The 256213-nt window shown below is 42.4% G+C and overlaps 9 protein-coding genes and 1 non-coding gene across 14 annotated transcripts; 5 read left to right on the forward strand and 5 right to left on the reverse strand.

The window, feature by feature from the left end:
• Window positions 1-1065: 1065 nt before the first annotated feature.
• On the forward strand, window positions 1066-2898 carry her6 (hairy-related 6). The gene is made up of 4 exons (XM_070960913.1): window positions 1066-1377; window positions 1550-1645; window positions 1757-1844; window positions 2030-2898. Exons 1-4 carry the CDS (start codon window positions 1270-1272, stop codon window positions 2569-2571), a joined length of 834 nt encoding a protein of 277 aa, XP_070817014.1. The 5' UTR covers window positions 1066-1269; the 3' UTR covers window positions 2572-2898.
• A 53551-nt stretch (window positions 2899-56449) lies between these two features.
• Window positions 56450-59260, forward strand: LOC139330352 (uncharacterized protein C2orf72). The gene is made up of 3 exons (XM_070961205.1): window positions 56450-57281; window positions 57876-57989; window positions 58725-59260. Exons 1-3 carry the CDS (start codon window positions 56540-56542, stop codon window positions 58820-58822), a joined length of 954 nt encoding a protein of 317 aa, XP_070817306.1. The 5' UTR covers window positions 56450-56539; the 3' UTR covers window positions 58823-59260.
• Window positions 59261-59637: 377 nt separating this feature from the next.
• psmd1 (proteasome 26S subunit, non-ATPase 1) lies at window positions 59638-97553 on the forward strand. Its single transcript, XM_070960047.1, has 25 exons — window positions 59638-59814; window positions 60675-60718; window positions 61593-61666; window positions 61910-62079; window positions 62340-62548; window positions 62842-62985; window positions 63472-63698; window positions 64214-64274; window positions 64812-64940; window positions 65140-65228; window positions 65330-65408; window positions 65498-65671; window positions 65927-66038; window positions 66182-66378; window positions 66847-66942; window positions 67586-67650; window positions 80769-80883; window positions 85064-85180; window positions 86318-86420; window positions 89857-90026; window positions 92129-92221; window positions 92590-92676; window positions 94441-94602; window positions 95655-95818; window positions 97348-97553. Exons 1-24 carry the CDS (start codon window positions 59799-59801, stop codon window positions 95799-95801), a joined length of 2880 nt encoding a protein of 959 aa, XP_070816148.1. The 5' UTR covers window positions 59638-59798; the 3' UTR covers window positions 95802-95818; window positions 97348-97553.
• Window positions 68990-76101, reverse strand: htr2b (5-hydroxytryptamine (serotonin) receptor 2B, G protein-coupled). Its single transcript, XM_070960048.1, has 3 exons — window positions 75489-76101; window positions 72024-72224; window positions 68990-70809 (listed from the first exon to the last, which is right to left on the reverse strand). Exons 1-3 carry the CDS (start codon window positions 75748-75750, stop codon window positions 69851-69853), a joined length of 1422 nt encoding a protein of 473 aa, XP_070816149.1. The 5' UTR covers window positions 75751-76101; the 3' UTR covers window positions 68990-69850.
• A 10553-nt stretch (window positions 97554-108106) lies between the features above and the next one.
• On the forward strand, window positions 108107-108225 carry LOC139330783 (5S ribosomal RNA). The gene has a single exon (XR_011602148.1). It is a non-coding gene; the product is annotated as a 5S ribosomal RNA (ribosomal RNA).
• An 8665-nt stretch (window positions 108226-116890) lies between these two features.
• Window positions 116891-165050, reverse strand: acap2b (ArfGAP with coiled-coil, ankyrin repeat and PH domains 2b). Of its 4 annotated transcripts, none has more exons than XM_070960389.1 (24): window positions 164624-165050; window positions 151684-151741; window positions 148974-149093; window positions 148155-148208; window positions 144761-144819; window positions 143292-143475; window positions 140125-140169; window positions 139949-140044; window positions 135261-135335; window positions 128585-128697; window positions 127981-128032; window positions 127392-127492; window positions 127040-127145; window positions 126532-126740; window positions 125527-125596; window positions 125241-125335; window positions 124942-125144; window positions 123956-124057; window positions 123309-123401; window positions 122843-123075; window positions 122467-122576; window positions 122270-122380; window positions 121819-121880; window positions 116891-118008 (listed from the first exon to the last, which is right to left on the reverse strand). In XM_070960389.1, exons 1-24 carry the CDS (start codon window positions 164674-164676, stop codon window positions 117905-117907), a joined length of 2508 nt encoding a protein of 835 aa, XP_070816490.1. In that variant the 5' UTR covers window positions 164677-165050; the 3' UTR covers window positions 116891-117904. The 4 variants fall into 4 exon arrangements, 3 of the variants coding, with proteins under 3 accessions (XP_070816490.1, XP_070816488.1, XP_070816491.1); XM_070960387.1 differs by having other exon boundaries at window positions 127040-127148; XR_011602107.1 differs by lacking the exon at window positions 116891-118008 and adding an exon at window positions 118829-119807 and having other exon boundaries at window positions 119852-121880; window positions 127040-127148.
• Window positions 165051-168018: 2968 nt separating this feature from the next.
• ppp1r2 (protein phosphatase 1, regulatory (inhibitor) subunit 2) lies at window positions 168019-182370 on the reverse strand. Its single transcript, XM_070961368.1, has 6 exons — window positions 181999-182370; window positions 175206-175313; window positions 174625-174708; window positions 172108-172211; window positions 170379-170564; window positions 168019-169816 (listed from the first exon to the last, which is right to left on the reverse strand). Exons 1-6 carry the CDS (start codon window positions 182127-182129, stop codon window positions 169797-169799), a joined length of 633 nt encoding a protein of 210 aa, XP_070817469.1. The 5' UTR covers window positions 182130-182370; the 3' UTR covers window positions 168019-169796.
• Window positions 182371-183492: 1122 nt separating this feature from the next.
• On the reverse strand, window positions 183493-187695 carry LOC139330088 (protein ANKUB1-like). Its single transcript, XM_070960819.1, has 6 exons — window positions 187606-187695; window positions 187222-187365; window positions 185691-185907; window positions 185184-185298; window positions 184199-185104; window positions 183493-183682 (listed from the first exon to the last, which is right to left on the reverse strand). Exons 1-6 carry the CDS (start codon window positions 187693-187695, stop codon window positions 183607-183609), a joined length of 1548 nt encoding a protein of 515 aa, XP_070816920.1. The 3' UTR covers window positions 183493-183606.
• A 2325-nt stretch (window positions 187696-190020) lies between these two features.
• On the forward strand, window positions 190021-229448 carry rnf13 (ring finger protein 13). Its single transcript, XM_070960696.1, has 10 exons — window positions 190021-190222; window positions 193466-193732; window positions 193868-193948; window positions 201497-201619; window positions 218222-218309; window positions 219169-219259; window positions 219991-220096; window positions 220544-220637; window positions 227780-227860; window positions 228010-229448. The coding sequence occupies exons 2-10, from the start codon at window positions 193619-193621 to the stop codon at window positions 228378-228380; spliced, it is 1149 nt and encodes a 382-aa protein (XP_070816797.1). The 5' UTR covers window positions 190021-190222; window positions 193466-193618; the 3' UTR covers window positions 228381-229448.
• Window positions 229449-230498: 1050 nt separating this feature from the next.
• Window positions 230499-239354, reverse strand: LOC139329848 (profilin-2-like). Of its 2 annotated transcripts, none has more exons than XM_070960425.1 (3): window positions 239043-239354; window positions 235612-235804; window positions 230499-232926 (listed from the first exon to the last, which is right to left on the reverse strand). In XM_070960425.1, the coding sequence occupies exons 1-3, from the start codon at window positions 239169-239171 to the stop codon at window positions 232829-232831; spliced, it is 420 nt and encodes a 139-aa protein (XP_070816526.1). In that variant the 5' UTR covers window positions 239172-239354; the 3' UTR covers window positions 230499-232828. The 2 variants fall into 2 exon arrangements, with proteins under 2 accessions (XP_070816526.1, XP_070816525.1); XM_070960424.1 differs by having other exon boundaries at window positions 230499-232510; window positions 239043-239352.
• Window positions 239355-256213: the final 16859 nt, after the last annotated feature.

The raw sequence follows: 256213 nt of genomic DNA on the forward strand, positions 1-256213 counted from the left end.
CGGCGGCCCCCCGGCAGCCCGGCGGCCAAACCTCCAACCACCGCACTCATAAAACATCCTGGCACGTGCTCCACATTCACAACACCGGCAGATGATTAAATGCCAAAATTTGTACCACAGAGTTGGGAACTACGGTGGTAAATAACATGGAAATGGAGTGTGCGCGTTTAATTTTATTTCCTCCTCTGAGGGAAGGCTAAATTGACGTTACTCTGGGACTATAATGGTTTTGTTTAAAGCTGTGTCTATCCGAGGGTTTTTATTTTTTGTGAGTCATCTAGTGTTTCTTTCGCTAATGTCATCACTGAAGTTATCTGTGCTGTGAAGTTTGGTAGAAAACAAAACAAAACTTGTGCCTTGATGGCACATGACTGAAACTCTGGGTGCCCGATAGCCTGCCACTTCCCACTGGGGTTTTTTAAAACGGTTCAAAAGTTTTGCTTTCATTTTTTCCCTGTGTGGACGCTTACCAGTTCATTTAAAACACGTAAATTATGCACGACCTGTAGCTTATAAGAGTTAGAAGGTGACTTTGCTTGTGGAGACAGGCAAAGGGTAATCGGCTCATGAATAAATAAAAGTTGATTTGATTGTGGGTGTTAACGTTTGTGCTGAAGCATTATTAGTATTAGTCGTAGTAGTATTAAATTCATGCTATATGCAGAAGTGCAGTATTTATTTCACCACATATTATAATATGATTATTTTTAAATAATTATTAGATTATTTTTTCTGCTGTTATCTCTTGTCTGTCCTCCGCCCGCTCCTGGTGGCGGTGCCCAGTCAGCGGCTCCACTGTTAATATGTAAACGGTACGATGATTGAAGACTGAAGGCAGTTTCCCCGGCTGTGCCCTGAACCCGGGCCTCGCGCCATTGGCCGCCAGCTCAAGCGGCCAAACAACCAATGGGAGGGCGCCGACCACGAGCCGTCCTCCCTCGGGCCGCGTGTCCCTCGCCCTGATTGGTGGAAAGTTACTGTGGGAAAGAAAGTTTGGGAAGTTTCACACGAGCCGTTCGCGTGCAGTGCGAGATATAAATACAAGCCACACGCGGAGAGCCCAACAGAGAGACTCCGCATCCGCTCCTGGTAGCCGCTGCCGCTGCGCACCGCTCTGACGGATTCTAACTTGATACACATCTCAGGATTTTTTTTTCTGAGGGAGAGAGGACTTTTGAATATCGCACGCTGAAAACATTCATCGTCCTGTTTCCTTCACCAGTGGATCGTAATTTGCTGTGGTTTTGTGGGATATTTCCAATAAAGAAGATGCCTGCCGATATGATGGAAAAAACCTCTTCCTCCCCGGTCGCTGCAACCCCGGCGAGCATGAACACAACTCCCGATAAACCCAAGACAGCGTCTGAGCACAGAAAGGTCGGTATCAAGCTCACATTGAAAAACATTTCCCCGCCAGTGTCATCTAAAGCTTGAAATGTTTCATTTTGGACGAAATTTTGCATGAGCTGCGCATCCAAGGCGATGCCGCTCACTTTTGCGCACGCAACAAGAAATTTAACAGTTGATGTCATTTTGTTTTCATCTTTAGTCATCCAAGCCAATAATGGAAAAGAGAAGAAGAGCCAGAATCAACGAGAGTTTGGGACAGCTGAAAACGCTCATCCTGGATGCGCTCAAAAAAGATGTAAGTGCTCACTTAGCGTCCTGGTTATTAAAAGATTTCCAAAGCTGCCCCTGTCAAACAGCGAGAAAGTGAGCGCGTAATCCTAACCATGTGTGTTTTCCGTCCCCTCAGAGCTCCAGACACTCTAAACTGGAGAAGGCGGACATCCTGGAGATGACGGTGAAGCATCTCCGGAACCTCCAGAGGGCTCAGATGACCGGTAAGTCGCATTTCCCGGACTAATCTGTCTCATAACTGTGCGTTTTACAGCATATCTGCGCTACTCTAACAATCCCGATTCAACACCCCCGTCTATATTTTAGACATTTTTACCAATTGTGCATGTTAAATAATGTGTGCATATGAATATTCTGACTTAAATATCCCTTCCTGTTTTCTCTGCAGCTGCCCTGAACACCGACCCCACTGTCTTGGGAAAATATCGTGCCGGATTCAGCGAGTGCATGAATGAAGTCACCCGGTTCCTGTCCACCTGCGAAGGTGTCAACACCGAGGTCAGGACGCGGCTCCTGGGCCACTTGGCCAACTGCATGACCCAGATCAACGCCATGAACTACCCCAGCCAGCATCAGCACCAACATCAGCTCCCATCCACCGCCGGACCCACACACCCCTCCTTCGGCCAGTCCATGGTGCAGATCCCCAGCTCATCCCCGCAGGTCCTGCCCATGAACGCGGTGTCCTGTAAAGGAGGCTCGTCGCCGGCTAATTTACCCTCAGACGCCACCAAAGTGTACGGTGGTTTCCAGATCGTGCCTGCCACAGACGGACAGTTTGCATTCCTCATACCCAACGCGGCGTTTGCCCCAAACGGCCCCGTTATCCCCGTGTACGCCAACAACGTCGGCACGCCGGTCCCTGTGCCGGCAGCGGTTTCCCCCGGAGCCCCTTCAGGCAACACGGACTCAGTGTGGCGACCCTGGTGAACAGCGGGAAAAGGACCATAAAGACTTTAAAATGACACTTAACAGTTCTCTCTTTGTTCAATGTTAGAAAGTTGTTTTGAATCTGTTTTTTTCTTGTAAAATGGAAAGAGTATGCACTATATTTGTACAGCTAACAAGGGAGTAAAGTTCATATTGAAATGAGATCTGTATTGTGGAAGTCCGTTCACTGCATTTTTTATATATATATTTGAGTTGTCGTTTTTCTTTTTTTCTTTCTTTCTTTTTTTACTGTGTGATGCCAAAGATATGTTCAATGCTCTTATGATGTTCTTCGTTTTGGAAGACAAATAAATTTGTAAAGATATGAAAAAACATGCGCTTGTTCCTGCGTTGTTTCTCGGGAAAACTAAACCTGATCTTCATATTCATGCGTAAAACTGCAAATATTACGAATTAGCCCGTTAATGTAGTTTGGTTGGCACTTAAACTATATTATGTAGACTTGTCTGTGCGTGTTAAAGGAAAACTGAGTGGTAGCACACACTTAGTGAGCTTACCAGAGGCTTTTCGATGCAATTATCCTATTTGTTATGTGAAAAGTATTTTCCATTGAGAGGGCTTCTCACACGTGTAAAGTGTTTTTTTGTTTTTTTTAACTGCCTATTGGACGCAAAAAGGGTCGAAAATAATTCGAACCTCACACTTTTCTGAGCTAACAACATCAGTGATAACACATTGTATTACTACGAAATACGTATTGATAGGTGGGAGGAACTGTCTTCTAACCAGGAACGTTTATGGTCAATATCTCTGCAAAAGAAAAAAGTGTGCTATTCATTAAGAGGCGTGTATGCTGCTGTAATGTCATTGAGCAAAATCACTGCATACTCACTCACTGTACGACACACTGGGCCAGACTGTCAGTAAATTGTTGTCTAATTGTAACTCTGTTATCTAAATAAGTGAGTCAGGCAGGAGATTTTGCCTCTGTAAGTAATCAGACACAGGCGCGAGACTATCCACACTGATAGTCCAGCCGTCTCACCTCTCCCGGTGGAAACTTTGGAGCCTTACGGAGGTCACTTACGCCATCTAGCAGCGCAGAAGTGCATTGCAATCTGATTGGTATTTGTGTGATCAATGATTGGAGCATGGATGCTCTGCTGGGGATGCGCATCTTAGAAAATGAACACAACCTCTGTTCTAATCTAAGAGAAGGTTATGGAAATAGGTATATATTCTGATTATTATTCTGTAAGACACAGGAGCATTCTGTGTGAGGGGCTTGAGGATGTATTTATCTATCTTGAATTAGCTTTACCAGCCATTGCAGGGTTTGATCAAAACAACATGCCAGTTGAAGCTTTTGTTTGCATGCTCTGCACCTATTTTACTACGGCATAAAGCTATACGGCCTCTCATCAGTGCACATGCTGCAGTGGCCCTTTCCACTCCAAAGTTTCTAATTAGGAGACTTAATAAACTAACAACTAACCAACAATCTGAAGTGATCAAGTTGAAAAACAAAGCTAAGAAATCATCATTACGAGGATTCCACTGTTCAGTCAGCTTTGACATCACCGACAGCATTTATCTCCTGACAGTATGGAGCAGAGACGAGCTGCAGGCTGTGTCTTCAATCAGAGCTGAGGGAGTTCCTTCATGCCGGGGGGGTTGACAGCAGAAGGACACGTTAAACACTTCGCCACTGAGCCATGTGGTAGCGCTCTGCTCTGCCCAGGTGTGCGTGCCCCCTCCAGCTATCCGAGTGTGGCCCTTCTTTGAAGGGGGTGTGTGTGGGGAGGGGGTGCAGGTGTTTGCAATTATCAGTGCGCTAAGAGGCACAAAGTGTGGATAAGTGCCATCATTTTGAATTTCCATCACACCTTTTTACGGGGGGCCACGCATCCCTGTTTGATTGAAGCCATGTGTTTGCTCGTGCCTGTGCGTGCATACGTCTTGTGTGTGTGTGTGTTTGTGGCGGGTGCTGGGTGAGGACATGCCTGGCGAAAGGGCACAATGGGTGAGGTAGTGGGGAGTTAAGTGGGGAGTGGGGGGGTTCAAGGAAAGGCTTACCACTCTGGATAACAGTCGGCCTCCTGTGAGCCAGAGCTTCTCCACGCAAATGCACATAGTCACACACACACACACACACACACACACACACACACACACACACACACACACACACATACACACACGTTCCCACAGCGTTCCAGCTGTGCTCAGACCAGTGTCGAGCTTCCTGCCCTGAGCCCCGGGGCCACAGCTGGACGTGGGACGTCTGGGAGGCACGTGGTGTGACCCGGACAACACCCAGCTGCTGAGCCCTCCCACCCCACTTCACCACCATTCCCCCTTTTCCTCCTTTCCTCCTTTCCTCCCCTCCACCCACCAACATCTTCAGTGGTCTCTTCCCCTCTGGAGAACAGCTTTACGAGCCTCTCCAATTACCCAGTGCAGTGGCCGAGCTGCCGGAGTGACCGCACACATGTCACAACACGACCGGGGGGTTAGCTGCCATGCGTGTCCATTAACTTTTCCCACACTCCGCGTGCATGCAGAGAGCGAAAGGAGGGGAAAAAAAGCCCCTCTGCTTCCTCCTTGGCTCCCTAAGTGCTACCATATGGTCCACTCTCTCCCTCTCTGTCTCATGGTTCCTCTTTCTCTCTCTCCCTCTCTCTCTCGGCCCGTCACTGGGTCTGTCTTTGATTGCAGCCCAGACAAGCGAGAGCTTTATGATTTAAGCCCAGGGCTTGCTGTACCAAGCCCTGGACTCATTTTGAAGCCAAACTCCTCTCCCTCCCCTCCTCTCCACCCCATCCCCTTGCACCCCCCCCCCCCTCCTGCAGTTGCAGGGGAAGGCTGTTTTCTGGCAGGAAATGAATAGCTCCCAGATGAGCGCAGGAACCTGAGAGGTCGTGAGAAAGAGGCGAACCCCCCTCCGCAGGCCCGGCCTGCTGCCAGCCGCCGGGGGAATGTGGGAGAGCGCCTCTCTGACACACGCATCAACCCCTCTGCCCTCCACCACACCGCCTGACTGACTGACTGCCTGCCTTGGCGCTGGGCCCTGAGCCTGGAAATAGACTGATAGACAGGGCAACCGCCACCGAGCCAGGCAGCACGGCTCGTCAGCCAGGCAGCAGAGCAGCCAGGCAGGGAAAGGGAAAGCTGTGGGAGGGGAGAGAGAAGTGTTGGATCTGTGTGGGCGGAAGTGGATCCGTGTGTGCATGCAGTCTGAATCCTGACCCTAGCACACAATACAATGGAAAGTTAGATCCGTAATTTAAGTTTACATCAGGCTCATGTATGACCCTGACTGGGTATTTGCACAGATTCTGTACACAGACACATGCACACACTCAATCACATGTTTCCCTCCTCTGTCCCAGAGGCTTACGCTCATTCCAGAGTATACACTCACTCAGACAGGTGTTCCTTGTCAGGAGCAAAGGGTTTTTCCCTTTGGTTGCCTGTGTGCTGAACTAACATTTATTCCTCGTGAGGTTGACACTGTTGTGGTTGGATGTGGTCAAAAGTTTAGCTACAGTTGTCCAGACATATTTAAGGATCTTTTTTAATCCTTGCTCTGTATCAGCATGACATGTTGAGATCAACTAATTACAGAGTGAAGGGCAGCTATTTAATTTGCCAAGTGCAACAAATGTACAGGATTTTGTCTATTGGCCAGGACCCAACAGCTTATGCAGAGCAGTGGTTCCCAACCTTATGGTTTTACTTTAGAGATGAGTTGTGAGCAGATCAGCCTAAAATTGATTTTTCCTCGTCCATTTGATTTGCTCTATGGACACGAAGAGGTTAAAGAATCCAGTATTTCACAGGAAATAAGCAAAAATTATCTTGTGAACCAGTGATATGGAGATATGTTACCACGGTTGTTTATACGTAACATGGTGGCACACAGGGTACAGTGAAACAGAATCTCAGTTTCACATCAAAGAGGTGGTGATAAACACAGCAGACAGCAGACATTTCACCCTACATATGATGTAGCATTTTATCACTGTGCATTTCTAAGTTTGCAGCAGACAGAACTGAGTAAAGCAGAAGTTCATAGCTCCATTTGTCTTTGGTATAGAGGATGGATGTGATTCCTGATGCTAAAATACAGACTTGTCCATTCACATGAAGCTAATAAACAGCGAAGCACCACTTGTGTAGCATTTGTCACTTATCCATAAAAGCTGCTGTGGTCACAAACAGAGTCAGGGAGTTTGAAATTATGTGTTCTTGTGCACAAAAGGGCATCCAGGTCTCATGGACCTGGTTCCACTTTACTCCCTATTATTAGTGCAATACTTATCAGAGTTGTTCTGTCCTCTGCTAGCAACGTACCCAGTGACTCACTACCCATCTAACTCTACATGGCGTACCCCTCTTATGCTTCCATCTCCTAGTCTCCCTATCTTTCTCTCTCACACTCATTCTTTGTCTCACGCCCACTCAGTTCATGTGGGGCTCCTATGGTAACCTGTGGGCCCAGTAAACAGGACAAGCTGTCTACACACAAATCCCAGCAGTGTGCGTGCCCACTTTCCTTGGCTCACCCTGCATGGCAACAAAAACCCCACCAGAGGCTCCCACCACCAGCCCATTCAAATGTCAGCCACCTCGTTTGAAGTCGCAGACTGCTATGTAAATCCACAGTGTTTCTCACCAGTCCAGCCTCTCACACGCTCAAAAACAAGAACGCTAGCAAAGGTGGTCCTGTGATGCTGGATGATTGTTTCTTTTATAGTCTCCAGCCTTTAGAAGTAGTCTTTTTCATCCCTATAGCCCATCCTTCCAATTTTGGTTCGTAAACATGTTGTTGAGGCGTTTTGGTGGATGGTTTCAGGGCATGGTGGCTTAAGGAGAGCAGGACATGGCAACCATAAGAAGCTGTCAGTTACAAAGTTGGCACATCCCCCCATCTCTGGGCGGTGACAGTGATGACCCCATCACACTGCGCCTTTGTATGACCTGTCCTCCAGCTACTCTGGATCCCAAGGCCAATTGAGTGGGAGGGTTTGCCCCCTCACAGACCATCACAACAAACAAATAGACCAGACAAACAAGTTCCCACCGCACCAACGTCCAAACAACTGCCAACGGTGACAGTTTGGTTGGTTTTGATATCGCACAAAGAGTTTCTTCATGAATCACTTCTGAGCCCCTTGCTTTGATCCTTCACAGCCAAGTTTTCCAACCTCACGGTCAGGGCCCCTGATATTTGTCCCCAGAAAAATAACAGGAAACCTTAAAAAGGAAAGAAAGTGAAAGATGATAATAAGCAGCAGCAATAATTTGAAATGTGTAAAATATGTGTACACATATTACATTATTACTATGATATTATGCTTTTCTCAGGAGTCGTTCAGTGTGTGCACAGAGGGTTCAACATGGTTGGTGTCAGCTGAGTTTTGCTAATTCAGCGAGGTCAGCTGTGCTATTTCATATTGATTAGTTCTTCAGCGTTCTACAAATATATTTTTCTATTTACTATTGCAACATGTATCTTTTAAGACAACTGAGAGGGTCCTAAAGAGCGAAGGGTTAGTGGAGAAAAAATGAATGAATAAACTAATAAATGATACATATAATCCAACGCCGTGTAAAACATAAATAAAAACACAATGCAATTGTTTGCAAACAAACTGTTTTACGAACAACAGTTTTGACATGCAAGCAGATCTCACTGCATATGCACACATACAAATAATAATAATAATAATAGCGCACAAAAATATATAAAATAATAATAACAATAATAATAAATTTAGCTTAGGATATTCCCATACACAATGAATCAGGGTACCCTTCTCAGTCAAACACACTTTATTAAGTTTCTCGGGGTTATGTATGTCCTCAATAGCCACTTCTGCTGTAGCAGTTTCATTCAAGTATTAATGGTTTGTAATTGAGCTTTTAAACAAGCTGCCGCCCGCTCAGCTTCTTTGATATCTTCCTTAATATAACAGGTGTTTCTGGAGCATTCCGCAACTTTCCCAGTCTTTAGTTGCTCCTGTCCCAACTTGTTTGAAACGTGTTGCTGCATCAAATTCAGAATAAGCAGATATTTACAAAATCAATGAAGCTGGTGAGGTTATACATTAAATATATTGTCTTTGTAATGCTTTTAATTTGGGGATACATGTTTGTCACAACAGCAGTGACAACTGATCCAGTGATGCTGCAGTGACCGAAAAGGATGCCTGCCTGTCTCCACAAGAAGGTCAGAGGTCAGGGTCAGCTGCAGTTTACAGTGTTGCCATGGGAATCTTTTATTTTGCATAGAGTATAGAACACTATGTAGTCTGAAACTGGTTAAGATGATTTACTGAGGCTGTATTTGCTGGTGTGTGTGTGTGTGTGTGTGTGTGTGTGTGTGTGTGCGTGTGCGTGTGCGTGTGTGTGTGTGTATGAGAAAGAGAGGTTATGGTCAGTGCCAGCTCAGAATTCATCTAAAATATGCATGTTTTCAGGTACACTGTGTGTGAGCATGCCTGCAGCTTACCAACTTTTCACACTACACCATCGTTTTTGTGTGGGGCTTTGTGTCTCTTTGCACATACAAGTGAGACTGAGATCAATTAACATGGCCCAGGGAGACTTGTGAAGTGCAGCAGGAGAGCAAAACACACCCCTAACACACTCAACTTACACGCTGTTTGGCTGTATGATCTACGAGCTCTGCCCTCGCGTGGCTGGTTTTATTTTCCTGCTTTTAACAGCCCCTCCGCTCCAGAGGGTCGGGCCCCTCAGAGATGAAGGGAAAGAGAAACCAGATTTTTTTTGACCCTTGAATACATCAAACAGGTCCGGATGTCCAGCTCCTTTTCACTCTGATGGAGCTTGGATGGAGTCAGCGAGTTTGAAGTCAGTAAATCAACACGCTGGCTGTTGTTGTTGCAAAGTCATGATGATGGTGTTAATGATGTAATGTTAACTTCAAGGCCACACACACAGGAGCATGGGATAGAGAGGAGGGAGGTGTGCACAGAAACTGATGGATCAAGTCTTGACTGTGCAAACAGTTTTGTTTGTGTTCTTTGATTTAATGGCTCACACTTCAGCATGGGAAATGATGGTAATGTGCTCTGAAAGGAGAAACTCCTCCACAAATGAGGAATCCTGCAGAGGAACTTGCTGCGATGTTGGGTGTGTGCAGCCTTTAGCCTCTTTGTTGTACGGTCTACTTTTTTTTGTACTTTTTTTTTTTTTTGCAGACATCATTTTCATGTACTTTTGCTTATTGCATTGCACCAACATCAGATTTTCTTCTCATTCAGTATAAATGTTGTGCATCACATTGACGTTCCCAGAGTCAAAGGTGACATATTCAGATTGCGTGTTTTATCCAACGAACTCTGCAAACATAACGCAAACACTTATTCCCACATAAAAAGCACCTGAGGAGTGTCTTTAGAGGCATTTATTACATATTCAAACAGTGATCAACAGAAATGTTTGGGTCTGTAGCGATACAGAAGTTCACCTTTTGGATATCTAGTAAACACAAATCAAGTTTTTCTGATGCATCTGCTGCGTACATGTGCACATTTATCCAGAGCTGCTGCAGTGACTTTGAGATTCTCCTCTCCTCAGTTTGCACCAGAGATCCTTCTGGTCGTTTTCCCTGCTTTGTTTCTGTTGGTTAGTTGGTTTTACTTGAGCTTCACCTCTTTAGTTTGGCTGTTTGTTCCCCATGAACTGAAGTGTTTCACTGCTCGCATACATTGCATCATGTCGGTGCTCAGAGACATGAAATGGCATTATCCCACATCCCTCTGCTCTGTCCACGCAAAAGCAGCCTAAACTGTGACGTGGACCAGCAGTTAATCCTCTTTGCCTTTCCGGAGCCAGTGGCGGGAGCCGCAGAGGAGCTGGCCGCAGAGATACGACCACGAGACGCTGCAGACACAAAGCGAGCCGTGTGTGAGCGAGTGTGTAATTGTTTGAGGGTGTGCACAATAAAGAGTTTGTCCATGTCAGTTAGGATGTGTGAGTGTGTGATGGTGAGTGTGTTTGTGTGTCTTTGCTTTGCCCGAGTGTGGGTTTATGCCAGGCTGAGTGTGTTTTTCCAAGCGTGTGTGTGTGTGCGTTCCATGCCTCCCACCTCATCTGTCTGTGTAACTTCACCTTTGTGGAGTGTATTCTCAAACACTCCCACCAGACCCTGTTATCTCAGCTCCGTTTTGCATCATGAATGAGACGAATGCCCGTGTGTGTGTGTGTGTGTGTGTGTGTGTGTGTGTGTGTGTGTGTGTGTGTGTGTGTGTGTGTGTGTGTGTGTGTGTGTGTGTGTGTGTTGGGTCGGGGTACTAGCAAGCTTGTCATGGACATGTAAACCCTGGTTTCTCTGGGAATTGGGTCCAATGTGATTATCCCAGAAGCTGTAAAGTAGCCACCTAGAGTGGGCAGAGGAGCTGAGACGTCCGAGGAATAAGTGGCATCTTTGTGATGGTATTATGTTGTGTGGTCAAATGCATAAAACCTTCGGTTCTCTTTCTCTTTTTCCTCAGTTGCAGCAGCTGTAAGGGAAGCAGCAGTGTGTCATCCCTGAAAGAAAAGATAAGTCTTTGAATGAAAAAGATGACTGACGTAAGATGGCAGGGCAGCTGTACGTTATGGGGCGTCTGTCTGATAAACTGTAGGTCTACTGCCAAAGTTCAGTGCCAATGCAGGATGTAGTTGTGTCCCATCACAATCTAACAGGTAATGCTGGCTATTTTAACTGAAACCACAATGTTTCCAAACGGTCTCACACCTTGCTGAAGTTAATGAGGCTTTAACCACGTTTATTTGCTATAACCTCCATCCCTCCCTCACATTAACCAGGCACAGATATGAGAGAAAAGAAAACAATAACACCCTATTATTATAAATAAGGGAGCAAATCATATGCTTTAGTAATGCTTAACTAATCATGACTCATGATGATTTAATGCATGAATTAATGCAGGATGTGTCTTGAATTCCTGTTGATCACCATTAACAAATGATCGTGTCACCATGACTTAATGTGATCACGTCACACTTCGGAGATCTTCAGTTAAAGAATCACTGAACACATTAATTGATATGAGATGAAGTTAGCTGGGCTCCAGTTACATAAAAATGTATTTATGTGACTGTGTTTATTTTTATTATGTAAATGTTTGCATCTGACAGTTTGATTTAAAAAAAAAGCTTCATATTTCTATCAACTCAGGTACTGTTCTGCTTTCAGAGAGCCAAAGCTTCTAATAAGCTAAGCTAATTTGGTTGCATGTCAATTAATGTATGAAGTAGCAGTGAATTACCATTCCTTAACTGATGATCTATTAAATTGCACAGGCCTTTTCTGCATCCCCCAGCCTCAGGACACAAACCTAAACCTGAAGTGTAGAGGTCAGAATTATCAGAGGTTGCTCTTCACCTCGTGGTCCTTTGGTGAAATTTACAGGATGCAGCAGGAAAATGCAGAACTGACTCCAGCCTTCCTCTAAATGAACTGACACATGTTATCTGCCTCATTTTAACGTAAACCTCAAAGTTTGTCAGTCACTCTGCAATTTACCACTTTTGTCCATTTTGGAAAGAAAAAAGTCAAGCTGCACATCCAGTCATGATTAACTGGTAGATGGCTCTTCTACCATTTTCTACAGTGCTATATTTAGGCTGTGTCGTCAGCTGATGGGGTTCTGCTCATTTGAAAGCCTCAGAACTGCTTCATTACTACCAGGAAAATATGTTTAACTGCACATCACATCTCTTTTCTTTTTTTCACTTTAATTTGTCCCGTGCTTAATTGGTCCCTTATGGTCTGCTGCTTTCTTTCTTAGAAAAGACATGTTGTCCATGGACCACAGTCGGAACCTTCCGAACCATCTGAATTACTCGAGTAATTCACGAGCACAGAGCGGTAGAGCTGTCATAGGTTCATGGAATCAGATAATTTACATGATCCAGTAATCTAAAGCTGGCATGCTCATGTCTTCCTTTTAGCTCGGCCCATAGGCATTAGTGTGATTAGCGTGTGGCATCCTGGGCTGACAGGGGCTGACAGATTTTGTTCTGAACATCACAAATTCTCTCTCTCTCTCTCTCTCTCTCTCTCTCACACACACACACACACACACACACACACACACACACACACACACACACACACACATGCGTACACCTACTCTGATTTTCCCACGTGCTCCACAGATCCAGCCACCAGTTGCTGAGCGCCTGAAGCGCTGGCTGCATGCGACCCTCCACAGACGATATCAGGGTAATTGACACTGACTGGAAATATGCAGCATCATTGAGCCCCGACTCGTGTGACTAACAGGGTTAGGGCCTCCCCCCTTCAAGACCGACCCTTCCTTCAAAGCCATCAGTGATATTCAATTTGTGTTAAAGCTCCCTTTGAGGGGCCCCCAGGGGCCCGATTTGATTAACATATTTTATGGCGAGCCCTTGGATGTAGTCAGGAGTGCTGCAGGCCCTGTATTAATAATAGTCAGAGCCCATTATGGCGGACTATGTGACGACAGTGACAGTGAGGCCCGACAGTGGTTTGTGAAAGTGACTGGTCTTTAACGGGACAGAGGTTCCTGATTTTTGCGAGGCCTCTGTGTGATTGTGTGCTCTCACTGACAGCTCGGCCATGCCAGCTTGAGGCTAATCAGAAGTGATTCATGTAAGCGAACCACAATGCTGCATTGGATTGAATTTGTTTCATCTACGGTTTTCTCCATCACTTATCAGCGGAATGAACCGCCATGAAATAAATGGAGGGGGGACAATAGCCGCCGTTTGTAAGGGCACTTTTCCCACAGTCCTATCTGTCATGAAAATGGACACACACTGACACAAGGACAAAGCGACAGACAGACGCACACTCGAACCCGACTTCCGAGAGTGTCTACAGTAAGGACATTCCTGCGTCTCCACACGCCTCGATCATTGTCTGCTGCAGCCGTGCAGCAAACAAAAGAGGCGTCCTCTCTGCCTCCTCTGCCTCAATGCCGCAGAGCAGTAAAATGTAACCATGTTACCCCATAAATGAGACTCCTCTCCCCTCAGTTTTTATAGCTGGTTGATGGAATCTGTATGTATGAGGAGCTCTTTTCACTGTCTCCTGTTAAAATCCCCAAAGTCCTTCAATAAATGCTTCCATGACACAGTTTATTTCAATGGGCCGGCACAAAGAAGAGCCCCCCGTAAATCACCGCTTTTGTTTAAAAAAAAAACAAAAAACTCCCCAGTATCATTCAGCGAGTCTTGTGATACTCGTGCTGAAACTGTAAGACCTATAGAAACCTACAAGATAACCCTTTTCTCTGTGTTTTAATTTCCCTCACACGAAGACAGACACATAAGCAGCCTTTGAAAGGAGACTGCATAGGTTCTCATATATGGGGCAGCAAGGGAGAAATTGGCCAAAGCTTAAGTTTCTCCCTGGGCCTGTAATGGTTTGAAAGAATGTAAAGCCCATGACAAAAGCGACTACGAGGAAATACAGAGAACAGGTGGTCATCGCTGCGTCCCCCAGCCTCAGCACAGGGACATGAAATCAGCCAAGGGGTTTAGATTTCAGTGATAAAGACCCCAAGGTTTGTTTGCTCTTTATGTCTGCAAAGATGTGTGAAAAGATGCCAGACCTCTAACCCCCTCCCCAAGTCTCCCACCAGCCTAGGGACTGGGAATAAGAGGTCAAGGATTCTAACGCACGGGAAATCGTCTGTCGCCACTTGATTGGGAAGGACAGATTGGATATGTGGGTGAAGGACGAGGCCTTGACTTCTGGTCCTCTTAGTATCTGTGGTGTTGCCGGAGATATTAAGGCTGCACTTGGGAAGAAATGAAAAGCAAATCAAACCTGGTGGTATGTAGGTAGCTGAAAAGCAGGCATGCAATGTAAAAAAAAAAGATAAGATTAACTGAAACCTTATCTTAATCATCAGCATGCAAGATTGATTCTGGGTTCAGGCAGTAAGATATCTACTGTGCATGTGCACATGACACGCAGACCGTTTAGTATGTTGAGTAAAATTATGTTTAAATTGTCATAGTTTGCTGGAGAGTTAGGGATGGTCTTTATATTGTATTACACAATAGGCAAAGAGGGAAATCAAAGCACAGAGTAAGGTCTTATCTTAAGGGTTTCCATAGGTCTTACTGCACTTTCAGCACAAGTATCACAAGAGTATTGAGTGGGGAGTATATTTTTCTAAATTTGCGAACTCCCCAAAAAATGTATTAATGCAACATTTCAACCTGCAGCCCTGATTCGAAAAGCTGTGACACTGTGTAAAACATACCTGAAACATGATGTGAGAACTTGTTAATCCTTTTTGATGTATTCTCAACTGAAAACAGTACAAAGACAATATATTTAAAGTTTTACCTCATCAGCTTCATTGATTTTTGTAAATATATGCTTATTCTGAATTTGCAACACGTTACAAACAAGTTGGGACAGGAGAAACAAAAGTCTGGGAAAGTTGTGGAATGCTCCAAAAACACCTGTTTGGAACATTCCACAGGTAAACAGGTTCATTGGTAACAGGTGAGAGTAAATTTACACACTGTACATTTAATATGTAGAAGCACAGATTTTACAGTCCATACTTGGTGGCACACTTAATAGATACTGTGCATCAAATATATAAGAAATCCTAATGACAAGAAGAAATAAGATGAAGTGATTTTAGTCTACAGGACAGGTGGAGGCTGTATGGTGGTGCTTCACAGTGGGCTGCTGTAAAATCAACAGAGAGAAAATCAACAATGGTGAAGTGAATAAAGACGCTGAATGGAGAAGTGATTACGCACTCATACCTGCACATACAGGCTGAGACGGGCCAATCTGCCAACCGGGGGGCCATGCAGTGTTTAACTGTGCATGTGTCTTTCAGAGTGTGTTGGTGTGTGGAAGCATGTGTGTCTTCCCCTTATCTGTTTCCATCTGTGTGTGCGTGTGTGTGTGTGTGTGCATGCGTGTGTGTGGTTTAGGGTTGTTGTAACCACAGGAGCATGATGACAGATGAGCGAAGGGGAGGGCAGGCTGGGTAATCGGGCAGCAGGCAGCCCTTCAGGTGTGTGATAAAGTTGAGGTGGTGTATAGAGGATGTGGAGGGGTGTAAGTGAATTTTATGGTAGTGGGTGTGTGTGTGTGTGTGTGTGTGTGTGTGTGTGTGTGTGTGTGTGTGTGTGTGTGTGTGTGTGTGTGTGTGTGTGTGTGTGTGTGTGTGTGTGAGTGAGTTCTGCTTGGGTGAGCTTGAAGAATGCCCGTGTGGATCCTGGCAGAGAAAGAAGGAGCTCCTTTCATCATGTGCAGCTCAGTGCCCCAAACCCCACCCCAATTTTTCCTTCTCCATCTTCCAAGGACCCCAGACCCCCGCCCTCCCCTTCCCCATTTATTCCTCCTGCGCACTTCCTCCATTATTAGCAGGAAACATTTTTAAAATGAAAATGAATGCATGCTTTCCAGCCCATTCACAATCTGCCTCATCCTTGTTTTTGCCCCCTCCTCTCTCCCTCTCCTCTGTAACCCCCCGCCCTCCCTCTTTCCATCTCCTCCGTAACGTGGGAGCTGCCAGTGGCGTTTGCTCTGACACACACTCAGAGCCCCGGCAGCAGGCAGGTCCCTGTGCGTTAAAGGGCAGCAGCTAATTAGCCATAATGGCTTCCATTTTGTCCTGGCCTTGCGTCATGCCTTTGATGCTGTGATTGGGAGCGCCTGGGGGGGGGGGGGGGGATGCCAGACAATTTTCCCCATCTGATTTGTTTAAAGGGGAGGTGGGTGTGATAACAGTGATGTCAGGGCAAAAGACAGACCATGTTAGAGTTTTCCCACTGAGTGATATGGACTTTGTCCTGTTCTTCCTGCCAAATTAACACACTGCATTTTGAGTTTTCTAACAACACCTGTCCCCCTGTTCCGAGTGGTCCACATAAAATTAAAAAAAAGATTACTCCTCAAACATGAGATCCTTGGAATGAATATGAATATGCATCTTTCAAGGATGTGTCAGATTACTTTGGACATAGACAGACATGTTGTTTTTGAGGTTTGAGCATGAGGTTTATATGTTCATACCTCTAAGATTTCTTAATTTTTCTCACTGGAAAGCATCACACACACATGAACAACACAAATCACCTGTTCGGGACCGTCCTGCAGGTTCAGGGATAACATCTGCGCTAACCTGAGAAACTTATCCTGACACTGTCCCTCGCTGTCAACTCCCTGCCTCTGCCGTCCCCCATGGATCAGGTTGACTGGTGAACTATAGAGGCAGAACCCTTTGAACCTCAACACACACACACATAGAAAAAAAAGACAAACACACATAAACCCAAGTATACGCACACCACTGAGGCGCTAATGGTGCTTGAAGCCCAGCGCAGAACAGCTCTCCCTGGGAGAGAGAGCAAGAGAGGGAGATGAAGGGAAGGAGAGGCTGGGAGCGTCAGGTTCCCCCTCGGCATCTCTAAAATAGGTTTATCTCTGCCAGGGAGGTGTCTCTTTGTATCGCCACGCCGGGGACTGAAGAGGGAGAGGATGAAGGCAGCCAGGGTACAGAGACAAGAACAGGCAGAGGGGGAGATAGAGGATGGAGGGGGAGGCGAGCCCTCACTGGGATGGGACCACCTGCGTCGCCTCCTTTGCTGGGAGATTATGCGGGCACACAAAGCGGTGCTGGGAGGAGGGCAGGGGCACCGGGGGAGCCCAGCGTCAGGAGAGTGAACAGCGTGGAAAGTGGAGCTGGCGTGTGTGCCAGGGGTCTGCCACATACTGTACCACCACCCCGCTACCCTCCACACCTCCCCACAACTGCCTCCCAGAGGCTCATGTCTCTCACGATGCCTCTGTTCCCCCTCCTCGTCCTCCCTCAGTCTCTCCGACATGGTTGAAACAGTGTCAGATGTGGCTGCAGTTCGCTCACATTAGCTGATATCTTACCACTGCTCATTCAAATACCCTAACTGCTGCTAATGTGTCAATATGTGATGTACAGATGAGAAAGTGGATGCAGGTAAGTTAAAGTTAAAACTACATTTGCAGTAAAATTAGTGGATGTTTCGCCGGTCTGTAGAAAGTGCTGCAGTGGTTACAGTTTTTGAACAAAGTGAATCATCAGCTATGTTCTCTTAAAGAAATGTAAGCATACTGAAAAAGAAAACAGTCCGGATCCCAAACATTCATGTGGTTTGGATCTGGACGTGTGAACGTGTGAGTTCTCCATCCATGCTGAAGTTAACACGTTATCTGTGCTGGCTTCATGTTTCTCCTGGCTTGCTGCAGGCTGTTTGCATGGATATTAGAGAGCGGCAAATTCCAACATGTATGTTTTCATACTTGTGTGTGAGTGAGTGAAGTTGCTACATGTGCAGATTTCCTGCAGGTTTCATGCCTCACTCCTGGATGCTAACACCCTTGTTCTGCTGTTGCTGCTCTTTTCCCCAATCCTCTCTATTTTCTTTATGGACCTCCTTCTCCAGAGCAGCTCACAGAACCCAAACTTATTTTTCTACAGTGTCCATTTTAGCATGACCTTACAGTCTACTGCTTTTGTGTATTTATTTATCTAAAGACATTTGGGGGGTGGGGTGGGGATGGAGGTGGTGGTGGTGGTGGGGGGGGGGTTCTGAGAGCAGAATCCCACCCAGAATGGATGCTCACCTCAAGTGTAAGCACTGTTACAGTCATGTCAATTTGGTCCGTTACCTTGTGGCATTCTCCAAAACCCTGAATCTGATGTTACTAGACTTTGTACTGCTGTGCTACACTTGCTTTCTATTTTTCAATTGAAGAGCGTAATCTGGATTATTGAGGAAAAAAAGAATAATTTCTCTCCTGCAACTGATCACAGGAATATTATCCAGTTTCTGCACCTTTCTTGTATTTTCTGTGACTCACTAGATATTGTCATTGTCATGCTCTGCATAAGGAAACCGCATTGTCAGCGGAAAGTAGTGGAATACGATCTTTCCCACTGGCTTTGTGTGTGATTTGTTTTTCAGTCACTTTCCTCATAGAACGCCAATTCATCCATCACGGTACTCAGTGAAGTTGATATATTGTGGTTAAACTACCACAGCCCCTCCTCCCTAGTGTCAGGGATGATCCTGCAGCTGTGAGTCGAGGTCTCCAGCGTGGATGTTACCATCAATGATTGGTCAGTCCCCATTGTTTCAGACACTGTCATTGGTCAAGATTAATAGCTGTTTCTGGTTAATTATTCCATGCCTGGGCATTGGCGTGGGGCTGAACCTCAGCTAACCCCCAACTCCTTCATCAGTGTACAATGACTTCATTTGGACTTCCCCATTCACTGCCGCCAGCCCTTAAATCTAATAATTGCAGAGTTCCTTTTGTCTTTTTGCTGATGCGGGCTATTAGCAGAGCAGCGAGAGCATCTTGGGCCAGGTCTGTGCACGCCACTTTTGACAAAGCTATTCTGTAAAAGTCTTGCCCCCCGTCATGTTGTCCTTTCTAAGAGGTCTCCGAGGAACCCACAGACCTCAGCAAATTCTCAGCCCAAGGTGAAGAAGGGAACAGAAGAAGAGGGAGAACAGAGGAGGACCGACCACAGAGGCAACCTGTGCTTCTCAAGGTCTGCCTGAATGGGGGTTTTTAGGTATTCATTGTGGCCATCTCTTTCACCCGCCCTCTATTCTTCAAAGTGCTGGCGGAGCCCTGGCTTGGCGTGGGTCTAAGCTTGCATCCTTCCCAGCAAGAGCTCTGCATGCCACACTGATGTTCTAATCATAACCCGGTGGCAGCAGCTTTGTGTGGAGCGTAGCAAGGACTGAGGACTGGCTTCCTGCCGCTCACAATCCCTTTGTCCCACTGGAAGGTGCCGCAGCCAGGATTAAAGCCGGCCACAATGGAGGTCACCCCAAAAACCTATCCCACTCTCGCTCTGGTGGTGTGTCTGTAGGGGGAGCTGGGCGGTAACAGGGTGAAGAGGTTGTGTTTCTGTGTGTTTCGATAGATTTAATGTAAACATTTAACTGGTTTTGTTATCCAAAACAACTTACAGAGGGTGAGTGGTTAAGCGATCGCTCCCTTGCTCAGAAACAGTACGCCATATGGCCTGTGTGAAAGCAGTCAAGACAAAGTGTGCGTGTGTTTGTTTATCAGCAGATTGGTTTGGTGTTCCGGAAAGGGTTTTGATATGTTAATATGTCTGCAGGAGTGTGCTCATGTCTGCCGCTGAGTATGAATACTTACTGTAAAGTTTATATTGTGCTCGTGGAAGGGTGTGAATGCCTACGTTTTTCTGTTTGCAGCATGAGTGTTAAATGGAAATCCAGCCACAAATGACCACAGGTAGCACTTACAGTAGTAAACGTACATGCTTGTTAAACCATTTCACAAGCTGATTCTAATTTAGCATTAAAGTAATAATCCTGTCAGTTTCATAAAAATAAATGGCCATTTTGTTGGCCTTTAGCAATTCTTTAGTCATGAAAACTTTTCTCATCTGAATCTTGCAGGCAGCCTCTTTAACGTGGCATTACATTGCAGTGACACACACTAATTTCTACTTCTGTACAGAAGCTCCAGACAACCCAGCGACTACAGAACCTCCGGAGAATACTACGGTTCTCCACCCACACTGCCTCTAGTTTCCCTACAGAGACTCACAGAGATGTCATAAAAAACATCAGGTGAAACAACCCATGATGACATTATTACATTTGCAGTAGTTTAACTACTCACTAGAGAGACAACAAGAAGGAAGTTCATTGTAGAATATATGATTATTAAAAAACAGATGGACGTGTTTTTAAGTTTGTCTCAGATGTGTGTGTGTGTGTGTGTGTGTGTGTGTGTGTGTGTGTGTGTGTGTGTGTGTGTGTGTGTGTGTGTGTGTGTGTGTGTGTGTGTGTGTGTCTGTGTCTGTGTTTATGTGTGTATGTGTGTGTATGTACCTATGTCTATCTATCCATATATCTATCTATCAACACCACAAAGACCCACCCAAAAACTAATCACAGAGTGTATCAAAGCCTTTTTGAGGCAGTTTTAATAAAAAAGGAACATTATATTTTTCCTATTTATTGCAGGGATGTTGTATTAGATTGCATTATGTTGCACGGTTGGTGCAGTTATTGTGCTGAACTCCTACATTTGCAATCAGTTTTATCAACAATGATAATTGTTGAAGGATTACACAACGTGCATCACAAACACTGTGCGAAGATAAAACCTTGACTGTTTCTAAATGTCAGTGTTTCAGGAACTAAAAATGAAAGGATTTGTCATTCACTTGACCACCTTGTATGTTTGATTCTAATAGCTCTTTAAATGGTGTCACACCATATATTTAAGTGTTTTCTCAGCTCACAGAGAGCTTTGTAATCTGTCAGTTGAAGTTAAAAAATGAAAAGTGCTAAAATTGGAGGTGTTCAAAATTAAATCTGTGACCTTAATGAGACATAAGTCAGTTATCTTCATAGTTTGTCCTAGTTTTCCAGTTCCTCTGTGAAACACGTGTGTAGTAGTCGTCCCCTGTGACAGTGACAAAGCGTGTGATCATAATGATGACCCTGAGGATGAGCCCACATTTCTCTCCCCAGCACGCTCCCTCGCTCTCACATCTCGACCAGGCAGACCCCCAGCCATCATGTAATAAATGTTCAACGCCATAATCAATTTGCAATGCTAGGGGAGCATCTCTCTTGATTTAGCCTGTAAAAAAGGAAAAGAGGGAAAGAAAAGGATGAGGCAGAATACAGAAGACAAGAAGGGTCCCTGTGAATGTGGCGAGAGTGCGAGGCGAAGAAGAGGGACCAGGGGGGTCTATTAGAGAAAAGACTTCCCGTGGCGTAAATAGTATTCATGGATGACAGAGTGGTCATGGGGGATAGACGAGGGTCTTCTTCTCTGTGGAGCTCGACCTGACTCATTCTCCGCCTGGCTTTTCTTCCTGACGCGGTTCGCCAAGGGGCTCCTTTGTGCCTTAGCAGCAGGTAGCGATGGAGTGGCAGGTCAACTCTCAGGCCAACACAGCTACCCCCTTCTCCCGCTGACCCCTGCTGAGCATTTCTCTTTGCAAGAGGGAAAGTGTAATGTTGTGCATGTGTGTGTGTGCGATGTAGGACAGGGGAATTCACGGCAAACCACAAATTTAAATCTTATTCAAAACAGACTTTTCCCACTACAAGTTTGCCATATATTCTTACTTTGGTCCTGTTTTTAAAACCTTTTAATTAGTTTTTTTTTTTTTTCTTATCTGATGCGCTCACTTCATTTTGTGTGTGAGATACCTGACAGCCATTGCAGGGAAAATAAATAAAACCTCAGACTTAGCGAAGATTTCATTTAGATTTTTCAGAGAACAAGGATTTATTGAGAAGAGGAAAGACATTTCGCTTGCTTAAATCACATGTCTTTGACCCACAGCCGCTGTAGTTTTCTAACCGATTGGATGCTTTTTATCCCAGACTGTTTTCTTTCTCTCCCCATGGTAACTCGAACAGTTTTCCCAGTGGGTGGTTCACTCAGCCACGGGGCTGCAGAATGGAGTTGCCCACATAGCACGCAGCCTAATCGAATAACTGCCCCAGCGTGGCGCCCAGCGTGAGCGTCGTCCCCAGAGGGGAGCTTGACCGGAGGCTGCAGGTACCTTTCATTGCTGCCTGGCAGGCCGGCTCCTTTCCCCCAGCGTCCCGCTGCTAGAAATTTGTCGGCCCCCTCTGGGTTTCTTTCTGGGAGTGTCAACTGAGGGGCCCCTGATGGGAGATTTGTTGATATGATAACTCGATTAGACTACAGGATGGATGACATGGTGGCAGCGAGCCAGTCAGCAGCACACAGGGAGGTACTGACTCCTCTCCTTAACCTCTCCTCAGGAGCCCGACGCTCAGCACCTGCCCTCAGCTAATCAGCCTCACAGCACAGGATGGTGGCCGGAGGAAAGGTTGAGGTCAGGGCCTGTTTAGATGTGAAGAATGGCACAACCTGACATTGGTCTGCAGCCCCGTAGCCTCAGGACATCCACAGGCTTCAGTGGCTGGAATGTCCCACAGCGAAGACATCTGAAACATCTGAGGTGTCTTTCACTGGGTCATCTTTTAAGAAATCCTGAGCAGAAGCGGAATAAACTTTCCATTTTGGTTGCAGTTGTGATTGTCTGGCACATGAGGAAGGCCTCTGTGATTTCATTACCACTGGTCTGTAAAAGGATGCACAGTGTATAGTTGAGCTCAGTGTAGAAGGAATTTGCAGTAATTAGGTGTGAAAATAATTGTAACACTATACAAGAGTCTTGTGATCTTGTTCAACATGTCACCTCTCTACAATGCTGTTATCAACCACAGTTTAGTCGCATTTCACAGTTGAAATCAGATGGTATAAAATTCTCCAGGGCTTCATTAGCTGGGATCGCAGGGGCCGTAAAACCTTCCTCACAGGTTTTCACCACTATTAGGACAGCCAAAAACACTTTCAGATGCACAATACCTTCTCTGTACGTCCTCCAGGTTATTTGCCACACGGTGCTCTGGGGCCACTCAAGTCAATTAAGTTCACATCTCCACTTTGGCCAAACAAGGGATTGTGGCGATATGAGGAGCGCTAAAGACCAACAGGAGCCTCCCCTTCCCAGCCCAGGCATTGAGGAGCAGCAAAAAGGACACCAAACAAAGGGCGGCCCCTCTGTGTCTCAATGACTCCTCTCTTTGTTGCCTTCTTGGGCCCCATAAAGGAAGAGGGACGCTCTTGTTTGCCCAGGAGGTGGTTTAATGGCCCCGGGTAGAACAATGGCACCACATTCAAGCCATCCAGAGGGTCTCATTATATGGGGCAGTCCCAAAGCGCGGGGTCTCTGGACGTTCCCACTGGAGCGCTGGCTGAATGGTGGCGATGGGCGGGGCGGGCCAGGGAGGGCATACAGGGTGGAGAATAGAGACCATTGAGGTGACGAGCAGGTTCCATCTGCCCCCAGTGCCTCCTCACCTTGCATCACGACAGCTAGGGGCCTCTTCGTGCACAAAGGACAAATTTAGTGTGTCGGGGTGGCTTAAAACGTTCACTTTAGAAGAGACCATTGAGGGAAATATCAACACTGTAGACCACGCAATGGTGCATTCAGTCTTTCCTGCCCCCTTTCCATTGACTGAGTTCCTTTTCCTTTCACTTCTTTTCTCCTTTTGGCTCCATTCAAGTCCCACTTCTCTCATCTCCAAAACTCTTCAGTCCAGGCCATTTTTCCCATACCTTGCAAAGGGGCGGATGACAAGAATTAAGTTAGTTCTGGCCCGGCCCAAAGGTTTTGTCCTCCTCAAGCTGTGGCAGGTAACTGTGGCCATGATGAGATGGATCATCAATCACCAGCCAATCCTCTCTGGTGATGTGACACAGGCACTAAGGACCCCAGAGGTCATCAGACATCAGTAGTCGATATTATGTGGTCTAATGCTAACTCAGCTTTGGACTGCTCCGGTCTGTTAGAGTGATGCCATGTAAATATCATATGTTGATGAAAGAACACAAACGTAGTACTCTTTTAGTGCACTAAAAACTTCTCTGGTTCTTCCTCACTTTGTTCCTTTCTTCAGATGTTACCTAACACTGTCACCATCAATGATGGAGATGTAGAAGGCTTACATCAAGTGGCTGCATCATCTGACATAAATAGACTTTGATTTCCATCAGGCCAAACCTGCCTTCTGATTAAAATGTGATGTTTTTCAAACACAGGCTTCCAGTTAATGTGATTATACTGCTCATTACCGTCATCTCAGACAGAACAGAATGTAAAAACTACCATTTGTTTGTTGGATTCAGAGCTACCATTAAATTCAAAATTCATCAAATTGCAATTCCATCTTATTTGTTCAGTTTCCACAAGCCTCACAAATAAACATCTTCATATTCAGGCACACAAAATAAATGGAGCTGCCAAATACACTTGCAGTGAGTAAAATAAAAACTCCTAAAAGCTAGTGTTAGACTTCACATGTTACAGGGAGTTTGCCCAGAAAAACTGTCCTCTATTTTTAGTACCTCAGCAGCAACTGGGGGCAAAGATCCTGAGGCACTTTGCCAAAGACACCCTGGTGGTAGTTAATGAGGAAAAGCAGAGTTGTTTTTTTGTTTTTTTTTTAATCATTCTTTTAATAAACAGTTCAGGGATGCAATCTACCAACCTTCTGGTCACACCTCTGCATCTTAAACAGCTGCCACAGGCGACTGCTGTCCAGTTTGTTTCAGAGGGGGGATCTGAAGTTGACTGGAACCACTAAAAACTACTAAAGCACTGACTGAATGATCATCTATAAATATTCAGATCAAAGAGTCAAAACATCTCTTTTCAAACTCAGTATGAGGCTGAGTTTGCTTATAATGACTAAACTACAACAAATTTTGCTGAAGTAATTGATATTAATTGAAGGTAGCGAAGAGATTCTATAGTTTTCTCTGGTCTTATGTGTCCTGGAACTCCTCCTACATTTGCTGCTGATATGCAGTCTCTTCAAAGAACATTTACAATTTAGAATTGGCTGCTTTCATTCTTCGTTATGGTTCTAACATTGTTAGGTTCCAAAAATGTTGAAATGTAAAACAGTTCAGATTAGGTAGACCCTTGCACCTCATTGTGTTTTCATGCTTCTGTCGCTGTGAACTGAAGTGTATTCTCGAAACTCTCATCAGAGACGACACATCTGTCCAGCTTGCAGACACATATGAAGTCTATTCAGTGTTGATTTTTTCCACTGGCTTTTAACGATGAAAAAGATGATTAAGCGCTCTGAAATTATTTCTCAGGACCCTTCAGGGTAAGGCCATGGGAACAGCGAAATCCACACAATCGTCCATGTCTAAGAGCATATGCCTGGTCCTGAGAAACGTTCTGTCTTTGCGGCCTGTCTAAGGGACAAGGCCTCCATGGTCGCCACACCACTCCTAGCCTTATAGTCTCCACGAACGCATCTCCCAGACACCCCGCTGTGCAGCTAGCAGCTAGCGCTGGAGCTCCCACTGGGCAAACTCAGCAGGGGCTGTGGGCGGCGGGCAGGCTCCCTGGGGGCCAAATCGCACCCATTTTGCGCCAGGCTTTTGTGTATGTGTCTGCATATGTGTGTGTGTGTGCTCTAGAATGTACATCTCTGCACACACAATTAAGAGTATGTGTGTGCGCTTTGGTATATGCGTGTTCCTCTTTGGTCCCATGAATCTGAATCGGAGGAAGCAGTTTTGCACCAGATGCCTTTGCTCCCAGAAGTCTTAGCGGGGTGCCAGTGAAGCCCTGCTGGGCCGCCACAGTAGGAACATATATCTCGCTGCAGGGGAAGGCCATCAGCACTAATGATGAGATACATCAGTCTTCCTCTCAGCCCGGCCTGACATGCCCAAGTGTCTTGTTCATGGTGGCATATCCATGGCGAAAGAATGCATATGGTAGGGGTGCTTTATCAAGCCCTGTGGGAACCTGTGTTCACTCTCAGCGGTGGAGAGCATTTAGAGACTGTTCAGTGCTGTTGGTGCAGTTTACTCGCCTGGCGGGAGGTTGTGCTCCTATTTCCCTGTGCATGCTTTCCCTCCTGTGTGTCTATTTGTATAATTAAGTAATTGTTTTATTTACTTCTCAATCATTGGACTAAAATGCATTGATTTTGAATCTTAATAATAGGATTTGCAGTTTAAATGAGTTCTCATACCTCTGGAGGATTGAGCAAAACTGATTTTTAGGGTTTTGTAACTAAATACAGAAAGGTAAGGAGAGATAAAACAGCCCGAAGTGTTGGTGTTGAGTTTTAGTTTCAGAGAGCCTCATGACGAAAACGGGCAAAACAGGGTAGCAGGTGTACTTTGAAATCGCCTACGAAGGCGACGCAGTCTTCAAGCCCAGAACACACGGCTGTTTTTGGTATTTCAGCAATGATACCAGCAAGTCTCTGCTCCCTTCCAAAAAGGAGAGTAGTACATCAGAGGTCACTCTGTTCTGCCTCGCTAGCACACATCTCCCCCTCTTGGCTTTCAACATCTCCATCACTGGGAGCTATCCGCTGCTGCAGATTATATAATGACAAGCATTTTACTTCTGGAGCTAAACCACATCAGAAAATGAAGCAAACAGAGGAGAGAGACGGAGGAGCAGAGGGAAGAGCACAGAATAAAAAGGCAGGGGCCCATGCGTGGCCATGAATGACTCCAGAGGTTGTTTTTGCATGAAAGACTGCTTTTCACTCCCTCTCTCTCTTTCTTTGTCTCCATCTCCCTCTCTCTGTCTTTCTTGCTTGCTGTGTAGAGAGCGAGTGGTGCTTCGCTTGCCTCCAGCCAGGAGGTAAAACTGAACTGCAGAGCCAGGCTGCCAAATGATGAAAGACTCTGGCATCCAGGGATGCTCTGAGCCTGGACCAAGAGCTCAGAGCGAGAGAAAATGCTCGCTTTTCAACTTAACACTTTTTTCCTACTGCATTTCTTCTCTCTTGCTTTTTTTGGTGTCGGTTTTTCCATCATCAGGGCGAGCAATTTTTTTTTTCTTTTTTTATGAGCGCTTGCACCGCAGCCTTGGAGCAAGAGCTCCTCGTGGGAGACGGGTGGATGGATGGAAGTAGTGAGGAGGAGGAGGGCAAAGGATGGGCAGAGCATTGAGTATTTATGTGGGTGTGTGTGTATGTGTGTGAATTGTTGGGATGCAGGGATGCAGTCTAAACGTGGGTGTGCAGTTTTTCTTATTGCCATCAATGCTACCATGTCCCCCACACCTAATCCCATGTTTGACTTAAACCTGTTTTCAGCACGGAAATGAAAAACTCTTAAGTTTTCCCCCATATTGTAATGCCACATCATCGCATTCATAATGATAGCTCAAGAATATAATCCTCCAAAAATACACATGACGGTTAAATAACACTTCTCTCATCCTCCTCAACTCTCCAAGAAGATTATTTACAGGATGCTGACAAAATTATGTCACTCAGAATTACAAACACTGCTCCAGAGTTTGTATTCATTTGAAAGCCAGTGAGCAGCATTTGCAGTCCCAGCGCTAAGTATATCTGTCATGTCTCTGTTGTGATTTTAATGTGTTTCATGTGTTTTGAGACTGCTCCTTTGAAGCTATTGTTGTTTCTCAACTGCACCAACCTGCAGTTCAGAACAGATGATGATTTAACTCAGTGGAGCTCTGCTAGTTTCCTCGTGTTGCTTTTAAACTTCATATATTTGGCTTCAAGACAGACGCTGCAAGCTGGCATTCAACCTAATGTGACCCACAACACAGTTTGAATGCTTCAGAGTTAAAGTTTTTAGCTTGCAGTGGCATTTTTACACATGATTCAATGCTGTTTTTTTCTTGCTTTCTTCTGATGTTTTGATTTCATTTTTTACTGTATGGGATGAAGAGAATTTTTCCAAAATCTTAAAAGCATTCACCGCACCGCACAGCAGCATCGTGAACTGCCTATGTACAGTTTTGAACTTTTAGAAGTCCTGCTGCAGCCAATATAGCATTAGCATAAAAATGACATCCAGAGGAGTACTGACTATAAGAAAACTTAAGCTAAACCAAAAACTGATAACTGACAAAAAATAATAAACGCTTCAGTTTTGAAGCATTCCTCTGTTCTCTTCCATTTGGTGTGAGACACTGAGGGCCCAGCAGATAGACCAGTGTGTGTTTGTTTGAGAGACTGTGTGTGTACACCGCAGCTGAATACAACCACAAACACAGTGCAATCCTCTGATTCTCAGGTCAGGCTGCGAGCGCCCTGCCAAGTCTCTGGTTCCCTACTATAATCCTCTCTCAAATGGAGGGGAAATGTGATGCAAGGTGTCGGCAACACCATCAAGATTGTATTTTTCTGTCTTTACAGTAAAGCTACTCCCTTCAAAATTCCAGCCAGGGGTGTAATCCTCAATCTTACACCATTCCTCTCTATTCATCACACTTCATTTTTCATCCCTGTGTGAAGAAGGGAAGGTGAGGAAACTGGAGGAAAGACTTGACTGTGTTTGTGTGTGCAACAAAGAGAATGTCGCCAGCAACACAGTCAGAGAGAGGACTGAGAGAGGGAGTTAGAGCAGTTAACAGACTGCATGTGTGTGTGTGCGTGTGTGTGTCTACATCTTCCAATGCAGATGTAGACACACACAGTCTGTGCAGTGTACGAGTAAGCCCGTCTACAGCTCCATCACTGAACTGTACCTTTCCACAATCTGATTTAGTCTACCGCCCTCGTTCATGCATGCACTACAGTAAGTGTGTGTGCATGTGTTGCATGTGTGTGTAACTCTGGTGCACCCATAAAGAGGAAAAAAGCTCCAAGCAGTGGCCAGAGTCCAGATCCAAAACAAAATCAGTCTCATATGTGGAGGCTGTGTGTGTGCGTGCGTGTGTGTGTGTGTGTGTGTGTGTGTGTGTGTGGGTAGAGGGAGAGAGAAAGGGTAGTGAGGAAGATGGTGTGTGTGTGTGTGTGTGTGTGTGTGTGTGTCGGGGTGGGGGCTGTAACCCAGGCCTGTTTATGTACCACACTATGTCGGTGGGGAGGCCTTAAATTGGAGCCATGCTGTAGGGGATTAGGCCCGCACTGCAAAAAATATCCACCTTAACAAGACTCCTCGTCTTGTAGCCAGTCTGGAGAACTAATTTCATTTTAAACAAGTCTGTCAGTGGCAGTGAGAGCGATGTAGCTTCCAATATAGATGAAGCAGTTTATAACAGCAGCAATAACTGGAAGAACACCCACAACCACAAATTTTCAGTTTAAAAGAAGAAATGAATTAAAAGAATAATTGAGTACTCAGTACTTTGCATGGACTGCAAGACAAAATCAATTTATATGTCAGAAATCAGACATACTGAACATTGTAGATGTGGCCTTGTCACCAGTAAGAGTTTCAGTGTGAATTCACCCAGAGAGAAAAATAAAGTCAAGGTTCTCTTGAGGGGTAGAGTGTGAAGCAACTATTTCTGGGCAAGTATGAACCAACCATCTTTCACTGTATGAATAAAGGTTAATTCAAGGATATTGGGTCATGCTGGTGGTCTTGGTGACGTGAGGTGAAACACATGTAACCGCAACGGCAAATCTAGGCTGACGTCTTTCTCAACTAAACTAAAAACTTAACAAATGCCCCCAGAATTATCCATATTGTGGTGGGTGAGGTCTTGGAGTTGAATGAGGCGTAGGGACGTAAGTAGTGGTCGGTCAAATAATGTGTTCATGGGATTTGGAAACAAGCAACCAGTCACTCAGCCAGCCAGCCAGCGCAGGCCAAGAAGGATCAGTGCAGTCCTCCATGTGTGGCGGATGTTTTCCACAAGCCGAGCAGCCAGCTTGGCCGCAGCTGTCCAAACCGCAGGCCCTGGGAGAAGATGAGGAGGAGGAGGGAGGGCTGGGGAAGGAGGAAGGAGGCTCAGGGGGGTAGTGGGGAGGGTGGCGGGCTTGGCAAAGGTCAGACAGGCTGAGGCGGCCGGGAGTGTGGGAACTGTCCGGGAAGGCATGTGCGAAATGCTCCGAGACGAGGTATCATCTTACAGCCAGACCGCCTGAGGGAAAGGAGTGCTGTGTGCCTGCATGTGTAAGTGTGTGTGCATGTGTGTGTGTGTTTTTATGCCTTCTGCATGCTGCTGTGTACGCGAGTGTGTGTGTACATTGGGGAGGCTACCGTGCCTCTTGGGAAAAGAGGGTGAGCAGTTTGATAGTGAGATAGGAAGGAAGGAAAAAGGGAGAGAGGAGAAAATAACCCCATCACACACGCATGCACGCGCACACACACGCACACAGCTGTGAACATTCCTGCTGTTGAATAAGGTTGTCTTTGAGTGCAGGTCATGTCAGCACATAAGACTGTGTACAGAGGTATGTAGCACATGTGTGTAACATGATTTCATGTCAGGGAAGCACTGACAATCTTAACTGCTCCTTCACTGAGAAATTAGCTTGCTGCACCATTAATATCTTTGTGGTTTGGAGTAGTAATGCATGGCGTGTGCTGCTAAACCGTGTGTTCGTTACAAATTGCCGTGGAGAGTCTCAGTGAGCTCCTCAAAGCTGCGGCAGTCAGATTCCCTCACGTTTCGAGGGGAACTCGCTACGTAACGAGCCGTGTTTGTCTGCAGCTGAGACACACTGATGGTTTTAATGAAACGCAGACATCCTCACTTGAACTTTGGTTGCACTCGGAGATGGGATGAGAAGTTTCCACACATGAATGCACTTGTACACACACCCTGGCGGTGGTAGTCTGGCAAGCCTGGCTTGGCTTGGCTCTGCTGAGCATCAGACTCACACACCAAGCAGGTGAGGAGAAGTCTGATCCTGCTGTGTAGATGCCTCAACATGCAATCCTCATGCTACCCCCATCTCGCACCCCCTCCCAAACCCTCACACACACCCAACCATCTTCTTCCTTATGTGGCTGATCCTCTGTCTTAGAAACACTCAAAAACAGCCAAACAAACCCACACCTCAGCTGGATAGAGTTTCATACGCTATCTCAACTTTCTCTGTGTGTGTCTTACTGTCAAAACAGTGAGTCTGTGTGTGTGTGTGTGTGTGTGTGTGTGTGTATGTACCGCTAACTCCCACCTTTGTCTGCTCCTCCTGCTCCCATCTTTCACAGGGCCAGGCCTTTGAAGAAGCCTAATCCGGGTTATTTGCTTTCCCATGCTTGTGTCAGGTCCCGCTCTGAATTGACTGTGGAAAATAAACTCTAGTCTGCCGGCCGCTCCCTCTGTCCCTGATTTATCCGAATAGGATGTGGCCGATGGGCGTATATAAAGCAGGCTGAATGGTGGGTAAATATGATCTCACCGCCACTCTTTTTATCCACAAGGCAACACTCTCACTGTTGCTCAAAAACCTTTATGTAGCCTGACATCTATTCAGGGCTTGTAGCATTCAGCCTGGCTCAATGAGAGGTCCCCAAAGAGTGCCATGCTCACAATGGGGCCCAGTTCATTACAGTAAATAACAGTGGCAGCCGTCGCATTGTTTCGGCAATGCAAGTTGATTTAGCACACTTAAATGGGTAATTGTTTTAGGCCCAGTGAAGCTTCCTCTCTGGGTAGGAAACTAAAAATGGACCCTGGTGCGTGGTGGAGCTCTTTCACCCCCCCGCACACACGCGTGCACACACTCAGGAGGAGGGAACAAGGGAGGGAGCAAGGCAGCAGCTTGAGAGGAGGTTTAAAGCTGTACAGGGAGGAAGGTGAAGGCTGAGGTGGACTGCGGGGAGAGAAAAAGAGTGAGTTGTGTTGGTCAACAAGAGTGTATGTGGCCTGTTTGAGATGAGAGGAAAGTGTGTCTGTGGGAATGTTTTGTATGTACTATATCCAGTATGCAGGTACAACATGTGGTGTTTAGAGTATTTATGTCCACATGTCTGGGTGACATACATACACATTTATATGTACACCGATCTCCTGTATTACTGTACAAGTCATCCCTTTCATGCGTTAGTGTGTTTCTCTGGATGGTTCAGCCAGTCTCTCCCAGTGTAGTTCCCCGGCGTTATACACGAGTCATCCGTCTCCCACAGTCACGCGATGGCCGTCTGTGGGCGCCTGCCAAGGCTTCTGCGGCCTCCACAAAGCTGTGCAGCGTTTTCCGTTCCCAGGGGCCCTTGGAGCTCCAGCCTGGCCTCAGCGCACCGTGTTTATGTCCTGTGTAATTGCAGACCTCAGTCTGAGCAGGAGGCCAGCGTCTGTCAAAATAGGCATGTGTTCTCTTCAAGTAAGGCCTAAATCACATCAGCTCTCGCAGTCAGACCGCGTTTCCCACAACCCCCTGCCTGACCAGGCTGGATGCCCCCAGGCCTGCTGATTGGATGAAGGGGAAATGAAATGGAAATTCCACTATGAGCCGTACAACTACCTCTGATGCACACAAAAAACTATGGCTACAGCTATGGCTACTAATAAGTCTAACACTTTTGCACACATACATGCACACATTACATGCACAAAAATCCAAACACATTATTTCTCTTTCACAGCCCCCGTCCAGCCATGGGGCCCACATTTGGTCCCACACCTTGAGCAGGCAGCCGTGAAATGGGGCCCCGTCTGGGAACTGTTGGCAGGCCTGGTGGAAACAGCAAAAGCGTGGTCCTCGTTAGCTATGATGACGCTAGCTCGTCATCTCTGGGGAGCAAGCTTGGCTGCTGCTGCTGCTACTGCCAGAAGGCTGGGGAAGGAAAGGTGAAACATAACCAGCTCAGGGGCCATCGACGGAAGCTGTAAGCCGATTGCATCTTCATAAAGCAATTATTTAATATTTAGTTAATACAGTAACTTGATCTGACCCCAGACAGCACCTCATTCTCCTGTTACAGTATCAGCAGCTATGACAACATCCACTGACCTCGAGGTCACCCAGCCCACTGACCTATTCTGACCACAGAGCCCTGACCACATACTTCTCTTGACCTCCAGCGCGTCTCTCCCCACCCACCCTCTTTCTCTTCCCCTGTTGGGAACCACGGGCAGATCAAGGGGTGGGTGGGGTGATGGGTGGGATGGTGACAGGAGAGAATGAGGAGAGGGGAAAATTCCTGAGTGCTTAAATCCTTTTACATCCGTGCTGGAATCAGAGAATCCAACTCCCAGTCTGCCCACACAAACCCAGCCCCTGTGACACTCCTGGAATGCTGAAGCTTTTTTTTCTTCTTTGCCAATTTAGGTAATTACCACAGCGGTCACGGTGCTCAGAACAGAGACCGTGACCCTGGGTGCTGCACAGTGACAGCCCGTGTAGCTGAGGCAGTGCTCTGCTTTGTGTTGCCGAAACGAAACCTGCCGACAAATTCATCACTGACTTTTCTGCAACAGCCCATATTTGGTGGCTAGAATGCCTGCCTACTCGTGTACTGTATCCCATCAGGGATACCCAACATTCCCATAGACTGTGTTGGAATGTTGGTGTGTGAGCATTGTAAGCTGATGGACCACCGCTGTTTGTCTTCATGTTAACTGTTTACTGTTTAACTTTATTTGTAGCTGCTTGCTTTATGCCTCAGTTAAAGGCAGGCACATATAACAGGGAGTCTGAATCAGTTCATCCCTGATTTGCCTCTCTGGAAGGATTCTTATATGGGCTGCTAGTTGTTACAGATGTTTTGCACCTAATATAATGGAAGCGGTTCATAGAGAAAATAGAGACCTTCCCGAGGTGTTTGCAGACCCTATGAGGGCTGCTTGTAATGATTTCAAACCTGTCTGATATTTGCATGAATCTGGACAGGTAACAGACCCATAATGAGTTAAATATGTGACACTTGAAGTGGCACTGAAGCTGGTGTAGCAGGTTTGATGAAAATGTGTCCGGAGCTGCTGAAGCTAAGTTGTCTTCAACTGTAAAAATGAAGCTGAGTCAGCTAAAAATCACTATTTCATTGTGACTGAAGATAATTATCTGCACAGTTTCTTTTCAAGTGTGTGATGTAACATGATTTCAAATTATCATATGAACTTGGCCCAATGAATGTGTTAATTTTCCAAAGTCGTGCAAAAGCAGACCTTGTATAATCCACCTACCATATAGTGGTAAACTCTCTATGGCTGGAAATATTCTGTTGTTGTTTTTGCCTCCGGGTGTGAACCGCCATAGCAGTTACAGCTATCTCTCACATCTTTGCCGTGTCATCAAGAACTAAATAAGTAAGGCTGTTATTTGTTTGTGTTTTTGCAGACAGCTGATGTCTTGTTTTTCTATCCAGTGAGACCAGTTCATATTTGTTTCAGATGAATCAAACTTCAGACAGTCAGGGAATTTAGTGCACACATGGGGACATGGACATTATTCCATAAAGCCAAAATGGATTAAGATTTTACCATTTCCACAGCAGAAAGTCACAGAGCCACAGAGAAAAGCAAGTTAGATGTAAACCTGAGACTATATTCACAGGCCAAGGACCATAACAGGGCTTTATGCTGTGTCAGACGTTTCCATGCACTCTGATATCACCCTTGCACCCAGTGGCACTGATGTAAACCTTATATTAGCCTTGACAACAGCCACCCGTAATAATCTTCAAAGGCGCCGGTGGTGGTATGTCTGGAGTCCAACTCGTGCTCATGCCCCTGACCCCGTGGCGGGTCCCACAACCCTCCATCTGTGTGGGGTTCAGGTTGCACCGTGTCCAGTAAAGATCTCGTTTCGCTGCAGGTGTTCCATCAAAGTGCTGGCTGGTGCACTGGTGGACCCAGATCCAGGCTCCGTTAAATGCCTGACTGGTTGCAAAGAGCCAGCCAGTTATTAGACTGCACGCGTGTGCCGGGGCACGATGATGGGGCCTCCGCTGTAAGCACATCTGAGCCTCGTGGCCAGAGGTGTTATCCAGGGGATTCACTCAGACTCCTTGAGGGTCCTCCTCCTTCCTCCGTCCTCTCCTCCTCCTCTTCCTTTTTGTTCCCCAGTGGTTTTAATTGAAAATGTATTTATTGCAGGGCCAGAGGCTGGACTGGGGAGAGGGAGGGGCTGCAGCTTACAAAGATGTGGCTGAGGTGAGGGCCGCAGGGTTTGGCTCCTCTTCAGCACCACCAACTCACCCACGCAGTCAATTTTTTCTCTCTCTGTTTTTTGGCTGCTCTCTTTGTTTACTGCTCCCTCACATACTTCTCCCTTCTAACTCCTCTGTTTGCTCATCTTTTTTCTCAGAATCTTGCCTTTCATTTTTGGCCTTCTGTCTCTTTTATCCTTTGTCTCGCTTTATCGTTCTTGATTGGGCGTGTATAAGGTCCATTTCAAATGCAAATGGTGCCGCTTGGATTGATAGAAGTTGTGTGCTGCCAATAGCAATTTGTTCAAAGGAAAGTTTCAATCCGATTTCTTGTTTCAGTCGTCTGAAGCGTTTCTGAAGTTTTTCCATAAAGATAGACGTTAACTCCACCAAAGCACAGACAGAGTAACATAAAAAATATATCTGTCTTTCTGATTTGCAAGAAGTTGAAATGACATTTACGTATTTTATGTTTATATTCTTTTTTTAAATGAAGGAATGTAAAAATTTGCTGTGAAAGAAAGATTTGCTTAATTTCCTTTGGAATATTTTAAAAGACTTGAGATTTGTTCCATAAAAAATTGTGCTGTGTGTTGTACATTGAACAGCAAGCATCAGCTAAATCAGTGGCATCAAATTTTAATGATACCTAGGTTATTTTGTATATTGTTATACAAGAATCCCCTCTTTACACATGGCTATGTTCATCCCAAGAAATCTTCATTCAATGAACACTGTTCATAGAAGCTCAACAACCCAATCCAGAATCCTCGATATAAAAGATTATGTTAATTTTTATTAATGAGAGTAAGAAAAACAGCCTTGAAACTTCACTTCATTTGCAATTTTTCCTCTGAACAAAAACAGTGGTACAGAAATGGTTTTAGAAATGCATTGGTCAGGTGACTTTGAGGGACATATTTTTGTCATATTCCTAAAACCTTCATTAATTTCTATTAATATTTTCTGCAAAAAAAAATCTGCACAGAGGAAAAGTTAAATTCCTCTCCTTATAGTTCGGGACTAACTTACTCTTTTTTGCAAAAGTGGTTTTGGATGAAGCAAGTTTTCAAATGTACATAGAGATTGACAGCATGACTGAAAAAAATGGGAAAATTTAGTTTGTTGATGGGGAACACCTCGTCCCTGATGTCCTCTGTTTAACCAGACTATGATCTCTGGTAGCCTGAGCACTCCGCTCACCCACTCCCCATTAAACTGGAGCAAAACTGCAAGACAAAAATGGCCTTTCCCTCAGCAGACCTCTTGAGGGGCCCTCATAAAGCGTGATTATCTTTTATGAGTTCCTCTCTCATTCCCAGGTCTGGCTTGTTGAGGAGCGCAGCACTGCCACTGGGCCTCCCTGCTTTATCAAACCTGTGGACAGGGAGGAAGGAGGGGAGTGAGAGGTGAGGAGAGGTGAATGAGGTGCTGGGAACTTTCTTTCCCAAATCCTCTTTGTGTTTGTGCAGGCACTAGTTAGAAAGACATAATCTAAAGCATGTGTCTTAGGGGTTTTTGTTCAGCGTGCATCTTGTGGATTTGATCCACAGCACTGTTTTCTTCTAAAATTCGATTTTTGCCAGCATGGTAAAGTCTCTCAAACAGCAGTTGACATTAGGAGCCGCTGAGAGCAGAGTGGCCACCTCCTCCATTGGTGGGGTAAACTCTTGATTCATAACGTTCATGGCTTTTGATTTCAAGAAGAAATTGCAAAAAGAAAGTCTTTGTTTCATTGTTATTGAGTGTATATGGTTATATTTGTTCTGGGATGGTTGAGGAGTCCTGTTGAGCCTTCTGGAGTTTGGCTGCGTCAATTGAAATAAAGCAGCTGCAGCAAAAGATGTCCTCTAAACTCAATAATGCACCTTATTCTTCAATTTAAGTGTCTTCTCATGGTGCAGGGGAGTTACGGACACTTTTTTACCAAGAACATTTGAAAGATATTCTCCAGGATTTGTACTTGTGTGGTCGACTCCAGGAAAGACCACAGGGCATCTTTAGTATGCCCTATTACCTCTCCTCCCTACATCTGTCTCTGTTTTGACCCAATCTGTTTGTAAACCAGTGAAAATTATCCACAGGTTTTACTGAGGGCGACATCAAAATGTGATTTTTTTTCCCTTTCTTTCAACAAAAGTGTAGAAACATCTGAAGGGAAGGTTGCAAAATGTGTCCCTTTGTGGAGGGGCTCTGGGAGGGTGGATGTGCGGGATGGTGTGAGCCTGCCTTGAAATCACCCACAAAGGGATCCAAGGCACAGCAGTAGCCTTTGGCTGGGGATGGTTATCACTTGCATCCGCTGCCACTGCCTCCAAGACACTCTGGCTAAAACACCAGCACTCCTGGAATCTGTCAGACTGTCAGCTGCAACAGGAAAATAAATAGGAGGGAGAGATGGAGTAATAGTAAAGAACCTTGAAAGCACAGTGCCTGACTGAAAGAAAACACCCCTGCAAATGTCTGATTGGTAGCTGGCCTAGGGTACGCATTTTGGCAGGCAGCAGCATGACAATGGCGTTTCTGAAATAAGATAGAGAGCCTGAGCTACGATGAAATGGTGGCTGCTAGCATTGTCTTCGCTAGCGATTCTTTGACTTCCCTATGACAAATCCCAGTAACACAGACACTTGGCAGACCAAAGTGGGACGCTTCGTGCTATAGAGGGCCCCTGCATATGAGAAGCCAAAGAGAACCTTTAAAAACCAAGCAAGATGTAATGCAGCTTTTTTATGCTCATTCTGGGCCTGTGATAGCTGCAGTGGCATGGATTTGTATCCCAGCTACACTGAAAGGGCTGCTGAATTGGATGGAGCTTTAAAGTGAAGCAAGAAAGCTCTGGAAAATCGGCCCTCAAAGGCACATTTCAACTGGAAAGCGTTTCTTTTAAGCTGTCACTCCTTGGTAGTTGACAATCCTATTATGGCACCAACTTATTGTAATTAAGAGGGAGAAGAGATATATGGGCAAAAACACATTCATCAGACCACCTAAGATACAAAGATCCTTGTTGTTGTTTTGAGCTGTGGGGCACACGAAGTGCTGAGCAGCCAGATCACCTTATTTGCATTGACAGTTGAGTGATGTAAACTGTATCCAGAAGCCAATTTTTCTTTCTCTCTCTGTCCCTCCATCCCTTCACTTGTGGGCACCACTTTAAAGAGACGTAATGGAAAATAGGTTTTATGGCTTTTCTTCTCTCCCATTTTGAGAGGTCAGAGAAATGGAGCCTTCAAAAGAAAATCTTGAGGAGGTAACGATCCCTCACCTCATCAACTCCTCTGCTAAAGCCTAAATACGTTTTGCACTGAAGTTGTGCCCAAAGCCCAATATAAACCAGCTAGGAAAGGATTGTGAGCGGCAAGTCCATATGCTGCTATTTATTTGCCTGAAAATAAGAGGATTGTGTCTCTTTCTTCTTCACTGTCTCCACAATGGGAGGCTTTTGAAGGAGGAACAGATGATAGAGTGGCATCAGCAACCATTGTCGGAACTCAGAGACGTCCTAAAATTTAGCACCGATGACAGTAATACAAAGCCCCTTGCGCATTGTGGGTAAGAAGTGTGCACATGTGGCTACTCGGCAAGTGGCTGTCCTCCCTGGGGGCAATGAAGCCTGACCTTTGAACTCCCTTTTCCTGACATGCTCCCACACAGCAATGATTGTGACCACAAGACCAAAACAAACTTCTTATTAAACAAACCTTTAAACTGAAAAATTGTGCACAATAATCCTTCTGTGTGTTTTTCTCTTTATCTCACACATAATGTTTATGGCTTGTAAGATAAGGGCTCGTAGTCTTGCAGGCTTCGGAGATTTTTCGTGTATGTAAGTTTGCATCTGATACCCCCGTTTACCTCTTTGATCTCCATTCCCTGCCCCTTCTCTATGGACCCATCTTGTGTTACAAATGAAGGTGCTGAGAGGGTCAAAATATCAAGGGCCATACTGCTGACATACAAATACATAGAGATACTCCTCCAGTGCTTCTCCACACCTCCAGCAGCTGTGTTTTAGGGCCATCATTCAACCTCGAAGAGCTTGTCCACGGAGACTCTTGCAGCTGTGTCACAAATCTCTTCAGCATCATGATTGTTCAGTAGAGAATTGACTGTGTTATCTTCATTTCATGGTTTTCACATATATTTAAATCACTTGTTTTGGTTCTTGGCAATGGCAAACATGGGCTGGATAGATCTGGTGATTATCCTGCCTGAGTGTCTGAAATTTCAATATGAGACTGAGTTTATATGCTACATCTGTGTCTCCCTATCTCTGAGAAATTAAGTTCATATACAGCTCATTTGTTTTGCCAATTGTGTTTTGACAGGAAAAATGATTGCTTCTATTGATTACGCTCAGTACCAATGCAGCCATTATGGGAGACAACATATGACAAAAGACTTTGATTGAGGGCAACTAATGCCTCGTATTCACAGTGTAATCAAGCAAAATAAACTGGAGGCGGTTGGTCTTGTCACTGCGAAGACATTTGTAGTGAAGATTACTAGCAACCAGCCCCTTTTATAGTGTTGAGAGAAAAGTGCTAAAATAGAGCAGGGGGCTGCATGTTGTTTAAGGTACTGGTGAGACAATTAAATATGATCTGAGAAGGACAACTGCCTAATATTCCGAAATCCAATTGTCCAAAAAATGTCCCATTTGACAATAGGCCCATTTGTCCGACAGCCTGTTATCCAAAGGCCCAGTGCTCCGAAAACACACTGTACCTGGATTTTTCATCCCACTTGCATTCCCCCACCCTGCTCTGCCCCTGACTGGCTGATTGACTAGTGTTTGTTGGGGTTTGGGTTAGGCTTAAAAAAGGTCAGCATCAGAGCCAATAAAATAGCACAGAGAATGTGTGTTTTCATCACAATGGGCCTCTGAAGCAGTGGGCATTTATTCATTCAACAGGTTTTTGGTTCAACGAGTCATTTTTCAGAACATTGGGTTTTGGAGTAACAGGCCATCGCGACAATGGCCGATTGATACATATAGAGGCTTATCAGATGCCAAAACACTGCGTTATGTGGCACCAAATGTTGAACCTTACCATCACCACAGCTCTTCAGCCTATCACCCTTAAGCCTGCGCTGTCCACAGGCCCACAATGTCTAGCAGCGCCCTTGCACGCGCACATACACTCACACTTAGAAAACACAAACACACAGGTAGTATTCTCACCGGGAGGCTCGCTGGCTCGGCTCCCCCTCTGTGCCTGTGAGTTTGGCCTGAGTGATTTACATTGTGTGTGAAAGAGGGCGGCTGGCTGTGTCTTAATGCAGAGCACCGTGAGGGAGGGAGAAGTGGCCCGTAATGAATTGGTGTTAATGAGCTGTTAACTCTGCTCCAGCCCAAAGCCCACAGTAACCCCCGCTGCCTGGCTTCCAAGACAAGACAAATATATACAATCTCACAGCCACACACCCCTATACACACAGTGGAATGCATACGTTTGCTGAGAATGACAGTTTTCTGCACAAACACCAGTCATCAACTGCACATACAGACGTCACGTCACCCACAGTCAGATCGAGTCTCTCACTCACTCATACACATGTTTGCTGTCACGGGGGTACATGTACGTGCGCACATATACATATGCACACACACACACACACACACACACACACACACTCACACACTCCATCCCAACACGTACTCAGTCAATCTGCCTCTCACTCCCAGGCTAAATGGGCCCCTGGCTCGGAGGCAGTAAATCTTCCTCATGTTGACGTGTACTTGTGGATGGCGTGCACCCAGAAGAGCTGCTGAGCAGATCAGAGTCAAATAACATTTGCAAATAATTCTCATTGTTTGTTTTTCCTTAATGGAGAGCCAGGTGGACGGGGTTTACCACATTTCACTTGAGGTCAGCTGTCAGACACCAGCAAAAAAGTATCTTGACTGTATTTGCAAGTCACTTCCTGTGTTCTCCCAAGACTTCTGGCACCAATGTGGTCCTGTGATGTAAACTCTAAATGTCTCCCACCTAAATATACAAAAATATACCACGTATTTGAAAATGGCACAGAATTGTTATTCCTGTGACGTCTTTCAGGAGGAACTGGATTATACAACTTAATTTTGCACTCCCTCAACTTCTTTATGAGCTGATCATTTAAAAAAACATTGTTTCCAAAATGTCAAACTGAAATTTCGCAGCTCAGTGTGAGTCTTCTCATCTATGACCAGTGCCACGTTTTTTATCGATTCTATACCTTAAGGTCCAGTTACATTGTCAGCTGCCTGCACAGCATGAAACACCACCTTTCTTTACAGCTTACAGAAAGTGTTCCACCTTTCGTGCTATTCCACAAAAAAACTGCTCTCCCTTTTTTTGACAGCGGGCTGCTCTGCCTCCCAAAAAAAAAAAAAAATCCAAATCCATGCTCGGTGGTTGTTCTCAGTGTAGTTTCCACTGTTCGTCTGCCTTTCATCAACTTTCATGTAAAAATGTTGTGGTGGTGGCATTCTGAAAAGGGCATAGTGTTGTGAATGAACGCTATTTCTTCGTCAATCTTCGCTGCCTTTGACAAGTGCTTATGAAATGTTTGCAAAGACACCTTCTGACGATATGTTGCCAACATGCCATCAAAAACTGAGGCACTTTGATGGCACAGTTAGAAACATTTTCCACACTTTCCGTCAAGAGGAAACCAATAAAACATGAATCAGCCAGTGTTTCCTATTCGTCTTTGTTGAGCCAGTCCTCCACAGTGGTGCATCCACTGTATGCTGACAGGACTACAGGAGTGATAACCCTAAAAAGAGGACTATTGCAGTACACCATTTCTTGTCTGTATGCCTCTGCACAAACATAATCAGGATAAATTCCTCTACGTTTTAACCTGCTTGGTAAATAAATGACTGTGAGCTGGTGGCTGTTGAGGCAGGATCTCAGGCTGCCCTCTGCCAGGAGGACAAAAGCTCTCTCTGCACCCGCACAACGCTGACTATGAGCAAATCATCCTACTTCTGATCTGAGCCAGATAAGCCTGCTCTACACTGTCTCTCTCTCTCTATCACACACACACACACACACACACACACACACACACACACACACGCACACTTCTGATGTGAAAAACCAAATGTGGAAAAAAAAGGAGATCTGTGTTTGCAGTGTCTGACTCACCTGAGGGTGCGTGTGTGTATGTGGTTTAATGTGTGTGTGTGAGAGCATTCTCCTGGTCTGAATGCGCACGTCTGTGAACAAATGTGCACCCCCTCTTGAAGCCTGTCGAAGGTAAGAGGCCAATTAATGGAGGATGCTGTTAAGTGATTTTAGAGGCATCGCTGGAGATTTAGGGGAAGGAAGAAAGATGGCTGCCCGCAAGGTGCTTTAATAATCCCTGACAACGGTAGTGCTTTATAGCTAGCAGCTGGTCCAGGTGTTAGCCACACATGCACATACACTACCTCTGCCTCATTAAGGTCGGCCCTTACAGGAGGGCTCATTGCGGTTTAGAACTGAGTCTGACACAGTGTGTGTTTTCAGCCTGTGTGAACACACGTTAAACTGCTCGCTGCTTGCCTGGAAGGCGAGAAAGAGAGGAAAGAAAGGAGAGATCGGGCTGGTTGTCATGCTTAGGCATTCAAATCACCATTTGTTGTGGCATATAAAATACCCCCAGAAACAACTGGCGCATTTATAGTTTCTCTTCCCAACAGTAGACAGAGTTTTACAGTCCGATGTTTACAGTCATCACGACCACCAAATTTGTGTTGTTGTGTAAGTGACCTTTTACTGTTTTTTGTTTTTTTTTCCTCCTTTCTTCCCAAACCCTGCTTTGCATTAGCATGAGCATGGGCCATGTTTTTACTATGTGGTATTTAATACATGCTGTGCTATGAGGAAGTCCACACCCTGAAGTCCCCAGATAATTAAAGAGGGAGGGTACTGCTGCTGTGTCATGCAAAAAAAAGGATGAATACATTTTCCTTTTTGTAATCTTTTAATTCTCTGAACTAGACAAGAATGAAAAAATCCCAATGAGTCACATACATGAAACGCAGCTGATGCAGTCCAACGAAATGTTGATTACATGTGTATTAGGGTGTGTGTGTGTGTGTGTGTGTGTGTGTGTGTGTGTGTGTGTGTGTGTGTGTGTGTGTGTGTGTGTGTGTGCACTCAGGGGGGAGGCCTCCACATGCAATAATTGTAATTTGGCAATAAGTAGCTTAACAAACGATGGGAAGGAAAGGGGGCGGGGGGCTGGAAGTAAGAGGCACCATGGGGTAAGGAATACAAGAGATTATCAGTTTGGAGGGTGCTGCGCTGCCTCTCCTCCACTCCTCACCCCCCGCTATGATGCTCTCTTTCGCTCACCGAGGCCAACATTCACTTCAGGTCAGCCATATCTAATGTTACTGGACCTCTCCTGGCACAGGGTTATGGAACAAAGGTGTACCCTCCATTCACGTTCTCCGCTCTCTCCCCAGGTCTGCTAATGAACATTACAGACTGGTTCACTGAGAAGCTAAAGATGCTCGCCGCTGGCTTTCACCATCCCGCCCCCCTCCGTGGTTTCCCAAGAGGACGATGATCCTCAAAGAAAGTGTTTTCTTTTACTGGCCTTTCACTTTTTGGAGTGTCCATCCTCTTATCACTCATGTAACAGGAAATGGGATGTCCTGCCTTAACCGTGTTGCTCATTGTCTGTGTGTGTGTGTGTGTGTGTGTGTGTGCGTGTGTGTGTGTGTGTGTGTGTGTGTGTGTGTGTGTGTGTGTGTGTGTGTGAGAGAGAGAGAGAGAGAGAGAGAGAGAGAGAGAGAGAGAGAGAAATACACTAAAATGCAGTATAAACAGACAAAACTGAATGAAGCCACATTTTTTTTCCAATCTTCAATTCTACTTGTTGCATGCAGCTCCATTCATTCTCCCAGGACTAATGTTACAGTTTGCTGTCCGCTGCAGCATGTTGTCCTCAAACCACACGTTCTTCTGTATGACGGAGACAGTAAGTAGATGGACAAGGAAAGAGCATACAGCCAGCAAGAGCTCATATTGGATTCCAATTAACGTTCATGCAGCTCACACCAGGTGCAATATGTGGACTGTCATCCCAAATAGCCAGCCCAGTAAAATCTGTTGCACACAATGCACAACCAGTGCCAACGTTCATGTAGTAAAGCAAAATGCACAGTATGCAATAGAACTGCATTCATTTAACATTATCTCAAGTGCTTCAGCTTAAATTGTTTGTCAGTTAATTAAGCATAATGAAAGAAGGTATGATCGATTCATTTTCTGTGCAGAGCACGCACTTATTAGTGTGCAGGTATCAAGAGCTGAGTTCACATGAAGGGGAGACCTGCAGAGTCCAGCTACCTTCCTCTGTTCCAGCTTTTACACACTATTCCCAGCTTTTTATCTAGTCTACAAGGACAAGACAAACATTTCTGAAAACTGCCATATATGTGATGTTTTTTTTTTTTTCCTTTTTTGAAATCATTTAGGCTTTGAAAAGTCATCCAGCACGTCTGACAGTAAAGATGCTGAGTGTACAAACCAAACATAGGCACTCTGTCTGCTCAGACACCCACAGAACTTGCGCTTTGATCTCAGCATGAATGTATCTATTTGTGTCACTTCTGAAACTTCTGAGAGGAAGTCCAACCAGGGTTATACATTCGTTGAGGCAGTGAGTTTTCGGGATGTGGTTTTTCTGGAGGATTTAGATCTCAGATGATACAGTTCGCCACAGACCGTCTTTGTTTGTCATTAGGTCCTTTTCTTTGATGGTTTTCGAATGCTATGTGTTTTTGAATTCAGACGTGAAACTATATACTTATCCTGGCCAAGTTGAAAGCAGTTAATGATATCACAACATTATGATAATCTGACCAAAAACACATGTCACTGGTGAGGAAGCAGAAGTACGAGCCTGGTGGATCAGCAAACAGTGACATTCTAACTTTCAGGGTCCCGATGTATTTCAGTTTATATGCTACTGTACATCTTGGCATGACAAAAGACAGTCAGCAGAGGCTTCACCACAGGCATGTCTGTCTATATGTAGCTGCATGTGTGGGCGTGTGTCTCTGAATTCAGTATGTAGAGGGGAAGTATGGTTTGGCGAAGCCCTGCCAGACATGCAGGAACATGACACATAGTTCCTCCCGCGTATCCTCACAAACCACAATGAAGCAGCATTAATGATAAGCACCTGGATTCCCACAAGCTCTCAGTTAGGCCCAATTGGCGGTAACTGATAAATTGAGATGAGTGGGAGTTAGACTGCAGAGCCCAGTGAATGAACTCTTTTCACATCAGGATGCAAAAGAGAGCCCAAAGACAGAGATGAAGAGATCCTTTATTCTGGTAGTGTGCTCACATGAGAGGAGACCACACGCTTGAGAGAGAACGAGATAGAAAGAGAAAGAGAGGGACAGTGTCTTTCCCAGACAGCCCATGAGAATCCAATACACTCCCACGCGTCTGGGCTTGTGTGTGGCCGCCGTACACACACACACACATGCTACACGCCACATGTGTCCGTGTTCATCCCCTCCTCGTAACATCAACCCTTCGCTCTCTCAATCCGGGCCACACTCCCCGCCGACTTTGATGCGTTTTTTACTTGATGTGTACGACAATAATCTTTTTCACCCCTCCAAAAGAGCGGGCCATGGGAAGAAAGGCCCTGCTCTCGAGGCTTTGCTTCATCTTTTGCCCCGGCTCTCCAGCGAGACAAAATCGCTTCGCCGGCACCACAGTGCAGTTCAACTGCAGCTGAAAGGAGACGGGGACCAAATCCCTCTCCTACACAACAAAACAACACTGTAGCCTTTTCAGTGTGACTGGCCACAAGGAAAGGGCCCTTTCTGTCCGTGGCCGACACAGTGTCTATCTATCTATCCACTCCCCACAGATGTTGACACTGTTTGTTGCGGGTTAAGATGCCCTCTAAAGACCATTGTTCCCCTTGTATCTTCTCCGTTATTGAGTTTTTCCTCTCTTTCTGGGTGACGGCCGGAGGTAGAGAGGGGAGAAAGCGGTGAAAGACCTCTGGATGGCAGTCAGCGCACCAGGGGGCCTTTCTGCCCAGAGAGACCCCAGCAAAGGGCTTCATTGTGGGTAGCAGCAGGCAGCCGCAGAGGGCTGTATGCTGGAAGTATTGTGTAGCTGGATAGACCCGAGTCCCTCTCCAGAACAGGGTCAAAGGTTAGCCCCCCCCGTGGGCTGCTCCATACCTGCCCTGCCCTGTCTCCCCCTTCCACTCTCACAGGCCAGCGGAGACCCAGCTACATACAATGGAAACCAGTCAACACGCTACTAAGGAGACTCTAAAGATTGAGAGGTAGGAGAGCAGATAGACTAATTCAGTGCACTCTCCACTTTTCGATGAATAGCTAATTCGATTAACGGACCCATGAGAGGGGAGAACGAGCGAAGCAGGTCAGAGGCTCCTCTCTGCATTCTACAAGGCCACCTCTCAGCACTTCATCAGGATAAAAATCTTATCGCACACTCAAAACAAAAACCTTTTGATGGCATCTCAGCTATCAGCATTGTTGATGCGGGAGTGAGTCATAAGGTGGTGTCTGTACGTGCGTGTGTGTACAGGTGACTGCTGCTGTGCATGTGTGGATATGTAAGTAAGTGCACTTTTGGAGACAACGGGACGGTGGAAGAGCATGTCAAACATTTGCATCTATGCTGAGCCAGATCCCGCCCCTATCGCCTTTATCTTGACACCCCTTTGCATCCTGGGAATGCTCGCTCTCATGCCTCCATGCACTGTCAGCACTTCAAAAACAAACATACAGCTCTGCTTATTGGACAGCCATGCTGACTGACTGTGGTGTATGAAATTAGAGCTCCTTGAAATGTAATTTGCCTCTTGTTTTCGACATTCATGCTCATTTGCTGTCATTTGTGATCACATAGTATTAATTAGCTCTGTGAAACTGGTTTTCATGACACCACAACAAAATCCTGTTTCCCCTTAAATCGGGATCAGATTAAATCTTTATGACTTCATGATTACATTCCTGTGAGTCATTTAGCTATAGCATCAATGAGCAGTTTATGATGGAGGATTCCTACCCATAGTCATCACTGATTGGTGCTGTCAGTGGTGATGTATGAGTGTGAGGAGGCATCTCTGACCTCAGATTAACAGTATATTAACCCTCTCCCTTGGCGAGGCCAGCGTGCCTCTTAAACCCTGACCCCCTGTCCCCTCAAACCACTGCAGGGGGTCCGCAGTCTCCCCTCCAAACTCTGCGAGATGCCACATTGTGTTCCCTCTGGACTATTGTGTGCAGTGTTAAATAATGTGCCGTCTACGTCCCCCACTTCTCATGCTCACTTCCAGGGAATGTCCAGGGCTGCAGGTCTGGAGTTGTAGGGTCCACTTTGAGTGTCATCCCAGAGGGGAGCTTGACCACGAGCTGCAGGTAGCTTTCATGGCTGCCTGGCAGGCTGACTCCTGACTCTAGTGTCCCGCTGCTAGAAATTTGTTGTCCCCCTCTGGGTGTCTTTTTTGGATTGTCAACCGTGGGGCCCCTGATGGGAGATTTGTTGATATGATAACTCGATTAGGCCGTAGGATGGATGACATTTTGGCAGAGAGCCAGTCAGTAGCACCCAGGGAGGCACTGACTCGTCTCCTTAACCTCTCCTCAGGAGGCAGCAATTACTGGTAGTAATTGGTGAATTAGCAGTGTTGCTACATGTATTCTCTACTTCCTTCTCACTCTCTTTGGGGTGTGGGGGGACTAGAAGTCAGGCAGCTGAAAACTTGTGCAATCAGCGCCATTTTCATCAATAGTGGCATCGTCAGTACATTAATTTCTTTGCATTTCATAACATCATTTCTCCCACTGAGCACCTCTGAAAACACAGTGTGACTATCCACATATTTCGTTGCTGAAAGGCAGGTTGGCCATGGTCACTGCCTTTTCTTATTTCTCACTGACGCCATTCTTTCTGTGGCTCCATGCCTGGATTTCAGAAGAGATAATTCAATTAATGTGGCCAAGGCCTGCATTTCAAAGCCTGGTCTTTTTGTCCGAGAGATTTGCATTATAAAACACAGCTGAAGGTCCTCTCACGTTTTCTGCTTCTTTGAGATGGCAAAATAAAATATACATTCATTTTCAAACGAGGCCATTTCATCAAAAGCAAGTTGTCCTCATTGTCTTCACGTAGAAATATTCTATAACGGCACAGTGTTGCTTCACTGCAAAATTAAAAGGCAGAGTCTGTTGGGGTTTTGTATATCAGTTTTGTTTTGTTCCCTGAAATCACAGTGAGTGATGCCTGTAGAGGACTTTTACTTCAAGGGTCTGGAGGAAACACGAAGAATGTTTCTCAGTAATACAGCTGATACAATTTCACTTTTAGCAAATGAAAAGTTGCCAAATTGTAACAAGAAAATTACTCTGGCCATGTTTTTGAAGTTCCAGTCGCTTAAATTTAAATGTTTGTCCAGCTAAACCTCAGGATTCTTATCTTAATGATTTTTCAAAATAAGCTGGTATAGATATGAAACTACGTAGTTTGGAAGGATTCTGATAGATTATTTCATTTCTCACTGTTTTATTTTGTCAAATGATGCTTTTGAAACAATTTTAGCAAACAGATATCACTGATATGTATACTTGCTTAAGAAGAATTTGCAAAGGAGGAGGATGGAGAGAAGTCACAAGTCTGCTCGATTAATCATAACTCAGAGCTACAACCCCGACTTTAAAAAGTGGGGGCGCTGTGTAAAACATAAACAAAACAGAATGTGATCATTTGCTAATCCTTTGTGACATATACTCAATAGAAAACAGTACAAAAACGATATATTTGATTTTTTTTTTTACCTCATCAGCTTCATTGATTTTTGTAAATATCTGCTTATTCTGAATTTGATGCAGCAACACATTTCAGACAAGTTGGGACAGGAGCAACTAAAGACTGGGAAAGATGTGGAATGCTCCAATAACAGCTGTTTGGAACATTCCACAGGTAAACAGGTTCATTGGTAACAGGTGATAGTGTCATGATTGGGTATGAAAGGGGCATCCTGGAAAGGCTCAGTTGTTCACAAGCAAGGAACTACATGGGCTCAGGAACTCTTAAAACTGTAAAACCACTCTTTCTTTATTTCTATTTTCCACAGAGTCTCAGCTTCTTTGGATTCAAGGTTGTAGTAAATCTGTTAAGTGCAGTTATCGTCTAACACTTTTTTCCTCCTCTGAAGAAGAATTTATCAAGAGCTTTTTGTGTCTGCAGTTCTGAAGCAGCCACTCAGGTCTGCGGAGCTTGTCGACTCCGGTGACCTCTGACCTGTCCTGCGCTGTGGGTTTAGCCTGACGTATTCAAGGTGTTGCCATCTGTGCTGTACCCCCACCCCTTGTGTCTCTCTGTGGACAAGTCCTCTGTGTTCAAACCCACTGAGCTGGAAAAGTTGCTTACAGTGGAGTTTGTTTGGTTTTGTAAATGTCTCGGCTCTGAAGAAAGGGTGGACAGAGGAGTAGCAGGGCTCCTGGAGGATACTTGCGCTGTGTTTTCTCTTTTTTTTTTCGTTTGGTTAACAGTGCTCTAGAGGGCTGTGATTCTCTGCACCTATGAGTTAACTTGTAACCCAGTGACCTCTGACTCTGTGTGTGTCTAAACAGAACAACAGCAGTTTCCAAATGTAATGATTGCACGTGTGTATCTGTATGCTGCTCTGTTAAGTGCCTCAAGCAACCAATGTTTTCATTACCACAAATACAGAACGAATGAATTCATAAGAGACCAAAAACACACATTTTCATGCTTTAGTCTTTTTGGACCGCATTAAAAACATAAGCAATGCTTACTGTTTCATCATGTTAAATATACAGTAATCTTTATTTATAAAACAAGTATATAGCATGACACTTTGTGAACAGTTAATATGCAATTAAAGGAGCATGGGATCTCTTTTAGCTGACAGGAGATGGGTTGGATGCAGATGACAGAAAATCAAACTTGCTCAGAGAAACTTGAAGACAGATGAATGGTGATGCCAATATTGCAGTAAAGAGTTGTGTCTAAACCAAAAACTAAGAAACTTTTCAACTTCACATCTATGAATTTGTGAGGTAATCTAATGAGTTTTAAATATGTTTCAGAAGCCCAAGTGCAGAAGAGTTTTGTGAACCCACAGAGGAGCCTGTGATCCTTTGACTGATATTTACATTTGTTTCTAAGATAAAATATGGAAATCATCAGAGTTCAATGGCAGCTCTTGCAGCCAAGGCACTGCAACACTGGCAACACATATTCACAGTGATGAGGAAAATTCTGTCTGCACAATGAATGTTTAGCTTGGGTTAGAAACTAAAGAGCATTTTAATGTGTGAAGTGGACTGAAGGGTTTGTATTCACTGAGGATAAACAGCCTATACATCGATTCATGCGGGCAGTTCTACAACCCCGATTCCAAAAAAGTTGGGACACTTTGCAAAACATAAATAAAAACAGAATGCAGGCATCATGTCCTAACGTCCTTTATACAATCATGAGTTCACAAAGTGGTGAACCTCGCTCCATCCTTACTTATGAACAACTGAGCCTTTCCAGGATGCCCCTTTCATGCCCAATCATGATACTCTCACCTGTTACCAATGAGCCTGTTTACCTGTGGGATGTTCCAAACAGGTGTTTTTTAAGCATTCCACAACTTTCCCAGTCTTTAGTTGCTCCTGTCCCAACTTGTTTGAAATGTGAGGTCAAACATTAAATATATTGTCTTTACACTGTTTTCAACTGAGTATGTGATTAATAAATGATCACATTCTGTTTTATTCCATTCTTTTTAATTAATTAATTTATTGTTCATTTTATTTGTGTTTGACAGCGCCCCAGTGGAAGTGATGGAAGTACTTCGTGCACTTTCCATCACTAGGGTGTGTCCACAGTGTGTTTGTGTGTGTTGAACATACTTAAATCATCCTCCACATTAGCCCCGAGCAGCAAAGGGCCCTTCTGAACCCTGAGGTGACCACAACACAAACACTCTGGGCTCAGTGTGCCTAATGTAAGATGATCTTGTCAAAAGTCCGAGAATTTAGAGGAGCACTGCCAGCAAATGTACAAGTGCAAGTCTACCGCTGTCATTCATTTTCCAGCCATTTGCGTGCCTGAAGTTTCCCCAAGCAGCCGCAGCATTCACTGTGTCAGCCTGCTGACGTGGGTCTGACACTCGAGGTAGACCGTTAAACTGCGAAACATCCTTTGAAGGGAATTTCAGTGACCTCTGTGTGGTTTGAACCATTTTTGACAATCAGTGTGCAAATCAACAGCTTAACCAGCTCAACCATGTTCCAAAGCCTTAGCAGATGGCGCTGGGGTGTCCGCACACACGCTCCATGTGCGTGATGTGTCATCCTGTAGTAATGACACCGCAAACAAGATGATTTGGCCCAGACACTCATATTCATCATTTTCCTCATTCCCGCTCCCAAAGGAACTTGTTTTGTTTTGACATGCTGATAGTGAGTGAATATTTGTCTTCCTGTCTGGCATTCATTGAGTCACACAGCCCACTGTGGTATCGCTGATGTATTTAATAACACGCAGTACATGATGCTTCTTGGGTGGCAGCACCAGGGACTTGGCAAGGTTTGACTCTGAAGGGACGAGCACAAAATCTCTCTCAGTAGGAAGACGCTGCCACCTAGTGGGCAAAAGTCTGCACAAGCTTTCACTGCTGAAAAATGAATTGTCTAGAACTTTATAAATTACACACTTATCTACTTTTTGCAGCTATTTACTGTGAAACTTTTTTGGGTAATGCAAATGTTTTATTTTATTTAGATATTTTACATTTCATAAATTGAAATCTTACTGTGTCTCATACACACTATCATTGCTGGGTGTAACTGCAGTGCTTTATTTAATGTCAATAATAACAAAAGGCTGTAGCCTGCTGAGGTATAACAAGTATTGTATGTGAGGAATAAAGTATCATATCTGTGTGGTGCCACTTTATTGTGCTATTGTGCAGTGATTGGTAGGACTATTTATGGTTTAAATAAAGATTTAAACCAACTGAATGTAAGAAACTGTAACATAGTGTGATGTTAGTAATTAGAGTTATAAGAAAAGGTAAATGAATGCTATAAAGATTGTTGTTTGTTGTATGTTGTTGACAGCAATTCATAGAAATCAATGAAGCTGTCACTTGAAAAAAAAAGAGGAACAAACACATAAAAAACACGTAGTGTTATTAAGCTTTGCATATAGTCACATTACTCAGTACAGACTGTGTGTTGTTGCAAAGCTTGCCTCAGCTGGACACAGCGACAAATTCTTGAACCGTATCAGTGAACACAACACAAGTATCACCAGACACCTGATTATTACACTTAAAATATCTGATTAAATGCTTTACATTTGGGACTCATGGTAATAAACTAATACATACACAAGTCTGTATATATTTGATAGATGTACTGCATAAGGTCGCTGTTTTAACCTGCATGTGTGATTCATGAAGCTTTGCCTCCTTAACCAGGACTTGTGTAATCTGTATGTGAGTAGATATCAGTGACATGAGTCTGAGCTGGTGTTGTTGCTTTACTGAATGTGCATATTTTCATTTTTCCTCTTTGTTTTTCCTCAGTTTTTCAGTATTGTCATTGTGTGTTGCTTGTTTTCACCCTGTACTTACTCTGTAAGTATTTCAGATAAATTGTATAACATTTTAGTATTTTCCACTCATGGGACCAACACTCCTAGATGTCACAGCCTTTGTGAAGAGACAAAACCTGACTGAAATGTAATACCTACTATCCCTCCTCTGGTCTATGGTGTATTGTTGAAAACTGGGGCATTATAACGTTTCTTCCCAGAAACACCTTCTCCAGAGCTGCATTTGCTCTTTTACTCACTATGACAAAGAGGGCAGCTTGTTTTGTTTTGTTAAAACGATGGACCATCGCAGGTTGTGGTCACTTGCTTTTTTTACGGCTTCTTGGAACCATATTTGTTGGTAAGAAATTTTTCCACTTTTAAATTTCAGAAATGATCTGTAACAAGTAGAAACCTTTGTTGTTTGATGGTGCTGTATGATTATAATTCCAAATCTAATTTGAATTATTGTTCACAGTGTTTAAGTGTCTCAATGACCATGAAGTGAAAATCCACTGAAAAATACTGAACAGGGGAGTCAAACAATTAAAATAATGCTTTGCAAAGGAACATAGTGCAGTTATCGACACCACCCATCTATATATCCATGGCCAAACGCAGCTTTGGAACAAGTTAACATCTCTCTTTTGCAAGAAAGCTCTTGTTGGAAATGGAAATATGAAAAAAGTGGAAAAACAGGGGTTAAGATCTGGAAAACTGCAAAAATAAAAAAGTGAATACTGAACTTGTCAAACCAAATTTCTCAAATTGCTGGACAGAGTCTGGGCAGTGGAGAGGATCCACCCCCAGGTCACTGGAGGATCTACAACCCCCGCAGCATTCCTTCACTACAGGTTATCAGTGCTTCTGTGTCTGAAGGGGAAACAAGGCCAAGTTAATATTGGCATATTCCATCAGGACAAACATTAAACATTTTAAGTTTTACCTATTAAAACCAAGAGATCATAACTGAATGTCCTATCTTTTTTGGTAATGTATCCACAGTCTTGCCAACGCCGCTGCAGATTCAACATGACACCAACATGACAGAAAACAGTGTCAGAAGAAGAAGAAGCTCTTCCTCTGCTGATGCTAAAAACTCTGTTTTGCGTCCAAAGATCCTGACTGCCTTGCATCTTTCTTCTCTCAGAGAGCTGGTATCCGACAAGAAAACCACAGGTGGTGCTATTTTACCACACCTCCTTTCTCAGCCCGAAACAGCAGGATGAAATCAAAAAATGTTATCTGTCAACTGCTGCAGAGAAAAATCCTCACCTGTAGCATTAGCATTTGAAAAGCTAACTCTGCTTAAATAGCTCCACAACCAAACTTGACGGCTGTACTTATTTCTACTTGTTGCTTATAAACTGGATGCTTATGAAAACCAAAATCCCAGTCAAATAAAAACAAAGATATGTGTTTCTGGCAGCTGATAGCTACACTGGTATATACAGACACCGATTTATGATTTTGAGTTGAATCAAAAGCATTCACTCTACAGGTTAAACACTGCTGTATAGCACACTGCTGAGAAACCATTGATGGTAGGGGCGACAGCACATCCTGACATATTTTTTTTTAACCACAGGATGGCAGCAAAAGACAGAATTTCAGCTCTTTTTCAATCAGGTCATATTGCCTGTGTGAGTGTGACAGCCTGAACAGTGTTTAGAACGTCTCATATTAACAGACCCATCTCGACACTGCATTTGCAAGAAAGTTTGAAAAAAGTTGCAGGTTGAGTCATGTTTTTTAAAAAAAATCAGAGAAATGTTGAACAGGTACAGAAACTTAAATAGCAACAGTGGCCACGAGGGAGGGAGAAGACAGACAGAGTGCACAGTGAGCCATTGGGAGGTTTTCCACAATCGCCCACATCTTTGAGTCAGGCCATCACAGGACACTAAAACTCTCCACTATAAAACCATTCAACTCTTGTGTGTTTCTTTTATTCGATTTTAATGATTTACTCTTAAAAAAAGCCGCCAAAACCAGTTAGTGGAATTTTTTTTGCAACAATAAAGGCACATACACAGTGTTTCCGTTGATGCTTCTGGTCAAAGATGGAAATGCCTCAGAGGCTTGCCTTTAGTTAATCACTGTAATGCCATTTTAATGAGAACTTTATTTTTTTGGCAGTTCGTTTAGGTCTCCGCGTCTCTGTCGCTGGCCCAAGTGAGCTTCTTGACCCTCAGCTCCTTCTTTCCCAGCACAAAGAGGTCAGTAGGTCAACCAACACACCTTAATAACTTTAAAGTCATGTGTATCATGTGCTTCAAAGTGTTAAAAATAGAGATCACATATTAACTTTATTGTCATGATTTCAGTGAGGGCTGCTACCCTTGTTCAGTTGGGAGGGATGATAGATAAGATCAATGACAGAATTAAAATCATTAATGGTGAAAGGTTATCTCTGTCAGTCAATAACAACGCAAGTGCACGAAGATTCTGTTTAAAGAAATGGCAAACAACAAACATGTCGGCCGACTAATCAATGTTCAGGCAGTCTAAAGGTCAAAGGCCGGAACTTCTGCGTTAGCTTTGGTCAGATTTTATGGTTTATCATTTATTCATTGGCAAACAATGAGGCAAGCCCACACAGACTCAGTAGCTGAAGTTCTTTCATTTGTATTTCATTTCATGAACTTAGTGGCATTTCAGACTGACAGCACCTTTTAATTAAAGAACAGGCATGGGTGGATTAAAGGATTAGAGTCTCAAGAACTCAACAGACTGCTGATGTAGTGGTTGGGGGTTTAAAGGTGAAAGGCATTTTTGATCTTACAAAGAAGTCAAGTGTCACTGAGGCTTTTTTGGCAATTATGTAGAAAAGGCAGGTTGGACGAGTGCAGCCTTTGTGTTGAGGTCCTTATGACTGTCCTCTCTTTGCTTCTCTGTTTTCTCTGAGAAGGCAGGAATCTACAACACCGGAGAGAAAGCAGGACTCTTTTCAATGAGAATAGTGGGAATAAAGAAAGAGACCTCTGCACCCTGATTTCATCACCCACAGTCCAGCCCAAAGGTGGAAGAGGTGTTCAGATCCTTCATTTAAGTACTAATACCACACTGTGGAAATACTCCACTGCAAGTCAAAGTTCAGAGTCTTAGGAAAGTGTGTAAGAACTATCAACAAAATGTATCAAAGTAAAAGCACTCATTGTGCAGTAAAATGGTTTCTGTCAGTGTTTTACTATATGTGATGTTTCTGGATTAATATTAGTGGGCTGCATTCATGTATATGTTCCATTTTACTGTTGTAAATATTCAAGGTTTTAATTACTTTATATTCTGTTGGGTAGTTTGATCTACAGCAATGCATCATATTCCATAAGCTCATATATGTTTGTAGCTTCGCTGTCCTGTGAGAACCACATATCTCTAAAAAGTCAATGAAAACTTCATTCTTCAGTTTATCAGAGAAACTCACATTCAAAATCAGATACATGTTTTTCAGTTGACAGGAAGGGTATAAAAACTGTAATCTAAGTAATGTATGTAACTAATAACCAAAGCTGTCAAACAAATGTAGTTGAGTAAAAAGTGCAATATTTGCCTCTGAGTTGTAGTGGAGTGGAAATATAAAGTTGCATAAAATGGAAATGCTTAAATAAAATACAAGTACCTCAAGTGTATACCTAATTATAGTATTTGCAGGAAGTCCGTGTTACTGTTGCTTTATGATGTTGTTTATCATCATTGTTTCGTGTCTTGTTATCCATTAAACTTCATTATCTTTTGACCTGTCCGTGACGTATGCCGGTTGCCCCGCCCAGTAAACAGACCAGCCAATAGAAATCGACTGCGAGTCTTTATGCCCACCCTGTCTGGTGCTATGCCTGATGACCAAGAGGAAGTTTCTGTGCACTTCGCCGGTCAGGAAGGGTAGTAGCGAATGACCTGACGGTTTCTTGTAAATAAAACGGCAACGCGCAGCCGCAATTGCGCCAGGATGGCAGACTCGGGCCCCACGGAGGACAGATTGCCCGAGGAGGAGAGGGAATTTCAGAAGATTATAGCTCTGATCGGAGGTAAAGAGAGGATTTATTTGGTGAGTGATCCATGTAAAAGTAAAGAGGTGGACGGGAATGACGCCGGAATATTGCAAGAGTTCGTCCGTGAAATGTTTCCTGGCAGCCTGGCGGACAACATCGGCCAAACTACAAGTGTAAACGACGTGTGCATCAAGACAGAGACTGTGAACAACAGTGAAATACCTCTGACAGCTAGGCCCAAGGGTTTGGATTTGAGAGCGTGTCAGGAGGGAGAGAACGGGGAGAAGGAGAAGCGGCCAGCGCGCAGTGGCGCCGGTCAGCGAACAGCGACGAGGAGGGCAAACATTTACAGCCTAAAGCGAACCATAGACTCTCCTCTCATCATATTCATCTTCAGGCAGACATTTCTCAGAGAAAATTCCAACCAACTGTGCTTAAAAGAGATCTTGAAGGACGTAAAGGCACGCACAAGACACGCTAGAATCGCCCGACCAGCTTTGATTGGATTAATACGCACCGGACAGGAGAGCGCCGAGACGCATCAGTGTGCGCAGCTCCTTGAGCGTCTGATGCACTCAGTGTTCAACAATCATTCACCAGGGACCATGTGGGTCGGCTGTTTCATCCCGAAGACAGAGGCCAAAATGCTCAGCATCAAGAAAAACGCCTGCAAAGTTTTACACTCATCTCAAACAGCAGGTGTAATAACATCCACTCTCTGTCACCTTTAGGTGCTTTAGCACGTTTTCACCCACAGCAAAGCTTATTTGCTTCGTGCACTTTCTTTGGTGCGATGGAAGTTTGCTCACACGTCAGCAAGGCAGATGCCTGTCAACATGAAGTTTGAACTCCGGTGTGTGTAATCAGGGCTCCATGCAGATTTGATGATGCATACAATATTAGAACCACAGAGCTTCAGAAACACTTAAAACGATAAACCATGCAGATCCCACACAAACTCATCAACATAATTATACTGGTAGGAAAATAATGATGCCAGGAAATGAAATAAGTTCACTGTAAATTTAAAGAAACATAACATCCATGCAGTCAACTAAAGGAATATAGTAGGTATTTAAATGATATCATGGTAGATGGAGATTTGGCAAACACTGTAATGATTTGTGTTGGTGTGTGTGCTCCACTATATAGGTCAATCCATTACATTCACAAGACCACATATTTTTCTCTCCAAGCATGGCTGCAAAGGCTGTGAACAAAAGGAGCATTCATGAAACAAGAGGGCCCTTAGATAAGCTGCCAAATTGTTAAACGCTTATTACTGCCTTTCAGATAATACCGGGGATAGACGGAACCCGCTTTTCTGGCCATTTCAATGTTTGTTCTGGCCTCAAGGAAGAGGAGAGAGAGGCCAGTCCAACAACACTTCAACCAGCAGGAAAAGAGGTACCAACATTGTCCCTAAGTTCAGTTTGATTGAGCGACACAAGCATTTCCATTCCCACAGGATATTTTCTTTCAACTCCGCTTGTCTTTTCTTTTGTTTTTCTCATTCATTCCATACATCATCTTAGTCCTGTTCAGGGTTCCCGGCGGGCTTGAGCCTAACACTACATGGTCAAAAGGAGTGGATGCAGGTTGCAGTCTATCACAGAGAAAGACAAAGATCAGATCAAATGCAGTGATGATCAGCAGTCACACAGAAAAAAAATCTTTAATAGAAGACACCAGTTTAGCCTCAATGTACCAGAGTGCTGTGTGGCCACAAAATATTTAGCATTTTGGTAAAACAATGACTTACTTTTTTCAGGAATGCAGGAAATGATTTACTCTTAATACCACTGCCTTCAAGTGGCAATGTACGATTAGCTAACATTCAGAAATTTAACTCAGGATTCAAGAATTCAAGGATTAACTGACTGAAGTTGAGGAAGGGTGAAAGAAAATGGATGAGATAAAAAGTAAATTGAAACACCTTGAATGACCTTCAGAATAATTCTACACGCACCAGGTTTACAGTAAGAAAATGTGCCTTTTTTCAACACTTTGCACATGCAGTATAAAAGAAGCAGAGAAATACTTAAATCCCACCGCTGCCAAGATGTGTCATCATTATTTTCAGTAAACTCAATTGCACAGTAGGTAACAATGTTTTCATTGTTTGTTTTTTTTTTTCTTAAGGTGACAGTGGAAGTATAGAGGAAAGCATCCCTCTGAAAACCAATTCCTCGTCTGCTGGACCTCCTGCGGATGGAGGGTCATCTGGAAGAGACAGCTAATGGCACATGACCTGTGGCTGAAGGCATATCAGTGACAATCCTGTTTTTACTGTGAAGTCTGCCCCATGGTGCTACAGAACCTTATTACATGTTACAGCGTTTCTTCATGCTACTCAATATTCCCACTGCTGAGCCACCATGATTCTGAAGCAGTATGTCGCTAAATTGTCACTTCTTTTAGACAGAGATTTTTCAGTTATTTTAATACTAGAAAGCTTACAGCAAACTCCAGTGGCCTCAAAACCTACATCACAGTAGGGGCCTCGCAGCTATTTCTATTTCTCCCCCTGCAGGTTCATCTCACCATGATCTATCATTAGTATTGTGTGCCTTGCCTTAGATGATTGCTGTTGATGAAACTGCTTTTCACTTATGTATTTATGTAGAATACTGGTCTGTACATTCATATAAATATGTAAATAAACACATTTAAGCTTGTATGAGTGTGCAACTTCGTTGAAGAGGACGTTCACTGCCTATTCTTTCGACATGCGTTTGACAAACTGTACTGTCATACAATTAGTTATATTACTGGCATGCCAGCCTTATTGCACCTTTCCGCACGTCGACACACAAGCAGAAGAACTGATTCACGATAGGTCCCCTTTAGAAAAGCCAGTCCATAAATCGGTTACGTTCAATTATTATATTTCCACAATACGTTTTAAATACGATAACAACCCGTATTTGAAGTACTTTAAATCATTAAGATATTCCAAATTGAACCTGCCCCGATACAATGAATCATATTATATTCTTGTGTATTTTTAATCAGGCTTATTGTAGGCCAGCCAGCCTAGAGGTCCTTCAGAAGGGGACTTGCGGTACTGGACAAAAAGAAGTTAGCAGCGGCTGCTTTTGGTTCTATTGCTGTATAGTGTCAGATACCACAAACCTTTTTTCTTGCCTAAAAATCACACGGCGTTCCACCGTCGAACCAGGATCGTGGGGCTGAGGAGGGAATAAAGAGCCAATCATGATAACATCTGCCGGTAAGTCACAGAAAGTGTTTTTTATCTTGCTAGCCGTAACTTTAGCTATCTGCCATTGATTTAGCTGAGTCACATAGCTAATGTAGCAGTTGTCAGTCGGCCGTTAACCGGTTACAGCCAGTAAATCCATCAAAATATTTTTATAGGAAGAAAAAAACCCTTTGCAGTGTGTCTTTCATATAACTACGCGACATCTTTACGCCTGTTAAAATATGGGAATAGACAAAAAGTTAATGTAATGTTAATGCTAACCGTCTTTACTAACCTTAATGTTACAGTGTAATCGTACATAATCCTAACTATTCTGTAAAGTGTTCAAGTCCATGTCTATATAAACCAAGAGTGTTTTTTCACCTTCGAAAGAAAGAAGCAAGATAAAATTATTACGCCCCTGATCTTGTTTTGTCCCTTACTCTCAGCGTAGATGTGCAAATCGGTTCAGATTTGGCCACTGAAGCTGTTCTTTCTAATTAGTTACGTTATAAAGCAGTATATTTTTGACATCTGAATTTCTTATGAGTTCTATACTTCGTTAGCTATAAGCTGCAGGTGCATCATTAAATATAGTTGCTGTCGTTGTATTTGGATAATTCCACTGTTTTTTTTTTGTTGTTTTTTTTTGATCAAATACTGTATTTGAACATTGAAGACAAGTAGTAAACACAGAAATTGCTGCCACGTATAACATGTTCATATTTTCCCCAACTCTAACAGCTGTATAGTTTGAAATGTAATATATGGCTAGTTATGTTTTCTATAAACCTTTGGTATTAATAATCTGTACTTGGTCGCAAAAGAGGCTATATGAATTTCATGAATCAACCAATCACTTAATCAATTTTTCCTTTTTTTTCCCCCAGCTGGAATTATTTCACTCCTTGATGAAGAGGAGCCACAGCTCAAGGTAAGAACCAGACCAACTGCTTGAAGATGGCAAACTCCCTGTAAAGAAATTATTTAATGTTATGTTAAATGCCACTCAGATGTGTAGCGATTACATGCAAGTACGCTTTTCTTACTTGTTAAACTGTCACACAAGTTTTAGGACACTTGCTCGTCTTAAAATGTTCAATAAGGAGCCAGAGGTAAAGCCTTTTGTCATGCATGCAATACAGTCCACCTAGTAGCTGCTTAAAATACAATGTTGATTGCTAGAAGGCTCCAACCGTTACCTTCAAACACCATTATTAGTGTACTGTATTAACAAATGACTCCCGGAGGTTTCCTTCAAGGTTTGAAACGTGGCGTGATTAAGATTTTATAGATCGTGGTTGCTAATAAAAGGCAACGATGAAATAAAAATCACGCTCTAAGACTTGAAGCTGCTAGACAATCCTGTTAATACAGATGCATGCCTCCCTTTGTGTGCGACAGGCGGGAGAGCAAACCGTTTTTTGACCACAGTGAAAATGTTTTTGAAAAGGCTAAACGCCAACAAATGTGGATTGAATAAGATTGTTTCGTTAGATTAAAAACCTGTTGTGAATTTTGGAAATGATTACGTCTATCTTTTTTCAATACCTTATGATTTTTGGACTTAACATCGCTCTTGAGCTATTACAAATTGGACACAATCCTACACAGCCGCCACTGAGTCTAATTCTACAAATAATATAATACTAATAACAGTACAGCCTCATCTTTATCTGCAACTGTGCAGAAATACTGGGTTCATGAGATTAAGTAAACTAAGTTGGATCTAATGTAATGACAAAATTGCAGCGTGACAAAGATGTTAGTTAAATTATGTGTCCGCAATGTTTCTGTTTCACTTGCAGGAGTTTGCTCTTCACAAGCTAAACTCCATTGTGAATGACTTCTGGGCTGAGATTTCAGGATCTGTAGATAAAATGTAAGTACTACTGATGAGCTTGGAAACTATAACTGACTTAAGAATGTCACATTGGGCAGCAATAACTTGAGCACCTAGTTTTATTCTTTCTGTATCTGCAGTAGCAAGAAAGATTGACTCCAGATATACTAGGTGCCCAACAAAATCACCCACCTTACAAGTGATGACACATTCAAGATCACATTGACACATTAGATGCAAACGAAATTGTAATTGTAATGTACAATTCTTAACCACTCACAGCGAGGTCCTGTATGAGGATGAGACATTTCGGAGCAGAGCATTTGCTGCCCTGGTGGCCTCTAAGGTTTTCTACCACCTTGGAGCCTTCGAGGAGTCTCTGAACTATGCTCTTGGTGCTGGAGAGCTCTTCAATGTCACAGATGACTCAGAATATGTGGAAACCATCATTGGTGAGTCATTAAACAAAAGCACTTGACTTACCTGCTTCATGATAATGTGAAATATCTCTTGTTTGGATACTGCGGAACGGAAAAAACGGAAAAACGGAAAAAAACAACTTCTTTCCTCCCGTTTACAAAGCTGCCATGGCTTTCTGATGGAGACAGCCAGTCAATGACATATGAAATAAGATGTTGACTTGATTTATGACACTGAATTCAGAAGTAAAATGGAGCTTTTTTTTAAAATCCCAATTTGTGTCTGCTGCTAGCCAAATGCATCGACCACTACACCAAGCTGCGGGTGGAGAATGCCGAGCTGCCAGAGGACGAGGAGAAGAAAAGCATCGACCCTCGCCTTGAGGGAATTGTCAACAAGATGTTCCTGCGTTGCCTAGACGATCACAAGTACAAGCAGGCCATTGGCATCGCCCTTGAGACCAGGCGACTTGACATGTTTGAGAAGACCATCTTGGAGTCGGTCAGTACCTATTGTCATTCACAGCTCACTTGAGATGAGATTGGAATATCTACTTCTAACACTCACCAGTCTGATAGAAGAGAGTAGCTTGTTTTGATCATAACGCTAATTTCATGATAATGCCCCAAAACTTTGACAGAGCTAGCGAAAATCAATTTATTCAAATACAATAAATAAACAATTTTCATACAGGAGTCCAGACTTCGATTACTGCTGTTGATTGCATCAAATTTTCTCTTCCTTGTCATAAAATGTCTTGATCATTTTTTTTTTTTTTTTCTCTTCTCACACAGAATGATGTGAGCGGCCTACTTGCCTACAGCCTGAAGGTGTGCATGTCCCTGATGCAGAACAAGAAGTTTCGCAATGAGGTGCTGCGGGTGCTGGTCAAGCTCTACATGAACTTGGAGAAGCCTGATTTTATTAATGTTTGCCAGGTAACAATCATATCCTCAAAACACTTTGATGGCTGAGTTTAAATGTTCTCCAACACAGTTCTTGATCCATAAGGAGACTTTTAGGATGCATTTCCTTGTGTTTTAGAAGTTGTAATTATCAATATTTTGAAGTTTGGGGCTTTTTTCATTCAGTCTTAATTTGTCTTCTGGCCATTTCAGCATGTTCTTTTAGACTTTGTACTGTTTTAACTTAATGCTTAATAGGTTTGCAGAGTCATTCTAATGATGGCACTATATTATAGACTCTATAGACTATAGTTTCCACTTTATGAAGTACACCTAGCTAAAACTAATACAACAGTCCTGCAATAATTCCTGCCAATAATTCCTTCCCAATATCAGTGCTGTTTCATGCCAACAGCTATTGATGCTCTCCATGTACTATGGAACAGTACCCAGAGTTCCCAAAAAACTGTCCGAACTTATAATCTCTCACCAATCTTTTTTTTCTTCTTACCTCTCCAGTGCCTGATATTCCTGGATGACCCGCAGGCTGTGAGTGACATTCTGGAAAAGCTAGTGAAGGAGGACAACCTGCTGATGGCCTATCAGATCTGCTTTGACCTGTATGAGAGTGCCAGCCAGCAGTTCCTCTCCTCTGTCATCCAGAACTTGCGCACTGTTGGAACACCAATCCCTGCAGTCCCTGGCTCTACAAATACAGGCACTGTGCCCACATCGGACAAAGACAGGTGGGCAGGGGAAGAGAAAAAGGACACACTAATAAATTCCTAGACAGACTTATTTGTGTTTCGAAATGCTTACAGACTTTTCACTGCTAATGGTTTAAGCTCTAGAAAAAGGGTTACAAGGAAAGTAACCAGAAACTCTATCAAAGGCTAAGTCCTCAAACACAGTGCAGAACGTTGAACATACCAGTAGGGGGGTTCAGAACACAAGTTCAGATAATTCAGAGACAGAATATTTAGGATTGAGCCCTACAGACTTTGTTCTTTGATGTGTGTGTCTGTTTTATGTCATTGCTTTACCTTCTAAGAATAACCCAACTGAAGCAGTTAACATGAAAGCTTGAATAAACGCTAGTATGTTTGCACATCCGACGGGCCATTAGGCTAAGTATAGTGAATATGTGGGAGAACTGGGGCCACTAACTGGAAACTTTGCTTTGGCTTATTCAGGTTATCGAGTTGCTTACATGTGATCAAATGATTCAGCGTTGACCAAAGTTGTTTTTCGTGTGTTACAGTGATGCAATGGAGACAGATGACAAGGCTGGCAGCTCCCCTGCTGGAAAGCCGGCAGAAATTGTAAGCTCTTTGGATTTGGATTTACAACCTCAACTCCAAAAAATTTAGGATGCTGTGTAAAATGTAAATTAAAAACAGAATGCAGTCATTTGCAAACAAATTGCTTACTGACAGTGATTGTATGAAATGTTCCTGAGCTCATGTAGTAATATCCTTTATACAATCATGTGTTCACAAAGTGGTGAACCTTGCTCCGTCCTTGCTTGTGAACGACTGAGCCTTTCCAGGATGCCCCTTTCATACCCAATCATGATACTCTCACCTGATACCAGTGAACCTGTTTACCTGTAGAATGTTTTAAACAGGTGTTTCTGGAGCATTCTACAACTTTCTCAGTCTTTAGTTGCTTCTGTCCAAACTTGTTTGAAATGTATCGCTGCATCAAATTCAGAATAAGCAGATATTTACAAAAATCATTCCTTCATTACATTTTTTTGTTTTACACAGCGTTCCAATTTCTTTTGGAGGTGCCCATCATTTGTCTGTGTCTAAATAGAGCAGCTTTGACTGTCTTATTGCTTCTGTGTGTTTTTGTAGAAAGATGAGCCTAAAGACCAGAACGCCAAGATGATCAAAATCCTTAGCGGGGAGATGGCCATCGAGCTACACTTGCAGTTCCTAATCCGAAATAACAACACAGATCTAATGATCCTCAAAAACACAAAGGTATTGTAGGATAGCAACAAGATGAAAGGCTTTACACAGTCAGATGAATTACAGATTGTGCAATATCTATCTATCTATCTATCTATCTATCTATCTATCTATCTATCTATCTATCTATCTATCTATCTATCTATCTATCTATATTTGTTTATTTATTTTTATTATTTTTGTATTTTTTTTGCCCCCTCTGTTACTCTAGGATGCAGTACGAAATTCGGTGTGCCACACAGCCACAGTAATAGCCAACTCTTTCATGCATACAGGAACCACAAGTGACCAGTTCCTCAGGTAATTGTGCTGTCAGAATGGAAACATATATGTCTTAGCATAGAGAGATTGGTTAAAATGTTGGAGCGGATGGGTTTTCAAAGTTTGTGTTGACTTTGTAGAGAAAATTTGGAATGGCTTGCAAGAGCCACCAACTGGGCGAAGTTCACAGCCACAGCAAGTCTTGGTGTCATCCACAAGGTAAATTTACATCTAATATGCAAATTGAAAATAGTATGATGCATTTTATTACAGATTAGATTTTGGACATGACATGGTTTGTTTTTCAGGGTCACGAGAAAGAGGCTCTCCAGTTAATGGCCACCTACTTGCCCAAAGACACCTCCCCTGGCTCAGCCTATCAGGAGGGTGGAGGCTTGTATGCTCTGGGACTCATTCATGCCAACCATGGTGGGGACATCATTGACTATCTGCTCAGTCAGCTCAAGAACGCCAGCAATGATGTGAGTGTTTTTACAATTTCTTTGATTCCTGGGTCATTGTCACATATATACAGGACACTTAAATGTGACTCATGAAATTGCTAAAAGAAAGGAGTCATCTGTACACAATTTACGTGTACATGAATTCAGAATGAAAAGCTGCCACTGACAGTTTGTATCTGAAACCAGCAGCTACTTTAAGTTCCTATGCCCATTAGTAAATTTGTGTTTCAGTGTTGCACCTCTCACAGTCGATTTTCTTCTTCTGTTTTACAGATTGTCCGTCACGGTGGTGCCCTTGGCCTTGGTTTGGCTGCGCTGGGCACAGCCAGACAGGATGTTTATGACCTCCTCAAGTCCAACTTGTACCAGGATGATGCTGTTACTGGTGTGTAGGCCTTTAACAAAATCTCAAAACAAATGTTCTCTAAACTGCAGTGTGGCTAACCTAATATGGATGAACATATTAAAAGGACAAAAAAATGCAATAACCGAAATAAGCCTTGCTGACATTATCATATGAACTCTCAGGTGAAGCTGCGGGTCTGGCCCTGGGTCTGGTCATGCTGGGCTCCAAGTCTGCCCAGGCCATTGAGGACATGGTAGGCTATGCTCAGGAGACACAGCACGAGAAGATCTTGCGTGGTCTGGCGGTGGGAATTGCCCTGGTCATGTATGGACGAATGGAGGAGGCTGATGCCCTCATTGAAAGCCTTTGCAGAGACAAGGTAAGGCTGGAAGGCCATTGGAAAGCATGTTATGTACACCGTGAGACCAGAGGTGATTTCTTTTTCAACAACAATGAAGGTTGAAGTACTTAACTTCCATGGCTTTGGTGCAGCTTATACAGATAGTAACAACACATATGGAATGACATAAGTATGATTAATCCCTAGAGATAAAGAAGCGAGGAGGATATTTTTAAAAGAAAAATCTCTGTGTATCTTAACAGGTCATTGCTCTGCATAAACCTTGCTGGTGTAATGTGCAGATCCAGTGTTTGATGTACTGAGTCCTGTATGTACTCATACAGCCCAGAGTTGTCTCTGTATTTCATGTCACACGAGTCTCTTCTCTGTACTTTGTGCCAGGAATCTTTGAGCTAGATGTGGGAAATGACTCAAACTATGTTGAGCGTAGTTGTGCAGGCAGACGCAGAGTCTCAAAGTTCTGCTTTCCCTCATTGTCTATGTTAGGACCCCATCCTGCGACGCTCTGGTATGTACACAGTGGGCATGGCCTACTGCGGCTCTGGGAACAACAAGGCCATCCGACGCCTGCTGCATGTTGCTGTGAGTGTTTCCTGTTTTTTCCTCTTCACAACACATCACTTCACTTAGCAGAGGACAGGTTTATCCTGGCAGTGAAACGATGCCAATGGCCAGGGCTGCATCTTGCTTGCATCTTAATTCAAAGTAGTTTAGGTTTGTGATTAGAATTATTTAAAAAAAACTCTGTTCTAATTTCTATCTGGAGTGAAATATTTGTCCATGCTCAAATCATATCACATTCTGCTTCAACATAGTACATCAGTGTTTTCCTACGCCTCAAAAAAGCCCGAAGCTCAACTTAAGGTTCTGAGTCCATTTAGCTTCATATTAAAGCCAGAACACATTATTGGAACCACCTGAATCCACTGTGGGGCTGACATTGCAACACTTTTAACAAGGAAAAATACTAAGATTATGACATTACAGTGGAAAGTATTATGTATATGCCAGACATTGTGCTTACTTTCAGTGGCTACAGATGCAAATGACTTCAGAGTTGTGAACAACTTGTCCTGTAGATGGCACTTTATACAAGCTATAGTTTTAAGATGGTCGAAGATATTCCTCATACTGCGAACCATAAGGGAGCTACATCATTGAGGTTAATTGCAGGATTTTCAGTGTCCGCTTCGGTGATTTGACTGCTTTGCTTATCTTAATTAAGGTGAGTGACGTGAATGATGACGTGAGAAGGGCTGCTGTCGAGTCCATTGGCTTTATCTTGTTCAGGTAAGGACCAGACTGAATTACTTGAGCTCTGTTTAGTTTCTTTACGTGCGTCAGAGGCCTTTCTTTTTGGAGCCTCACACGGAGTGCCTTGTGTTAAAACACATTTGTTTATCGCAAATATGACACCAAAATGATTTCACTGATTCCTCCTTTCCTTCCAAAATATACATCTTAAACTTATTTTTACTTATTTGATGAGGACCAGTAAAAAAACTGGCAACATTTACATTTAAAACAAATCGTTATAATGCATGCACCTAAGCACGGTGCACTGTAGACACGGCACTGCCTCATCACAAACCATTGCAACCCCCATCAAGCATTTGTTTTTTCTTTGTTTTTGCTTCTGTTACCCTGGATATCCTTAGTTTGTAGCTTTCTACTGCTGATGAGATGTAGTTGGATGTTTACACTTTCTCTGGTGTTATATGAGAATTTAGATGCACTGTTGTCTAGAATTTAACATGACCTGGCCTTCATGGAAGGCATTCCTCAGTCAAAGGAAGCCAAACAGTCTTGTAATTGTCACTCACATTTTCATCTATTTATAGGGATTCATCACTCATACCATTATGGATTTACCAATCAGAGAGTAGAGCAGTGTTAAACAGACCGCCAAGCCAGTGCACAAATATCAGGGTGTACATTTTTTAGTCCAAAAAAGGCTATGTGATATTCTGTGTGATCAATTAGCTGCTAGATAACTTTGTGTAAATCTTGACTGTTTAGAAAGACTTCTGAACCAGAACGATTCTGTTGGCCTCCCAACTTCCCACCCTAACGGCTCAAGGATAACTCCCTCCTCTCCTTCAACGTGCACATTTGCACACAAGGAGGACAGAATTGGGGTCCAATGTCATAAGTTTGTTACAAAAGCAAGTTTCTGATGGTTAACAATAAAACAGGGCCGATGTGGGCAATAAGAAATGTGTGACACACTCCAAACTGGTATACAAGGCTCGTACAGCCTTATCCAAATGTCATTATCTTCTCCGTATTTTGTTTACTATTAAGTCTGATTTTATTTGGAGGTGTGCACTGCTGTTGCTTACAACAAAAGTTACAAACTGCAATTTGTAAGCATAAAGGGACTGAAAAAAAATAATACTGCTTGCACGACACCACGGTGTCCTTACTTGCCGTTATTGCACTATTTGCTATTTGCTGATCTTTTGAGTCTGTCTAATTTAAACTGTTTATTTGGCTCTCCTTTTGTGTTTTGGTCAACGCTGGTTCATGAAAAAAACAGTTCCACTTGCTGACAAAAGAGAGAAGCATAGCAGAGTGTAGACATCAACAGTAAAAGAACACAGATCCTCAGAATTGGTCCAGTTTTCTTGCAGTTCAGCATCACAGAAAATATTTTATTGAACACATTTAGGTTTCCATGTAATATGAATTATGTTCTTTCATATATGCATCTTTTAATCGGAAACCTTTTGACATTTCAAAACAGCAGGCAGCAATACACATACAAGAGTGCTTTCCAAAGGTCCAGCAAATACAATACGTGTCATTTCAAGAGTGCAATGCATAATATGTGTCTGCTGCAGAAGAGATTTGAAAGATAAGGTTGTGGTTGTCTTAACAAAATAGAAGCACATGGTCTGAGATGGTTTACAGCATATTCATATTCAAATAGCCCAAGTTGAAAGAATCAGCATAGGAATATATTTGATACTGCATTCATAGAGTTTCCTGAACTTTGTCGACCTCCTCTTGTGTTCTTTTTTTTTTCCCTCTTTAGTTGACCTGTTACAGGTCGTCTCAACAGTTTTAGAACGTTTGAAAACTCAAACTCTCTTCTGGTACGCTATGAACTGTCTTGCTGTCTTTGTGAATTCACATTGTTTGTCTAAGCTGTCTGCAAAGCCCATTGAGTAATATTTAAACCATATAAATTCACATATATAACAGAGCAGTTTGACTTAAGGGTGAAAAGTAGCAGTTTGTTTCTGAAATGACCATAATTGGAAAATATTGCCTTGGTTTGCGTTTGCTAAAAAAAAAAAACATTACTGATGTAAACAAACGTCAGACAACAACAGGTTAGATTTTGTTCCTGTGTACACTGACGTTAAATGATGTGTCAATCAAACTGAGTGACAACAGATTGAAATCATACATTTTGAATATTTGTTGGACCATGAATCTGATCCACTTCAAGTCAAATTTAATTGGTTTCATTTGTCTGGTATCTCTATACAACGCTAACGTGTTCCTCCTGCTTACCACCTTCATTTTCCGTCAGAAGCATTGTGTCTAACACAACACCGCTGGGTGAATGTACAGCCGTTTGCCGGCACCTCGTTGGACTTTGGTAGCTAACTGCTCCAATGCCATTTTTCATTCCCCGCTTCATGAACAATTTAGAGTTTTCTGCCATTGAAGATCTAAATGAAATCCGTGTTAGGCTCCGATCTGCATTTGACGACCTTGGGTACCTTCCTGCCTCGTGACTTGCGTAGTTCTTGTAATTACATGTGATGTAACGTGTGAACGCTTGCCTGAAAGTTTTGTTGAATAGGGTGTAGACCAGTGGGTTGATACCCGATGACACATAACCCACCCAAACAAAGATCCCCATGAGGTGGTCAATGACACCATCGTCACAGCTGGTGCATAGCACAGAGGTGATGTTAGTAATGAAGAAAGGGCACCACATGACTACGAACAGGAGGAAGACGATGCCTAGCACCTTTGAGGCACGCTGCTCATTGCTCAGAGTCTGCATTGACTTCTTGCCCATTGTTGACATTCTGCGAAAGGACATTTCATCTCCTGTTGGAGACTTCGTTGTGCTGGGGTTTGTTTTTTCTTGCATCTTGGCAAGTCTGTTGTCCAGCATCTTCAGTTGCTCCGTGTGAGGTGGAGTCACAGCCTGTTCCCTTTGAAAAACTGTGGAGACTGTTGGGTAGCTAAAGCGCTGAGTGTCCTTTGACCTGAGCAAATAAACTTTTTTGCGCAGCACCTGGACAGTAAGTAGGTAGATGACCATCATGATGGTCAGAGGGATAAAGAATGCTACCAAGGAGCCAAACGCCATAAAGTCCCCGAAGCTGTCCGGTTTCAGCAGGCATGTGTGGTTACTGGTAAAGGTGATGTTGTTGGGAAGATGGTAGTTTTTAAGCCCCCTAATTGGAATTGGGATTGCAATACCTGAAAGTGACAAAAATAGTTAGTGTTAGCGATTAAGGTTTTTTTGTATTATTGATCAACTCCTGACAGTTGAATTATTTTGCTGTTGTTGATGAACACCAGTGACAGTAGTGTTTTTTTATGTCAGGGAAAGACATTCCTGTGTTTAGTTTTTCATTTACTGGGTGTGGTAGTAGTAGAAATAGAAAAAGGTTTCATGATTAATGAAATGATAGTGTTAGAAATAATAAGGCAAGTTCTGATTGGAGACTTTCCTAAAATCAAGAAAACTGATCACCCATGGCCTGCCATGATCCCTCTTAAAGTGAGCACCAGTATACAGCTATGGTAAACACTCTCGTGCTGCTGGCAGTGTTGTGTGCTGCTCCTGTCATTCCATCTGATCTTCTGGCTTTGGTCATGAAATGAAGCTCAAATGAAGCCTCACCCATCACCCAAACGACTCTGTCCTGGCCCATTGAGTACTGGGCATATTGTCTCAGTGAATTTGGCCATATGTTTAAACTGTAGAGTTAAACATAATGGCCAGAAGCTATTTTTTGTTTGTATTGCTTTAAAATCAAAAAGGATGAGCAATGCACCACAACACCCATACAAGGCTTCTGGAGGACAAATGCACAAAGGTGATTCTTAAAGCAGCATGGTATGATTGTTCTGTGAACAGTAAAGCAGCTTTTCAACAAGGGACCCATTTCATTGTATGTGCAAGCTTCTGACATTCTCTAGTCTTTACCATCCTTTTTTGCAGCTTATATTTGATGTCGTGGTGCTGTATTTTTTGCAAATCATTAGCTGCAACAATAGTGCAGCTTGTTGGATGCACAAGCCACATCAGCCTTTGGTCAAACTCACTTTTTTCAAAAAATTTGGGTTAGTACAATTAGTACTTCCACAGTGAGATGTTAGCAGGGGTCCTCACTTTCCCATGTCTCTAAGATTCACTGTGAGTGTGATACTACTGTCCCTGCCCTTCAACCACCCCGTCTCCCTCCCAAATACACTGTAGCTGACAGGCTGCTGTTTATGTAGTATCTGCTTTATTTGCATCCGGGAAATACATCTGTGTTTATAAACCAGGCCTGTGATGGATCTAATGTCAAGAAATCAGACTATTTGTGAGAAATAACTTTATCACAGTAAAGACTACTGCAGATTTGTGAAAGTTGTGCTCAGAAAAGGCAAGGAGCTAAGGAAAGTTGAATTGATATGCTTACAAATGGATATGAGCCACACCAGTGCAATCTTCACCATCGCTTTGGTTCTGGATTTATACTGGCTGTGTTGAATTGGCTTCTTGATGGCAATGTAGCGATCCAGTGAAATGGCGCATAGGTGCATGATGGATGCGGTAGAAAACAGCACATCAAGGAACAGCCAAATGGGGCAGAGAGGATCTGGAAGAGGCCAGTCAGAGTCTAAAGAGGATATGAGAAAGAAATTGGTCCAGTAAGACATTAAATTGTTGTACAATTAGTAACTCCCTGTAATGTACTCATATGGCATAACCCATTTTCATTCCAAAAAGAATTTGGTCTTGCACACTACCAGTCATGGGAGATGTGCCACAATGGCAAAGGATTAGAACTAGCACTCATGCAAAAGATTGGTGTTTGTTTTTCTCTGCGAGGAATGACTTTACTGGAAAAAGGAGGGTTCACTGACTGTTTATGGAGCTAAAAGCTCTTTATGTAGATGTGCTGGAGATCATGCTCAACAGTAGTGTTTATTTTCAGTTCCAGGCATAAAATTGGCAAGTAATTGTTCTGGCTTTTGGCCCGTCGCACATTAACATTGCAAAAGACCGTTGTTGGAAATATTCCTTTACATAATTTTCTTTTGTACCACTTTCTTGTCATGCTTTGGGGGATTTTTGAGTCATAGTTTTGATGAGGTTACATGTGGAAGGCTTACTCATTGACAAATCATTCACTTGTTCTTAAAGCAGACCCTCTGTACCTGTTTGGTGAAGTGTTTAGTCCCATGACAAATTCAATAAACAACGTAGCAAGGTCCAAGTGGCTGTAGAAGGGAACAGACTTTTATTTAGTTTAATTGAGCTAAGCATTTAATTAAATGTTGAATGAGTGAACTTTGGTGAGCCCTCTACAATTGCCCTTATGTCTGTAATGCGTACAAATTTTTCTTCTACACTGGAGCAGCCGAGTTTGTATTACTTTCATATTCTTGCGTTAAAAGGGTAATGTTACCAAAACCCTCTATCATATCCATAGCTCTTTAAATAACTTTGGTCTTACATTTAGAAGGAAAAACAGCAATGTAGCTTTTTTTGTTTTGTTTTGAATGTCCTTGTTCTGCCAAATGCTAGCATATATAACATGTATAATGGTTTCATGGAGGGCAATTGATGTCCAGCAGTTTCTGGTTGCACAAGTCTCTAGTCAGTGCCTGGCATTGGAATTAATTATTAAAACATTTGGCATTTGAAGAATTGTAAATATGATCGGTAACATTATTTAAATTTTCATTGTTTTTGTTTTTACCTACACATTTTAGGTAGGTAAAGTCAAAATGATTATATTATAGCGAATGCAGGGTTTTTGAATGGAATGGGCAGAAAGGAGAAAAAAAACAAGTATATTAGCTGTTTGTTATCCTCCCCAGAGGTGTAGTTTTTTAATATATTTTCTTTTTTGTGACTTGTGTTTATTCAACCAAAACTCATAGCTATGTTAAATATCTTCTGACACACAGCTCTTTAAAGAAAATAAAGAAGAGAAAAAAAAAAGAAAAATTATGAAAATGAATATTAAATATGGCTGGCAGAGAGATAAAAACCTTGACTCAGTCTGCATGTGTTACGAAAAGATGCCTTGCAGGTGCGACACTTTACGAAGCAACCCCAAATCATCTTGTCTTGATAGTTTTGTCATGCAATGTTATATTTTATGTTTACAGCAGTGTGTGCTCGCACTTTAAACAAGAAGATCCTTTACATTTTTCGTGGTGTTCCCTGTGTGCTTTGAATTCATCTGCACAGCAGATGTGGAACATGACTGGCAGTCCTTACAGGTGTAACTGTAGTCCAGTCGAATTCTTTTCTCGCTCTTTCAGGTTTAAATTGAAGCTTCTTGAACTGTCTTTACCCTCTCGTGAATATTGAATGCCCCGTGGCCTCGCAATCAGCTTGATCTTTTGTCTAAATGCATATCTCTGCCAGCTTCGTGGTAGTTTTTGCTGCATCCGAAATCAGCGATTGTTTGCTGCATCACTGTAGAGCAGTGATGTTCTGCTGGTAACAGTGTTACTGATGACATAATTGGTCTTTGGTATATTAATTTGTGGTAAGCATTATTACTGACCTCTTTTCTTCAATACGTCTTACCTACAAATATGAGAAATGTTATTCACTCCCCTGACCAGATTAAGTCAGTTCAGGGCACCTACAGAGCAGTCACCCCACACCAAACTCCTACATTCAAGACTCACATTTCATTATCTGTGAACTTAAAACACCAGATTTCCACAAAGTCAAAGAAAGTAAAGTGTGCGTCCTGGTCATTGTCCAGTTATAAAAGCCCAGAGCACCACGGGACATCTGTCCTGCCGGGCTGCTGTTAGCCAAACACACACAGAACAGTGTGTGAAACACTCACACTGGACGGCAGCAGAGGAGGTTGTACCAGCGTCTTTTTCAAAAGTCGATTAGCTGTCTTAATTAACATTCAGCGCTGGAGCTGAGAGTTCCAGAGCAGCAAACAGACACGAGTAGCGTTGCGCTGGTCTCCATTTCATTCCCCTTTTCTGCATCCATCACAGTTTTGTGTCGACTTCATTTTGAGATGAGACTTGGTTTGTAAAGGTTTCAGCCTGCCTTGCTGTTGCTTTTGCATTGCTCTATTTACAAAGAAGACCGACAAAATACAAGTCGACTCGCAGACTTCATCAGCTTTTAGGGGGCAACCACAGTGACTTTCTGGACTTTCAGTTGTGGATTAACAAATTACAACATCTCACAATACCAACCCCAGAAATGAAGTTGGTGTATTTTAGTCACAGAGGTTAGGACTTCTTATCAGTGTGTCAGACAAACCCTTGAATCCGAATGTGAACAGCATATAGGTAGACATAAATAGATTTATTAAAAATAGGGAAGGAACAGTAGATTCATTGCGTAGCCTTACTAATGTAGCCTCTGTATTAAGGTGAGATAGACAGCACCTGTGACCAGCTTGGTGTGCGCAGACCTGTCAGTATAACACATCCAGCTCTCACGATATAATAGTCACGATTGTATCTAGTCTTGCCCACAAACTATTTCTATCCTCCTTTGCTGCCCAAAAGAATGCTGGTCTGTTTTTCTTTTTGCATTAGTGACGCTGCGAATATGCAAATGCATTTTTCCATTGAAATGGAAATCCTTTTTTCCATTGACACACACTTCCTAGGAACAGTGTTGTTTTGAACATTGTTAGAAGTGGCTAACTGGGTTTTAAAGCTGTTTAACACTGGTCAACACATAGGGGCTAAAACACTTGAATCAAAGCTGTGTGTAAGGGTAATAATCATTTAGGTCAAAGAATCGTGTCAAAGAATTGATCTGGGTATTAACGAAGGACATGTTTTTGCCAGGAGAGCCAAGTATTGCATTTGCATGTCACAGCTTGGTGTCAAAGACAGACTATCAGCTTTTCAAACACAAGGCCCCGTGCTAAACTTACTGTAGAGAATAGTGACGAGAGCAATGGGCATCACAAGGAGTCCCACCAACAGATCGGCCACAGCGAGCGACATCAGAAAATAGTTGGTGGCATTCTGCAGCTTTCTTTCCAGTGACACGGCAAGAATGACCAGGATGTTTCCTCCAATAGTTGGGATGATGACCATGACAAAAAGCAGGGCAGCCCATTTCAGCTGATCCCCATGCGCTTCTCCTGACTGTGAGCTGTTGGCCTCAAGTGGAGCCGCGACTGCTTGAGACATAGTGCTGCAGAGGTTACAGCAGGCCTGAGAGAGGGTCGGCGCTCTGATCCTTCTGATGTTGGACACTCGGTCAGCATGGTCACTGGGTCCCACAGGCAAGGACACAGGTTAGGGAGGATCAGGGCACAGGACGCTTCATCTTTTGTGCAGTAAATAAAGCAAACAAAATATTTGCAAGATCCACTTCTTGGAAGGGACAAAAAAAAAAGGTCCAACACTACAGATTCCAGTGCTGGCGATAATCCCAACACGATTAGTACTTCCAGAGTAAGATGTTAGCAGGGGTCCTCACTTTCCCAGGCAGCTGATACTCTTGTCATCCACTGCGTCCACTTCTAAAAACAAACAGGTCTGTTGAAGGAACAGCAATACCTTGTTACCCATTTGCTTTCATTTGTCTGAATGATGGCATAATAGTGAGAGATTTAGATTAGTGTTTATTGTAACAAATAAAGAGGGTCTTTCCTATGTGGTAACCATTATTGTTTCCACATTAAGGCAAAGAAATTTACCAAGCTGGAAAATATTTGGCAAAATGGCTTACATTTCCTTGTGCATACACGGTCAAGACAAAACTAGTACATTAATGCGTGATGAGTTTTGATTCAGACATGAAAAATTTCAAATTGTGTTTTTTGTTTTTTAAATATAAAAGCAAAGGTTAGGTATTCAGATAGGATTTAAAACCTCTGTGAGATTTTAGATGAATGATACACAACTTCTCTCACTCTTTACAGACAAAACCTACTTATTTGTAGACTTAATTCTAGTTCACTAATTTGATCAATATGAAAATAAAAATTCAACACAGTGTCAATATGCATTATTGTAAGTTTCTTACCTGCTCCTGCTTCCTCGTTGACATTTCCACTGTTGAAGTATTTTTCCAGGTCGCTTAACTTTCATAAACACTAGAGCAGTATTTCATGCTGGGAGAACCGTGTGGCTTGACATCCATTGCTTTCAGGCTTTGCACACCTCTTATTTTGATATCTTTTTAAAACTCCCCTATCTCGTCTTTATATTTCCACCCTCCACAAATAAGAACGTGACAGAGAATGCACTCCCTCGGCAGCAACACCTAAATCTGTCTCTATCTGAAACAGTCCATGAAGTGGAATTTGTTTTGCTTCCACATGTTGGAGGAACCCCCAGTCTTGCTTCGCATCACCTACCGCGATCACAGGTTTAAAACTTTCAGATGTTGTGGCTCCTCTGCCTCTCTCCCATTCCCACTCGCTGCCTCTTGTTCACAGCCTGTGATCAGCTCGCGCTCTCTCCTGTCTCGTTCGCTCGCTCTCTCTCTCTCTTCCCCTCCCTCCCCTCTGCCTTGCCCGTGAGTCAGACGCTGTACAAAACAGATGAATGTCTTTGTGCTGGCAACGTGCCAGTGGGTCTGGGAGGTAATTTCCCTCAACACAGCCGTCCCACTGTTTATATTTGTCACTTTTTGTTCTCTCCTCCATTCGAAGCAAGCAGTGGTGGGGCATGTAACAGTGGTGTATGGGGTGAAGGCTTCTGTTGTGGTAAGGTGCTCAAAAACTTCACATGTACCCTGTAGCCTTTTCATTTTGTCTGCCGTGGCTTCATATGTTCAGACAGAGAAATTTATTTAATTGCAATCCTATTTTCTTCGAGATAATTAAGTTTGAAATTTAGAGGATATTTGTTTTTATATTTGATCTCCCTGCCCAAAGTCAAAATGTGTTTTCTCTCAGTGTGCACTCATTGTTTTGCTTTTAAAAGCAGATGCAAGGCATTAAAAGATGTAGAAATAAGTGACCCCTGGAGTTTACAGTAACCAGATGATGATGATGATGATGATGATGATGATGAGTGATTCTTCCCTTTACAAGAAAATGTGAGAAGTACAAGCAGTAACCCCCCACTTGGATCTGTGTACCCTTAGGCCTTCCATTAAAGAACAGTCCTTACACAAAATGTTCTAGCTGAAACATGCTCCCTAATTCACTCATGGTGCCGATACCCACTCTGTGCTGAATGAGCTCCTCTTGGCCACCCTTATGGGTTTAGTATCTTAAGTCTCAGTAGTGGTCTTGTGCTGTAACGTTGTCTGTTGGAAGATAGCAAGTGTGTTTTTAATTTGTGAGCTGACCCACTGATTGCTGGGAAAATCTGAGGTCATCCTGCCAACCTCCTCAGTCTCTTTCTCATTTTCTTACAAAAGACTTTCTTCCTTTTTTTGATGCAGGGAGCAGCTGAAAGTGTGCTGCTAGCAGTATGCTGACCTCTGTTCACGTCACATCAAATGCATGCCAGACAGGCACATTTTTTGAGTGATATGCAATGTTGCTCGCTCAGATCGCAACCTTAGTTGTCAGATCTACATGTTTTGCACACTTTCAAGCTGCTGTAGCAATCAGAAGTTGTTGTACTTGCAAAACTTTCATTAGTATCAGGTTGTATGATGTGCTTTTCTTTTCCCCTTGTCCAGACATTGACGTTGATTTTTAATTGAGTTGAATAAGTGTTTACTGTTAAAGACATGCAGCCTCTTGGCTTGTTTAACACAACACTGTCCAGGTACTTTCATGATGTATTTGAGGGATTGGTTGCAACAGACAGGAAGCAAGCTAATGAGATCTACTCTCTTACAATGTGTGTGTGTGTGTTAGTAACTGCCACAATCACATTTGATGTGACAAAATCCATCTATAATGTTTGCCAAAGCTGTTTTACTTCTTCTTGCCCTGACCTTTCAATGTGTGTGTCGACTGGGATGTGTAGACAGAGGGAGTTAAGTTGCAGCTGTATCAACCTCTTGTCACTCACACCATAATAAATTGTGAGGCATGTACATACTTTATGGCTATACAGTATATTAAGCATATATTTTGTCAAAGGGTCTGAGTATAGGAGCGGCACTGTGCTCTGCTGTCTTCGTTGTATTCAGGTAATGGTGGATTAGATGTCCACAGAAGGCTGAATGTGTTTGCAAGCCTTTGCAAGGGTTGCATGTAATCAGTATTTTATTATCTTTTCTCATTTTCAAAAGTATTTCAATGCGTTCATCTTGAGGCTCCTAAGTCCATCCACATTAAGGGAATTTTTAAGTGGGGCTTTAAATACAGATGTCATCGCTTCACTGCCTATTCGGAATAAACAAATCCTAGATATTGAGTTCTTTTTTCCATCTGAGTTCTTCCACTTTGGCAGTTGTTGAAGGTAATTAGCCCTTTTCTTTTACTTTGAAAAGGATGAAAAAAAGCCACAGGGACGTTTTCTGAAGTTATGCCTCAAGCTAGTATAGTCCCGTAGTGATTTCAAAACTTATCATCGAACTCTGTGTCTTTCTATTACAAACCACCCTGCAACTTTTGATGGCCAGGTTCATGCGTTTCCAGCATGCTGTGCTTTAGCTGCAAAAGAAAGGTATTGGACAGTTGACAACATCAATCAGGTCAAGCCAGTTTTAGTTATGTGGCCCAAAATCACGAATTTGTCTCTGAGGGTTCTATAATGTGATCTGCATGCACGTATGGATTAAAGGGCACCATCAGAGTACCAGAATAGAGTAAACTCTATCCCGGTAGGTGAAATTGAAAAGTGATATGGATCTCACAATGATTGCCGTTCGTGATCTCGATAATCCTCGTGTAGTGTTTGAACTGAGCTTCTAATTCCAGACAGACCAGTGGCGATAATACTTTGAGTCTTGCCACTATATGGATGCACAGGACTATTCACACAATGCAGGGCAGCTTATACTTATTAAGACTTTACTGAGGCTATTTATTGGTTCAAATCAGATGGAGGCTTAACCACAATCCTTGTATATTCTGCTCTCCTCCTTATTGTACATCGAGATTTGAGCAGTATTATTAATAGTGTATTGAATGAAAGTGACTCACGCATCTTGGCCACCTCCTATATTTCAATGCACGATAGAGAGGTGAATGTAATGTCGCTGTAGCTCTCACAGTAATGCATTTTTACTCTTTCTTACTTTGTTGTGGTTGGACTTTTAGTCTTTCTCTGTTACCTGATTAAGTCCAATAAAATCTGAGCTAGTATTAGTAGCTTAATGGTGTATGACAAATAGACAAACCAAAAGCAGCTGTTACAAATGCTGATTACGACTTCTTGAGTGGACCTGTGGGACTCTAAGTGGGTAGACTTTTTTTTCTTTCTTTTTTTTTAAATTCACTCACAGTTGCAGTTTTTGGCAGCCTAATCCTTTCTCTGAAATTCAAAGGGACTGAGTAATCTCAACAATCAGCTCATCTGTCAGGCCCAGACAGCGCTGGTGTTATCAACACCACCACACACGAGCGAAGTGTCAGATAACATTTTAGTTATAAAACTGACTTCAACACCGTATGTTTTGGGGGTTTTTTTCTCCTTTTTCTGCCAAATGAAATGTCTCTGTTGGACCAATTCAAACCCGCCACAACGCTAAACTGAATCTATTTGTTGAGATACCACCACGTAGCTGCTTGGTGACCTAAAGCTAATGCGATGAGACTCTATATCTGGCATGTACTGATTGAAGAGTATCTCATTTTGACTAGGGAACAAACAATTTAAATGTCAAGTGTTTTTGTCCTACTTAAAGCCTGTTGCTTAGACTCCATCAAGCTCCTAATAATTACATGTGCTCCTTCTCTTGGAGCCCCTTCAACCCATAATACTTTTGTTATAGTGCATGAAGTAGAGTGGTCTCTGACTCGTATCTGTATGCTGTTTAAGTCCTTTTTTCTTACCTCTACAATCCCACTTGCTTGATTATTTCAATTGAATCGACAAGTTGTTTTTGTAATTAATAATCTGAAAAATAAATGTAGCCTCCTTTTGTGCACATTTTAATTCACATCAGCTAAAACAAGCAAACAGCAAATATATCATAACCCATTGTGTCAGTGCTGGATGCAGCTTTCTTTTTTAGCTGTGCACAGTTATCACAGTGGATAAGATGAGGTCCACTCTGTTGTTTTAATGGTCACCTTTCAGTGCCTATTCTTGGCTCACTCTTAATTTCTGTCTCTGTCTCTCTTCAGGACCCCTGAGCAGTGTCCCAGTGTGGTGTCTCTTTTGTCAGAAAGCTACAACCCTCATGTGCGTTGTGGGGCTGCCATGGCTCTGGGCATCTGCTGTGCTGGGACTGGCAACAAGGTGAGTGCGTCCCCCTTACTCCCCATCCTCTTTAACTTAAACTGGCAGCAGACTCTTTTTTTTTTTTTTTGCTTTAACACATCATTATGAGGCCATAAATATGCTCATTAGGTTAATTGGTGACTCTAAATTGCCCTTAGGTGTGAGTGTGAGCGTGAATGATTGTCTGTCTTGTGTGTTGCCCTGCGATCGACTGGTGACCGGTTCAGGGTGTACCCCGCCTCTCGCCCGTTGACAGCTAGGATAGGCTCCACCCCCACCGCAACCCCGAAAGGGATAGGCAGTATAGAAAATGGATGGATGGATATCATGAAGTAAATGTTGTTTGCACAGTCTAATGCTTATGGAATAATGACACCATCTGAGTTTAGATTGGTTCCCTAGAAGCCTCAATTTCATTATGCAATTTTTTTCTGCCACCACGTATGATCTCACAGGAAAATGAAGCCTCTCTGGCGATTCACTCAGGCTGGCACCATTTCTATCTACTTCCAAGTCTCTGTTGTAGACTAAATGAATTAATGAACTCGCACTTTTTGTCCTTGTGTTTTCTTCTACTCATCCTCCTATCCCAACACCAACCACAGCGAGAGTTTAGTATAATTATGTTATTACTCCAAATGAAATGATGGCAATTTCACTTTACCTCGTCAGTGAATATGCTTATTTCTTTTCTCTGGTTTCCAAAGTGGTGTTGATTTTTTTCTACACGGAAATTTGGAAACAAATGCAGTGTGTCCTGAGTTATTGGTAGTCTGGTCTGATGGTGTTGAGCTGCTGTTAATGAAAGTCATCAGTGTTTGAAAATAAAAGCCTACCAGCGTAGGATTTCTGAACAGGCCTTTTGTACAGCAATGACATTGATCAGCAGCAGCTTAACTGATATATCAAAAGGGGAGGAAGCTATAACAATAATCAAAATAAAGCTGTGGTTCTTTCTTCAGTTGAGGTGAATAAAGACCTGGCATTTATATTTGAGAATTTGCTATGTGTGCTCCCATTAAACATACCATAAACAAGGGGGAACCATATGGACCAAACCTTACATTAAATTACCACAGAAATAGGTTTGTACCTTTTTTTGCCAGTTTGCATAGTTCCAAGATTATTTAATGAGATGTCGCACTCCAGCTTGGCTTGCTTACTGGAATTAATATTCGTTGTGAAGTGTGTTCAAGAAGAGCTTAGATAGCATGTTTTTAAACCACAGAGGCAGAATTGGTCCTGTTGTCCTCATTTATCCTCTGTGCTGTCCTTTTCTTGGGGTCACACATGTGTCACTGGTGCAACGACTTTATGTGTTACACAAAGGTTTTTCCTAAAAGTCAATTGATGGCTCATTTGTGAGGCTCATCTTAGATGAGGGAGTACAGACTCATGTTCTGTAGCCCCTGCAGAAGAAGCTGAGAAAAGATTTTCATTTTTTTCCTCATCAGATGTAACAATGCCACTAGAACAAATGTTACGGCAGAATTAAGTTATGAAATGGGTGTAATACTGTTGCATAAAAGACAAGCTCTTTTTATCCCGAGATGAAAGATTGACAAGACTTCTTCTGAACCTCAACTGCCTCAAGGCAATTTTTGAATCACGACACAGTGTGCCTCAACCATCAATCTTATTTATATAGTGATTGAAATATAGAGTTAAGTAAATAGACATTTTACTTAATCTTTTACGTAATCTATTGACATTTTCTTTAATCTTTGCGCAGGGTCAGCACTGAGGAGCTCATAATTCGTGGAACGTTCTTGGGATATTTGCTGATAAAATTGTCCAATTTAGCACACAGTCACCAGGCTCTACCCTGTCAGTGTGTTTGCCTTCATTGAAGTCTGAAAAGGAGAGTGAAGAAGACAGAAATCAGGGGTTCTGCCAGATCCTGTGTAGTCAAACTATGTGGGCTGATAAGTCTCAGGTGGCACAGCCCGAGCAGAGTCATGGCTCATTGCATCCTGAACCTGGAAGCACCAAAATGAATGTTTTGGACCAGATCAGCTCGAGGCACGATACAGAGCTGATAAGCTCCAAAGCTCCACTGCTGAGTTTTTCCAGAATAAAACCTCAAGGACAGTAGGTCCTTAGTGAGAGTAATGATGTTGTGGCAAGAGAAGTGGGTCACCTATATAGAGGGAGCTCATTCCTTCGCCATCAGTTATACACCTTCAGCTTTGGATATTTTTACTGGACCAGTGTTCCTGATTTCTTTTATACCTTAAAGAAAAAACTGCGCAGAAAAGCTGTTTTGACCTTTTTGTCATAGTTCATTTTGTGTCACAGTTCAGTGTTTAGAGCCAGTTTGTACTGGAAAAGAAATATGTGTACAAACATAATGTTAAGCTCCAAATAGACTCACAAGAACCATTTCAGCTTTTCAGAACACTGTCTTATAATACCGTTTTATAAATATGTATGAAAATGGAAATGATGTCGTGCTAAAGTGTGTTCTGCACGGTTCAATTTATTTGCACAAGCTCCTAGCCAGTTTTTAGCGGTGCTGAATTAAATCTAATTTAAAGTTTGACTCACGCTGTGGCACAAGCCTGAAGGAAACAGTCCACCACTGTACATGGATTAAGAGGATCCTCAGCAACCACATTATGTGTCGACCTGCTCTGCTGATTGGGCCTGACACTAAATACCCTCAATTAAATTGCCCGACAACCTATCAGGAACAGGATGTGGTCGACCGGTGTTGGCTTTACGCTCTTGACTTATCATCCTGGTGCACTGCTGTCTCAGCCAGCTGAGCGGAGAGCACTGATGAAACATGGTTTATTTTACCTCCACTGTCATCATCCCAGTTTGTTTCTCTTTGCTCGGCGGAGCTGACGCCTCCCTCCAATTCTGGTGGTGTGAGTTACAGCCATTACTGCTCAGCTGAGAACAGAGGAAAGTGCAGGAAAAAAGGAAAGAGGTGGTCCTCCCTCATTTTTTCACTCTCATGGATGGAGACTGAAGGAGGCAGGGCTTGTTGTCACTGTTACTCAGTTGTCCCGGGCAACCAGATACGGATGACACTAATGTTGTTAATTTGTGTGGTCTGTTTGCCTCTCTTGATAATCCCCTTTCCTCTATTTAAGCCAGCAAAAGTGCCTCTGTTGCACTGATCTTCTCCGTTGGGAGTGGCAAAATATTAAATGTGTGTGGAGAGTAAAGCTATTCTAAACAAATAATCTTGCAAATGTGTGCTAAAAATGTAGTGCAGCCAGTCCATCAGTTACTTTTATTTAACACTTTAGCCTGGCCGCCTGCTTCACACCAAAATCCTTTTTATGTCCTCCTCAGTGTGTTTGTGAGGGACAGAAACAAATAGTCATGAAATCTCCTTTTCACCTTTTGTAATGTGGGGATTACACAGGACATTCATCACTCTGAATTTAAATTGTGGTAACCACTCTGCCAGGTTGAGCACACAAATGATGATTTTTAGCCTGACAACTAGTTCAGTAGCTTACTGCGAAGGACTTTGCCCAGAGAGACTCTAGGCTTCAGACAAAACTAGAGAAGACAGCTCTAGGTGCCATTTCCTACACTGTCTTTTTTGGGCAATACTCCAAACAACTGATGCTCCATTTACTGTTTTATATTTGCCTTATCTTTACCTTCAAGAGTTCCTTTTTTGAAACAGCATGGTTTCCCGTGCAGCACCTTCAAAGATCTAGAATAATTGCAGGCTTAACCTTTTTAGTAAATTAGAAAGTAAATTCGTGTACACCCGCTCAGAGACATTTTGACAAATGTAGAATTGCCTCATTTGTCTTGGAACCTGAAAACATGTGCCAAGTGCATAGCTCTCCTTCTAGCAATGTTTTTGGTCCTAATTTTCATCAAAGATGCAAACTAAACTCTGCAGAGAGCACTCTGACAGTCCTGAAAGATCAATATTTATTCTTTATCCACTTCAAGGAAGCTGGTCCTGGTCCTTGAAATACTTGCATGGAAAAGTAATTTGATTGAATTGTTTTTTTGTACATCAGAGAGCAACTTTTTCCATCCCGCAAGTTCATTTTAATATGATCTGCCATTTATTGCTACCTAATTTGGAGGTGTATAGAGCAGAAGATGATTATTTACAAGCTCTGTAAGGGTTGCACAGTTTGTAAATAACTGTTTACTGAAAGTGCACTTAATTGTAAGCAGTGTGGCCAAGTTTTCTGTTCTGCCTTTCCCTCTGCAGGAGGCTATCAATCTGCTGGAGCCCATGACCAACGATCCTGTAAATTATGTGAGGCAGGGCGCCCTCATTGCCTCTGCCCTTATTATGATCCAGCAGACCGAGGTCACCTGTCCCAAGGTAAGTGCCAAATGTTTTGGGCCATCTTTTAAGACTTGTTTGATCGCTTCTCACCTATCATTAATGAAATTGTTTTATAGCCAGCCATAACAGCCTCGATCAAAGTTTTTGTCGATATTTCTTTTATAGGTCGAGCAGACCTTTGGAATGTGAAAAAAATGAAAGGAGCACAAAGAAACACGGCTCTGTTTTTCATCTGGGTGGTCTGTTGGTTATCTGTGAAATAACAACACGCCTCAGTGACTCTTAAAATTGTTCTTAATCCCACTGAGACCAGAGGTTTTTGCCGAGTAAAGGTCGAGGGGAAAGAAAAGGGAAGCACTTGACCAAAAGCAGAAAGCATCAGAACTGTTATGACACAGGGAAAGAAATCTGTGTCATGGAAGACTGGAGCGTCCCCAGTCCAGGCAGCGCCTCACAGCAGATATTAAGATTTACCAGATACATTTTCAAAGACTCCTCATATGCACAGCAACGGTCCTTAAAGCTCAAGCTGGTATGCAGGATTGTGCAAGAGGCAATGTCAGGAGGTGTTACATCCTTGACTGATTATTTCAAAGTCTTTCTAATTTCTAGCTCTGCTTCACAGTTGTAGATAGAGGTCTCAGGCCTCTCAGGTTGTAGGGAGGTAATTTGGACCAAATTGGCAGATAACTACCCAGCACAGTGTTTACTCAAAGTTTCACTCTGCCAAGACATATGCTATGAGTGCTGGGGCTCCCACAGGCACTACACCATCACCGTGGATGTGGCAGTGCTGATGTGGCTTTGTTATGAATATTGTGCTGACAGAGTGCAAGTATGAAAAATTGCATTGCAGCCTGCGACAGCCACATTTGAATGCATACCTCCCCCATAATTTGGAAAGCAAGGAGGCACAGACTTGACGAAATAAAATGCAACCCTGCAGCCTCTGCAGTGTTTCAAAGTCTGAGAGGATTCTTAGTCTTTAATTGCATTTCAAAAAAACCTATTGCAGAGAGAAAATAAATTCCAGTTCCTCTTATTCTCAAATGTAAAGACAGGAACCCATCATTGATCTAAAGTATCATAATGGAAATAAGAGGCTGACCTTTGGTGTCACATAAGCAATTATGTGTTCTGCACTAACATATTTTCTCCCCCTCACTATTTTAGGTGAACCAGTTCAGGCAGCTTTATGCGAAGGTGATCAACGACAAACACGATGATGTCATGGCCAAGTTCGGTGCCATCCTGGCCCAGGGAATCCTCGATGCAGGTTAGTGTCCAAACAAAAATGCACAAGACAAAACATTGCCTTATTATAGTGGCTGTTAGTTGGCAATATAGTCTTAACTGGAAAGGCACCAGCTTGATGTAGTCACTAGGCAATGGGTTTATCCGTCACGAAGTTAGAGATCAAGCCAGAATGTGGTCCCGCCTACCTGTGTCCCTTCACCTCCCAAGGATGCGAAAAGACCCACATTCTTAATTATGCTGTAAAACAAGTGAACTGCTCAAACTGTAATGTGGGTTTGTGGTTTTGTGTGTGTGTGTGTGCCTTAATTACGCTCAAGCAAACACAGAGTAACCCTCGTAGGCTGACCACCCGTGCACTGTGTCTCTGGAACAGATCATGCTAAGGTGCATTAGCGCTTGGCGTTCCCGCCTCAGCGCTGCCCTGCTCTCAGCCATATGGCCTCTTGGTCTCCCCCTGGTGATTGCTGTTTGTCCGATAGTCTCTGTGTTTGTGTGTCTGCGCGGGTGTTTGTGGACACAAGTATGTAGCAGGTGTTGGTGTGTGTGAGGTCCAGGAGTGCTGCACATCATCACTTGGAGAGCTACACACTCGCACACGGAGGGACACACCCATATTCATATGTATACACAAACCCTCAATGCAGGCAGGAGCAGAACCCCCCTTTCTTGCACTAACATAAAAGCCTGTGTGCTAAGCCAGAAAGAAACCAGCTCTGTTTACACACTGCTGTCTAAATACACGATCAGGTGTTGCAACTTAGACAAAGTGAAGCCTATCTCGAGTATTTGCATCGTTACCTCAAAGGATACGTGCTACATGTGTTGTTGAGATGCTGTGACTCATACCTGTCTTTCATCCATCATGAACTTGCCTTTTGACTCACTGCCCCCTCCTGCAGCACTATTTGATGGTTGTTTTGTTCTGAGCAGATTAGCCATCTTGATGACGGACAGGACCTCAATCATATATCAAATCAGGCACATTAACCGTAATAAACTTAGTAAACATGCCAAGATGACCCTGCATGAGACCATCCAGACAAACCCTGACCACCGGTGTCATTTTTCATACAGCAGACACTCACCCCACTCTCCCACTTCGCGCTTCACGCCAAACTCCAGCTCTCAGAACTTAACCCATGTTTTCACTACAGTTCAGTGTGTAGCTCGCCATTTACACACATTCGAGCAGGAAAAACAGCACTCCAGTTTAAATGTCAGACATGTTTAAGCTCACGCAGTGTGAATGTTTTAGTATCCCGGTTCTCCTAGAGGGTCAGGTGTTTTTTGAGGTGCAAAGGTAATTGTGTTTAATTTGATGGGCGGAAGCTATTAGAGCTCAGTTTCATGATCACTGGTGTTCATTACGCAGGAAATGTCAGTCAGGAAATCTCTCTCTCTCTCTCTCTCTCTCTCTCTCTCTCTCTCTCTCTCTCTCTCACTCTTTACCTCACTAATTGATACAGTCCTTTAATTAGCTTTAACTAGTGGTTTCCTTCTCATGCATGTAAGGAAAAATGCATCGCCTGGATTCTGTTGTTTCATCTTTTCAAAGCGACGCAGCAGCCAGGTTGCTTGTTGATATTGTCATGTAATACCTTTGAGGGATCGCTCCTCTCCCTGTGCCTCCCTCACCAACTCCTTGGAATGAAAATTGGCCCACCAAACTAAGAGTTGGCAAAAACAGCAGCGCTAGTCAAGTGCTCTCAACCTCTTCTCAAGTTTTTAAGAGACTCTTAAGAAGCCAGTTGTGGTGCAGTGATGAGGCCTTGTGACTCATTCTGGCCAACTTTCAATCTGTGGGACTGGAATGGTGTCAACACTGTTTGAGATGTCAAGATAAGGCGCCGTTACTAAATCACGTCCATGACCTCAGAAAAAAGCGAGCGCAAAGAAAAACAAAAGCGGATGATTTCTGCTGGTATTGTGTGAGGAATTTTAGTTGCGAGGGCTACTCCTTAGTAACCTACCTTTTGTAAAGAGAAGTTTTTCTCTTCATCCCAATAGAAATGACAGATGGATCCTGGTTGCCTCCTATCGTCTCTTCCTCCCCTCCCTACTGTTTTCCCTGAAAGGCCAAGAAAGGTCTGTCACTCTTTGGTACTGCTCCCAGGAGCACCGTTGACCGCTCTTCATCACCTTCTTTGTCGCTGTCTCCACACACAAACTAAAGATTTTATTTGGTAGAGTGCACATTTTCACCATGAGTGGCCACTGTGTCAACCCTCAACCTCAGTGGTACCTGTGGAGTACAGAAATCCTCATACCATGGAACATAAAGTCCAGATAGAAATAGATTAAACCCCTTCAAAAACTACTTCAAAGCAGCTGAGAAAGGCTTTTTTTAGATGAATTATTAATCTCCTGTGTAGCTGACATCTAATGATAATGAATGAAGTTTTTAGATTTCAATACAGGATGCAGCAGACAATGCATTCCTGGGTTTCACTTGCTCACCATTTTGTCCCTGTGATATAAATCCTTGTCTGGGATCAACAGATCAGACAAGTTGAAGCCAAAAAGACAACCCTCTCAGGGTGGTGACCATCCTGGTCTGTACCCTCATTAACCTCCCACTCCTTCATCTCACAGTTCTCGTGCCAAGTTGAAATGTGTTTGTTTCACAGTCAGTGATCAGTATGACTTTAAAAAGTTTCCTTTTTATTGTTCAAAGAATAGCTGGCGTCTGAGTTTGCACTTTTGTTGTTTGTGGTTGCTCAGGACTGTCTATAAACCACAAAGATTATGGTGCATGTCGAGTGCAGCAACAAGCTTGTCACGCCAAAGAGTTAAGAGCAGTGCAGTATATTAAAATTGTATTTGAGCTTCTGTAAACTGACTGCCAACAAATTGTGTAATTGATTTTGAGATTGGTTTGGTCTAGCTTACCAATATGCTAAATCCAGACTGGAACTGTTAGTAAGGCTTCAGCACTGTGGAAAAAGCACCAGGGTCATTGGGTGTATGGTGAGTTTGTTCCACTGTACTCGACTCGTAAACGTTGCAAGGATCTCTTTCATTGGTCTCTCTGGAAAGCTGAAACATGATATAAGGATATTTTGTCTATAATTTAAGCTAACAGATAACTGCCTCTGTAGCTACTTGTAAACAAAACACCTTGTCTCATAAAGTTAAATGCAATTGATTAGTTTGTTTTTCTTGAAACAACTGCTCCGTGCTTTAGGCTCTGAACATGCCTTCATGTGTAGACAGTGTTAGGACCTGGTGGTGACAATTGCATATCACGTCAAAACTTTTCGGGAGTAAGAGCTGTATGCCTCCACTTGTAGTATCGAAAGTAATGTAAGGTAGCTATTTGCTTTATGTTCACTTTGAATGTACCATGACCAATCTTCCTGTTGTCATATTAAGAGTGATTTTTCATGATATTTGATTTTAACTGATGTGTCATAATACTGAAACCCTCTCCACGTCCTCTGCCCTCCGTTGTCCAGGTGGACGTAATGTGACCATCTCTCTGCAGTCCAGGACGGGTCACACTCACATGCCATCGATGGTTGGCCTGCTGGTCTTCACCCAGTTCTGGTTCTGGTTCCCCCTCTCCCACTTCCTATCATTGGCCTTCACACCAACTGCTATAATCGGCCTCAACAAGGACCTCAAGGTACTGAAGTGGCTAGATTTGCTGTGATTGGTGTGTCAGAAGGAATGTGTGTGTTTGCATATTCAACCATTTGACATGTAAGAGGAAAGCAGACCATTACATGATGCATTACTTTTTATTAACACCAAAGTGGATTGTCCGGCATATAGAGCACCTATATGCCGGACAATCCACATGGCAGTGATTATAATATAATGCAGATTTGGATTTTTTAAACTTTGCTGTGTTGATGTTAAAATACAAGTGACTGAGGGAAAAAGTCTGACTGCTCAATTTGTATTTGGCACCACATTTGGTATAAAAAATGTTTAACTTCTTCCTTTGCTAACAACCGATTCTGGCCTGCTGCCACTCGCACACCGATGCCAAGAGATCAGTGTGACATATCAGGGTCTTAAATAGACATTAGATCGGCATTATCTTCACATTCCTACCCGAGTCAGCAACACCTGACGCCAGGGACACCCGCATCCCAAGCAGTACAAGGCACCTGAGAATATACTTAGTGCAAAGCCCCCAAGTAATACACCAGGGATAGAGAGCCAAAGGAAGGGGGGGGGGGTGGACAGCAGGGCTTAACAGTCTTTGTGCTGCGCCCTGCCATCAGCACCTGTTTAACTACAGAGCACAAGTCTTCACAGATTTCATCTCTCATCATTGGACAGCAAACATGCTCATCATCGCCCAGTTGTTCTTTTTTAGTAATAAACTTATACGTTATCTTTGAATATACCACAAAAGAAGTCCCTTCACTGCGTCGCTGCTTCTCTCTCTGCCCCGGTCACTTCTTGTGTTGCTCTGTTGAACCATAGAGTTGCTTTAGTCATTTAGATTCAGAACATTTTGAAATCTCACACTAAACAGAAGGCACTTATTGCTGCTCTGGTTGGACATCTTTTCTGTTCTTCTAGGTACAGTTGACCGAGCACTTTTTCCATTTCTACATAAGGTTAAGCCTGCAGCGAGTAGGTGAAGGAGGGTGGTGTAATAAGTGCTCCTTCGTTTGTTTAACCAGTTAAATGTACCTTTAACTTTAAAACCTAACTGACCTGGCTAAACAGTGTCTCCAGGAAGTGTCCTTTACAGTAGCAGCATATTAAAGGTTCCCTGTGGAGCTTTTGTCCTCCAGTAGCTTTGGAGCTGTTTTTCTGTGAGTGCCTCCCCGTTTTGTTTGTCTGGTGCACGAGAGTGTACGTGCATGTGTTCATGCAGTGGACACAATGCACAGCCCTGTAATTTTTTTCAAACTATTCCAGCGATCTACAGATGCTGGTCTTGCCGCAAAAAGTGCACAGGCAAAGATGGGGAAGAAGAAGTGTACGAGTAAATTAACAAAGCAGGGTTTAAAGTACTTTTAAAACCTTTGTTAATGTTTTATAAGGAAAGAAATACACCAAGCACATTTTAGGGCACAGGGATACAAACACTGCTTTAGTGAGAAATAATGAATGGTAACTGAAACTTGAAACTGGTTAGTTGAAATCAGCAAATGGATGTCAAAGTATGACATTTGAGAAGACAGGAAGCTGCCAGATTTTAGAGAAGGTGTTGATGTGACATTTTCTCTCACAAAGCACAGACCAGCTGTCTGACAGTGTTTACCTTGTGCTTATCCTCAATTCCCATTTCACCATTTCACCTAAGTTCACTGTTCAGTCTGAATCTGGCCTCCTGGAATGGAGAGTTGAAGCCCTGCCCCAGTAGTGGAAGCAGTTTACAAGACAGTCTCACCTCATGCTCCATTTAGTCACCATTAAACAGCCCTAGAGGTCAATTCTCATGATTGTTCCCTAAACAGCACTGATCATCAGGTCTGTCATGGTTAAGGATACCCTTCAAAAATGAGGTCAGCGAGAAAACCTGAAACACGTGAATAACAGATAGCAGATTGATTTTAATTCACATAAGACCAAGAGGCTGTATGTGGGCACAGCGAATGTGTGCTGTGAGCTAAATGCTAACGTTAGCATGGCAACATAAAAAAATCAGTGACCAACAAAGTGATATCAGCTGATTTTGTTTGACTTGATGTTGGAGGTCCACTGCCTCTAAAGTGGATCTGACTGATCATGGCTGTCTTCTTCTTCTGTCTTTGTCTTCAGATGCCTAAGGTGCAGTACCGTTCCAACTGCAAGCCCTCCACCTTCGCCTACCCGCCAGCTCTGGAGGTTCCCAAAGAGAAAGAGAAAGAGAAGGTGAGAACCGAGGAACTGAGGCGCCACAACAGATCGGCTTGTTTTGCTTTCTTTATTCTGAAATTATTAGTTGAGGGAAGCTGACCTCGCCTCATATTGATTTGTGAATAATACTGAACCCTCCGTGTCAGTCTTATCATTCTCTTGCCCATCATATTTATTATTTCAGCATCTCTGGCCTATTTTTCTCAGTCGCTTCCTTTCACAATCCTAGATGCTCTTGAAGAATGTAATGAGAAGACCGAGCAGCATTTATCTTGTGGTTGACTAGTTTTGTAGATTTTAGGCCGTGTTTGTAGAAGGTCTGAGTGTCTACGGTTTTGTCTTACATTGTGGAAACATCTCTGCTCTGTGTCTCTGCATGGCAGGTATCCACTGCCGTTCTCTCCATCACAGCCAAAGCCAAGAAGAAGGAGAAGGAAAAGAAAGAAAAGGAGGAGGAGAAGATGGAAGTGGTGAGTAGAAATGCACAGGCCTCGTAAATTACTAATAAATGTTTTATTACCTCGTTTGTTCTCACTGCTTCCATTTATATTCTGGACTCACGAGAACATAAATACACTGACGATTTTATTTAGTGTATTTATTGAGAACTTGAGAATTTATTGAGAATTTGTGATCCTTGCTATTTGAAAGTTAAGTATTCAAGAATTTATTACTTAGTTGGACTCTCAGACTGCTTTGAAAGTAGAGAGATGCCATAAAATATCCAGGTGTATACTCTTCAGTGCATTATACCTTATCTACCTAACAGAACATTTGTAGACTGCAGCTGCAGCTTGTGTGTGGCAGATCCATGGACCCAGTTATACAGGGTACACACACCACCTACCTTTATTTCTTTTCTCAAAGTCTGTCTTAACATGTTCATTCACCCTCACCCAGTGTCCACAGACAGACCGTCGGTCCAGAGCCAGTATAGCTTTCACTGGGATTTTCTCTGGGCATTAACGCTGCCATGCTACATCTCAGCTCTGGTGCTGAGAGACGAGCTTGGAAATGTCCAGCCCGCTCACATCTCAGGCTTTTGATTTTATTTGGCTTCACTTACGAAGGAGGCAGTTGAAGGGGGTTGTCATTTTCTGGACAGGTTTATAGAGGTGGCTCTGGTTTTGACCACTTCGTTTGCATTTAGCTCGTCTGTTTTGCCTTAAAAGCTTCTCTGTGGTCTTCATCTTTTTATTTCTACACTGAATACATCAACGCAGATGGAAATAGAAATGGCAGTGAAGTAAACGGCATATTGATTATTACAATGTACGTTATGTACAGTTTGATAAAACCATAGAGCTGTTATGTAAAGTCACATTTCAAATAAAGATCACACACATTCCCTGTTTCCTGCAACTGAACTGTGAAGATTTGCTGCGTTACTTCATGTACTTTAAAATTAATTGAGTATCTTTGGGGTTTGAGCTGTTGAATAAAACAAAGAAGAAGAAATTTTTATGGGTAATTTTTTTGTATGATCTGACATATTATAGAGAAAACAAATGACATATAAATCGATAATGAAAATCATTGTTTGTTGCAGCCTTAAAATGCTGTTTTCATTTGATTTTAGGGCATACTTAACATTTAATGCGCACATGGCTGAGCGTAAGAATATTCAAATAAAACTAGTGACTGACAAACAGACTGCTGCTGATGATGATGATGCTGCTGCTGAAGATGATAAAAGGCTCCTATATCCCACCTCCTATTATCCTATTAGTCAGAGGAGAAAAGGCCGGCTCAGATCATCTGCAGGAGATGACGTACTTCAGTCTTGAAATACAAACCCTTTTTTTTTTTTTCCCATTGCCAGTTTCCTTGGCACCTTCTGTCCTTCATTGTCTTTTATGGGTTTCCAGGGTCCACCTGATAGCCCAACAATTCACTGGCCATCAAGGCCACCTGAGCAGGAAAGGACTGAATCACAACAGAAAGAAGGAAAAGCTGGATTTACTTCTCATAACTCCTCCAGGCTGTCAGATAATGTTATGCTAGAAAAATAGATTCTGATTGTGGTGGGTTTAAACTTATCAGAACTGTGGATGATCAGTAGTTTCTTCTTTTAAGAAGAAAAAAAAGCATACATCCAAATTGAATTTATATATACTATATATACTGATACTTCAACGGGGACAGTAACAATACAGATAAAACAAATACACAGAGTACATGAAGACAAGTAATCACAGTAGTCTTAATGTGGAAAATGCTGTTCTCTTTCACAGGAGGTCCAGGAGGGTGAGAAGGAGAAGAAGGATGAGGAGAAGGAGAAGAAGAAGGAGGCAGAGCCGAACTTCCAGCTCCTGGAGAACCCGGCCAGAGTGATGCCGGCCCAGCTCAAAGTCCTCACCATGCCCGAGACCTGCCGCTACCAGCCCTTCAAACCGGTACGTCAGAATTCAATCACAGACATGTTTGACCGAGGTTGCCAGAAGAGACAGAACATGATGCAACAGAACGAAGTCAGTGCTCGAGAATGTGAGCGTACCCGATAACGACACTTCTAAATAAGGCGTTAAAAGACACGCAACAATGAAAAGTGGCTCAGAGAGGAGTTTTGCCATCGTTATAAATCGTTCAAATGGGCATCCAGTCTGTTAGTTGATTTTGGCCTCTGTTGAATATCTCCCAGTCCAGAGAGTGTCCTCTCCTCCGGCCCATAAACCAGACGACTGCGGCCCTGCTGTAAACGTTGACAGGTTTCCGCAGTAAATGGCAGGACGGCGTGCAGTGGCCCAATGAGCGCTCACCCCGGTCCTGTAAAGAGGAGGAACTGTTTGATTTTGTGTCTAGCAAGCTAAGCCTCCAGTATTACATCCTATGACTTCTTGTTTCGAGTGCCAAAATGGTGTCTTTGCTCGTCTCAAGATTTGCAATGCTGCTTTCCTTTTAAGGGTTTGTTTTTACCTTCAAAGACGGTTTAGGAAGTGAGGAGCTTTTACAGACTTCTGGTCAGTGTCGGGAGCTTTATTGAACGTTATATTATGTGGATCAACTCATGTTAATATGAAGAGTCCTGTGATTATTTAAACAGCACTTTTTAGGTTTGTTTAAGACCTTTACTTTTGAATAAATTAACTCTCACAAGTCCTATTCTTTTGTCCACTTGTGATTTATGGTTGTACCGTTATATCGCATTGAACTATTGTGGATCATTACTTTTCTTGTTTGTCTTAGCTTAGCTTAAGTTCCTCTCTTAACATTTTAGTGTGCTGCATTGCCTGCTTTCTGCTTGGTCATTACAGTTCCCTGCTGAGTTCAGTTTATTACATGAGCATCAAGCTCCTTGACAGCAGTGAAGAGTGAAAAGTGCTGCTGCTCTAAACAAATCCAGTGCAGCTCGTTCTGACGACTTTGAGCAAGGATACTTAAAACATAAACGTCTGTAGTATATCAGCAAGTGTTCGCACTCAGCCGGAGTTTTCCTGTCTGTCACCAGCTCCACACCGGCGGGATCATCATCATGAAGGACACCAGCGAGGAGGAGGAGGAGCTGGTGGAGCCCGTCTCCGCTCACGGCCCCAAGATCGAGGAGGAAGAGCAGGAGCCCGAGCCCCCCGAGCCCTTCGAGTACATCGACGAGTAGAAAAGCTCACAGCAAAGGTACGCTGATAGAAATCGTTCCTGAGCTTTGTTTTTCATTCAGAACGGAAGCAAACCTGAAGCGTCGGCTGATGCTCACCATGCTGGTCGTGCTTCTGCGGTTTTTGGCACAGGAAACATGTCTGCTCTGAAACTGTCTAGAACTGTCTTCTAGTAGGTCTTTGAGAGAAGTTGAAACTACACAGAGGCCGCAGCACCATTCATTTCACAGCTAGCAGATCAAACCATTGGACCGGTAGCATTACCTGCCTGCTCATGGTAGCTGGGATTCCTTCCAAATGTTTCTCAAATTTTAACTGAATTTTGACACAATCTGCAAAAGAAAATGCAAAAATAATGCTTGTTTCTGTCCACTACCGTTACACAATAGTCAGGTGTTGGTTGATCAAGAAAAGCAATCGATGGCACCAGTTGGAAAATCGTTAAACCATTTTAGGAAACAAGGGCGCAGCAAGATGACAGTTGTGTTTCCTTCTGTTAGTATTATGTTACTGGTATTGATGTAATACTTCCAGTGAATATGTCAAAGGAGACACACCTTGTGTGAAAGTACAGATCAGGCTCCTCTGCTGTGTCCCTGATCCCCCACCCCCCACCCCCCCTGCATAGCTGCCAGACCGTTTTCACTGGAAGCAACACAATGCGATAACACACAATGCAGCTCTGTGCTGTTGTTTCCAAGCCGAACGCAGTTTCACCCGTCGGCAGTACTGAGGAATGTAAACACTGCTGCCATCTCCAAAACGCCAGAGGGCAAACCATCACACTGACTTGTCAGTGAAACTGGATGCTTAATGATTCCTGGCTGCCTGTTGTGTTTGTGTTGGATTGGCTGCAGCTCCTCTCCCATGTTGGAGCTCGCTGTTGCGTGTGATGAGACCGATGAGGTGTCAATGACCAAATTAGGGCCTCTGTGCACACTATGTCATCCCTTTATGAGGTTCGAGTGCTGTGTGACAGATTAAACACTGCAGAGATCATTGTCAGGCTGACTTCAGGACTGAGCCAGCCAGCGGTCAGCACGGCGGCCAAGTCTTTGTGGAAGGTCACAGGTTTGATGCCCAGAAAAGAATCGTGTTCATGTTTTCTGGTGCTTAAGCCTCTAAATAGCCATGCTCCACCGACACACATCTACCTGATAGGAGCTCTTGTCAGGACTGTTTTGGTGTGTTTTTTGACTCTTCTCACAGCAGACATCTCAACATGTCACAGCAAGAAATGCACAAGTGTAATTAATAACATTGATAACGGCTAACAGCTAGATGCCATTTAGTTTTTGGTCCTGGTTTTGCGAGCCAGCGTTGATGTACTTAGTTTCACCTGAGCTTTCCCACCTGAGAGAAGTTAAGACGTCTTTTGTCAACCAGTTGTTCTTGTTTTGCGGCAACACATGGCTTGAATGAATTCATTCATCCTCAGTTATCAGATTTTTGCTTGATATTTCCTAAAGTTTGTGTACTTCCTTCTGGGCGGGTTTGGATTATTCACATTAAGTAAATCACCTGTTTTTTTTTTCTCTCTCTCTTCAGGCATCGGGAGAAGTGCGATCGCAGCATGTCGCTCCAGCGTCTCCTCCCTCTGTGCATCCATCTATCCATCCACCTCCCCGCTTCACTTCCTCTTTTACACGTTTCTTTCCTGCTCTGGCTCCTCATTTGCCAGACAGGGAATGTTTTACATTCTCAAATTGTATAATTTTCTGTCCGTACAATAAAAATTATGTATATTGGAGGCCAGAGAGTGTGTGTGTGTTTATTTGAGTGGATATCTTACCAGGCGTGCATCGAGGGAATTTCTCTAATCCCATACATTCAGACTGGTTTACATTTTCTGCTCTCAGCAGCAGCAGCAGTCTGTCTCAGTACAGCGAGCTGACTCTACTGTATAAATACTGAACAACTTTGCGTGGCAGCAGGAAGGAGTGGAAATAACTTTCAGGGTGTCTTGAAGGTCATGTGTCAAGAAAACCATAAAAATCTCCTCATAAGTGATGCTCAAATATGTGTAATCCAACTGAGCAGGACAGAGGGGAAAACTTTAACTCTGATACATTTCAAGCTTTCTTGTTAACTTCTGCTTCAGATTAACTCAGCGACAGTTATCCGAGCCTTCCTATTCTTAGAAGCAGAACTGCACAAACATTTATTTCAGCGGACTCAAAGCATGTTTGTGGCCTTTTTATAATCACAAATCATTAACACTTCAGAATAACTTTAGATAAGTTTTAATTGAGCTGAACTGGCTGTGGACTATTTTCTTCAGCGCTTGCTTTGGCTCCGTTTGAGTTTAAAACTTGCCGGGTGCAAAAAGCCAGTGAAGCCATCAACTTTTTAAACACTGAGCAATTAGTGAGCAGTAAAAGCCTTCCATCATTAAATAAATAAATAAATAAATAAATAAACCTCACCATGCAGGCGTAGGAGGATGTTTGGCACATCTGGAAAAGTGCCAAACAGTAGCTGTAGTCATCAGCTGCATCATAGTTCACATGTCAAGCGTGTAAGAGTTGGTGTTTTGACTGAGTCCAGTTTGGTGGTTCAAGAACAGGTTCACGGCTTAAAACTAGATGCCCACATGTGCATTAAAGCCGTCTTTGTTCGTTGTCATCATTGTTCCTCCTGTCAGCTAATACGAGGCTTCAGCAGTCTGCATTAGTCAAATCAAGTGGACGTCTTCCAGTTTGAGTCACTTCAGAATGAAATGTCCTCTTTGCACTTGGACTCTCTCCCGCTTTGTGTTTAGTTGCTGAGCTGCAGCAGAGGCTTCAATGGAAGATATCCACCGACTCCATCTGCTGAAGCCTCATGCAGTGAAATGCAGACCAGAACATGGACTGTGGTTTTTTTGTGCCTCATCCTGTGATCCTGCTTTAAAGGGACACTCCAGCCATTTTACTCATCAAGGTCAGTTTACTTGTTATGAGGAGCGCTGCACAGTGTGTGAAACAGCTGTTTAATGCCTTCATTTCAGATGCAGAGAGGCCAAATGAAAAGATGCTTACAAGTTGCATTACGGGAACTGTAGGAGTTTTTGAAGCTTGATTGATACTCGGGACTAAAAGTCAGGAGTCAGTATTATTACCACATAGTAACAATAAATATCAGGAAGGTCTGAACAAAATGATGTTAGTTTGTTTGGCATGAAGTGAAAGCTAAATATCTTGTATTAAACCTAAATATATAGTTTTTATGTCAGAGCATTTCATTTTAGTTCAAGCTTTTTGGGCTTAATAAAATGTGATTTATTACTGAGATTTTATTATTGGTTCTGAGAATTTAATGTTTAAAACTAGAATTACCAGAAGTATACTGTAAGGCTGTTTGATGCAGAAGTACAAAACTGCTTTGTCCAAGTCAGAATTTCACATTTAAAACATTTTAACTTCTTCACTTAACGAGAATACACTCATTATATGTGAGTTCTTAAAGACTAGATATTTTAGCTTTAAAAATCTGTTGGCAGATAATTTTTCGAATTTTAAGTAATATTTTTACCCATTTTATTGCGTTTTTCTTGTTTTTGAGAGCTGATGTTTAACTGTGTAGCCTATACCCTGAAGAAATGATCAAAAAAATGCACCAAACAAAATGTTCACTTTTACCATGTACCTAGCTGAATTAGCAGAAAGCAGATGTTTACTGGCCTGGAACATGTGAATCCAGCACAGTGCAAACTAATTTTAGCCCAGAAACCATGAACCATTAGATGTCTTTTAAAGCTCTAATCATAAAACTGCTCTGTGCGACTGATTGCCTGTGAAATTTCAGCGAATGTCTTCATTAGACTGGGCTCCCCAGCTGGACTCATCAGGATATCTTTTTCTCTCTTTTTCCTGTCATTCAGTTATTTCCTCACACTCTGAAACTTCTCTCAAAGTTCTTATTTCGCTCCTGTTGTGTGACCTCGTCATTCCAACATCCTTTTTTATTTTGTTTAATAGAAACCAGATAAACCAGTGTGAATCCAACGATCCACCTTTTAAATTTGAATCAAAAGACAGAAGATTTTTGTTTTTTCTTGTGGCTTTTGGTCTTCAGCCCAAGATCAAGAAGTTTATTGTCTTCAAGTGGCTAGTTTCCCAGCCGAAGCGTGATTATATTTGGTAAATGAAGCTTCTTGTGGAAAAGCGGTTTTGGGAAGTGTTCAACAAATTATAACACAGGCAGTTGTTTTCTGCTTGAAATATGTTGGAATGCCGCTCATTTGATTCTCTAATGCGTAAGACTGGTGGAAAAACGCCTTAGCCGTGAAGTAAGTGGTCGTCAGAGATGATTTGCTACACGTCCGCTCCCATCAGTGAACCAGCGTATGTACATTTTGGCTAGACATTTAGTCTAATCAAGTCCTCCCTTCACATTCCCAGATGCTTGGTCATGGAGGACTGTTGAACATCTTTATCGACTCCGCAGCCTTTCCGAATCTTTCCTCATGTCCGGGAACAAAGCAGTGATGCAGAGGAACGCACTCCTCTGTGGTCTGTGTGACTTTGACCTGAACAACCAAATCCATCATCGTTATCGCACAGCGTGTGATCCAGTGAGGTGAAGGAAGCACCGCCTGCTGTTTGACTGATGCGCACCTCCGTCTGATCCTAAATATAGAGGCTGTTGAGTCCACAGCTGAGGGATGAACTTTCTCTGACAGGATCACATTCCTGGAGACCCGGTAACATCATGTAGTCCTGACAGGAGGGAATGTTTAGTCGCACTGCAACCTCCACCCCCACCCCCACCCCCACCCCCCTCTCTCTGCTCCACATCTCCTTGTTTCCATGGTCGTTTCCAGCCAGGAGGAGATGAGGTCTGCTTCAGCCTTCTCTTCCCGTACATCCCGGTGAAGCACGGGTGGGATGTTGTGTCTGTTTGTGGAAAATCTGCCTCTGTACATATCCATGTCTCATACTTGAGACTGTTCAAACATTCAGACTCTCACATTTTTCTGTGATGGAGTTGACACTGTCCTCATATCTCTTGTATCAGATAGCGCGGGGATGAAAGCACTCATTGCTTTGGACAGAAGCATCAGCTAAATGAATGCAATGCAATTCTTTTCCTCTGGCGCCACCAGCAGATTGACCCTTTTGTTTCCAGTGCAACAAACAACTATTGGATTGTCATGAAATGTGGTTCAAACAGGATGAATTGTAGTCACTTAGACTCATGAGCAAATAGCTGCAAAAACAATTGACATGCCCATCAGCCTCAGCTCTGCTTTGAATTTACACACATACTCACACACACATTTTGTACCTTGTGATAACCCGAAACCTAATTCTAATTTAAACCTGAAAACCAAGTCTTACACTTCAAGCAGCCTTTTGAAGTTGAGTGGACAAATGTCCTGCCCAAAATATCCTAATTTTCCAAAAATGTCCCTGCTCTGTTGGTTAAAAACTGGTCCCCCACTATGTACCAAATACAAGTACACACACAAACATCAGTCACTGTGAGAATATTACAAAGCACCACAGCCTCACAGAGCCACTAACATGGCTGCAGACTCTTATTATCTTGTGTTTTGGTCTATTTTCGCTATGAGAAGTCATCCTGCATGACATGCTAACAGTTCCTGTTCACACTGCGACTATATACAGATGATTTTGAGACATAAGAAAATATAAGGTTATAATGAGTTTCTCAGTTTTTTTAGTGATTTCTAAGGGGGCCTAGAAATGAACTCTGAGCAGATGCTCCCTACATATAGTACTGTATAAACCACATCAGTTTGTTGAAAGAATGAAAGTTGGCCAGCACATATTCATGCTGTAAGCATTTAGCTGGTGTTCTTATTCAGAGTCATTACAAACAGTAATGACTCTGAAGGTCATTGTTTTGTTTTGAGTTGGTCTTTGCAGGGATTGAACCTGTGACCTTTTGCTTTCACAGCCATACCCTCTGAGGTTGGACTTGTGCTTTTTAGGAAGTGTGAGGAAAGGTTGCAGCTCCAAATTCCCTAATGAATACAACTGCGAAGCACCGTACAAGGCAATCCAGCCAAGCTGCAGAGAGGCGACGGAGAAAAGCTGCCAACCAGCAGCAACTAATGTCTGTCAATAAACTAACAAAGCAAACATCAAGAGAGGAGGAGGAAGAGAAGAATAGTGATGGTTTGTGTGAGCAGATGGAGGATGTAGTCACCGTCTGTGGATGCAGCAATGGTTGTGACTGTTGATGAAAGGATGGAGGGTCAGCAGTGCTGTTAAAGCAAACAAGCAGACCCACCGGAGAGCTCACTGGTCAGGTCATCCAGTGTGTGGCCTGCAGACGGGGTTGAGGTCTCAGAGAGGTTTTGGCTGGACTCAAGGACCAGTGAGTGATGCGCCTGTGGTCCATGATCGAGCTCTGGACCGGACAGGCTGTTCTGTCTCCTCTGGATGGAGGTTCAAACTTAGGATGTTGTGGATTTTGGCCTCAGATTATCCTTCTCTCTGTGATGGTGACAAGATAAAGACCTCCAAGGAAGCAGCAGACTTTCAAGCAGCGTGGAGGAGAGCTGATATGAACAGTTTGTGATAATAATCCCAGCTGACTTTTGTGCACACATTCAGTGTTTTTTGTTACTTATTCCATTTTAGACTGTGTTCATATGCCATAGGTTTGCTTTTTGTGAACTCTCACTCCCTCATATGCATCCAAAAAGGTGTAAATCGTCATTGAGCTGTTGGATTATCCTCCATCCAGCCAAGTAACTGCTCCTGCACAGGATGCTAACCTTGTGCTGAAATGATTAGTCTATTACTCAGTGAGTCTAGTACATATATTTACTGCATGTATGTCCATCATTAATTTTTTCCCAGTGAAAGGTTTTGCCTTATCCTGAGGTATAAGAGGGTGTCATATGCATATAATACTACATTTTATTTATAGAGCACTTTCAGGGTACTCAAAGACAATCTGTGCTGTTGAGGATATTCATGCCAAACATTCGCTGCTTCCAGCTTCTCAAAATTAGATTTTTGAGGCTCATACCATTGTTGATATTTGTTTGAACTGAGTCTGATAACAACATATCACCAGATATTTTCAACACAAAAACACAAAAAAAAAGGAAAAAAAAAAAAAAAAGGAGTCCTAAAGGTTTAACAAAATTCATGACAAAAACTGATTGTGTCTTTTTGAATTGTTTAGATTCAGCAGTTTTACTAACAAAGATGAGGTGGTTATGCCATGTCACTGTTACTGAGCCATCTGAGGCGCAGCTTCAGGAAGCACAGCATGTTCCACATCTCTGCGCTCTGTTTACCCAAATGCTGCCCTGACCCAGTGACTTAAGTTTACTGTGTTGATGTTCACTTGGCCCCTCTAAACCCAGATAGGGTGGCTGATGTCAAAACAATCTGAAGAGTTATATAATGCTCTTTGCCGTCGCTGGCAACGGTCAGCAGCAGCTGAGCAGGAGAAGTGGCAAGTCTAAGCACTGCTTTTAATCCCTGACCAACACTTCATTGAGGAATTACCTTCTTTAAGCCTTGAAGCTCTGTGCTCGAATTCCACGGCTGATGAGAGTTGTATGAAACCTCATTAGAAAACCACATGTTTTTGAGCTTTGGAGTCTTGATCAGACAAAACAAGCAATTTGAATACATCAAGTCAGGTTGTGTCAGCGGTCCCCAACCACCGGGCCATGGACCGGTACCAGGCTGCACAGAGAGACTGAACAAAAAATATTTCATTGATCATCAGAGTCTGAAAGAAGTTTTATTTTGAAAATCAGGTGCATCCGTCTGTGCCTCTGAGTCTGCACACATGTCAAACACACACTAATAATAATAACAGTTACAAGAAGTCAGTACAGAGCATCTGAAACTAGACTAATGTGGATCTGACCTTTGATCCGACTTACCCGGGTCCAACCCAGGACCAGACCTGAGATCTGACCCTGGATGCGACCCGGGACACACACACACACTAATAATAATTCTAATTCTGTATAACATTCTGTATATCTGTAAAGGTTTTAGTGAGCATGTTGGGAGCCCTGCCAGTCAGGAATTGCAATAGTCGAGGCGTGAGAGTACCAGCGCTTGTACTAGGAGTTGTGTTGCATGCTCAGACAGATAGGGTCTGATCTTCCTGATATTGTACAGGGTGAATCGGCATCACCGAGCAATAGAGGCCACATGCTCTTTGAAAGTTAACTGGTCATCAATAAAGGCACCCAAGTTTCTGGCAGATTTTGCGGGAATGAGCAGGCCCAAGTCAAGCTGGATACTGATCTGTTGTTGTATAGAGGGACCGGATGGGATGACAAGAAGCTCAGTCTTTGACAGGTTAAGCTGAAGGGGTCGTTCCTTCATCCATGGCGAGATATTGGTGAGGCATGCCGATATCTGAGCCGAGACCGTCGGGTCATTTGGCAGGAATGAAAGGAGGACCTGGGTATCATCGGCAATCCAATGGTATAAGAGGCCATGTGAGTGGATGACTGCACCAAGTGCAGTGGTGTATATTGAGAAGAGAAGGGGTCCAAACACTGACACTTGTGGGACCCCTGTGGACAAGTAGTGGGATTTGGACACTTCTCCCCTCCAAGATACTGCAAAGGATCTTTCTGAGAGGTAGGACTCAAACCAGCGGAGAGCAGATCCTGAGAAACTAAGCTCAGTGAGTGTGGAGAGGAGGATTTGGTGGTTAACCATGTCAAAGGCAGCCGATAGGTCGAGCAAAAGTAGAACAGAGGACTGCCCAGTAGCCCGAGCTGATCATAGTTTTTTCACTACAGATAAGAGCGCAGTCTCCGTAGAGTGTCTGCATTTGAAACCGGATTGGCTGGGGTCGTGCAGGTTGTTCTCAGAAAGGAATTCAGAGACCTGATTAAAGACTGTGCGCTCAAGAGTCTTGGAAAGGAAAGAGAGGAGTGAAACTGGCTTGTAATTTTCAACCTGAGCTGGGTCAAGAGTAGGTTTCTTTAGCAGTGGGGTTACTCAGGCTTGTTTAAAAGCAGTGGGGAACACACCCATTGTAAGTGAGGAGTTGATCATGAGGGTTACAGCAGGGATAAGTGTGGGCGAGATGGTCTGCAGGAGGTTGGAGGGTATGGGGTCCAGTGGACAGGTGGTGGGGGAGAGTCAAGCAGAAGGTTGGAGACTTGCTCCTCTGTGACATGGGAAAATGAGGAGAGTGAGGCTTTGTTAGCTGGTGGTATCCTACTGAGTTGGTCAGGCTCAGAGAACTGGTTGCTGATGGTCGAAACCTTATCAGTGAAGAAGGAAGCAAAGTGATCTGCTGTATAATAATAATAATAATAATAATAATAGCCACCCAGGCCTGGATCTGACCTGGGAAACACACACTGATAAATGATAACAGTTACAGGAAGTCAGTGCAGTAAATAGTGTGTTAGAGCAGCGCAGCAGAGAGAGACTGAACAAAAAATATTTTAATTTTTTTTTTTTGCTCAAGAGTGTCACAGCAGTAAGAGTTTAGGGAGCATCTTTAAAAACAGGGAACCAATATCTATTTCAACTTTCACAGAAATCTGCTACTTTTGAAGGAGAATTCATTAAAATTTCTTTATCCATTGTTTTTTACTAGTTATCTTCACTAAATGCACTTGTTTCCACGCTCAAAAATTGTTTTTCTTATCATTCCTTCACCTGGATGTTTGAGCTGGATGTATGCACAGAGATTGTTTTCACATTCATCTGCTGAAGTGAAAATTTTCCCTGTGCTCACCTTAAATCACTGCAATTTACATGTGTGATGTGGAAACTCTTCAGTGAGGTAGGAGTCATCTTGTGCCCAACATATTTAGGATATTCATAGATGTTGGAGATTTGAATGAGGGGGAACAATGTGGAAAACCTATAACAGACAGCTTTTTTTCTTAATGTCTTATTACCCTCCTATTATCTTCAGTGTCAATATGAATGTTTAACAATTTTTCTGTTTGTTTCATATTGAATGACTTTTTCTAATTTAATGGGGAAAAACAGGTAAACATAAAAGTAACATGGTGATATATTTTCAATGTCCTGTGCACATTTTCTACTTCTCCCTGTTCATTAGTGTCAGTTTGACCTCAGACTGTTTCAGCTGTATGAACCATTTAAGAAAACTTTGTTTAGGTTGTTTTGGCTAATATTGAGATCACTATCATGTGCAATCTTACACTCTTGACCCAATGCTCAAATTTACGTTAATAACCACACATATTCACCATCAACTTGCTGCTTATTAGCATGAATATTAATTGGAAATTGGCTTTTTATTAGTCATTCTAAAACACATATTTATTCTTTATTCCGCATTACCATTCTACCATTCTACAACTACTAGACCAATAAATGAGAGATTTCCATCAATAACCCCCTGATTACGGCTTATTGGTAGTAAGTTGTTGAGCATGAATCACAATCCTAATAACCCAACCTTAACCCTTAATAACCCTAACCCCTCAAATAAGGAATTAATAAGTGCTTTATGATGAGTAATAAAGAGCCGATATGCTGCTAATAAACAAACATATAACTGTGAATATGTGTACCTTCATGTAGCATGACCTTTATTTTCATTAGTGTTTTTTTGTAAGTAAAGAGCAGTCATGTGTTCCCTACTTTTATCCTGAGGATGATGATGTTCTGTTTTAGAAATCATTTCCTACTAATGTTTCCAATTCTGTTTGTTCTTCCTGGCCTCAAATTGAGCCTGAACATTATGACTGTTACTATCATTAATAACAGAAATTGTTCTGTTTTACTTGGATGCATTATGAAGCCACTGGTGCCCAAAACATATTTCTTTCCAATTTGAGGTCAATTACTGAGATTTTATGATGGGGGGGAGGGTCTTTTATTTGAAAAGATATTTAGGTTGTCAGCAAGTAGACATAAAGCACCAGGCGCATAAACTTGGTTTACAATTTTAATTACAGTCATTTTCTGGAGGTTTAAATTGCTCAAGTCAGATTGACCCACAGATAAAAGAGGGGATTAGCCTCAGACTGGGTCTCTTTGCTTGCTGTTGTGTTTTAGTGGTTTTTCAGTGGAGGTCTACGGCACAAAGAAGCTACATCAGGCTGGACACACAGAGAACACTTATATGATCAATGAATTGTTAGTTTTGGTCTTTTAATGGAATTTGTTAAAATAAATGCACAGACTCATCGTTTAAATGACTTGTTCAAAGTCCCATCAGTTGGTAATTCACTCGTTCGCATGTTCCCAGCTGTTCTGGAAAATGTAACCAGCACTCGTCTGGTTAAAAAGGTCGTTTCTCTGACCTTTACGCTCCCACTGTCCAAATAGTCTGTGGACAAAGTTCCCTGCAGCTGGATGAGAGGAAGGTTTCCGTCCTCCGGGTGTCAGAACAGCTGGACACCAGACCTTCACAGCTGGGGAGACCTGTTGGAAAGGCTGACGGCTGACAGCTCACTGCAGCGTGGAGTGCTGCTCTCCGGGGAGGCCTCGCTCAGAAGAAAAAAAAAAAAAAAACCTCCAAAATGGAAGAAAAAAAACTGGAGGCAGCCGCGTCTGCTCTTTCTGGGAACACAGGCTGAAGACAAACTAAACAAGCTGTGGAGATCTAGCGTAGATCTGCAGCCAGGTGAAGGTGGTGCATGGTACAGCACGTTACTGCACGTTGCCTAACACCTCAGCCGCCACCACCTTTTTCCCCTCCCTCCCCTCCAGTGCGAGTGTGGTGGAGGATCCTGTGGTATGAAAGTGCGCTTACAACACTGTGCCTATTCATACTGTCTGTCCATTCATCATCAGCATTTAGAGCATACAGGCACAACTGTTTGGATTCCCAGCAAAAGGCCGCTCCAAAACATGAAACCTGAACCTTTCCGTTCAGCGTGAACATGGACGGAGTAAATATTAACACTCAGGGCTGAGGAGGTGGAGGCCAAGACTGTGTAGCATAAATACTTAAACGGAGCAGTATTCCTGCCAGGATGAAGGCTTTTCTTTTTTTATAGACTGGAGTTTGAGACACATAAACTTTCCTCATAAAACTGATGAAATTCATGTCGTTTAAATGTTATTTAACTGTTTCAGGATTGTTTCTTGCATACATTAGCCAACTGTGTACAGTAACTAAGTAGATTTTCTTAAATATTGTACTAAAGTAGGTGGATATTGAACTTTGTGACTTTTTAAATGAAGATTTTTAGTAGAAAACAGAGGATAAGTTTACAGATTAGTTCAAATGAGCAACTAACAGCAACAGTAAAATGCTTCCTACACATTTATATTTTCGAGACAAGTGAAAGGAGAAAGCCCTCACACCCCAGAGTATACATCCAGAGAGCACATGTATAAAACACTTGCGTGCATCAGTGCTTGTGGCTTACGGCCATACCAGCCTGAGAACGCCCGATCTCGTCTGATCTCGGAAGCTAAGCAGGGTCGGGCCTGGTTAGTACTTGGATGGGAGACCGCCTGGGAATACCAGGTGCTGTAAGCCTTTTCTTCTTGTCTTTAGTGGAATGGCCATAAATACATAGACTCAAGCAGCTCCATGGAAGAGAGACTTTCAACATTCAACATTCCCATGAAACCATGAGAGGTCAACTCCGATGGCCTTGCTGCTCATCTACAAAAGAGGAGAAAAGCAGCAAGGTATGTAGTAGGTAGGAACAGCTCTCTGTATCTTCCTCGGGAATGGCAGAGGTGAATCAATGCTTCCAAATAAATAGACAATAAAAAAGCATACAAAATAAATCAACTCTATATATATACACACACACACACACACACACACACACACACACACACACACACACAGGAGCATGCTCTCTCATACTCATGCACTGCCTGGATTGACTATAAGAAGGCCTATGACTCGATGCCACACACATAGATACTGGAATGCCTAGACCCGTATAAGATCGACAGGACACTTAGAGCCTTCATCAACAACTCGATGGGGTTGTGGAAGACAACTCTGGAAGCCAACTCGCAGCCGATTGCAGAAGTGAGCATCAAATGTGGTATATACCAAGGAGATGCACTGTCCCCCCTGCTGCTCTGCACAGGCCTAAACCCCCTCAGCCAGGTCATCACCAGGAGTGGCTTAGGGTACCGATTCTGAAGTGGGACAACAATCAGCCACCTCCTCTACATGGATGACATCAAGCTGACTCCCTCACTCACCTCACCAGGATATACAGCAATGACATCGAGATGTCATTCAACTGGATAAGTGTGGAGTGATGGTGTGCAGAAGAGGGAAGATGATCGCCACTGAAGGGGTTGAACTACCTGAAGGCAACATAGCAGATGTTCAAGACAGCTATAAATACCTAGGGATCCCCCAGGCAAACGGCAATCATGTGGAGGCAACACGGAGATCAGCCACAGTCAAATACCTTCAGAGGGTGAAGCAGCTCCTGAAGAGTCAGCTGAATGGCAAGAACAAGATCCAGGCAATAAACATCAGTGCCCTGCCAGTAATCAGATACCCTGCTGCTATAATATCCTGGCCACTGGAAGAAATGGAAGCCACTGGTATCAAGACAAGGAAGCGCCTTATGATGCATGGAGGGTTTCACCCTAAGTCCAGTGTCCTGAGGCTATACACTAAGTGGAAGACAGGAGGTCGTGAACTAGTGAGCGTCAGAGCCACTATCCAGGAGGAAACAGCAAGCCTCTGGGAGTACATCAGGAAGATGGCCCCAATGATGACCTGCTGAGTGAATGCCTTAGGCAGCAGAAGCCCAGTAAGGAAGAGCCAGAAGGGTTGGTATGGACAGACAAGCCCCTGCATGGCATGTACCAGCTTGAGGAGGCGCTGATAATCATACTGCATCATGGATACTGTGGTCTGTAAGCTCAGACTTGTTATCCATTGCTCTAAATACTACTGCACACCTCCAAAAATTCAACAATGGAAACAATTAGGATTTTCTTTTCTAAACTTAGAAATGAATTTCAGACAAATTAACAACTCACATAAGTGTTCAATAAAAATACATGATGAAAATAGGAGTATAAATACTACAAATAAATGACTACAATGCTACAATCTGAAACAAATGAGACCTGTGGAGTCCAGCAGGAGGATCAGCTGTTCGTGGTCCATGTGGTCGACATGATGGTCCTCCCTTCGTCAAACATGGATGTAATTATTTCACTGCTCGCCTGAGAATATTTCATATCAGCCTGCAAGTTACAGTAGTTAGCTATGAACATTTTCTTTAAATGGTAGTGTCAGTATGTTGAATTGAAATCAAACAAATCAAAAGTTAAATGAACACCTGGATTTTGCATTGGAAGTCAGTGAAATGAGCTCATCCGACTGGCACTGTTTTATGTGTTTGAAGGAAATAAGACTTCAGTCACCGCTGGACTCAGTGACTCGTTAACGCCAACATGTTCTGTTGTTTGCTCCCTGGCAGCCTGAGCGGCATTAATGGGGCTTGGCCCTCTCATGCATTTGTTCACATGGTGTTTTTATGGAGGGAAACGTCTCCAGCGGCGGCCCTTCATTTCTCCACAGGCGAGCAGACCGCAGACTTCCTGGAAGCGGCCTGGTGGCCGACTCACAGAGCAAAGCCCATGAGCCAGGCACAAATCAGATGACCTGTAAACTCACATTTAAACTGGCATGTATGGACGGTAGAAGCAGCTTGTGAAGACTGCAATAAAAATTCAATATTCTAAAATCTTTATTCTGGAGGCATGAGAAGCATTGCATTTAGTTTGATTTTTTTCTGCTAAAGGGAATTTTGCATTTTATGTTTTTGTATTTATTTTATTTATTTATTTATTTTTTATTTCTTCCACCTGTCCATCATATATATAACATCAGGCTAGAAGTGTGTGAAATGTTTTTTGTTGTGCTGACACTTCTTCTTCTTTTTGAGCACTAAATGCAAATTTCAAAATGGCCATTGCGGGAATAAAGTGTTGGCATTCACGCCACTGCACATCTCCAGATGCTCCTGTGTTCATTTTGTGTCACCCTGCTTTTCCCTCGCCCCACCACCTCGTCCCTGTTTCAGAAGGTCTGCTGTATGTGTAACATGTCCAGTAGTATTGCGGTGAATTATGACTGTTGTTGACGACAAGATGTGTTTTGAGGAACATTAGTTAGAGGCAGACTAAACACACACACAGAAGGACTATAAGTCATCTGAAGTGGTGGGCACTGCCGGCCTGCATGCCTCTCATTTAAACAGCAGCAGAAATAAACACTCCGTAATTATTAAATGTGGAACAGGGCTGGATAATATGTCCATGGACGCATATCAAGATGGGCACAGGGAGAAATTCAATCATGAAGTCTCAGTGGATGTTTAATATTAGAGCTTTGTTTGTTTAGCTTATTTGAAACAGGTAGAGTGATTAAAAATGATAAACTGCTATAAACTATAAACAGTCTTAAAGATATCCCTCTGTGTGGGTTAAAAGAAACTTCTTGGTGAGAATAAAGTGAGGAAATCAGAGAGGCTGAGAAAACTCAGACTTCCATAAAGTTGCCTCTCAGGGTCCCAGCTGCATTATCAGGTTGGAAAGGTCGAGACTTATGGCTGCAAATATGACAGCCTGAGAGCTGAGCGCCCCCTGCTGGACAGACAGGTTACACTGCTGCTCTCTGCTAATAACGAAGGAGGAAAAACAAGACTGCAAACATTAAGTGAAAAGCTTCAGCAGTGTAAACAATTTCTATTCTAAACCAAAAACAAGCATGTGTGTGCAAATACAAAATATAAAATCATGACATATCAACTGCACTGAAGGACAACTGCACTGTAAATAACTGAAATCCACTGTTTCTAAAAAAAATAAAAAAATTAAAAAAAAATCAAGATCCCGATCATCAGTGTTGTGTCCAGACAGGGCGGACTGGGACAAAAAATCGGCCCTGGCATTTTGGACCATACCAGCCCACCGCATTCGATAACACACACCTTTTCAGTCTTTTCGGTCTCTTGAATGTGTATACCAACTGTGCAACTCTTTAAAGCCACGTACCTTAAGCCATGCAATGAGTTAACAGGAATCAGTGAGAGTGGACACATTAAACACTTCCAAAAAGTGTAATTTATTAACACTACAAAAAAAAGCACACTCCACCGCTCCATCACAGTAATGGATCTTCAAGCAGAATTCATCGTATTAGGTGTACCTATGTGTTTCAGGGAGGAAGAAAAGAAAAAGAGAAAGAATAGAGATGAGAAATGATGGATCAGATGCTAACTCTTCCAAGAGTAGTACTAACCCAGTCCAAAAGGTTGAATGTAGCTGAACTCCTGAATGAACTTTGAACTCTGTATATGTATGTTTGAGAGAGAAAGCAAGAGAGATTTAATTATTGGTCAGTCTTCAGGATAAAAAGAGCAGTGTAGAAACTGAAAACTTAAGAGGGATGACACATGAATGAGGGAGAGGGAAAGAGAAATAATAGACATGGTTGATTGATCTGATTATCACTGTTTTCCAGACAAAGCAGTGCTGAATAAAGAAGGCCTGTGAACTTGGGCAAATCCTTAAAAAAAAAAAAAGACATCATCCTATATGTGTGTGACAGATAGAAAGAGAATGAGAGGATCATCTGTGTCTTTTCCATTACATTAACTGTGAACTTATCGAGGAAAAGGGATGCAAGTGAAGTCACCCCCTAAAGGACTCCTATAACAAACAAGTGAAGGCATCCTGTGTGTGTGTGTGTGTGTGTGAGAGAGAGAGAGAGAGAGAGAAAGAGAGAGAGAGAGAGAGAGAGAGAGAGAGAGAGAGAGAGAGAGAGAGAGAGAGAGAGAGAGAGAGAGGTGTTTTCGTTTTCCTCCATTCCTCCACACTGTCACTGATGATAATAATGATGGTAACAGCTGGGTCGAGTCAGCTTGAATTAAAGGTATGAATCAGTTTTTCAGCATCTGATCCGGGATCCGACCGTACCTACCCGGGTCATTAAAATTATTGGTGTGTGTGTGTGTGTGTGTGTGTGTGTGTGTGTGTGTGTGTGTGTGTGTGTGTGTGTGTGTGTGTGTGTGTGTGTGTGTGTGTCCCGGGTCGGATATTTTTTTTTTTTTTTTTTAGTGTGTGCTTGTCTCGGTTGGATCTGGGTCTGGTCCCGGGTAAGTTCCGGGTCGGTTCCGGTAAAGTCCCGGGAAATTTCCGGGTCAGTCCAGGGTAAATTCCGGGTCGGTCCCGGGTAGGTAAGGTAAGGTACCCGGGTCCGAGTCGGAGTGTTGGGATGCTATCAGAAAGGAGGACAGCAGTCCACTTTACCGCAGGTTTTACTGCATGTCCCTGTTCTATGTCGCCACCACCGCTGTCATCGGCCACGGGAGCTGATGAAGACCCTGACGTGGCAAACGTATCAGAAATTTTGCGCATTTGGCAGCGTTGGCTCGAAGAGCCAGCTTCTTCTTGTCTCGCAGTTTCTCTGCACCTCCTTTTCGTTTTCCCTCCATTTTCGAAGATCCTAACAGATTACGTTACCGACGCAAATGAGGGGAAGTGTTTCATGATATGATTGGGCGAGATGAGTTCCGTCAAGTGTCAGTGAATTTAATAACCTATGGGCCGCAGACCAGCGTGTGTCGAGGGCCGGTCGGTGGTTATGAACAAACTCTTGCGCTGTTTTCTTTCTTTTTGCCGAATGCATTATGCCGGCCAGACCAAAGCGAAAGAGGTTGGTGTTTAACGATGTGATGGGGCCGCTGATCGACTGTCTGGTATTATGGGCTGGTCAGACGAATATTTAAAATAAATAAAAAAGTGGCCGACTATCGGCCAAATAGCACGTCGGCCCACCGGGAAAATGCCCGCTATGCCAGATGGTCAGTCCGTCCCTGGCCTCCACTGAGAGACCCGAGCCGGTAACATCTGAAAGGCCCAATCCCGGAATTCCCACAGACCCCCTAAGCGCTTCAGCAGACCACCACACAGACACGGTAAAGTTACCAGCAGGAGCAGGCGACAGAGGAAGCAGACTAATATGTCGGATATTATCTTAACATGGTTGAATTTTGCGCACGAGGCTACGCGCTGTTGCTTTGTTTGACCTTTGTTTTTATGTCAGCCGCACAATATGAAAACTACAATTTCAGGAATTTCCCCAAGGAGGAGCTCATGCCCCTCACGGCTGCGTATGGATTAGCTTTGGACTATTACGCAGCAGAGAGGTGGACGTAATCGACCCATTATTTGGAATTGAGTTTGCGCTTGCACCGGCTTCTTATGGACAGTGTGAGATACTGCATGCTGCACTGTAGCAGCAGCTGCACACATGAAGAGCCGTCCTTTGCAGGAAACCGGGATCTCCGCGTCTACTGGCACGTTATGATGAGAGCGTCCTGTCAGAAGAAGTGCAGGACGCACTTCCCCGCGCTGCAGTTTCCTGTCCCCGGCAGACAGATCCTGGAGGACTTCAGAAGAAGGTCCCCCTGCAGGTATCTGCACTTTGCGCACTTCAGGGTGAGACACTCTGTTTAAGGACACCTTATATCAATACATCATACCCGTATCTTCATCATCACCCCCGACAAATGTTTTTAAAACTAAAATTATTTAAATTGTACACAGAACATACTGTACGGCGCTGGTACCGGACCGCACAGAGAGACACACACTAATGATGATAATAGTAATAATGATAACAACAACAACCCGGGCGGGGATCCGACCCGGGATCTGACCCGGGACACAGACACAGACACAGACACAGACACAGACACAGACACTCTATTAATAGTATCAACAACCCGGCTGGGATCCGACCCGGGACACACACTGTCACTGATGATAATAATGATGGTAACAGCTGGGTCGAGTCAGCTTGAATTAAAGGTATGAATCAGTTTTTCAGCATCTGACCCGGGATCCGACCCGGTACCTACCGGGTCATTAATATTATTGGTGCGTGTGTGTGTGTGTGTGTGTGTGTGTGTGTGTGTGTGTGTGTGTCCCGGGTCGGATATTTTTTTTTTTTTTTTTTTAGTGTGTGCTTGTCTCGGTTGGATCTGGGTCTGGTCCCGGATCGGTCCCGGGTAAGTTCCGGGTCGGTTCCGGTAAAGTCCCGGGAAATACCCGGGTCGGTCCCGGTAAAGTCCCGGGAAATTTCCGGGTCGGTCCCGGGTAACTTACCCGGGACCGACCCGGGACCAGACCCAGATCCAACCGAGACAAGCACACACTAAAAAAAAAAAAAAAAAAAAAAAAAAAAAATCCGACCGGACACACACACACACACACACACACACACACACACACACACACACACACACACACACACACACACATCAATAATATTAATGATAATAGAGAGAGAGAGAGAGAGAGTCGGAGTGTTGGGATGCTATCAGAAAGGAGGACAGCAGTCCACTTTACCGCAGCTTTTACTGCATGTCCCTGTTCTATGTCGCCACCACCGCTGTCATCGGTCACGGGAGCTGATGAAGACCCTGACGTGGCAAACGTATCAGAAATTTTGCGCATTTGGCAGCGTTGGCTCGAAGAGCCAGCTTCTTCTTGTCTCGCAGTTTCTCTGCACCTCCTTTTCGTTTTCCCTCCATTTTCGAAGATCCTAACAGATTACGTTACCGACGCAAATGAGGGGAAGTGTTTCATGATATGATTGGGCGAGATGAGTTCCGTCAAGTGTCAGTGAATTTAATAACCTATGGGCCGCAGACCAGCGTGTCTGATCGACTGCCTGGCATTATGGGCCGGTCAGACCAATATTTAAAATTAAAAAGAAGAGTCCGACTATCGACCCAAATAGCACGTCGGCCCACCGGGAAAATGCCCGCTATGCCAGATGCTGGTCAGTCCATTAAATGGTTGTGTCTGACATTAATGTTTAATTTTTCCTCGTCCTCATTCAGGAGAATAAACAAAGGTAAAGGGGGAAATGAGCTGAGTGGAAGTGGAAGAGCCTCAGCCATAAAAGTACTTTTAGATTCTTTTCATTATACTGTAACCTTGGTACCATAAATAGAATGATCTTGTTTATAAAGAGCAAAACGTAGACATGGGCCAGTTCTTTAATTCTGTTAACAGACCAGGAGTACAATGGGTGGCTCATGAGTTACTGCTTTGCCCAGAAAAACTCATTTGTGATAAGGAGGAAATGCTCTGCCTCTCAGGGGACGTGGGGCCTTTATGGCCTTTTTTGAAAGAGGAAGCTTTTTTAAATCACTTACAGTATTTTGTGAGATTGTGTGTATTAATACATTCATTTTCAACGGCCTTACAGAAGTTGAAGTGTAAGTAGGAGTAGATGTGATGTTCACCTCGGTGTGAATGCATGTGAGGATTTTAAACCTCCAGACAAATCAAAAAAAGAACCAACATTCAGTGATGAACCCTCAGTCCATATGTATTGAAGTTCTTACATATTACAGGTAGAATATACAGTACATGTATACTGGTATACAGACAGGCGATATAAAATGGGCTAAAATTACCGAAGGATACAAAGAACAGCATATACAAAAGCTTATTTAATGATTCAAGTACCACTAACTTTATACTTCACTTCTCTGGAAAATTCAAAAGCATCTGTACAAAATGTACAAGAATTGTATCCCATGTTTCATTGGCTAAAGGTTTCCTCTGTGCTTCATATCACATCTTACTGCATACTGTTAATGTCAAAGAGAAGTGAAGAGTTTAAGGCAAAAATCATAGATCCTACAGTACAGTACGTAACCTCTGTCGGGACGTTTGCAGAATTCATTTCAGTGAGGTTGCCTGATGGTTAAAAGACATCAAACAGAAAGACTCTGTAAATGTTTCTTTAAGCACATGAAAGGACAACTGGAATTATAAACCTTTACAGATTTTCCACTGTGTGTAATATTTCCACATACATACTGTGTCTACGGCATTGTGTGACACTTTATTTTACAGGTATCATCTAATCATTTCCTGGGAAGTTTCCATGAAAGCTCGATGCAATTTGCTTCTAATTACAGGGAAAAAGAGGCACTTCAGTCAATTCATTTCAATTATCCACCTGCAAACCATGGAGAGTCTTTAAGAGCACAGCAGGTCAAAGAAGCAACGATACAAGTTTGTATTTCTAACAAAGTTTCTGGGTGTTGTCAAATCAATCAGGACTGAAATGTTAGGGATTTTAACTTTAAGTTTCTAAATTAAACATTTACTTGGATTTAATGGAGGGAACATCCAATATTCCCTATGATTAAAAGCAAGTTACACAGTTGTTTCTGGTAAACTCCCCATGAAATTGTTACTAACCTGTAAAATAAATAAAAAAAACACATGGAGTAATTTTAAGTCCACAGAGTCACGATGCTGACTCACTGTGACACGTCCTGCAGGTACTGATGTGGTGACAACACGGAAAGTTTCAATCATTCAAAAGAACGAGTTTAAAAATAACTATCATTTAAAAAAAAAAAACAATCACAAATTCTGCTACCTATTTAACATTACAGATGCGTCAATAACATGTCGGCTTCTATGTTCACTGTACACTGTTTAACATGTCAAAGTCTTGCCATCAAAATGGGTAAACATCAGCGTTGATTTAAGTCAAAGGGATCTGTGCAAATAAGTAAAAGCATATTGCCGTGTATACGCTGCTGAGAGTTCACAAAGCGAAACGTTGATACAAAAAAGATCCTGTAGCATGTTCAAAAAGAGAGCCCTATGGGAAAAAAGGAAGCACGTAAAAATTTAAATGGAGCATTTAAGAGCCTGTCAAGCACTTACCTCTCTACAGCTCGGATGCACTTTGTCAAAAAAAGTGACAGCCTTGACGGCAGCTCTACATTCAGACCAAGTTCAGCTATCATTGATTTTCTTTTATGACTGCGAATCCTTTCAAAGGCTTTAACACTGTACCATTCACTTCCTGTAATGTATCCCACTGGAAAGCACAGTTTTTTTTGTTGTTTTTTTAAGTGAGGTTTGCTGTTCACATAAGTTCCTTCACTTGAGTGAAACGCCTGTAATTTTCACAGCTGCAGCTCAAATGAACAGAATCTGATGAAAGGGAGCTTCGGCCATGTTAGATGTGGTGACACGAGTCCAGCTGTGGCGGCACTAACCGGCTTTAATGCTCGATGGTCGTGGAGGGAGAGTGGACGGCTTTCCAGACATTGTTTTGTCTCTCATGGGTTGAGTAGACAGTTTCACTGAGTGTTAGTGGACGACTTTCTGTTGTGTCAGGGTCTTTGCGGATCGTACGGCTGGTAGCGGTTCAGCTTGTCTGGGTCGTTGGAGGCCATGTGGGTGAAATCCTGGAAAATGTCCTGGTAGGTTTCATCTCCTGCAAGAGGAACAAGGACACGAGACATCAGCAACAACAAAGGCAGAGAATACAAGAGGAGTCAGACTGAGCAGCGGGTCCAAACATTTGCTACACTTTTCATTTTTGCTTTATTCTTGTGGACACTTTTACCTCTTCAGGCCTGTAAAAATCCATCTAGTGTATCAATCTGAGAGGGAAAAAGGCTCATGACCTATGTCCTGACAAGTAGATATTATATTTACAACCCATCTTTACAACAGTTATTATGTCTCAGCAATAATTACTTCAAAGTTTATCTCCTGCTGTGGCACAGGAGCATTACACGAGCCAGCAAATTTGAATTTACTAATAACATAAAGATAAGACGCTGGTATGATAACAGTCCTAAAACTCATTACACACACCCCTTAAACAACTCAATAGGATTGAGAGCTTTGCTTGAGTTTTACTCGAGTGTGAGCCCATATCAACCTGCTGCAAAGAGGCTCAGTAAAATACTGTGAAATAAAATGTTACTCCAGTCTTTAAGGCTAAACTGTTACAAAGAAAATAATCATTATTGCCTCATCATGCAGGTGAGCAGGTGGATAAATATCTGCAGAGTGGAGGGCTCATGCACAGCGACAGTATCATCAGAACAAGAATGAGAAAGAAAAGGTCAGCCATACCTGTCAGAGTTTCAGCGTGCCTCGAAATATCAAACAGAACAATGCAGAGGCAGAAAAGGCGGGAAAGAACAGAAAAAGCAAAAAAGGCAAATGTTTGAGAATAAACGGCAGGAGAGTGTTTCATTAGCAACTGGAGATCGACTCGGAAAGAAAAGACAAGCCCACAGAGATCAGTTTTTGTTACCAACTGTATTGTGTTTAAAGTGCAGGAGTTTATGTACAAAAATACAGTTGTGTTGGCCTCAGCACCCCAAAGAAAACAAAAGAACAGAAGAAAGGCACAAACTCTGGGGAGGAGAGTGAGAGAAGACAAGCAAATTACAGAACAGAGAGAGTGAATTTACAGAGGAGGATGAGAGCAATAAAGAAGAAGGTTTTAGAGGAGAGAGAGCCTCCTCTTCCACCAGAGCACAGGTTCTCAATCTGTTTGAGTGTCAAGTGTAAAATCGCCCTTTTCATGTTCTTTAGCATGTTTTGAGGACGACAGGAGACAAATACGGATTAAAAAGGTATTTAAGAAAAATATTAAAATAATTACTATGTCTTCTAAAAAATCATGCTTTCACACAGATTTTATAATTCTAAATTAAACGGCAGCAAAAACCACAGAGCAACCCACAGGTTGAGAACCTCTGCTCTGCCCTTCTTCAACACACTTAATCAGGTAGAAACACTTGAGTTGAGGGAGCTGTAATTTTAATAAAAAGGGGTTGATGAGGTTAGATCTCCCTCACATTCATTACCCCTGAACATCCCTCTTCAGTCCCACCATTCATCAGCTGACTGGGGGCACTGATGAAGAGGCCGTCGGGCATCGATGAAGACAGCGAGCTGATGCCGCAAAGCAAGCTCGTACTTCAGGCTCTACTCTGCTCCTTCTGCTAAAGACAAACCTCCTTCTATTCCTCTCATGACCACTGCAAGTGTGTCTGCTGTTGACCTTTAAGGCAACGACAACAGGTTCTGTACCATTCCCTATCCACAACCATTGCACATGCTAAAGAAAGTAAGAAAAAAGAATTATGTGTCATTCTTTGTCATTCAGGTCCAAAACATTCAAGCTAAAAATAGTCTGTCTACCTATAGCGGCACATGTAGCCCTCCATATAAGATGGTTTATTCTTCCTCGAAGACAAGTGGACATCATTTCTGAGCGGAGCCCTCCCTCCTGTGGTCAACACACATTAACGCACCAGTCCCTTTTCCATACAAACTAAGGACTCTAAAGCAACACCTCAGCATCTACTCTACAAGACACAAGAACTTCATGTAACTGTGAACACAATCAGTAATCCTCATTCTAACTACCGAACACATCCCCACACGAGTCACCCGTTCAAAACGTCTCTTATTTTTCCTTATTGTTCAACATCAGGTGGTAAACACTCTGGTGCTCTATCACTAAGAGTGAGCAGAAATGAGCATTTAATCAAAGTGCTTTGGTGCCCTTCAGGATCTGGGGCCGCATGGAGGGAAGACGTGGGGTAAAACCGGGGTACGTTTCATTTATTCATTCACTATCAACAAAGTAAGCTTTGCACTCCTCTGTAGCCTCGCTCTTATTGAATACCTACTTTTTTTTAAAGCTCCCATTTGATTAAGATAAATATAAGCTAGGACTAGCAGGTGATAAAAATCTATACATGGTTACACGTGGATATTTTTCTAGGCTATTGCACTTGTTGCTTGATGATGTACCATCCTCACATGGTTTATCTATATTTGAGTATAACCCCACAAACATTCAATACAATCACTGTGATGGCACTAAAAGGCCTTCATCATCTTACAATTCAGGATTTCCCGTGACAATTATGGGCAATGAGCAAGCACACTTAACTGACTAATAACCAAGACACAATATTGTCGTAACAGGAGGTAAATACCACACAATCTAAAAAGAAAACGCAAGGATGTGAACACAGAGCCCCTCATGGCACTCACCCCTGTGCAACCAGAGCCACTTTCAACTCTGTTTCTTCTGTCAGACTACACAGAAATGTACGTATGCACGTCATTTACAACATGTACATAAAGTATACTTATTATACGGTCCCTAGGATTACCTTTAGAAAAGAAAGCTGTTCTAAAATAGACTTTTTTTCTGACCAGGCATGTCACAACAGCAAGATGCAAACTTGCAAACACTTCAAATGAGTAAACAGGCCTTGAAAATGGTTAAGACTTAAAATGGGAACCATACAATCGCAGGAAAAAAGGTACAATAGTTGCATAACCATAAATAGGAATGTGCTTAAATGGCAGGTCAATTTAAAATGAAACTTGCTGATTTATAGACACACACTACGCCCCTCCAGACTGGTCAGATAATAAAAAAATGTCATTCAAAAGTCACGATTATTGCCGGATAGTGAAAACTGCCGTCACTTTGAGGTCTGAGTGTCACTTGATACTGGTGGCAGTTACTGGGTAGACAGTTTTCTTTTTTTTTGCAAAGATACTGTGCCTGATAGCAGAGACACAATACTAACTAAAAAAAAATTAAATATTAAGCAACTAATTACTCATTAGCTGCTGTAATCACTGAACACCTCTAAAACAGAAGGACTCAGCACAAGTGGGAGCATTTAAGGGAGGAAGACTATAAAGTAAAAAGTGACACCGTTTCCTTTCAATTTGTGCTATCAATAGTTTTACGTTAGTAACAGTCACTTAATCGACAATGTGGATGTTCCACTTTGGAACAAAACTCTTCAGTAATGTCCAGAGTTGATGGCTTAAACCCTGTCACATTGATACAGTCCAGCACCTGAAGTTACACCACACAAAGGTGCAGCTGGCCCGGCGCCTGGCTGGGTGAAGCTGGTAGCTGCTCTCACAGTACAGCAGGACACAGGAGCACAACTGACAGAGTTCAGCTCAGTTCACTCAATCTCACGAAAGCGGACCAAATGTCCCCTAACCTGAAGGTCTCTAATTAGAAATCAAACCACTGAGAATGAATTGTCTGGGTTATGATGTATTCTCCGCTAATGTGCACTTTTTCAGTCAACTGAGCTCAACTCTGAAACCTGGGCTTTACATACAGCATGCCACCCGTGTTATGACAGTAATTAAGTTTCGTCCAGCTGCAGGCTAATAAACTCCTGCATGCACTTCCTGTACTGCATCTCGGTGGGGCTGTTGGTGTTATATTGACCTGACTGGCTGTAGGGCCCCTCCGCCTCTCGCATCTCCTCGTTCATCTTGGCCAGTCGTAACCTGGGAAGCAGGTTAAGAAACAGGAAGCGACACATTAGCCACAGTTAAGTGGTACAGTCAATAATCAAACGTTTAACATTCAAACACAACATGTTTATTCCCTGTTAAGAACTGCTCCCACAGAAATACTCAGTCCAGATAAATAACAGCCCTGCTGCAGGCCACTTTTACATCTAGAGGTGGAAGATCTATAAACTGGTTATGTAGTGACACCTTGTGGTAAGAGTTGTTGCAGCACCTACAGACAGTTCAGCTGGGTTATGGTTTAATGAATGATGCTAAATTGTTTTTTTTTTAGCTTGTAAAAAAATGATAAAACAATTCATGTCAAGCTAAGGCAATGCTCTCAGAATAAATATTACTGAACAGAAAAATAATGAGACACTCACAGTGTGACGATGTCTGCGTTGGCCGCCTCCACCGCTATTGTCAGGGGTGTTTTCTCGTCAATGTCTGCAGCATTTTGATTCGCTCCTCTTTTTAAGAATAAACACACTTGCCTGAAGCAGAGAGAAATATTTGTAATTTGTTTTTGCTCTGAGTATAAATTTGGTGAAGTAATAATGACAACATGTGGAAGACGAACCCTGTGTGTCCCAGCATGGTGGCGTGGTGGAGAGGCCCTCGGCCCTGGGCGTCCTGCTGGTTCACATTAGCTGCATTTTGGAGCAGAAACTCGCAGGTGACGAGCGAACCCTGAAGTAAACCAATCATGGAACTTGTTACATTATTTTCCAGTGATGAAACACATCAGCTATTGTGTTCCATTAACTTCTAAATGCTGTTATCATCAAAAGGTCAGTTCTGTTACGCTGGCAATGATTTGTGGGATCACTGTTCATGATAAGAAATTCAAACTAAATTAATAAAAACCAAATTAAGAGTAAAAGTGTTTTTCTTAGTTGTCTTTCAAACTACCCTGTCAGTATGGTAAAATGTACTGAGTTGGCAGCGATGCTCACCCCCTGCACGGCCATGATAAGCGGGGTCCTCTTGTCATCCTCCGTGTTCACCCAGTTGACCTCTGCTCCATGGGCCAGTGCCTCCGCCATGTCCGGCAGGCTGCGGGCACATGAAGCCCAGTAGAGCTGCAGACCCGGGCTGTACTCCTTGGGCTCGTAGAAAACCACCTCCTTACAGGGCGACGGAGGAGGCAGGGTGGCAGGCATGGCCATGGGCGGAGACTCAGCAGCCTCTGAAAAATGAGAGTAAAGACATGAATCTGTTTTGCCAGTTTGTGTATAAGCCAAACTGCAATAAGCACCTGTGGTTCTTCAACTTGCCATTTCTTCTCCTACGTCATTGTTTTCCCTCTGATGTTTGTGCAAGATGTTCTTTTTTTAACTTGGCCACTATGGCGGTGGCTTTATGTAAATAGGCAGGGATGTCTATGTGAAAGGTGTGTGTGTATGTAAGTTTGTGTCTTACCTGCATCTGCCAGACTGTTATTGGAAGGGGTGTTGGCCAGCATCTCCCTGCTCCCATCAGCGCTGTTCTGGATGCCGCTGTCTGCACTTTTTACTGTAAAACAGGACTGAATCACTACTTGTGGAGCAACACACAGGCATCAGAGAGAGTGCCAGAGACAGTGTACAAAATAAGAGGAAGGAGGTGGTAAGCATCCCTATCTCGCCCTTCAAAAGCCGTTTCATGAATGTGTTAATGTGTCTTTTGAAGGCTGCTTAATTTTTTCCATTACGATAAGCAGAAACAGCAGGCGGTCCAAATATTTTGTACAGTGTACATACAAGTCAGCGGCAGAAATCAACACACTGGATAACAGATCCCCACCATCACCTTATGTCTCAGATCCCTGGATAACAAAAAGATGATGAGACATATACAAGCACTGACCAAAACCATGTGTGAGATAAACACGCCCCACCCCAGGAAAAATAAAAGATGGTACGCTCTGCAATGATCTTAACATGACGGGATGGTCCATTAGGAAGGTCTCGATGAGGGAGGAACAGAGGAGTGGATGAAGGGTTGTTAGTCCACAGGCTCAAAGCAGTGAACACGAATGGACAGAGGGGATGGAGAAGCAAGCGAAACACTAAGCATTTAGTACTTACTGCTCCTGAGCTTGGAGGAGTTGTCAAAGTAGGAGAAGAGCGAGTCAAGCTCATCAGGACAGAAGAGAGAGTCGCGGCGGGCCTCCAAGCCGCTGGCAACAGCTACGTTAGGGATAATGGGAGTTTGGAAGACGAAGGATGTAAATTGAGTGGCAGGGTGGGGAGTTTTAGGGTAGGCAGTGAGAGCAAGGGTTAGTCCAGAAGCACAGAACAGCCAGGGGAGGAAAGAAAGAGAGAGAGAGTGTGAACAAGAGAGAGAGGAAAGCAGGGCGAAAGCAGAGATAGTTAGACTACCAGCTCAGTTGACACTGGAGGAGACAGACTACGAGAAGCAATGGGAGGCAGAGAGGGCTTAGACATATGCTGTTCACAGAGAACATACAGTATGCCGATGGGTGGACACATCTCCATGGCAGTGCAAAAATCACATAGAGCATACAATAGAAAAAGTGGCCACACAGCTGACACTGGCTTTGCCCTCTGAATGCACTAGAAGTTCTGTTTCTGAGGTGGTAAAGCAGAAACATCAGAACTCTGAAATCCTGTTGAATTGATCTTGCAACCAGTTAATTTGGGTTGGGAAGAAATCAAAGTTGTTTTTTTTTAAAAAAAAAAAAAGCATTTGGACATTGCGAAAAATTTACTGCTCCTCTTCCTTAAATGAAAAATCCAAGTATCATAATTTGGAGAATTATGGGAAGATGTGGGCTAACTCCAAGATGCAAAAACTACTGATCCCACAATGTCCGAGCCATCGTCAAATGACTTCAGAACTCAGTTTTCAAAATACACCATAACCTACACCAACTAGTAATGCTGATTTATGATTGAATAATTTTTAGACACTAAAGGCAAATATTGTATTTAGTTGAAACAGCTTTAGACCTTGTGATGTTGAATTTATCCAGCTAAAATTCAGTACGCTATACTTTTTTTGTGTGATTGCCAGACACGCGTGTCATGTGTTTGTTAATTTTTCCACTGACCTGACTGTCCAGAGGCGTTTGAAGCAGGTCGGAGTTTTGGAGTGGGTGGTGGTGGTCTTGGGGGCAGATGCTCAGAGCTGCTGCTCAGCCTCTTCTCCTGTTTGCTCAGAGAAACCACTTTATTGCGAAGTTCCTCGTCCGATGGTCGACGTACAAACCGGCGGTCCACGTATTTGGCTTTGATGTAGGCCTCTACCTCGTGTCTGTTCGGAAAAAGATGTGCAGGGTTTTGTTGGGGAAAAAGGTGAGAAATTTAAGATGGTTGGAAAATATCAATATGCTTTCCACCAGTTGTGTACCTTGGATCTCCTGGGTGTGGTTTCCTGGCTCCTAGCTCCTCTCGCCGGGCCTCATAGATCTGGTTGATCACCCCGTTTCCCAGTTCACACATCAACTGTGAAAAATGTACAATAAAGTTAGTGATAAAAAGCACATCTGGAGAACGTTTTTGAAATAAATAAGAAAACAGATAAAGACAAAATAAATGTGTGCACAATAAGAAGAAATTAAGGAATGAAAAGAGTTTCAGTTTGAACTGGACAATCGTGTGTATTTGTTCATTAACTTCAGTTTTTCCTCACTCACCTTTAGTAGTTCTGGCTCCCACGTATCCAAAGTCAAAGACCGAACCTTAGAGAAATGCACTCCCAGACTCCTGTAGATGACAGAGGTATTAAAAAAGCACAATGACAGTACTCTTCATGCTTTAACTGTGAAAGGGATAAAAGGCTAAATGCTGGAAAGAAAGAAAGAAAGAAAGAAAGAAAGAAAGAAAGAAAGAAAGAAAGAAAGAAAGAAAGAAAGAAAGATCAATATGATTTTCAACACACGTGAGTGTAGTTTAGGTTCTACCCACAAGGTGGAAAGTGGGGTCTGCAGATTCATGTGCTGTAATACATTATTATGGGCATTAATCAGAACATCTAGTACAGAGAGAATGTAGTTCTCAGATAAACGGGCAGTACTCTGAAAGCACTATGCCTCTGGTTGAAATGCATGCATCTTTGTATCTAAAATTCTCTGAATAGAGGGGAAGAACCAGGGATTTAAAGAGGAAACAAACAGGATCATTTAAGGCAACAGAATTTGTATAAGTGAATCCCTTAAATTAATGGAAATCACAATGAGGATCCATTAATTCTTTTGGTGGTGGTGAGGAAGATAATAAATATTATAATATCATATATAGTATCAAAACATATACAGCATGGTCCTGGAATGGAAAAGATTTTTCTTAACTAATATGCAATGACCACCTATGATACTTTGCAGTTTTCACCAAAACAAACTCCAAATGAACTGCAATCCTGCAAAGTTGTGGATAAATAAATAAAATGTGTTAATATTGCCTCCGTTGTTTTGTTTCCATCAGTGTTTCCTGAATTTTCAGTCTTCATTTAAGAGTTTAATGACTGTGTATCTTCTTGATGTTCCTTTCGTTTTTGTTTAGTTATCATTTTATGTATCTCAGTGGCTCTTTATTAATGCAGGTCCTACTTTTGCTGCCATCCTTATGTGTCTAGAGGTTGTAACCTCAAAATTAATAGACCTATTATGAGGATACATTTAGGAAAAACCACAGTACTTTACCTGTGGATCCCAGAGCACTGTATGCAGAGTGTGATGCCCAGATTGATGCTGGCCCAGCGGGGGTCTGGCTGGCCACAGTCGCAACAGCAGGCATTGCCAGGGATGGCCAGGACCTTCTGCAGGGCACTCTCTCCTTTCAGTGATCTCTCCTTTGGCTCCCCACCAGAGTCCAGGCTCCCTGTCGACGTGGACGACTTCCTATCCAGCTTCTGACAGGAGAAAGATGGGTGATTACAGAGACATCCAGAAAGATGGTAAAGAGGACAGGAGGAAAATAAATTCAATAAAACTTAATATCTGTGGTGTAACTGGGGCATTGTAGCAGCAAACACTAATGGTCTACAGAAGGATGAAAGAAAAACTGAGTGTAAACAAGAGTAAAACTGGTGTTATATAGATAAAAAATGGTGAGTTAAAGTTTCAACTCATGATTTATTTAGCTTATGTATCTAAAGTATGTGTGAATCCCTTCAACTATCCACTCAGTGTCACAGTGCTTGTTTATTACCTCCCCATCATCTCCCTTGTCGCGGAAGGCGGTGGCAATGCTGTTCTGGACGGCTTTGATCCAGGCCTGTCGCAACTTCTCTGAGTCTGCCTGCATCATACAGCTCCTGCTGGGACACATACGCATCACACAACTGCTGTCTGCTGTGTGTGTGTGTGTGTGTGTGTGTGTGAGTGTGTGTGTGTGTGTGTGTGTGTGTGTGTGTGTGTGTGTGAGTGTGTGTGTGTGTGTGTGTGTGTGTCAGTGTTAGGAGGGAGGTACACTGCTACTCCACCTTCCCACCTTTAGTAACATATTCCAGTGCTCATTAGACTTGATAGGGAGGGACATTTGACTGATGACTCAAACTTACTTGGTGGGTGACACCACTTCGAAACAGAAGCGACGCTCTATGTCCTCACAGTGTTTGACTGTGCATAGTCTCAGGTCCTCCACCACCACTGTGGGGTTGTCCTGAGGGGATAACACAGAAGCTTTGGTTACAACATTCATAGGTATGTTTCCCATACTTTAATGTAGTATGTTGTAAGAGCAAAATGTTTCTAACAAAGCCACAAGCTGTTCTTGTCAAAGTTCTCCTGAATTGCAGCAAAAATACTAGGCCGAGGTAATAAAATAGGACACACAATAATTTCTTTAGTGTCATGCAATGCAAATAAAATTATATACCTTCACATGGATGAAAATGTAAAGTAAAAAATGTAGAAATAGCATAGACAGTGAGTTTTCCAGCATATATTAATCTGTATAATGGCTACATCTGCAACACAGAAACACATCTTCTCTCCTGCAGCTGCAGTTTATTCTATGCTAAACAACTAAAACACTTCTAACAACTAACACTTTCTTCAGAGAATTTGCAGCATGCTGCGTATTTGTGCTGGAAGTCAAACACATGCATATTTGATTTTGGTCAGTGTGCAGGGAGTCACTTGACGTACCTTAAATTTCTTCTGGTACACTAGCTGATTGTTCTGAATGGAGAACCAACGCCTGAAAAGAGGTCACAAGAAAAGCAAAGTCACATGCAGATGCCAGTGACGTTCCTACAGTACAGCAACAACTTTAGACATCATTTTAGAATAGCTGAAAATGATGCTACGAGAGAGAGCTGATGAGTAGATTTGTTTATTCAGAAGGTCAGTGTCAGACTGTCTTTACTCTTCATTTTGGAGGAAAAAACAACACAATTTGTAGAAAGCAGTCAATAAAGGCTTATTTGCATAACAGTCTCATCTTCCAAAAACTGCATTATTTGCAGTTTTGTAGAGTTTTGTTTATATTCACTTTGGAATACAATTATGAGAGGAACAGCAATCCCTGTGAGTGTGATAAAAAAAAAATCCTTCCCGAAACAAAATGTCAAAGTACTTGCTGAAGTATTAAAATGTAAAGCACCTTTAATATCTCTGGTCTACATTTTGATGACAGTGCTTGCCCTCCTAAATCCATAATAAGTAGTAAGAGCTTATCACAAAATTCCTTATCACAAATTGAATTTTCAATCTACTTATAAAGATGCTAACTGAACTGTGTCTGTGGTACCTGTTCCACGTCTTGAAGGCATTGCTGGCCCTCTTAAAGAGATAACCCTCCATGGCGATGCCGTTGTCTGCATCCACATTGTACTCCAGCTTGGTGTCGTCATTCGAGAAGTCCTAACACACGAGATGAGAACAGGATGGAAAGATAGTGAGAGTGTCAGAACAAAAGAGAGAGGAGCAAAGACAGAGGAAAGAGAGGAGAAGCTGCAATGACAATGTAAAATTTAAATATTCCATGTAATAAGGATTGACAATGTTGACATCTTTTTTCTGGTATAGAGTGACTCTGCTCACACCAACCTAAATTATGTCTCACACCAAGAAGCGCACAAACAACAGTCATAGCTTATACTCACAAAGTAATAATCTCTATAGTGAATTCAGAGTATTGCCTGAGAGAGAAGGTTAAATATAGATGAAACTAAATACTGAAAGACCTCTATTGTGCAGTTGTATTCCACTGAAATTTGTCTCAAGACTTCAAACTCCACATCTCCCCTGTGTCTCTGCTTTGACAAGTCAAAATGAGAACATAAAATATGACTGGATTTACCTAGGTTGTACTGACCATACACAACCAGCTAAAGGCTCATACAACATTTTTTTTATTGTGTGCAATAAACAAAAGATAAAGCTACAAAGTCAGCCATCTGCCCATTACTGTTACACTCATTAAATTGAGGCTACATTAAAAATACTGGAGATATGAAAAACTTCACTGATGAATGTTGTGATTACATATATATTTAGCTACATGTAGGTGGTAGGTGTATTCGTTATTGTCCTCCAAAGAGGGAAGCTGCAAAGTGGGCTTGAGCTTCCATGCATCCTTTCTCTCACTAACTCTGCCGCTGCTGTAACCTAATCTGCTGTGTTGTCATGGGACGGTCCCTGTGGTCAGTCTTGCTTTAACTACCTGAGCTGCTGCCACACTTTCCTAACACCCTCCCAGCATTCTCAGCTTCAAGTGACACTGAGCACCATAATGCATGCGTGTGTGCGCACACGCACGCACGTGTGCGTGGGTATGGGTGTGTGTGTCCTTGTGGAGTCACTTTACACCAAGTGTCACCATCTCCACAACCAATTATAGCGTGAGGTCTGTTACTGTAATGAGCTGTGGGATCATCCTCTCTGTTGTCTTTCTGGAAACATCCAGAGGCTTTTTCTGACACAGAGCGGTCTGATTCACTGCGTCCTCTATTAGGACACCAATCAGACAAAACAAAAGCAGAATTTCAATAAGCAGAGGTGAGTTCATTGAGAGCAGTGTTTCCTGTATGCAGTGAAAGTTTAACTTGGTGGACTGACAGGAAGTCCAATGGTCATTTTTTGGGCAAAGTCTCTACATGCATCTTGTCAGCTGTTTAGTTTATGACAAACTTTAAAATGTTCATTAATGTAGTCGTTACTATGGCTACTACCAAGCAATGCTTTGAGGTTGCAATCCTCTGACATATTCAAACTGCTTTTTAAAAAGCACAGACTGCTGATGTTTGACCAAAACATTCCCTACAGAATAAACAAAAATATACACACAATCCCTTGTACAGTTATCTTGTTGTTAACTGTGTGCTGAGTGCAAATGACCTCAGTCATTCAGCTCATGGTGCCAATGACTCCTACTTCCTTTTTACTTCCTGGAAAGCACCCGTGCTAAACACATGCACAAGATGGGACAAATTGGATGTATTAAGATTCGGAGACACTCAACAGTCTACAGATTTATAGCCTGTGTGTGTGTTTAGTGTAGAAAGAATGTGTAGTGTGGTGTAAGTGTAGAATCACCTCTCTCAATGTCTATTTACTTCTAGTGCATGACAGCACATTGCCTCTTTGTGCATGCATGTTGCCTGTCATTGCTTGGATCTGTTAATGTAACCTGAGCAAAAGCTTAAGTTAAATCCCTCTGCCCTATGATACCATGGTGTATCAGATGGATGGTCACACACACACACACACACACACACACACACACACACACACACACACACACACACACACACACACACACACACACACACACACACACACACACACACACACACACACAGAGTCAGACACAATGTTCCAACATGACATACACTGGGACAACTGAGGTTATTTTGGACAAGTGGAACAAACTGTGTCTGTATTAAGCCACTGAACAGAAAGACAAAGGAAAGTACCAGTCCAGGCATTCAAAAAAATCACTTTTGGAAGTATTGTCACACTAATCTTACTATAAGATGACAATGTATAGAAAAGCAAGGACCACAAACACATAACTCAGAACCTCAGCAGTGGTATGATGCCTTGACGGATAAAGAAACCACCCATAATCCATCTTAGACCAGGGAAAACATGACACTAGCACTGACCTCTATGATGCACGTGTGCATTCACTCACACATGTACACACATATCATACAACCACAAACAATCCCTAATTAAGACTGAGGCCAAAGAATGGCACACATTTAGTTGCTGTCATGTGAAAACCCTCCTGGCTCTCTCGTTTCAACTATGGGTTGAGAAATCTCTCTGACCACCACTGCCTGGGAAACCATTTTCAACCCTGTTACATGCATTTAAAAACAAGTAGTGGTCAAACTTGGGACAGTTGCTCTTAGTCCTTGAAACATTTTGGAGATGCAAGGTTTTCGCCTGACAACAGAGATACAGTCACAGAGGTACAGTTATCATCTAACAAGCAAAAAAAATGACAGTGAACAGCAAAGCAACAAACCACTCACTGCCTTCAAACCAGCAGTCTGAGTTCACTGTCGCAGACTCTGGCACCGACAACGAGGCGCCAAAATAAACATGCTGCATAATCAAGACACATCAACACAAATGCATGTGTAACACTCTCAAATGAGAAAACAAACAGAGGTGCAAACATCTACATAAACACTCCAATGCAGTCTCTTAGCGTGTGCAGGAGAGCAGAGGAGATGAAAGACTGGGGCAGGTAGGGTTACAAATGGAAGTCAGATGGAAATTGATGCAGTGACTCTACGTACAGAGGTTGACCTCCAAGCACAAAAGTTGCGGTAGTCTGGTAAAGAGTGGAGCTCAGTCGCCTCCTAAAATGTCACATACAGCAAAGAACAGCACACAGAGAAAAGAAATATGCATTTCCTTGCGCTAACACTGAGGCATTTTACATATCATGGATTTATCAATATAAAAACGGGCCAACAGCAACAGAAACCACTCAAGCTTAAGAAGCACACACATAAACACAGACAGTTACTATAAATAGCAATGTCACAGAAACACACCGTGCGGACATACAGTAGACACACACACTCTAACTCAAATGCCCTCCGTGAGCTGCACTCACCAGATACCAAACATAGTGAAAACGGCTGAAAATCTTCATTTTCCACAGATCTTATGGAATGTATGTGTGTGTGAGAGAGTTTCCCCGTGAGGCAGATGAATCTTTGCTATCTCAAAGTCTCCCTGTGCAGCATCTCAATGCTGCTCCGTGTCTCTGAGCAGCCTGGCCTGCCTCTTCAACAAACTCTCACCTCCTCCTCTCCTGTGCCTGTGTAAGTCTATCAAAACTTCCGTCACTGCCTCTCCTGCTCCTCCTCCCGAGGCCTCATGCGCTAAACGAAGGTCACCTGCGTGTATGTGTGTGCGTGTGTGATGTTGGTGTGAGTGCTGGGTTAGAATAATCAAGAATAATCAAGTGGACTTTGTAGAGGAGCTCAGTCATCAAACATTTATACTGACTTCAGACTTAACAGGCGTGCACTCAGCTTTCCCCCTCACTTGTTACTACGTAAATAAAATAGCCAATCCTTTAACAATGCTGAATGTTTGTAATGCATGAACATTTAAAATCTTTGCACTGAGTGTGTATGAATGTTGAAAGACTCTGGCTTATTCTTGCAGAAAAACAATTTTATATCTGTTTCAGCACCATCCTGACACTGTCATGCCCTGTGGTCACAGTGCTGCTGCTGAGTTAAGCACACAGGCAGACAGGAGGCATACTAAACACAACCTCACGACCCCATCAACTCTCATGAGGATGGAAGGTTTCATCAATACAATGATAATTGAAAAGGTTTATGTGCAGGCGCAAATAACGTGGACAGTATGCATAGCAATGAAAGGACATAAAAAATATGCTAGAGGCAGCAATAAGGAAAGGTTTTTGTGACAAACGGCTAACAATTCACCCATTAGTTTATAAGACTTCTGCCTATCAAAACATTCCGCGCCAAGTGGAGTTTCACAACACCGCCAGCGTGCCTAGCCTTCACACAGATTTCAACTGCTAAGTGATGAGGATGGCAGCAAGAGTAAATGAGCTGGATCGCCAACACCAAAACAAAGGAAGGAGCATGTGCAGAAGTTTGTTTTGTTAATGTTAGCGCAAATGACACTAATCACTAAGGCCCCTACAGATCATTAGATCAGTTTATACAAATTATACTTAATCAAATTAGCACTGGACATTCTATTTCAAGATGGTAAAGTAGCTTGCTAGGCCAGGGATACAGTCCCTGCTACGGCAAGTACAACTCTATTACTTGACTTTAAGAAAGTATGGGGAAGAGTGTCAGCCTAATATTACATTAAATGACCGTTAAATGAACTATGAATTCCACTATCAAGAGTTTCCCAATCATCTGAACAGAAAAGCTTGCTTTTACCTATTTCCAAATTAATATGTCGGTAAATTTCTTTTTGACTGCACTTGTAGAATGTCATACCCATACTGAGTACTATTAACCCTCTTCACCTCATTCAAGAGGAAACCTATGAGAGATAACTGATAATAAATGTGATTCTGGACATCATTCTCACTTTAAGCAAGCCAGTATCAAATACACTTTGTATGGTTTAACATCTGCAAACAATGAAACCAACTAAGCCCAAAAAAGCAGCATTGAGAAAAGTCACATGCAGTGAGGCATAATGGTATCACAACAGTCTTATTTTGATTAATGAATTGTGGCTGATGTAAACATGCATTAACTGCAAAAGGCACAAAGACATGTGCGATAACTGAAATCTATCAAATAGCATCACCTCATGCATGATGCCAGTTTAACCTCATGATGAACAAGCTCACTCATCTTGCCACATATGATGTGAGCAGCAGAGGTGGAGTCCAAGAAGGTGTGCACAGTATCTATCCTACCAGACAGACATGACACAGAAATGATGGTCAAGAGGGAAGGTTAACAGAGCTTACCTGCAGGGCAGCCTGAAGCGAGTAGAAGAAGAAGAGAAGGGGAGAAAAAGAGCAGTAGTGGAAAAAAAGAGGAGACAGTTGGTTAGGACTGTCTGTGTATAAAGCGCCAGACGTGAGAGAGCAGTGGGAGCGAGGCAATATAAAAATAGCATCTAGATAAATTGAGGGAGGGGTGGTGGAGGATAGGTGCTCAAGGACAGGCAGAAGTTGGCACATGTACCATCACTGACCGAGCAAAAGTGAAGAGAAAGAGAGAGAGGACAAGAGGCAAAAGAAAAATACAGAGGAAGAAAGCAAACACGAAAAAATTCTTAACTCGACAGATGGAAGCAGAGACGAAGAAAAAGGGGAGACATCTCAGAAGGAGAACTACTCGCACGAGGGGACTGAAATGAACGTCACTGATGTTTAAATTAACAGAAGCCCAGCAGGCAACAGCTGGGTAAAGAACCGACAGATGCTGTCTGGAGTTAATGATGCTGTGTGATGTACAATTAAAGCCAAGGTCAATTAATCACCACCGCATATGTAACGAATCTCCCCAAATACTGCTTAGCTTTCAGGCTGTACACAGAGCTCCAAGATTTCAGTGTCCAAACTGAACGGAAACCAAAAGGAAGAAATATTCTTTGACATCAGGAAATGTGAGTGAAATGAAACATTTAGGGGCAAAAAATGCTCTGACTGTATTCCATTTCTGCTGTTGCCTCTTTAGGTTTTATTTCTTGTCAAAACGTCCGGTTGGTAATATATCAACAAGTATGACTCATTGTGGATATTGGGGTTGGCATGGGTGCTGACTATAAATTGGACAGCACTGCAACCCAACCTTGTTTGTTTGGAAATGGGTTTCCGTCAGCAGTCAATAATGCATGGGTGTGTGGCTGAGATCATCCATAAGGATCACTTTACACCTGAGGCTGGAGTACTACCTCCATTCACTCAAATAACAAACATGCAGTAAATGACTGAAATCAATACCTTATATGTATATCTTATATGAATGCTAAATTGGGGAAAATCAACATGTTTCTATGCATTTTTTTCCTTTCAGTTGCTAATAACTTGTCATTTGAATTTTAATGAACCAAGCAAAGTGAAGCCATTGAGGGGCGCTGTGATGAGCAACTGGCCATGGGGTATAACGAAAGTCCTGCAAGATCCCAGCTGAGTGCTGTTGGTTTACTTTTAATTGGAGGAGGTCTGAGTGCAATAAGAAAGGCTTTGTGACCAAAGGCAAGTGGATCTAACAGCCATAAAGTTACCACACACGCTGAGTGTTTTTCAGGTTGCTTGTCAGAAGAAAGGAGGGCAACATTGTGATGATTTTCATTCGTAACTGCAGACCTAATTATGTTGTGCTGTTATCTGTGTGCCAAGAGCTAAAAGTGTGAATGCTGCTTCAGTTTGATGTGCTTTGTACATTTGTGTTTAAATACAAGTGAAGATGGGGCCATATCTGTGAGTGTCAGTGTACCTTTTGCTGGATGGTGGAGTGTTTCTGCTCCATGTCCCTCTTCTCTTTGGCAGCATCAACCACCAGCTGGTCCAACTGCAAGAGACAGAACAACTGATTAGTCAAGCTTACTGAACCACCTGGTCACACGTATTTCATTCAAAACAGCAAACACAGACGTTTAAGACACATTTTCAGAGCTCTTCTTTTATTTACTGTTTCGGGTAAATTCAAAGGACTTGAACCCAAAAGTACACATATTTACTCTTATTCAAGGAAAAACATGAACTCATCGCATTCTTTATTTTGATTTTATTTATCTCAGACAAGGCAGGTAAAAATATTCTTTCAATTGCATTCGAATGGTGTTCTGCACATGTGAGTGCACGAGCAGTCAATTACTTCCCTTTCCAATCTTGAGAGCGTAAATGATTCCAGCAAATAAACAACTTTCCACAGGACACATCAAGCCTGCACCTCTAAACAAAATGGACCATGGTACAGAGGCTTCATCATGTGTGAAATTGGATGAGGGGTGACTGATTCTCCTCATCCCTGCGAGTAACCGTCGCGTGTAAACAGGACAACAAAGGCTCTTCTGAGCAGAGAAGAAAGCAGCAAATTGAAAAGCGACTTCAGTGAGGAACAGGAAGTCATATGGTGTTGCTGAAAATGTGCCAGCTTGCCTTACAGCAGTGAATTCTACTTTTATGACTGTTAAAATTCTGCTGCCACAGTGTGATCTAAATCAGCATGTCTCCATCCTCAGACACAAAAAGACCAGTATCTGATTATAGGTCAGGACGATACACGTGCATAAGGGGTGAGTACAGTTCAAAGCAGCAGTTAGCCAAATGCTCAAGAAGGCAGTGTTACAGAAGTGCTGTACTTTGGAGGATGTAACAGATTTATCTGCCAGGCACAGACCGCCTCAAATCACACATGATTAACTTGTTTCTCTTCTTCACACTTGTTATATAAATTTGGCTTGACAACAGGTTTGTCAAGAAACTCTTAATTTTTGTCATGGAGCCAACCTAGTCCTCTTTATTATACAACTTAAAGATACAAAATGTAAATTATCATGTGGATATGTTGAGTATGATCACTCTCTTTGTGACCCCATTAATGCACTATAAGCTTTGAAAGCCTTGATTTCTTTCAAATTAGGCTATGGAGATGAGCTAAGTTGTGACACAGAAGAAAAGGAGAGAAGAAAGAAGAAAATAAAAACAGGAAAGAGAAATGTAACAGAAATGCTAAACATGAGTATCATGTTTACCACTGATTGGCTGCATTCATCACCTGCTTTTTAATACCTGTAGCACAACTTCAAGCTAGAATACAATAATGGGCTATGGAGAAGCCATTGTATCAAATGAGAGAAAAGAGGGTGGAACCAACAATTTACTTCCTTTCTGGTGGTGCAAATCTTTGTATTGTAGCTTTTAGCAGCTATATTTTTCAGCAAAATAAAATTCCACAAAATTAACTTTGCTTTCTTGCACAGAACATACAATATTTGAAGAAAATATGCAAAAAAAAAGAGCTTTCCAATAATTTTAGAGAATAGCATCAGTGAGAGCCGGGTCTTTTGTTTTGTTTAGAGAGGAAATGGGTGGACGGCAGAGCAGCAGGCTGATAACATCAGATGGGAAATGTTTTCCCCTGCCTCACCATAACAACTAGTCCAGTCCAGTCCACGCCATCTATCTGCCTCTATCTGTATCTGCAAAGGCAGGTATGTGTCTGTATGTTTATATGCGTAGCTCAAATTTTGTGATAGTGACTCAGCTTAACTTTAACATCTTATCTATGCTACTATGCAGCCCCTGCTGACGATATCACAGTCGGCTCAAATGTTTCATTCTGCCTGAATTTGCACCAATCCGAAGCATTCTGGTCACCCTGCCCTCTGCTCAGATCTGTCTTGACATGAAACTACAAGCTGCATGATTCATGGAAAAGATACAAAACATCCCTTTGAATGACTATATTCACGCAAAATGTGTTCAACGGAGGCTTTGTGTGACGGAAACTGCAATCAGCAGAGCATCTTATATTTAGAAGCAGCTGAAGGATGGAAAAAGTAGCAAATCTGACATGAATCATCATGCAGCTTTTGCCTATATACCAGCTCAGTTCACGAACAACCACAGGAACGTCACTGTAACAGTTTCTTGGTTTCTTTCCATCAACTGTGTGTAACCCATCTTCCCATTTTTTTCAGGCCACCATTTTTTAGAATCTTTTTGGTTCCTAGAAGTTGTAATTTTCTGTTCTCAAGCAAAAACAACACTGGCAGCAATATCACACAAGACAGCGAAACATCCCTATGTCCTATAATATAGTGAGCGTACATTGCTTTTACACTGATACAGGGTAAGATAACAACTTTATTTGTTCATCTCCCACTTCTATCATCTCCTCTCACCAAACTTTAACTATAAACTAGGCAAAGAAAAATGTGCTAGCATTAATTTTCCCACCCTTGATCTCTTTCTCATTGGTTACAGGCATCAAGTCATATTATCAGACCTGTTGGCAGCTCCTCCACACCTCCCTGCACAGCCTCTCCACCTTCTTCAGCTTCATGATGTAGAGGAGAAAAGAAATAATCCACAATCCTCTTGTCACTGCTTCCCACTGCTCGGCCTCTGATCTTCCTGTCCTTTCAGTTTTGCACAGTTCCAAATTCAGTGCGACAGGCTTACAATCCTCACAACGCAGTTATACTTCAGTTGTTCATTGGCTTGAAACCAACCCTCTTTTTCCCTCCCTCTCCACAATCTGGTTTCTGAAACAGTCTTTTGCACTTCTCGTCCTTTTTCCTCACGCAATCCTTGCAGTCTTTTGAGTGCTGAGGGCTTACAGTCCATGCCTTTCCATTCTACTTCGATCACTTTTTCTTGGAGAAGATTACATTATTCCTTATCCCTCATCCCTTCCTAAAATCTGCTTTTCAAAGTGGGTACTGCCTTCCCCCTTTTCCTTTCCCAGCACTCTTTGGTCCTTTCTGTCAATTTCTTGATAGTAACAGCGTCAGATGGTTCCAACTTCAGAGCAAGAGGGTTAGAAACCACACTTTCCCCTCCAATCCAATTTACAGGACCACTGTGTCTTCAGATCTGGCCTCTAAAAAGGTCTTTTTTCTTGTTTCTCAAATAAAAAAACACTGTTTGTTTCCTTTTTCTTGTTTTCCTGTTGGTTCAGACATCAGAAAAACATGTTTACGAGCTACACTTCTCTCTTAAGATGTGCCCTCTAGTCTTTCTTTCAGCTCCTCACTCCGTGGCTTCCTTCCTTTCTTCTTTGATCTTGCGTCAAATTTTGAGAAAAATTGTCTTCTCATTCAGCTCTTCTACTGCTCCAGTCTTAGAGTTTAAATTCCACAACCTAAAGCATCAATCTCGGGTTTCTTTGCTGTGTTTTCGCTCAGCTGACTGTCAACCCAATGAGTCTGACTGTGGGAAAACCCTTTTCCAGCCCTCTGGTTGCTTTCTTCCTCATTCCTGCTCACTGTAACAGCAGCTCCACTGTGATAATCATCTTAAAGTCACATTCAGACTGGCTTCAGAGGGAAGACTCTGTTTATCAGAGGATGCACTCTCACACACACACAGCTAGACTGTGACAAGATGACAGCAGTGGACACACACAGAGAGAAGAGAGAGGTCGCCTGGAGGTGAAGGCAGAAGGTCAAAGTGCAGCTGTACCACTTCCTAATGATGCCAGTGTAAACCCAGGAAGAGGGCCAAAAGTTACATTTCAGAGTCACCACCTGAAACACTCCCTCCAAGCTTGAAATGAGCCCCTAAACAGGAACGCTGTTTAGGTAATCAAACAATACTGTCCTCGTCCACATAATAAAAAGTGTTTACCCATGACGGTGCACTGGTATGTAAACCTAGCCAACCTTTATTCTGCTACTCAGCTAAAAATAGATTCATATTTGCTTATGTTGCAAGAGTTTATATAATGTGTTCTAATAACATTGCAAGTGTTGTCCAGGACTAGCATAATGTTTATTTTTAGGTATCGAATTAAAATTAAGGCAAGAAGTGAAACATAAATGATAATCTATCCAAATTCATTTCTTAGCTGACAATGTTAAAGCAGAGTTCAATTCCCTTTGAAACAGTGGAAACGACATAAGTTTGAAAAATTAAAATGAAATATTTGCATAATTAAAACAATTAAATTAAACCTCTAACATATTTCTGGGTGATTTAATAAACTGGCATTTTATTAAATATCACTATTGTTGATATTAAAAATTGCATGCACCCTATGATATAATGATGTAATAATGACTGCAAAGTTTTACACATCATGTTTAATTACAGTGTTATGACATTGTGATAGCTTTAAAAAAAAAACCTGTCCATTTCGCAAGAAGACTTGGAATTTAGCTGGTTGCTTCTGTCAATTTCTGTGTGTGTGTGTGTGTGCCAGGTTATGTAGGAGACTTGCATCTAGAGACCTCTGTCCAAGAGTTCAATTACAGCATTTTTGCACCTATTTTGTCCAAGAAAACGGAGCACTGTATAACTGCTGCTGAAGCTTTGTGTTTGGGTGACTGTCAAATGTCTTGACGCATACAGATGGTGCTTGTGTGTGTGTGTGTGTGTGTGTGTGTGTGTGTGTGTGTGTGTGTGTGTGTGTGTGTGTGCATGTGTACATCCACTTGTGTGTGCTATTGCCTGTACCTGTCCTCCGAGCAGTTTCATTAAAGGTTGTAGTTCACTGAAGAGGTCATATCCTTGGTGGAAGAACGTCAGGTGGGCGTACATGAAGGACAACATCTGTGAAGACGACATGAATATTCAGAGAGCTAACAGGGCTGCTGCTGAGGTCACCTGAGGTGAAAGAAAAGAACACTTACTGATTTCAGGATTTCCGATCTTCTCTTGGATTGTAGCACATTGATCTGTAATGAACGGAAACAAAATGGTGAGAAGTATGAAGGGGTTTCTATCGTTGGTGCTTTTTTCAGTAATAATGAAATAAGAAAAACAATAAGGAAAACACAAACAAGAAGCAAACAGCACAATTAAGACAGAGAAATGCACAGAAAGAAATAGTGGCAGAGGGGCAGATAAAAAAAGAGACAAAAAAAGACATGAGATAGAAGGGGAAATAAGATAAGATACATGAGATGAAACCAAAAGAAGAACCTCTTATGAAAAAGGCAAATGAAAGAAAGCAGACAAGTGTGAAATTAATCAAACTGAAGTAGAAAATCACATGGTCACCCCAAGCATTTCTGGGCAGTAGTTCCTTGTACCAGCACCAGGGGGAGCTCCATGTCTCACGTTTCTCCCAAGGATGCTGTTGCAGCCTGTGTCATCTATCATCCACACTATCCTGCTGCATTCATTGTGGCCTCCTGTCTCTCTCTCTCTCTCTCTCTCTGTGTCTGTAGCAGACTCCTCCTCCTCAGCTAATTATCATTATGCTGCTCATCTAGCCAGGAAGGTTATGTTAGGTTAATGTTGCAGAGTAGAGATAAGTTATGGCAACTTGTAAATACAGACGGTGACGCCAGCTGGCTTCATTGTGACTGACAGGAACTAATGACTGCTGTGTGGCAGTGGACTCAATGACTGGGCGTGGTGAATGCATTTTGGCTACTACTACTAAGCAGGGCAGCTTCTAAATGAATTTTAACACTGCCGGATGCTTATGGATTATCCTGGGTCCAATGGTTTTCCTTTTTTGTGGTCATGAAAGAAGGGCCAGGAATATTTGTTGGGCTGTAGGTCATACGGCCCTTTTCCTTGGCAACACTAACCACACGTATTTATACACAGATGTATCTCCCACCCAGGAAAGGAAGCTTATTTTTCCGTCTACTGGCCACAGTGACTGGTGCATCACAACTTTTACAAGGCCCCTCCTTCTCTCGATTACAGTCAGTTCGTAGTTTTGACTGGAGTAGCACCTCTGCCGCAAGCAAAATTTATGAGCATTTGGTTGGTAATTGGTCGGTAAGTTGTGGTAATTCCACACTTGTAGGCCAGTAAAGACGCAAAGTTTGAGCAAGACTATGTAGACATACAACTCCCATTTGCCTCTACTAAATGTTAACTGTGCATCTACCTTTCTGTGTTATGTGTGTATTTAAATTTTAGGCACTGGTTTCTACGTCAGGGGTGATAACATATCAGTCAGAATTGGTTGTTTTACTGCATAATGTGTTTTTCACCTTATCACATTTACATGTTGTTTTTTTCTAGGTTTGAGCAACAGTAAATAAAGCAAAACAGAAGTTTAAAGTTCACTGGTTTATGATCCAGCTCTACGTGGCACAGCAGGGTAAAAGAGACATGCTCCAGTCTTAAACTGTCATGAATGCAAGTCTGGCTTACAACCTCTCATATATTTTCCTCTCCCTCTACCATCTTGCATGTCACTGTAAACTGTGCACTGTATAATTAAGCAAAAATGCCACAAAAACAATCTAAAGAGAAAAAAATGAAGCTAAAATCTGTCTCAAATGGTTCCTGCAAGCACAGCTGTAGAAGTTAGCAGCATGTGAAAAGTGCTGACAGAAGTACCCGAATGCGAAACTTTAAAGGAGAACCGTTTAAATCAGCTGTGCTAGCTGCTGGGCTTATAGATTTCCTATAAGCAGATGAACAGGCAAGATAAAAACTCAACTAATTTCTCACAGCCAGGCTTCATTTTATGAGACAGTGATTATGCACTGGGCCACTGGAGCAGACTGCCAAATCTATTCTGAAACCTGCTTTTTGGGTTTCTTTTCAAAAGCTAACTTCGGAGCAAACTGTGCCTATACAGCATTGTCTGATCCTTTGGAGTGAGACTCAATAACAGGGCTGGCAGCTGCCTTATCAGAAAGCATGACGCATTCATCTGTGCTACTGCAGCCAAGAGGAGAGGCCAGCTGATGCATTCAGTGATACATGAGCAGCTTTTACTGTGATAGGTCAGAGTACAAGACATCTGCGTGGCTTTGACATGATCTAAACAGAGTGACAAATTTAAGTACAAGAAGAAGGAATACATTTGCACAACAGGAAATATTAAATGTTTGTTCCCTGATAGTCATTTCCCACTGCACGGATAATTCAACCTCTGAGGCAACCGTTTTGAATTATTTCATCATTAATGAAACTATAAATGCTGACTCATTTTGATACCAGCTGTTCTCCTTCAAATGTTGGACATGATGGGACAGCATTTTCCAAGTAAGTCTACTTTTGACACATACTGCACTTCCTCCTCCTGCTTTCTTCCACTTCTGTTTGTTCTCAACTGATTTTACCTAAAAATATGGAGGTATCGTTTCTCCTTCACAGTGCTTCATCAACATGAAGGCTCATTGGTCACAAGAACATTGTGCGATCATTTTGTTACTGACAATATCTTGTCAAGCTTTCTATTGGCATTTTATCCATTTACTAATTAATGTGTTGGTGCACCAACTGTGGGAAAACATATTTTAATAGAACAGTAAACCATCTGATGGTTTTTAATCCATGTAAATGGATATAGACGTAGTATCCCATCGTCCTATCGATGCTGCTACAACTAATTCAACTGCATTTCTGTGTCCTGTTGAAGCATCTGCTACATCTCCTTTTGAGCCAAATCCACCCTGATGTGATACACAGGAACATGACAGGTGGATGAGTTTCACTTTGGATTGTAACAGACTTGTACATGGCTGCTGTTCATTCTTCTCTGTGCAACATCCACCTTTTTTTTTAAGCCTGACTCAGCTTATTCAGCTCCACATTCAAATCCATGTTGGCGAGGGTGCAGAGAAATATGCACACACACACTCTACATCAGATATATGATACACACAGAGAATCCAAGGTATTTTTGATGCTCTGCAAAATGGGAAATGTGAATGTAAAGAAATGCACCAGCATGTCACTACTACTTGAAATTTGCAGCTACTCCACTGCTTCTGTGCAACAGAAGACTTCTAACACTGTCCTTAAAGAACACATTTAGAAATTTAGCTCCCTTTGGTTCACTTAAAGAGTGCTACAAATGAAATCCCATTGTGAGTTGTACCTGTAAGACGTAGTCGAGGACGATGTGTCGGAAGCACTTGCGTGTGGCAGTGAGGATGTTGGTGGCCTCCTCCACCTCATGCTGCTTGTTGCGGGGAGCCTGGGCGTTCTTGATCAGCGCTGCCTCCTTTTCCTCGCTCACTTTGTCAAATTGCTTCTTGGCTTCTTTGAACTTACGCAGGTCACTGACAAAGGAATGGAGCAGACAGAGGTTTATAAAGACACGTGTTACATTCAGTGCTTATTGCACATTTATCAAGTTCAGGAAAAGTTTACTGATTTATTCATTAGGATGTGACAATAAAGGTTTTAAAATTAGAGTAACAGTATTAGTAATTCTAGTAATAGTCTTTTGCCGCTCACCACTAATCTTGAGCCCTGAAATATGCCTTGATACCCTTAGATGGTGCCAAAAATACATGAAGAAGTACAATAACATTTCCACACAATTTAAGGATAAAGCTTAAAGCATCTGATTAAGTCTGTGACCGAGGTCAAAAAAGACATGTCCGTTTGTTGTCAACAACCTTGTGGTTGAAAAGGTCAAATGCTCAAGGAAGTTATCTTTGGATAAGAAGCAGCACAGCCACGGTCAGTCAACAAGAACACATAGAGGTTAAAAGTGAGTTCATAAATCTTGGTCAGCTGGAAATCCAAGAAGGTGAAAACAAAGAAAATGATTTATCGTAGGTTTTGTGACTAGGCAGTGTCACTTATCTTGCAGAGGAGGAAAAAATAGTCAAACTCGGCACCCCACATTTGTTCTTTGGTGTGTTTTGTCTAAGTGAGATTAATATTTGAGTGCTGCAAGGCAGTGAGTAATTATGATGGAACATGTTTCCCAGCTTGCTTGGAGAAGTATGGGTGCTGCTGATGTGGGTGTTTAACTCTGGTGTGCCAGAGCTGCTAATCCTTATAATAAAATAAACCAGAAGGCCCCACTGTTCCATGCACTTATACAAGCAGTCTGGAATCCAGTGCTGTATCAGGAGGTCTTAATGAGCAGACGTGAGGTCTTGATTTTACTAGAAAATATCATTACACACACACACACACACACACACACACACACACACACACACACACACACACACACACACACACACACACACACACACACACACACACACACACACACACACACACACACACACACACACACACACACACACACACACACACACACACACACACTAATAGAATTTGGTGTCCTTACATGCCCAGTCTGGGTCCTCTGCCCATCAGATATATGACACTCCTTTAGCTTTAACTTTATGTTCAGAAGGCTTTCTGTATTCAAAATCATTGATCTGGACACAAACACGTGTCAAATGTAAATGTGCTGCGGCTTGTTCTCACAGAGACATGACACAAAAAGAGCATTCAGGCCATTCTTCAAATGCTCAAATTGCTCAGAGATTCTAACCAGAAATATATGGTTTTATCCATTTTTATTCAATTAATACTCACTCTTTGACAAATGTTTGAAGCTGGGTCTTGATTGATCTCTGAGCCTGATCGAATAATATCTGTCAAGAAAAAACAAAGAAAGAGTAAATGCTCCTTTCTGTTGGGCAAAATCTCTCCAGTAAGTTGAACAATTCAAGCATTAAACATCTCTAAGGCACATCAGAAAAATCAAAAAAATGCTGATAAATTAATTTATTTTCTACGCCACAGAATGTTTTGCAAGTCAGCATTCGGCACCTCTGTTAGTAGGATTTTTGTTAACATCACAGGGTGCAATTAAGACGCTAAATTTAAACAAACAAGCTGACTTTGTAAACTCCCCTCATAAAGACATAAACACGAGAAATGACGCAATTTGCTTATTCTTGGTAATGAGTCATGCCCTCATTAACCTGCATGCTTCCTTAAAAAAGAGCTACCAATGAAAAGGCCAGATGAACGCTTCTCTCTAAATAAGGCTTCAGTGAGGTTTCATGGCCAGACAAGACAATATGAGCAGTGTGGCTGGGAGAGGCTACCAGTGACGAACAGATTGAGCACTGTGTTTGAGTGGATCATGTGCTGAAACATCGCTGAGTGGCAAAAACCTATCTGACAGTCAGCTGACATGACCACAGTTTCCACTGTTGAGTCACAGTCGCAGGCCTGCACTGTGGCTCCTTGAGGCTTTCAGGGGTCTAGTCCAGGAAGCTAATAGGAGGAAACAGTCTCCGCTGTTGACTCATGGTAGACCGCCTACACTACAGTTTTTTTTGGATATTAGTTTAGAAGACATACAGTATGGGATCATTTAACCTGGGAATGTTACAGTCTGGCTTAAATGTGGAACTAAGGGTGTTTTCTGACCTGTAGTTTGTTTGCTTTGCTTATATTCAGGAACTATTTGATACAATTGCTGCATTTGTACTTTGATTCCTTTGTGTTCACATGGCAACATTCAAGAGCAGTCCAAAAGTTGCAAACATGCCATGCACAAGCAAACTGTCATCTCATTGGTCACAGGCATTGCCAGGAAGCTTCACCCTAAAAAAACAGTTCCTCTTCTCTTCTGTTTCTTCTTCATTAGGAGCACAAGCAACACTTATTGTTGCTTGTGTTACGTTTATGTGGTTCATATACTCGTGTACACTCAATGAACAAAATGTACAGTTCCAGCAAGCAACTAGACTGCAACGAGAAAACAATGTCCTGATGCACCTTATTAGAAGATGTGCCGCCTCAGGGGTGTGCTGTCAGAGATGGGCTCTGATGGGTGTGTACAACCACACACTGGCACGACAATTGTTCTTCAGACAGCACATCAGGCTCGTGTGATTAGACAGCTGTACCAACGTGACAGAGCATCCCATCAGTTAATAGATGAGCCAGTTGTTTAAGATGGAAGGGTCGATTGAGTTTTGACTGCAAACCAACTGTTCCAGGGTTCAAGTGGAGGTGAACGGTGACCACACTCTCGGTCTCAGCACTCTTGTTTGATGCATATGTGAACACACCAGTACAATTGGTGTGTTCACATATGCCCAAACAAACCAAACCTGGGCGTTACACAATGAATGTGTGAATACTCCCTAAGACTGGCTGTCAGTTTTAAAACATGAGGTTCATGAGAATAACATTACTGATGTTACAGATGAACCTGCATATTTTTTGATCATCAACTAACTGCTCTATAAATCATCTAAGGTGACAATACTATACAGTAAGACAAGAAAAAGCAACAAATCCTCACATTTAAGAGGCTGGAATGTCAAATATTTGGCATTTTGTTTGAAAAAAAGAATCACTTAAATGATTTATGTATTATTATTTACATCAATAATTCATAAAATAAATAAATCTAAATATTTGCCTTTAACTGATTTTACCATTCACTCACTCCACTCTAAGTGGTATTGGTGCAAGCAGCAGCAGTAATAGTATCAACTAAGGGTATACAGAATAGGCTTTTTTTAATATGACTGCATGCAATATACTGTAGGTGTAACAGCTGCTTCAGAAAAGTCATTAGTTACAGTAAACCTGTGCATTCCCTGCTATAACAAGTCAAAATCTCTTGAATTCCATGAATAAGGCCAATTAATCAATGGTTGACTGTTGTTAAAGTTCATGATCTAAACAGATCATGTTGGGGATGCACAGGTAGCGCAGCTCCCATCCACAATCTCAATGATCATATAAGTTTAATCCCCCATAGCAGTAACCCCGGCGTGGTTGTTGTTTGCTCTAACATGTCTCAGACAGTGTGATGCTGGCTGGGAACTCACTCTGAACATTGTTATGCAGAGCTAATAGAAACAAGACATGACAGGGGAGATCAAGAAAAGAACTTTTACTATCGAAGAAAAGCCTCTAGCTCGCCCTGTGCCTCTCTGTGTGATTCTTAATGAGAGGACAACCAGAAATGTGCGTCTTCATCTCGAAATGTCAGTGTCATGCCTGCCAGACACTGACAACTGAGGAGGCTCAAAGAGGGCACGCTGAGAAAGAACATCCACATAATCAGATCTGCCTTACTGGGTGCTTTGGAGAGGTTGGTGGGGGACAAGAGAGGATAAAACAATAGATAAGGTGTCATGTTTATTTATTGTCCAGGATCCAGTGGCTGGAAGTGGAGTACATTAGATGTTGCAAAACCTAGAAGGCCAACTGAATACTATTTCTCTGACTGAAGCCTAGTATGGTTCTTCTTGGAGTTCAACTGTCTCCAGGATGACAACCACATCGTAAAAGGTTGACCGTGACCATGTTTACCTCAGTAACGCATGATTTATTCCAACAAATAAACACTCCACAACATGGGAGGCAGGGAATAGATTTTATGAGAAAGGAAAATCCTCTCTCTGTGCCATGGACTTTATGTGCTGGGGACAGAAGTAACTTTTTGTCACAAGAAATCCCAAAGCTATGCTGACATTTAACGTTTCAAGATTTTTTTTTTTTTTTTTTGAGCATTTTTTGGATCTGACCCAAAGGGTTTCATTTTACCCGCTTTTCATAAAGGGCAGTGTTTGCTGAGCATGCAGGCACATTTTTGTCAGCAACACCCTGCTTCATTTTTTCACAGTAACATGAAATCCCACCTGGAAACTGAACGCAGCTGAAGATTAAATGGTTTGGTCAAGGGCACCCTGACATTATTGCTAATCCTCTACAAAACGTTTCTTGAACACTTTCTGCTTCTCTTTATCCAACCAGTGGCCATCCTCTCACAGACCCATTTCCTCTGTCTTGTGGTCTGCCGCAGTCCTTCCCAGCAGTAAATAAAAACTCTGACAGTTTAAGAACTGTTCCAGACCATCGGCCCAGCTGAGTTTTGTCATCACCCAGCTGTAAAGGGGGGAAAAAAACAGAAGAAAGACAATACATCCGGTTTCACATGGCAGTGGTAGCATACCGTGTGATAGTTGATCATCTCCTGCAGGCTCTCAGCAAACTTTGTGAGACTGGACTGTGGAGGGAGAAGGAAGGCAGACAGAGAGAATGTCACCATGTGTTCTTTTAACAATAAAACACAAATAATCACACAGGACAAACAACAAAACAAGGCCTGTAATAAAACTTGGTTCCTCAAATAATAAACTGGAATGAAATGCAAATGCCTACTGCATGCTACACCACAGACATGTCTGCACAGACACAATCTCTTCTGTCAGGTATGGCTAGACTGTCTGTCGCTCTGGAGTCACAGTAACACTTTGGGAAAGAATTCTTTTGGCTAAGTTACTCCCTCCAAATACATGCAGTGGCTGAACTTCAAACCCAAGGGAGAGGCAATGAGGGAAATACACAAAGGCAGACAGGAAGCATTTGCTTTGCCACGCAAAATTCATGAGAAAAAAAAACAACACATAACAAAATATCTGACCTCGGCAAGACCCAGTGGACAGCTCTTTTTCAGTAGGCCTCATTCTTTTTAACTTTAGATTAAATTTTGGCAATGTTAATACGGATGAAAACTCTTTACTCAAAAGAAACAAGAAAGCAGTGAATGCAAACAGAAAGGAAGTATAGGCCTCTTTGTAACTGGGAACTAGAGGGAAGTCAGTCATGGTGTCACACTGTACTGATTTCAACTCGAATGGTTTTATTTTACTATTATCTAATCACTTTAAATTAAATTTCATATATCCTCCACATAGCACTAATGCCGGTGACTTTCTCTGATTCAGAGAAAGCCAAGTTGTTTGTAGTTGTAGTTGTTGTTGTTGTTTACCTCAATGACCTCATCTTTGGTGGACTGCTGGGCTAGCTCCCGGATTCCGCTAACAAACTGCTTGTTGGCTGCATTGTAGGCTTTTCCAGCATCAATCATCCCAATACACAACTTCACCAACTAAAGAGAGAAAGAGAGAAATGCTTAGAGGGGAAAAAGAGAAATTCATATATGCAGTAATAGACAGAAGCAGAGATGCAGGTCATTTCTTCAGGGTATTCTCTCTCTGAATACAGTTGCTGACAAAAATAGATTCAGGAGTCGTAGATTTGGTGGAACCTGGTGCTGCAGAGCATGAGAGGAACACTGAAAAGCAAGATGCTTATTCAGTTTCTTGATAATTAACAACAGGCCGCTCTTTCCCTTCTGACTCATTGGGGGCAAAGATAATTCCAGGTTATGTAAACTCACAACAAACGCTGGCCGTTCTCCATCCACTCCCACACAGGAGATGACACACAGCCTGAATGTGGAACTGCAGCCAAAGCTGCTAAATAACCCAACTAAAAATGCTAATTTTAAGCGGTTTCCTTAGCTGACAAGTAAGTGATCAACAGCCCATTAATAAATAAAATCTACTGAAACACAAAATGCTTGTTTCTTCTTCGGGAAAGCCTTTTTCAGACAATTTGGGTAAATTACAACAAAACTTAGGTACCATCTGGACTTCAATCAGAAATGAAAAATCAGAAATACACTCATCAGGTACACTTAGGTAAAACTAAAGCAGCCTAATAAAATGAGGGAAGGCTAAATGACCAAAGGAGCTCAGTGCAATGTAATATGTTTCAACAGCATCACAAACTACAGCTTTCGCAGAATCCATACAGCTGAATCAACACCTCTCTAAAACAGTTTCAACAGAAACTTAACATCATAATCAGCATGATGTTAAGGTATATTGCAGAACTGCTGCATTAGACTGCATTAGTTTCAGCCGGTTGTACCTAATAAAGTGGCAACCAACTGTATTGAAATTTGGATATTTCATATCAAGAAGCATGAGCTGTTGTGTTTTGTTGTTTGATTTTTAATAAATTCAACAACATACAGTTCAGAAATCTTTCAGGTAGGCATTTTTGCTTTCTTTTAAAAGAAATTGAACCACAGTTCTATCATATCTGATCACAACCAGCTTGCAAGAATGTCTAAAACCTCCGCTATAAGACACCAGCTGGCCACTGCTGCAGTCTCTTATGAAAATAGCCTTTGGAGCAGATTTAATATTGGCATAGTCAAAAGTGTCTTTACTTTTGACAACGTGGCCGTGCATGTACATGTCTGATATGTAGGAGGCCCCAAGAAAAAGCTGAACTAGAGTTTCTTCAGCCTCTTGTTTTTGAACTCCACCCATCAACACATACACGCTCAGACACACACACAGACTATTGCAGCCATACTCATGCACACAAACACACCCACTCCCCAGCAGATCCTTCCTCTCCAGAGCAAAAGGGGAAGTGAGGCTGGGGCTGAGTCACAGAGGTGGGGTGAGGAGGAGGGTGGTACTCTGTAAGACCAGGAACAATGAACTGGAATCTTCGAAGCTGGAGGTCTCGCCCTCAGCTAGTGAAAATACTCTGAGCTCTACAGGGATCTGCATGAAGGAGGGACTGGTTTACTATCAGGGCAGGATACAACAACCGATTAACACTAGTTTGTGTGGTTAGTTTATTAATTTAGTATAGTTTTATATGAATAGACTGAGCAATCTGACACAGAATGTAAAAAAAACATGCTGAAGTTAGCTAAAAAGTATCCCAAAACACACTATGGATTAGTGTTCACATTCAGCAAATCGGCAAACTCCAACCCCTTTCACACATCTAGTTTCTCCCTGAAATGTTCAGGAATATTTCCTGCACTGGGTTACATGTGAATGGGAGCAGGGATTGATATGAAGGGAAATCTGTACCTCAAACAAGACCCAGAAACACATCAGGGAAAATGCTGGTATGGAAGTGTTGTACATACTGTAACATTGCAAGGATAAGTACACAAAGGGTTTCGTTTGTGTGACGAAAGATGCTTTAACATGGAGTGCATGTTTGTGATTCGAGTAGATCATAAAAAAGCACTTTATGTTCCACAAACTTGTTGAATATTAAATACCTTAGAAAAAAAATGGCACATGACAACATGTTGTCTTCCATCATAGTTTAGACAAAATAGAGTATTCTGGCATCCAAAATGTTTCCATCCCCCACTCATGAACAGAGCAGTTTATGACAGTCACCATTTTTAGGATTTTGATAAACAACACATCATGGTTAGAATAAAAGATGATTACAGGCGACTTGGCAGAGAGAAAGGGTCATATAAAGAATTAATCAGGCACCGGTAAATGACCATTTGGCTGGCAGTTGGTGTTAATGTCCCACTGTGTCAGCATGAACAGAGATGTGATCTTCTCCAACTCAAGTGAGTCATGACTTTTAGGGGCTATACAAGTAAATTGTCCACTTACAGTACATACTTAGGTGTGTCGGACACTTTTGAAACACATACACACGTTTCATCAAAGTGCAAGCCAGGTGCACATGTTTCTATATTAGACTCTTACTCACAGGCAATATGCCAGGGGATATACTGGGGACAAGGCCAGGGACAAACCTGCAACTTTCCACTTACAGGATGGCCTCCAAAGCTGCCAGTTCACACAGCAGAACAAATGAACAATTAAGCAATGTTTTTCATGGGTGGTACTCACTTTGTCGAGCTTGGATTCCAACTCACACACATCCCCCTCCACTTCCTCTATGGTGGCTCTGTGGGGAAAGAAATAAAGCATTTGAAATCAAGTGGAACCATGACTCAATACTATCAACTTCACAGACACTGAGAGGCATTGAAGATGACTAAGATGGTGAAAAGATGAAAGGCACACTGCTGGGGGAATAGATATTCAAAGAACATGATCTCCCTCTGCGCCCATACATTAATAATGCCTCTTTGCAACATTATTACCATTTTCCTGTTTTCCATCTGTCCTGCGTCCGCCGTATACAGACTAATGAAGTGAGAACATTTTAAGATCAAACATAAAATGTCAGCTTACTCTATATCACGCTTCCTTCCCAAGCGAAGGCATTTGATGTTCCACATGACAATGCTCTATTTTGACCTTAAGCAGAAGGGAAGCAACAAATGGCACACACATAAAAAGCATTACAGCAGCAAAGTTACCACTAACATTACATTTTGGTTAATTTACCAGATTTTTCTAATCACACTCTATAATTATGGGACAAATACTTGCCCGACTGTTGCATCTCATACAGTATCAATAGCTTGACCGTCTTTAAATACAGGGGACGCTTCAAGTTCAATTTCACCAACATGCCCATAATGTGCAATTACAGGCTCTGAAAACTACAATTGTAATACATGATATCATACACTTCTACAGTACTGTCACAAGTACATGCAGAAACATACACCATTCAAGGCAGCCAAACTGAGAGCTGCCATTTTGGGTATTGCCGCAGGGCTGGAGTTAGGTCTGGCACACTGCCCTTAAAAACGTGACAAAGCACAGCTTGGTTCTCCACAGGATCAACAGCCTATGAGCATGTGAGTGCCACGACAGGGAGAAACTCAAAGACCTCATCCCGGCACAGGCCTGTTGAATTAATCTCCACACATCTTTGATAAGAATCTGGGCAGTTAAACGTGTTAGTGTGACCCTACTGCAATGAAGGACAGGTACATAAGCAGCTGACAGGTGGCTCCAGAGCTTTCCATGAGAAACGTAAAATGGTTTTGATTGGCAAGCTGTGATTCATTACGCATGAACATTTCATGACCATTAGCCTCCACTTCCAGACAATGTGAGCATGATGATAGAGAAACATGCCCATTTATCTGTGTCAGTCTCACCCTCACATGCTCTATATGTGTGTGCTCAGCTGAGAGACTGAGTCCGGCCGAGTAAAGAACAGAGTCGTCTCCGCTTTTTGACAAATATTAGCAAAATAACAGATGGCAAAACACATTAAATATTGCATTAATTGATAGGCTGCTTTGGAAAACAGCACTGGAAGCGCAGCATTTTCTGCATATGCTACGCAGATATTTATGGGCTTTATGAATGAATGAGCGAATTAAAGCAATGTTGCCAAAGTACAGGCCTGTGTTGTATGAGGAAGATGTAGGCTATGCCCATTGATCATGGTCTATTAGCGAAGAAACAAAGCATCACAAGGCACCACTGCAAGATTAACAAGATTAACAGTGAACGACAAAGCCAGAGAAGAAAATGTCTGTTGGATTTGGTTCACACGTTATAAAAACTGTATGACACAGAACTACTTTTCTGTGGTGTATAGTCTTACCATGAGTTATGTTTTTCAACTTAGATGTGACTGTTCTGTGATGTATGTTCCACATAGTCAGCAGAAAGGAAAGTCTGGAAACCATCCACATGTACTAGTGCAGCTGGAGTACTTCTATTAATTTCTCATAAAATGGATTATCTAGATGTAAGGCTAATCATGGCGCTGTCCTCAGTGTAAATCACAACTTACTGCTTTAATATAAATGTCACTGTTTCCATTCAAGGGAAAACTCACAAGATATTGTGAAGCACTGTGACTGTGAAAGAGTGTGCACGTCGTGTGCCAGTTTAAGTAAAGGGATTAAGAATGACACCCGCAGTAGCAGCGGGTGGCATTCTCCAAACCCCCTCAAGCTGTTTGTTCTACCGTATGCAGTCACACTGACACCTGCCAACATCTGGTCACTGTCAGAGAAAAACAGGGACTGACTGAGCTCGCTGAGAGCTTTCCACAAGAGTTGGTGTGATCAAGGATTTCTGCACATGTACAGAATTGCTTCTATTGTGTATATAATGCCTTTTACACTGTATACTGAATGTCAACTGCATTTTTCTTATATACAAAGGATTTTACATAGGCTTTACCAGCAAGTAACAATGCTGAGAAAAAGGCAAACTTCAACCATTTGGATAGACTCCTGCTACAGAAAATAACATATTTAATTGAGCAGAGTTTAGACATCATCTAAACCAGTATGTCTGAGGAAACCAAGGTAAAAGGTCAGGCAGAGGGCTGACTGTTGACAAACCAATATCTGGCTGCATGATAGTCTGGCCTCAGTGCTGCCAAGAAAATGCCCTTCTTAAGTTCATGACCACGACTGTAAGCCTCACTATCTTCTGCTAAACCTGAGCCCAAACCAAGCTGGATGGTTCATTTTGCCATATTAAAATGGATCTACAGTGTTCAGTTGCTGACTATGCAACCAAGAGGAGGAAATATTCTGGTCTTATAACCAAGTCAATTTATCAGAAAAACATGCAAAGGCAGAAACAGGAGGCCAAAACCAAACAGAAACTGACATGAGCCCCATTGGACCAGATTCTTTCAGTGTCAGTCCCTTAGGTGCTAAACTTACACTTCATTAAGGATGGACTGCATGGCAAATGAAACTTAACCCATTTTGTCTGACTAATAAATATAAACCTAAGTTTGAACTGGCATCAGCTCTATCAATTTGTTATATCTTCTGTACTTACCAATTCCACAAAGCTTGTCTCAGAGAAGAGGCTGCATGGGAACAGTGTCACAGAGTTGCATCCCTGTCGTGTTCATTTTTTATGAGATTTTGTTAACAAACCAAACACAGTGGAATGAAGTACGGACTTAAGTAGACCAGGAGGGCAAAACAGGGTCAAAAGCAATAAAGAGCTTCTCCCTCTAACGGAGACATTAATCCTGGTCAAAAGCTAAAGAGCATGTTACAAGCTCTGTTTGCCTTTGTCAGTTGCTGCAGGCAAAGTCCATTTCTTTGATGAATCACCCAGAATCATGACTGTTTTGCTGACAGGCTTTAGTGTCTGACTTCAAGCGGATTTGGCCTATTCTTATATTTTTCTATATTTATACACCGGGTATTTTGCTGGTACAATTGCAGTGAGTACAACAATGGTGAGTACCAGCTCCACTCCTTGGTTTACCAATATTACCAACAACCAGAGCAAAGAGCCAAACCATTCACAGAGCAGCATGTCCCAGGTTAGTCTTCCCTGAAAGATTTGGGTGCAGTCTTGAGGAAAAAACATATGGGGACAGGGTCCCTACACTGATATTATCCCCTCACAAAAGCCACCACAGTAATACCTTTACTAATCAATCACACAAAAGCTCTCAATTCTTCTTCACTTATCAATTTATGTGTTTCTTCCCTGGAAAAAGAATGGTCTACAAAAAATTTTCTTGGAAATCTAACTCAGTCCTTTGTCAGTCAGTCACTATCTGGCGTTCTATGCAACCACGAGAACACGACTATTTCCTTCCAATCTCGTAAGTTGAGCCTGCAGGGTGAACTTGTGAAAGTGCTGACAGAGGATAAGAAAAGGAGGGGCCCTGACAAAATGAAAATGTGGGCCATTGCCTCACAGCTCTGACCTTGGAGCATGTCCAGCCTCAGTCTGGATAATGAGCACAAGAATAAAGTATGAGAGAGCGAGAGACACAGCCTTTTAATTCTAACACACCGCACACGCACACACATGCTTCTTTTTCACTGGAAAATATGTAGTGCTACAGATGCTAGAAAACATGGCACTCATATAACACTACATTGCATATCACATCACATAAACCCAGTGAAAATCACCTATGCACAAGATAGATAGATAGATAGATAGATAGATAGATAGATAGATAGATAGATAGATAGATAGATAGATAGATAGATAGATAGATAGATAGATAGATAGATAGATAGATAGATACATACATACATACATACATACATACATACATACATACATACATACATACTCAATATATATAATATTCTCAATATAGCGACACAGTGTTGAGTCAACACTGCATTCTGGCACCAATAAGCTTGCATCTCTCGACAGCACACGCAGGATGATAAAGTAGTCTAGGTGATAAGCAGACAGCCTGGATGATGCAGGTACTTTGCTGTCTGTGCGAAGGGATTCTGGCCAAACAGCGGATATCTGGCTTTTGCCAACTAAGCGGAAGAAGCTGCTGTCGCCAAAGCAAACACAGCAGACAAGTAACGAGGCCTTTATGTGGTGAAGATGTAATCAGTGGACAGTCTCATCTCATTGAAGTAAAAAGACTTGAAAAAAGTCATAACATGCCATATGGGGACACCTTTCATTCAAAGCTGCAGCAGCATCATTAGTGCACATTGTTTTGACACAAGGGATGGAGGCTTGAATTGTGGTAGCATTAAGATGTTCCCAGACATACAAATCTGAGAGTTTGGACTTCTGTATTGTCTGTTTTTGTATTCCATTCCATTTATTTAGGCTGCTCAACTGTAGACTAACCAGCACTTCATAGGATAAGTTTAGGATAGAGTTTTAGGAACCAGAAATTTTGGAGAAATGCAAAGCTAATTAGATACAAATATTCTAGTTTTTGTAGATGTAGCCATGGATTTTGAAATATGTTTTATTTGCTCTCTCTCTAAAGATTGTTTTCATTTCTAAACTGCCTATTATTTTGTTGATTCATCAATAAATTGTTTGGTCTATAAAAAGGCCATGATCACATTTTCCCAGAACCCAACATGATGTCTTCAAAATGTTTGTTTTGCCAACTTTCAGTTTTCAACTTCATGTCATTTTGCAACATTTGCGATTATTATCAGAACAACAGCTGATTAATTTTCTGTCCACTTAATAGACTATTTTGTTTTAGCTCTAACCTCTTTTATGTGTCATTAGAACATATATGTTGCAGTTGATTCTGTTGTAACTCCTAATAACTGTCAAAGAAAACTGCATCAAAGAAGAAGAAGTAAATGCTTCAGAGTTCATGCGGGCAGCCTGAAGTATATTTGCTGTGACTACATAGTGTCTGGTTTTACTCATTCAGCACCACAGAGAAATCATATCCACCACATTTGTTGACCTGTGCAGCAAGAGAGGACTCTCCCTCTGTGACAAAGCTGGGGTGGAAGGAGTACATTCCAGACGAAAAGTAAAATGAAACAGTAACGTGTGATTACTAGCTTTTTTCACCAAATGGAACAATATCAATTAGGGAACTAAGACATCCTGGTTTAAGTGCTGTTTGGGTGTGAGGGTGAAGCTGGGGCTAAATAAAGAGAGACGTGTGGTACGAAGTAGACTACAGCCCGAGAAGAGGAAGAAAAAAAAGCCTGCCTTGTAAACCACATCAGTGAGAAAGAGGCCAATTCAGCATCACTGAGGGAATGTTTGGGTCCTATTTCGCTTTAAGTCAACCAAGATCACGCAAAGGGACTCTGATCCAAAGTACATGGCAGACAGAGGTCCACAATACTGTACGTCTAGAAGAGAAGCTTGGATTATATTAATGAATGATTTGATATTCTAACACTGTTACAATCTCATTAAACCAGTTCCCAGAATCGTTTGAATTCAAGTTTCCTCAAAGGGAGACGTTTTTGATTCTTCCAGTTTTGTTGATTGTTGAAAGACTGAAAATGTTCATCACAATTTCCCAGAGTCCAAGGAGATGTCTTTAAATAGCTTGTTTTCTTCAATCAGTCCAGACCCCAAAATAGTCCATTCATAATTTCATATAAAAAAAGAGAAAAGCCTGTTCACGTTGAGAAGCTAAAACCAGCAAATTTTCAGATACATTTGCTTGATAAATTACTTAAATTATGATCTACTACCCAAAAAGCAAAACACTATTTCTTTAGGCACTCAAAAACAAACTAAAATAATTGTATACATAATACTTTTATATGCACTGTGTGACCTATAAGTACTACAGCACACAATACTACCTTAAATCGTGAGGGGTAGAGATGGCACCAACGCTTACTGGGTTGCGCAGGAATCCACTAAAATCTGTGCACTTGAGTTATTGTAGCTACTTTGAGTAAACATCTACATAAAAATGGTGTTATTTTTGCAGCGGGTGAGTAGAATTCTTACACTGCCAACAACCAGCAAAAACAAACAACAGAAGCAGACAAAGCCTAAAATCCTCTCTGTGCTACTTGGCCTCCACCTGTTAGTCAGAGCTCTGACTCCGTGGTGTAGTAACATCTACAAAAACGGAGACACCTAATTCTTTTGCAGTGATTCAGTGACCATGATCCGAAACAAAGAGCGCCGCCTCTCTGGCTCTGTGCAGCTGCTGGCAGCAGGCCAGCGAGCTGTGTGCACTCTCCATGCAGGAGTGAGGTAGTTGAACAGGTTTGGCGTCCATGCTGCCAACACAATAGAGTCTTCAGTGGCACAGACCTCGGCACTTCAAAGACATAAGATGACACTCAAAGACCATCTGCTCCTCGCATATTTTCACTTTCCTCCTTATTGGAAGGTGTTTTTCAGTGTAGATGTTCTGCATTTTGGGGACCTCCAGCTTTGACTGGAAATGTTTCCAGGGTACAATATCTGAACAGCTATCTATTATGACCATCATATAGAGCTGAAACAGTTAGTGTATTCTGCATTTTTTTTTTTTCAAGCAAAAATGCCAAACATAACTTATTTCCAGCTTCCCACTTATGAGGATTTGCTGTTTTTGTTCCCTTATGTTACAGTAAACTGAATGTTTATAGACAGACAGAAAAGGAATATGAAGAGGGGCTTTAGGAAATTCTTATGGGCATAATTCTTGATACATTTCTGTCAAATTATAAATGATAAAAATATTCATTAGTTAATGGGCAGATTAACTGATAATGAAAATAATCATTAGCTGCAGCCCTCATGTCAAAATACATCTTTCCCCAGGCCCAAACTGAGTCAGTTAATGTTGAATATCTTCCAACAGAGTCCAATCCCGTATTTATACTTTCCTACATACTACAGCTGCAAACTCCACAGTCAGCCCAAGGCAGGCTTACTTCAAAATGAGTAGAACTAATCCAATTTAGATATGTCTGACAGTTGAATAGCTCTGCGTTACAACTTCACTTTGATGTTTTCTAATTATAATTCGCAGAGCGTCCGATAGCGTTTTGTCATCTGTTCTTCCCTCTGGCGCTCATGCAGTCGGTAATGTTTAAATGTATAGAAAGTCGATTACACACGGTGTTTACTCAGTTTATTCCACTGAGCTGAAATGACAGTGGTGGTGGTGGTGGTAAACAACTCAACACTTTGAATCTGTTGCTCTGGATGGAAATGTGAAGAATGGGGTGAGCTTCATTGTCGTGACGTAGATCCTGCAATTGTTAGAGAGCGGAGGAGAGGTGATATGGAGGGGGGGTCCCACTGTGGTAAAACCCACCATTAGACGCACAAGCTTCCACAACATCAACAAGATGAGGTCATTACTTAAAGATAAACAGTTACACAGGCTCTGGGGAAATTCTGCTGGTTGTTGTCATGAATGAATATTTTCAATTAACAATTTCGTATTTACTTAACGTCCTCAGCCCTCCTGTGTTACAAACAAGCTCAAGGAAGGAAATTCAGAGTGAAAAGATACAGGAGTGAACGACTAACATGTCAATGTGTTAACACCTTTACTCTGCAGGAAAGGAAAATGTAAATATTGCAAATGTTAAACAGGAGTGACTTACTTTGACCTATTAACAAGTGGTGCAACTTACCACTATTCTCATTCAGACTTTATCTGCTGAATATCTTCTCAGTTACTTGGATTATTGCTTTTTCTGTAATTGTCAGAAGTTGGCGAACATGTTTTTATTTTCATTTTCAAGAGAGTCAAAGGGAAAGTCCACAAAAGTGTTGTTTCAAACTTAGAGATACTCAGTTTAGAAAACACAGAAAATCTTCGTATTTGAGAAGCTGAATCAGAGAATTTTTGGTGTTTTAACTTGAAAAATTACTTTCTATAAAATTCAAATTATTTATATGATTAATTGATTTTCAAAACAGTTACATTAGTTGACTAATCAATTAATCAACTACCTATTTCAACTACTAACTTCAAGCACAATAACTGACATATTCTTGGAGCTGCCATTGTTCTCTTAAAATAATGGTGCACTTGGAAGTTTACGTACAGTATATCATCTTGCCTTTATTGTATTCATTACGCTACCACTTCTTACTGAATCACAACTGTGTGCAGGAGCATAGTCAGCCTTCCATTTCATTACCAGTTAATTGCCTTGATTAATAATAACCATTCAGAGGAAATGAACCTCATCTTAATTAAATCTAACAACAACAAGCCCAGCATGCTAACAAGGCTGCAGCTGGACTCCCATGGGAAACTAACCAGGGTTTATTGCAGTAAAGCACTCATCGGACTCTGGCCTCTGTATTAGAGAGGACTGCCAGCGATCTGCTGCCTGTACAGCTGCTGTCAATGACTCAAGGGAAACTGAAACCGGAGACGTTCGACCGATGACTTCACATCATGGCACTTGGCCAAGCTCAGAATCAGCAAAACTAATCAGGAGCAAGCAATCGTGTTATCATGATGAAGAAGCGAGTGAGGACAGGGAGAAAAGTTGTTGCTAATTAGAGAAATTAGCTCACTTCTGGGCAGTTCGTGTCTACTAGGTGTAAAGACATTTCCATCCCACTTTCGTGCCGTTTTAATTTTTAATCTCTTGGTGTTATGCTTCCTTGTGTGGCCCATTTAGAATCAGATATTGTAACAATTCAGCTCCACAGATGTTAAAAGTTCTCTTCCATTGGATGGAAATCAGGCTAAACCAAGAGTCATCATTACTGTTCTTGAACTACCAATACAAACAACATCCTGCTAAATTAATATGAAAAATACATAGCAAGTTCTTGCCTTCTTTGGGACGTTGCAGGACAGAAAGGTATATTAGATATGTAAAACATTTACTCCTATACATGTGGGGGGAAAAAAGCCTCAGTCCTCTGAAGGGAATTTTCAACTCTCATACTTGAAGAGGAGCCAGGAAAGGCTGAGTCTAATGTCTATTCTCAAGTGGAAAACTAGGCTAGTAGGGTTTACTGCCAAAAATACATAATTTTTGCACTAGTGGATTTCTCCTCCGGGCTGAAAGCATGGTTTATGACCAAAGACAGCTTCCCAACTAAAACGAGGATGAGAGCAAAAAAAAAAAAAAAAAAAAAAAAAAAAAATGTGGGGTGTGCCAAATTACCACTTGAAAACAACCCTCTCCACATTTGGGGGCTCCATATTCTCTGGCACAAAGTTGAAAGCAAACACCAAAATGGAAACAGATGTTGAGCGAGCAAGAGCTGCTCCACACTGCTGTATATTCCATGTTTTCATCCATTCTCCTTTTCTCTCCCGCTCTGTCCTCTTCTCTTCCCAAACATGACCAGAGAGGGATGGAAAAATAAGAGTACAACAATGGTGGTCAAAGTGGAAAACAGTACTGTGAAAATCTCTGCTCAGTCCTAACCCATCGGGATCAACAGTAAACACACAGTGGGCTTGTGCCAATTGGCAAATGGTCATAAATCGTTGAAGAGATGTTCGGCGATTGGTTTTTCCTACTCCGATATTATGACTGTTTTCACAAACTTACAATCAGAACAAATAATATCTAGAATCTGCGTCCCACTGTGCATTTAGAGATGTTTCTGGTGAAGCAGCATGACCGCCCGCTGAGCCCGGTTAATCAGCACAAGTGACGAGTGAATTTTAAATCTTTAATTACAAACCAGTTTGCCGCCTCTTTTCCATGGATCTGACACCCCACACCTCTGTTTTCCATATGCCTGCACACCAAAATTTTGCTCTGTGCTCCACGAGCGAAGTTCACGTTACATATGTTCACACATATATGATTTGGATTGTGATATTGGACACAATGTAAAATAATAAAGTTAAATGTAAAATGATGCTATGATACTTTAAAAGGGAGCCATTGTTCAAAAAGAGATATTGCTATTAAAATGTTCAAACTTCTTTATAAATGCAATATAACAGCTTTCAGATAGGTTGTTATATCCTTAGGCATCTGGGAATAACTCGTAACATCTCCAAATAAACAACACTACATTTTTCAAAGCCAAGTCATCCATGCTGACATTTCACTGGCAGGCTGTTATGTTAACTCCCCCAAATTCAATCTCGAGTAACCATGATTGGACAATATGAAAATATAAACAATCGCCCAACCCAAACGTGTAATTAGGAAACATCATGAGATGACTCCCCTAAAGGACAAGAGGCAATAAAAATATAGATACAGAGGTTAAGGCTATACGCTTAGCTGGACTCTTGGTTGCAGAGGATCATGGGAAATGGCTTCCTAACAGACTAACAAGATAAAACACACTGAAGATTGCACATCATTTTGATATTCATGTGGTGCAAAAGTCATCAAATCTACAGAAACAGAGCAAAAGACGGACAAAAACAACACAGAGACGAGCATCATGACTGCTTTTACGGAATAAGACATTTTGTTTTACAGCATGTGATACAGCGGGCAGCTTTATGAACAACTACTCAGTGCTAGGTGCTAATATCATGCTCTTGCTTTCACAAAAGCTCCAAAAATGGAATATTTACATTATCAATTGATCTGTCAATTCTTTTCTCAAATAATCATTAGATCTATAAATATCCAAAAATAGCTAAAACCCTGACAAGTTTAAATTGCTCACTTTGTCAGACCAACAGCTCATGACCCAAAGATATTCAGTTTACTATAACAAGAGGCAAAGTAAATCTGAAAATCCCCCCAAATGAAAAGATGGAACTGGCTACCTTTCAGCATATTTGCTTAAAAAACTTAAGCAATTGATTATCAGAATATTTGCAAATAAATTCTCTATCATGCGACTTAAGTAAGTGACTGTTTCAGCTCCAAGCTGTTTACAATAATCTGACCTATACCTTTCATATGTGTAGCTGTATGTTTGTAACTGCACTGCACACCTGCTCATGTTTTCATTTATGCAGGCCAAATAGAGCACCTGCTTAGGCTGATCATGGAGGTGGAGGTGGAGGTGGAACTACAATGGAGTAAAGCGAGATCACCAAGCTCCATGAACCAAGTACAATGATTAAGGTGCAACCTCTTTGCCCTGACTTTTTCAGATTGTTTGCAGCCTTCCTTGTGGTCACAGACATAAATTAGCTGATTTAGCCATTCAATCTATATAAAGTCAGAGGTTGTGCAGTTTCTTCAATTCAATGCAAATTTTAAGGCTAGCCATTGCTGACTTACTGTTTATTTATTAACAATCAGGGATCAAGCCTTGTACACAAAGGTTGGCTTTCAATAGGGAACAAGTATCATTTGAAGTTTATGGGAAACAATTTATAAAACAAAAATCACTGGTTGAAGGTTTCAGCTTCAGACAAACAATGCATGTTCACCACAGCCTCCATCTGCAGTTCTGCTATTCCGAGCTTAGTTTGATAAAATGTACATCACTGACTGGAACTGGCATCCAAACAAACTGCCAGGCTAGAAAGAAATACTGGTAAATGCTGGACCATTCAGATTGCATGGCTCAGCATATTAAATTTATAAAAGTATAACAGTGACCCAAGCAGCCTTAATACACAGGGAGGTATGACACTAGAGTGTTAGAGCAGCCAACTTCAAGTAACACAGCTGACTGGAAAGTTTCCCTTTATTGAGACCTCTGAGTGTGACCTTACAGGAAACGCTCAGATTTAAAAAAAAAAAAAAAAAGAAAAAGAAAGAAAAGAAAAGAAAAACAACAAAAAAAACTTCCATTCTTCTGCAAGCAACTTTCTAACATCTGTTCCTCGTTTTTGTGAGAGAGGATGTTGCAGCAGCAGCAAAGGGAGCAGAGGCTGAGGGAGGAAGCAGGGTGCCGCTTTCTCAAAACTCTGGAAAATGCAAAGCAGGCTAGGAGCACAACATTTAGTAATGGGGCAGTTTTCACTTCACGTCAGAAGTGACGATGCCGAACACGTTGCATGAACTCCCACCACCTGACAAAACTGCAGAGGAGCTCGATTCAGAGGTTTACTAATACAAATGGATAGTTTTAGGTCGTGTCAGCTAATGAGAGGAGGAAAGTATGAGGCCTGGCCTGTACAGCTGAATCAGAGAGTTGATGGATGGACTTAATTTGGGGGTGTTGGACTTGAATTTGGAAAACTGTGATGGGCATTTTTCTGTTTAACTATTTTCTTATATATCATGACCCAAATAATTAACTGACTGGCAGATTAATCCATGATGAAAGACACAGTTAGCTGCAGCCCTTGTGTCCTGTCTTGCAAATATAAGCTGACAAGAGTATTTAACTGCAGTTAAATAATAAAGTATGGTGCAGTGTGATGAACTGCACACAGACAAAATAACGCTGGTGTGGTACACAGCCACTCAGTGTTATACTGTCTCGTACTGTATGCTTGAAATTTTTAACAAAATCGAATTAAGGCTACTGGCACAAACTGTGACTTCCTGCATTCATTTTTAATATAGACAGCCATCTTTACATAATTCATTTTTAGGAAAGAGGCAAGGAAACAGTTTGCTGCTGCTCATAGGAGCGTACCACACTGGTCAGTGAGTTTACGTTTGGTTTCCTACCCCATCGGGCAGCCTCCCCGGCTGGCCCCAGCTTTCTTCAGAGACAGAAATAGAAAGTAGCCGGCAGCAAACAGCTAGCTAGTTACTGATGATTAACGTAGGTTGGTTAGCATGCAGCTAGGTGGATACTTCCCCCTTGTGATAAATAAATAACCCCTAACCGGGACAAAAGCCTGGTTGTCACCACTCACCTGAACCGTGGGGAGTCCTTCAAACATTCCTCGAAGTCCACAGTTATCTTCATTTTTCCGCAGTGACTAAAACCGCAGACTTGCGCTCTCTTTGATTAAACACAGTAATCCAGGCTGAGTCTTTCGGGCTAATTAGCTTGTTTGCTAACGTTACTGTACCTCTCTCCGACCAGCTGGCTCCACTGTGTCACCGCTCTGCTAGCCAGCTAGCCTCAGGGGCCAGCAGCTATGATTAAAAAGTCACGGGAATACAACCATACACGACTGTATGTTGAATGTGTGATTGCCAAAAACGCTACGAAACTATTTGAGACGCAGCGGTCAGTCCTGATAACAGAAAGTGTCGTCCGGTAGCTAGGTCATAGCAGCCAGTGGGAGAGGAGCTTTTCTTCAACGCACATACTACAGCCTCACACAGAGATCGTCTATAATGAGGACAGATGGATCACTGTCCAGCATGCACGTCCCCCGTTTCTGCGATCCAGTTTGGAAATGGTCTGAGCTCTGGCCAGTTTATTGTTTTGTTTTGTTTTTTTGTTTTCTTTTCTTTTCTTAAAACAGTCTCAAAAGGAAAAGTGGTTGTCACTATCAATACGTAATAATAACAACAATAATCATAATAAATGGCAGTCAGTAGCACACTGTGTAGGCAAGACTGTACATTCTAATAGCACTTTAGAGAGAAGAGATAGGACCAGCCTGCACCTTTGAATTTTATAATGTGGATTATGAGGAAATTTAGCCCTTCTAAAGAGAGCAACATCCCCCGAATTTATTGGATGAGCCCTATAATGTGGGTCTATTATTTTTCAAATTGAATTTGCAAAATTGAGGAATATCTGTAATCCGATGAGAATGAGGATATTTGGACATCTAATTGTAATTAGATAATGATAATAATACCAGATGTCTTGCTAGTAAGATATCGAACTCTGAATTTTAGCTGAGATAAGTATATATAATATTCTATAATTAAAACCTCACCATACCACATACATGTTGGAGATTTTCTAAGCTTAGTCCTACATTTTCACACTCACTGCTATGTTTATTTTTTTAACCTCTTTAAGGCCAGGAAAATAATACAGAAATGAGGGTGTCGGTATTTATTATGGCAGCATGGAGGAGGCTTTGACACAGCACACTAACTGCTACATGCTCAGGATGAGTCATCTGATGATCACTCTTCCATACAAAAATTGGCGGGTAAAAGTTAATGATTGGGTTCTATGATGATGGCTGGATGTTATCAAGGACTTATGTTCTACTGTCACTTATATTAATTGTCTTATGTGAGCTTGTGTGGTAGATTCTTACAACCACGTGAGAAATGTCCACTCTCCTCGAAGAGAGTAACCCTGCGACGAATACTAAGTAAGAGCGGACCGTCTGTCTTCGCCTACACGATCTTTGCGGCAGTTGACAGGCGCTTCCTGATCCATAGGAATTACCGTTGACGTTGCCTGGAGAGACAGTTGCGACGCCCTGCTCATTTCATACTCGTCCGTCTCTGAATGCTGAAGATTTCTTCAAACATTTCTCACGTACAAATCCGACAACTACAACAACGTTTAAAAAAAAAAAAAAAAAAACCCCGAAAATGTTGATGTTAATGTTTGTCGGGATATTTGACGTTTTATCCAACGTTGAAACAAATCTACCATCGATCATTTGCGTTGATACACTGTTTTGCGTTTGAATGAAACACCAGAATGTGCGTTCATTCTCATGTAAGTCCTCTCTAGACCAAACATGCAGGATAATCCTTGCACGACCACGGACTCCCTGCGTTATCCTATTATAATTACTAGAAATCCAACGGGAGTGAAAGATGTGTTGTGTAACAGCGCATTCTGGTGGCGAAGAAGAGACGCTGCTATTTCTAACTAAAATCACCTCAAAGCTCCTCTAAACTAAATCAGATTTGAAGATAAAACACCAGAAAAGCAGAGTATCCACGTAAATTATACATATTAAGTGCAATGCTGCAGCCTCCCAGTTTATGACACTGAGTATGACAGAAATGACAGAGAAATTATTATTATTTCTATTTAAGACCACAAAATATTCATAGGTTTTTTTATTCTGTCAGGGCAGCCCTCTCCATTCATTCCCATGTAATACAAAAATCAGAGACTTTAAACATCTTTAACATACAGTAGAAAAAACCACCACATGGAAGATTATCTGCTGCTATAAATGGCGTGTTAGCTGGTCGACCATTTAATTAATCTGCTATGACAGTGACTAATATGAGGTTACTTTTATAGTAACGTCCAACAAATGAAGAGTGCAACAAGACAGGCCTGAAGTGTGTTCAGATGGATTATCCAACCCCTGAAAATCTCAAATGTCTAATTTAATTCTCATGCTTTGATAGTGATAGTTTGATAGTAATGATAGAGAAAATGAGAGGAGAAAAACAAAATCCAGGGAGGACAAAAGCTGTAATTTCAGACTTCAAGATGCTTTAATCAAACTTTGTCGGATATCTGCATGGCTGGTCGATTTTCAGCATCATTTATCTTTAGTGCATCTCCAGATCAAACATGAGCCACACCAGACAAGAGCTCCTAACAACATTTGTTTAATGGTTCGAGACAAAACCAAAACAGAAAACACACAATCTCATGATTAAGAACATGCAAACTGGAAATACAAAAACCCATGGATTTGACATCCACGTCATCTTGAAACAGACACACAGTGCAGAGTCATGGGACTGCTTAACAGTCTGTCATCCTTAGAAAACAATCCAAATGGGGCAGGAAGTGGCGTGACAACAAAAAGCGAGACAATGGGCATGTGAGGTAAAGGGGAAAACAGCACACACACAAAGAAAAACAGTAACATGGAGAACAGTCTGTTTGTTTTACACACGTGTACATAAATACATAAGAGGCACGTTTGACAGATAATAACCACCTACGGGGTGATCACGTCAGTCATGTTCGGGACGAGCTTGTCCTTTTGTCTTCAGTGAGAAAATAATCACATCAGCTTCTCTGAAGTTCTATCAAGTTTAACAGAATTGTCAAAATCCAGATTTTCCAGACATACTCCACGATAATTAATGTTTTGTCTACTCAGTATACCAAATTCATGTTGGTTGGTGGACAAAGTCAAAAGGAAGTTGCTTTAACCTGGATTGCGAAGAGATAAACGCCACCAAATACAAAGCTATGAGAACAAAAAAAAAAGTGCAACGGGATGTTTGCAGTCACCCTGTTGGTCTTTGATCCTTTGCATTTCCATCCTACAGAGCGCCACACTTTCAAGACAAACTCAGGGTTCCTCCATGCTTTTCTCTCAGGGCCTTCAGTTCTTCAGCCGCGCGTACACTGCGGATAGTGCTGAGGAGTGCGAATTCGGTTGCACCAGGATCGTTGTCTTCCTTCCTCAGAGCGTTTGTCATATCCAACAACTTTTTAAGACTAACTGTGACAGTGATAGGAACCCCAGACATTGCAAAAATCATTGAAACACCTCCAATAAGCCTTAGTGGTTAACTCCACCGCCACCATCTGCTTTCACTAAAATCAGTAGCATCAATAGCAACTCCTTCTTTGACATTTCCGAGCTGCGTCGTACAAGACACGACGAGTAGATCAGACGACATGAACTACAGTGATGAAGACACACTTTCACTGGAGGTTTGTACCCTCCTGGTGAAGCTCCCGCGCAATGAGAAGTGAAACACACAAGTCATTTAAGTGAGAGCACAGTGAGCGCTGGTTTCTCATTGGTCAGATCTACATCAGAGCCTGGGGCTGAAAACTGCAGCTTTTTAAAGCTGGGACGCTGTCCTGTTCATCAGTAGCACGTGCTTTACCTCACATGTGGGACTTCGATCCTGTCCCTCTTACTATCTTAAAGCGATAAAATGTCATAAGAGCCAAGTTCACGCCTTACTGCTGTAAGACCAGGACGAACACGAGCCAGAAGCCTGACTCCATCTTGACTGAACATTTGGAAAATGATCACCAGCTTGTCCTCCAATCCTCTTCCACAAAACAAACTGATGTGCAGGTGCAGGAAGTGCAAATCAACTTAAGCTGGAGTTAGTTGTGACTGAAAAAAGTGCCTCTTGACAGACGGCCTATGTGCCAAATTGATCAGGGGATTGAATTTGGAAAAAAGGCCTACGGTCTGGTTCAGTGAAGTATATATGTTTTCAAAATTGCCAGAATTTGAAATGAGGTTTTGTGTGGTGTTGTTGCATGTAAAAAGAGAACGTAAGATAAGACATCCAGGGTCAAAGTGCCAAGACAATACTTACAATCTATGTTGCTCTACTTGATCTGAAGCAAACAGCCATACAGTTTATCAATTAACAGTATGTTCTGTGTTTTTAATGTAGGATGTTAAATGTTTAGTAATGAAATTTAGATCATGTCAGTAATGCTGTCATGTATTACTTGACTAATACACAGATCCTAAATTATCATCACACCATGATGCCAATATGAAGAGCTTACCTGAATTATCAGGTAAGCTGCGGGGTCAAAAACAAAGACAACTACCTAACTGGTCATCACGGCGTCCAACGTTTATCACAAAAAGTCCTGAAGGAGGAAAGAAAACGCAACAGATTGGTTGGTCACAAAGCAAAACAAAAATAAAAGCCGTCTGGAGTGCGCCCAGGATAAGCACAGTCATCATGTCTCAGATATGCCTTTAGTGAGGCCGTGGGGTTTCCCCTGGCTTCCTCCAGGGCTGACGTACTGGCTCTGTGGCCTGGGGACTGCAGAGCGGCCAGACGGGAGTCCTGGTTATCCAGCACTTAGTTTTTTATTTCTTTTTCTTTTTTTAAAAAGGCCTTGATCCTCCTTTCAGGGTCAGACTCACATATTCTTCAGTGCGAGTCCAGAGGAGATGGGAGGGGGGAATTCTTGGCAACAGGAGGGGGGGGGGGGGGAGCAACAGTCTTCATTTGTGTGTTGTACTGATTCTAAGATAAAAACCAGTGTGTTTGAAGGTTATATTATACAGTTCTAAGGAACAGTAGAGACAGACAGGCGACCGGGAGGTTATTGGCTGTTGAGGGTTGCTGAATGGGAGGTGAAGCAGTGTGTGTGCTGTACGGCCCGGCGTTAAAACACAGAGCGCAGTGGCATCGTCTGTCTGGATCTTGAGCCCACACACAGGGCTGAGGGTGGAGGAGGGGCCTCATCTATGAGTCCAGAGAATCAGCTGGAGAAGGGAGAAGACACAAACAGGCAGACGGGTGTGAGAACAGACAGACCGACAGAGCGAGACAAAAAATGCAATATTTCCCCCAATTTCTCTTACGCTCTTTCTACTTTGATCCTCCGAGCTGAGTAGCTGGTGGAAATTGAAGAGATTCGCTCCTAAAAATGGGTCACATCTCGTCCACAAAAAACCCTCGACATCCACTTTCATATCTTCAGTACAATTAATCTGCAGTAAGAAAGTTTGTTGCTGCCCTCAAGTGATTTACACTCATGTTTCATTCTCAAGACAAAATCTTTTTACTTGTGATGCTTCCTCTGGGATTCATGCATGCTTTTATTTGATGGAATTTAGTTTTCATTTCAATATTGTATAACTTTCCAAAGAAAAAACTCAGTCACTGTGTATTTCTAAAGAATACTAAATACTGCACCAAGAGCTGTTAGCCTGAAAGAGGCCAGGTAGTGCGTCATTTAACGCTCCTCCTGATGCACAGCTTTGTGAGTACTGTCGGACTGGAAACTGTCCAAATGATGTGTCCCGACACGCGTCCTCTCCTTACCTTCTTGTGGCGGGTCAACACTGATCTCCTCCGTCTCCTCCCTCGCCTCTTCTGTGTCATCCCTCATCTCCTCGTCCGCGTCTTCGTCATCTTCTAGCTCGCTGGCAATGAGCTGGCGCGCCAGCTTGATGTTCAGGCCCTCATTGTAGTGCATCTTCCTCATCATCTGAAAATGCTTCTTTTTGGCTGCAGAGGAAGACACATTTGAAAATCGTTGTAATTTGCCAAGAGCAATGGGTGCGTGCAGAGTTTAGGGTGGTTAATGATGCTGCTGGTACAGTCCAAGCTTACGGAGGAAAACATCATCCATGGAAAGATTGGGAAACATTCATGCATGGAAATCTTCTCCTGCATTTCTATTGTTTCTGTGACACACTTACTTTAAAACAGGTCGAACTCCAAATGGGACACGGTGAAGCAACTGAGGAGGCTTATTGTAGTGAACACTAACTTTGTAGTGGACGGTAAATGCTCTGAAATAAGGTAAAAAGGAGGGAGCGACAGACTTAACGAGAGGCTTATGAAGAACATGCTCGGTAAGTGTAAGTGTGAGTGATGATGTGCCGCTGACAAATTTGGCATTTAGATTTTAATGTGCACACATCCGTGACAGGTGGAGATGCAAAGCAAACAGTGAAGGTTGGAATGAGGTCATTTCATCCCGGCACTGCAGTGCAGCTACACTGAAGTCTGACACACAGACTGACCTCAGTCAACCCACGTTATTAGATTTTGTCAATTTATGTCTGGACATAGTTGTACGAGCACTTTATACACATATTCACTATTAAGTAATTGCTTATTAGCAGGCATATTAGTAGCAATAAGTGCTTAATAATAACTAATAAAGAGCCAATATACAGCGACCGCACATGATAGTTAGCAACTAGTTAATGGTGAATGTGTAAATTTATACATCCCAACATTCCCTACAGGCTGAATCAGCTCGTCTCTGCAGCTCTAAAACTGCTGTTCAAATTTTCCTATAGGTGGCGCAAGCTGGCACGTCTAGAGCTGCGTGTCAAAAACTGCTGATGCTACAGCTCTGCAGCAAGGCTGCATTGATCGGGTTTACAGTTTCCAGACTGTTCTCTTGTTTTCACTTGCATGGTAAAGACATAAATATAGAACGACGGCCAAGAACGGAGAGTTTGTAGGCAAAATCTATCCTGTTAATATTCCACTGTGTGTGTGTGTGTGTGTGTGTGTGTGTGTGTGTGTGTGTGTGTGTGTGTGTGTGTGTGTGTGCCTGTGTTTATGCAGCATGCAGCACAACTGACATCTCTGTATCTGAAAGTGAGAGCTATGAGAGTGCACATTGAAGGGCAAGGTCAGAGAACGGTCAAAAGCATACTGACACAGTGAGTGTGTGTGTGTGTGTGTGTGTGTGTGTGTGTGTGTGTGTGTGTGTGTGTGTGTGTGTGTGTGTGTGTGTGTGTGTGTTTGTCTGTGGGAAGTCAGCTGAAGGTCAATAGCACAAAGAACACTTGAGCCTTTTCCCAAACCAGTCTCCCTTGCAGCTGCACAGGACACTTTGTGTTAAGGTGGAGGGTATAAATAAACAGGTGAACTATGGGATGCACTTGTCACCATCAGGAAGAAACAGCCGTTAACATGGCCACCGTCTCACACCCTTCTCATTCAGCTGCTGAGTTCTGACCATGATGTTTCCCGTTGAAACAAAAACATGATTTCATGATATTATCATAATAAGAATGACCATGTTTACCTTGTTCTTCAGGACTCAGCTCCTCTTCCTCCTCCTCGCTGCTCTCTTCTTCTTCCTCCTCTTCCTTCATGAAGCGAGGCTCTGAGCCCTCTGCTGCCACCAGCCTTGAAAGAAGATAAAAAGGAAAGAAGTTTCAACTAATTGCCCCTTTAGAGTATTTCCACTCCCATTTTGCCTTTCCTGTGATTTGTTTTGACCATATGTAATGAGCACACGACCAAATAGAATCAGGAAGCCATCCTGAAGTCATTGTGGATGGATTTAGAAACTACTGAAGAGGCTTTCTGTGGAGAGAAACAGACAGGGGAGGAACACATATGGAGAGATATTAGGTGAGGGAGGAAAAGAGAGTAGGCACAGTGATGGTGAAGGGAAGTGAGCGTGTGCGTGTGTGTGAGCACTCAAGCATGAGACAAAAATAACAAGAGTTACTATCCCCGTCTCTCACACTCACAAAGAGCTTTAACAGCGGAGGACAAAATGAACAATGGTTTATGGCTCAGTGGACAGTAGTGAATCGGAGCAAATGCTGAGGGAAACTAACCACTTACTGTACTACTGCTGGCCTGATTCACACAGAGAGGAGACAAGCAATTTGCCGACAGAGTGCAAAATGCAGCAGTAATGGTGTCGCATGTCCAATGTGGCTAGGACATGAAGACATGAAGTATAGCTGAATAAGTGATGAATGACAGAGGAGACAGAGTGGATGTTGGCGAGGTGACACAACAAGAGGATAGAGGAAAAAAGCAGCTGTTGTACTATCTGGAGGGTTTAGCGTAAAACAATGGAAGGCACTTTGTGTGGAAGTAAACAAAGACGGCTAATTGACTTGCAAGCCTGGAGCTAATCACTATCCTCTCTGTGGCACACATGCTCAAACTAGCTCATCCCATCCCTGCATCAATGCACTTATGTAAGGCCGATGGCCCACAGCAGATACACTTCTCGAGCTCCCATTTCCATTCAGAAGGCAGCTCGACATACTTTTCTGAACATAGAGGCTTTACAGGATCGAGTTTCACCCCACTTGGTTTTTAGAGCTTATAATACAGTCAAAGATCGTTCATTTCAAAAAGATATTGGGCGAGCAATCAGCTCATTCCTGCTCCAAAAACATTTCCTTGTAAGGCAACCATGCTGCTGTCCCACACAAACTAAAATTGCTTTATAAGGACATGTCAAGACATGTAAGACACATATAAAGACATCTAAGACAAATCAATAACATCTTGGTGATAGCAAGTAAAAATAAATATATTCCAAACATAATTCCAAAGAAGTATATTCTCAGTCAGCTTTTGACTGATACTGTTTCACAGTCGTGCACTATGGAAGCACATTGCAGAGCTATTCCAAACAATGCATAACTCCTCTTTTCCCTGGAATTCAAGGATGATGGGAAACACCCACAAACCCATTGTTTATTGATCTGCAGCTCGGGTGGCTGAGAGTAAAAATGCAGGAAGCTTTTCCATGAAAACAAAGAAATGCCGTCGGTTGGCGTTCAACCAGCACACAGTGGACTGCTAAGCTCCACACGGCAACAAGGGGATGGATCATATCTGTCTGGTTTCTAATTCATGGCAGAGCGTTTGTGTGTGTGCGCAGCATGTAATAGAGACGTGCTTTAGATAGGCGTGTTTTATGTGTTTTTTAACACAATTAATTCATTGCTGTATCAAAACATAGAACTAACTGGATGTGAGTATGCAATCATACTAGGACATGGCATGCGTGCACACAAACATTACATCATAGATGCGGTACACAGTGACATGGCTCCTTTAAGGCGGCAGTATATTTTGCAACATGTAAGTTTTTCGTAAAACTCTGCTTACTTCTTCTTTTTAGTACTCTTGAAGTTACACATTGAGCAGACCTGCAGTGAAACACACCACTGTGTGCTCAATGAGCAGTCTGAGGACACGCCAAGCTGAATGTAGTCTGGGGTACACTGCTGACCTTCACCATGGTTCTCTCAGCTCTATGTTCTTTGAGTGGAAAAATGAAGAAGTTTGTCAAGGTGCATTTAGCGAACCTAGCCTGGAGCACTGTCAAAGGCAGCGGTGTAGGTTGGGAGTGAGTGTGCTGCCTGCTGTGTCTTCATGCTGTGCGTGCATGTGTGTGTGTAAACTACATGTTTCCAGGGGAAGATTGATGTTTCCACAAAAACAGTATTGCAACTTCTTTGGCGCTGTAGTGTTGTCCTAAATGTTTCTTTGTGTAATGCTGCAGTAAAGTGGTCACTGGGTGTCTAAAGGACGTCAGAGGCTGTAAAATAAACACGCTTATCAGTTTTTGTTACAACACTGTCTTGTTGGAGGACAAGGACATTGGCAGGTGTGTTTAAGTGTGGATTATCTGGGCTACACCTAAGAGTGAGCAAAATCAAATATCTCACACTGCCCCAGCAGCTGTGGCCAACCTAACCTAACCATCCGTCCTGTCATTGCTTGCTTTCTCCCTCTGTACATGGTTTGTACTTATCACCCTCCATTCACATGAAGTTCTTACTTTGATGCCAGGTCATCAGCCGCGAGTCCACTGTGGCCATCCGAGTCACTCAGCGCCCCCTCATCATCGTCGTCCCCCACCATCCTGAAAGAGGGAATTTAACTGAGTAAAGATAAGATGAAAATGGGGCTTGGGAGGGGGGGGGGAGGGAGGGGTCAGGCGCCCCACAGACAAGGTGACAGAGGAGATGAGGGGTCAAGAGGAAGGAGAACACAGAGAGAAATGTAGACAGGAAAAAGGACGACGAGGAGAGGAAGAGGAAAGGTCTGTGACGAGGGTGACCTTCCCTGCAGCACTGTGACATATTGGATTACACACCTGCTGAGACATCCCAGTAACATCAACACACACACAAACCAACTCCAACTCCTGCACTGGTTAGTGCTCTAAACACGGTACATGATCATTTTAAGTGTAGCTGGAGGTATGTATTTTTAAAGCATCTAACAAATCAAAGTGTTCACATGGATTATAATTTCAAATTTAACATTTAAGTTATCGTTTAAGGATCAGCTAAACACAATTTTAACAGTGTTATCAATAAAAACAGACAAAAGGAAATTTGGTCAGAAGTCTCTGACCTGTTGTAAGGTGTGCTGGGTTCATCTATCTTCATCAGGCCATAGTCCTTGTCAGCTGGATGGTACGTGGCCAAGATGTTCATCTCATCCCATTTCTGGGACTTCTTCCTTTAAAAGAATCAAAGAAAAAAAACACACACAGTGAAGTAAATGACGGGCACTCCATATGGACCACTGCACAGCAGCCACCCACCCACCCACCATCACATCCAGCAGATTCCTCCAGGGAGAAGAGTGACCAGATTTAATCTAGGACTGAACGTGCCCCAGTTTTCACTCAGACTGCGTATTTTGGGAACGCGCAGACAAAGAAGCCCGTAAATGTCAACGGCCCCAATTTGGTTTCTGAGGACTTTCAGGAACTAACATGCTATTCTGTTTTTGTGTCAAGGTAATCCATCCCGGATGTGTGTAAGGTTCTGAGTGAGCGCAAGGGCTGATAAAGCTGTGAGAAGGTCAAAAGTCCAACAACAGTCTCATTCAATACAATAGAGTCGATTTTTGTTCTACCTCCCTGAAACACACCTGTTCCTAATCCTCCAGATGGTTCCATTCTCATCTGGGGAATAAAGTTGTCACCTTTGCATACTCCGTCAGGGCTTTCTGTTCAAAATCACTGTAATCCTTTCTGCCCTTTCAAATCCTTACGGGAAATGCACAGAAACAAAAGCCAAATCTGCACAGGATGAGAAATTTTGCTCAAGGGGATAAAGAGAGAACACCTGCTGTTACAGCTCAGGGGACAGGAGGAGGAAGTATTTGTTTTACCTCCGAAAAAATACATTATTTCACTGCAATTTACTTTATTGTGATGCATTTTGCTTTTGTTTCTCTAGCCTCACTCTCCATTTTTCATGTGGAATGGCTTTTCTCTTTTCAGTTTACTATAAGCCTGTGGTGTTTTCATTGTCTCATTAGCACCATGTGTACTTCTTCTTCACACTTTTTTTTAATCACCTTAATTTCCAAACAAACTAAGCTGAAACTTGGAGCTATAAATCCAGGTGCTTTAGGGAGTTATCCAGCTTGGGTTAAACTACCTCTGCTCTCCCTAGCCTCTCCTGCCAAGGAACAGCACATCAGTCCTGACCTTGTTCGTGGAACAAAAGGCTGGGTATCATGGGGTGAGAAGTGGGACAGAGATGATAAACCCACTGCCTGCTGCTGCAGAGCTCCCCTACGCCTCTCACTCAAAACCGACCTGAGCCACCCAGACTTCGCAAATCTCTGTCCCAGAGTGCTAGAGAGGGTGGACTTCTCCTACGCACCAAAGATAAGCTGCAAATCAAAGGAAATGTAAGAAATCAATTTTCATATTCTCTCCAGTTAATGCCCTGTGGAAAACCCTGAGCCTCTGGCACTTTGCATTTCCAAAAAAATCCACGAAAATCAACTTCTTATGCAGGATAATAGGGCCGTATAGGTATTGTCTGTACCACTTTAGCTCCTGCAGGAAACAGTGACACGCACACACAGAAGTTCATCAATAAATCAGTCAATCTGATTGGGCACGCTGAGCCAAGTCAGTTTGCCTGATGCTGTACTGACTCTGATTCTCAGAAGGTCGCTTTGGTATTTAGCTTTACTTAACAAGCTTTCATGTGCCTTGAGAGCTTAACAAGTGGATGAAAAGGCAGATGTGCACTGAGTTGCCAGTTTATTAGGTACGCCCAGCTAAAATAATGCAGGAACAATCCTGTTTTAGAGAGGTGTTCATTCAACTGTATGGTCATATTAGAGGCTGCAGTTTGTGGTATTGTTGAACTGTACTGCATTATGCTGATAAGTATTTCTATTACTTTGTCCACCCATTTATATGACTGACTGTCGGTTAAATACCCGAGAGTAGGCAGAAACACTGGACAGGAATAGTTTCATCAACATTTTCTAAAGCAAGTTCAGACCTGAGAAATAAAGACCACTCTCTCCACTTCTCAGCACGAGGGTTGAAAAAAACTACTCTGAGATAACATCTGGAAGTGTGTGTGTGTGTGTGTGTGTGTGTGTGTGTGTGTGTGTGTGTGTGTGTGTGTGTGTTATGATGCTAGATGTTAATATGTCTGTGTGCATGTGTGTAGTTACACAACACATCCCAGAAGCAGCCAACCAAGATCTATTTCCACCAAACAGCTGCTTCCTTTAAATCCACTCCAGGCCACTCACTCATTCATCACAAAACCTGTACCACAGTGATGATGCACCTGCCTCTGCAAGAGGAAAAAAAACAGTACCAACTACTAGCACATACTAAATATAGAGCTGTATCTCTTCTGTGATGATGACTATCTCTCGAGGGTGGTCAACAGCTGGCGACAAAACGCTTCAGGAAAACTCATTAAATAGAGTGAGTCATCACTGAGAGCTGAGCTGTGCTATCGGGTAGCATAGTCGGAAGGTAGTGAGGAAAGGTCCAGCCCTGTGCTCTCCAGACAACAACAGCAGCGGCGGCAGCAGCAGCAGGCCTTTGTTTTACAGAGGAGAGAGTAACTGGTCTTCTGCATGCACACTATATACTGCCTCCGCATACTGTGTCATGGCCAGACGAGCAGCAAAGAACATTTGTACCAACCAGCTATTGCACTTTTAAAAATAAAAATTGGATGGAGATTTTCAGCCTTTTCCTGGAGTTGTTGGTATACACTCAACACAAGTGCAAATGACTCTTCCTTTGGCTCCTTCCTCAGGCAGCATTAAACGCAACACAAGATTAGACAAGTTTGAAGGATAGCCAACTAGATTTAGGACTAAAATGGTTTCTTAAGGCCACGCCATCTCTCCAGAATTTAGAGAAAAAGTGCATCAGAGGAGAAGCGGAGTAATGAATTCACTGGCCACATCAGAGGTCACGGTGTCGAGAAAGGCCATGTCCTCACAACATATGCAAGGGGATTTTCACTGTTCCCTGAAGAGAAAGTAGAATTAGTGTTTGGCAAAGTGAATCTAAAGCTAAACTGACCAAAATAAGTGCAGCTTCAACCATTTGTGAGGTTAAATGTTTCAATTCATTTTAACAAATTTACACTTGTACCAAGAATGCAGCATTGATGAGGTATTTTTACTCAATAAGCATTTATTTACAAAAATAAGTTAAGCTGATTAAGTAAAACATTACATATAGTGTCTTTGTACTGTTTTCAATTGAGTATATGTCAAAATGGATTAACAAATAATCACATTGTTTTACTTATGTTTTATACAGCATGCCACTGTTTTAGGAATTGAGGTTGTAGCCCAGAGGTGCTTAGACACCTGACGATTCTGACATTTCTCACCAACAAAGACCGTGCATTCATTTACTGTGCCTGCAGTTGACCTCAAACGACCTGTATACAGGAGGGTAAAATGTCTAAGTGCTATTTTTCTGTGCACAGTACAGAAAGTCAGAGATTCACTGCCTGCCAGTCAAACTGTCCATCACACAGTCAGGATGAGGTTTGTAAGACAGTGAAGGAGAGATTGAGTTTCATGGAAGCATCCATGAATTATATATGACTGGGTGTGAGGCTCATACATCACTGTTAACTGAATAATAGTGGGTGACTGAAGGAATAACAAAAGTGACGGTCTCTAAAAAATGGTTGAGGCCTTACGTTGCCCTACAGTGCTAAAGGAAGTGAACCGGAGCTGCAAAGGAAATATACAAACAGAGCATGTGGGCTCCTGTAAAACCCACACTTTCAGTTTTTTCATTTCTCATCTTTATATCTTTTCTTACCAAATGCACACATTTATTTTGTATTTTCATTGGTCCATCTTGTCTTCAGTTGAATTGACTTGTGTTGACTGAGGTTGTCTCCATGAAATTAAAAAAAAAAAAAAAGTTCTCTAATGTCAGTAACCAATAGCAGCTAGTGTTTAGTCATCTGGGCCCATGTTCTTTGTACAAATCTATACAGGAGACTGAATTGTTATAACACAAACAGGTGGTCAAACAAATCAATGCTGGGTGGGAGGTATTTGTAGAGCTAGCTCAGGATATCCTCTGAGTACTGTAGAATGAGCGAGGAAGACAGTGTGATATGTTCCACACAGTTGAAGGAGGAAAACATGGAAACAACATGAAAACATTTGGAATTTCCCCTCGCAGGATTAATAAAGGAATATTGAATCGAACATGTTTGGGCTGTTGTCAGCACTGCTGTCCAGCTAAAAAAACTTTTAAAAAAAGAGCAAGAACTTATTCAAATAATTGAGTGGATAGAAATCAATGTAGGAGTATCTGCTGATATATAAGCAAGCATGTGCACTCTGTATGCATCCAGACAAATGAGGGTGTGTGTATTTGTTTTAAACTGGGAGCTGACAGTGGCAGCATGGCACAGCATGGTCAGCCTTCTCCGTGCTGCTTGGCTGCACACAGGATCCTTCCAGAAAACTCTTTTTCCTTTACTTCCTCCTCGCTCAAAGAGAGACTATTTTTGTATCAACACAGAAAAAGCTTGGTTCACTGTTGGGAATGGAATTCACTAATAACTGCCACCCTTCTATGGCCTAATTTCTCACGCTGCTGCTCAGAGAGGACTGGTACTGATGTCTAGACCTGGCAGCATAGGAGAGGCTGGAGACACATAAATCACAAATTCAACATCCAACCTTAACCAACTTTTGGAATTGCTAGATACCTTCAAAAATAACTGGTAGGACATATAGATATTAGAACCATGAAGCTGATACATTTTGATATTGCTGTATATACATGAGCAGAAGCATCATGCTATAACCATGTATTTTTTAGAATGACTTCTAATTTGTGGAAGACACAATTTTAAAGGAATTGAAATCTCAATATGATTCTACGGAAATATTCAACTGGTAATACTGCCAAACCCAACTGTTACCGAGGGCAGAAACTCCTGTTAGCACCAAACATTTAGCAGCATTTGGCAGGTGGGTGGTGTTAATTCATCGCCCTGACTGTAAATCAGACAGAATTAAATTCATGTAAAGCCTACAAAGGCCTCATATGTTTGTGTATTTATATTTTTGAGACTTAATCACATCAACATATTTTAAGTCCTGTTTGTTGGCAACATGTTTCAAATAATGTTTTTGTTTGTAATAGTTTCCAGCCTGTGTTTTTAAAGCAGACTGGCAGATGTGCTTTGCATTGAGATACACTTGCTCCAGGGCACTTTGAAATCTTCAGACCCTAATGTGGCAGTGGCTGCTTTTAAAATTGAGTTTATATTCATCAATTTCCATTATAATGCCACCGTTGCTAAAATATGGCTATGCCGGCAACAACACAATCTATTTCAACAGCCTCACTCAGAGAGCTCTGCATGTCCACAGCTTCCTGGGGGCAGAGAGACGACTGAGAGGTGGCTGTGGGAGAGCAGAGCGCCGAGGAGACTGAACAGGGGCTGGTGATCTGGGGCGTTATGTCTCGCTGCCACAGTGAAAGTGTCAGTGTCAATGATATCAATGCATAGACAGGACAAGGCTCCAGAGAGAGAAACCAACTTCCAGGCCAACCCAGAGGCTGAGCACCTACTGGAAAACAGCTGAAATAGCAACCCCAGACAAGTTATCATGATTTGCATGTCAGCAGATCATTACGGATCCTCAACGCGCCCCCAAACTGTGAGATTTGCCCTCCAATGTTCTTGACCACATCTGAATTGCTCCATTGCCATCCAACACAGTGGATATTTTAGTTTGGCGTCCTTCAATGCATGTGGATGAATGAGCCAGACTATAATCCTGGCCAAGATCACGATGGAAGTCATGCAGAGCAATCTGAGATGTCCTCTAACAACGCATCTAATAGGTGCCTGGACTAAAGGCCACATGAGAAGTGTACAGGACAACAGTTATGATGATTATGGTCAATATTAAACTGCAGTCTTATGATATGTTGCAGGAGAACTAAAGCAGAGGTTGGAGTGGGATTATCAGATCAGAACAGTCTTGTTTACCACAGATTGCTGCCTCTTTTGACACAGACTAAGGCGTCTGTGCCAGCGCAGGCCTGTAACACAGCTGTCAGTGTCAGATGTTTCATCAAGTGTTTGTCACCAGAGATGTAGTTCAGGGTACATCCAGGTCTGGGTTTCCTACCAATTGGTTTGGGCTCGTTTCAGTCTCCATGATTCACATAGCCTGTCAAAAACTTTAAGCAGCAAACACTTGAATTTCGTAATTTAAGGCTTAAACGATAATGATGATGATGATGATGATGATGATGATGATGATGATGACAGACGGTGATAATGATGATAATGACAGATGAGAATATGACAATAACTTTGGGTGTAAACAACACTTACTGTACAGGTATGAGCCTTAGTGCGCGACCTCTGTTTGAGTTGGTGTTAATTTGTCCTGTTTTGGTCATTTTTGTCTATGGGTTGTCACTGTGTAGCGATAATTATTAACCATATTCTTTAATTACCACTAAATTAAGTTCAGTTAAGTAAGTCGACGCTCAGTTTTTGTGGTTTCGCGTCTTTGTGAACATTCGTTAACAGCCGTTACGAACACATGCAGTTACCTGCTGTGACTGACATTATTGGCTAGCGAACAAGCTAACCTGGCAGAGGTACACGTTAGCTTTTGGTTACTCTGTCACCACGATTTCATCGTTCAGGAGAAACGACCCCACAGTCCCCAGAAAGAACCAGAAACTTTTCACGGAGACAGCGTATGCAGTTCTCGAGCACTGACAGCCAAATAGCTGACATTTAACGTTACGTTAGCCTGACAGGGGAGTAACGTTAGAAAGGCTAACAAGTGTCTAGCTAGCTAACGATACCTGGCTACCAACCTCGCGACAGCTAATAAGAAAACTTACTGTTGGTCATCCTCCGAGAGTCCAGGGGCTTGTTCGGGAATCTCTGCCTGTACGTCGACGGGCAGCGATTTGACGTTTGTCCCGCTGTTCTTGTTTTTCAGGATGCCTTTTATCGGCCGGGGAGCTGCCATTCCCACACGCTGACTGTCAGACCGGCTGGCTCAACTATTTCTATTCAACTGATTTTCTGAGTGTTATTTCTGCGAATCAGTTGCCAACAGGTTCAGTTTTAAGCATGACCCCCGTCATAACTCAGTGCTCTTCCATGAAGTCAGGACAAGCCTTGGCAGGATCCTACGCGCACTGCTGGTTAAGCATGTCTACTCTCCGGTTGTTCACTGACTGGCGGGGTTACAGCACGACTAGCGGGTCGACTAGACTCGCAATCTCGCGAGATTTTAAAGCGTTAGCGTCGACGGTCCTGTGAGAATTACAAATGCTGCCTTTCTGTGCTCGGAAAATTCTGTGTCATGAAGGCGACTTGTGCCTTGTATTTTAGAAATTGATATAAATTCATAAATAGCAAAATAAATTGCTAAAAATATTAATTTGAGTATAAAACACACTTCTCTGAGCTTGAAAAATATCTGTTTGATGTTCCAGTGGTTTCATTTGAAATCCCATTGCTTTTCTTTCCAATATTATCTTTGTATCTAGAACATATCTACAACATTTTTTAACAATTTTAATGATTCCCTCCCAACATTGTGTTCATTCCCAACACTGCATGTACAAGAAATACATCTGCATAGAAACCAGTCACTCTGAATGTATCATTTAATTGTCACTTTTAAGAACAAAGATGCAAGAATACAAATTATTTATACCAACAAAAGCATTCTACAAATCATCTATGTTATGTTATCTTTCATTTTATGCTGTAAACCCCTGTAAAAGTCATATCTGTAAAACCTCAAACCTGGTAGTAAAATGTTGTTGGGTCAGTTATCTGCATTATCCTTGTCTTTATACATCCCTCGGAAGGCACTATTAATCTCAATGAGTTGTCCTGTTAGGAGAGAAATGCTGCAGAGCTAGGAGGGCATTCTGAGCTTCTTCCGTAGACTGTAAAATAAATAGTGGACAGAGCCACTGTGAAATCACAGGGTGCATGATCAGAGTTTGGTGTTATGGCTGTCACAGTCTCATGACATGAGGCCAAAACTGCCATGGATACACATTGTTTTGTTTATTTGTACATAGGTGCACCTGCCAAATGCTTGCACATAGATATTACATACAAAGAAGTTAAAAGCTGGGCAAGTACTGCTGTCTTAGATTAAATACTTTGTTGGACTTTCTATCTATCTATCTATCTATCTATCTATCTATCTATCTATCTATCTATCTATCTATCTATCTATCTATCTATCTATCTATCTATCTATCTATCTATCTATCTATCTGCATAACAGGCAGAGATTGGGCTAAGCGCATTAAAGCAGACAGGTTTAACTTACAATGACAAACTAAGCCTGAGATATGCTCCTCAGTTGTCACTCTGAAGGATCCTTCATTGTCAGCAGTGTTTCAGGCAGGCGATGCAAGTTGGGCTGATGGGTGACAGATCTGGATGGAATTAGGCTGTGGCACCAGGATCTATGAGTATCAGGTGTAGACGCGCTTCCTGATCAGGGTCCGTGCTATGCTCAGCTGCTTCAGCCAAGGCTTCTCTGTGAAGGTACTGTATAAGAGACACATACATTACATACAGTAAACTAAAGCTGTCATGTATATCATTGGATTAACATCTATATGTCCTTATCAATCATTAAGATCTTCCTGTTTTGTAAAGTAAAGAAATCTTCTGTTGTGCCACAAAATTATTTATACATTCAAATTTCCCAGCAAATCCAACCATGTAGCACAAAGTGTAAAAAGTAATGCAGAGGTCAGTCTCATTACAGAAGCCCCTCAAGCACCTTCAATGTAATTAATGACTTACTGTACATGTGCCACTTACACAAAAGTAAATGCAAGTACCCTACTTACCAAGAGCAGTGAATACATCTGTACAAAAACTGAATTAGCAACTACAGACAGAATTACAGACGGAAAATGAAGTACTGTGTAAATAATTTTAAATCTTTAAATATCCTTTGCTGTGAACCTCAAATTGATGGCATTAATTAGACTCATCAGGGTGTGTTTTTATTGCATATGAACATATAATATACTGTACAGTACAAAGGACAGAGACCTGGCTATAGTCAAGCAGTATATGGCGTTATCTCTTGGTGTTCGGCCATAGCGGTGAGAGAAGGACTCCAGAATGTGGGAAGATTTTGGTGATGCATCAACAAACACCGGTCTGGGAATGCTTTTGCTGCTGGTGATTGGCGGGAGTATAAACTTGCCCCTGCCTAAGCTGCTGTCTTCCTCACTGATTTCATCCAAAAAGCCACCTTTACTACTTTTTGCACCTTGTTTCTGCTCTGTCAAGTCACCAGGGTTCACAGACTGCAGGGTGAGTTGGGTTGGTGCTGTTTTGGAGGGGAGGTGTGATGCTGAAAATAATGTGCTGACAGGAGGTAAGGGCTGCAAAGCTTTGGACCTAATTGTTCTCCTTGGTTTGATCACAGCCCTCCTAGATCTAGAAGACATATTTGGTTGGTTGAAGCCATCTACCAACAACATATCCCCCACCCTGGTCTTGAAGGCAGCGCTGATGTCCTGGCATCGATTGGAGGCTGCCCTTTTCCGCCCCAAACTCGCCCAGCGTTTAATTTGGAGGTATATACGCATGGACAGGGACAAGGTTGGCAGGGATACTACTGAACACAGCTTGTTGGCTAAATAGCGCACACAATCCCTGTGACCTCGCTGAAGAGCAATTTTCAAAGGGTCATGGCCAGCAGGGTCCCGACAAGCCAAGGTTAAAAGGTTCTTGGTGATAAAGAGTTTGAGGATGAGGAGCTGACTGCTCTCTGCAGCGATGTGGATGGGACACTTTAGGGTATCTGGGTGGGCGGTTTGGTGGCACCACTTGCGGTATGGATGGACTCCCACTGGATGCTCAGCATGCGCCCCCCTCTCCAGCAACCATTCAGCCAGATCAAGGTGGCCTAAAGAGGCAGCGATGTAGAGCGCTACCTGCAGCTGAAACCTGGAAAAGCAGGACAGAAAAGATTCACTTTAACAGTTCGATTCTTGTCACACTTTTATTTGTGAAGATAATTTCTGACCTCATCACTGGTTTCTTCTCGGAGAGGTGGCTATGGACTGTCAATCTCTGGCCCAGGAGGCAACCCTGGAGGAACTCCACCCATCCATCCCACGTGTCCAACCGGAGAATAGCGCCTTTGTTGAAAAAAAAAAAAAGTATGGACTTTCAAATAAATGTATTCTGTTTGATCAAGTTGGAGAGTTGGAAAGTCTGATAAAAGACACCAGCTCTGAGAAAACCCACTGAGTTACAGAGGAAAGTAGAACAGAGACAAGCAGATAGAGGCTACATGTAATACCAAGTTCATACAAATGTCATTCAGTATAGATTAAATACTGCATATGTTATACAACTGGAAGCAATCTAACCTTTTAGAAGCCAAGACAAAAACATGATATCTAACCTTTCACTAAATCAACTAAAATATTACTCGACCATTCACAATTTTAAAGATACTTGGCTACAGCACTCACTCTGAAGTTCACACATCAGTCACAAAGCAGCACAGACAGATAGCAGGCCATACCCACTTCAATGGCATAGTCTTGCAGTTGGTTGCAGTCATAGAGTTGTACACCAGTGGGTGTGCTTAGTCTGAAGGTGCTGACAGGGAGGCCACTTTGCACAGACACCACAGTTTTCAGTCTAGCCACAGACATATGCAGGAGAGCCTCACTTCCCATGATTGGTGAGGTTTCTCCTGTCACAGCGTTGAACACCCGCATCACAGGCTTTCGTTCACTCTGAAAAATAATCATGATGGCACAAAGGCCCTGCAGTTAATAGGACAAAAGAGTAAGTGAGGTCGCATGACGAATCCCTGTGTTTATTTCAAAAAGGTATCATATCCTGCTGAAGGGGTGATGACCTCAAAACCAAAAACTCTAACGTCAGCTAACAAAAAACTAGGAGGGGACAATTTCACATTTTTAGACCATTAAGTTGCAGTATATTCATTTGCAACTCCTGTAATCAAATTAAATTAAGGGTTGCCTTATATTATAGAAAAGGATGAAATATACTGTATACAGTGAATTGTCTAGCTTATCGCAGTGCACATAGTGTATAAAACCTGCAAAAGCTCTGTCCACGATTTACCATCTTGCATACAAATGGTTTGGTCTGAATACATGTATATAAATACACTTTTGAGAACCAGGGGTGACCTATTAAAGTGGACAAAAATGTGTTTATGTGAAATAAACAAAGGATGTGAAATGTCAAAGCAAAGTGCCTCAAACAAGACATACAAAAGTGTGGAGAGTGAAACTGGACCCAAACACGATAAGGCCTGTAGAAAAACAACTATTTTTATGAGAGGTCATTAAGTAATGACAAAAGCTGAAAAGGGACACACACACATGCTTACCACTGTCAACTTTTATACAAGGTTGCCTGGTGATGAGCCTGGAACATGTCCCAATACTACAAACTGAGTAATGGGGACAAGCTGTAGATCTCAGGCAGCCATAAACTCATTTCCCTCCGAGCTGCCGTTCACATGGGAACATCTTGTTCCCTATTAGTGCACCAGTCTGTGACAAAATTCATGCAGTGTAAGAAGGATGCCTTTGATGACAATTGAGTACAAGTAATGAATATGCATCCAGAAAGATACTAATTTAGCTGCCCTGAACTGAAAAGATTAAGAATAATGTGTTTTTCAAGTGAATTGTCAGTGATTGTATGTAGTGAGTGAGGGGATTGTAACACATGAAGCTCCTGTCACAGCAAGCATATAGTGAAGTGTTGCTGAGCAAGAAGTAAAATATGCATCAGTTCCAGGACACGACATGTATGTGACCTCTGACCTCCCTGAAAATTGATGAGTAATAAACATCTGCTCATTAATGTTTTGTTTTTGTGCAAATAAAATGTATTTTGATGCACTGCAATCATCTGTTTACGTAAGCCATTTTTAAACATAGCTTATGAAATGCTAGGCCTAAAGCAAAAAAAATCACTTCATCATCCTCTATCAATGTGTGTCGTTGTAATCTGATTGTATTTACTGCAAATCCCAACACAGCTGAAAATCTCTAAAAATAATTTAATACCTTCATCAGGCATCGGATAGCACTGCCACTTGTGATGCCCACGTCGCACAGAGCCCAGCTGTCCTGCAGCGCTGCACCACCGTAGCTCAGTTCCAGGTGCTGCCGGACCTGCTTGTCATCAGTGAGTTGCACAAGAAAGTTATCCTGCAGGAATAGACAGTTCTTGTTAGACCATGTTCAGCGCCTGTAGCTACATTTGCTAACTAATCACTGTTAGGCAATACTATACAATGCATAGTATTTCACCATAACAAGCAACATGATGTGTGAATCATCTGAATCTGAATCATCAGGCAGATTTTCAAAATGCAGTCAAAACTTAACAAGAAAATTAAGGTCCATTAACAGTGATGGCAAACCACTGCTGTAGCTTTTTTTTATTACCTTCACCACCTGCTTTATGGCCCCCACAGTCTGATCTGGGGGGATGTCAAAAGGCTCAGAGGAGCCCTCGAAGCAGATGAACACCCTCATGGTCGGGACATCCGTCCTCCGTTGGTCTGGCTCCTCTGTGGTGCTCTGGTTGGACAAAAGAGTGTGTGTGGTGTGTTTCTTCAGTGGCAAAAGTCATTGTTGGGAGGGGAGCCAGAGATGGGTGGGGAGGGTTTGGAAAAAAACACCACTTTGCGAAGTGGAGTCTAACAAGTCAACAAAACCATTTTAAATCCAAATTATTTGATAGATGCATTTAAAAAATTGTATTTCAAAACTGTCGATTTGTACAGAAGTTGATAAACCTTGGCTTATCTTTTTGGCTTTGTGACATGGTGGAGTTAAAAGTTTAAAGTTAACCAACAGACAAACATTCACATAATGTAAACAGAAAGATATCAAAGGGCAAGAAATTAGGATGAAATTGATCAAAAGTTTTGGAAAGAGTGTAGTAATTAAAAAAAAAAAAGCCCACATGCCTGGGATTGGCCATGGTGTAAGCATACATTAATATGCATAATATGCTGTATGTTATTTTTCTCTTGTACTACGGCACATATTAAAGTGTAGTTTAGTATGTCTTCATCACAAATCTCAAATAACTTTATAGAGACAGAAAAGTACTGTTAACATATTACAGAAGTAATCACAGTACAACATTGTACAGGCACATATATTCAGTACATTGTAAATCACAAAGAAGAGGTCTATCCCAGCATATGTAGATGTGTAATAAAATGCTGTGTTGTGTGTGATAACATCCTGTTATTGAGCCAGAAAACTGGACTTAGATTTAATCTCATCTGTACACCTCACTTCTCTCTTTACAATCAGACTTTACTGCACGTGCCTGGAACCTTAGTCGCAAAGTTCAGGAGTAATTCCAGACTTAGTATCTGAGGAAGACATTACACAGCAATACAGTCCAGTATGATAACAGTTATGTTATGTGTGTTTTATGTGTGACTCCACTTAGAAATGTAGACCCAGCCTAGATGCGGTCTTACGTCAGCTCTTTTGGCTGGGAAGCAGAAGGACTCCACTGGTTTCACACTGTTGGAGTGTTGGAGGAAAAGTTGGAAAGTTTGTTGACAGTTTTACAGGAGACTGTTAGTTTGCATTTGACCTTTTAAAGCCTGAAGCTGTTCACAGTGTTTTTATGTTCAATCTTGCCTAGGAACAAACAGTACCTCCATTTCTCAAGGTTCAAGACCTGCAAGTTGTGATGATTTCTGTTTTTTGTGTACAAATCAGAGCACAAATGGAATCTATAGAAATGTAGATGCATGTTGCGTAATCCATTAAAGGAAATAAAAGAGAGACATACTGCCTTCAGGCTGCCGTAGTGGAGCACAGTCACTCCTTTTTACCACCCTGAACTATTAATTTAAAGTCTAATTTTTCATTGTTTTAGTTTCAAGTGTAGTTTCTCTTCATTTTAGGTTGGGTTTTTTTTTTGTTATCGTTTGATGATTCTTTTATCTTTTGTTTATTTAAGAGTTTTTATTGAAGCTGAAATGTTGTTTTATTTTGGTGATGTCTATGATTAATTGTATTAGTATTTATTTCAATATTCTGCAGCTTGCAGTTGTTGGTTATAAGGGACACTGTGATGTCCATTATTTTATGGATGATTAAATGGTAATGTTAAAATGATTATTAACAGCAAAATGTAATAAAAAATAAAAATTAAAGTGCTCATTAAGAAAAATGTTCCCCCTCAGGCATAGTGACATCATCAAGTTTCCATGCTGCAATCTTATAACAATGCATCAGATTTGAGTAATTTACTCTTTGTTATGAATGTGAAGCTTTAATCCACATACAAAGCTTTCCAAGTATTGTTACATGCAGAGCCTCACAAATGCAACATACCAGTATTCTAGTGAATAAACTATTACTTTCCAACACTGGTATTGGCATTGGCATAAAAAGGTCTGAGCCCATGAATTGCAACATTTAACACTAAAAAGAAGATGCACCCCACTTACTACAGAGGGTGCTAGAGATTTAAAAGTGTTTAACTGTTTTCAACACAGTTTTTTGGAGGGGGAAGGGTGACAACATTTGTGCCAATGAAAAAGAGTGTTTGCCCTTTCCGCTTAAAGTATATAGTTTTTAAATAACCCGTTCTGCGGCCAGTTAATCTCATAATGCACTGTTGCAGCTGTAGTAAAGCTGTAAATATATGTTAGGTGCTCGGTTCAGGCAGTTCAAGCTCCTATATATGGCAGTAAACGGCTGTGTGTACCATCACGTGGATATGTTTACGTCTGGAGTCATTTCCGGAATAAAATGATTGGCGCGTATCTCGTCCAATCAGAAGCTGAATACGGTGCGGCGCATGTGGCGGAAGTTTGCGCTCTCACATGAAAGAAGGAGCTAACGGAGGGGATTAAACTGTAACGTTTATGTCCATATTCTCGGACTCACCGTTCCAACGGGATGACGTGCATCCAAAACCTTCGCTGTCATACATGTTCCCTGACACGACGCATAGTAAAGGAGAGCGATGTCACCGCCAGCAGCTAAATTCTCGGACAAGATAAACCTCCAGGCAGAAATAAAGGTAAACACCCACGACAAGGCAGCTAGCTACCTATGTTAGCATCATGCTAACACCCGCACAAGACGCTCTGTTTTTGTTGGTAGCTGCTCACGTTTTAGGGTGTCCACACCAGGCCACTGAGTTATTTATGTGTACAACTGTACCCAAACAACTGCATTTAACTCATATTGCTTGACATTCACGCTACTGTTTAACGGCGCATTTGTCAAAAACTAAAAACAAGCAAACAAATCAAAAACCTGGCGTCCAAACTCAGCATTATTCCCCTAAATTTGGGGTTCAATGTTTAACGCGATTGTCTGATGTTTTGCCATTGCTGGCAGCATGTTTTGTCATTTGCTGTTTTATCCCCCAGTCACACTCCTTTGTGAATTTAGCCATCTCACCATGACCTCACGGGGTTCGCTAGCGAAGTGTGATTTCTGTCTGATGTTTAGTCATCATCTGCTTCCAGCTGTCATGAGTGATGCTGCTTTCACTTCCCCTTTGGACATGAAGAACATCTTTAAAGCCAGTTTTAGAGGAATGTCTCTGGCTGTCCTGCCATAAAGATCGCGCCACTCATGTAATAATTCTTTTTTTTTTCTTTTTTTCTTTTTTTTTTTTTTAGAATTAGCATTTAAGCCACAGATGTTAGCTCAGTAACACCCTGCAGACCATTAAAAAAAAACAACCGCCTTTCAAAGACTCCTTGTAACCCTCTACAGTTCTGCTATGAAATGCTGATTGATGTATCAGTAACACAGTACAGCTCTCCTTGTAATATTACAAATCAGAGGGCAGGACTGTTTTATGCATTATTGCATTCAGAGGGGTTTTGCATCAAAATCATGAAGTGTCTTCATGTAACAGGTGTTTAATTATACCAAAAACAGAAATCACCATCATGTAACTTTGTGTATAAACAGTTCAGTTAAATTTCCTGCATTGCAATATATCAGTATTTCAATAAAAATAACATTTACTTATATATATCAGCCATATCACTTCATTTAACATTTATTTGACTCTCTCCCTTGTGTATTTTGATACAGTGATAATGTCTGAATTTTGGGATGTTGTCATAGATATGTTCATTTTGTCGCCCATATCTAGTTATCATCTTTGTGTAATTTGAGATGCATATTAAGACTTGGATTAAAATTTGACTTCAGCATACACATTTTTTCTCCCACCACTTTCTCTCCAAACACTCTGATGGTGATGATGATTAGATGGCTTCCTATTTTTTAAATCTCAATTGAGTACTTTGGCAGTGTGCTCATAGAACAGCGTACTTTACTGGAGGTGTCCACTATCTAGGACCTTGCTTTGTGGGCAATAGCATCAGCAGCATTAGGAGAACAGTAAGAAATGACAGTTACATAATGAAGCGTCACTGCCGTTTGGCACAGATGTGATTAGGGCTTAAAATTGGATCTCAGTACTTTTTAAGGTGAATTGTGCAGATTGGACAGATAAAGCAGGTGTGATTTTATGATTGATGGTATTTAGCTGAAAGATATATCAATGTGATTATCAGTTTTGGAACAGTTTCATTATTAGAATATGCATAATAGAATAATGCATCATTTTGTTATTTCAGCCATAAAACTATACTTTTCATTGGATATGGCAGTTAGTATTTGGATAGTGAAAGTTCATTTCAATCTTTTTGTGAAGAAAGAGAACATATTTGTCTGAAAATGTCTTGCTAAAATGACAGTTGAGTTAAAGCAGTGTGGAGAGCGCAGATGCTCAGACACAGTGTAGTGTTTAGTAATGAATGAGAACAGGTGCTACTGAAGCTGTATTTTTTAGATGTCCCCATCTGTTCAAAGCATTACTGCGACAGTGCAATGGGTAAAATCCACTCATATAAACTTAACGCATAGTGCCATTGCAGTGGCATGGAAAAGATAGGAAATAGGGGAGCGCTCTAATGTCCAGATCCAGCTCCGTTCTCACACATTCATGATGTATTGATTTAATTAGAAAACTTCCTTGTTTTCAGAATGTACACAACAAACCAAGACCATAACCTCAAACACTAGTTCCCTACATTTTCTTAACAGCATAGCTCTGTAGTCTTAAGCCAGGCAAGCCCTTAGCTATTCGTTTCTCCTGACCTAATCACATGCTGCCCTCCTCTTTTTGAGCTTGCACCCCTTATGCTTTGATGTTAGGCCTGAAGCTCAGTTAAGAAACTCAGAATCTGACACAAATATAAAGCCTCACAGGAGCTAGCAGCAGGACAGTCCCGACACTACAGGCTCTGGCTTAATGAAAATTTACTCAAAGGACAAATCTATGGTCTCCATCGAGAGTACATTGCTTTTGCAGGGCATTTTCTTCAAATGAAAAGAAGCGTAGCACTTCCCAGACTGCCTGAATAACATATCAAACAATGAAAGGAAGGAATGGGGAGGAGTATTACCGATGCTTAATGTCTTTAAGCTTCTCCTGACAAACTGTTGAGTGTTCAAAATATCAATGCTGCTTTTGACACTGATGCAGAAGACTGAATACAGCATCAGCAGTTATGATCTGTGTGTTTCCCAAAAGCTGAAATTCCACTAAATTCTACTTCACATGGGCGTCCCAGAGGGCGTACACATGTGGAGTGAGATTATCTAAAGAACAGATGCTGGATTGGAGTAGGCCAAGGCTTGGACAGTGCACTGCTGCAGCAGTCAGCACGAGTCAAACACCTGAAAGTGGCAGGAAATAGTCCACAACATTGGCAGCTGAATCCTGCTACAGCAAATCTGTTTGACAAAGCTGGTGTTCGGAGCCAAATGTGAAACTACACACCATGACTGTCACCATCACACCCGCATGTGAAAGTTGCTCTGTTGTAGCTCACCTTGACCTCGGGCTTCCCTTCGAAAAAAAAAAAGCCAATGTGCCAATGCCACAGTATGGTTTTTCCCTTAAATCTCAGGTCAATGTCATGCCCCCCCCTTGTGCAAGATCACATTATTCCTCTTTGCTATGTGTACCAGTTTGCTCTGAGGACAAGTACAGCAAACCAGCTCGTAGTAGCATAAAATGTCCTACAGCTTGTGTTAAACTATGCTGCTGGTTTGCTTCTCTTTCTTCTTGCAAGAAGAGTTATTTTAATGCTGATGTTTGCACAGCAAGTTTGAGGCGCTTGTGTACTCCTGTACATCTGATTTGTCATTTTAAGAAATGTGAACAATATTTAATGAGTGTGTGCAAGTTAAGGCTTTACATGTACTCAAACATTTGTGTCTGTTCTAGGTGTGACGACAACAGGCGGTGTGTACGGGTTCCGCTGCAGGCCGGTGTGCATGGTCATTTGTGTGTGTGTGTGTGTGTGTGTGTGTATATTTATGGTTGTGTGTGTTTATGAGTGAGCGGCATAGCAGTTGGGGGTTGTAACGTGATGCCAAGATGCTGCTCTCCCTGGGAATGCTGATGCTGTCGGCCACACAGATTTACACCATTTTCACCGTTCAGCTCTTCGCCTTCCTCAACCTGCTGCCTGTGGAGGCCGACATCGCCGCTGTGAGTAATGACACTTGTAGGATTGTCCATAGAAACGTACAACAATAGTATAACAGTGTAATGCACTTACAGCCCCACCTGTGCAGAAACATACATGAATCAAAAGTGATTAAATTTCATTTTTCAATCTTTCAGTACTCATTTGACAACAAAACAGAGAACTTTGATGACCTGCCTGCACGGTTTGGCTATCGGCTACCCAGCGATGGACTGAAGGTGAGTAGAGGCCGATTTCTGTCTAGACTTAAGTACACGTCCTTACAAATCTTTCCAAGATTTTTATGATGACTGATTACTGTTATTATTTTTTTGGGATGTTTACATCTCCACTGAATTAATGTTTAACCATGAAAACAGATATATTGTGGGTTAAGAGGAAGAAGATGTTGCTGACTCTGACTGTGATTAAAAGCTGATAAATGTACAAGGAAGTGGGCAAAAAATAATCAGTGTATAAATGCAAAAATCTGCGTGTGATCTTTTAGTGAAATTGATCAAGTGTTTTTTGGGACTTCAAAGTTTCCTACACGCTGTGGTTGGACGTCAATGGAGCTCCATCAAAGTTTAATAACATGTCATGAAACGGCTCCCAAACATGACTGCGCTGTATTCAGGATTGTAATAATGTGTGTTGTTGTGAGGTTTCTGTATGCCATCCCCCACCCAGCAGCCCTGCTTGATCCACAAAGCTCACAAACAGAAGGGATGATTCATGTCTGCTATCTAAGCCGGTCATTGTGGCGTTTCTCACAGTCAAGAGCCCAGCTGTTGTTGTTGTACAAATGCTTTTGGGGAACAGAAGCAAGCTGATGGGAGAATACTTTTTCTGTGTTTGTGTACATGTGCAGGTTAAGTACCGTATATGTGGACACTCGTAATTACTGCCACTTATCTGAATTTAAGGATGCTATGTTTGGAATCATTACACCACTATGGCGGCCCCACAGCATAATTTTGGCATCGTCGCGTCATGAGCCTGTGGTATATTTTAGGAATTAAGGCTCCTGGTTGAGATGATTGTTAGCATTGACCTCACACTGTGAAGTTTGAAAACTGTGAAGGTGAAGACAAACTGTGTTTCTGTTTACCGTTTTGTTGCTGCCTATTTTCAACAAAGTCGCTCACCTGCTCACAGTTAGCGACGGGTGCAGGTATCCAAACTGTATGAGATTATGGCATAGAGTAAAAGGGCTGCATGCAAATTGCAGTGCACGCTAACTGCGGAGCTGCTAGTATACACTCTGTAATAAAAAATCTATATTGTGACATCCCTAGTGTATTACATCTATATGTTTGATGATATAGGCCACGCCAAAGGTAGGCTGTTGTGAAGTCCAGGTTAGACTCACTCACACACACACGCATGCACACACACATACAGTGTTTGAGAGACAGAGCGTATTAATCTTATGTAAGATTCTGTGTTATGAAAGCTGACAAATGGCTTAGTCTCTCTCTCCCTCTCTGTCTTGAATTCACATTTAATCTCTCCGTCTTATTTTTCATCTCTGCTGTCCTGCTGCTGTCTAGCCAGGCCAGAGAGGCCTCGTGCTGTACAGACATGCTGCCCTAGTCCCCGAGGGCTAAACTCAATCTGTCCATTTTACAGTTACCCTCCTCTGCCCTGTCTGTGTCTTCGTCTGTCTCAGTCTGGCGGAGAGCTATTACAGACAACAGCTGTGATTTGCAGCTGCACTCAGCAAGATGTTAATGTAAGAATATATCTACATTATCACAGATTAAGGAGGAGCAGAAAAGAGCGTCTTGCTGGGCAAGCTGAAGATTTGCCATGTTTGTCAAATGGTGATAGCACTGCTTACCACGCTACTCTGCTGGTTTCTTTATAGTCGTTTCTTAACATCTAATGTGCATGTGCTGTTAACTCGCACTGTACATTGAAAGGAAATTTGGTGACCTTATTTAATTATGAAATGAACTCACTTCAGATGTTGTAGCCATGCAGTGCTAGAGCTGCACAACACCTGCAGAAACCTCTGGCATCACATGGCAGCACAAGCTTGTTTGTCTCTGAAGGATTCCCCACGGGGAGCTCGGCTTCACACAGAGCCTTCCCTGTTTCCACTTACACAACAGGGGCTGTTTACAGCTGCCTCGGGGTCTCAGCGCAAGGCCACTGCAGGCCTGTGTACACCCACAGTATGCAACAGTTATGCTTTGTTTATTTCCTGACATGTGCCGATTGGTATTTTGAGTTTGGAGATCAAGGTGGAGTGAAAATGTAGCATAACAGAACGTGCCTGATTAAAATTAAACTCAGAAAAAGAACGTTTTGATTGTAAAGCATCAAGGTTCTGCAGTGGTGTGCTGTAGCATGCTTGTTTAAAGATTCACATTAAAGGAGAGTTAAAAATGAGAGAGTAATGGCAGAGGACCTGGTTATAAACTGTAGACAAGATCCAGTTGTGATTTTTTTTAATTCAGTATGATACTGGCCATGAATCGATACCCAACTTAAAATAACTGTTCCCGTTTTCGCTGCAAATTCTCGACACACCACTTGGCACTTTTATACCATTTTAGTTGCCACTTTCACTTCCACAATTATAGACTGATCTGTAGACACAGTCTGAGAAGAAATGCTTCGGTTTCCTTTGGAAAGTCTTTGTGGCTTGGATGGCGGAGCAGCAGTGGAAGAGGCCTGGCTTTGACCACTTGTAAACTCTCTGAAGCACACCCTCTATTTTACCCTGTAAAATATGTAAAAATAAAAATATAATACGAGAAATTACAAGTATTCCTTTTTGTTTAGCCTGAATTCTTTGCGAGTGCTTGTCCAGAAAGCACAGATTCTGTGGACTTCTACAACACTATCACTACTTCTGATGCAGTAGCTGACTGAAGTTAGTCTCTTTAGAAACAGCAGGATGGATCCTCCTGTTGGTTAGTGAATGCCACGTTTTGCACAAACCTCTGTGCAATTACCTCTAGAGAGAAGAATTTCAATGAAATTGCTTTGTTTGTTGGAAGAGTGCATAAAGAGGCAGCAGGAAACACTCCGCCCATGCTCCATCTTGCCTCGGGTATCGCATATTCAGCGAAATTTGCACATTGCACACGAGGAGGCTGCGTGCTTTGAGTGGGCATTTTTATATCAAGCATTTTTGCTTGTTCCCCCTGCGGTTTCTTTGGTTTCCACCAGTTGCTCCATTTTCCTTCCACAATTGAAAACCATGCAGTTGAGGTGAAGTGATGACTCTAAATTGCCAGTCGGCTCTGATTGTGAGTGATGAAGTTGTCTGCCTGTGTTAGCGAAGTGTGTAAAACACACAAAACAATTTCAGGTCAAAGGTCGACTGAATAGTCATGAGTCTTCATCAGCAGATTGATGTAGAGATTATGTTATCACACATGTTGTTCTCAGGGTCAGGGATGTACTTCCATACTAAAATGTATTGAAATTAAAGGAAGGGCCACACAACACTATTCCAGCCAATCAGCAACATTTGGAGTTAGTGCTTGTGCAGAGGAAAAAGAGAGGAGATGGGGGAGCGAGAGGGGCGGTAAATACAACATTCTAACATGTAATCGCATTGTGAAGATGGAGAGACGGCAATATCAATAATCTTTTTCCAGAATGACTCCATCTGGGAGGGTCCAAACAAACATGGTTTCTCCTTTTGGTTTCAGCAAAGAATCACACCAGTTGTCTTAAACATGCTCACAAACATCTGCTTAGTCAACATGAAGGAGGGGAAATGTTGACTCCGACAGGAAGATGTGAGGGTTTGTCTCACTTTCATTAATGGTTTGTGATGGAGATGGAGCACTATTATGGGTACTTGATGCATCTTCATGACTCACTGGTCCTTTGCCTGGATCTGGTAAACGTGTGGAAATGATTGAATCATAGCTGCAGATAGGGATCATTCCTGTTCTTGTACAGATGACCTTTTATGAGGTCGTTTCAGGCGTTTCTTGTTCTTGTTCACTAGAATGTGATCCAGAAAAAAAAACACATTTTTTTGTTTTACATTTAGACTGCAGCCATCCCATTTCATTGGCATTTCTGTCCAGGTTGAGCTCAGCAGTGGGATAAGTTTGAGTAAGAAGGTCAGGGTTAATGCCTCAGGACCCTGTAAATCAATGTGGTAATATTATGATTTAAGCTAGTAATATAACGATGGAAACTGCTGTGTGAAAGTTAGTCTGTGTCTGACACATGTCTCTAGCTTCACTTGCTTCCTGTTGTGGTGATGCCTGAGGTAGGTGGGGGGGGGGGGTTTGAAGTGGCTTAGGCAGGAATCTGAACGTCGTTGAGTCTCCATGAGGAGTCACACACGGTTTAATCTGCTTGCAGGAAGCCCCAGTTAGGCTAGAACTAGTTATTATTGATTCCTCTGTTTTCCTCTCCATCTGAACCCTGAGCAAATCTGCAAACAAGTGAGATTTTTAGTGGCAGGATTAAGTATGATCACTGTGCAGTAATTTGGAACCCCGCCCCTCCTTCCTCCTGTGATTTCTTCAGCTGTTTTTACCCCCCCCCCTCCCCCAACATATGGTGAAGGGAACCCAGACACCCAGAGTTAGACACTCGGTTGCCTTTTCAAAACCTCAGGTCAGGTTGCAGTTAATCCTTTAAAATAGAGCCAAAAGAAGCAGCAAGGCACGTCTAACTTTAACCCTTTGTTTTTCTGATTCCCACCATGTTATTCTCCAGTGTTAAGCTTTTAACTGATAGTTAATTCACTCTGCAGTCCCACCAGACCTACCTTTACACATTAAAAATAAAAGACAAAGTAAAGCCAGCTGTAGTAACAAGTAAAATTTAAATTATGTCTTCTCTCAAAATGGCTGAAGATGAGTATTGGGTGACGCTGTGACGCGGAAATTAATCTAATTCTGTTGTCACTGTCATTGTGAAATTCAGTATTTCCACTATCCGTTACATTCATTCAGTCGCATGGGGTTGCTGACTCAGTTGCAGCAGCAAGTCATGGCCATAGTTTCCTAACATAGCTCCAGTTGTGGTGTCTGAATTGATATCTGCACAGCAAAAGGTTTGTTCAGTCTATCCCTCGCTGCCATGACTGTTGACCCTCTCATGGCAGCAGATAGGAGCTCCAACATGAATCAGTCTGTCCAACCCTTTAAGAGAAATACTCTGGTTGTTATCAGCTGATGTACTGCTAGACTGGTAGCCATGGGTCACTTTCTGCAGCTCCCTTTAATGTTGAGTCCATTTTTTCTTTCTTCTCACCTCAGTCTTTCTCTGACACTCGCTGCAATTTAATTGTGCTACATGGGTCATGACTGAATGCGTTACCTAAAACACTTCTCTATTTCAACATCACATGCTTGATGAACCTTTGACAACTTGGCCCCTGACTAATGGACCAATAACGGGGAATTTAGTTTGTTATCGCAAGCGTTCTCTGGGAGCTGATTAATAGTTTGCCCCCCTCCCTCTGTGTATTTGTTTCCCAAGTGTACAATCAATGCACGTGAATTTGTTCTGGGGATGTTTTCAGAACATACTCACAGCTCACATGAGGGCATGAATTCGTCATGGCACTTGCAGGCAACAGAGCCTCACGTGCAGTAAAGATGGCACTACAGGATGATTGCTATACAACAAAAAACCCCATATGGCCTGACTACCTACTCCTACCTAGCGGGAGTCTGGCAGCACAGTAGAATTATATGATCAGTTTAAGGTGGTGTTATATGAGCCTTATGGCATTTAATGTGATATCTTTGCACAGGCAGCATTTTATCTCCTTTCAGGATTTCCTCCTCCATCCTCAGTTATTTCCTGTTTTTCCATCCTCTCCTCTGCATTCTGCAGTTCTGCCAGGTATTTTTGTTTTCAATGTTTTTTTCCCACCCAGCAGAGGGCGCTCTCACCACTTGTTTCAAAGTCAGGAGGAGGAATGTGAGGCAGTGGCACAGTGATGTCATTTAGCAGCAAGGCAGGGCTGCACTGGAGGAGGTGCCCAGAGGTGACGGCGGCTGAGGCAGTGGGTGGTTCCTCACAAGCCTCCCCTCCTCATGTGAGATTTCACAGATGATTCCTGAAGTTGACCTTTCGTACATCAAGCCTTAATAACATTAAACTGTAACCAGGCAGTACATCCAGTCAGCCGGTGCGTCTCTTCTGTTGTGCTGTGTGTTTCGGCTTCACTGGCGAATGTGATGTGTCACTGTGGTCATTTTCCATATGCGGCTCAGCTGCTGTTTTGGAGGCATGTCAGCATGGCAGCTGGCAAGACTCACTCACAGCAAGTCAAGTGTGTGCGTGTGTGTGCGTGAAAAGTGCTGACTCTGAGAGAGAGAGCTAGAGAGAGAGAGAGAGATGAGTCCCAGAGTCCCACAGCAGTCCACACTTCCTGTCTACCACCCTGCCGCTGACACACACACACACACACACACACACACACACACACACAGTGGTGTTAGTTACACTTGCATAAGAGCAGCAGAGGTTTAGAAATATATATCGAATCAGGTCCCTCCCTCCTCATCTCTCGTGTATTTGCCTTTCATCATCTCTTCTGCGTTTATCTGCTCTGGTTCTTTGCTCTTTATCTTTTCTCACCATCTGTCTGCCTCTTTTTGTCTTCACCTTACTATTTCTGTCTTTCTCCACCCATTTTTTTTCTGGCTTTCCTCTTTTGTCTGCATTTCAGTGGTCTCTGATTCCCTTTGCCTCCATATTTGTATCTTTTGCTGTTTTCCGCCTTTATTCTCCTCTCGTTTATCACTCTGTCAGCCTCTCTCTCTCTCTCTCTCTCTCTCTCTCTCTCTCTCTCTCTCTCTCTCTCTCTCTCTCTCTCTCTCGGTGCTATCTCACTCTCATCACTCACTTCAAAAGTTGTTGTCGGAAATTGGACTAAGACAGGAAGCAGCAGAGAGAGAGAGATTGGGAATAGAAGCTTGGGAGTTTTTCTGTGACCCTGGCAAACTGAAAACACCAGCATCCACGAAAAAAACATACAGGTGTTCACACGATCACATGAAGGCGTCATTTCTGCGTGACAGTAATATGCTTCAATCCAGTGGAAAGTTCTGGATTCATTATGCATGCATTACCATGTTAAATTTATGTTTTATTTCTCAGAGATGCATCTGGGGCTGCAGCAGAACTGCCTCTCAGCATCTTTTTTTTTTTTAAGTTTGTTTTTCAATGTGGTTTGTGATGGATGTTGTTGATCTGGGTGCAGTGGGGGTGGGGGGTGGTGTTGAACAATGATGGCGCTGCTCAGACTTTGGGTTGAGTTTACCCATTTTATCAGTATACGAGCAGCTCCTGGAAATCAACAAAACAGCATCATCATATCTTTCAAAGGATTGTGATCTAATCACATAAAATCTCAGCTATGGAACCACAGTGATTTATCACACTGAGATGTATTGTGACGTGTCTACAGTCCCTCAACTATCAGCCATCATGATCTCATCTGCATGAAAGAGTGAAAGCAAATGAATACGAAGCCAGATCATTATTATTGGTCTTTTTAAAATCTGTTTGCTGGTTTGAAAAACAACTGTTTGAATGCAGAGGATCCTTGTTTGAAGAAAAAAGACCTACAAAAGCTCTTTTTTAGGTACCATAATGAATTTCATTTGCGTCATTGCTTTGTAGGGATAGATAATGGTTTTATGAATAATAGATATCTTATTTTGGCTCCTCGTCTGACTCCTCCTGGTCTGTTTGACTTCCAATAAATGACATTTGCTTAAGCTTGGATGTAAGTCACTCGTGTTTCTCTCACCACGTCATGTCTGATGATGTCATCCCCGCAGGGCTTCCTGATTGGGGCACGGCCAGAAAATGCGTGCGAGCCCATCGAGCCCCCTCCGAGGGACAACTTGACGGGCTCCTTCATCGTCCTCATCAAGCGCTTCGACTGCAACTTTGACATCAAGGTACCTGTTGTTGTTGTTGTTGTTGTTGTTGTTGTTGTTGATGATGATGAAAGTCCTTCCTGACTAAGCCATGCCACACCCTTAATCAACCACAGACATCTCTAAGTTTAATCTAAACACAACTGTTTTCACTTCATAGCAAAGCACAATATAACCACTTTTATTCTGATAGCCAAACAGGTCACTGACTGACTATGTGCAACATTGAATTATGTCCCTTTTTTATTTCACTAACAGGCCTCCAGTCCTTGTTTACTTGCTTAGTGAAAGTCTAGTTTTTTGGAAATGCCTCTTTACTGCACAGCAATACCTGGAAGTAATTGAAAACATAATTTCTTTCAGCAGCTGTTAATTTATGAGGGCAAGCTGCCAAATCTCTAACCGCGTGTTCGAGGCCTCACGCTGCATTTATATGGTGGCCTTTCAGAGTTGATTTCACTGAAGCTCTTAGATCAGCTGGTCTGGACAGGAAAACAGGAAGTGGCCATTTCCCTAAACACAGTTTCCAGCAAGAGCACCTTCCCCACTCTACTGCCTCCATTATTTTCTTCTTCTCTGCTGCTGCTCGTTTCGTGTGTAGTGCCAGACGTGTGGAGTGAAAAAGTTCTGTTTGCCTAATAAGTCAGTGAAGCGGCTCAAAGATGGAGAAATCTGGGGGAGTAAAAAATAATGCCTGTATAACTGATCCGCTTGTAAAAAGGCATTCTAACAAAGCATCTAACCTTAGTTAAAGAATGACTATCTCATGCAAAGTCACCCACAGTGGCTACAGATTAACCCGGGATTTGAAGGTGACCTGGGCCATTGACCGTTTTGAAGAAAGCATTTCAATTGTTCATTTTCATACAGATTGAATTTGCTGCACTAGTTTCAGTGCCTTTGCAAGTTCCATCCAGTAAATGTCAGAAAGAAATCTCTAAAAGAGGAAGTTTTAACCTTGTCAGCATGTCCATGTGGGGTTTTCCATGTGCTGCAAGACATACCAGGAGTCAAATAAGCAGTCAGTGTCATGGCTGAGCGTTTCTGCTTTGAAACTGCAGCGTACCAGCGACAGTCTCATAAACACAGCTTCGGCCAGGCGGGGTTTAAAATACATTACCATTCTGACACATCCTCTCGTTGGTGACCCTGAACAGTTCTTCATCTTCTTCTTCTTCTTCCTCAGAATCCGTTTCCAGTTTGAACACGTACGGCAGAATAACTCCTATATGACCACTTGCCATTGTGTAGTGTACCGTAGCTACCGAAAACAAGCAGAGGTTTGTGTGTTTGATGAGCAGAGATGAAGGTGGTCAGGTATGCATGATGTCATCGAGCTGCAGGTGGATGGGATTTGAATAGAGGCGGGGGCTATTTGCATATTCATAGATCCACACATACTAAGTGAAGCCAAAGGTGTAGAGTTACATCAAAGCCAGGCATGAGAGGAATTTTTCATTCATTGAAAAAACCTCTAAATATGTAATTTTGATGAACTGAGATTAGTTTGAGGCTTTTAATCAATGCCAGGAATGGTATGGCAAGATATAAAGCACAAAAAGTATTTTCTGTGAGGGATGTTTGAGACCTTGATGACACATTTCTTTTTACAGAACTTCAAGATATTGAGTGTAGAGACTTAGAGACCAGCAGACATGCAGAACTGTTGCCAGATACTTCAGTAGGGGACACATTATGTTTCGTTCGTGATTAGAAAAACTTCAAATTTGTGGTTTGAATTGAAGTTGGAAGCAAGAGAATTACAGAGTTTTATTATTAATGCAGCACCCTCTGCTCATTCCCAAGGAAGATTTGTGCCAGAAGTAAAATGATTCAGTGTGAAGTTTTTTTTTTTTCATTTTTGTTCTGATCACCTCATTTATTCACTTTCGCACAAAAAAAAAAAAAACATGCAAATGCAGGAAGCACCATGAGGCAGCCTGGGTCCTAAACGCATCTTAAACAGAGTAAGACAGAAGAAAGAATAGAAGGGAGAGCGCAGAAGGGAGGAGATGAGGGGAGAAACGAGAGCCAGGGATGAGTAATGGGGTGAAAGAGAGGAAAGCATGCAGCGTCTTGGCATTTCTCTCCCTGCCTCTTTCCATCTCTCCGTCTCTTCCTCTCATACTTTTCGGTCTTACCTTTTCCCTCTGCACCTTCTTGGTTGCTCCCTCTGTTCATTCACTCTCACATTTCCTGTCTCTCCCTCTTTTTCAGGCTATTTTAGTCACTTTCTTTCTCTCTGTTGGTCTCTGCCTCTCGCTCTTTTTTCCCCACTCTATTGTAACTCTGAACCAGCCATGCAGCCTTATAAGGCCTTACTGCATCACACACACACACACACACACACACACACACACACACACACACACTCAAACACACACAGAAACATGTTGACAGACAGGGCAGTGAGGTGTTCCCTTTGCTGGAGTGTAACCAGACTCCTCTTCACATAGCTGTGTGTCAGACAGACGCACAGTGGATACACACACACACACACACACACACACACACACACACACACACACACACACACTCGTCTGTCTGAACAATGTCAAATTTGCCATTTAACCTCCTGCAACCCTCCAAGGAGCAGCTTTGGTGTGAAGTTTACTCAGATTTTCTTGTTGCTGACGTCTGGAGTGTGAACTTGGAGCACGTGAAGGCTTTCATACATTTCTCGCCAGCAGATTTTGAGATTCAGACCTAACTATTAGAATTAAGAATATCGAACATCTGCATCTGTAGAGGTAAAAAAGGGTGTTTATGGGTTTTTTTGTGGGTGGGATTGAGACTTTACTTTGAACATTTCTCATGAGTTTCACTTCTTCTTCTAATTAAAGCAGAAATTGAGATGTTATTTCCTTGAATCCCACGGCGGATGGTGCTACTTGTCCTTTCACCTCTTCTCTGTGTTTGTTTGTCATCTTTTGGCTTTCGTGTGAAGTTTTTTCTTCTTTTTTTTTAAATCGTTCCTCATACCATCTGCTCTTGTGAGAAAAGTGATTGCAGGGTCAGTTGTTGAGGCAGTCATTTTTAGCTGCTTACTTTAAAATTATTTGACTGGAGTGTCAAAATATTTGGCCGTTGTTTTGTTGTGTTTACCAGTTGGTGTGTTATGAGAGCTGAAAAGCATTTTCCTAGAGGGCGCTCATCCCTTCCAGATGATCTGCCAAAAAACATTTCTTTTTTTTTTTTTTTTTTTGTCTTGTTTGCTTCTACATTGTGCATCCCTCTGCACGTACATGTTAGAGCCTCCGTCACTGGCCACTCTTCCTGTAGTCCCATTGAGATTATTTTAACCAGGAAATGTGGCTTTTCTGGGTTAGGTTGTCTCAGTTCATGATTTCTTTATCTCTTTTCCAATCTCTGTTTTTCCTCTGTTTTCCCTCTCCCCCTGTCCTTGATTTCCTCCTGTTGATCTAGTGTATATTTGCCCCCCCGTCTCTCTCTCTCTCTCTCTCTCTCTCTCTCTCTCTCTCTCTCTCTCTCTCTCTCTCACACACACACACACACTCTCACAGTCTGTCTGTCTGTGAAGTCTGGCTGTGCTGTCTGAGTTCTGTCTGTGGCTTAATGATTGCTCATATCTACACACATCATCACATGGACACACACATATATATATAAACAGTTTGCTCTGTCTCTTTTACACACACACACACACACACACACACACACACACACACACACACACACACACACACACACACAGCCTCCCCTTCCTCTGTGTCTCTCTCGTTGCCTTTGGCAGTTTTTGTCTCTCCATCACTCTCCCAGTTCCCTTTTCTCCTATTGTCATACTGTTGTCTTTTCTCTTTCCCACTGTCTCATGCATGCACACACACACGCACACACACAGTTTGTTGCTAGCATTCAGCTGTCTACCTCCAATCCCTCCCTCTCCCTGTCACACACGCACACATACACACACAGAGCCTCATACACACTCACACCCCCCCCCCCCCCCCCCTTAGCCGGGCTCAGTTCCCTCCAGAAGCTGCAGGGAAACAAAGGAATAATAGATTCCATCTTGACTGAGACGAGGCACTTCTGTGTGCGTGTGTGCGCCTGTGTGTTTATGTGTGTGGCGTGGGGGTGTCACCCCCCTACATGCCCGCTGTTTTGTTCCATTTTCTCACATCTTTTACTGCCCCTTTGCAGCCTCCTCTATACCATACAGCCATTAGCATCCAGTGAGCAACAGTGCAGAGGTTTAATGGATCCGTGGCCATAATGTGCAAAAAAACGGACACTCACCCACTTAACCCACAGTGAAGTGATAGCTCCTCCACCCATGGAGTATGAGAGAGTGTGTGTGTGTGTGTGTGTGTGTGTGTGTGTGTGTGTGCGTGCGTGCGTGCGTGCGTGCGCGCGCGTGTGTGTGTGTGTGTTGCAATATGACACAACAGAGATGAGGTTGAATGCTGAGAGAGTGTTTGAGATGAGGGGTGAAGGGGTGTTAATAGGCACACTCGCTCTTTGTGTGTGTGTGTGTGAGAGAGACAGCGACAGAGAGAGAGAGAGAGAGAGAGAGAGAGAGCAAGAGACAGAGGCATTTCTCCATGGTTGTTCCTTTTAGAGATGAAATCTCCAGAGATAGGGTTTGCACTTCCTGTACACTGGGATTCTTTGAGGTGGTGGTGGGAGGGGTGGTCATTGGTGACCTTTCTGACTTTTTTGGGAGGGGGGGGGGCAGGAAACTCAATACCCTTTTCCTCCCCACTCCCTCCTATGAACACCCCTTCCGTGCCTCCCTTCGTTCTTAGCAGAATTCTTTACAGGCTGTCTGTCTGTCCCCCTGCTGCCCTCCAATAACACACACACTCACAGACAGCATGTCTATATACATTAAGACATAATGTCCTCTTACGTAACATGTCCTGGGATACGTCAATCCCTGTGGAAACACGCTGTTACCCTCTTCTCTTTATCTTTTTTTGCTGTCGTTCACTCGTTCAGTCCCTCATTGCTGACTCTATCTGTCATTATTTTTCAGTTTTCAGTTTTCATTTTGATTCCTTCTTCTTGTCTTTTCTTTACACTAGTTCCATTGATTAAACTGTGGATGTGTACTGGATTGAGTTCCATTAATCCATTAATATATTTGCTCTTATGTTTCATTGGAATGATTGTGTGGCTGTTTCTGGGTCGATTTGGAAAAGAGATTTTAAAGGAAATGTATTGGAGTTATTATGATATGTTGCATTACTTTAAATTGAACCTACGTACGTTTTGCTGAACAACTGGCCAAGATGGTGTAGTGGTAATGGTTGCACAAATTAAAAGGGTCATAGCGTCAACAAAGTGACTCCGTAAAGTCAGCCAGCAATACCACTTCCTAAAGTTTGCTAACATTTAAAAAACACCATTTTGAGGGACAGCACAAGAGGAACTTTGAGTGTCGTAAGTGCGCACTGATTGGCTGAACACATGAGCCAATACAGCGCTGGAAACCACCATTTAAAAAAAAAAAAAAGAAGTGAAAAACATTAGCTGTATAAACAACAGCTTGCAATGGCAGCCTTAAAAAGTGGAACAAACATCCACAAATGGACAAACAGTGAAAAAGTTGTGCAGAAGTGACGTTCTCATACCGACCGCTGGCCGGCTTACATCACTTTGGCATTCTCTGGAAGAAAGCCGTGAAGGTACATATGTCGTTCTTGTGGGAGCTCTCCAGTGGCCAGTTCCTCTCAGGGACCTCCCAGTAATACACAGTCCTGCCAATGGCGTCACACTGTTCCACTGATCAACAGGTGGCGCTAACATGCCAAGACATGCTGCAATGCACCAATAAAGGCAAGGAAGAAGAATGAAAAACATAAACTTTGCCAATTTGTTATGAGGACGGTAAAGCACTTGGCATGTTTTTTGGGATACTCACAAAGCTGTTGGGTACTTCTGAATGTAGACATAAGTTTTGTTTGCTTACGTCAGTGTATTTAACCGTCTATTAACTTCTCTTTGAGTTTGTAGTGGGGTGATACTTCTTATTTCAAAGGTCTTGCTTTAACTAAAACCTGCATTAACTTTTTTTTTTGCCTCTTTGGGGCAAGGTGTGAACATAACATTAACATATCATCACCTTTTTAAGATAATATGGTGAACATGTCAGCAAATAGTAGCTTATTTAAACTTCCAGCAGCTATGTAGCAACATTATCATTCAATGGGAGACTTCTTTGTGTTCACTTGATGAATGTAAATTCAATGTTCACTCTTGTTTTAACTTTGTTTGGTCTCTACCAACTCCAGAAGAAATAATCTGGCTCTTTAGCTGCTAAATGCTGCGCTATGTGCAAACAAAGCTCCATAAAGCCAAGAGGAGCTGCAGATCCAGGGAGTAATTCTCTCATAAACCCTCTCATAACCCCCTTCACAGTGTCACATTGTTATATACATTGTTGTCATAAAAACATTGATTATAGTTGCTTTTATGGAGCATAAACCAGTGTAGGAATTGGTCCTTCCTTGTTCCGTGTGTTGCTGGTGACCAGAGTATTGTGTAAAAACATCCAAAGGCTGACCGAGGACAGTTTTTTGTCTGGTGGAAAATTCCCCATCTGAGACGCAGGTCCTGCTGTCAAACTGCCTGGCAAAAGGCAGCTCAGACTAAACGTCCGGTCTGGTATAAATTACAGGAAGCTGTGAACTTCATGCGACAGGGCAGAGGTTAGGCCTCGTACTAAACAATTCTCTCATTCTGAAACATTTACCAGAAGAGTTCACTGTGACACTGACAGACTCGAGTTTGACTGATAACTAGAGCAGGCCAATACAACAATACACTGCACGTGATGTGATATCTTTGATAATGAAAAAAGCCAAAATGGTTTGGAAATGGAAATCAAACATGAGGCGGGCTGTGACCGGTCTTGTGAGCACAGACCATGAGCCTGTGTTAGCATTCAGGCAGACTTGCTTCCCCATGTTTTAACCTTCAGCACTGCATGTAATCACATGAGCAGCAGCTTAATCTCTCTAATTTTCTGTTCGGCACAAATTAAAGTTTGCATCCATTTGAGCTGGAAGTGGACTGCAGAAAGCTGAATGTGGTGCATGTGGTGATGTAATCTGTGTCCATGACAGTTTGCCATCGATTGACAGCTGATCCATCCAATTGAAATGTCTGTGCAGGAATCCAGGGAAGAAGACAAAAGAAAAACGTGGCAAATGAGATGGAGGTTAAAGTCCCACAGCTTATCTTTAGGTGCAGCAATGCCCTGCTCCTTTTCCTTCAGTGTATTACTGACAAATCAAACATGCCTGAAAAGGTCTTGGATGAGTTGGGAGTGGTCACTGTGACCTTAGTTTCCCAGTTTAATCTGTCCAGTCAGCTTCAGAGTCTCAGAGAGGCTTACTTAGTGTGAGCTTGCTTTTACCAGCACACTCACTGTTGGTCAGCGCTTGTTCTGCCTGGTAGTTTCCCATCTAACCATGCTTCCTACCTCTGCCTTTACTGTAAGTGCATTTCATTGTGCAGCTTGTTTGTGCTGCAGTGACCTCACAGCCCCCGAGTTACACACAGACACACACACAGACACACACACACACACACACACGGATGCAGGCCTCAGTCTTTATTCATACAATGATCTAGCTTCCTGCACGCGCTCACTCAGTCTCATGACAGGGTATGAGTGGATGTATGACTAGCTGGTGTGTGTGTGTGTGTGTGTGTGTGTGTGTGTGTGTGTGTGTGTGTGTGTGTGTGTGTGTGTGTGTGTGTGTGTGTGTGTGTGTGTGTGTGTGTGTGTGTGTGTGTGAGAGAGAGAGAGAGAGAGAGAGAGAGAGAGAGAGAGAGAGAGAGAGAGAGAGAGAGAGAGAGAGAGAGAGAGAGAGAGAGAGAGAGAGAGAGAGAGAGAGAGAGAGAGAGAGAGAGAGAGAGAGAGAGAGAGAGAGAGAGAGAGAGAGAGAGAGAGGCCATATCTCATGTGTCCTTTTCTGTACTGTTTTGTCTGTTGCAAATCGCTCTGGCAAGGAACAGCTCAGCCTGCTGCCTTTGACCTATAGAGATCTCACACACACACACGCAGTCTGCATTTTACATATGCACACACACACACAGAGTTTGGACAAGCACTTTAGTTAAAGTAAGTAAGTAAGTGAGGTTTCGCTTGTGTAGCACTTTCTAGAACTGTTCTTTTTTTCTTCACTGTCACAAAAACAGTTACAGTTATTCATTTATTATACAGTTATTCATTTGGAAGATAAAAGGTGTTTTTATTGTTACCGAATAGCAACAGGTTGAGACAAGGCTGCACCATGAAGATGTGCTACAGTTATCTTTATTACACCTTTGGTATGGATATTGTCTCTGTCATAAACGGAAGAGAGTTTCAGAATTGTAGCTTTGCTGTGTTATCTGTGTGCATAGCCTCTCCCTGCAGTTTGCAGTTTTATTGAACTCTTTATCTTATCAGCCGTCTGAACCTTGAAACTAAAATCCCGGCTCTGCTCTTCGCAGCATTCCTCTGAAACACTAAGGAGAGAGATGGGAGGGTGGGATGAAGGAGAAGGGGGAGGAAATGGATGAGAAAGACCTAAGGCGGGAGGGTGGAAATATCAGAGGAGGGGCTGGGCAGATTTGTGGACAAGTTGGCAGTCAGGATAATGTAATAAGGGTAATGAGGGCAGAGAGAAGAGAGAAGGAAGAGGTTAAATTTAGAGAAGAGGTAAGTAGGGAAGTGAAAGAAGGGGAGTTTTGAGAGGGAGGTGAGCTGAGAGGAGAGGAAAAGAGGGGAGGGGAGATAAAAGGAATGGTGGGAGGAGAAAGCTTATGGAGAGGAAGAGAGAATGGGTGGGGGAGAAGAGAGGAATGACAGCGCAAGGAAACATGAGGGTGAATGAGAAGATGGGAGGAGAAATGAGTGGAGGGTAGATGGGAGGGTAGAAAACTAAATGGCGGTGGGGTGGGGATGAGGTCCTGATTGGGAGCTGCTGTCCAAACAACAGGGGAGCAGAGCAGGGCTTAGCTGTATCTGATGTACTTAAATTTGACACAGTGGAGGTGTACATGTACAGACCTCCAAACAGCCTTTTTATATGCTAACAACAAATCAAGCGCTCCTCTTGTTTTGTCAGTGTGATTTTTTTTTTCCCGCACCCTGAAGACTCTGAAGGTGTGTTCTGGGCAGCATGAATAGAATTGACTTGATTTAGTTCAGGTCTGGAGATGAGGAGAGAGAGGAGGAAAAATGTGGAGTAAAGGGATGGATGTGGAGGAAAGGTGCAGGTAGAGAGGAAGGAAGACGAGAAAAGGCAAATGATTAGTGTGGAGGAAAATGGGTCTGGAACACCGGCAGCAACATAATGTGCTATCAGTTAAGAAGCAGCCACGGTCAAAAAGAGCAGCAGATCAATAATAATGTTCCAAGAACAGCTGGACAGTCATAGAAATGTTCTGACTAATTTAAAGAAGTAAGTGAAAGGCCTGTTTTCACATCCTGCAGCAACAATAAAGCGGTTCAGTAGATGATTTTCAGGTTTAGTGGTCCTTAGCTACAGCTTCTTAAACGAGGGCCATAAGCATTCTTACTATATTTGACCTCAAACACGTAGTTTGATTGGCGTTGTGTCAGAAAGGCGCTGCAGACCTGTGACTGCAACAAGCTCCACGCTGGCCGTTTATACTGACTGAACTTTCACCGGACAGGTGTGTGGAGGAGAAATAGGACAAGAAGGTCAGTCAGTGGTGGAAGAGGAGGAGGAGAAGCAGAGGAGGACAGTCTGTGTGTTTCAGCCTCAGCACTGCATGAAGAGACTGTGCAGTGTTAGCTGCAGATACACACAGGAGAGAAGATGCAGTAATTATTGACACACACACACACACACACACACACACACACACACACACGGTGGTGATGCAGCAATAATTAGTGTGGCTATCAGCAGTCTCTGTCCACACCACCAGTCTTACAGACTCTAGTAAAGGAGTGGAAGAGCAGACATAATCTGTGTGAGTGAGCATATTTAACATCATGAGCAGCCATTTTTCTCATATCTTTAGGCAGATGACGCCAAAGAAATGATTTCACTCCTGTGTCCTGCTCTATCTGGGATCCGAACAGTTGAGTCAGGCAGCTCCAGGTGGCTCCGCTCACACACCTCCAGTCAGCTGTGACCAATGGCAGTCAGGCATTATGCGCACAAATACGTGCACACACAAAAATATCAATAGTGCAGTGAACTGTAGTGGAAAATTGTGTTGCAATACTCTTCGTTTCCCATTTTGCAGTCGACTGGGAACAAGTTTTTTTTGTTTTTCCTGAGCAACTTCTCCCTTCACACATTCACAGGAAGCTGCTCGATGCAAATGCACAGTCCAGTGCGCCTGGCCTAAAAGCAGCTGCGACCTTCTTACTGAAGGTCAGGTAAACTCTTAAAGGTTTCAGCGCGCTTAATACAGAGTGAGAGAAATGATTTTCCAGATCAGGGTTTACTGCAGCATTTTTTGTGCCTCTGCTATCGGGAGAAGAAATAATTAAATTTTTATGAAATGAAATGTTGCCAGTGGTTACCACCTGCAGACCTTTGCCTGACAGTCACCACTTATACACAAATACAAATACACAAATAACATTATATAAATAAATAAATCTAAGACATTTCTATATACATTTCCTCTTTTTAGTGTTTCTATGTCACACTGTGCTTTTAGCCCCCTGACAAAAAGCTTCTGGGTCTTGTTAAGTTCACTCACAGGGCTCCAAAAACAACAGCCAATTAAGTAGAGTCCAATCTGCCTTTTAAAAATCCATAATTGGTCAACCTCATGAATAAACCTACAGTGTCTGTGCTGCAGGCCAAGTCAAAATTTGGTCAGCGCACCACAGGGTGCCAGGATGAGAAAGCAAGCGTCAGATGCTTATTATGCTTCCACTGTGTTTCAAATCCAAGGCCTGATGGTCCAAAAAAAGAAAAATAATGTGGACTTTGGAAGGCAGAAAAAGAGAAAGTCATGCCGTCACATGACAACAAAAGATTTCAGGATGCCCTTGAGAAAGGCACTTTATCAGTTTTTCCAGTGTGGCTGCACTGCAGCAGTGCAGGCGGCTGCCACGTGTATGAATGTGAAAGTTTGACCATGAACAGAAACAGTAGAGAGAAGGATAACGTTGCTCCGTTGTTGCTTTGGTGAATTGAAGAGTGTGCAAATCTAAATTTTAGTTTTAGCATCAGAATGATCTTGGGTGTGTGCAGAGTGACTCGATGCTGAAGGAGAGCAGCAGGGTTTTTATGTGTATCACGTGGACGATGGTCTGCAGATGGTACAGGATCATGGTGCTGCCTTCTCTGTGTAAACTGTGTGTGTGTGTGTGTTAATAGCCACAAACTTGCTTTCTATTGATTTTCACATCTCATTTTCCCTTTCTCTCTTTTTTTTTCTGCCTCTCCGGCTCTTGTTTTTCTCCCTCTCGTCAGGCTTTCAGGAATGCATTGAATGTCCTTATCTTTGCCCATGCAAACACGAGGGTGAGCCAGCAGCAGAGGTTGAATTCCTCTGCAGATCCCAGGCAGACAGGCCACGCCACACACTGGCATCTTGACAGCCTAAAGCCAAAATGGGCCTTTTCTCTCACTCTAAAATCTCCCCGACAAGACTCTGAACCAAGCTGCAGAACAGCCAGCGTGCTCAGAGTTAACACCTGGCAGCGGAGCAGACTTTTCTGCTCTCTACAGGGGGCACCTGCTTTTGATTATTTTACCAGCTAAGTAGATGATAAAGTAAATTAGTAATAATAAGTGAAGCATGACCTCCAAATGATGATTGGTTGCTGCTTCTTTAATGACCTGTATTAGCTGAAACTGGTCAACATTTGGCTTGTGGCAGCTGTTACAGTAGTTTCCTATTTGCATGACTTGATTTCCAACAAGGTGTAATACGATGCAAACTACGCTACACAAGTCTTACACTGCAGTGTTTGATTTATCCTACGTGGAACGATATGTAAGCAGCGATCGATGTATCCAACGAATCATTGCCAGAAGTTGTAGACTTGGGCCCTGCGTGAAAAAACAGCGTTCTTTATTGTGACGGCGAGGCGTTAGCGCCACACGTCTACTGTTATCTCACCATCGTTGTGATGAAAGAGAAATCACAGTTATCACCAGTTGCCCTGGTTGTAAAATGTTGTCTGTGAGTCTTACAAAACATTATGTAATATTTTGGTGTCTGATACACATTTAAAAGCATGAACACATTAGTCTAACTGGGCTTCCTGGATGATTTTTCATGTCTCACACCCTCACCAAAGTTTAGTTAAAACCAGTTTAAATCTTAATATAATGGAAATTTGGCTGGTTTCTAATAAAGTAACAACTTTGTGTAGCAGAGATTCGATAACATTAACTGAAAGAGAGTAAGAGAGGAGAAGCTTCATCATACAATTAAGGCATCAGAGGCTGATAATAACCGTACTGACCATGAGATGAGAAGTGTCAGGTCAATTAACACACTTTGATTGTCATGTATGTTTACTTCTGGGAATTAAACAGAGCAGCTCATCGTTAATTTGGAATAGAGAAAGAGTTCAAGTTTAATCAGACACCATCAAGAAGGGATAAAACGGGCGAAAAGCAAGAAGAAGAAAGCAGGGAATCAAATACGCAGCTAACGTTAAAGTCATATTAAGGCCATGTTGCTCTCCTCTGTTATCAGGATCATCAATACCCTTTTCTTTGATCAGTGATTTAGTTCAGAAAATGTCAAAAATAGTCAAAAGCCCATCAGTGATGTCTTACACTCTCAGTCCTCTCAAGCAAGACATGCTCCTCCACCTAGCTCACTTTCCATTGCTCCAAACACACACACACACACACACACACACACACACACACACACACACACACACACACACACACACACACACACTTCCAGACGTGGTATTTTGTGTGCTTGTTGCTTATCCAGGCCTGCCTCGAGACGCACACAGTAGCCATTGATACCTCCACACAATACACCCTCACAAGCAAACACATGGGACCACAATGCTGCGGCTGCCATACACGCTGCTTCACGTATGCCTGTGCATAAAATTACAATGACAAGGAACAGACAAAAGACAGGGCTGTTCTGCTTTAGCATCCACACACACACACACACACACACACACACACACACACACACACGCTGTTCACCCCTCACAGGTCTAAATGGATTTCCTTGCATCCTAACAGAGTACAGTGCTGCTTTAAAGAGGCCTGTCCGAGCTGCTCGGCTAACACGCTGCACTCAGGTCAGTGTGAGCGACCCCCGTCTGTTATTTAACTGAGCAGAAGACTTTCAGATCTTTCAGTGTGACTCAGGCTCAACTGATTTTTTATTTATTTTTGTCCCTGCACTGCCACCCATCACGGTCTCACTCTCGCTGTCTGGCTTTGGGTCGGGTGTTAATTTACCACAGGAGGGTGGCACATGCTCCGACTGATAATTAACATCAGCATTTCCTCAGTGGCTTCTGGTCGCAGTGGTTTAAAGGAGGAAGATCAACTTTTAGTTCTAGCACCTCTGTTAAATATTTTCAATCTGTGGTGTTCAGTGCTTCCTGGTTGTTTTTTCTGTTTCAGCAATACTTTCCTACATTTTACAGAAATGGTGACAAAATGCTGGCTAAAAAAAGAAGCTTTGATTCTCAGGAAGTGATACCAGCTGTTATGCTTACTGTTGATAATAGGGAAAAAATGTTCTGCTGCACAAGACATGTCTTAACGTCTCACATCTTAGCCTGTTAAGGACATCTGAAACGCTGCCCGTCAAGGTTTGGTGTTGTTCTCACTGATTGGAGAAACAACATCATTACTGGGTGAAAGTTTTAGGGCTGATTTGTTTTGTAGCAGAACTTTGTTGGATGCTATAACAGACTGGATCCACTCATTCAGCACAATCGAATGTATTTTTGTTGGGAATTAGACGACTTTATACCTGATAGAAGTATTAGTGCTGGTTCTGGAGGATCGCTGCCGGTGCTCCCGTTAGCTTGATGCAGGAGTTTGGGAGACGTTCACGTGATCTGATGCAAATTGTTTTTTCCCTCAATTTGAGAGGAAACATCGACTATCCAAAGTCTCTCTGTCTGCGTACAAACACATAATGATTCATTCAACGATTATTTTGTCACATCCGATTTCCTCCACCACATCTGCTGTGAGCGATCAGCCACAACAATGGCAATACAGGATACGGTAGCCTCAATACTGTGTCAGAGCCAAGGAGAGAGAGATTCTCATTACATCAGTTTCCCCTGCATCCACCACGCAGCACACGTGGCCCTCTGGAAAGATCCCTGTTAAAATCCCTTTTCAGTGTCTTCAGCATAACGTTTTAATGAAAGCACATCCTGCAGTGGAAGTTGAGATGAAATGAAAAATGCCCCTTTAGCCATTTTAGATCACATCCTCTGTCATATTGTGCACCTATTAAAAAATATATGCCAAGGAAAATAGAGAAAAAAATTCTTTGTCTTCTTTTATCAACTCTAATCATGTTTCCTTCCTACAAAACAAAAGCAAGTAGTTTCAGTCTGTTTCTGCTCCATTAACGGGCGTTATGAAGGTAGCGAGTAGTCCTTTATGGAGGCTAGCATCCACTGCTGAATCACTGTAATTCTCCATATTTGTTATGTCTGTTATTTGTTGTGTTATGGCCTGCTTGCCTGTCCTGTTTCACTGGGAAATACATCACGATATGGAAGCGAGAAACTCTCGAAAAGCTGTTTCATCTGTGCTTTAAGTGAAAAAGGTCGACAGTAACTGCAGCTGACTGCAGAGCCCGCATTTACAAAATGACAAATTTTACAGGGTTTTCAGGGTTTTTCTAGTGTATCTGATGGCGGATTCATGCTTCTTGTTTCACAATACCTAAAGTCAAGTACTATAGTCATTAATAAAACAGCCACACATACAATGAATAAGATCCCCAGAGTTTGATCACTTTGTTTATTTGTGGTGCAGTTTGCGATCTCCTTCTATTTATGTAATCACGATCCCATTTATGACACAACTCTCTTGGAAAATTGATTCACCAGCTATAGTGTTCTGTAAGATTCAAGGTATGTTTCTGGGTTCTTGCTTAGAGAAAACTGCCACTGACACTTTGCACCACACCTGAAGACGGTCATAATTGAGCCTTGATGCACACTGCGACACAGCCCAGACTGCTGCTTTGGTGAATTCCAGTTTGTATCGTAAGTGTTGACAGATATGAAAAGAAAAATAAATTGCCTTTTAGAGGATAACAGCTCCACACACACACACACACACACACACACACACACACACACACACACACACACACACACACACACACACCATAAACAAGTTACACTTGGGTGAAAGCTGTTTCTATGCAGCAGTGAGGCCTTGACCTTTTTTTGAAGAGGTATGATTAATGACCGTGACATGATGGCATGTTTACACAACAGCTTAAACACATTTAACACACACACACACACACACACACACACACACACACACACACACACACACACACACACACACACACACAAGCAGGCATAGAAAAGCACACGACTGGAACCTGGCTGTTGTCACGATACCAGAATTTTAAACTTCTGAACGATACTCGATAGTTCTTTTAATACCGCTGCAAAAATGGAAAAAAAAATACCTGTAAGCACAGAAAATAGTGTGACTTCTCCTTCTGTTGTTGTTTTGACCGTCCAGTCTCTCTCGGAGTGACAGCAACTTCCTGTTTTCTTCTTCTTCTTTTTTTTTTAGTGGTGACATTTGTATTTGGATTATAGTTTGTGTCTTTAAATTATTCTTATCAGATAATCACAATGCGTCATGAATGAACAGGTCTGCCCTCAAGTGTTTTGTTCCGGGATGCTTGGCCTTTGTGGGGATCAGAGCCCGCGACCTTTGTCGCATAAGATAAGAAACTGCAACACATCTAAACAGGAGCAGGTGCAGCAGATAAAGTCATTCAGGTCAGAATGTGAGGTGGATTCTAATTGAGTAAAACCAGAGGGCAGACTTTCAGCATTTCTCACACCTTCCTATAAAAGAACATCTTTGCTGACTTTAAGCCCGCTCTGCCCCGCAGCTCACTCAGCCTGGATGATCGGTCAGTGTTCATCATGGAGGAGCGAGCTGTCTGGGCAAACATCTTGTCTCTTGAACCTTCTCTTGAGTTCCTTTATGTGTTGTCCATGCTGTGCTCTCACACTGCTGTTGTAATTAAGATGCTTGCAGACTGAAAACTGCAGTATTTATTGTCCTTCTGGGAATCCAGCTTGCAAGGCTCCATCCTCGTTTAGTTCACATCAGCAGTGGAGAGCATCCTTTAAGTGGCAGCGGTGCATTTGTGAGGCTAATGTCGGTGGATAGACTGTACCTTGCAAACGCTTCGGCGCAGTGAGCTGAAGGCTCTCCTTTCTAACCACAGCTGGTTTCTGTTTCTCTGTTATGTTTAATGTGGTTTGATGCAACTGTGTCCCATCGTGGAAATCAGATTTGGTCACATTACACACACCATTTTCACTTAGGGCTGTTTTTAGTCTCCTTGTAGCAGCTGATGTTAGCATAGTTTATAATCTCCAGGTGTTTGCACCGAAGGGGATTCTTCTGATAATCGTTGCTTAAATGTTTTGTCTCCTCGCAGGTCCTCAATGCCCAGAAAGCCGGGTACAAAGCAGCCATTGTTCACAATGTGGACTCCGATGACTTAATTAGCATGGGATCCAATGATCGTAAGTGACCACCACTTCTTCCTTACACATCAGCACATCAGCATGTAGCATCTTGCACAGCTGCTTGGTTATGTGTCTGTGTTGATAGCTGATGTGCATTTGTTTTTATCCCTGACCCTGAGGAAAAGCTGCACAGTCTTACAGTCAGAAGTTCATTTAAAGTCACTCGATGTACTCGATGCAGGATGTGATGCCCTGCGGCGCCGTAGCACTCCCTGCCTATGAACCCATGCTATCCCTGCTCTAGCCCACTTTTGTGATATGACAGTGTCTGGGGTTTTCTTTCACTAACGTCTCACCTACTGTTTGGGTGCAGCACAGTCATAAATTATCCATGTTGCCCTGGTTTGTGAGAGAACATTTCACAGGCTGATGTTTTGCACACTTGGTAATGTCACTTCAGGTCACTGAAGGTGTCAGTAAGCTTCAACCAAAGTGGTTGTCAGATGGTCCAACAGCATCTAATGACCCTCAAGGGCTGCAGCTAATGAATATTATAAATTAATCAGGATTATATTCTCCATCAGTTCTGGTCAAAAATGTCCCAAGCTGACCTTTTCAAGTCGCTTGTTTTGACTGATGAACAGTCCAAAACTCAAAGATAACCAAGAAAACCTACAAAGATTCACATTTTCACACAGTTTTGAGGAAAAAAAAACAAAAGTTCAACAAACTCTATCACTTGATGAAGAAAATGTTGGACCTTGAGTGAAGGCTTTCATATGATGAGACATTTGAAGAACTGTTTCTCAGAGTGCAACGTACAATCTTCCTTTAGCTTTTCAAGGTCGATCATTGTCCAGCATTGATCCTCCATGATACGTTAATCCAGACTGGGTTTTTTTGCTTCTATTTTCAGTGGATGTTATGAAGCAGATTGATATTCCCTCTGTGTTCGTGAGCGAGGAGACTGCCAACTCTCTGAAAGAAGACTACGCGTATGACAAGGGGTGAGTCTAAACCTAAACCTCACTCGTCTACCCATCAGTAGAAATGGAAGCAGCTTTTTACTCCTCACACTGAGCTTTTCATGCTCCTTTCAGTGTGAAGAGATGGCTTCTTTTTTTTTTTCTTTTTTTTTTACTCAAACCTGTCTGTCCATTCTTTGCCTCCCCGCTTTACCGTATGAGTTGAATCTAATACCATTGTAGAATAATAATGCCTGCAGCGTGCACTGTAATATATCAAGGCAGAGGATTTATCCTGTGATGTGTTGTCACTGCTGCCGAGGTGGTAATGAAAAGTCTCAGCCTGTCAGAGGAGCCCGGAGAATATCACGTCATTACAATACTACGTCTCCACTTTTAAGTCAGCTGGTGTGTGTGTGTGTGTGTGTGTGTGTCTGTGTGTGCGTGGTGCCTGTCAGATACCATCCAAATACATGGGGGTTATTCCCAAGCCTTTTGCAGAGGAATGAACACCAAACATGGTATTGGCAGAGTTTTGTCACTGTGGGCCAAATTGGTTGTTCGACGTTTGGCTGCTGCAGAGATGTCTGCTGCAGAGGGAGCTCTGTGAAAAGAAGTAGAGCGCCGTACCTCATGTTAATTAACAGTGTGAAATGCTGTCATGTTTTTTTCTAACGGGAACAACACTAAAATGAGCTGCTGCTGTAGCGCAGCCTCTCTGGGTGTTTGTCATACCCGCCTGCACCTGACAGTGGCTGTGCTTGTTTTTCCAGTGGACACGTGGTCCTCATGCCAGACTTCAGCCTGCCGCTGGAGTACTACCTGATCCCCTTCCTCATTATCGTGGGAATCTGCCTCATCCTCATTGTTGTTTTCATGGTAGGTTGAATTTAAGACACCTTGGTTTTAACTCAAAGTACAAGGGTATTATGTATTATTATGTATATAAAAAAAAAACAAGGGTACAAAATAATGATTTTATGATACTTAAATCTAGAAAATGCTTTGATATTTTTGCCACCTGAGAACTCACAACACAATAACTACTCACTTTGAGATTTCTGCTTATTTAGATGAAGAACATTTTGGGTCCAAATTGGCTCTTTGTCAGGTACCAGACTTCAGCGTGCCAGTGGAAGTAGCATTACAGCGGAAGGCTGAAGTCTGCTATCCAATTTGGGTTCAAAGCAATAATGCAACAGTGTTGCTTGGGTGACAGAAATCACACTTTTTTTGGACTCAGTACCTGGACAAGAAAGGTGTGTGTGTGTTTTGTTTACTGATTTTAAAGGATTTGACATGTTTCTTGTTTTTCACGATTCCCAGATCACCAAGTTTGTCCAGGATCGACACCGGGCCCGGAGGAGCCGCTTGCGCAAGGATCAGCTAAAGAAACTCCCCATCCACAAGTACAAGAAAGGTATGGAGGCACACTCAAACGTCAAAATTACCCGTGGCTGCAACATTTACATCTTACAGTCATTTACGGCATCTGCGGGGAATAAACGTCATGCATTTGCTTGCAAACGTTGGGCCTGTTTGTTTTGTAATTCAGAGGGTATCCAGAGAGCACAGCAGGTGCCACACTCTGTGTACACTGTGCATAGAAAAACAAAAATAGGAAAATGTTCACCTCATTTTTGGACTTGAACTTAAACCCTCCGCTTCACCAGGACTGTTAAGCTTCCCTGAGACAACAGGTCCAAAAATCACCTCTCAGCTTTATCCTGACTCTGACCTTTGACCTCGGAGTCTGCAGAGACGCTATTCACTCGTCTAGCGCGCTGCTCTTTCCTCACATGATTTGGCCCAGAAGAGAGATGTCATCGATGCATTACGACACATCATTCCTCCCTGGAGCTCTGCACCTTGGAGCTAATCGGATTAATATGGACTTGATTTTTCCACAAAGCCCTCCGTGGCAGATTAGAGCTCCTCTCTGTTGCGACTGGACACATGACTGATGCTCTGGAATGTGGTCTCGGTCATGCCAGAGGCCTGATGGGGGTTGAAAGTTAAGCGTATTTTGGATTTTTATCTCATACGTGTTGAGCAGACGTACAGTATGTGCTGCTTGTCTGTAGTTTGCAGTTTTAGAATTCTACCTTTGCCCCCACCCCCCACCCCTTTCTCGGTACAATGGTCACACAGGCTATAGCATTGCTTTGTGATGCAAATCTTATTTGCACTATGGTCAAGAAAGTTTTGTCTGTGTTTTCAGACGTTTTTCATGCCGGCTCTGTTTCCTCCGGCAGCTGTGTTTTACAGACTGGAAAGCCCCTGACTACAATCAGCTGTGCAGGGGAACACCAGGGAGCTTTGTAGATTATGAGTGGTGCATAATAAGTAGCCCCCTTGCAAAGCTGCTAATTGAGGGGGTTATGAGTCGAGCTGCTCCTCCCCGCCTGGCAGTAACAGATGCACATGCGGCACACCAGCTAGAAGAAGCATGTGTTGCTCACATAGCTGTTTTAGTCACGTCAGGCTCTGTGGTTTGTGCGCTCTGGTGGCTGCCTCTGCGTGCAGTGCCCACTCTGACTCAGGGTTTCCACCAAGCACTACAACAGTCGACCTTGGCCACTGCATGGAGTTCAGATGTCCAGGAAACAGCCTCCTGAGCGGCGTGTGCGCTCCTGTCAGCTGAGTCAGAGCGTTTGGCGACACAGGAAGGGGATACCAAATCTGTACCTAATCACCTTTTAAGCCCTGCGCTCTGGAGCAATGCTAGGTTGGCAAGAAACCGAGTGCCCTGGTTCGAGCATGGGAGGGCTGTAACAGGAGGGCCTGAGGGCAGTGGGACAGTGCTTCTGTTGTCTGATGGGATTTATTCTTAGCCAGTGTTTACAACCTCTAAAAACAGGACAAGCTTCTTTGAACATTTTGTTATTTTTTTTTGTCAATGTTAGTGACTTAGAAATTATGTCCGATGTACGAGTCCGCAATCAAGTTTTTACAAAATAACATGAATTCACTTGCTAGCAGGTATTAGCCATGCACAAGAGAAGGTGAGTACTTGTCTTTGATATCATGTGTTTATGCAAGAAGATTATCTGTAGTCATTTAAAAGGTAAGTGCACAGAAGTCTTGAGGAACGGTAAAAAGTGAGCTCTGTCAGCCCACTTCTCATCTCTGCTTGAGGCTAGAGGCTCAAGGCTACGTTAGCTGCCGCTAGCATAATATGGCCAAGTCTCGACCAAACTGCCAGCAGTCGAGTTGTAATGCGGCAAATGTAGACAGCAGGTTTTTGAAGGTTTGTGTGGAGTTAAAAAGACGATATCTCTGAATCCGGCAGCCTTACAGGAGTGAACGTGTTATCAGTGGAGAACTTTTTCAACACAATTTGGCAAAATCTTCCCTCTTCTGTGAACTCTGGACTGTCGTGGCTTTGTTGAAGCTAAAACAAATACCAGAAGCTCACTGTTCATCTGCATATAAAGAAACTATGCTGAGCTGGAATCACAGAGCTGCTGTTACAGTAGCTCATCAGACCCCCAGAGGCCATTGTTTACAGCATGCTGATAGTGTTGTTTTTCCCATGAGCTCCATGTCGTGACACACGAGGAATTTTCAGCTGGAGCATTTCTGTGGGATGAGTTCCTGTGACGCTCGAGACTCGCTGCTGTTCCAATTCCCATTCTGAGGTTTTTGGGCAGCGTGCCCAAACTTGGGGTTCGGAACGCTGGTGTGTGTGTGTAGGACAGAGCGGGAAGGATGCCTAATGGTGCCTTTGGCCTCCGCTGCAACAGATAATGCTGAGCTTGGACTCTGGGGGCTTTGAGCAGATGCAGCCATAGTGAACGGGAACACTGTGATGTTGGTGTTGCTTTTAAAGCTGCAGTCTGTAACTTTCCACAGAAAGGATCACAGAGCATGTAGCGTGGCATTTGTGAAGCTGTCCCACCAACCGCTCTGTTTATTTGTGTCTTTCAAGACTTTTTGGAAACGCAGTCAAGAGTGCAGATCGTCTGCCACAAAGATTTCCAGAATTCAATCAGCATGTGGATGCAGCATGTAGCATGTTGAAGCCATTATGCAAATGTGTGACGCTGCAGTTTCTACAGTGGCCACTAGAGGCTGCCTCTAAGAACTTCTCTCTGGAAACATAAAGTCAACATATTTACATCTCAGTAGTTTATTTCACTCTTTCTTACCTGTGTCTACACTGTTTCTGACACCACAGGTTCATAGTATCTGTGCTTCTTCTTTGTGATTGATGGGATTGTATTAGTGTGACTCGGAGTTCAGGAAAGTTTCTAAATGCAACATGGTGTGATGTCTTTTCTGGGTAAGTGAAGTCATTTGGGTAAGATGTTAACCAGCTGATGAGCCGCAGCCTCTGCTGCTGCTGTGCTGGCAGGATGCCTTTCTGCTGATGAGTGTATCTGCCCACATTCTCTGGCAGAGGAGCTGAGACCGGCAGAATCAGACATCTATCTATCAACTCTGCTAACGCTTTGTTAGATACGCTCTTAATGAGCTTTTTTTCACAGATTTCTTGCTGCTGTTGTTGTTGAGCATGTATTTAATTTAGACCTTTTAATGTTTGCTTTTGATATTTTATCGCAACAGTTCTGGTCTAGATTTGGGCCAGAGGTGGCGATGGCAGGCGTTGGATGGTGTCAGACGTGCATGTTTGGAAATGGGAGTACATCGGCTGAAATGAATAGTCACTAACACAAAGGGAGTCTGTATGGACAGAGCACAATGCCTTAATGAAAACCACGGTGCCCGTGTAATTGACGCACAATACCAGTCTGAACAGCAGCATGCAACACAAGATCTGTGTCAATGTACAGCATTATGTAACAGCAGCTGCCATGGCTGTCAGCGTGCAGCCCCGCTCTGCCATTAATTTGACTTACGCTCCGCTTTTATTGCGGAGCCTTGCGTCATCCCCACTTAGACTGTACGCCTGCGTTTGACAGTGAGTTTTGGCCCTCCGGGTGGCGAGTTTTGCCAGAAACCGGCGTCTAGCAGACGCAGGGGCCAGAAACTGAACACAAACACACACAGCAAACTACAAACTGGGTGAGGAAACGAGGGGGGGATTATTTCCGACCCTGCGTTTGGACTCGGAGAGGCTGGGCTCTCCCTCTGACCCCTGACCTCCAGTCTGATCCCTCCTTGCTTGTGACGAGTCACTCTAGCCCTCCCCTCGGCTTTCCGCTTCCAAACCATAGGCGCGGAGCTGAGCGCGTGCACACACACATGCACACACACTGAACAGAGCAGCTGCAGTGTCTGAGCCGTCGGTGTGTGAGGCATGTTGATGTCAGTACAGAGGAGCTCTCTCTGTCTTAGTTCACTGGCCTCGCTGCCAGTTGCTCTTGTCTGGTCGGCTCAAGCAGCACCGAACTGCGCAAAAGCATTTTTTCCCCCTTTTTACTCATTTTTTTCCGTCACCCTCTCTTTCATACGCCCACTCTTGCTCTGCTACGCACATTCACTGCTCATCTGAAGTTCAGTAGGACAGCGTGGTTCCTCTGAGACCCAGGAATGCTGGCAGGCTGGCTGATTAATGAAAAATAGAGGGGAGAAGAGCTGCACTGGCTCGCAAGTCCTTTTTAAGATGTGCTACTGGCCCTAAAACAGAAATGTAAGGGATTCCCTGCATCTGAATAGTTTACAAATCGCCGGTGTACGCGAGACATTTTTGATTGGCTTTGACTCAAAAAAAGCGAAGGCTATTCGCTAATTTAATCACAGAGTATTTTAATAATCGATTAATTGGGCTGAGTAATTAAAAAAGTTCTTTTCTTGCAGCTTTTTAGATGTGAGTATTTTCTAGTCTCTTCTCTCCTCAGTGACAGTAAGCTGAATACGTTTGGGTTGTGGACAAAATTAGACATTTGAGGATGATTTAATAGACCAAACAACCAGAGGCGGGGCTTGCGGACAGGCAAGCCAGGCAGTTGCTTGGAGCCCCCGGCCACTTATTTACAACACTTAAACTCTTATTGATAGGCCTGGGCTTTCAGGGACCTCTGTTGGTCTCTGGACCTCACTGTGAGAACAACTAATCTATTTTTTCTGTATTCATCTCAAATGTCCCAGAAATTGTGCATTTATGTGTGCAAAAACCAAATTTTTATAGCGTGCATGGCTGGGGTGGGGACCCCAGGGATTTCTTGCTTTGAGCCCCCAGAGACCTGAGCAACGCCACTGCAAACAACTAATCCATTAATGAAGAAAACAGTTGCCAGATTCATCGTTAGTTGTAGCTATACAATATATTTAGACTCAAAAAAAGCCTCCAGAATATAAAGAGCAGATGGGAGAAGACGCTTTAGTAGAAAAGCTTTTCTGGAGCTGTTTCTTCTGGTGTTATGTGTTTGAGACACGTTTTTTTAATATTTGCTCGGAAAATCTGTGAATATTTGATGAGTATTGTAATCAGTCGCCTGACAGCTCTTCAAGAATTTGGATTTCCTTCTTCAGCACATGCTGCTCTTGACACAAGCACTGTGAAACCTGTGAATGTGAGCCTCAGCTCACATGTGCAGGTCAGTCATGACAATACTGAAGCTCATCTCTAGTAGGAGTGTGTAGAAATGAGGAGTGTGTGACCGTCTGCAGCGGCTCTTTGATCAGCAGGAGCGCTGTCATTTGTTCCGTGCTGATGGACGGCCGGAGCGGACTGATGTTCTGCTGCAGTACACTGCGCTGCGCGTTTCTCAGTGGACACCGGACAGACACCTGAGCTCGTCTGAGTCATTTTTCTGGCTTTGCAGTCAACTGGGCACATTACAGTGTTCACATTTAAAAACAAAATCCTCGTATTTGTCTTGTTGACGCTGGTGCAGAGGATTGATTAATAACGTCAGAACCGACTGACTGAACAATGTGATGTAGCCAGACATACTGTGTGATACAATACAGCATGAAAGTGAACGTAACTTTGCATGGGAAGTCGTGTCACTTGATGTTCAAACTGTGAAGTTGCGAGAACATCGCTGCTGGGGTACAGCAAGTTGTTTTCTATCTTGTCTTGTTTTCAAAAATACCATTATTGCAGAAATACCCTGAACCATGATCTTATTTTACGGCCACGTGGCCCACCCTTACTTTGGCCCTGATCACAGACTTGTAATCAGTCACTCGTGAAGTAATTGCTGAACTCTGAACCACTTTATCTGAAGTTAAAATTATGTGTGAGTGGACCCAGAATGTCTGCTGCCGGTTGAACCCGGCCTAGACCCATGGTTGTATTTCAGGGCGTTGGGCATCTCCTTGCGCCACATGACACAAATGGAAACTCAGAGCTGAGCTATGAAGGTGATCAGCGCACTGCGATGCTGCTTTACAGCACAGTGTGGCTGATAACCTCCTCCTCACGGGGTTTGTTTTGTCTGGCCACTCCTGTTTCTTACCCCTTAAGGTGTTGGAATGGCATCCGTTTTGGCACGTTTGAAACGACACTCAGCTCCGTTCACGTCATCTCCACAGAGCAGCCTCTGAGTTCACAGAGCCACTGAAGCTCTCTGCCTCACTCAGAATAGCTCAGTTAGTGCCACAGTTCAGCATTTCCTGAGTGTGTGCTGGATCCACGCCTGCGCAAACTTTCCCTCTCCCTCACCCCGACGCTCCAGCACTGGCCTGGAAGAGCGGGAAAGATGGGGAAAAGGTGGAGGCTGCTCTGGACTAATGTCCAAAAAAAAAAGGAAACAAGACAAGTGTTGGGTCGAAAAAAAAAAGAGGATGATAGTGATGATGAGGAGGGGGAAAAGCGGATGTGGAGAGGGAGAAGGAGCAGAGTTGAAAACATCGCCCGGAGTCGAAGTTGCTGACGCTCAGAGGAAGAGGAGGAGGAGGTGGAGGAGGGGGGCTCCGCTCGATGTGACTCCCCATCCTTATACGGTCACATGCAGCCCTGGCACGGACACACAGAGCCCGGTCGGGGGAAAACATGCTCATTTAGAGCTTACATAAACACAGCGGCCCACAGCCCAGCTCCCTCCCTCCGTCCAGCCCGGCCAGGGAAGAGGAAGGAGAGGGAGAAGAACTCTGTGGAATTTGAAAGGGAGTGCGTTGATAAATTCCTGAGCTTTTAGTGCACAGAGAGGCTTTGCACCTCCTCTGAGTCAGGAAACGCAGTGCTGGCTGTTCAGCAGTGATTCTCCCTGTAGGCTGAGGATTGGATGGCTGGCTGCTGGGACATATTTGGGAAAGTGACAAAGAATTTAAGGAAATTTAAGGCAGCTGGAGCTCCTAATCACCTGGATACATACTCACACCCCTCACTTGAGCCATTAGTCTTCTCTCCTCCACCCACTCATGGAAGATGAGCCATGCAGATATTGAAAAATGATTATCTCTGAATTCATGCATTATTTGTCATATCTGCACAGTGGAGGTCACAGTGGATGATCACACCTATACAATGGCCACTTGATGCAAAGCAAAATATATACTGGAAATACTGTGTTGTGGTATATGTATCAGTGTAATTGTGTGTGACTATGAATTTCTTGCTGTGTCAGAGCCGTACAGGTATGTGACAGTAATGAAGCACGTTCAGTTACAGCAGTCAGAAGATGGACATGTCTTGTGTTTTTGACCCAGGGGACAATTACGATGTGTGCGCCATCTGCCTGGATGAATATGAAGAAGGTGACAAACTCCGAGTCCTGCCATGTTCTCACGGTGAGTCTGAACCTTCTTCACTCTGTGTGAGTCGTTAACCTCTCTTAGAGCGGCGACCGTCCACGCCACAGTGGACTTCTCAGGCTGTTAAGATGCTGCTTAATCAGAATGATTAACCTTTCCACTGCTCGTGCCTTTGTTGTCCTCAGCCTACCACAGTAAGTGCGTGGACCCGTGGCTGACCAAAACTAAGAAAACGTGTCCGGTGTGCAAGCAGAAAGTGGTCCCCTCGCAGGGCGACTCTGACTCCGACTCAGAGGAGGGGGACAGCGGCCCTGACGAGAATGAGGAGGTGTCGGAGAGCACCCCGCTGCTGCGCTCCCTGGCCTCCACCAGCGCCCACTCCTTTGGCACCATGTCGGGGGCGTCACGCTCTGAGCAGGACCAGGAGTCCTCTGAGTATGAGGACGACGAGCTGGACAGCAGCGACAGCGAGGAAGAGGTCACCGTGGAGACTGTGGTGGTGCAGATGCAGCAGCCCTGCTCTGAAGGCCACGAGCATGACCTGCCCCGAGCTTGACTGATAGGTGGCTGGCCTGACCGGTCGCCATAAAACCCCGCCCTTCTGCCCGCCCCAACCTCACAGCTGCAGAGACTTTCGTTGGGGGTCACCAAACAGATTCATCATCCGAATTCTTCTTTCACTGCTTACATGACATTGTAATGTATCTTCCCTACAAGTTCTGCAAGTTTTAGTTTTAACATGATTACTGGATGAAGTTCGGATTTCCAAGTGTGTGACGGGAAGTCAGTGAGCATGTCTGAGGGGCTGGTGGCACTCATGTACAGTAGACTGTTATACTGTACTCGATTCAGTCCTGAAGAGGTGATACAGAGATGGGTGGAAAAATCCAGAGGTCCCTAAAAACACAAGATCACACTTGACACAATGTTCAGTAAAAGTACTGTGTATATAAAAGTATAGATCACCATAAACCACCATCTTTACCTTTGATTATCTCCTGTCCTTCAACGATGGGGAACTTTCATTATTGTACATACGTGTTCATGCTCCACTGACACTCCTTGAACCGCTATGCAGCATACTTTTTGTAAAAATTAAACTAACATTCAGCAAGTATAGAAACATTTAAAACAAATATGGTTTTGCCAATTTATTTCTAGCCTGACGTATGAAGGTGCGTAAGTGCTCCTGTCTGTGTTTTGTGCCACGGTTTATCTGTTACAATGAGTCTCAAAGAGAAACTGAAGCCAACCCAGTTTGAGAAACTCATTCGAAACACAGAATATTTCTTCTCCGTGTGACGTCACATCATGTCGATGAGGGCGTGGAGAGACGTCCGCGCCGCCTATGGTAAACTTCTTTTGGCTGCTCCAGACCTATCACTCAATTTAACACGAGCAGTTATTTGTTGATAGGCCTTGTAAACGTTCAACTTAATCTTATCTCATTTTAATACGATTTATAGTCAGTCCATTTTTTTCATAACATTGCTTGATTTTTGTTCATGAGACCTGTTGCCTTTTTCAGTTCTGATTTTGTGTTGTTAGTGTTTTTTCCTGCTCATGTATGTACTCGATCTGAATTCACTTCAATAAAATGAAAACAACACTTGACAAACTTCTCACGGGTTGTCGTTCACTTGGTTTTCATGACACTGAAAACACGATGTAATCCATCCTGTTTGCACTGAGGACCCTGCAGAATTTTGCTGGAACCCGGATGTTCATGTGGGGCTTCAACGAGCAAACACATCAGCTCTAGTAAACTCGTTCAGCATAATGAGCTGATTATCTGATAGAAATCAGCCTGTTGAAGTCTGGCATGGCTCATTACTAAGTGGAAATTATAGGACCTCTACACTCTTCAACTATCACTAATTTCTCAGTTAAAGAGCGCAATTTTACCTCTACAGACGATGAGTCTTTTCCGAGGTGACCCAAGGGTTTAAAGTGCTGACCGTGAACCCCCGCATAGTGTCTTGTTTTCTTGTTATTCTCTCTCCACTCAAAAAGCCTAAAATGCCCCTAGAAATAATAAAGATGGGGTTTTCCCTGCCTTCAAATGTGCCTCTAGCCTAAGTAACACCACCAAAAAAGAAAAAAAAAAAACAAAAACAAAAACCTCATCCTGAGGTCCATTCAGTAGCTGTCAATCATGTCACGTGATAGCTGGCCCACCTTTTCTGGGCTGTACCAGCTTCTCACCCATGGTGTGTTAAAATTTGAGTTTCAAATCTTAATCTGCTGATATCATGTGATATCAAAAGCTTGAGAGCAGCTAATGAATGGACCTTAGGGTAAGTGCATTTTTGTCAACTGCTGTTCCTTAGGTCAGGAATGAACTTTGAAACTCAAACAATTTTATATCAAAGTCTAAACAAAGGACACGGAGTGAACAACAGTCTACTTCAATGACGCAAATCGGCTCAACAATGAAACTGAAGAAACAAGACTTTTGGTAAGTAAGGCTAACCACTGGCCCCGTTTCCAGTCTTTGTGCTAAGCTAACTGGCTGAAGCTTCATGTTTTAGCATTCAGAAATGAGTGATATCCAATTGACTCAGCTGATACTGGCATGAAAGCAAATAAGCACATTTCCCAAAATGCTGAACTATTCAAGAGGCAACATTGAGTGTGTGGGGGGGGGGGGAGAAAAAAAAAAGAACAGCAAACATTTATCTGGTTGGAATAAATTTATTTGATCTGTCTGTAAACAAGGTGATAAATCAATTTATGGCATTTCTTGGTTTTATGCATATGAAATCAGATGCATTAAAGAGACTGTATCCCAGATGTAAGAAAAAAAGTGGTGAAGAAAAGGAAACGAACATAAATCAGCCAACAGGACTTGAAACAGGTTTTTTTTATGAGTACACATATCCCACAAGGCCTAAACAGTGGAGCTGAAGCTAAAGAAACAGAAAGTGCCAATGAAATGACGTCTTTAGTGGACAGTGGGTAAAATCCATCTCAGAACAGCAACAGATCTCTCTACATTATGGCACAGGATACACAGGTTCTGCAGTTAAGTTTCAACAAGACAACCATAAGCGTTTTTGTTCCAACCAATCCCATCTCCCATTGAGTGTCATTTCTACTTTTGAAAGGTTTTTTTTTTTTATTTTCCTCAGTTGGACGTTACAGTAGCAGTACTGAGCATGGACAGACCGTGTGATACCCCAGAGCTCAGCTGACTATAGAGTAGAAGGCAATTTATTCCACAGTTTTGTAGTTTTCAACACAGCATGGGTTTGTACAAATGCAGTTGTTGGTTTTCTAAACAACAAAAAAGAAAAAAAAAAATGAAATGAGATTTATCAGATACTCCCACCCTTACCTCCCCTGTAGCTTCATAAATTTTTAACCATAGTAAGCATTACTGTGTCGTTAGAGTTTCCTTCATCAGAAAAAGTTAGCAGTCATCCATCACATGATTTAGAGCAATAGTATAAACACCCGAGCTTTGACTACACTTGGTCCTATAAAAAGAAAAAGAAAAAAAAATCAAACTGGACACACTCCAGATGGTTATATGCTGGGATTTCTACTGTCCAAAAATGGCAGCCTTTGAAAAAAGAAAAAAAAAGAATGAAAAAAAAATATATTACAGGAGCTGGCAAACAAAAACAGTATTAAGTGCCTGAGCCATTGTTACTGTGGAATGTCCATGGGTTCTCGTGTAGTCGGGGAGGTTGTGATGACGGGAGGAGAGGCTACCAGCACCTGGACGACACCAACACTCACAACTCCGGCTCGTGATGATTAACTGAGCCGATCCAAGCACACACCACCCCCCACACAAACACTCACACACACATGCACATGCTACTCCCCTTTTAGAAAATGTAGTCAGGACAGAGTAGTGAATCTGAAAGAGGAGTTAGGGACTGGTTGGATGGTGTGTGTGGTGTTTGATGAAGACGAGTGTCTCCAGTGAGGTTTGTATTGTTGCCTGCTTTGAGCAAACAGGATGGGGAAATGGGGGGGAACTGAAAATTTTGGCAGGGGGAGTGTGGAGGGGGGTAGTGGTGGATGTGAGAGGGGAAACGACAGCGGACTGAGATATGCACACAGTCTGTCCTCCCGGACGTGATGGGGAAATAGAAGAGGAAGACATGACGAGCTTGGTTAGTGCTCAAGTGCTCCAAAGGCATTGACTGCTCAGGGAGGGAGTGTGTATGATCAGGTTCGAGGGGGATTTAAGTAATGGGCACTATGACAGAGAGAAAACAAAGAAATATCTACTTCAAATTGACGCTATAGCCTTCGTTGTCCAGGTGTTTTGGCCAGAGTTTTTTTTTTTGCTGGTCTTGGTTAAGTACAGATTTGTCATGACATCCTGTTAGCAACATGCTCATCTTTGCTATGGATCAACTTATAGTGCTCAAGGGGGTAAGAGTACACAGCCCAAGTGTGTTGAGGGAAGAGGACGGGTTAGGGGAAGATGACAACAAAATATGGGATAACAAATGGGGAGGCGGGAAGGCAGGAAAAGAAAAACAAAGTAACTACCAACTAGGACTGGAAGTAGTGTGAAATGCAACAGGGTGGTAAGGGTGAGCTGCTAGGTGGCTGGGTACAGGCTGCTTTAGTATCCAGACTTCCTCAGGTATTCAGCCATCTGAAATGCTTTCTTGTTGAGCTGCCCTCCATGGACACCTTCCTTCCCCATGACAAAAACCAATGCTGGAGTACACAAAGGAAAAAAAACAACAAAATAAATGAACAGACATGGTGATAGCAGGGCTGGAAAATAAAATACTTGTTTATTGCAACCTTGCTAAATGTGGGGCTACATTGTTGAGGACAGAGTCTGGACCCTGCACTTGTTAAAAATGCTCCTGGGATTTTGTTTAATGGGACTGTTGAGGCGGGAAAATGGACTTGACAGTAATTAGTTTTTTTTTCTGTATTTTTTTTTTACGTTTTGTGTTTTTTGTTTTCCTTTTTGTTTGTTTTTTCTCTCTCCCTCAACTACATCACATAAGCTACATTAAAACTAAACTAAAACCCTGAATCCCTCAAGTATTTTGCCATCGAGTATGCCTTCTTATTCAATCCGCCTCCATGGACCCCTTCTTTGCCCATTACCAAGACCAAGACTGAAAGAAAAGAGACAGAGAAGGGACATTTAGAGAAGGTGCGGAGATCACACAAGTGAAAAGAGAAGAGCACAGAGCTCAAAGCAACAGGCAGACAAGGACAGCTAAAGGAGGACAATGGCACAAAAAAGCATAGCCACACTTTGGTCTGAAGGCTCCACTGAGCCCAAACATTCATTTTCTTATCAGTGCTGCTGGTGGTGAAACAAGACATCACACATTACAATTGGGAAGACAGAGTGTGAGTAAAGCATGAGAATAAATGTAAAGGACACATGCAAAGCTGTTTGTCAATCTGTACACTTGTGCTGACCGAGTAACCAGACAGAGGCTCCATCTTTACTTCATACGTTGACTCTACTTGAATATCTACTAACTTCTATGTAGATGGAAAGCAAAATTTGATATTTCACCAAACTATTGATAAAAGGAAACAACTTCCCACATCTGTGTGGTAAGGCATCATAGCAAGGATCATTATTGGACTGAGGCCAAACAAATCACAATTTGACAAGACCCAGGCCCAATTAAGTTGTGTGACGCAAATTCTTAAAAAAAAAAAGGCCAGGTGACGTTAGATAATATCGTACCACAGTTATTTTGAAACACGCCTGAATACAACTTGCTGAAAGCAATCGTGCATTAGGTGCACCATTATATGAATGCAATCTTCCCTTTAGTAAATATACATTTTACACTACTGTAACGGTTTGGTCAAATCCACATCACTAGAGTGAAAATCTTGTCTGAAAGCACAAATTGCAGTGACCAGAATATATTCATCGTATATCTTTTCTGATGGATTTGTTCTAACAAATCTCAAACTTCACACTGGGCAGAAGGCAAACTAAGTTCTTATGGCTGCCAATCAGCTTCTTTCCCCACTTCCACTGACAAGCAGCGAGGTATGGATGTGGTACTCCTTCAAGTGGCTGGTGGTGGAGAGCAACATGAACTAGTCTGCACTACTGAGTTTACTGCACTCCACAGTCAGAGCTGGGTCTTTATCGTTTCATCTGTAATCAATATACACCATGCCAGCAGCAAAGAATAGGAAAGTGAAGCTTCTACTGAATACTAACAACCATGACTAACGCAGCACACATGCAGATACAGGAGCATGCTTGTGGTACCTCTCCTCAATACATGTAAGAGCCCTGAAGTGCCTGAATACACATTTTAACAGGAACACAGTGGAAGCATGTGAGCAGGGAAACAGATTCATACTTTTGAGGGTCAGGGTGTGTTAACCAGGAAGGAGGAAGATGCATGCAGTTCAGGAAGTTTTTAGGAAATTCTGGCTCAACGAGTGAGTCCAGTTTGTGGAAAATAGGAACCAGTTACAGTCTCACCTGTACGTTTTAGTAGTGTCTGAGGAAAGTGAGGAGGACAGGGCATCGGGGCCCATACAGGCAACATGAAAACTGGCACAACTCTCAGGCAAGTCCATAAAAGGACTTAACTTCAATTCCTAAAATGGTACCGATGTTTGTGTGATACAAAGAGGATTTATCATTGCTAATGTGAAGAGCTGTCATCTCCTAATTGTCACATTTTACAGTTTTGACAGCAAGTGTATTTAAAGCAATTCATTAAAAACATCCGTAGGCGTCTATGGTTTTAATTCTGAGGGCTTCATGTGATTTATGCATCAAATCAGTGTTTACTTGCATGTAAACACAGAATACCTATTAATTATGTTAATATTTGACATTTACTTGTAACATTTAATTTAAAACAAATTACCCTTCAAAGAGAGATCAATGAGTGAGTTGTGACCTCTGTGGTGAAATGCTTCAGCTATGCAAAGCACAAATCATGTCCCAGATTTAATGTTGTTCTGGTTCACAAACATCCAGCTTGTGGAAGTCACAGCCAACTGATACATCTTCAATTTGACCGAACAACCCATTGCTGTTGGAAGTTTAGAGCTGAACAGTACCGCGAAATGAATTTTACTACTTTTATTATGCTACTCCAACTCCACAATTTAAGAATATAATGAAATTACTCCCTGAAATTTGTATCATAGAGCTTGCTGTCATATACTTAAGTTGTGATATTCTAAATCACTGAACACATCAGGAAAAAGGACACGTTACATCTTAGTAGAACTGAATCAGAAGGGCAAAAATCAGGAGCATGGAACCATAAAATCTCTCTAGACAACAGATATACAAGACTGATAACAGAGGGGAGAGTGCAAGAAACATGGAATCAGTTTTTTACGGTTGCGATTTGTTAATCTGTAAGATAACTAGGCTTCCTTGGCAAGCCTAACCAAATGTGAATCTTCCAAGTTAAATTAAACACCAATTCAGCTATAACTGACAAAATTATGAGCATGAAAGGAAGTCATGATTGAAGGGAGATTTCCCCTTAACTTGCCCTTCATCTCTAAAACAAACCGAGTATTCCTAAAGATTACATTCAGTTGAGATGCACACATTCCCTACCATAATTAAATGACATTCACTGTAAATATCCTGTGATTCACAGACTGTTAGCGTCCTTGTGTTTGTCATATATTGAGGAAAGGCGCATTCAATATCTCTCCCACATGCATGGACAACACATAAGTTATCAATGTGGCTAAACTAAAGGCACTATGTCAAAAGCAGGCTATGGTGTCACTGTAGCACTACTAAAATGTATGCGACAAACAACACTGAACATGGGGCTCACCTTTGCCGGCTCTGCCTACAGAAACATTGTATGTTGGCTCTCCTCCTTGACTCTTTGTCCGGATGTCCATTGTCCAGTCGCCGTCAATTTGGAGGCTGTCTCTGATTACGGAGCACTTTTTATTGCCTAAGGTCAGCCCACTGGTGAAGAAGCCCTCCCGGTCCTTTCCTATTAACACGTCGATTTCTTCGGGCTAAGGGGGACCACAAAAATCAAGAAGTCAGGTGCATGTACATCTCTGCCAAACTCAATGCAAAGTGCCCATCAATTCAGGTGGAGTCTCTTGAGTCATTTTTGTTTTTTCTTAGAGATGATTGGTGGGCATTTTATTTGCTCACATTGAACACAATTCTCATCCATTGCTCCATAATGTGGGCGCTGTGAAGCCTTTGAGACTGATTAAGTACCACACAAATAAACAGTTTAATTCCTCGGCCTATCCTCTTAGCTCCAAAATTGTTTCCCCTCTAAAAGCAATACGTTACAGTGCTCTTAAAAATACTGGAACGGAATTTAGACTTTTAACAACATTTAAAAGTTTACCAAAACATATTTCACACTGCTCATAACTGATTATGCATGCCATAATATAAAAGTATCAGTAAATCTTGTTGGTTGACTACTAAAAAAAAATACTGTGGGAAATGGGGGTGGGATGGGGGGTGATAGAAATTCAGTTAATCTCACAATAGATTATTAACTCCACGCTCCTAGAAAGAATGAAAAACTCAACTTTTGAGGTTATATACAGTCATAACATTTTTTTAATAAACCATGCTGTTTTTTGAGAAGTATTTCAGTCTATATGTCAGATTCAAATTAAAATGAGCACTGTGAAGATGACTGTGGAGTTTAACTGTGGGTGCTTTTGTGGTGCTAGATTTCACTGAAATCAGCAGAATAAATATGGAGTAGATTTCAGACAGCCTCTAGTGACAGGATTATTACCTGCAGGCCTTCTTTCAACATTAGTGCAGCACCCAATTACAAAATGTTTAACATAAAATATTAATATGGGGGGCACCAACAGTGGTGTTAGAATGAAGCCTCATCCTTAATTAAAAATGCCCAAATGTCCTGAATCTACCAAAGACATTTAAGTCTCATTTCCATAATCACACATCAAATCTTATCCTAAAAAGGGGGTAACCACATATTATTTGGACAGGATAGTGTGCAGGATTGAGTGTGAACCACAGCAAGGGACTGCTTCTGTGACTGTCCTAAACAGTAAGTAAAGGTATGATGAATTTCAATTAAGACACAGGGCTGCACTGTTTTGGATTATGGGCTCTGGTTATCATTCAATATGTGACAAACTTCTCAAATGAAATCAGTGTTAAATGAGACAGTCAGCCATCACTTTACCTTAACTGGTACATGAGTAAAATGAAAGAAGAAAGATTATTAGGATTTAACAGAATAAGCCTTGCAAATTAAAAAAAATGTTAAGACAGAGTCTGACCAAGGATGTGTTGTAAAACTTTTTGTTTTCCTTCTCTCTGCTAAGTTAGTCAGGACAGTGGATGGTACTCAAGTATTGAGAAAGGGAGTTCAGATGAAAAAAAGTGCATGGGGTGTTTAAAGGCACAGCTGACTCCATTACACTGTGACGGGAAAGTCCTGAAACCTCACAGGCCCTCTCCAACTAACAAAAACAGCATGCTGAGATCTCAGTTATAAAAGCCTGACTCCTGCTAATAGTCCATTTTTTTCTGACCACTGCTGCTTACAGACACAAAAATGTAAGTCACCGCAATACTGTCATTAAAACGTGTTTATTAAACCGGGTCTATTCTTTGAACCAATCTTCAGAACAAAAGGCGTCGCCCTTCAACTCCAGAAATGCACAGTCATGGCACACACGAAACCCTTCAGAAAACGGGAAACTCAAAGGAAATCCTACTGCCTCAGACAACGTTAGCATGACAGCTAGCTCCACGTTGGAGCCAGGTTAGCCATTTACATTCACCGTACCTCCCCACGGGGCACCCAATTTTCTGTTCCTTTATGGACCTCGCTACGCTGCTCCACATATTCTGGGTTAGCTTTCTGTATTCCTCCTACCGATTTTGTTTAGCGAATGTCAATCACCGCGTCTGGGAAAAAACACAGGCTGGCTAACGTTGCTAAGTAGGCAAATAGCCATGGCTTTACACACACGGGAAAATATACACGAGAGTCGATTTATACAATTTGTGCCTTCAAAGGATAACGTTACTCTGTCCCGGTGGTCAGGGAGGACACTCCCAAGGAACAGCGGCACACTCGATCATAGTTCACGTCTAGTCCAAGGGTTATCATTTCATAGCTATCAGTTCTGTCAAAAACGGCCAGAGTTTGTTACATTCACATAGTGACTGGTTATGCATACACCTACACAGAAATATTTAAATTACTGGCTGATAATTTATTTAACAGACAAAATGGAGGTTCAGGGAAGCGCCCGAGACGATTGTTTAGCTAAGTTAGGATTCACGCAAGTTTTGCCATATATTGAAGTCTCCGTGCGGCCTCTCAAAAACACAAGAAATATACGGTGCACTAATTCAACCGCTGCTTCCAGTGTAGCAAGACCAAACATGTCGATTAGCCTCCATGAACAAAATGAATAAGAAACTGGGAGTGTATCCGCCATCTTGGAAAATAAGGGGCGGTAGCGGCAGCGTGATTCACAGAAGCCGAATAGGAAAAAAACGAGAAAGACCAGCAGCACGCCAGCACGTCAAGAACGCATGAGAGCGCCGCTAACTTTGCGCTATTAGCGTTAGCTAATAATGATTTTCCAACGGGGATGACCGGCCTGATTTGAGCTAACCGCGAGTTGTAGCTTGCTAATCACGTTCACGGTGTACGCTGCTGGGGAGTACTGCTGGCATACGGTGTTGTCTGGCAAAGGAATTAGTACACGGTTTTCAAAAACAACAAAATCCCGGAGAAAAGATATACTGGGTTGGGTCCGGATTCAGAACAAAATCTCGACATTGGTTATGCTTTGTCCGACTGGCTCATCTTATCTGACCGGTATCACAAGCAAACACGGCTAGCTGCTGCTAGCTAGCTTGCTAGCATTGCTAAGCTAGCCCCTTTAGCCCGAGTTCGCGGTACTGCTAGACTTGGCTTGAGTTGTCTGTGGCTGCTTTGGCGGTTGTACCGAGATGAAAAATAACGTGAACATTGAGACCACTTATTCCGTTAAATTTACCGTAAAGAGATAAAAATGACAAACGCTAGTGGTCTGCTGAAAAGCAACAGTGCATACGTGCCAAAGCATCTTATGTGTGACCACCGGATACCATGTGTACGTTACCACACTGCTCGCCTTATCCTCATTCAACCAAGGCCTGGCTATGCAGACAAACGCACGGGCGTGCAAAACGTATATTTTCCTTGTATGTAACCCTAGATACTGACACACAGATAATACTGACCATTATGTTGGCAAAGGTACCGCCGACAAACGATGCCCAGACGTATTTGGCGTCCGTGTACCCAACAATGGCTGCGTCCTGGCAGCTGCCATCAGCCATCAGGTTGTCCACGTAGCTTTGCCAGGACATGTTTGTGAAATTAGTTCTAAGATGAAAAAATACGTAGCGTCAAGTTAGATCACAAACGTCTCTTGAGCGACGAAAAAACTGCGAGGAAGCTGTTTTTATCAGTGGTTTAACGGGCCTCCAGCAAACAGAACCCCCCGGCTCCGTCACGTCCCGGCTTTCTTCTGGTCTAGGCAACGAAGAGAAGCCGCTGCAATCGGACAGGCGCTTGGGTGTAGTCCTCACTAAATCACTCCGCCTGGGTCGTTGTTCGCCCTGCTTCCTCATTGCATAATATACTGCGCAGCGGATGAATACGTCGTGTCAATGAGCAAGACAGCCTATTTTCTCCACTAAATCAAAGATTTGTTTCGACATGCCATTCTTGTTTTTTTTGTTTGTTTGTTTGTTTTTGTTTTTTAGGTTAAACTAGTCAAAATGAACATTTACGCCATTTTCATTATGCAAAGCAAACATTGGTCAGTGTTTCAACTGTAAATCTCTGAGACTAATTTTTCAAAGCAAACATGAAAATATTTAATTATAAGGTATGATAAATAGTTTTGAAAACACAGTTCACATCAGTTTTTACCTTATGATGATCACTGATCACCACATTAGCTACCTACTCATCACTGATGTTTTACAATATGTTCGTGCCATTATGCAGTTGTATCAAGTTCTTGGCTTAAGATTGATGTGATAGCTGCCCCACTTAGTGTGCCAAATGGGCACAGTGGACATAATCATCAGTCTTACTCAAATCCATTATATATATGTATGCTTTTTTTTTAATTTTTTCTTTTCAATAGGTCAGCATTCATTAAGGTAAGTCATGCTCTGAAAGACAGGGAAACACCCTTGAAAGGCCACTGGATCATCTCAAGGTAAAACAATGCGGCAACCACAAGCTCACAATGCTAATGAAGGAACTGGATCTCCAATACACGTGCCTTAAATATCTTTGGATGATGGGAGATATGCTGCTGTAACTAAGTTTACACTCTGAGCAGCATAGAAACTAAACCAGTATGCTATATTCTTTAAAGAGCACTTCAAAGTGGGAGCCTGTCTGAGGCTACAGTCCTCAGCATTGTGTTGGAGAGAGGCTGTATTTCCATATATGTGTGTATGTTTACATTTTAAGCATAGCTCACACTTCAGAATTTCTTCCAGTAATTAAGCCTCCACATCCTTGTGTAAAATTCTTGTGTATACTATACCAAGTGTCAATAAACTGGTGAATAATTGGGGGATTTATGTAAATGGGAATAAGGCCTCATTTGGGAAAACATTTGGTGTTGTGCACATGGTTACTTATTGAACTATTCAAAACACAGTACTTTATTGCCATTTGCTTTAATGCGCTCACATAAAGCTAAAACATACCTGCTGATGAACATCTGTTTGTTGTGGGATCAAACCTGTGACTTCTCTTTTACAGGGCTGCATCAAAACACCATGCTGTATGTATCTGTGTTTGTGTTTTCTCCATGGAAACCATTAATAAGGCAGCCACATGACTTTTTATGATCTTGCTATCCTTTCTCTCATCCTATCTGTGTGTATTAACTGTGAAATTATAAAGACTAACGCAAATCAAATGCAGTTAAAGAGTGAAAAGAGAGCATCAATCAGCGACTCACTTGTCAGATCTACGTGATGCTCAATGACATGATGTGCATGAAAAGCAGACAAAAGCTCACAAAATACAGGTTAAGTATTGGAAAAGTGATCACCAGACTTTGGGTACAACCAAAAATCTAATATACTAACAAGTGAAGGGGAGAATGATACACACTCAGACTAGTGTAAAAATAAATGTAAGTGACAAACCAGCTCAGTTCAAACTGCACAGACACAACATACTGTTTTCTTTTCTTTCTTTTTTTTACATGCGCCACATACACAGCTTCCTTCATCTGAGTCTTTTTGAAGCCCACATCATGTGACAGTTTTATCTTTATCTAAAAGCATCCTCCAAATTCTTTCTCTTTCTTCCTCCCTGCGGAAGAATGAGCACAGAAAAAGTTATTAATTGACCAGGAAGGCGGAACTGAGCGGGTCAGAAACACTTGTCAATCAGCCAGCCACACCCATATTCTATTCTGCCATTGGATGTCGTCAGTTTCCATGGCCACCTATGTTTTGCACTTCTGCTCTGTCAAAATAGTACCACTCACAGCCAAACCACTCAGGCTGTGCATGAGTCATGGAGATACAGAAAAGAGCCAACTTGTTTGCTTTAGAAAAGGCTTGGTTTTCAACAAGGCCGTTACCATCATGCATTATCATCACAGCAGCTGGATAACACAGAGATAAACACAGCAAGTAGCAGTTCCCCAGTTTTCTTGCAAGCGATCTCAGCTTTTCTTTCCTTTTCTGCAGATGTGGTATCCACATTTCTCCATGCATGGAAAAGGTTTGACCAGAGGATTTCAAGGTACTGTTAACAGATAAAAACAAACCCCATAGTTTTCAGTGTTAGAGAGAATAGGTCAGCGTAGTGCACGCTCTGACTCTGACACCTGGCACTGTGGCGTCCTGTTGGCTCTGCATGCAGATGCACAGACCATGTGCCTGCAACTGATTTACAACTTCAAGTGCATGCTGCCTTGAGACTCATTATTATTTTTTCCATCTTCCTTGCCTCTGCATACAGATATTTATAATGAAGTAGAAAACCTTAAGACTACAAGGATGTAAAAACAAAGGTTTTTGGAAGGCAGCTGCAATACCAATACTTTAGCACTGAAGCTGCTGACAGCCAGTATTGTGTGTCTTTATCGCCTGTGACCCCATAAAACAGGGTAATGTATACTTGTGATCCCTTGTCACAAGGTGCAAATGTAGAGTGGTGAACATGACCCCCTACATGTTTAAACCCACTCACCCAAATTGTAAATCACAAGTTTCCAAAACTGAAGTGTTTTGTTTTGCATTTATATGTTCACTGTTTTTAAAGGATGGTGATATTTTTGATCCCATGAAAGACTAAAACCAATATGTTCACTCAATATATATATATATATACACACACACACACACACACACACACACACACACACACACATATATAGGTTTTTGTCTTTATATGAGAATTTCTGATAGCAGAAAATCTAAAAAATCACAAGAGTTAAAATCTTTTTAAATGTTCATTTTTTAGCAAAATAAATATCTGATTTCTCACCTACATTGTTGGGTCAATGTGAGGTCTTTGTCAGTTCGTAATATATAGCCTTTGTACCAAAGTCATTTTGCCTTTTTGTGTTTTTCTTAAAGAGTTCCTCATATTTCTTTAAGGCCATAAAACCCTCACCTTTAGTCTAACCGTGACACAGGTGTTTCTCAGCACTCTTAACAGAAGGTATGCTACTGTGTTAATCAAAAATTTTACACTGAAGCGAGCACAAGAGTAGAACAAGCTTTTATTCCTAGGCGGCCAACATTACAAGCAATCAACAGGAAAGAGGTGAAAGGACAGAGCCACAGCTGTCTAACAGGCTTTGAAGCCACTCCTTAAGTTATTAGCCTGCAGTCCTTACTTACACTATGACTCTACAGGAGGCTCTGCTTTGTCTTGTATCTGAGTACAATTCAGGGCATTTTTTCACCTCAATTGGACAAAATTATTTATTCATGACCTGAGTTCACTCTTTGTCTTGCGTAGCAGTAGAAGATCTGGACCTATTTTTAACTCGCACAGATGAACACTCTGGAAGGTAGATATGCTCTGGTGTATTTTTAATGAAGAGGTATCACTAAATAAATAATTTTTCCACTCTGTGACATGTGATTGACTGAATTTGGGATTTTGTGCTCAAATCAAACCGTTTTGGCATAATAATCATAATTTTTTAATTCATCTGAGAACTCACTATAACAAGTTGAGTGACGCTTCTGTCAATTGGTGTTAAAGCTAATAAAGAGGAAGTTTCCTTACAGGTTGCCAGAGCTTCAACATTGTGAGTGTACATAACGGCCATGATTTAAAAGTAACCAGGCTTGTCATTGTCATTCCTTCCTGGAGCAGCTCGGGTGCGCTGCATTAAATATTAAGCAGCAGCAGGTAGGGAAGATGGAGCGCTGGGGCTGCTCTGTTCCTAGAAAATGTCTCCTCTCTGCTCACCAGGTCCTGGGCCTGTCGCACACAAAAGAAATCAATAGTAGATGGGGGGGGGGGGGGGGGCTGTCTACACGGTCATTGAAGAGGTGGAAAAATACCTTAATACCATTGTCATTCAATAACAAATATCTTAGCAACTTGGGACAAAACGTATAACAATCAGCTTGCCTGGCTCCAGTAACCTTTGCCTCCTTAGAAAGGTCACCACAGGAGATCAAAGGTGGTCCATCTGCACGGCCAGCTGAGTCAGTCGGCATGTGTTAGAGACAGCGGGACATACAATGAGGCAGTCTTTTCAGAGGCCTGCACCCCCCATCTGTGGAATGGATCAACACCACCATTGATCACGACTGCAACACGTGGATGTCACACACATGCAAATGAACTCTAAAAAGGATCTGCACACATTTTTTCATACAAACAGGGACATAAAATGTGGGGGTATGCAAATGTGCACAATGCAGAGTCACTACACACACACTCACTCAAGGTGAGTTTACGTAATCCCATGGCATGCTGACGGCAGTGGGTTAGCATGGATTTGAATAGCGATGATGCGGCCAGAAGGCCTTGCCTGTGATGGCAAGAAGAAAAACAGACTGAACAAATGAAGACCAATCAGCTTCTCCTTCGTCTTATTTATTTACAATCATAATAATAAACCAATCGCAATTCATTTCTCAATGATGCTGATATTTAAAAAGGCTGATCTGCACCTTCAATACATCTAAGAAATAAAGCCGTCAAATGTGTGGTAAAAGCACTTCCTGAGTGGCTCAGCTGCTTCGGTATGAAACACTGCCTGCCTTGCCGTTTCCTGTTCCTCCTTTTGGTTTGTAAACCTCCTTTCCATAAAAATGCTTGAGGAATGTGGATCATCCAACACCCACATTTTGTTTTTCTTAAAGAAGGTCAGTTATAACAAAGGAGATCCTTTGATTTTATTAGTATTTATGTCCTGTATTTCTCATAAGCACTTAAAGATGTAGCTATTGTTAGACATTCAACTGATACATTTAAAAAGAATAAACTTTTAGTACATTTTTAGCCTGTCAGGAGTGACAGAATTGTTGCTCTGCAGAGTAGAACATCCAGCCGTACTAACACTGGTAGCGTGGTATGATAATGTACAGACGGGATATAAAGCCCCACTGTTCTGCTCAGATGAATAGTCATGATTCATAGTGAAGGATGAAGAAAACCATGAAGGATGAACTGAGTCTCACTCTGGATGGACTTTTTCATGATGTGAGCAGTTTCACTGTTTCACTGACTTTATGACGCTTCTTATCATGATTTTAACTTTATAATAGCTCTGTTCATTTTATTCATCTATGTTAATATATTTCCAGTCTTACGTCTGCATCACAAACAGTGAAGTTAATCATAAATGGTTAAATAAATAAGGAGGGACGGTCTGGCTGAGAAGTGTGAAATGAAGTCTCCTTGAAATCCTCCTGATGACAATGAATGTTTTTTTTTTCCATATCTATGAACCACGGCAAAGCTGCAGAAGCATTAACATCCTGTTTAATACTTCCTTCTCTACCAAGTGTGGACGCATGCCAACAGTGTTGCTGGAACTTGTAAAGCAAACACACAGTATAACCTTGGAATGTACAATGGCATGCATGTGGTTGTGTTGAATCACCTGTCAGTCAGCCAAACTGTGATGTTTGCCTTGATTTTAATGCTCACTGCCTGCAAATACAAACCTCATCACTTCTGTTTACCATAGGTTTGCTACCTGGAATGAGTTACTGTCCCTGATATTCAAAAAAAAAGTGAAAGTTAAAGCTTCCATGCATTAGTGACAAGTGGGATCACTATTGTATTGTGTCTGTCAATGCTGAAGCAGAAAACGAGTCCTTATTTGTCTGAGATTATGGCTTTAAAATGGGAATACACACGCCAATACCACTATTATACAATGCTGTGTTTGATTGCACTCCAAAGCATGTGATTCCTGTCTTTATAGCAAGTAAAACTCAATGTTCAGTGTACATCTTTCAAAGCGTTCCAATAGCAGACACTTGTTTTGCAGAAAAATGAGGCAGTTTCAGTGAAAATTAGACAGTTTCTGTTTGTTTAGGTTGTGTTTTCAGTACATGCATCTTGGTTTCCCCAGGTCAAACCAAGGGCTACTGGGAAACAGTTAAAATATCTCTCACATTATTATTTAAAGCTACTAATGCTGGTAAGCAGCCAGGCAGCTCTTCATCACAGGCGTTTTTCCCACTTTAATAAGTTGGTGATGACACTTTTTCCTCTTCCTTCATATGCCTTTAAAGGAGCTCAGATACATTTCTATAATGGTATTGCAGGTGAAATGGCAGCATCCACCATATCCACTCAAGCACTTAATGTCAAACTCATCAAGTGCAATCAAAAGTGAACTTTTCATTTCAGTCAGTGAACTTTAAAGCAGCTCTTAAGTGGGTTTTCTGGAAAATGTTCATTTATGGAAAAAAATACGGAAAACCAAACTGAGAGGCACCACTGCAACGTGTTTGTTTTGTTTATTTTACTGCTCATTTGATTACCCCAGCAGTAAACATATGTCCAGATGCCTCCAGTCAGGTGTTCATGACTCTTAAGGCGCCCACTTGTGACAACCCGCCACAGAGTGCCTTCGCCTTTACTTTTTTCCCAGTCTTTAACGATGAACTCCTTTCAGCAGTCATCAGTTCAACACCCGCTTTGTCCTTTGATCACCACACCCACTGAACTGTACACTGAACTGTACACGTGTTTCCAGATCATATATGCAACACCCACAGTTAAACATGTTGTACACATGCCCACTTGACAACCACACAACACACCCCACCAAAGTCCTCTTAAAGGTGCAGCTGTGTTTTGCAAGTCAAATGAATATTAAATGGGGAGAGCCACTGCAACGTACGGCACTTAGTGTGTGAGTGTGTTTGCATTTGTCAAGCAGTTTGACGTCTGACAGAGATGTTTGATTTTCTGCTGTTGTAATTGTAATTATAGTTTTTCATGATGCCATAATGATGCAAATATTAACCAAGTAATATGATTTCATGCAACAGAGCATCTTTTTTCTATCTTTTTTACTCTATGGTTCTGGCCAACCCTATATTGAACTGCTAAACTATAACTCATTTAATCAAAACAGATGGATGGATGGTCAGTCAGTATGGTCAGTGCAGCATAGTATCCGCAGTATGTTTCACTGCTCAGTAACGACACCTTGTGGCTGCAATTGTTTACTACAGCTTTGATTTGTATGCTGGAGATGAACTGGCATAGTGAGACACAGGTGGTGCACTAGAGCCACTGGTTAGAAAAGACTTGGCAAGTCAACACATAAAAAAGTCCTCTTGCAAACTGAACAAGAAGCCTCAAAGCCAGATTTTTGGTTATGTCAAATCATATCAAAGAGTTTCCCAGAAAGCCGATGACCCGGCAGGCAGGTTGGGAAAGGTTGGGAGGGAAGTTGACTTAAATTTGTATCACCATTCCCATGTAAGTGTTAATAAATCACACACATATCGCCACTCTTCCCTCACCTGACCTGTTCTTCTAAATGGACATGAATTGACTTGAACAGTACATCACCTCTAAATTGAAAGCGCATGTCACTGTTAAAGAAAATACTTTAAAGTCTAAATTAGTACATGCCCTCTGGTTTGTAAATAGGATCACACTGCAGTCCTTTGAATTTTTCCCTACAGATTTCCTTTTCCAGGCCTGTTAAGACATTTGGCTGCTTTAAAGCTGATACTGATGGGCATCATCATTTGACACTCAGTGCTGTGGGCCAAGAAACCGGTGAATAAAACTGGCAGCAGTCATGAAATGATATTTTCTACAAGATCACTGCTTGGGTTTCATTACTGGTAAAGTCTTTGAAGGGAGATTAAAAGACGTATTCTTCATAAACCAACAATGCTCTAACATTTCACCAAGCTACCAAAACGAGTCAGAAGTTGCTTCTTTGTCACAATCATGCATTCCTGTATATGATACTGAAGGATCTGATGCAGATTAGAAATGAAAGAAAACCCCATATATTTGAAGGTGTGCTAATTTGGCAAAATATCACACCTGCTTGCTTCTCATCAGCAAACAGTAATCAGAGTCAGTTTTATTGGCCAAAATACGAGGGCTTTGACTCTGAGAGAAGTACAGTTAAGAACAGGGACAACAAATACTTGACAAATAAAGGTAAAGATCAGGCCTGTAATGTACTCTCGGATGCAAAGATATATAAAATTCACCGGTGTCCAACAACATAAATAAAAGTCTATATTTGGTCTACACAAGTTACACTTTTATCTGTTTGTAGCTGCTTCCTCAATGATGTAGATGATTCTGAAAACGTTATTTCCATGTTAAAAGTATTTGCACTGGCATTTTAACACCATTTTCTTAAAACTAAGCTGTAACACAGTGAATGTTTGACTTGGTTTAAATCTCTGTTATTTTAAGTGCAGGACACCTAACCGTGCAGCTTTGTACGGCTTCCAGTGAGCAGCTTTCTGCTGTTTCTCTGGGGCTGTTTGTTGAGCAAGTGTAAGTGCTAACAACTCAAGATTCTCAGAAATGATCACAGGATTTTAATCGCTTCACTTGATCCATTCACATCTCAAAGTGAGACCAACTGTTTGTGTTGAGAGATCATTTTCAAAAAGCTGAGCCACCTTTAGTGTTTGGAGGCTTAATGCAGATGCAAGAATGGAAGAATAATTGATGTGATTTTACTGTAAATTTGGTCTTATAAGTTTGCATTTGGCGTCAGACACTGCATTTTATTGATGGCATTTTCACCTTGAAGGTGCTCTGAAGTGATTTAGTGTCAGACATAAAGTTTTGGGACTCACAAGAGACAGATATTTAAAAAAAGACTAGTCTATAAAGACTAAAGTTTCTAGAGTGCCTCTAGAAATGCTCCTATCTTCTGCCATCACTATACCTATAGTTTCACAGCAATGCAGTGAGTTTAACACACGACAATGAATGCTGAAGACAGTGGATCACCTTTGAAGTCTTTGCTGGTATCAGTGGTGAAAACATTATTGGATGACAAATTCAAACATAGCAATTACAAATCAGAACAAGCTGAGATTCCATAAACAAGAGTTACAATAGAGATATTGTACAAAAAGATTTTATACATTAACAAGGAAAAGTCATTGACATATTGATGAAATTAGTCACCTTGTGCTTCATGTCAGGAAGAGACAAAGTGTCACCAGAGAAAGATGAACATTAAGTTCTCATAGAAACTCCACAGGAGTTAAAGTAAAACAGTAAAATATATAACATCAGCAGTTGACTGAACAGTAATTCAACACTTGCTTTGAATGTTGCATTAGCCTCAGACAGCCACGATGGTGGCTAGCTGGATTTGCAATAAACACATCATAGAAAAACTAAACAATCATAAAACAGCTGTGCAGGCAGAGGCTGCCACCATCAACATGTTCAAATCAAACAGACTTTCCTCCACTGCTGCCAACGGGGCGGCTGTGGCACAGGAGGTGGAGCGGTTGTCTGCCATTCAGAAGGTCGGTGGTTCGATACTGTCCCCCGATGCAGCGCCATTAGTGTGTGAATTCATATACACGCTTTGGATAAAAGCGTCTGTCAAATGAATAATTGTAATTCCCATAATAGATTATGTCACCGATAGGGTATTTCCATCAGACCTAAATGCCTGCATCTCTCAAACACCTAAAGATTGCACAACATAATTTAAAATGTCTGACGTCCAAGTGGAGATTACCCTAATGATGTCATCGGTGTTATGTTTGCCAAATCTGGGAAGCACCTCCTGGGCCTTCATAGGGTGAGTAATCCACCCTGTAATGAATAAACTGAACTTCATGTGCAGAATTGGAGGAGTGGCCCTTTAAATCTAATGGTAGCTCAACTATGAACAACTCACATTTGGTTTGAATGGTGTTCTTCTTTCATCCCCCTGCACACTGACCATATGGACCTACAGGACTTGTCCCATTTGTTCACGCCCTGTGTCGGCTGGACACTTTGACACCCACGTCACCTCTCACCCTACACTAAGCTTCCCGATGGCCCTGCAGGCTTCTCAGTCTCTAAAAAGACGCCACAATCCCCTTCAAGCCTGGCAATTAAGAAAATAAGTCACTCAGGATTTGGAATATAATGCGAAGATTATAAGGTGGGAGCACACCTGCTATTACAAACAGTAGGGGATATTATGGGCTGTCATGTCAAAGGTTATAATGGTGGGAGGAGGGGAGCAGGAGAGGACAGCTACATAACAAAGTGAGGATGTAAGGGTATATTTTTGACATCGATTTTGTGGTATTTTGTGATTTCCGGTCTGTATGTTTCATGTTTTATGACAATCCATGCATTTTGCTCCAGGCAAAACTTTGCGTCATTGTGGGTGGTGACAACCCAAATAACAAGTGTAGGCACTTCTAGGAGGAGCAGTTAACTGAGGTGGAATGGCATGAGCTTGAATGTATACTCCTTCACTTTCCCTGTTATTTCCACAAACACTGTTACTATGGCTGCAGGCAAATTCAGCTGAAAGTAATGACACTAAGTAGGACAATTAAACATGCACTCATGCAGTCTGTGAGATTGTGTTTGCGTACAGGAGGATGATGGAACCACATTACTTTCACTTGCTTTTGTATTAGACAACCGAAGTCAATAGACAAGAAAGTTAATTTGACAATTTTTCCCTTCAAATTTTAATTCATATGGTGAATCATCTGTTGAAAACATTATGTCTGTGGTCTCACTTATCAATGCCAGTTCATGTAAAGACATACAGCAAGCCTTTTCCTTGAATTCTCCACTTTGACATTCTTATTGATCTTTCATGATTCATCTTAGATTTTTAACTTTCTTCCTCCAAATACAAGAGCTGCATCCACCCTGTAAGAAGCAACGCTGCTGCAGGTCCTCCTTTCCTGTCACGTTTTTTGCCTCCACCATCATCTAACATTTTAACTGTCAATCATCATTTAACAGAGCACCATTTCCACAAATCCACTGTTGTTTGCACTCCTGCATTATGTTGTGTTTTTGACTTTCTGCTAATATTCACTGCACCAGTGCTAATATCCTGTGCAATGTTCCCTATTTTTCTTCTGCTGTGCTCATATTTATATCATTTTCTAGTGTGTTTCTATTTTTTCTACTGTGCAATATTACATTACACTTTATTTTATTATCCATAGCCGACCAGGCACAATCAAAAATTCTATACTGAGAAACTGAGTCCAAAAGCAACTCTATATTTTTCTACACCTTTTTTTTAAAGATTTTTTTTTTTCATATATATAGTTGTTGTTGTTTTTTTTTTTATTCTATTTTGCATTAGTTTTTTCTTCATTGCTCTGACTACAGCCCTGTGCATTATATGTCATTTTTGCTATGATAAGTCATAGTAATGCAGTTGCTGAGTTATCTGGAATCCCTGCTTCAGGGAAAAGGGAGAATTAGATGCTGTTTTAGTGCAGTTATTAAGTTTCCCCTATTCACCTTTAACAGTGACAACTTTAGGTGCAAACAGGCAGGGACAGGTGAAAACCAGTGATGGAATGTAACGAAGTACATTTGCTATATTTGAGTAGAAATTCGAGTTGCTTGTAGTTAACTTGAGTATTGCTATTTTATGCAGCTTTACACTTCTACTCCTCTACATCTCAAGGTAAATATTATATCATATTGTTTTTCTTCACCACCTTTGTCTGACGGCTTTAGTTGCTGGTTACTTTTCATGTTACAGTTTATCATACCCTTCCTGTCCAGTGAAAACCATATTTGGTGATTCTGATTTTTTCATTTAAGGGTTGAGAAACCTCTCCTACATGTCAAACTAATAAACAACAGGCTGGAAAATGCGTTGTCTCATAGATGAAAACAGGGCTGTTTTCCTGAGCTCATGAAAAGTTGACTTTTTAGAGATACAAATAAATGATGGTCTCATAGAATATGAAACACTGCTGTAGATGAAACTATCCAACAGTGTATAAAGTCGTTAAATTGAGCAGAAACTTAAACAACCCCAAACACAACCACTGCTTGCCTAAACTGTACCCTAACCGTTACCCAGGTCTTCACCCTAAAATTTAATGATTTACATTATGGGAACTTACTTTTTGCCCCAATAAGGAAAGCAAGTTCCCACAGTGTGACGGTGAACAGATTTATGTACCCACAACATGAGTAATACAGGTTCACACACACATGCAGGCATGCACGTACGCACACACACACACACACACACACACACACGCACACACACACACACACACACACACACACACACACACACACACACACACACACACACACACAAACCTGTTCATGTGGGGGTTTAGTTTAGAATCTGTTTTCTTTTTGGGAATTTTTGGGAACAAGATATTTTCTAAAATGATTCTGCTGAATGATTGAGATAAACATCTGCCCATGACAAAGGAGTGGAAGGTAATCACATCAGCTTTTCCACTGAAAACGCTTCTCCTTTTTCCTTGTAAAAGCGTCTTTATTCCTCCTCCCTGTTCAGGCATTACGTCACGTTGCAGCTTCAGTAAAATGCCAGAAATCTTAAGAGGAAGCACTTCAAGTGGATTTTAGATTTGCTCTGAACTTTTCATATTCCTGTGAAAATATACACGTTCAGTTACATGTGGGCGTGTAAACACAGATTACTGTTTCCATGCCTGGTGACACGTATCCTCATTCATGAGTCACTGTCTCTCCTTCTTTCTCTCACACACACACACACTTGATTTGATCCACACTGTCTGAGGAGAAGTAATCTTTTAGGCCAAGTGCTTGAACAGGGGAGATTTCTATTGTTTTCTTCTGTCGTTGCTGCAGTTTCACACAATGAATCAGAACTCTGTCTCATTCAGGATTACAGCTCAAAAATCTGTCCTCACCAGGAATGTTGTTTCACCTTCTCTGCATTTATTTTCCGCAGTTTTCATTGTAATTGGCATTATTCTTTGTACTGTAAGGGTTTTAAGACTCCAAGGCCCTGAACTTTGTACCCTTTGGTTTTGATAGCTCGTGATTTTGCTCATTAGGGAGTTCAGACATTTCTAATGTTGCTCTCATTAGGAATTGCGCAGGATAAAATTGTTTAAAGGGACAAAGAGAATTTCTGAATTAATGAGTGGACAATACAAATAACAACACTTTAAGGGGTCCCTCTGTGTTTTGATGAGCATGGACATGGTATGAATCATGTTATGGTCTCCACAGTCATTTAACCCAAATGAAAACTCATGTATGTGAGATTTTGGACCAGTGTGTTACACAACGCTCTGCACGCCATTACCCATGTTTTTTAAAGAATAGACACCTGTAGGGTCTGTGCCAAAGAAACTTTTAACTGTTCTGGAGGCACATAGTGTAAAACCTTTGTTTTACTAATACAGCTAATACTTTTTTTTCCCTTTAATTTTTCACCAGTCTGTATCCTAAGCAACAAATGTTGGTGGTATTTCAGGAAAAATTAAAGTTATAACATCCAAGATTTTCACTTAAATAAATGTTAAGTTACTGTTAGTGACTAATGAGGTGACACAGTGGTGATTGAGCCCATGGCCTACTGCAATATTTATATATTTGCAATACAGATGGGTGACATTCCCAGAACAAATGTTTTAAGCTACTGTATTAGCTTAGCTTGCTAAATGTATTAAGCTATTGCTAATACAAAGCAAACATTTCCTACTGCTGCAGCTTCACATTAAAAGCTTTTAACTGGCGAAACACGAGATGACTTTCATCATGAAGCAATCACAGGAAAAGCATTGTGCTTGTCAGTGAGGTTTGCCCCAGTGAGCTTACCGCTATTGTTTACTGCTTTTTGTCTTCTTTGTGCCATTGAATGTCTATATTTGTGCACATTTTGACCAGTTTAATGTAAATTCTTGCACTTTTCTGCATTCAGCAGTTCCTCTCCTTTCCTCTTCGTGTCAGCCTCAAACCTAAAATGACTTCCTTAAAATGATAAACGTCACTGTCTAGTGAATCACCTCCAGTTAAAAGATCTTGTAACGCGATGGTTTTACACTGAACCTGCCTTTGTCTGCGAAGGCAATTGGGGGAATAGATGATTCATTTTTGATGGCACAACCATAACTTTTCTTGTGTCTTACTGATCTTCTGACGTAGGAGTATTCACTGTGAATTGTAACTTCTTTGCCAAAAGGAAATAATGCTTTGGTGGTCATACATTCCTCTGTAAGCTTTCTTTCAGTAATATACACTTGTTTTATATAACTGCAATATCATATGCACTGGGAGTGTAAGAAGAAGTTGCTTAGCATCAAAATATTTTTGAGTCTGTTGGAGGCTGTTTCCTCCGTGTTCAACCATACAGGCAGACACTGTGAATATTACTACACATTTTTTGAATTAAAACTGAATCCCCCAACAGTCTACCTCTGAAGGAATTCATGAGGTAGTGTAAGCTGTCGGGATGAACATACATACCTCAGCTGAAAAATACACCCAATGATCTACAAAAATACACCAGACTTTAACTCAGAGTTTGTTCTGTGAATCATGTATATTTGGAACTAACAGGCAGCTTATGTGGACAAAAAAGGGACAGAGCTGCACCTTGAGATGCTCACACGTGATCGCAATTTAACTTTATTTAACACTTACTTTTATTAGCGGTCAGACACAGGGAAATAAATGGTCCAGGTCAAAACTAACAAGCCAATGTGTGTTTTCTCTCGTGAAGGAGCTCAGTAAACCTGAAACCATGCACAAGGTTCACGTGCATATTTCATTATTTCAGTTTCAGGTTGGTCAAGTTGCCCTGAACCAACCCCTTGTATCCTTTTCTCAGGGGAAGCCCTTCTTTTAGCGAGTGCTGAGTGATGTTTGGTCAGTCTGTTTGTTGATCGTGCACTCTTGGACCCCGCGGTGCTTTGCTAAAGGCCAGAGGTCTCCCTGGTTGGGCTGCTGAAAGTGACCATTGGCTTGGACCCTGGGCCCCAAAATACAGCAGTACAACACCAGTCTTGTTACTGCGGTGGTACACTGAAAGTGGACCAAGCATGTCGGACTGTGACGCGCCGCAGCACAGCCTGGTAGTCTTCACCCTCAGACCAGAGTAAATAAACACAACCAGCTACACAAACACTTTGGCTGGGGCTGGGAAAGCCCACGCACAGGGCGTCTAAGTATAGAGAGGGCTGTTGGAGCTGATGTCGCAACATTGTTTTTAGAGGGAGTTGTTTCCAGGTCCATTCAGAGAGGAGCAAGGAGTAATGTTTGACTAATAAAAACATATCTAACCCTGAAATAATTTAAAAGAAATGGCTATATGAGCTACGTGCAACTCAAAATCAAGTTACATGTAAACTCATCACAGTAATTCAGTTTTCAGGTGACTTTTAAGTACTATTAAGTTCTTTTCCTCGCACATAATCTTATTTACTTGTATAATGTTTACATAAATCCCGTTTTTTGACATTGTATCGTCCACCTCTTTATAAAATGCAACAGGAATAAAAAGCAAATGGTGTATTTTATTATTGTGTGTCAATCCATACTGAGTTGTTTTTCATGTCTTCTGTCTTATCTGAGGACAGCATGAAATAGTTTTTGTCAGACAGACCTTGTGAGCACCCGGACATTATGTAACAGTGTAATTCAATGATTAGACAGTCGTGCCAGGGGAATAATAGAGAAAAGCTATTTTGAACCTCACTGTTCATCAGCCTTGTAATAAACTTTATGAAGATACTATAGTTAGTTGTTTTGCCCTTTCTCACACAGTTATGCAGTTTTTAGGAGCAATAAACTGCAATAAATACAAGACAGAATGGGAAGGTGACCTGTTGGTTTAAGTGATGAACCAGAGACGTCACAGGTTTGATCCCTGGTGTCTCTTTCCTGACAAAGTGTCCTTGAGCAGTCCACTAAACCTCATGTTACTTCCCTTTTCTCAGCATAACCCTGGGGTTTGTATTTTTACTGCCATTGTCTACAGCTGTAGTTCTGCATTGCGCTATAGAGGGTCTGAGGACAGAGAGTGTTATATGTTGTACAAATTGTAAACCCTATGAGGCAAATTTGTGATTTTGGGATCTAAAAATAAAACTGACTATGTGTTGCATTCAAAATGTGGCTACACTGTACACTGTCACTGTACACTGTCTGGCTGAGAGCCAAAAATGAACCAGAAATCTTCTTTTTTTTCAGGCTGAAGTTCTTCCAAATTGATGTCTTCAGTTTTACTTTGAACTGGATTTGAATGTAACAGACACCTCCAAATCCCCCGGTGTGTGTTACACTTTCAATTTTACATTTGATTTTCTTCACCTGCTATCTTTTGTGAAGGCCAAATTGGGTGGACAGAAATCACATGCACCAAGTGCTTTCCATAAAAACGGACACTGAATGAACATAAAATAAAAAACGAATGTAAAAGAAGATGGAGAACAAAACCTACTTAATCATAAAACAAGATAGAATATAAATGAATATAGAAGCATCAGAGGTCTCCAAACTATTTGAGACTTAACAGACGAGAGCTCAGAAAGTATTTTGCCTTGTGTGCACAATCCAATCTGCACCGAGGTGTCTGAGGCAAACAAGCATAACAGAGTCTCCAAATTTCCCTCTGGACACAGATTCAGTATCGGTCTTGATTATCATGGTCAGCTGTATCAAATGCTGCACTTACCTCTAGGAGGAAAATAATTGAGACCTTAATTAAAATCAGAAGGTCACTGATTATTTTAGTCAGAGCAGTTTCAGTGCTGTGGTTTCTTCAAAACCTCACTGAAATTCTATGCATTTCTAATCTTGAGGATGGTTGAAACACTGTCAAACACAACAGGGAACAGGGTCAGCACATGAGGTGGACAAGCTAGACTCAGAAACAGTCTTGCAGAGCTCAGTTCAGGTAACAGAGGTGATTCTTTCCGTGGTTACA

The sequence above is a fragment of the Chaetodon trifascialis genome, chromosome 4 (assembly GCF_039877785.1).
Source record: "Chaetodon trifascialis isolate fChaTrf1 chromosome 4, fChaTrf1.hap1, whole genome shotgun sequence".
NCBI lineage: Eukaryota > Metazoa > Chordata > Actinopteri > Chaetodontiformes > Chaetodontidae > Chaetodon > Chaetodon trifascialis.

What these genes read in the sequence shown, in the direction of transcription:
- her6 (XM_070960913.1), top strand. Translation starts at nt 1,270, where the DNA reads ATGCCTGCCGATATGATGGAAAAAACCTCTTCCTCCCCGGTCGCTGCA. An exon ending in CAGCGTCTGAGCACAGAAAG is followed by an intron (nt 1,378 to 1,549) that starts GTCGGTATCAAG and finishes TTTCATCTTTAG; the next exon opens with TCATCCAAGCCAATAATGGA. An exon ending in CCAGAGGGCTCAGATGACCG is followed by an intron (nt 1,845 to 2,029) that starts GTAAGTCGCATT and finishes TTTTCTCTGCAG; the next exon opens with CTGCCCTGAACACCGACCCC.
- LOC139330352 (XM_070961205.1), top strand. Translation starts at nt 56,540, where the DNA reads ATGGCAGACTCGGGCCCCACGGAGGACAGATTGCCCGAGGAGGAGAGG. An exon ending in ACACTCATCTCAAACAGCAG is followed by an intron (nt 57,282 to 57,875) that starts GTGTAATAACAT and finishes ACTGCCTTTCAG; the next exon opens with ATAATACCGGGGATAGACGG. An exon ending in TTCAACCAGCAGGAAAAGAG is followed by an intron (nt 57,990 to 58,724) that starts GTACCAACATTG and finishes TTTTTTCTTAAG; the next exon opens with GTGACAGTGGAAGTATAGAG.
- psmd1 (XM_070960047.1), top strand. An exon ending in AGAAGACCATCTTGGAGTCG is followed by an intron (nt 62,549 to 62,841) that starts GTCAGTACCTAT and finishes CTTCTCACACAG; the next exon opens with AATGATGTGAGCGGCCTACT. An exon ending in CCGAGGTCACCTGTCCCAAG is followed by an intron (nt 85,181 to 86,317) that starts GTAAGTGCCAAA and finishes TCACTATTTTAG; the next exon opens with GTGAACCAGTTCAGGCAGCT.
- htr2b (XM_070960048.1), bottom strand. Translation starts at nt 75,750, where the DNA reads ATGTCTCAAGCAGTCGCGGCTCCACTTGAGGCCAACAGCTCACAGTCA. An exon ending in TCTCGTCACTATTCTCTACA is followed by an intron (nt 72,225 to 75,488) that starts GTAAGTTTAGCA and finishes TATCCTCTTTAG; the next exon opens with ACTCTGACTGGCCTCTTCCA. An exon ending in GGTGTGGCTCATATCCATTT is followed by an intron (nt 70,810 to 72,023) that starts GTAAGCATATCA and finishes TGTCACTTTCAG; the next exon opens with GTATTGCAATCCCAATTCCA.
- acap2b (XM_070960387.1), bottom strand. Translation starts at nt 164,676, where the DNA reads ATGAAGATAACTGTGGACTTCGAGGAATGTTTGAAGGACTCCCCACGG. An exon ending in TGGAATCCAAGCTCGACAAA is followed by an intron (nt 149,094 to 151,683) that starts GTGAGTACCACC and finishes TTCTCTCTTTAG; the next exon opens with TTGGTGAAGTTGTGTATTGG. An exon ending in AACGCAGACATCGTCACACT is followed by an intron (nt 121,881 to 122,269) that starts GTGAGTGTCTCA and finishes CCTGCTTCCCAG; the next exon opens with GTTACGACTGGCCAAGATGA.
- ppp1r2 (XM_070961368.1), bottom strand. Translation starts at nt 182,129, where the DNA reads ATGGCAGCTCCCCGGCCGATAAAAGGCATCCTGAAAAACAAGAACAGC. An exon ending in GCTGATGACCTGGCATCAAA is followed by an intron (nt 172,212 to 174,624) that starts GTAAGAACTTCA and finishes TCTTCTTTCAAG; the next exon opens with GCTGGTGGCAGCAGAGGGCT. An exon ending in GCTGAGTCCTGAAGAACAAG is followed by an intron (nt 170,565 to 172,107) that starts GTAAACATGGTC and finishes CTTCCTCTGCAG; the next exon opens with CCAAAAAGAAGCATTTTCAG.
- LOC139330088 (XM_070960819.1), bottom strand. Translation starts at nt 187,695, where the DNA reads ATGAGGGTGTTCATCTGCTTCGAGGGCTCCTCTGAGCCTTTTGACATC. An exon ending in CCATAAAGCAGGTGGTGAAG is followed by an intron (nt 187,366 to 187,605) that starts GTAATAAAAAAA and finishes CTATTCCTGCAG; the next exon opens with GATAACTTTCTTGTGCAACT. An exon ending in GAGAAGAAACCAGTGATGAG is followed by an intron (nt 185,105 to 185,183) that starts GTCAGAAATTAT and finishes CTGCTTTTCCAG; the next exon opens with GTTTCAGCTGCAGGTAGCGC.
- rnf13 (XM_070960696.1), top strand. Translation starts at nt 193,619, where the DNA reads ATGCTGCTCTCCCTGGGAATGCTGATGCTGTCGGCCACACAGATTTAC. An exon ending in TGGAGGCCGACATCGCCGCT is followed by an intron (nt 193,733 to 193,867) that starts GTGAGTAATGAC and finishes TCAATCTTTCAG; the next exon opens with TACTCATTTGACAACAAAAC. An exon ending in CATCCACAAGTACAAGAAAG is followed by an intron (nt 220,638 to 227,779) that starts GTATGGAGGCAC and finishes TTTTTGACCCAG; the next exon opens with GGGACAATTACGATGTGTGC.
- LOC139329848 (XM_070960425.1), bottom strand. Translation starts at nt 239,171, where the DNA reads ATGTCCTGGCAAAGCTACGTGGACAACCTGATGGCTGATGGCAGCTGC. An exon ending in GTACCTTTGCCAACATAATG is followed by an intron (nt 235,805 to 239,042) that starts GTCAGTATTATC and finishes GGTCCCCCTTAG; the next exon opens with CCCGAAGAAATCGACGTGTT. An exon ending in TGTAGGCAGAGCCGGCAAAG is followed by an intron (nt 232,927 to 235,611) that starts GTGAGCCCCATG and finishes CTTTTCTTTCAG; the next exon opens with TCTTGGTCTTGGTAATGGGC.